This window comes from Carettochelys insculpta, chromosome 1 (genome assembly GCF_033958435.1).
Source record: "Carettochelys insculpta isolate YL-2023 chromosome 1, ASM3395843v1, whole genome shotgun sequence".
NCBI lineage: Eukaryota > Metazoa > Chordata > Testudines > Carettochelyidae > Carettochelys > Carettochelys insculpta.
Window position 1 is genome coordinate 288,033,695 of NC_134137.1, and position 288,358 is coordinate 288,322,052.

The 288,358-nt window shown below is 43.6% G+C and overlaps 1 protein-coding gene across 1 annotated transcript; it reads right to left on the bottom strand.

Moving 5' to 3' along the window:
• Positions 1-3,747: 3,747 nt before the first annotated feature.
• ANO4 (anoctamin 4) lies at positions 3,748-197,999 on the bottom strand. The gene is made up of 29 exons (XM_074983973.1): positions 197,915-197,999; positions 164,074-164,179; positions 153,671-153,675; positions 152,655-152,791; positions 148,470-148,628; positions 110,350-110,450; positions 110,020-110,121; positions 107,126-107,170; positions 99,321-99,452; positions 85,485-85,591; positions 83,402-83,457; positions 79,606-79,727; positions 72,280-72,414; positions 71,099-71,195; positions 70,656-70,716; positions 63,743-63,825; positions 60,897-61,037; positions 55,203-55,367; positions 50,646-50,682; positions 47,670-47,781; positions 46,558-46,615; positions 42,814-42,911; positions 37,238-37,380; positions 32,953-33,105; positions 28,235-28,382; positions 18,716-18,835; positions 15,395-15,500; positions 12,606-12,801; positions 3,748-3,950 (listed from the first exon to the last, which is right to left on the bottom strand). Exons 1-28 carry the CDS (start codon positions 197,982-197,984, stop codon positions 12,610-12,612), a joined length of 2,991 nt encoding a protein of 996 aa, XP_074840074.1. The 5' UTR covers positions 197,985-197,999; the 3' UTR covers positions 3,748-3,950; positions 12,606-12,609.
• Positions 198,000-288,358: the final 90,359 nt, after the last annotated feature.

Here is a 288,358-nt window from a genome sequence, read left to right on the forward strand (position 1 = left end):
CTATAGATTAATTTTAAAAAATACTCTTCAGTGTCTAGATACTTCTGGGAAATAAGTGTTTGAAGTAAGTCCTCACTGGAGAGCCTACAAAAGTGTCTGCAGAGTAGGCTGAAGTAAAATCTACTGAAAAATCCCAGAGTTGGCTGAAACAAAAGTTGTATGTGGGCCAGAGCCTCAGCTGCTCTAAATCAACATAGTTCTAGTGAAGCTGTGCTGATTTACATAAGCTGACACTGGCCTTTTCTCACTGCTGTTTGCCGTGAATGGTGTCTACACACAAACAGGAGAAAAGACTTGGTAATACAATGATGATCAATAGAATAGGAGTCAGTTCTTCTGCTTCTGATATATCCACTGATACAAAAGAAATACTGCATCTCAGTTTAAAAGCTGTGCTGAGGTAATATATCGTAACAATTAGACCTTCAATGGTATTTTTCACCCATGGACCCCAAGGTGGGTAAGTGGCAGGATGTCTATTTTACACAAGCACAATGAAGTTAATTGACTTGTCCAAAGCCAGTAGCAAATCAGTAACAGAGCTGAGGACAGAAGCTAAATCTTCTGTACTCTACCCACTGACATATTGCTGTACAGTACTGCATCTGCTATATGGAAAGTTCAGTATAATGGTAAACTTATATTTAAATGTGTTTCTCAGGCTGGCAATTGATTATTATGAAATATCCCTTTGCATGTTATTCTGCAGTAGACCCTCACTTTGCAGGGACTCAACTTATGCATTTTTATATTAACACAAGTCAAGTCCAGGGGGATCCTACTTTCTTGTACCCCATCTCTCTGCTTACACCTGTGCTGCCGGCTGGCTCCGGGGCTCCTTAGGAAGCACCTCCTGCCTTGTGGCTGCCCACTGCTGTGATGCCTGGGGCAGAGAGGGGCAGGTACAGCTAGAGCTGCCCAGGGATCCAGCCCCACAGCTGAAGCTTCTGCCGCCTGAGCAGCTCTGGGGCCAAACTGCACTGCGGCGGGGGGGGCGGCAGGGGCGCCGTGGCTGCTTTGCATGGCCAGTGGCTGGAGCAGGAGGCATCCTGCCCTGCCCCTAACCCAGCCCCGTCCGCCTGCAGGGAGAGCCAGAACTTCCAGCTGGAGCAGAGGCTTTAGCCACCTGCTTACTCCAGCCAGGGGAATTCTGGGGAGCTCCCCAATCCTCCCCCATAATTTACGCTAAATTTGATTTATGCAGAGGTTGCCCAGGAAACCTCCACGTAAATTGAGGGTTTACTGCATTTTATTCTATTGAGGTACTCATTATGTACATTGTATCTAACCCTTGCTCCGACTGGCTAGTGTCTTCTTTGTCTTTATTTTTTTTTCTTCAAGCTATACTTAATCAACCTGAACAAAAATGCTTTCCATAATCCTGTATTTAAAAAATTGCAGTGTCACAGACTTGCCCTTAAATACTGTGAATTAAAATAATTTATTAAAACAACCTAGGGAAAGACGCGAGAAACACAATTTGAAGTCACTTATTGAGTTTTAACTCAACCTGTGCCATGAAGTAAAATTTTTGAATGACATGAACTTCCTCCAGTCCAAATTTAGGGCCCCTGGGCCATAAGGAGATGATGTGAAAAATCAGCAAGAAAGCTCCTACATTTGAACACTCGCATGCAAAGGGAAACAGCTGCCATGTGTTTGAGAAGGCAGCCAACCAAATTAAGCAATTTCTTGCTGTGTGGCAGTTCCACAGTGAGAAACTACCACTGGAGAAGTGAGAGCTAGAGTACGGTGAGCAAACACCTGGAACCAAAATTTTCTTACCTTGAGGGGATGCAGGGACACTATCAGGGAATCTCCTTGCAATACGCAGCAGAGGCTTTAGGAGCCCAGGATTGGCTTGTCAAACAACATGGGTAATTTTGAGACTGGACTGTTGCTTGCTTTTGGGAAAATAGTTGTCAATTCTGGTAGAATGCACACACTCAACTGGATGGCTGCCGATGCCAACCCACTATCTCCTCGCTGTAGGATGCTATGCCCCCACCCTTCCTTCCCCCTGGCCCTGCACTGATGCTGTTTGCTGTTCTCCCTTGTCTTTCTCATTTGTTGGGTAAAGCGTGCAAGAAGCAGGACTGAGAATAATAATTCCCCTGCATTAACCCAGATGAACATTTCTGAACACATAAAGCTGCCACCATCTGCCCTTGTTGCCAAACTGCTGTCCATGCATATATTAAATATATATTACACTAACCTTGCATTTTCTGCCACAGGAGGCTAATTTATGTGAACAGGAGACACTTATTCTCATGTAACTAGTTTGGGAGAGTCCATGTGAAGTGGGGGGAGCACAAATTATGAAGATTAGGTTACATATTGGAGGAGATTATAATTCTCCTCATCTGTTTGTCTGGGTGGGAGAACAGGATTAAAATAAAAATATGTGCCTCTGTCTAGGACTGGAAGTGACCTTGAGAGGTCATTGAGTCAGGTCCTACTGTGAGGGCAGGAGCCTGATCACCATCCCTGCTGCATGGTTTTTTTTCCCTCTCTAAAAGGCTATTTGGCCCAGATCTGTAAGTGGCCCCATCAAGGATTGGGCTCATATTCCTGAATTTAACAGGATAATGTCCAAGCCACCAAGCTACCCACCCCCCTTCATTTTTTAAGCCATAGCAAGTTGAGAAACCCACCAGAGGACAGGCTGGGTTGGCTGGTAGGAAGTCTAACTGCTCCTTTGAGGTGAATGTCAGTCTCTCTCTGGAGCAGGTGCCTTGACTTTAGTCATTCATAAGCAAACACTCTGCAGAGGATGGAGGGCAGAGGATGGAGGACAACTGGGTCACAAGGTTCCTTATTAGTTAGGTTTAAGGTGTTGTTTCTGCTCAGTGGAGTGATTCCTGTTCCCTTTGCTTTTTTTTGTCTGATTGTTTTAACTGTTTGTTCCATTAAATAAATGTGGAGATCAGCTTTTCTCCAGAATCTTGTCTTGTCTCTTTGGGGTAACCATAACCAAGGAATTTTGCCTGAGTAAAGACTGCCTGACAGAATCCCTAATCAATCCTTTATCTATTCTGATTTGGAGTCAAGGTGTTGAATGCCCTCAACTTCTATGAAATCGAGGGGAATTAAGAGCACTCAGTGCTTTCCAGATGGCATTCAGCACTTCAGGGGATGGAGCCCATCTATAAAAAGCACAAGGGAGGAACTTTATCATCATAAGTAAATACCCAGTGGATTTAGAAAGAAAGTGTTCAGATGGATCCTTGGTCATGTGAGGCTTGCTTTTGTATTTTGTCTGTTTGTCACACTGCTCAAAATTAGACAAACATAAGAAGAGGTACAAAAGCCAAGATTTCATATGCATAATTTATTTTAAAGTTATTGCATCACATTATACAAGCGTTGAACATAGCTTTATGTTGATGACATTTTTATAGGTGTGAAAATTTGACATTCTTCTCCAGAGGGTGCTTGCTTTTGTTGTTGCTATTTACAAATAAACAATTTATATACTTTATATATATATTATATATATGGTATACAACATAAGTCCCCTCCCAGAGCTCTGAAATTAAAAAAGAACTCATTTGTAAACAGGGTTTCAGTTGTCTCATTTGGTGGCTTGAAAATAGATGTTATTGTAATACTGGGTATTTTCTTTGTCGGAGTATCTGGGTTTTTAATTTACATTTATTATTCTTAAGTTGTGTAAAACGCGCATGGGACAAAATGCAAAAAACGTACCAAAGAGTTGAAAAACAGTCCCAGTATACAATTTTGCCTTGGTTTTAAAAACTTGCGTACAATTGCCCATGACGTACATGCTAGCTCTGTTGTGAGTCATCTATCAATCATATGCTGGATTGCAAAATGATTTCACAGTAAATCTTTTGAAATGTGCTGTCCTGCTTGCTATGTAAAATGTCTGTGGCATGCATTGAGGGTGCATTTTTCATTCTTTGTAGCGTAGTGTTCTTCCAGAGCTGGGAAAAGTAAACAGAATACAGGTCCATCACCTGGAGCCATAACCAACACCAATGTCAGATCAGAATCACAGTACAGGGATGCATTCACTGCCTAAAAAAACTGGACAATTCAGTTTGTTATTAGAATGCTACAATTTTTATTAAACACATATTTTATTATCCCTCTCCACCCACACGTATGCACATTATTTGTTGTTTGAAGTGCTGTCTAATGAAAGACAAAGGGAAACTGTTGTGCAGACTGGCAGGGCTCAATCCCACGAGGTGCTTATTGGACAAATAAATGGAGTTGAGGGGGTTCTCTGCACCTTTCTGGAAGTTTGCGGGATGAGCATCAAGGTGAACCCACTTTGATGACTTCCAGTGCTAGCTCATGTTCTCTTTTTCAGCACACCCAAGATGATTTTCTAGCAATTCAGAGTAATGAAATATCAACAAACTATAGCTGTGTTGAAGATTGGTCTCAAAAATCAATCCACAGACGATTGTATCTTGGCTTCACTTTATTTGTTTTGTCAAGTGAAGTTGCTGTTGGTTCGTGAGAGTGAAAATCAAATAGTTATAATACGGGTCCAGTCAAAGTTAGGACAGCCTCAGACCTAAATTACTAGAGCAATATCTCACTACAGGAGATCTGCAAAGCATAAAACACAGGTAAAAGGGTGATTTACATATGACTGCTATCTGATTTTACTATTTTACAAACACATTATAAGAGTTTGTCACCTGTGATTTTAAAATCACTTACAGTTTTTGCAAACAAATTAATCTCAGTTTATTTAAGCAACTTGTTTATATAAATTTGGCCTTATGGTGCTTCCCACCTGCTTTAACGGAAGAGGAGGCAAAGTCTTCCTTCGTTTTGTAAGTCACACACACTGTGAAGCGGTGACTGGGAAACACACAGCCATCCTGCATGAGTGTATTTTCTGGTGCCTTATGTTGCATAAAGAAAGGTCACTTAACTCACACAATAATGGAGTTCTACACAATATGTGGCCCCTACTTACAATTCACTTGAGCTGTGCGCGTGCTCCATGTGCCTGGAAGACTGGTGCTAGCAGTGGCCAATAATTAGTCTGCGCCCAGCACCCTTCTCTTCCTCATGCCTGAAACTGGGGCCGTAAGTGGTGGCACCGTGGCCTATCTGGTTACCATTTAATCAGGAACAACCCTAGGATAAGGCTCTGTAGCAGAGGGGAAGGAGAGCAGGTAGTGGAATACAGGTAGAGACCACATATTGCAAAGGAATAAAGGTTACTATAGTAACTGTCTTTCTTCTTTGAGCAGTGGTTCCTATATGTTTCCCAGCTTGGTGATTCAAGTTACATTTGGGGATGTTGAGGTTGGATGCTAGGAAAAGTTATTTCACCAGGAGGGTGGTGAAGCATTGGAATGCGTTACCTAGGGAGGTGGTGGAATCTCCATCCCTCGAGGTCTTTAAGTCCCAGCTTGACAAAGTCCCGTCTGGGATGATTTAGTTGGGGTTGGTCCTGCGTTGGGAAGGGGGCTTGACTCTTCCAGCCCTAGGATTCTGTGATTCTATGAAAGGCAGCGTTCATTGAGGAGGAGGGTGAGAAAAGCCCTGCTGGCGGGAAGACAAATGGATCTGTTTGGCAGTCTCTCGTGCCATCTGCAATGTTTCACAAAAGTGTGCGTGCAGCCCCTGTGCTGATCTCCAGAAGTGGACCACCTCAAAGTGAAGCTACCAGTGGGGGCTGGGCAAGCAGGCCATCATCAGGTGAGCTCATAGACTTTCCTGGCCCCAGGGCAATGTGTGTGTGGGGTAGGTTTATGCTCCCAGAGAGGTGGGGCCAGGGCAGCCAGCTTTCAGCACTGCCTGGACTGTGCTACACCCTCATTGCCATCCAGAGCATGCCACTGGGGCTCTGCAGTGTGGCACTCTGGTGGCAATTTAAAAGGTCTGGGGCTCCTGCTGCCACGACTGCAGGAGAGGCCATGTTGGGCCCCTTTGAATTGCCAGGCTCTGGGACCATGGCTCCCTTTGCACACACACCTCCGCCTCCTGTCGGCAGGCCTGGACCTCATACCCTGTGTTTGAGGAGCTGACATTAATATGTAACAAAGCAGGATGTTGCTTCAAAGTCCAGTTGGGAAGTTTCTGGGCAGAGATTGATTCCTCTTTCCTACATTTGCAAAGGAGACAAACAATTCCGGGATTTTCTGAAGGGTTTTGTCCAGTGCCTGTAGAATGCCAAGACTTGACTGACATTCAGAGGTGTAGTTTCTGTAGAAGAAAGAAAGAATCTGAAGCAAGGGTCTGGTATGAGGCCTGAACCAAAGTGAGCAAGAGTTATACTAAGAGTAACAGGTAGGTCCTGTTCAAAGCAGATATTTGCCTGCAAGTCAGTGTCTGGGATGCAAACTTGGCACTAGCACAGCTTAAACATGTGGAGCATGTAAACGCATTCCATCAGGCCGGGACAAGAACATTCCAAACTGGCACACAATAAAACAGTTTGACGAAAGTGATGGATAGTGATATTTTGTCTGACAACTCAGGAATGGAAGCACAGTGAGAGGTGATTAACAAGAATACTTGGTCTGAAATATCAGAAGAAAAGTACGAAGGGAGGTAACAAACATGTCATTAACCCGTAGGATGATATGTAAGCTGTGTATGATAGATTGTTTGTCTCAGTCTATAAATATGACTTAACTCTTTGTCCAGATAAGTATCAGAGAGGTAGCAGTGTTAATCTGTATCTTTGAGAACAACAAGAAGTCCTGTGGCATTTTATAGATTAACAGATATTTTGGAGCATAAGCTTTCCTAGGCAAAGATCCGCTTCATGACACATGCAACTGACGAAGAGGGTCTTTGCCCATGAAAGCTCATGCTCCAAAATATCTGTTAGTCTCTAAGGTGCCACAGGACTTCTGTCCAGATTAGGGGGCAGGAAGACCTCTCACTTACTGAGTTGAGTCCATTGTAACAAGCTTACATGTGATGGCCTAACTGTAGCCATCTAATCCAGGGAAGCTAGGACTGTGCTTTGTTTATAATAAACTTGACTTGGGTGCCTTCATACCTCATCTAATTTTGTGGTCCTTGGGGGCACTCTTGGAATCTATTGTATCAGATATCTCTGCAGAGCTAAAACAGTATATAGTGGGAGCACATGCAGGCAGACAAAAGTGTATCATCATTGGACAGAACAAGATACCTGTCAGAACACCATACTGGTGTCTTCTATCCAATCACAGTTTCCTGTCCTCTTGTCTGGTGGCATGTTACTTTAGTCAGAAGTGGACAATCTGGTTTAAATTAAATTCTGAGATTACTTTTGGGATCAATTTGTGGTGTAACCTCCAAAAAGCTTTGTCCTTCTGGAATATCATGTAAGGTGAGTCACCCATAAGGGCTTCTGTCTTGCCTGTTCTTCTGAGTGAGACAACAGTAACCAGAAAGAGACACCTTTGTAGATGGGTGAAGAAAGAAAAATGGCTGAAGGTGAGAATGGCATCTTCATTAAAGGTGATATGACTAAGATGAGATCCCAAATGGGGATAGATTTAGCACTGAAGGAAAGGTCTCTTCAGAAAATATAGCAGGATGGGTAAAGACTCAACAACTGTCCCCCAAAGGATGAAAGATGCTGAAAACTACCAAATGCATCTGCAAGAAGCTGAGAAATAGTCCTGACTAGTTTAGCAAATGTCCAGAAAAGAAGGAATCTTGGCACTCTTTGAGGGTATTTGGTGATTCTGGTTCCAGGTCAGGAATCTTTTCCAATTTGCTGTACAGCATTCCCTCATGGAATCTTTCTGACTACTGATAAGAGTGGAATGGACTGCCTCTGAGTATGATTTTCTAGGTCTATTGTCTGTGCAAATATCGTACTATCAAATGAAAGGATGTAGAGTTGACTTGCTTGATTTTTGTCTCTGTCCTGAATGAGTAGGTCGAGGAAAAGAAGGTCTGAGGACAACTGGTGGCTGCCCAGGACGCAGCATTATCTTGGCTACTAGGGAGCCATGAAGATCATTGACATTTGTTGTTGTTCGAGCTACCTCAGAACTTGATGCAAGAGAGAGAGAGAAGCAGAAATGCATATTTCAGAAATGCATATCAACTATTGTGACCCAGGACTTCTTGATGCCAACTCACAGTGAGTACAGGGTTATATATGGGCACAGGGATCCCAAAGTTTTCCTAAAAGTCATGTAAGGTCTCTAATGAAAGCCTATGTCACACCTCAATTACAGCAAGATGTGTGTACAGCAGCTACACAAAGAATTATGTCTATATTCTAACAGTATATTCTCTATGTCTGTGAGTGGAGACAGGTCACTCGAAAGGTAATCCACATATTCCTGGTGTGTGGAGGAGAAGAGATACTTGTCTCATTCTGGCTGGTCATACCCACATTGAGTATTGTGCCTTTCACAATGGATGTCCATTTACAGTCTGAGCAAAATGCTGATCAGTAGATGACAGCAGGGTGAGTTTGTTTGGAGGCAAGACCATGAACTTTTGAAACAATAGCTACAGGATAGCTCCACTGCTCGAGATTACCTCAATCTTTGGCAACAGATTGCCAGTAGGCTTGATCTGGTAAGAAGGGGCGTCTCAGTCAAATTGTTTGAAAATACTGGGGAAAGAACTTGGAGTAAACAAACTATCCTGTAGGAGCCAGGGAATGTCTTGATAGTTAAGCTCAGTGGGACATGAGTTTATTGTGTGTGTAACTGTTTGGTTCCAGTGTTCTCATTCTCTTTCTTGAATATCTGTTCTTTGATAACAGACAGTCTAGTTCTCACTACATTTAACACACATCATTTAGCCAGATACATAAAGTGGTGATCCTGAATTGAATCTTGTTAGCTAACCATTACTATTTCTTTGGGGATAGCAGAACTGAGAGTTTTGTGAAACAGAGGCTGAGCAATCCAGAAGGACAGTCAGAAGGCTTTGGATTGCCATGTGCCTATCACTAACTTGCAGAGAAAGAGCAGGGACTGCATAGGCCTGGAAGGCGGTGCTTGTGATGCCAGAGGCTGGTGGTTTTCAAGGGCTGATCCACAGCAGGTATAGACAAAACTCTGTCTTGTTACGGACAGATGTTGGTGAGGTGCATCACAACCCTGACCCTGGGAAGCAACACCAATGTCCCAAGCATTGAACTAGAAATTGCATCCCCTCTGGAGCTGTGATCTTCAACTGCTCTTTGTTCTTGAGACACGAAGAGATCCCAGGATGGGAATCCATACTGTTGGACTATGCACTGTACCACTGGGACATGTAGGTCCCACTTGTGAGCTCTGGAGAAGTGCCTGATAAGGCTGTTTTTCAACATGCTGACAAGTATTAGAGGGGTAGTTGTGTTAGTCTGCATCCTCAAATACAATGCGAAATCCTGTAGCACCTTAGAAGCTAAAAGACTTTTTGGAGCATAAGCTTTCATGGGCAAAGATGAAAGTGGGTCTTTGCCCACAAAAGCTTATGCTCCAAAAACTCTGTTAGTCTATCAGGTGCCACAGGACTTATTGTTTCAACATGTTGTACACCCCTGGAAGCTGCATTGCTGAGCAGGCAAACTGTTACAAGTCCACCAGTTCCAAAGCTTTGATGAGAAAAGGACTGTGGCTCCCCTGTTTTATTAATGTAATAAATTGATCTCAACATGACTTCAACAGGCAAGATCCAAAGGAAAAGAATGCCTTGCAGGGTTTGTGTATACACAAAGTTGCAGAAAGTTTATCTGCAACTGGGATTCTTATTGGGTCCAGGTACCATGTGTTACAGATGGGATCCACTTCTTAGGAGGCAGGAATCTGCACTCTGACATTGTGTGAGTAAAGGAGAGATAAAGGAACCTCATTGTAAATTGTCTCTCTGCTCTCCCACCAGGACAGAAAAGCCAGAAATCTGTGGGACAGATGAGAAATTTGTCCACACTCTGCTGACTTGGCATGCCTGGGAACCTACAACCTAAACCTACAGAGTGGTTTCCAACCATGTGGTGGAACTATGGATATGATCTTCTCAGCAGATCAGCTGCAAGAAAAATGTCAGGAGCAAAACCATAGTATGTGGCTTTCATTGATCTAACTAAAACCTTTGATTCAGTGAATAGCTGTGCCCTCTGGGTTGTACTTTCGGAGACTGGATGTCCTGATAAATATATCAAGGTCCTAAAGTTGCTCTATGACAACATGAAAGTGTCTGTTCTGGGTAGTACTGGCTCCCAGAATGAATCTTTCAAAGTACAAACAGGAGTCAAACAGGGCTGCAACATCACCCCAGCCATGTTTGTGGTTTTTATTGCTGTCATTCTTTGCCTAAGTGCTTGGAAGCTCTCAGCTGGTATTGAAATCATCCACAGAATGGATGGAAAGCTGGTCGGGCTTAGCAGGCTGACAGCTAAGAGTGAGATTTCTACCACATCTATCATGGACCTTCAGTGTACTGTTGACAATGCAGTTTTTGCCCACTCTGTGAAAGCTCTTGAAACTATCCTGAACGTGTTTGCTGACGTTTACACATCTTGCGGGTCTCATGCTCAACATCAGAAAGACCAAAGTGCTCTTCCCTTTGCCTGCCTGCTGTCCTATGGTGATTGAAAACAGCCTGGGAGCCCTGCCACCACTGGCAACATTACCATGAGGCTAGAGAGGCTTCCTGCCACTTGTTCTACAGGTCTGCCAGCATGTCCCTGCATAGGGGTGTGTGTGTGTGTCCCTGCATTATTCCTGTCCCGCTGCCCCTACAGCCAATGGGAAAGTGTGTGTGGTTGAGGGTGCAGACTGCAGGCAGCAGCGCCACAGAGCCCCTGCCCCAGGAGTTGTTCCAAAAGTGGGTGCCCCAGGTAAGGACATCAACCCCAACCCCAGTCCCTGCATCTAACCTCCTATCTGAGCCTGCCCCATCTTCTCCCTCCAACCCCCTCCTGAACCCTCCAGACCCCAGATGCCCTCCCAGAGCCTGCACCTCACCTCCTCATGCACCTCCAAACCCTGCCCCAGCTCACAGTCTGCACCCAGCACCCCCACTCCATCCCACAGCCTGTATCCTGTACCTCAGTCCCCTCCCACACCCACATTTACTCCCAGAGCCTAACCTCTTACCCCCTTCTGTGCCCAAACTCCCTACCAGTGCCTGTAAGCTGCACCCTCTCCATCTCCTTCCCAAGTCCAGAGTCTGCACTCAGCACACAAACTCCATCCTGAAGCCTGCAGCCAATATACACCCTGCACCCAAACTCCATCTAAGGACCTCAGGAGATGGTGGTCACAGGGAGTTTGCATGGGGGGAGAAGTGTGGGCTGTAGGTGTGCAGGGCACCACCAGTTTCTGCAAACCTGTCAACCTTGCAGGCTAGAACTGCCAGCTGGGGTCTCAGATGACACAGTGATGAGATCATTCGTTGCTTGGAATCTGTCTGGAGATAGTCTACGACTGCCCCAAACTGTGGGGGAACTAAGATGAAGTTTTCTACACTGACTTGGAACAGAGTGTAGGAGTGTCACCAGGGATGGGGTTATCATCTGTATTTGCGTTGCTCATGAGCAACTAGGTGTTGAAATACTGATGGGTGTTGATAGCAGAGATGAGCTGTCACTTCCCACAGCTTCTTTGTGAACATGGTGCCACCAAGTGGCTGAAAGGGAGCACTCCTGTATTGGCGCTGGTGTAGGTATGTAGTGCATCGCAGGACTCTCCTGAATACAGGGTGCATGTCAGGGTGGAAATAAACACAAAGAGTGGTGAACGAGTCTTCCTAGTGCATTTTCTTTGCAGTCGCACAGCACTGTTGGGAGACTCAGTTCATGAATGCTTCTGAAGCACTTTGAGATGCTTGAACAGAAGTTGCTCTAGAAATACAAATCAATATATTTTCATGGTGTAGCTGGCTGTCTATCATGTAATATCTCAGCACCTTCCACATAAAATCAATAGCAATAGGGAAACCCGTAGCAGAATTCCTGGAGTCCCTGCCACTTCTCCCTCTGCCAGGTAAAATCTTAGGTTGGGGTAGGCTTTTTTGTTTTGATTTTTTTAAAAGATTTTATTAATTTTTTCTTGTGTTTGTTGGTTGCGATTTATAGGTTCTTGTCGTAACAGGGAATACTTTGCAGCACTTCCTGAGGATGGTGTGATGATAAAAGTATGATTCATAGCTATACTCCACTCAACCAAGAACGCTTTGTCCCCAGCTCTCATGTGCTTTGTGATCTGTATCATATCAAAAGAGCATAACTGTTGTGGTGGTTCATAGATTGAAACTGGGTCTTACATGTGGCTGGAGCTTGATCTGTGACTTGCTTTGAAGTTTAGGACCAAGACCTTGAACTGAGTCCAATGTGTGCATTTTGAATAAGGGAACGTACACGCTAACTGCACGTAATGTAGTTCTAAGGTGTTCTCATCCACTTCTGACTACAGTGTTCCCTGGAAGCTGTGCACTGGTGCAGCCACTCAGCTGATTAGCAGAGCACCCACAGTGAGGTGTTTTGTTCCTGCTGGTGATGTATATTCACACATGCCTCAATGCACATAAAAGTATTTATTCCTCACGTGGCTGGAAAAGATTTGAGGGACCATTGCTCCCCACCGAGTATAAATACATCTTGGTTACTGAATAGCTAACTAGAGTTAATGGCTTCTCTTAAATGAGTTCTCTCTCACCCAGTCATGGCCATTCATTGTGATGAGATTTTCCATTTTTCTTCCTCTCCTTCCGTTCTTTCTGCAGACGCTCCAGTTCTGCTTCATACATCATTTCCTGAATCAGGTACTTTTCTCTCCTCATCCGATCCCTCAGATCTTTTGGAAGGTCTGGGATTAAGTATGAAATCAGGTGCTTTATGCAAAAGACAAGGTGCTACGGAAACACAAGGATTTAAGTTGAATGAAAAGTATTAAATTCTTAATAGGGTCTCCAATTTGATTCATTTTTTCAAAGGGGAATAAAATCTCCTAATTAATAAAAAGATGTTGCTCTAAAACTCAAATTTTTATGAAAAACTGCAATATTAAGGAGTCAAATCCTGCTGCACTTCTTCAGGCAGAACTCCAGCTAAAGTCAGTGGAGAACTGTATCCATGCAAACACTAACCCACTGCTCAATTTGGCTCAACACTACTGGAGTGAAGTTCAGTGTACAACTGAAGGCCCCAAACCTGCTGTGTGATCTGTTAGTTCAGACTCTGGAGTCTCTGGCCTGAAATCAGGTGGACTCTGTCTGGAGACAGGAGACCAAGGCTAGTGGATCACACAACAGTAACAGGGACAACATAGCAATTCTGTTTTTTTTACTCTGGAAAAGACTCACAGTAATTTCAGACCCAAGTCATTATTCACAGAAAAAAATGCTTCCTAACGTTCTGTATCTGTAACACCACACTACAGTCTAGCCTAGAATGTCCCAGTTAAATATTCAGAGCACATATCAATCATTTTGTTCCTAATGTTTTCAGCATCTTAGAATAAAGGTTGGAAGGGCTGAGGAGAGTTGTTCTGCTCTTCTCTTCTTCTACATTTGGTTTAATCAAAACGTTTTTGGAGTTTGTTCTATAAAGTTTGGTGAACAGTCCATGGAATTGGAGCCCTCTTCCTTCTCAAGTAGATTATTTACTACAAGTTGGAGGAGAAAAAGAATATTTTCCATTCCAGTCTGGGTTCTTTATTTTGGGGTCACAGAACAGAGTGGTAGCATCTTTTTCCATGAATTCTATCCTCAGCAGAAGAAAGGTGCAATATCTCAATTGGTGTGTTACGCTAGGTCTGAAGAACAACATTCCTTTAGCCTTGGCACATTGCTTTCCACCTTAGTTTGTCTGCAAGATGAATAACATTTTTAACGTCCTAATATTTATCTTCTCTTCTGTTTTGAGCTTGATCTAATTACAAAGTAGTCACACCTTAAATTGTTCTATGCTAACCGTAGGTCCGGGGTGGCTGTGTTTGCAGTAGTTATTTACATCCATTTCCACCTCCAAACTCAATGACAAAGCTTCCCTCTGTTATTTATCTCTTAGATATTAACTGTTCTTTCTTTCCAATAGCACCTACACTGTGCTCCGTATTTTCCAAAGAGAAAGAGAGCCTGGATCCTCTCTCCCACAGAGCTTTTTTCTTTCCAACCCAGCAAATAACCCAAGATTCTCACTGGATACATCTCTGCACTTCTCACTTTCCTTTCTCTCTTTTTGCACCATTTACTCCACCCACATCCATAACCTAAGCACTCCCAGGAGCCTGTACACACTACAACTATTTAATTTTTGAATCTGAGAATCATAAGACTAGAGAGGCCCTTGAGAGGTCATCCACTCCCGTCCCCTGCATTCACTGGAGCACTGAGTATTATCTAGATTAGGGATTAGGAACCCTTTTTGAGTCAGAGGCCACACAAATGAGAACAAAAAAACAAGAAACAAAACCAAAACATAAAAAGCCCTCACTGATGTGATCCCTGACTGAGAAGCACAAGAGAGGAAGACATTCCCCTTATTCCCTTCACATACCAGTCCAAGAGCCTAGGGGACCAGGAACAGTACATTTTGTGGGCCCTTCTAGGCTCTAGAGTGAGGCAAAAAATGAGGGGTTCAGTGTGGGAAGAGGCTGCCAGGAAGTGGGCTTGGGCTATGGGTTCTATGTGGGAGGGAGAGTGCAAGAGAGGGCTGGGGTCAGGGTCTGGGCAGGACAGGGGTACAGGAGACAGGTGGGGGTCTGGGTGGCAGGGGATGCAGGACAGGGCTGAGGGTGGGAGGGTCTGGGTGGGAGGAGGGTTGCAGAAGGGTTTGGGGTATGGAGTGTGGAAGGGAGGGGTTAGAGTGGGGCGAAGAGTCTGGGAGAGAGGGGGCAGGAGCATGGTGGCGAATCAGGGCGGGAGGGAAGGGACAGAAAGCAGGTGGAGTAAAAATCTGGGCAGGGAGGTGGCCACAGGAGGGCCAGGATTGTAGATCCTGGGCAGGATGGGGTGCAGGAGTGGTTGAGGGGCAGGGCACCTGGGCAATGGGGTTGCAGCCTAACTGGGCAGCACCATCTGTCTCACATGGCTCTGTGCCCCCTCCCCCTGCTCCCAGGCACTGCCCTTTGCTGTTCTGAAATGTGGGCACAATACTACAGTCTACCTAGAACAGAAATGGACACAATACTTCAGCCAAGTTCTAACCAGTGGAGTGAAGCAGAAGAATTATTTCTTGTGTCTTGCTTGCAACACTATTTTAATCCATTCCCAAATGATGTTTGCTTCTTTTTTCTTTTGCAAATGTTATACTGTTGACTTATATTGAACTTGTACCACTTCCCCTCTTCCCCCTACCACAAGGCCTGCTACCCTATCAGGCTGGTTTGATGCAACTTGGTCTTGACAAACCCATGGTGTCTGTTACCTTATCGTCTTCTAGGTGTTTGCAAACTGATTGCTTAATTATTAATTACAGGCACTAGCCCTTTATACGAAAACTGACCTCAAAGACAATAATAAAAGCCAACCGTGCTGCTAGGACATGCCAGAATTGCAGCGTGTAGCCATAGGGCACTGGAGAATGAGGAGGGTCTCGATAATCTCTGTACCTGAAAAACAAATGCAACGTTGCATTTCAGTACAGGGGTAAAATGCCACTCTTGACAGACAACATAACAGAACCCCTCTACTCTTTGGCTACATCCTCCTTGCAACAACAGGGTCCCCAAACCACAAATGATATGAGTTACTAAAGTACTGATTCTCTGCTCATGCCCTCAATGTTAATCATGAATAGAGCCTTGAAGACAATGGGGGAAAGCCTGGCCCCACAAAAGCAAATGGGAGTTTTGTCATTGTCATGAAAGGAACCAGCATTTCACCCTGTGGTGCCACACCAGGGTAAAATCCATGTGAAAGGAGCTCAGAACTATTGTTTTTAAAAGCTGTCTTCTGAAGAAGTAAGCCCCGAATAAAATAACATTCATACAAATTTGATTTTATGGTCAAAGAGGTAATTTCAAAATAATACAACAGAAACCGAATCTAAAAATGAGGAGAAATTTGCCTTCTGCCTAATCTGTTTCCTACACAGGTTTGAAAACTGGATGTGAACACTATCTGAACATATTAAGTGATATATTGAAGCTGTTAGCTCTAAGCTAATTTAAAAACACAACCTATCAAAACCCACCAGAGAAAGAGGATATAAACAAAAACATATTTTTTTCTGATCAGTAGGCCTTCCAGACTAGGGCGGATCTAAATACAAATGGAATAAACTGTGCTCTGAGATTTCAGTCAGCACTAAATTCTTCTTTTATTTCATCATCTTCTGCTCAAATTGTTTTAGCTGCCTGCTTATTCCCTTCGGCAGCCAAAACACTGGCTCCTGAGCATGAAATGTTTCACAAAAGAAGAATGTTAGCTGCTGTTTAAGGACTGTAATAGAAATATTGACTGGGAATCTTGGACAGAGATGGGTCTTCTATGGAGTAATCTTGTAATTTTTGTACTGGTAAGGGAGTAAATAAAAACAGCAGCCCAGGAAATGGAGAACAATTTGACCGGTTATTTTGTGTTTCATACATGCTCTGTAATAGTGAAGGCAAACTATTAACAGATCTTATTTGCATAGATCGTCTTGCTTAAAAATTGAAGAACTCCTACCCAGAACACAATTTACAAGTGGAATATATTCCTGAAACTTCTTTGCAGATAAACAATTAAATTAATGTTCATTCCTACCAATGGGAAGCTTTGAAGTGCAATGGAATTACCAAGAAATATCAGCAGAATTCAGGTTAGTTAAATATCTTGTAAACTGATTAAAATAGGGGTGCGCAAAAGCCTGTGGGCCACATGTAGTTTGCTAGGGTTAGCCTCTGGTGAACTGCCATAAGCATTAATTTACCTGCATGTCTGCAGGTATGGCCACTCACAGCTCCAACTGGCCATGGATCACTGTTCCCATCCAATGGGAGCTGTGTGGCTGGTCAGAGACAAATCTTATTAAAATATCAAGGCTATTAATTTGGAATGAAGCTTTTTTTGATCAGCAGCTCTATACCACAGAATAGGATACGTATTGATCAAACCTATTTTAGGGTTACTTACTGTCAAATGATGTGTAACCAAGTCTCATAATTGTTTCATTTCTCTAAATGAAAGCATTTATCACAGAGGAATACAGCTCAATATGCTGTGTATGTGAAAGTAATATTATTGTTATATTTTTAACAAAATGTCAGGAGTCTTTTCACTGGACACTGAAGCACTCTTGGGCTCTAGAGACGCATCAGAAGGTATTTTATCATTTCATAATAAAAAACAGGCTTTGCAGTCATTTGCACTCAAACTGGTGCCGCAATATAAAACATCATTACACAGATTTTTGACTGAGTTCCCCCTTGGAAACAAAGCATGTCAGGTTACTCAAAAAAACAAAACAAAACAAAAAACCCAAAAGCAAAAAAAAAATTGACTTCATGGATGTCAAAAATTTTCATTTCAGTTAAACAAAAAGTTCCAATATTATCAAAAAGAAAATTTATTGAGTTTCCCTTCTGTGAAAAAAATCAAGTTTAAATTTTTCATTTCAATGTGGAGTAAAAACAAAATGTTCAAAAGTTGGCATTTCCTGCAGCTGGGAAGCCCCCTGAATAATAATACTTAGTGTTAGATGGCACTTTCAATATTCAAAGAGCTTGAAAACATGAACTATTTAATTCTTATATTTCCTTTGTGGGGGAAGTAAATGCTATCACCACTTGGAGATGGAGAAACCAAAACATGGAGTTCAGGAAACTTATTCAAGAACAGAGAACTTGGTCTTTTCAAAGCAAGAAGGGTGCTCCATGGGGTGCACTGCACACATATGACTGTAGCAGGTCTTTATTAGGACTCTGCAACACTGCTCATGATGAAACTGTGTGTACATCCCATACAGAGGGGATCTTAACACTACTGGTGCACTGATGTTTTCTGGGGCTTATGAAGCCCTGTGTCTCGGCACCAAACACTGTTGCTGGGAGCAGGTGCCAGTGGAGAATTTCTATACATTGGTGTACTACATAGCGGAATGGAGTTAAGACTGGTTGAATTAAAAGCAATGGAAGGAAATACCAGAGTTTCTAATAGCTCAGCTTGTCTTGTGCTAAAAACTATCTGAGGTGTTGTAACCAACCATTACAAAAAATTCCTACATTAGGCGTGGGGCAATTATAGTATGTGGGCACAAGGTACTGTACAAGTACTGTGAGAATAGGGTGTTCCTTGCAATGTTTTTTTTTTAACTTATGGTGAAGATTGCATAGACCCTGTATAAATTGTAGGCATCACATAAGCCTGCAAAGGGCTTAGGTGGGATTACATGGTGCACAGCCCTATGCAGGTTCTCTGCATAAAGGTGAATTTTAACTTGCAGGTAGAATAAGAAAGAAAGTCAGTCTTAGAACCAAGATCCAACCCCAAGATTAGACTGAATCTCCTTCACAATCTGTCCATGGAGTTTGAAGGATAAATAATATTTTTGTGGGCATTTCTTTTAGCTCGTTTTAGAGAAACTAATTCTACATGCAAATTGTAAGTGTCCTCTAAGCGCCTGGTTAGTTGCCAGGGCTGCCTTCCTTCCCCCAAAGATTTGGCACCTCTCTGCTCATAGGCATACTATAAGTGGTGTCCCATCTTTTTTACTCCTTATATATGTACAAATACGTTTTTCATTTCATTTTCAAACTTTGAAAAGTAACCCAGAAGGAAACTCAATCATGATGCTTCCTGTGGTGATTTTTCAATAAGAAAGGGATATTTTTGTGACTCATACCTGCAATATTTTAATGGCGAGCCAGAAAATTCACTCCCATTAGAAGTTGGTTCTGAACGGTTTTCAAAGTCAGACACCAGAAACACAGATAGACTGGCATTAACATAGCCTACCATGCACCTGGAGAACAAGAGACCCTGAAGTCAGAACGTTCAGCCCATTCTAAATATTAATCCCACCAAGGGAGACATTTCTCTTCCTGATTTCCTAAATCCATCCCCAAACAGCAAAACCCATTAATATTTGAAAAACCTGTTGTTATTATTTCTCTGTCCCTCAACCAAAATCTGCTCTGCTTCAAACATTCAAAAATTTGTTTAAGCAAATTCACACCAAAATCCCTCTTTTGCGTGCTTAAAAATTCAGAGTAGCTGACCCAGAAGACAGAGATAAAGATCAGTCAGTGTAATTTACACTTTATTGCTCCCTCCCACCCCAATATGTGCACATGTTGCACAAAGTTAGATTCTAAATGAGATTCTTTTGAAGTACTTAGATTTGTTCCCTCCCCAACTTGCACTCATACATTGCATCCAAATCTGGAATCCTGCGTTCAACTCTGAACATCCTATCTATAAAGTTAAGTATATAACAGAAATAGAAAATACAGAGATGGGGAACAAAAAATATAGTGACATTTAAAGGCTTCTGTATTAGGAGAGATTACAAAGATGGGGACGGGTTAGCTAGACAAATAATGAAAGGTGACATAACAGAGATGCACAGAATGGCACAAGGGAGATAAACTGACTGCACCTATTTAATCTCTCTCATAGTACAAGAAAAAGGGGAGATTCAATGATATGGAAAGGTAGTAAATTGAAAACCAATAAAGGTAATACCATTTTACACACCTCACAATTAACTTGTGGAACTCATTGCTGCTAGATGTCACTGAGGCCAAGCATAGAAGTCAAAGAAAGATTAAACATTTGGGCTACATCTATACCAGAGAATTTTGAAGACAAAACTGGGGTTTTGTAGACAAAACTCGTGGAGTGTCACATGCAAAATGCGTTTTGTTGACAGAAACCGTCAACAAAAAGGCTGTGTAGATGCTCTAGGGGTTCTTTTGTCAACACAGCACACCAAAAGATCGATTCACTTTTATGTGTAGACATAATCTGTTGACAGAAGTTTTGTTGGAACAGCGCTTCTGACAGTAACTTCTGTAGACAGATGCGTCTAGTGTAGCTGTAGCCGTGCCAAATACTGAGACACTCATAGTCGTATTAGAAGTTACAATAATTTTAACTTTAATTTTAATTTTATTGGTTCCTGGCATAAGCTAACTTCCAACTGACAGATATTAGAAATTAATATCTCATTTTGGGTAAGTTATCTCGTAGCTCTCTGTAATGGTGTTTCATGCACCTTCCTCTGAAGCTGGTTCTGGCCATCATCACATGCAAGACATCACTAAATGGGCCACTAGTCTGAGGCAGTGAGCAATTTTTGTGTTCTTTTTTGGCTTAGAGAGACTGACTCCTAACTGGACCTCCTAATGAGGACTGGCGAAGGACATCTGGGCGATGTCACCTACCTGGTGACATTGAAGGCTAATAGAGTTACATCATTCCTGCTCTGCATTGACCACATCCATAAAAGTCCAGACAAATTATTCAGCATGGGGCACAGCAATGGTACCAAAGAGGCTTTAATTCTGCCACTGACCACCAAAGACAATCATGGCTGCCAAGAGAATTCTCACCTATGTCTGGATAACTTCTTCCAATTCAACTTGAGGCTAAAGGAGTGTTATTAACATTACCTTTCTCATTACACAGACCAAGGGTCTTTTCCATTTCTAAGTCCAGTGACATCCAATCATATCGGATCAGCATATTAGTTGGATGTTTCTTCAAAAGTGATCAGTGATTAAATAGTTAACGATATTGAAATTTGTTTTTATCCCTCTCTATACTACAAAATGGCTTATGTTTTGAAAATTTTTTCAGGCATCCACCTGGCAAACTATTCAGGTAGTATTGATGTGTCAGCCGGTGATGATCTTTTGTTTAAGATAGCAGATGGAAGCCATTCTCATGCCTAACTGACTTAATTCAGTGAAGCAAAGCAGACCAGGTTGACAGTAACCACAAACTGATAGTGACCATCTAACAACTGGTTGCCCATCAGAAGTGAGTTTGGTGGCCAGGCTACTCAAGCTTGAGAAACTTTTAAAATTGGTTTTCAAACAGTGTTTTATGTTCCACTGAGGTTGGCAGGCTGCAGTCAGCATGTTGGTGTAACCTGAATAGTTTTGCAAGATTGATGCCAGAATATCATTTTAGGGTGTGGACAATTTCCTAGTGTAGGCTGTGCCTTAGATCGTTATTGTTAGGTTTTAGAACGATCGAACAAGTCAGTTCACATTTTCCCAAGTAATCCGTGTTTTCATTCTTTGGCAACCGACTAAGGTGGACTGGCACTGGTTCTCATTTGGAAGGATTTTTTTCATAACTAGTAAAACTGGATTCTTTTAAAGTAAATTTAAATTGCATGGGAAGTTTTTGGTCTATCAGATTAGTCCCGAATGGTGTTCCAGCTGGCTATGGTTCCAGAACTAGTTAGAACTACTACATAGCTGAAATTAATTACATTTTCTGTAGTATCCTGCACATTTTTTTTCTGATGCCTCTTCTCCAAAAACTGTTAAGATGCCCGATACTAGAGGTCCTTAAACTTAAGGAACTAGCTATTTCTGTAGAATATAAGAATAGTTTTCTAACATCATGAGGGCAATGTACTAGCCGCATCTGCACTGTTGACACAGAAAGGCTTTAATCAAGTTGATCTCTTCTGAGAAATTTGAGTTGGTTGCGTCTGTGAGTGGGTTACTTAGTGTATTGCTGGAAAACTTTGTGAAAGGCTTTAAGATACAACAATTTAAGATCTGTTTCCTTAAGCCAGGCCAATGTCTCTAAACAGAACTAGTTTGAAAGCAAGCCAATATATTGTATTCCTTATGAAATGTCATTTCAAAATGCATGTTCTGGGACTGTGATATGAAGGACAGTAATAAAGCTGGAAAAAAACCTATGTGATGTTATTGGATTTTTACAGTAAGTACAAAGCCATTTCTGTGACCACTGTATTAAGTTTGTACCAAATCCTCTGCCAGGTGGGCCAAGTGAGGTCCCTAATGAAAGCTGGTAATGCCCTGAATCTGTTTATACTACTTACACATCTGTGCCATGTTTGTAAGTAAAGTTATAGATACTGGCTTTATACGTGCATGAGAAATGTTTTAGTGCTAAGATTCACAGTGGAGGGTGTGATCACCTCCCCACTCAGGTGACATGGGCTGAACAAAAGGACAGAGGCCCAGATGTTGAATCCACATTTTATGGAAATTGATAGTCTTCATCTGGGATGCAGCCAATTGCAGAATGCCACAATAGGCCACCTGGTCAGGTGTTCGTCCATTGCCTACCTGAAGAAAAAAGGGTTCCCTCCCCACCACAGGGAAGTCTGTAAAGATGTCCCCAGCAGTGACCATTTTTGTCTTCATTCCTCATTAACTAAGCCTATGTGAACTGGGGTCCCATCTCTCATAGGGTGTGCTTTCAGAGACTTTCAACAAATCAGCATATAAAACACCTGGCCTGCCTCATAGGTTAAATGGATGTATGTAACGTACCACTTTAACAATTTTTCCCTCTCACCCTGTCCCTTCTTTCTTTGTTAATAGACCTTTAGATTTTGGATTCTAAAGGATTGGTACAGCGAGCTGTTTTGGGTAAGATTTAAGTGTATATTAACCTGGGGATGTGGATGGTCCCTTTGAGAGCTGGAAGAATCTACATGGATTTGGTGAAATACGTTTTCATAGCCCCTCATCTGTAAAGAGGGTTGCTGGTTTGGGCATTATGAGCAGATGGAGCATCTCTGGGTTTGCTTGTACAGCTTCTGGCTGACCCATGGGGCTGACAGAGGTATTTTTGTGACTGGCTTGGCTTGAATTATTGAGTAGGAAATTCCAGCCTGGGCTGTAAGTGGCCTGGTTTTAAGCAATCTGCCCAGGATTGAGCCTTTCAGCTTGTCCCAGAACCCTTGTAACATTACAAGCTAATACTACTTAGATTCCCTAAGCATAAACACAATGGCTATGGCTACACCACACCCTTATTTCAAAATAAGATATTTCAAACAAGCTATTTCAAAATAACACAACTACACACAAAGGCTGTGGCCACACTACCCGTCCTTTTCAGAAGGGGCATGTTAATAAGGGATTTTGGAAGATGCTAATGAGGTACTGACACGAATATGCAGCACCTCATTATCATGAAGGAGGCTGTGTGGATTCAAAAGTGCTGCTTTTGAAACACACACCACCCATGTAGGCGGGGGGGCCTTTCGAAACGACCCCCCCTTCTGAAAGCCCCTTTTTCCTGTTTGGTTTTAGAAACAAGGGGCTTTCAATATCAGGGGGTCCTTTTGAAAGGCCCCCAGAGCTAGATGGGCAGCATGTGTTTCGAAATGTGTTTATTCATGTCAGCACCTCATTAGCATCTTCCAAAATCCCTCATTAACATGCCCCTTCCAAAAGGGAGGGGTACCGTGGCCACAGCCAAAATGTATTTTGAAACACCACCCAGCTATTTTGAAATAGTGTTTCTGGACACATAGCGCTATTTTGAAATAGTGTCATTGGGGGCCAATTTTGAAATAACATGCCCACTATTTTGATTTTATTTTGAATTAGCATGTGCTTAGTCTAGATACTAATACAGTTAATTTGAAATAACTCTGTAGTGTAGACATAGCTAATGGCAATATGGGGAGACTTGCCTAAGAGCTAGCACTTTACTGATTGGTTTTCTGCAACTCTGTATGGAAACAGACAGAACATTTTTCCAGCATCTAGGGAAATGCCAAATCCTTGACAGGATAATGAGTTAAGTAGCATTGCCAATCATGAACTGTCTGTATAGGTGTGACTAAACTGTACTGACATCCAAAATACAGTTAAAAGCAACAACAAAAAGAATCTCCTTCTATGTATCAGAGAGGGAAAATAAAGCTATGAAGTGGAATATTTATGTCTGATAGCACAATGCCAGCTAAATGTTGCTTTGCATTTCTGAGCTTATTGCTTATAGTGCAATATAGCTCTTATTGCCAGAGTGGCTAGAAGCTTATTAGTGAATTTTTAACATTTAGGGTTCAGTTGGGTTGGGTGAAACCAATTACTTCATTCAGGGTTTCCCCCTTGATACTTACAATGGCACATTAGAATTTAGTAGATTCCATTCAATTTAAATTATGCTCTGTTGCAAGGTATTAGTGCATGCACTATTGCAATTTGGTGTTCATCAACAGGCAAATGAAAGTGCACAAGAACAGAATGGACTTAATTTAGGGATGCAGCTCAAAAGCCCAAATATAAAAGCTCAGTAAAGTCCTTATTGTTATTTTGCCTCTTCTGATTATACTCAGCACTTTTCTCGAATTAGATGGTGCTACTATAATGTGGGTGCACAAATGGCTGGATAACCATTCCCAGAGAGTAGTTTGTGACACTACATATTTTTAAGGAAATATATTTTTGAATATGAATATGCATAAGTCAAATATACTTATGCAAAACATGGCAAGAAACCCATCATTCAAGAGCTTGTTATTCCCCGAATGTATATATTCTGCTTGTATGCATGTATCTTTTTTTGCACGTGAAATTAGAAATTTGAAGCTTAACTCTGTTTATTAATCTAGGTCTTTTAGTAAAAGCCATTAGTGGTAGTTAAGGAACTTAATGACCCAGTCTTCAAGGCAATGATCTATGAATGGTCTTGTTTTTCTGGTAAGCCTGGATTATGGTTGGTCCTACAAAGATAGGTGAGCATGCCACCTGGTGCTGGAATCCATCTTGAATTTTGTAGTATTCTGGGGAAGACTGAAACAAAGGATTCCTGCTTTGGGGTTTTATTTAAGGGAGGAGAGGGGCAAATAATGATTGTCTTCAATTGGCTTCACAGTCTGTTCCCCATCACACGAGGACACATGAAGAGACCTGGAAATAAAGAACTCTAACAAGGGGAAGAAGCAACTGGGTGGACCCAGGTCGGGAAAAAAGATCAACTTTGGCCTGAAAGACTTTACTGGAAATAAGGACTAGAGTTAGAAATCATGATTTGTAACAATTTCTCTGTGGCTACGTCTACACTTATCCCCTTCTTCGAAAGGGGCATGGTAATCAGCCTGATTGCAGAATACTAATGAAGTGCTATGATAAATATTCAGCACTTCATTAGGTTAATTCTCCCCACGGCAACTTCAAAGTGCCAGCATGCTGTGTAGCTGCGGGCACTTTGAAGTGCCTGTGCTACTTCAAAGTGCCTTTACTCTCCCAAATTTTTGGGAGCAAAGGCACTTTGAAGTGCCCACAGCTACACAGCATGCTGGCACTTAGAAGTTGCCGTGGGGAGAATTAGACTAATGAAGTGCTCCATATTCATCGCAGCTCTTAGAATAATAAAATCATCGGGCTGGAAGGGACCTCAGGAGGTCATCTAGTCCAGCCCCTGCTTCAGGCAGGATCAACCCCTACTAAATCATCCCAGACAGGACCTTGTCAAGCCGGGACTTAAAAACCTTGAGGGACGGAGAATCCACCACCTCTCTATGCAACACATTCCAGTGCTTCACCACCCTCCTGGTGAACTAGTTTTTCCTCATATCCAACCTACACCTCACCCTCTGTAACTTCAGACCATTTCTCCTTGTTCTGCCATCTGACACCACTGAGAACAGTATCTCACCCTCCTCTTTAGAGCTCCCCTTCAGGAAGTTGAAGGCTGCTATTAAATCACCCCTAAGTCTTCTCTTCTGCAAACTAAACAAGCCCAAGCCCTCAGCCTCTCCTCATAGGTCATGTGCTCCAGCCCCTTAATCATTTTGTTGCCCTCCGCTGAACCTGCTTCAGCACATCCACACTAGGAGGCCCAAAACTGGACACAATATTCCAGATGTGGCCTCACCAGTGCTGAATAGAGGGGAACAACAACTTCTCTATATCTTCTTGAAATGCTCCTCCTAATGCACCCTAGTATGTCATTAGCCTTCTTGGCTACAAGGGCACACTGTTTACTCATATCCAGCCTTTAATTCGTCATAACTCCTACGTCCCTTGCTGTACTGCTGCTTAGCCAGTCGGTCCTCAGCCTGTAACAATGCTTGGGATTCTTCTGTCCCAAGTGCAGGACTCTGAATTTCTCCTTGTTGAACAGCATCAGATTTCTTTTGGCCCTATCCCCCAATTTATTCATTCACTTTATTAGTATTCTCCGATCAGGCTGATTATCATGCCCTCTTCGAAGAAGGGGGAAAGTGTAGACATAGCCTTAGTGTATTAGACTGAGTGGGCATACTTTTATTTTTATTTTAACTTAATAAAGTACTTTGATTTGATTGTTTTAACTTGGAACCACTTAAATCTACATTTTATATTTAACAAAATCACTTTTATTTATAATCAAACTCATTGTAAATTAATAATTATTACCTGGTGTGGGGGAGAGGGAAACCATTGGGCACATCATTTTTCATTGATAAAGGGGGAAACTTAAGAGCTTTCCTTTGTAAAACTTTTATACAGAATAAAACAGATGTATCTGGGGTTTTATTCCCTTTAGGGGGCTGTTCTTTTGGGTGCTGTCAAATCACTGTCACTGAGCACTTCTACAGTTGAGATCAAAACAAAAAGCAGTCAAGTAGCACTTTAAAGACTAGCAAAATAGTTTATTAGGTGAACTTTAGTGGGACTAGCACAGCTTACTCTCTGTTACTACAGTTGAGATATTATCAGTATCTGTGTTACACTGGTTAGTGTCTGCTATCCCAACTCTGTGTCTTTGCTGTTGGAGACCAGAGCTTCTGGCCCAGAGTGACAGGGTGGTGAAGCACCATAGAGGGCACATAGGTGGGCTCAATGGTATGATCAGACTGACAGTCTCAAGGGGATCACTGTGATCCATCTTGTCAGATAATTATCAATGGTTTACTGTTATGCTGGAAGGGCATACCATCTCCTGCAGGGATCAGTTATGGGTCCAGTTATGTTCACTATCTTCATTCATGATTTAGATAATGCCACAGAGGGTGGTTTGTAGATGATGCCAAGCTGGAAAGGGTTACAAATACTTTGGAAGATAGGAAAATAAAACAGCAGTCCTGTAGCACTTTAAAGACTAACAAAAAGATTTATTAGCTGATGAACTTTCATGGGACAGACCTACTTCTTCCTACCTGGAAAATTCTGATAAAAGTAAACTGGGACAATGAGAATTTAAAAGAAAGATCAGGAAAAAAAGGGTAGGGTTGCAATTCAAAATGATCTGGATAAACTTGAGAAATGATCTGAAGAATCAAGATGGAATTCAATAAGAATAAGAATTCAACTTAAGAATACTTTCAATACAAAAAAGAAAATGACTGCATAGGAAGGAGTACTGCAGAAAAGGATGTAGGGGTTGGTCGTAGTGAGTCAACAGTGTAACATTGTTGCACAAATACCAAACATTATTCTCGGAGGCATTAGCTGGAGTGTTGTCAGCAGATATGGAAAAGTAATTCTTGTACTCAGCTCTGCACTGGTTAGGCCTCAACTGGAGTACTATGTCCAGTTCTGGGTACCACATTTCAGGAAGGATGTGGAAAAATTGGAGATGGTCCAGAGAAGGGCAATAAAAATGATCAAAGATCTAGAAAACATGACTTATGAGGGAAGACTGAAAGAACTAAGTTTGTTTAGTCTGGAAAAGAGAAGATTTAGATGGGACATGATAACAGCTTTCAAGGACCTCACAGGTGGTTATAAGGAGGAAGGAGAAAAATTATTCTCCTTAATCTCTGAGGACAGGACATGAACCAATGGTCTTAAATTGCAGCCAGGGAGGTTTAGGTTGGACATTAAGAAAAACTTCTTAACTGTGAGGGTTGTTAAGCACTGGAATAAATTGCCTAGGGAGGCTGTGGAATCACCATTATTGGAGATTATAAAGAGCAGGATAGACAAACATCTGGCAGGGATTGTCTAGGTAGCATTTGGTCCTGCCATGACTGCAGGGGACTGGGCTTGATGGCCTCTTGAGGTTCCCTGCAGTTCTATGAGTCTATGATTATATGATTAACAGTTGTAAAATCCTTTCTCAGAATAAAGAGGTTTAGTGAATTAGTTAAACATGAAGGGCCAGCTCCTCACCTGGTGAAAATCAATATCTCCCCTTTGACTGCAAGTTTATAATGCACACCAGCTGGTGACCAGTATATCAGTAATGACAAAAGCATGATTATTCTATAACTGATCCAGAATTTTTTTCTCTGAGTTAAGATCATAAATCCCAGCTACGCATAGGTTGTATTATTGATACTCAAAGTATCAATTACTATGGTAATGCAATCTGGAATACATTCTGGTTAGTGCAACCTGTAAATATAGAGCTAGTAATGTTATTTATGTTTCAAGGAAACAGTGATTTTCATGCACAGTAACATTTTCTAAAGAAAGCCTACTTTTGTCCAGCTTCTCCTTGGCCTGCACAAGGTCCATATTTATATGCATAAACGAGTCGAGGGATGAAATCTGAAGTCACAGCTACAACAAATGCATTAGTGATAACAGAGAGAATTCCAATGCCTTCCAGAATTCCATACCAGATTCCTACAAAAGAAATACTGGATTAGTTTCAGGGGAGACAATTATCAAAGTAATTTAAATATTGCCTTCAACATGCCTGGGGATTCTTGGCCTTTCCTAGCTCAGTCATTTACCATGTTCTTTTCTGAGCTACACAAACATCAACATGTGGATTTGATCGTAAGATAGCAGTTGGGTCTAGGACTAGATAATGCTGGAGTATTTCTTGAGCAAGCAATGGTACTGGTAACAATATGCAGACTGCCAGAATCAACCCATCATTGCATAGCACTAGAATAAGGTCTTCTAACTGGTGAGCAGGCTAAATGCTTTCACAACAAATAAGCATGCATATTGCCAGCTGAGACACCATGTACCTCCATTGTGCCTGGATGGTGAAGGTATGAATCTTAGCCAAGAACACTGATATAACTTTTTGAGTTTTCATGACTATCATGGAAGACAGGTGTCATTGCTCACAGAGGTGCAACTTCCTTTCTAAACAGAGGGTAGTCCACCCCTCCCCCTCTGCTTCAGGCCCTCACTTCACCTCATCCCCCATCCAGTCTCTCTCTAAGATCCCACTTCCCACCCCTGCTGTTCCCACAATGTGCAGAAGATGCTGGGAGGGGTGGGAGGAGTTGGTCAGTGGGTCTGCTGGTGGACTGAAGGCACTGAGGGGCAGGGGTGGGAGCTGACTGCAAGGATGCTAAGTCACTGTCTCTACAATACTTTTAAAAAGCAGTCACTAAGCAGCAAAGTACTCCTGTGCTGCGAGGTCCTTTTGTCTTCTATGGAAGTCCTGGCTGTGATGTATCATGGGAGATGTATGCCTAGGGAAAAGACCATGAAGCATCCAAACTACAACTCCAGTGAGACACTGTCATGGATTTCTCAAGGAAAATGTTTTGGGTTTTATTTTGTTTGTTTGGCTTCAGGAGAAAATGAACACTGAGCTTTCCGAGTACTTGTTTTTTCCATGAAAAATTAACTTAGTCAAAAACCCATTTTGGGGTCACAAAACACTTTTGATTGAAAAATTTCAACCAGAAGCTGTCCATTGTGGTTCGTGCTCCCATCCTTGCCTCAGAAGGAGAATTATGTCCGCAACACAGTGTTCTGGTAAAATAGTTTGGGCTGTTTTGTTTTGATTTTACTAACTTTTGTGTTTATATGCATACATAGGTACACACTGCTAGGCATTTAGAGAAGGCAGGTTGAAGAAGTCTGCCTGACCCCTGAAGTGGAAGGTGGTGATGAGATCTGTGATGGTTCATGGCTTTTGCTGGAATTCATTCCACAGTTTCAGACGAGTGCCAGAGAAACCTCTGCCTTCACACAGACAACCTTAGCCCATGTGGTGGAAAGTGCCATGTTCCTGAATAGTGGAAGTGTTGATCTTGGTCCTCATTTTGGAGCTTTAGGTGATCTTTGATATATGCTGGGCCCAGGCTACTGAACACCTTAGACAGAAGATATTAAATTGAGTTCCATAATCTATGGGAAGCTAGTGCAAACCGCAGAGGACAGGTCAACGGGCTAAAATGATGGATATGACTTTACGATCTTTTTCAACAAAAGATAGTTTGAGAACTGAAGAAAAAAACTATACCCTTGCACGTGCTGTGTTGTTTTCTCATTTTTGCTTAACTTTCAAAAATAAAAAACAAATCTCCTTTTTGTCCCTGTCCTATTTGTGACTTTGTTTAATCTTGCAGAGATCCAGACAGGGTACGAGTGCAAAACAGTGATTCTCAACCTATGGCCCAATCAGCACATATTTACAGCCCATGTGACATCTTCAAGGTGAAACAGGTAGTATATATATTGTGTGGATGTAGCCCACAAAACTTATACGCTATGTTTACACTAGAGGGTTTTCTTGGCAAAACGACCTTTTTGCCGACCAAACCCATGGAGCATCCAGATTCCCAAGGCATTTTGTCAACAGCTGTACCCCACCCCCAACGAGGCGTAACACATCTGGGCTGCGTCTACACGTGCACGCTACTTCGAAGTAGCGGCACCAACTTCGAAATAGCGCCCGTCACGTCTACACGCATCGGGCGCTATTTTGAAGTTAACTTCGACGTTAGGCGGCGAGACGTCGAAGCCGCTAACCTCATGAGGAGATAGGAATAGCGCCCTACTTCGACGTTCAACGTCGAAGTAGGGACAGTGTAGACGATCCGCGTCCCGCAACGTCGAAATTGCTGGGTCCTCCATGGCGGCCATCAGCTGGGGGGTTGAGAGATGCTCTCTCTCCAGCCCCTGCGGGGCTCTATGGTCACTGTGGGCAGCAGCCCTTAGCCCAGGGCTTCTGGCTGCTTCTGCGGCAGCTGGGGATCTATGCTGCAGGCACAGGGTCTGCAACCAGTTGTCAGCTCTGTGTATCTTGTGTTGTTTAGTGCAACTGTGTCTGGGAGGGGCCCTTTAAGGGAGCGGCTTGCTGTTGAGTCTGCCCTGTGACCCTGTCTGCAGCTGTGCCTGGCATCCCTATTTTGATGAGTGCTACTTTGACGTGTAGACGTTCCCTCGCTGCACCTATTTCAATGTTGGGCTGAGCAACGTCGAAGTTGAACATCGACGTTGCCGGCCCTGGAGGACGTGTAGACGTTATTCATCGAAATAGACTATTTCGATGTCGCAACATCGAAATAAGCTATTTCGATGTTGGCTGCACGTGTAGACGTAGCCCTGTTGACAGAAAACAGGTCTGGACATTCCAGAGGGCCCTCTGTCATCAGACCGGGCTTCCCGAACACCAGGCAGCCCTGTTTGCTTTGCTTCTGGTTGGCTGTTTTGTTGACAGAGTGGCTGGGCAGTCCGGCTGCTCTCTGTCAAGAGTGGATCGGTCTTGCTCAGCTGTTGACACAACACCTTGGCAATCTCTTGTGATCCACTTGGCAGTTTGGCCATGATCTGTCAACAGAAGTTTTGTTGGAAGGTATCTTCCGACAAAAAATTCTGTTGACAAATCCATGAAATCTAGACATAGCCATAGAAAGCTGTGTACATAGTAAGTAGGTTGAAAACCACTGATGCAGAGAACTATTTAAACTGAGGCTTCTTTCCCTTCTGACTCGAATGTACTGCCACAGATTTCCGTGACCCCCACAACAAATGAACATATAGGCCAAGTTCACAAATCTATTCTGTTGGCTTTTTATTAGGTCTTATAGGAAAAATATTTAAGAGTAATAAGAATCATGGACCAGACCGTAACTAGAGGAACACATCAGTACAACATTCCCCAAAAGATAACAAGACAATCCATGAATTCTCAGATAGTAAAATACACTGAAACCCATATGAGATAATTCTTCATAGGTAACTTAATTTAAGAACAAATCCAAAATATCCCTAAATGCTACAACTGCAGTTTTGCTTATCCTTCATTAGAGAGCCACCCCCCACTAAGAAACTGGTAACTGAAAGTCCCTTGTATGGTCACTTAGGATTGGTTTCACAGTCTCACATTGAAGACTGAGTGCTCAAAGGGCCAGGTCCTATACTTTTGCCCAGGCTGAGCTACATCGTACTCTGCTAGCAGTCCCAGTGAAGCTCACAGAGGCCCCGATTCAGCAAAGCACTTGAGCACATACTTAAATACTTTGCTGATCTGAGACTGGAGAAAGATGATATTTATTGTGATTAAGGGGACCAAAATCTGGTCCTCAATGGATATTTCAATCTTCCTAAATCATTATTCTTTAAATTCCATTTTTTAAATGATTAAAAAAATTGACAAGTAGCAGAGGGGTAGCTGTGGTAGTGTGTATCTGCAAAAATAACTAAGAAGTCCCGTCGCACCTTATAGACTAACAGATATTTTTAGCCAAAATATCAGTTAGTCTATAAGGTGCTACAGGACCTCTTGTTAAACAACTGAATAATAAAAATGTGAAAAGATAATTTTTCACTATTGCATTGCTGCCCTTTGTTCTTACCAACCAGTCAGAGATTAGCTACTCCAAGGAGACAGTAGGTGGAGTTATTCTTTAGACAGTCCTGGAAAACCAGCAACATTCTTAGCACTTCAAAGGACCTTTGTGGACAGGAGGCTAGTTGTCTCCCTACTCAAAGGGAAACCTACCTTTGGCTGAGTGAAATGAAAGTGCGCAAAGCTTTCCAAAAATGGAATTTGCTTAAGTTTGCATCATTTTAAAAATTGCTCTATCTTATTATTGTATACAAAAAATGAGCAGCTGCACTTCCTATTAATAAAGTGCATCCGCTAAAAGAAAATCCAGTGGAGATCACTGAATGTTTCATTTAAAAATCTGGACTGATAACTTATTCATCAAGGCTGTGTCCACACTTGCATTCCTTTTTCAAAAGAGGCATGCAAATAAGGGAAATCAAAAATGCAGATGAGGTACAGGTTTACATATCTAGCACCTCATTTGCATATGTTTCTTTCAAAAGAAGAAAAGCAGTGTAGATGCGGCTCTTTCAAAAGTAAGCCCCACCTTCGAAAGAACCCTTCTTCCTAAAAACAAAATAGGAACCATTAAAGATTTGTAACTTTAAAATCATTGGTTTCATCAAGTGATCAATGACTTGTGTTTAAAAGTACGCACAAACAGCTCACCGATATCTTTGGCTCTTGAGGCTAATGGCCTCCTCCACTGTGTGACAAATTTGTATGCATCAAGCCGGATTTCAATAATATTGTTAAGTAATGCCAGAAGTGGTGCCAGTGGAAAAGCTGCTACAAAGATGGTTGTGAATCCAAACTGAAGAACTGGGAAAGGAAATAAAAGGTTAGTGTTTTCAATATTCACTTTCAAGGGCTTATCCTAAATGCTAAGCCTACCATGATGTCATATAGCTAGTAACCTTGCTCATTATGAAATATCACATTAGCATGATACACTAGTGGCACAAGTACACCTGTTCTGTTTCCAAATGAGCAGACCAAAGGTGAAAGAACAAATATTGGGATTTCCTGGGAGCTTAGAGAATGAATTTGTCTTCTGCACACTCTTAATACTCATTCTTCTGTGCATTGTTCCTTGTACTTTGGCAGATGTGGCCTTCAGAAACAACCCACACACACCAGGTAAGTGTCTTTGCTGGATAACAACCAGTTCTGCAGCACCTTAAAGACTAACAAATTTATTTATTGTGTAATCAGCTTTTGAGGCTCAGATCCATTTCCTCAGACTTGGATTAGACAATTAGAATATGGAGTTTATATAGTGCGGGTGGAGGTGGAGGAAAAAATGGGGGTTACTTGTCAATAATAGGAGCACTAGAAGAAGCAAATTAATTTAAATGGGATGTGGCCTATTCCTGTAAATATCAAAGTTGGGGAAACTGCCCTTGTAATGCACAAGATTCTGGTCTGGCTATGGTCTGAAGAAGTGGGTCTGTCCTACGAAAGCTCACCTAATAAACTATTTTGCTAGTCTTTAAAGTGCTACTTGACTGCTTTTTGTTTTGACAGTGTATAGACTAGCACACCTTCCTCTCTGTTACTATTCAAGATAATTGAATTCCCTGTTAAGGCCTAATTTAACAGTGTCAAATTTGCGAATGAATTCCAATTCAGATGTCTCCCTCTGCAATCTTGTGGTAAAATGCTTCTGTAGAAGAACGGCTACTTTTAAATCCTTTTTTGACTGTCAAGGAGGCTAAAGTGTTCCCCGAGAGGTTTATATGTATTCTAGCTCCTGATGTTGGATCTATATCCATTCATCTTTTGGTGCAGCGAGTGTCCAGTTTGTCCAATGTACATGGCAGAGGGGTTTTGCTGGCATATGATAGCATATATCACCTTATCAAAACAAAAAGCAGTCAAGTAGCACTTTAAAGACTAGCAAAATAATTTATTAGGTGAGCTTTCGTGGGACAGACCCACTTCTTCAGACCATAGCCAGACCAGAACAGACTCAATATTTAAGGCACAGAGAACCAAAAACACTAAGCAAGGAGGACAAATCAGAAAAAGATAATCAGGGTGAGCAAATCAGAGAGTGGAGGGGTGGGGGGGAAGGTCAAGAATTAGATTGAGCCAAGTATGCAGATGAGCCCCTATAGTGACTCAGAAAATTCCCATTCCAATTCAAACCACATGTTAATGTGCAGAATTTGAATATAAAAGACAGCTCAGCTGTTTCCCTTTGAATAGCGATGCGAACATTTTTTTTCAGTAACACACATACTCTTAAGTCATTGACAGAATGGCCCATTCCATTAAAATGTTGACTAGCTGGTTTGTGGATCTGGAGTGTTTTGATGCCTGTTTTGTGCCCATTAACTCTTTTTCTAAGGGAGTTAGAAGTCTGTCCAATATACAAAGCATCTGGGCATTGTTGGCACATGATGGCATATATGATGTTAGCTGAGGAGCATGAAAGGGAACACAAGGAGTGGAGGCAAACAGAAAGGCCGTGCAGAGAAGAAAATCAGCAGTTTGTTTGTAAAGGACACTTTTGAGCAGATAATTAAAGTCAAGGGAAAGCAAATACAGATGCTCAAGACCTTAATATTGTTGCTGCCTGAGCAGATGCATGCCTGCCCTCTCACGCAGCACTTTCAGAACACTTTCACATGCCCTCTCCCGCCCTACTCTGCCCACACAGTTCTTCTAGTCCTCGGTTTCCCTTTCACTTCATTTCCTTAGATGGCTACGTCAGTCTGCCCTTCCCAGGTAATGCCTTTGTCACCAAGTGTCTTTGTGTGTGTGTGTGTGTGTGTGTGTGTGTGTGTGTGTGTGTGTGTGTGTGTGTGTGTGTGTGTGTGTGTGTGTGAGAGAGAGAGAGAGAGAGAGATGTTTCTTATTTAATAAAAGCAATAGTTTTAATCAACAAACCTTCTTTTCCCCTGTAGATTGAGATAGAAGGCACTAACAAAATATGTACCAACAGTTTCATCATTTCTTCCTAGGCAAACTAGACATAGGCTACATCTACATGTGCTCTCTTCTTCAAAGGGGGTGTGGAAATCAGGCTGAAGTGCTGTGATGCATATTAGGCTAATTGGCCCCTGAGGCAACTTCGAAGTGGGGAGTAAAGGCACTTGAAGGAGTGCGCGCAGTTCAAAATGCCCGTGGCTACACAGCACGCCAGCACTTTGTAGTTTGACCCTTTCAAATTGCTGGGGAGGGGTGGGAAATTAGCCTAATAAAGTACTGCATATGCAGCACAGCACTTTATTAGTAATCTCCCATCAGCTTGATTATCATGTCCTCTTCAAAGAAGGGGGCAAATGTAGACGTAGCCATAATGTAACATTAACAGCACCAAATCACAGATATATACATTACTGATTCTCGCTTTCAAAATGTTGCCTCCACACCTCCCTAATTTGAACTGACCTTCTCTCTAATGCATTTGTGGTTAGGTCCTCTGATGGTATCCCAACAAGAAAAATAACAGAACATCATTTGTCATCACCTATAGCCCCCAGATTAAAAACCTCCAGTGCATCATTGATAACCTACAACCCATACTGGAACATGATCCCTGAGTAACAGGCCGGTCCTTTCCTACAGACAGCCTCACACCCTCAAGAAAATACTCACCAGCAAGCATATATCACACCACAGAAACACTAACCCAGGAACCTATCCATATAACAAACTCTGTTGCCAACTCTGTCCACAAATCTATACAAGTGATACTCTTGCTGGACATAACCACTTTAGCCATACACACCTGCACATCCTCTAATGTGATATATGCCATTCACGTGCCAGCACTGCCCGTCTGCCTTGTACGCTGGACAAACCAGACAGTCTCCAGGCCTAATGATGAATGGATGTAAATGAAACATCAGGAATTGGAATACACATAAACCTAGAGGTGAACACTTTAACCTCCCTGGACATTCAATTAGGGATTTAAAAGTAGGCATTCTTCTACAAAATAATTGTGCTGCCAGATTACAGAGGTAGACATTTGAACTGGAATTCATTTGGAAATTTGACATTTAATCTCTGTCTTAACAGAGATATCAGTTATCTTATGCATTACAAGGGCAAATTCTCCACCCGTGATAGTCACAGGAACGGGACACATCCTATTCAATTTGCGTCATCAACTGGTCCTACTAGAGATAGGTAACCCTTCCCCCCAGCCCCACCCAACACCCCATTGTTCCCTGCTATATAAACACTGGACTCTACTTTTTTTCTGACTCCAATCATGTGAAGAAGTGGGTCTACGTCACGAAAACTCTTGACTTAATAAATGTGTTAGTCTCTAAGGTGCTACAGGACTGCTTGTTATTTCTTTAGGTCCTGTTTCTCAAAGTAGCTGAGCTTCCACAGCTTCCCTTAAGTTAAACAGAATTGTACCAGAGAGGGCTTTATTCAGTACATGTGCAACACAGACAAGTAAGGCAAAAATCCTTTGTCTTCATTCTTGTTACGTTTGGTTTCCCCTCTCCAGCGGAAGCAGTATTTCGTGGAAGTAAGCTCTTTTGTGTGAGTACATATTTGTATATTTTAAATATAACCATCATACAGCCACTAGCCAGGTATCTGCAAATAAGTGCTTTGACACTAAGACTTTATCAGAGTTCAGTGGAATTTGCTTTATAAGAAATAATAATGACACAAGAAACCAAACAGTTTAGGAAGTAAGAAGTTTGAGGCTGCAATTTAGAAAATATCCCTCTACCCATGAAAGCAGCTAATCAGATAAAATATTTCACAGATGGGAGTTTCCTGCACCACGTTAGAAATATTGCCTTGATTTGATGCTTAACAACTCACTCCCATTCCTCACCGAAATTGCAGGAATGGAAATGGTTCTGCCATCTCTAGTTTCATATAACGGGAGTTTCTAAATAAGCCAATCAGCCCCCTGGGCTTAAAAACATAACATTAAAATGTAGCATAACAAAGTAAAATCAGAATATTTTCATACTCATTTCTAGGTATTCATCAAAGAGTCCATAAGCATTCATAGGCTGAAGATTATAGTCCTTTTCCCACTGTGGGAAGCTTGCTTTTCTCTGTGTACCATGTTCCTGTCGCAATTTTCTCCTGGTCCACCAGTTCTGAATTAACCTGCATAAAGTGTAAACACCCATTTATTGGTTATTTAGCATTCTAAATTAGAAGCCTTAACACTGGCTAAGTGACTACACGGGAGTCTAGCATGCATGCACAAACTGCATGCGGAAGAATCTTAGTAAAGGGCTGGCTATTAGCTACCATTTCCCCAATTAGTAACACAGGGAGGTGAGATTCTGAAGATACATGGAACCATTCCTTTCTCTTTCCATTCTCTGGGTGTTAGCTGTATTAGAGGACTGAGTAGCACATTTAGTTTGATTAGCCATTAGTCATCAGGAAGAAACTGGGCTGGATAATGTATTTTATAAACCGAACGTATCCATGTGCGGGAGAGCTTGATGTTAGTAACAGATGTGTCTGGTAGTACAAAACACGAATGTTGCTTCTACACATGGCCCCTCCCTATGGAAGGGGCATGGTAATGAGCAGCCCAGAAAATCTGAATGAGGCACGGATGTAATTTCCCATGCCTCACTAGCATATGGCCACGTGATTCAGAGTCCAGCAGAAACTCTTCCAGACTTCAAAATAGTCGTGTGGGGTGAGGGATGGGGCTTGAGTTCCAGCTCCATTTTTTCCTAGGAAAAAAGCACTGAATTGTTGTCTAGTTAATCTAGGCCAAAGGGCAGACCTATTTTTTTCTCTGTCCTCTTCAGCAGCAACCACAAATAACTGGCCAAGGGGTCTGCAAGAAGGGGATTTTTGCAAAGGGATTTTTCTTTTGTCTCCCCTATTTCCCTGTTTATGGTAAACGCAGGTCAAATTAGTATGCACTGGCGAAGACCAATATGTTTGTGTCAATCTTCCATCTCATTTTATGCTCAAACCTGCCCCTGCTCCCACCAGCTATTGCCAGGAAGGTGTGAAGGCCATCACCCCGGTAACTCAAAGAGTATGGCCAAAGGTCAGATAATGTTATTTTGTGGTGCTGTCTTGATCTCTTCTTGGAATTTGCTCACGAGGACTGGCATCACACCTTGTGCATAGGGGCATAGTCAAAAAAAGGGACCCTAAATTAATTTCACCAATCAGATCTGGGTACCTCAGAAATTCTGAAGGAAGGGATGCCTAATTTGGTATTGAGGAAGTTTAAGCATAGTGATGCAAATGGCCCACATAACACCTCATCATATGTGGCAAAGGCGTGCATCCGACACCTGGGACGGAATGGACCCGTGCTGTTGAGCACATTCTTCTATCTCTGTATCTATCTTGGTACCAATCTCTTTCAATCTTTAAAGTCGCTTTCACTCTGCTCTTGCTTAGTACTGTCATATCTCCCCTCACCAGCCGTGGAGTGGAGTGGGTATTGACTCTGAGAACTCTGAGGAGGTAGTAAGTATTGGATTTTCTCTCATAGCGTAAGTATAAACCAAAAGTGCAGTTAGTGAACAGGCTATATTAGAATCCTCAATCAAGTGAATTTTGTTTATAAGCAGATACTAACTCTGTAACTCAACACCATTCAGTTTGTATCTGCTGTGTCTGGGTGTTTACTTATTAATTGATACCATCATGCTGCTAAAAAACAAACAAACCATAAGTGCTGCTAAACAGTGTTGCCTGGATAATCACTAGGGCTACTGAGAACCACCTCAAATCCAGAGTGTGTTCTCTCTAGACAAAAGTTGACCAAAGAAAAAGGTGTGAACCTTTAATCTTTAAATTCAATTGGTGAGCCAATCCAAACAAACAATCCCATCATCAATTACTCTGGTTAACAGTCCTCAACTTTATGTAAAGCAGACATTATTTCTATTACATCTCTCATCCTTTGAAAACTGGTCTTCTCCCATCTCCTTCTCACTGCTTCTGTAATCTCCTACTCTGCTTTTCAATAGCCTTCATGGTGCTCCTTAATGGCTGGCAGAAAGATTCAACTAGATTGTCAAAAATGAGAAATGAGGAAGGGAGTGGAAAGAGAAGAGGAAGTTACTGGTTCTTTGAGATGCGTGTCCCCGTGGGTGCTCTATTCTGGGCATTGGTGTGGCCTTGCGCCAGGGCTTGGAGATTCTTCTATAGCTGTGGTTTCCCATGCCGTGCATATGCAGAAGCACTTTTTCGGGCCCTCTGGTGCACACACAGTGAGGGTTCCTTCATTCCTGCTCTACCTGACAAAAAGAGCAAGACGCTCCAAAGCAGAGGGGAGGAGGGATGGAAGTGGAGCACCCACAGGGGACACACATTTTTTCGGAAGAAACACTGGGCACAGTGGAGAGCCTGAATGGGAGGACGCGGTCCTGATAATGGTGGGGCCCCAGCGTGAACTGAAGGAATCGTCTGTGCAACAGATCAGTGGTAATGTGGAAGTAGTTATCCTATAGGTCAAGAGCTGAGAGCCAATAATTTCTGTCCAGAGCAGGGATAATGGTTGCAAGAGTCACCATCTTGAACTGTTGGTAAAGGACATATTTGTTGAGCTTTCTGAGGTCCATCCCCCGCTCTTTCTTTTGGGTTAGGAAGTATGTGGAATAGAAACCTCTGCCCTGGAACGCCTCAGGAACTGACTCCAGGGCTCCCAAGTGAAGGAGGTGTTGGATCCTTTATAGAATCATAGAATCATGAAGACTCAGGAGGTCATCTAGTCCAGCCCCCTGCTTCAAGCAGGATCAATCCCATCTAAGTCATCCCAGCTAACATGCTTGTGAGAAGGATCCCTGAAGAGGGACAGGGAAGGGGGTGGGCAGATGGGGCAGATGTAAAGGGGACAGAGTAGCCCCAGGCCACTAGCTCCAGGACCCACTTGTCAGAGGTAATGGCAGCCCACCAGTGGAAAAAGGGGTGAAGACAATGGTGAAAAGAATGATCATTGGACCATAGCTTGGCTGGACCAGAAAGGTTCCTTACCTCTTAGTTTCTTGACCACACCCTCAAAACTGCTGCCCAGGAGGTACAGGGTTGGACACTGAGGGATGTTGCTGCTGTTGCTGCCTATTGGAACATCATCATTGGGATCTGCTCCACAGGCAGGGCTCAAAGCATTGTTGTTGTGGTGGTGGTTGGAAGTGTTCCTGTGGCCTTTGGTTTGAGGAGCAGGAGGCCTGTTTAACCAGCCCAGGGTATGAGGAGTGGTACAGGAATCCTTGCTGGAATGGAGGACCTCATCAGTCTTTTGAGTGAACAGATTTTGCTTATCAAAGGGGAGGTCCTCCACTTTCTGTTGTATCTCTTTATGGACCCCGGATGGTTGGAGCCACTATGCATGCCTTACAACGACTGGGGACGCGGTGATGCTGGCTGCTGTGTCCAAAATGTCCTTTGCGGACTGTGGAGCTATATTGGTGATATGCCGTTCATGGATCATGCTGGCAACTAACTGGTTAAAACTTTGTTTTTTTACAGATAGGACGAAGCTTCCTGTACAGCCAAGAATGGCAGAGAAGGAACTGAGCAGCCCATGCCGCGTGTATGCCAGAGAACACGAGGTGCTTCTACTACGCATGCACCGTGTGGGAAACCACAGCTATAGAAGAATATCTGAGTGCTGGCGTGAGGATGCACTGACACCTCGTGTGTACCACCCATGGGGACGCTACTCAAAGAAGCAGCAACAATTTTGCTGCTGCTTTTTCTACCTTCTCCCTCCAACTGGAGCTGAATGTGACTGCTACAGTGTCACAGCTTGCTGAGGAGCCAGAGGCAGAGGAGAGAACTGTGAAACTGAAGGAAAGTAGTGTGCACTCAACACCTTGCTTGCCAAGCAGGGAGCATTTTGGAGCAATGTACCTAGAAGTTCACATGGTTCTGTTCAGCAAGGGCTATGGCTGCTGAAAAGAACTGCTGTGATGTGACTTCTGCAGACCTGGAGCCTACATGGGACTGGCTCTGCTGAGGGTTCAGCAGCAAGGCAAAGTGATATGAACAGTGGTACTTTGCAAAGGTACAAATATTTACATTTATCTTTCATTTCTGAATTTCCAACACCCCTCCTCCCCAATCCATGCCCATCTGCTCCACTGATCTGTATCGCCAGTTGCCTATAGCCATCCGTTAAATATTAATCCCATGCATTGTTAGATGAAATAACAGTAGTCCTTTTTAGCTAGCCAAAGCCTAGTGCTACCATATACCTTGTCAGTAAATGTGGCTAGGTCAGTACATTTGTCTGCTTGCACATTTTTAACTTTCCTACATGCCAACAGTACATTTTTTCTGGCTCACACCTTTCAGGTACCTTATTTCACCCAACAAGGAGCAGTCTAATTAGAAATTACTGGTCTAGACTAGAAAGCATGTAGCTAACATTTCAGTGCAGGGACTAGAGTGATGGTACAGAACAATTTTTTTTTATGAATTGGAAAAATACCACAACTTCAGGAAATAAAATATCTTCTAATAATGTATTATTTATATTATTTTCATTTCTATAAAATTTGTCCTATGTAAATAACATCGTGGATCTGAAAATATCTCGGAAGAGCTCGCCACTTTCTTTAGGTGTGATACAGGTTGGACCTCTCTAGTCTCACATTCTCTGGTCTGGCAACAGCCACAATGTGGCATGATTTTAGTTAGCTGAATGACCACTTACCAAAGGTGTGGCCACGTTTCCTGTGGCTCCATAAAGTTTGTTTATAGCCACCAGTCCTGGCTTGCAGTGCTTGGTGCTGTTATTTAGCTGTAATTTACTCCTGCATGTATTCTAAGAGCCCAGTATGCAGTGGAGGATTTGATAATGTTGCTAAATAATACTGATCTCCTGTGCTTTGGCAAATTCTCTGGTTTCCCACCAGACAGGTCCTGTGGGTGCTGGACTACAGAGGTTCAACCTCTACTATACAAATAACAAGCAGTCCTGCAGGACTTTAGTGATTACCAAATTTATTGGGTCATGAGCTTTCATGGATAAGACTCACTTCTTCAATTGCCATTTTTATCAGAAGAAGTGGGTCTTACCCAGAAAAGCTAATAACCTAACAAATTGGTTAGTCTCTGAGATGCTACAGGACTGCTTGTTATTTGTGAAGCTGTAGATGAAGATGGCTACCCCCTGAAACCTGTGCTATAACTACTGTAAGAATTGCTGTGATGTGACTTCTGCAGACCTGGAGCCTACATGGGACTGGCTCTGCTGAGGGTTCAGCAGCAAGGCAAAGTGATATGAACAGTGGTACTTTGCAAAGGTACAAATGTCTACATTTATCTTTCATTTGAGAATTTCCAACACCCCTCCTCCCCAACCCATGCCCATCTGCTCCACTGATCCGTATTGCCAGTTGCCTATAGCCACCCATTAAATATTAATCCCATGCATTGTTAGATGAAATAACAGTAGATCTTTTTAGCTAGCCAAAGCCTAGTGCTACCATATACCTTGTCAGTAAATGTGGCTAGGTCACATTCCCAATTTAAGAAAATCAAAAGGCAATAATGAAGATAATATTTTCTGCAACCTCCATAAACTCAGAAAGCGTATTTACTTACGGGTAACCCAGTTCCATGAAATTATTCCAGGTCTGCTTTAGCACCATGATAATACCCATTTGCATACAGAGATCAATAAGGCATCCACTTGGGTGACACTGCAGGGTAAGGGAAAAAGTGTGTTTTAAATAAAAATTCTGATTCTTTTAATCCTTTTGGATTTGCAGAAATCAATGTAGAGCAATTCATGAAACTTTTAAAGAAGCTTTCAATATTTGTATTTAATGTAAATCCAAAGGAGCACATAAATAATAAACTAGTCCTTTCAAGGGGCCAGCTGCATTATCATGGAGACCGAGTTGCCCTTTCTTGGCCAGAAGCAGATGCTTAGGATGATGGCAACTTGGTCTCCATGATAATGCAGCTGGCCCATTGTGCAATTCTGCACAGGTCTGCAGGAAAGCCTGAAGAGCATGGGAGTTTTTTATGGAGTCCAGTAGGCTTTGGATAGACAAAAATATATTGTAAGGAGTGGTGAGGAAATTCTTGCTGACGCCTGAGGCAATTAATTTATGCTTAAAATACGGTACAGTAAACTCTTTCGTATCCAGCTGTCCTGGGACTGGGAGGTTGCTGGATCTTCAAATATTCAGGGTAACAGAGAGGTAATACCAAGCATAACACTAAAGAAAACCAATATTAGATATTAAGAAACAAACCAAAATGTGTACAGAGTACTGGATTTACCAACCACAGTAGCAGTGTACACTGCAAACTTATACTGTATTTCTGTATTTATTTGTATTTATTTTCACTATAATATACTTACGGAAAACGTAACTAAAATTTACAGATGGTTAAAATGCTGATTATCTGAGAGTTCCAGATGATAGAATGCTGGATATGAAAGAGTCTACTGTATCTGTATATTATTATTATTATTTGATTCAATGTATCCCTTAAAGTTATCTCATTATGAGATGCTTAAGATTTGGGACATCAGATGATGGCCAGTCAGTTTTTCTTCTTGAGTGCCTGCTTCAATCTCGAGAGATCTGGGTTGGGCTGCAACTCGAACAGGTGTAAATTGATATAGCTCCATATACTTTAATTAATCATAGAATCACAGGGTGGGAAAAGACCTCAGGAATTCCTCGGGTCCAACCCTCTGCTAAAATCAGGAGCAACTGCAACTAAATCATCCCAGCCAGGGCCTTGTCAAGCCTGGCCTTAAAAATTTCTAGGGATGGAGAGTCCATCACCTCCCTAAACAACTCACTTCAATGCTTCACTGCCTCCTAGTGAAATATATCGTTGTAAGAAGAGGGGAGCCTATCCAAGAACTCACTGCACTGATTATCCCTTACTGTCTCTAGACCATTATTTTGAATCATTGAGTATCCTGGGAAGAATCAATGGAATCAAAACTGAATTGGTGAACACTGTGCATAGTACGGACAGACCAGACTAATTCTCGTCTGAGACAACAATATTCCAGTTTCAATTTAGCAGAGAAAAATGACACTAGCTCTTATGGTGTGACACATTCTGATAGGAACTGTTTTCCATTGTACAATGAGTTGAGATTATTTTATTTTCTCTGTTGATTTCATTGAAGCCTATCTTAAGTCAAAAAGGTTGGCAAATAGATTTAAAAAAAATCAGTCCCACTCATCATTAAAAAGAGGATAAACTAAATGGAGAATATAGATAATCTCTCTTTTGGTTTACCATCATCGTTATGTTTTGACAGTAGTTTGTTACATCAGCAATCCTGGAGTAAGCTGGAGCAACTCTATCAAAGCTAATAGTGTTCTACTTGCTTACACCAGGTCTGAATTTGGCCACTGATGTTGGCCAACTGGAACTCAGTAGAACAATGGCCTTGCTCATGATTTCGGTTAAGGGACAGTCAGAAGTTGTTTTTGATGTGTATCTGGATATTATACTCTGACCTATGCGTGAGGATTCTTAGAACCATAGGGTTAGACGGGACCACAAGGGTCATCTAATCTACATCCTAAATAAGGCCTGTCATGGATGTAGTTGACAAGAACACACACATTATTTAACTTTGACTCCATTTTGGAATAGGTCTAGTTGATGGAGACTGAGAACATTGACTTCCCATCTGTCCACCTATGACTTATTTTCTTTCCTGCACCATACAGAGGCTCTAGTAATAAAAAAAATCATTTGTGAATAAGCAAATTGCATTCAATGGTTGTCATTTGTAGGATCATACTACTCACTATTCACAAGTATTGGGATAACCTCTGTTCTATTAATGCCAATGGGTGGGGATCTGAAAATGATCATGAATTCATGCTAGTAGTTATATTCAAGATTTGTCCTTCATCTATGACAGTATTTGTCATCCAGTTAAAAAACAGAGAAAAATCATGTGACTCGGGTGACCAAATATTAAAATTGGACGCTCACTTATCCATAGGCCGATAATTGTCCATTCAGAATGTCCACGAGCTACTTCTGAATAAATTTTGTGACAGACCACAGACGATTATAGTAGCCTAGTGGAAGGCACGTACATGGGCAGTTGGGTCTGTGCTTTTATGTTCCGCGGGGACTGAGGCCCAGCAACAATCAGCCTGCAGCACCAGGTCAAACCAACACCTGGGGCTAATTAAGTACCTGCAGCCAATCAAGGCCTGTGGAGCCCTTGAAAAAGGCTTCTCCTCAGGTAAGGAGGGGAAAGAGAAAGTGGGAGGACCAGGAAGGAGAAAAGGTCTGTGAAGGAGAGCCCTGCATGAGCGAAGGATTGCTGCAGCTACAGGAAAAAACAGTACTGAGGAAAATGTTTGGGGAAGTGGCACAGGGAAAAAGCTGTTGCCGTTTTGGCTGAGGGAGACAGCCCCTCCAGCTGCAGCTGCCCAGGGTCCCTGGGCTGGAACCCGGATCGAGTGGGAGGGGACTGGGTTCCCCCCAGACCACCCCCCACACTCTCCAGCACAGCTCGGAAGCAGCCGGGGGGAGTCTCAATGTCCATGTGGGGACCTCCCCCATTTATGACTGTGCCTCAGAGAAGTACGACTCAGTAGGCTGTGCCCCATCCCACCCTGGAGGCAGAGCAAAAAGGGTCACAGCGAGCCTCTGAGGCTTTACCTAAACCACCCCAAAACGCAGGATCCATGAGGGATTGATTGGGACTTTGTCACAATTTATAAAATAGGGACTGATTCTTGAGTGAATTGCAAACTGACCCCCCACCATGCATAAATGTTACCGTGTGAAAGCACTGATTACTGCACTGGGAAGCTCGCTCCGTTTCTTTCACTTATTTTTGTTTGGATTTTGTTTGTTTTAAATTTGAGGCTTCAGGTCAGCAATGCAACAAAAATTAGACTGCATCAGTTTTTGATTGAGAGGAATAGAGTGTTTTAGAGGTAGAAATTCACTAGATTCATATTTGGATTGATTTCTATTGGGAAGGAACAACAGAAAGTGCCTGATATTTGTTTCCATAGTTAAAAAAAACAACAAGTTGAGGCCCTTTATTACTCTCATCCTCATATTATACACAAACCCCAAAAGCTAAGGTTTAAGAAACATGTTAATATTAATGTTAATGTTCATGCCAATATGAAAATATCTTTTTGAAGCAGGTGAAGAGGAATTTAGTCAGTGGTGTAGTGTCAGAGAGCTCCCAGAAATCCAGTGATACATCCAAAGTCAGGTGCGAGAATTGGCCCTTGCTCACATCCTGTGCCAGCCTTGGACTTCAATCAGATTGTACAGGATGTGCAGAATTTGTCCCTGAAAGCCTAAGAGTTACAGAGTACTTACCTCTTCCAGTCTCCACCTGTTTATCAGCCTCAAGTAAGCACCAGGGTGTCCGGTAAATCTTTAACATAAGAGCAAACATCAGCTATTTCTTAGATCTCTCTTCAGAATCTTAGAGAAAAGCTCAACATGGCTGGTTTAACTCCATTTGCCAAAACAGGATTGATTTAAATATCAAAGACGTAACAATGCAGAATTACTTGAAGGATATTTAATATAATTCATATTAATAACTAAGCAAGTACTCAACTGTGCTTATGCTAAATGCCTCATTCTAATACTTGATATTCCATTCTCTGAGATTCAGTAGGTGAAGAGCAGAATATCATGACCAAGTAAAGTTGTCAAGAGAGTTTTGCTTTAAAGCTCCATTTTGAACCGCTTTAGAATGTAAAATTACTGGCTGGAAAGAGACCATGAAATGCAAATATCTGGTCCACTTCCTTTTGACGTAACAAAAATTTGGTGCCACAGTTTTTGCTAATCCAGCAAAACACAAATTTTCACCAAGGAGGACAGTTTTTCACAGTTATACTGTGTAATCACTCAAACGATTTGTTCACATACCTGGATGCCAACAACTCATGTTAACAGTAATTCTGATCTGCTCAGATGCATTTTTTATTTCTGGGGGTGGGGGGAATTGGAACAAATATAGGATTTCTCGTCTACAGCAAAAGCAAATTCTATTGCTTGTAATAAGTATGAATTTGTTGCAAACTGGCCAAAGTATATATCAGGTAAAGCAAGAACTACCTAAATTTCAGGAGCTAGAGATAAAATGACAAAATGTTAAGTTCTTCTCTTATCTGTACAAAATTATGTATGTAAAAAGCAAAGTGATCTGTAAATGTATCAGCAGAAGACATCAGTTCTCTGCTATGGAATTTTTAGAACTTAATATCAAGTAAATGTCTAAGAATGGGAACTGCATATTCTGTTTCTAATATTCTTAGAGGAAAATCTAAATTTAAACTGTAAATACTCCTTTGCTAATCTGGACTTCACAAATGGGCAAGCATGATCGTATGGGTCCATTTCGTTTCATTAATGGCAATATCATTTTCTTTGCTCTCTGTCTCAAGTACAAAAAGTGAACAGATACTGATTCTTACCTTCCCAGGAAGAATGCTATATAAAAGGTAGAGCTATTCAGGTTGACAAACTGAAAAAGAAACATTTTCAAGGTGAAGCTGTTCTCCCACTCAGACTCAGTCCGAGGCTGCTCTGTGAATAAAGAAAACAAGTTTGAGAGGTTTAATTAGCTTAGTAGTCTTACTACATTGAGGGACTATACGCACCTTTCTGGGCTGGCAAACCTGCCTGCTGGTCTTGATTCACAGGATGACAGTAGGATTCATGTAAAACAATAACCCTCAGCAAGCCGGTTTGTAAAAGCTCTTACTAACCTCATTTAACATTGCATAGCTGGCAATTCAAGAATCACAGGAGATGGTAACAGTTTGCCAGTTTGCTAGACAGAACATTGAACTTCTTTCTTTTGGACACAAAACAGATAACTCCTGGATTTTTCCAGGTACTTTAAACTCAGGATGTCTTCTGTTTTCATTCTGGAAGTCTACTATAATTAGGTTAGCAGAATGCACACTAATGTGCTGCATAATATATTCTCAGCTAGAAGCAGACACACGTAAGGGAAACAAACACTTTTTTTTCTGGTTATTTATTGTTCTTATTTCCAGTGCTGTTGCATGCAGGGAACTACTACCGTCCTCAAGAGACCACTGTATTAAAGAGTATACAAACAGCTAACACAAACACAATCCCTGCTCCAGAGAGTTCCCAATCTAGGAGTTAGACAAAATGCATTGAAACAGGTGGATAAATAAGGAAGGAGGGAGAACTTGTAGCCCACAATATCCTGACCCAGGATTCCTATCCAGAGCAGATGATTAGGTTTAAAAGAGTCGACCCTTGTTGTGCTATGTCTACACTCATAGCCCAGTCCTGCGAATGCTTGCCAATAATGGGCATGGTATTTACCATTGTGAGTCGCTCCACAGACTTCAGCAGGAGTATGCACAGTAATAAACGTTATGGGCCAGATTTTCGGAACGTTTGAGTGCCTTCTGAAACAACACTAACTGAGGCTGATGGAAACTGAGAGTGGGCAACACCTCTGGGAATCAAGCCTGTGGCAGGGGTGGGGAATCGCTGGCCTGTGGTTCACATCCAGACTTTGCCGTGCCTGGATCCAGACCCCGAGGCTCCCGGATCCAGCATCTGGCCTGTGGGAGGGTTAGGGGTGCAGAGCACAGAATCTCAGCACCAAGCCTCGTGGGCTGGATCAGGCACGCCAGAGCTGAAACCAGATCGCAGGCTCTGCTGGGGAGCAGGGAGAAGCAGGAAGCAGCTCCAGGCAGTGCTGCTGCTCAGTGCTGTTCCCCAGCTGGGGTAAGGGGCGAGGAAGTGGCAGCGGCCTCGGTAGTGTTGCCTGGAGGCTTCATCCCAGTGCTTTGATTGGCCAGAATTTCAGCCAATCAGAGCAGAGGAGGGTGGAGGTTGGAAGCAGAGGAAGGGGGCGCAGAGCTATGTGTGCCTGGAGGTAAGTATTGCCCAGACCCCACATCCCTTGACCACTCCTATGCCCTTCCCATCCAAACCCCACTTCCACCTTCCTGCCCCTTCCCTCCCAGGCCCCTCACACCCACCCTGACCCTGCCTTCCAGACCCTGCACCCCAAACACCCCTGCACCCTCTCACCCAGACCCCACGCTCCCAGCCTTCTCCTACATGCCCCTCCTGCCCAGACCTCCACCCCCTTCACCAGCCCTCTCCCACCCATATCCCCCACCCACAGCCTGCTCCTGCACCCCACTCTGTCCTAGATCACCCACCCCACAGCCCACTCCTGCCTAGACCTCCAGATAGCCCATTCCCAGCCTGCTCCTGCACCCTCCCTCCTGGCCAGACCCCATAGTCCTGGCCCTCCAACAGTTATGGACAACATCAGTGATGTTTGTTTTTGTTTTGTTTTGCTTCTCACTTGTGCACTCCTCAACTGATTTGCCTATGAGTCAGTGTCCCCTGACCCAAAAAAGGTTCCACTCCCCTGCCCTATGATAAGCATCTGTGTAACTGAATCCTTTGCACTTCAGATATTTGGTACAGGACTGATGGGCCAGATCTTCAGCAGGTATACACTGTCATAGCTCTATGGGTTTTAACTGAGCTCCGGCAGGTTACACAAGTTAAGGATGTGGCTCCGTAACTAATTTGTCTGCAAAGCACCATGCATGGCTAGATAAATAAAATAATAATTAATACTGAAAATGGAGATTTCCCTTTTCACCCTCCAGCTGCAGAATCCCAGATCAGAGCTTCATTTTGATAGTATCCATGCATTAAAGCTCAGATAGGAATCCGGCTGGGTGCAGGAAAGAGAGGACAGGGAAGAAAGAACAGTTTATCTGTTAATAGGCAATCAGATTTTAAGATGGGATTTGAAATTGGAAGTCGTATTGATTTTTTTTTAAATCTATAAAGACAGTGAGAACAATTATAAATTCAATGCACTATTTCAAAAACATGCATTCGATTAATCCAGGCATGCGCAAAGTCAGGGGCGGGTCCCTTCAGGGGTGTGTGAACTTTCATAAGTGGAGGGGGTGGTCACAGCATGATTGGCTGCTGGATCTCAAACTCATCCATCTCATTAAAACGGTTGAAATATATGACTGGTTTTATGTCTGTGTATTCACATTTATATACCAATTAATAATGTTTTTACATTCTACAGACTTATTTTCTTACGTCTGCTGAAGTTTATTTTTTATATGAACATAACCAAAATTTCTGTGGGTTTGGATTACATTAGACAGGTGCTAACTGCAGGGATGAAAAGTGTGCCCTGATGTAAAATGTTTGCTCACCCCTGAATTAATCTAAGCAGCATTTTGTAAATATGATGGGGATATTGATTCAGGAAGAAATCCTGCACCTAGTGAAGTCAATGGAAAAACTCCAGTTGGTGCTAAGCTTTCACATTTAATATTTAGACAGAAGCCACTCTGAAGTATAGACAAAAATCAATAGACTATCATTTTCGTTTTTTATTTATCACCACTTACCTAAATTTGTCAGAAGAAGAGCAACTTTTTCGTACAACTGTAACAAATAAGAAATGACCTCTGAAAAATGTGATCAGCTCAGTTGAACATAATTAACAAGACAGACCTGTTTTCTAGGATGAATAACAATTACTACATTTTAAAGCTGGGATTTTGATTATCATTGTTTGGTAAACTTTCTTGGCATCACCAAAGCAGTAACATTATGTAGGTCTTACATAGTGCCCTTCATCCATAGAAGCGCTTGACAAAGGAAGAGAGTAATCATTATCCCCCTGGGCAGATGTGGCGCAGAACTTCTGTAATTTATCCAAGGGCAACCAGGTCTACAACTTGTCAGTTGAAATAGTGATGGTAAAAGGTTTGCAAATGAGAGAGACCAACTGAACTTGTCCAAACAAAAAGGCTTAGTGATGTCATTTAAAGACTTTGGTAAAATAATACTTGTTAAAAAGGAAGAGCTTGGAACCAATATCAGTGAACCAAAATTGGTGGGTCAGAAACTAGGCCTAGTTGTTTGACAAAATAATGAGGACAAGTTATTCTGCCATCACCCTCCTTGTGGGCTCCTGAAAATGACCTTTTCGGGGAATGCTGATTACTATGTTGCTGGCTGCAGGATCATCTGGAGAGAAGACAGGGCCTGGGGCAGTCCAACCCACATCCTACAGAACTTTCTGCTTTGTCTTAAGTAAACAGTAGTGATTTTAATCCTCCTTTTCTTTAACATAATTGAAAAGATGATCTCTCTCCAACTTTAACACTACCCCCCTATGGAAAATATAAAAGAGCTAAATGGTAGTGTGGTTGATATCCTGATCCTGGCATGGAACGTGCCTATATACAGGTCTACAACGACTTGTTGGGCTGCATGTGAACATTATGTTTTGGTGTTATCCCCCGCCCTAGACCAGACAGACAGTGTTTGTGAATCTGTTGACAATGCTTGGATCAGTTTTGCTGTGACGGCAATTCATTACAACAAATCTATAAGGCTACGTCTACACTACAGGGATCTTTTGAAAGAAGCCCTTCCAGAAGATCTCTTCGAAAATAAATTCTGGTGAAAGAGTGCATCCAATACAAAAAAACAGATCGAAAGAGTGATCTGTTCTTTCGAAAGAGAGTGTCCACACAGCCCCCGCTCTTTTGAAAGAACAGGCCAGGGATCGAAAAATCAGGCCCCTTTTGGAAAAAGGGCCTGTGGAACATCTACACATTTTCTTTCAAAAGAAGCTTATGAAAGTGGGCGCTCTTCCTGAAACGGGCGTGGTAAAGCACTTACAAAAGGAGCGCCTCATTCTTTCAATTTAATTTCAAAAGAACACTTTTTGTGTGTAAATCTTTCGAAAGAATTTGCTAGTGCAGGCTCAGCCAAAGGGTTTCGTTTAGGATTCTACTTTATTCAGTATTCTGTACTCTGTGGGTGATATTATTGGTATGAACAGGCTTTACTACTCAAGGTGAATGCATGATTAACTGGGAGAATGTCAGCTTGAATGGCATCAGATCTTGTCAGGATGGATGCATAACTCTGTTAGCCATCCAGTTCTCACAGCAGCCAACCTAGAAGTTGATTGACACAGAGTTTTCACCAATGCTTATTTCAAACAGGTTGTGAAATCACACTAGAATCTTCAGCTGCAGTCCCTGTTACCTTACAAGTGATTCACAGACTATTATGAATAACCTTTGTCTCTTCTAACTTCAATTTTCTTTTTTTATTAATCTCTCTTGGTTGCCCCAGGCTATTTTTTCTGTTCTCACAGTTGGTGCGGACTCTGCTGATGGATTGCACATGGGAGATGGAATCTGTCAGTATTTTAGGGCATCTCCATTTGGTTGCCTATTGCAACCCACATTAATTCAGGGCTTGGCTACACTTATGGGGAGAGTGACAATCCAGAACTTGATCCCCCAGGAGTTGATTTAGTGGGATTAGTGGGGATGTGCTAAATTGCCCACTGCTCACACTCCTGTCGACCCAGGCCTGCCGAGAGCAGGGGCAAAGAGGACAGTTGCCCCTGGGCTTGGAGTTTCAAAGAAGTCCCCTTCCACTCTTCCAGGACATGGAGCCCACGGCAGCTGTCAGCACTGCTGCGTCAACACCAGTATGCCATAGGGTTACGAGGAGCCAGGCAAGCTGATGGGAGAGTTTCTCCTGTTGACCCCTGGCACTGGGGATGCTGCAGTAAATTGAACTAAGTTAACATCCACTCCAGCTACACTATTCATAACTTAGTGCATCTTTGTCCACCGGTGTAGACCTGCCCTCAGTGTGGAAAGCAAAAAGTTAAGTTGAAAATCTTACCACTGCCTTAAAAGATGTTGCACAGCATGCTTTAGTATAAACTTCTGGGAGTCCTCAAACCAACTTCCCCACCCAGCGTTGAGCTCTATCCCATCCTCCTCCTTCCAATTTCTCAATTAGCTCTCCCTTTTCTCTCCCTCAGAACAAAAAAGCAGTCCAGTAGAACTTTAAAGTCTAACAAAATAATTTACATACTTTGTTTCATCTGACTCTTGACTTCTCCCCTCCTGCCGCCCCTCTTCTCTTCTGATTTGCCCACCTTGATTACAATTTTTCTGATTTGTCAACTTTGATTACTATTTTTGGTTCTCTGTGCCTTAAATATTGAGTCTGTTCTGGCACGGCTATGGTCTGAAGAAGTGGGTCTATCCCACAAAAGCTCACCACCTAATAAAATACTTTGTTAGTCTTTAAAGTGCTACTGGACTGCCTTTTTGTTTTGATAGACTAAAGACTAACGCGGCTATCTCTCTGTCACTTCTCTCCCTCAGGACACACATGGGGGAACAGACATCTTACAGCTTGACCTAAAGGTCATCATATGCAGCCTTTGGTGTGCAGAGGAGGAGAAGTAAGTTCCTGGGATGACGGCTCACATGCCAGGGGTTTTGGTCTGAATATCCCTGTTGACCTCAAATGCCTCAGTATCTCGCAGAAGTGAAGTGGTCTCTCAAGTAGGCAGCATTTACACATATATTGGTTGGAACTAACGTTATACTTCACCTGGAAACAAACTGAGGAGCCAGAGTAGTTCATGGAGCTAAGGAATAGTATGCTTACAGCAAGAAACTCCACTTACTAAAACAGGATAGTCTGCATTGGCCATTTCTGCATGGTTTGAAGATATATCCCTCTGTAAAGTATGTGCAAAACCATAGTCTCAAGGTGACAAAGACATGGGTAACTGGCAACATGGGCATCTAAAAGAAAAGGATGCAACCTTCTTGCCGAGAGCCACTAACAAAAGGTTCATATCTGACAATCACCGCTGCATGGATAGTCAGAAGCACTGGGGAAACCCAGAGAACTGTCTCCTCTTGGAGGAGAGGTAAACTTGCTCTTTACCCACCCAAGCCACTGGGATCTACCCCACTGGGACTTTAACCACCTAGGAACAGTTGGACTAGGAATCCCTTTATCCCATGCCCAAGGTCAAATCAGATTCATTAGCCAGTCTCAGTCCACCCCCACAGCATTCTCTCCTACTAGAATGTCGTGATCGACTTGCTTTTAGCCACACCCTCATGAGATTGGAAGTAACTGATGAAAAAATTCATAGCCACTCAATGCCAATCTCCCTTCCTGAAGGTTCAATGCAGATAATTTAGAATCTGTATCCTCTCTCCAAAGGGAAAAGTCTGTTCTGAGTAAGGTAGAAGCATCTCTATATTAAAAAAGAAAACTGAACCATTTTGTTTAAAAAACCACTGAGAATTACTTGCAAGTTGCAAATGAATAGAAGGAACAAGGTGTAGGCCACATTTGGGCCAACCAGACTTGAACATGTCCCTGTAAAGTAATATAATTTTTAGACTTTTTCAAACATGTCATGCACGTAAGAGAATTTTGAAGCCAGTTATGAAGGGATGGAAATCCTCAGCGCTCGTTAAAGTATGGAGCAGTAGAGGGCCTTCAGCAGCATGCAGACTGGGGCGCGTATAAAGTGCCTATATGTAATTTGCTTTAGATCCTGTCACGGGCAATGGGTCGACCTCCCTACAGGGAGGGTAGCCCCTGCTGTTGCCCCTTGCACTTGAGGCCCCACTGCCTGACAGCCACAGGCCCAACCTATTTCTGACCAGAGATGCCCCAACCCTTTCTTCTCTATAGCAAGAGGAGCCATGAGCTGCCCTCCTGTAGCTAAAGAAACCCTGAGATGGCCCCAGCCACACTGTGCCTCCGCTCCCAATGCATCTGGGGGAGAAGCAAAACTCTTCCCATAGAATCTCAGGTTCTTATATGCACCACACAGGTCTGGGGGCAGCTGAGGAGGCAGTATCTGCTACTCAGCTTTCCAGGTTCACAGTAATCTCTCTGGAGTCTAGGGATACTGCTGATGGACCCAGATGCTGAGTAGCAGATATCAACTCCTCACCTAACTTGTGTGATGCATAAAAAGCAGAATCCCCAGCGAGCGCAAACTGCTAATATTTGCAAACCAGAATCCAGTAGTGGCGGCTGTGCCAGTGGAAGTTTAGCCTCCCTTGACCTATTATTGTTTATGGATCTTGGTTATCTCTACTTACCACATTCAGCAGCATGATGATGCAAAAGTTGATGCAAACTGCAGTCCCGGTAGTTGCAACCTGAGAGTTATTCCTGATTAAAGCCCACTTAAAGGCAGCAAAAGTGCTGACAGTCACGACACGGTAAATAACAATGCCAAAAACGGCAGCAATCACCACACAGATCTAAAAGGGGGGAAGAACAGAAAAGCCTGAAATCCCTCAGAATTGGAATTGATTTCTTCCTGAACTTCTCAAGACTAAAAGACAAACCTATATAAAAAAAGGAATGACACATACATCATTTTCCTTGAGAAGGGTTTCATCTGAATTAATATCTAATTTCCTCTCCATTTCCTGTAATATAAAATACACTTGATATCTGGTTAAAACCATGTCTAAATTTAGTCATTCTCTTGAAAAATGTACTTGTTTTCCAGTGTTAGTGAATGGTGCTCGATTGCTAATCCTGGAAATTGAAGTTTCACCTTGCTAATATTGGGTATGTGGAGAAGAATAGTACATGGCTTATGGACCACCTAAGTCCTACTTTGAATATTTAAGTTGTACCTAGACTTTAGCACTGTCCCACTGCCCATGGTGAATTTCAGACGATATTAAATACAGCACAAGAAGCAACAGAGTTTCCTCACACTACTTTAATGACCTGCCTCAATGTACTACTTTGGAGGAATTATATGTAAGGATGCTAAATGATAATTTAATCACTGGCATTTTGGATGACACACAGGACTTGTCTCCTTTACATGGTGGATTGACACTGCATTAACAGTCTCTGGCAAGGCATTCCAGAGGTTGACTGTACATTGTGTGAAGAACATCCTTTTGTTTGTTTTAAACCTGCTGTCAATTGATTTCATCAGATGCCCCATTTAGTTATGTTATGTTATGCTAAAGGGTAAACAACACTTCCTTATGTTTTTTCCACACTGTTCATGATTTTATAGTCTATTAAATCCTCCATTGCTCATCTCTTTTCCAAGATGAACAGTTTGTCTTTCTACTCTCCCTCTTATAGGGAAGATGCTTTATACCTGTACTCATTTTTGTTGTTGCCATTCTCAGCACCTTTTCCAATTCTATCTTTTTTTTTTTAAAGACATGATGACCAGAACTGCAGGCAGTATTCAAGGGTGTCTTTATATTTCCCGTGGATTTATATAGTGGCATTATGATATTTTCTTTCTCATTATCTATCCCTTTCCTGGTGGCGCCTAACATTCTGTTCACTTTTTTGACTACTGCCTCTGCATATCGAGTGGATGTTTTCAAAGACTTATCAAGAATAACTCCAAAATCTCTTTCTTGAATGGGAACAGCCAATTTAAACCCCTCATGTGTATGTATAGCTGAGATTATGTTTTCCAGTCTGAACTAATTTGAATTTATTAACACCAAATTTCATGTGCTGTTTTGTTGCCCAGACACTAGAATTTTGTGAGCTTCCTTTGTAAGTCTTCACAGTCTGCTTTGAACTTATCTGATTAATTTTGTATCATCTGCAATCTTTGCCATCTCATTGTTTACCTTCTTTCTCCAGATCACTAGTCCCAGTACAGACCTGTGGTGGTCCTGTTATTTACCTCTCTCCTTCCCGAAAACCAACCATTTATTCCTACCCTTTGTTTTCTGCCTTTTAACCTGTTACTGATCCATGAAAGGACCTTCCCTTGCATCCCATGACTGGTTACTTTGCTTAAGAGCCTTTGGTATGGAACCTTATCAAAGGCTTTGTGAAATTCCAAGTACATTATATCCACAAGATCACTCTTGTCCATATGCTTGTTGGCCCCTTCAAAGAATTCAAGTATATTGGTGAGACGTAACTTCCCTTTACAAGAGCTGACCTCGGTCATCTCCAACATACCATATTCATCTATGTGTCCGATAATTCTGTTCTTGACCACATTTTGAAATGGTCATCTGGCACAGAAGCTGATTTAAGTGCTGGGTTACATACCAGTTACTAGTGCGGCAGTTTCATATTTGAGTTCCCTTTGAATTTTTGGCTGCATACCATCTGACCCTGATGACTTGTTTATAGTTTGTCAATTTGTTCCAAAACATCCTCTATCAATGCCTCAATCTGGATTCATCCTCTGATTTATCACCTTAAAAGAATGACTCAAGCTTGTAAATCAAATCCTTGGCAGTGAAGACTTATGGGGAAAAACAAAGTCATTTAGTTTCTCTGCACCGCAGTCATCCAACAGCCCCACCACTGGCAAACTTCTTGCTCCTAATGCAAAGCTAATAGGAAATTACAGGCTGGCACAACTAAATGCTGTAATGCCAAAATCTGAAATATTTTTATGTCATCCAATACATACATACATTATTTATATATGTATGTATTGGGTGACATAAAATCACACAGAGACATATCTGTATAGGTATAGGCATATGGATATCATCTAATTTTTTTTTTTTGGAAAATAAAATATTTTTGGAAAATAAAAACTATATATGGCCATTTTTGAGTCAGCACAATTTTGATATTTTATTTCTGGATTTTAAACTGGCATCACAAAGTTACTTTTGATGTAAGGGGATATTACTCATCAGAAACCTAACCAGACAATATTTTAAAACAAATATAATATGGGTCTTTCCCAGCAGGTGGAGTGATCAGATGAAACTCTTACTTTAATGAAGCAAAGGGAGCCCAAAATGTAGTTATCATTGACTCTACTGTTGGTCACAACAGCAAGCAGCTGGATTTGCAGGGGACAGCTCCAGAACCAAACTATATTAAGGCTTCCAGATATCAGAGTAAGTAGATTTTCAGGGTGGCATTTGGAAGGTAGAGAGGGATTAAAGCCCCATTAGCAGGGTGGTTCAACCACTTCTTTTTTAAGATAAGCAGTCTGTAGCACCATACAGACTAACAATTTTATTTAATGGGGTAAGACCCACTTCATCCAATGAAAAATCACTAATAATAATAAAAGTGAATAGTTGTTCAGTGAGTATCAATCACATCATCATATTGGCTATGTCTACACGTGAACGCTACATCGAAATACGCTATTTCGATGAATAACGTCTACACGTCCTCCAGGGCTGGCAACGTCGATGTTCAACATCGACGTTGCGCAGCACCACATCGAAATAGGCGCTGCGAGGGAACGTCTACACGCCACAGTAGCACACATCGAAATAAAGGTGCCAGGCACAGCTGCAGACAGGGTCACAGGGCGGACTCAACAGCAAGCCACTCCCTTAAAGGGCCCCTCCCAGACACAGTTGCACTAAACAACACAAGATCCACAGAGCCAACAACTGGTTGCAGACCCTGTGCATGCAGCATGGATCCCCAGCTGCAGCAGCAGCAGCCAGAAGCCCTGGGCTAAGGGCTGCTGCACACGGTGACCATAGAGCCCCGCAGGGGCTGGAGAGAGAGCGTCTCTCAACCCCTCAGCTGATGGCCACCATGGAGGACCCCGCAATTTCGATGCTGCGGGACGCGCAACGACTACACGTTCCCTACTTCAACGTTGAACGTCGAAGTCGGGCGCTATTCCTATCCCCTCATGGGGTTAGCGGCTTCGACATCTAGCCGCTTAACGTCGATGTTAACATCGAAATAGCGCCCAACACGTGTAGCCGTGACGGGCGCTATTTCGAAGTTAGTGCCGCTACTTTGAAGTAGCGTGCACGTGTAGACACGGCTATTAAGTAATAGGGTGACCACATTTCCCCATGGTAAATACGGGACATTGGCCTCTGGGGATGAGGGAGGGGCTGCTGTCCAATGTTAGGGCACTTGGTGATGGGAGCTCTGGAGCCTCCAGTGGGGTGGCATCAGGGATGAATGGGAGTGGAGGATGGGGGGTCTGGAACCTCTGGTGGGGGGGGGGTGTTCTAAAGCCTCCTGGTGGGAGTGGACAGAAAATGAAACAAAAGCTGCCTCCCTGAGGTGTGGGAGGCCACAGAATGAGGCAGCTGACCCATGGCGGGGCTCCCTGGCAGCGGAACCTGCCTCCCCTAACTGTAAGGCACTAGGGAACGAGGAAGCCACCCCATTGTGGAGTTTACTGGCAGTAGGACTTGTCACCATGGGGTGCCAGGGAATGGGGCAGCTGCTCCACAGAACAGCTCCCTTGAAGCAGGAGCTGCAGCCACACGGTGCAGAGCTCTGGGAAGAGGGCAGCCACCAAGTGGAGGAGCTCCCTGGCAGGAGAGGCTGCCACCCCAAGACACAGGGTGCCAGGGAACAGGAGTCCCTCAAAATATGGGACAATTTACCTATTTTCTTAAAAACATTGTGGACGCTTGGGAGACAGCTTAAATAAAGGACTGTCCCTAAACAAATGGGATGGATGGTCACCCTATTAAATAGTCATATTGAGAGAGGAGTGGGATAGCTCAGTGGTTTGAGCATTGGCCAGCTAAATGCAGGGTTGTGAGCCCAATCCAGTACTGGATCTGGACAGAGTGCAGACACTGGTTCTAGTTTTGGCTTCTCAGGGTGCAAACTCCCCATCTGGGACACTCACTGGATGGCCAGCTGAGAATACAATCATCGCATGGAAGCCTTATAGTGCACTGGAAAGCCAAATACCCTTTTCAACATCAGTGTAGTATATAGGGAAACCAAGAGTTCTTACTTCCTACATTCTTCTCAATTTAAGAAACATTCCAGACCCCTGCAGTATTTTCAGCGATCTCATGCATGCAATCATGGGAGGTAAGACACTCATGGATGGCCATGTTGAGAATACAGTTGCTGCATCTGTGTTGGTAATGTAATGTGTGGGGAAACCAAAAATTCTTTCCTCTAATTTTGAGGGATCGGGAGGGGAATGATGAAAATGTAATGGGGAAAGATGATGTCAAGACCAGAGAGCATACCCAGAATGCTATGGGGATGAGGAAACTATGGGATAGCTTCCCACAATGCACTGCTGCAAAAGTCAGTGTTAGCCAATTTGTGTGTGGCAGCAGTGACTCAACTTTGTGGAGAGCACAGTGGAAGTCAGGATGGTCAAAACTGAACTTATAAATTTCAGTATTAAAAAAATCAATATAAATAAATTTGATTTTATCTCGCAGTGTAGATGCAGCCTAAGAGTGTCTTCCACTCCCTTACTATTGTCTCTGCCTTGTCTGTGGGACATCATTCCCCCCATCCCCGCCCCATATAATTCAAAATAGAAGTTTCCCAGTCTAAATCACATAACTGTGCCTGCACAGCTCCAGTTGCAGTTTATATTTTACCTTCTGACCCCCTGCCCAAGCGTCACAACCCCACTGGGATTAGATCACGGTATGTACTATTGGTAATGGGCAGGTGGCAAACAGTAGGTTCACCAGGTCAGAGAACACAGACAATATTTTAGAAAAGAGAAAAAAAATTATGCTTCAGTAGAATGGCAACATTCTCTGTTGTAAGGTTTGTACCTTGGAGAGAAGAGGAGCAGTTCAGAATAGAGGGAGGGGTTTACCTTCCCACACTGCATTAACACTGATGATAATATCTCTTTTATGCACTGTAACAGTGTCTGTAGCACAATCACCAGGAGCCCTGAAAGCCCTCTTAAATCTGCGTCTCTCACGAGGGCTGCCTTTTAGTAAAAACAAGTAAAGCCCATGCATGTGCTCAGGTATCACGGTCTATATCTGCACTCTCTCTCAGCAATGATATGGGTTTTGTACTGCATGCAACTGGTAAAGGAATTAAACTTCTCAAACCATAAAAAATATTCCAGATGCAGAAACAATAAGTCTGCTGCATTTATCTGCAAATGCTTGGTAAGGCTCTGGCTTTCCAGATATGGGATTCATCCGTTCTTTCTTGGAGTACTTGGCTTCAAACTGGGGACGTATTTCTTCCTAAAGAATAGATGAACAATTTTTATGTGCAACACAGTTGGACCAGATTAAACTTTAGATCACTGTTTTCATAAATTTATTTCTAGTAATACAGCAGTGAAGTTAAGTGGCAGACACAAATCTTGGAAAAGCTTGGTTGTTAGGAAATCAGAAACTCTTAAAAAAGAAAACAGAAGAAGAAAAGAATGGCACCTAACTTCAGAGAATTAAATTAGCAAAATTTACAAACTCCCGCTCCAGTTACCATTATAATCTAAAGTGTTTGGAAATGTACACAACGTTGTTTCAAAGATGACACCATGAAATTCACTGTGATTTTTGACAGCAGATGGTAGAATTTCAGCAAAGAAGGAATTGTACTTGTCCATTGTCCAAGCTCACATGTAAATAAAACTGCTTGCTAGGTATTTATATACCCACCCAATTTTAGCAAAAAGTTCTTCAGTGTTTGAAGACTTATCCTGCCCTCTGTATTACTGATTCACCTCTGAATGTGGGGGAAATTAGATATAGGGCAGTGTTTAAAGTTGTTCCTATTGGCAGAATTTATTCACCCATTACTCAGGCAACATTCTTCTTGGCCTTCACCTCCAGCTGACAGCCCCCTTGCTTTCTCTCCCAGCTCTGCTGCATCTTGTGGATAGGAAATTCTTAGAGGAAGCTGCTATCCCTTTGTAGTCTGATGCCATCACTCCTTTAAATGGCAGTGAAAGGCAGGCACAGCAAAGTGAAAGAAAACACCAACTAGCCCTCCAGCTTGTATCTGTCCTGGGAGAGAATTAGGGCAGGTCTGGCTTTCACAGTGAGCAATCCATTCCCATGGGGATAGAATCTGGACACTGAAATCAAAATTCAGTCCTTCAGCCTCTTGAGTGTCTAAAGCCCACCATCTGTTATTAGCAGTAGCAGCTGTTCTGGGCTACTAGTCTGTCTGGGCTTCTGACCAGGAGGAGACAAGGCCAATACAGCTTAGTCCTAATTAAGGCCTTAACAGCATCATTTGAGGCCACTCTCATTGACAGGTCGCCTTTCCTAAGTGAGTGACTCAGGGCCATCCTTAATCTGGGCCTTACATAACTTGAGCACCTGCAACTCCCCAAGCCCTGTTGGGAAGTGGGGGCAGCAACTCTGTGGGGGGTGGGGGAGGTGTGCTCAGGGCTGTAGGGATAGAAACGGGGCAGGGAGGCTGGTGGGGAAACAGGTGGAAGGGAGAGAGGTGCAGTCTGCCAGGGCGGGTTGGGTGATTGAGGTGGAGCATGGGGCTGCGGGTTTGGGTCGCTGCGGTCACTGGGACCACAAGGTGAAGCAGGGGCCAAAGGGCTGAGGAACTGTGGCACCAAGGGGCCAGGATGTGGAGAAGGGGCTGAGGGACCAGGTTGCTGAGGCTGGGAGATGGAGCATGGGAGCAAGGGGCTGGGGGGATTCGGCCTTCATGGTGGGGAGGAGGAGCAGGGTCAGGGGATTGGGCTGTCTGGGCCAAAAGCAGGAGCAGGGGTTGGAGGTCAGGAGACTGGGGCTGCTTGAGCGGGCACTGTACTTGCCCAATGCGAGGCATACACATCATGGGGCACTCTGGTAAAACCCACGTTATCCAGCACTCAGAGAACCAGCACATTCTGTTGACAGGCACTCGGGGCAGCTGCCCTGGGGCCAGTTGCCATGAGGGGGGGCAGCTTCTTTCCCCACCCCACCCCTGGCTGGCCGCCGTGGGGGCCAGTGGCTGTGGGGTAACTCTTCTGGCCAGGGCTGGCAGAGCAGGGCCAGAACAGGCCCTTGGGAGCAGGGTCGTCATTGTGTTCTCCTCCACCCCCCGCAGGGTCAACTGAGCGGGTCCAGCAGCCCCATGCAACTAACTGGAAAATTTGGTTATCGGGCAACCCCTGTCCTCATGTGATACTGGATAATCACAGTGCTTCTAAGGTACTTAATTTGGGGCATGGTGCTGGCCCAAATTTAGTGGAGCCCTATATAGCTGCATATTATGTGTATGTCTAAGGAAAGCCCTAGAATGGCGGGTGTGCACCAGCAGATCCAGGAGTTTAGCCACTTGACTGAAAGCCTTTTGGGCAATAATACTGTTACCCCCAGTTCAGCATCTGCATGGCACTGTGTTACGCCTACTGTGATGTGAAAACAACAAGTAGCCAGACATCTGGGAGCTGTGACAAGCCTCTGGAGCTTCCCACCTCGCTGTTCTTAACAGCTGTCCAAAGCTACCCCTACAAGCTGCTCTTAAGGTTCAAAGTTGACACGTAATTAATCAAGGGCAAGCAGGAAAGTCAAACTTTTGCTTTTTAAATCTGATTTTTTTGTTTTTGATTAACAAGTAATTGGTTAAAAATTAAATCATGCTGTCAGATTCTTTTAGCATGATTACTGGTAGTGCCACGTAATGGGGTCCAGATCCTGTTCAAACCTGCAGTGGTGTAATCCCAGAGAATGCCTAAACACTCCAGGGATGATAGTTTGTATTTATGGTGGTGGAAAATGATAGCACAATTCGGCCTGCAGCAATCTTTTTCACAGCTCTAGATGAAACCTCTTGAGAGAAAATGCTTATCCTTGCCTAAAGATAAATTATAACCTTTATTTTCTAACTTTTGATATGAGCTGGAAACTGATAATAAAATTAAGGAAAAATTAGTTGCTGATTTTTAACCAGACTTTTACATGCAAGATTATGGAAATAAATTGTCTGTACAAACCTCTTCTGCTTCCCAGTCTATCAAGTCCCAGTCGTAAGCAATTACTGCTCGTCTTCTTTTCCAAAACTCCAGGAAAACAGTTGCTGGAACAAACAGAAAAAGGAAACAAAATCATTTTCAAATGAGGAAAATATGTTAACTACTAGCATTACTGCTGAATGAAGCTGATACGTTATTTTCATGCGTGTGCATAAATGGACTTATTTAAACAAGAAATCTTTCTGATGATCAAAACTGCATTCACAAGGTATTGCTCTCTACTTTGGGTTGTGCCAGACATGATTGACACTTTGGAGGCTTCATTTATTGCTAATTGAACATGCTTAATTTGCAAACAAATGAGCTACAGATTGAAAAGAATAAAATGGTTCCTGTGAGTTGTCTTAGCTAAATTAAACAGACCAATGACAAAGACAAAGGTTACTTGGGGACAATGTAAATAAAAAATGTAGCTTGCCTTATCAGAACACTGTAAAATATACAGAAATCAGTATCCAGAAGAAGCAAAGAAATTTCTAATCAGATTCTATTGGACTTGCAGTGCAACGCAGAACTACTGCGGACACTAGAACTGGTGCCTCATCTTTCTAATCCATGACATTGCCTTTAACACAAAGAACATGTATTTCTGGCATTAATAACTGCAATTGTCCTATGGTGAGAAATAAAGCCAGGCCCAAATCAACACTCTAGAGCTCAACACCCCAAAACTTGGGGGACCTACATTGCCATCTGGCTAATGTCATTAGAATGGTCAAATCAAAAACCGAGACCCAGTCATCCACAGATCTATAGCTGGGTAAAGGTTCAGGTCCATCTCATATTCCTGCTACTGCAACTATTTTTAAGAGTGACTCCATCCACATATTAGTGTCCTGTATATGGTTTTAGATGTCCATGGTATTCATCATCTACTCATGACAAAGAGATAGCTGTGTTAGTCTGTATTCTATCAAAACAAAAAAGGAAACGTAGCACTTTAAAGACTATCAAAATTATTTTGTTAGTCTTTAAAATACTACATGACTGCTTTTTTGTTTTGATAATCTACTTGTATCTCTGGCTATAACCAAGAATTCAGAGATATGCAAAACTTCTGCAAACCAGATGTATTTGAATTTTATAATCAAAGATGGAACTAACTGTATGCCACTGTCAAACCACAATTTGGCTTTAGGCAGGGATTTTCAAAGGGAGTCAGATGCCCAAATCCCATAGGCTGTTTCTAAAATCCCAGCCTTAATTGGTTGTGACCTCTTTAACTAACCCAAATATTATGGAAGAAGGTGGGACAGATACTGGACTCCAGAATCCAATAGCAAAATTGGCCAAGGGAGCTGCCATTTCCTAAGGAAATAGCTTCTACAGTGCAGTTCTCTATCCTGGTCACAGCAGAATAATTATCATCCTGCAGATGCATTTTAGTTCTTCTGATTTGCCTATAAAAATAAAGGCTCTTGGAGCCCTTCCGAAAAGTTTAAAAAATGCTTACATAAAACCATAAAAACAGCAGCTTCTTTTCACCTCAAATTACTTTATGAGCAATCAGAAATAAAGCCAAAAGCATCTGATTTTCCATCTCCCCTACAAACATTCCCCTTCCTCTTTAAATACCCGGATACACATATGGGACTTGCAGTATAGGTTGAAAGTCACCAGATTCAGACTAATTTGGGTATATTTCAAAGTTTGTTAGGGAGACATTTTAGAGAGAGGGATTTGATTCAGAAATCTCCCTCGCTGCATGGGATCATTTTTTTAATATTCACTTTCAGAAGGGCCAGTTCAGCTATATGACTGGGTGCTTTTTAACCTCTTTCCCACCACCTAGGAAATGTTTCTCTGTGTAGTGTGGTGATCTCAGGTGCATGCTCCGCATGAAAACAGAGCTCCGAGTCCAAATGTAGCATTTGAAAACTCACATGAAAAAGGAAAAAAAAAATAGAATGGGCTTTCCTGTATTTGAGTGCAGCTTTTTAGATTCTCTTGGACTTACACATATGCTGTCATGATAGATGCAATACATAATGTCTAAAAAGCCAAATTATTCCTGAAGTAAACATTGGGTATGTACATTGAAGATGCAAAAATTGAGCCGTGTAAACCAATGTCTGCCCAACTTCGGAAAGGAATTTTGTTTTAGTGGGGAGTCTAAAAACATTTTCCAAGTGCAGGCAAACACTTACTCCTTCCGTTAGAAAAACAGCACTGCTGTTTTCTGTTGCAGGATACTGAACAGTGCTGCTGTCCCATTTAAATCAATGGAGTCAAAAATAGCCATGTACTGCAGATTATCATAATTTGTTAAGTACTGACATTGAGTACAGTTCTTTGCAAGACACAAAATGAATTCAGTCCTTGCCCCTGAAAGCCGGTACTCTCAGGGACTGATTCTGATTCTCAGGGCTTGTTAAAAATAGACACAAAAGATAGGCCACAGCAGGCAACCCAGAGGAGCCAATTGTTTGTAAGCAGTGCTATTATATTATTGTTATTACTGGCTCACTTTCTCTGGGCTCTGCAAAGAAATGAGCCTTTAGGAAGAACTTAAGGCAGAACTAGGGCAAGCCGAGGGCAGGTCTACACTAAGGCTACGTCTACACTACGAGATATAATCAATTTTAAGTCAGTTAGCCCAATTTTTGCCAGTGCCTCTCCTCAATGTAAATTCCATTAGCTCGATTTATGGACCACTAAAATCAACATATCGAAATCCTAAAATCGAAGTGACCCAGTAAGTGTCGCATTCAGTTTGAATTTAAGAATCCAAATGAAGTGTAGTGAGGAGGCGGCATGTCTTTAAATCAAATTCATTAGCCTCCACAGATATTCTGGATGTGCCCCACAGTGCACCACAGTTCTCCGCTCTGGCCTCTTATGTCTCCACTGTTCTCAACTGCATAGTAATTAAGCAACAGAACTGTTAAAATTTGGCACCTGGAAGCCCGTGGCTGTAGCGTCATGAGAGGCTGAAAAATCTGCTTTATTTTTGCTTGCTAGGAGTGCAGCTGTGGTGTCACTGCTTCAGTGCATACTCCTGCTAGCTGCCTTGTTTTTCTGTATTGCCTGGTGCCAGCTGCTCGCCCCCCGGACCATGTGTCAGGTAAGCTGTGGGTGGTGGCCGTGCTTGTCTGGTGGTATGAAAAACTTCTTTTCAGCCCTTCACATGATGTCCTCACCCCCACATCCCCTCCCTTCCCTCCTCCTGGAGGCATCACACAGTCTGGAACATTCCCATGCCCGGACACATCATGTAGCTTGACCCCAAACCAATAAAAGGAGGTGCTGCGCAAGGTGCCAGGCAGATTGCAATCGGTGAGGGTAAAGATTTCTGGGGACTGGCTGTAGCTGGGGCTCTTTTAGCTGCCCAGAGGACATCTCCCTCAGTGGTCATGATTTTCAGGGGCTGGTTGTAGCCAGGGGTCTTGTACCTGCCCTGAGCCATGTGTGTCTCAATGAAGGCAATGTATTAGCTATACAATTACCTCAGTTGTTGAAGTAAGGCTTGCAGACATGGACTATTCATGTCCTAAGGGTCTTCTTTTCCATGTGCAAACCTGGCTGTAGTCTGGGGTCTTTTAGCCTGATGATTCATTCAAGTTTCAGTGTAACAACTGTGTTTACTTGTGCATAAGGGTCTTCTTTTGCAGGTGACCTAAATCCAGCTCCAAGCCTGAGAGAGGCACTCCGTGGGTGGTCACAATTTGCGTGGCTGTCAAATGGGTACTGTCTTTTAGCTGCCATGGCCCATTACTGATGATTCGTTCGAGTTACAGCGTAACAGCCGTGTCTACTTAAACATACTTAACATGGCAGAGGAAAGAGGAGAATGAAATGTGGGAAGATGGCATCATATACCCACATCTACTTGTGCGGCCAGAATGCAACAGAGCTCAGAGAACTGTAAGATAGGTTCCCATAACATGCTGCAGCAGCTCTCGATTTAAGCTACTTGTGTGTGGCAACAGTAAGTCGATTTTGTGGGTAGCATGTAGGAAGGTGAACATGTTCAAAAATTGAATGGATAAGACCCAGCGTTAAGAAATCAATTTTAATAAAACTGATTTTATCTCATATAGTATAGACGCAGCCTAGAAGTGCTACAGCAACACAGCTGATAGAGCTGTAGCACAGTAGCACGACAGGTCATGATACTCTATGCTGATGGAAGAGCGGTCTCACTCCAGCATAACTACTCCATCTCTGTGTGAGGTGGAAGCTATGTTGACAGGAAAGCATCTTCCACTGACATAGCACCAGTGTGGACAGCTCTTAAGCTGCTGTAACTGGCATCACTCATGGATGTGGCATTTTCACATCCCTGAGTGACATACGTTAGATCAACAAAGTTACAGAGTAGCTCTGCTCTAAAATGAGGAAAAGGATGAGGAAAAAAAGGTGGATGTAGGAGAAGAGGAGAAACAAAGAAATTGTCACTAAAAATTTATTTAAAAAACTAGGAAAAGATAAATTAATCTGCCAATAAAATGTCACTTAGCTTGGATCACCACAAAGTAATTTAGAATAATCTTATAGTACAGTATATATTCACTGAACAAACCCAACCATCATTACCGAAACATTTATTAAAAAGCTAAAGCAGGCGACGGTGATAGCTTCCATGGGCCCCAAGCAAGATGTGGGTGCATGGTGTCTGTGTGCCTGCAGAAGGGGCGGGGCCAGGTATAGCCAGCCTTCACCACCCACTGGACCTCGGTGCTGGGTCCACCCTCAGAGCTGTGCAGAGCAGTGCTCCGGCAGAGATTTAAAGGGCCGGGGGCTCCAGCCACCACTGTTGCCATAGTAGCAGCATCAGGGGGCTGAAAGCACCAACCCCCTTTGAATTACTAGGCCCTGGCACAATCACCCCCTTTTGCCCCCTCTCCCAATCCCATTGGTGGGCCTGAGCTCAAGCTTAAAGGAGAATTGGTGTTCTCATTTATACTCATGTAACCCTATTAGGACAATGATGTTGCTTGGCTGTTACTGAGAGCAAAAGTTGCCTTCAAAGCTGTTTCAGACAGTGACTGGAGTATGCACTTTCCATGGTGCCATCGAGTTCCATTGAAAATAATCAATGTATGGTCATTTTGATCAGACCCTTGTGTGATGATACCCCATGAAGATTCGTATTACATTTATTTGTTTATGTCAATTTCTGGGTAAGCAGCACTGAATATGGAAAGAGGGAGATTAGACAGAGTAGAGGGTGAGATTTCCAAGACCAACCTGCCAATCCCTCACTCTCCAAGGACCAATTTTGCTGTGGATAGGAAGTACATTAGATTTCCTCCTTACACTATGCCTTGCATTTCTTGCAGAAACTAGCCCTCAGGGTATAGACAGGAATTTGAAATGCACACCCATATTGGCAACCTGTGTATATAATTTCCCCAGGGAGATGTGCCATTACTCAATATGACCCCTATCACATAGCAGGTGCTGTTAGAAAGATCTGGCACTGCTGAAAGAAAAGACCAATTGAAGACCAAAAATCCCTCTTGACAGTCACTGTTAGAAATGTATTCAAATAGTAACATATCACTTAACACACAGCATATGTTTTTGCTACACCCTGGACCTATAAAGTAGTACATATGCTAGTTTTTGTTTAATCCTATACAATTGCCACTCAGGAATCATTACTAGTTACAAGCGTGGACTGAAACAAGTTCTCAGAGGAAGGCAAATCAATTATGCACTGTGAAAACGTTCTTTGCAGTCATTTGCTGCAGTGCTTGTTCTTGAACTGTTCATCTGTGAATTACAGGCACAAGAAAAAGCAGCCAGAAAAGGCAAAGCTAGGTACATACCTTCCAATAGCCTTTAGTGAAGAGATGTACTGTAAGAAGGTTATTAAGGGTTCAGATATTTCAAGGCCGGACAACATCATTATTATTTTCCTTTTCCATTAACTTTTTACTAATTTTAAATTTTAAAGTAGATATATATATATCTTGTGAGAGAAAAACATGCACAACAAACAAACATGCTTACACATAAACTTCTTATAAAATAATGACCATTTGCTACCTGACCTAAACCATTTTAAACATCTTGGCTGCATCTACATAGCATTCACTTTTCAGAAGAGACTCTTCCAAAAGCAAAAACAGATGTGTAGACGGGGTTCCTTCAGGAAAAAAACCCGTTTTCAAAAGAACACTTCTTCCTGAAACAAATCACGTGAGATTATGCAAATGAAGTGTGAGATTTGTAAATCAGTGGCTCATTTGCATTTTTGATCTTACTCATTTGTTTTCCTCCTCTGAAAGGGGAATGCTGTGTAGATGCGGCCTTTGTGTGTGTGTGTATGCGTGTGTGTGTGTGTGTAAGATGGGAATGGTTAAAAGATAAATCATTTGAATTACAAACAAATTTTGTTTGTAAATTGTGTAAAAATCCAACAAGTTAAAATTAATTAGTTAAGAAAAAGAATAAAAAAAAAGGTCAGAGGAGCGAGATAGAGCTGGGTAGAGACAGAAGTGGGTAGAGTGTTGGGGGAGGCCCATGCATATAACAGGATCATCCCCATACTTCCAGGGCAGCACTCCATGCCTTTGACATTTTTTCTTGGATATAGCATGATGCTTTCCCTCAGAAGAGAGAAGAACTGAAGAAAGACTCCAGAAATTACGTCAGAAAATTTTAAAACTCTAGCTTTTCAGCTAGGATATAACTATCCACCTGGATACTGCCTATTTGATCCCTTTTTTAAAATTAAAATGCCCAGAAACTGAACATGAAAAATATACATTTTTATCCTTTCCTTCCATATTATCATTGAATCAGAAAAGACTTGTTTGGGAAGAGTCAAGCCAGTGCTTGGCATCTGAGCAACTGAATTTAGGCATACTGGAGTGTAAAGTCCTGGCTCACATCATACATTACACAAATTCAAACAAAGACTTACCCCACACTGCCATGAAAACAGCAAAAAAGACAGTAGCTCCATTGTCAAAAAGATGTGTTACCTGTGAATGATACCAGTAATTGGATGAATTCATTGTGTGAAGGTTCTAGTCACAACTTATTCTATTTTGTTAAAAGATAAAAATAAAAATGAGTGGTGCTCGTGAGAGTCCCTAGACAGACTTTTCTGAAGACCAACAGCCTGTCTGTGGGCCTTACCCTGAATGGCGCTGAACATGGGAGTTACAGGTATTCAGCACTGAGTTGAGATCAAGGCCCTCAACAGATGAACAGATATCCCTTCTATAGATTTATAGCTTTTAGGGTAGTTCATCCTTTCAGCCTGAGGTAATTTGTTTTGAGAAGCTATGCACAAAAGATGGTTTGCAAGTGTTATTCCAAGTGAAAGAATAAATGTTTTCTATTTGCATTGTTTAAATGTACCTTGGCATAAACACAGCTGTCTGACAACCTCATGAAGGGACAGTATTTATCACATATAGGACACATTATAATATCTGTAGCTTGGCAGACTTCTTTACTGGAAAAAGAGAAAAGATAAAGGTTGATACTTACATATACAACTATCATTCTTAAAATGAGCCAGTATATTTCTATGAAATTACAGCTGGCGAATTAAATTCCTCTTATCACATTTCTATGGCTTCCTGTTAGTAACGTCAATATGTCCCTGGCTGTCCATAAGACTTTGAGATACATACATAATGACTGTGCAGGCCTCCTCAACTTCATAAACGAATAATGCTTCTCTCAAGAAAACACATGCACTTTGAAATCTTTAGATGACATGCCCCTTTGTTTAAAAAAGTAAGGAGCATAATCCCAAAAGCCTGGAAAATATGTTGTAGTCGATAGTCCTTCAGTGGACAGAAAGAAAAAGAGGATGAGTTATTAGACTTTTACTATTTCTAAATTGTCCCTGAGCCGAGAATGGTCTCTGACAGAAGGAGTCAGGAATAGGATGAATACAAATTAAATAGAAATTTGTTCATTCCAAGGGACTCATTCTGATACTGCCTCCAGCTGGCAAATGTTGCCTGTCCTTAGAATCAGCCAAGAAATGAGCCCAGACGAAGGGTGAACTAGAGCAGTACTCAGGTTTGTTACTGGTGCAGATTCTACAGGATACAGCAGCGCTCACACAGACATGCAGTGCGCAGGTGCAACGTCTGCAGCGGCACGCAAGGTGGCATAACATTTGAAGAGTGTCATCCGCAGCACCACAGTTGGGCCACCCTTGAGGAGACGGACAGCTTCTCTCCGCTCTGCCAGCCAGTCAGAAAGCCACGGCTCTACCATCTCCCCAACACAGTGAGAAGCTATCTTTGGCAGCACCCTTAGCTTTACTGTTCATGCACTCAGGGGAACACATGGTATGCAACCCATGTGTCAGAGGGCAAGACAAGGGCAACTTGATGCACGTTCTTCACTATCTTGTGAAAGTTGGGCACACTCTTGCCTCATGTGTTCACATTGTTCTTGTTATAGACTTGATAAGATATGATGAATTTTTAAATAAGACATGAAAGAGAACGAAGCCACACACAACAACCCCAAACTTGTACAAATAGGGGTAATTTCACCAATAAAAGCACTCGCTTTACCTGACTTGGCAGTGGTTCAGTGTTGTGACGCCATACAAAAAGACAAACAATCCAATCAAGGCAGCTGGGAAGAGCATTCCTGTGTACCAGCCTAACCAGGCAAAGTACAAGCCAATTTTTTCACCAAAATACCGTCTGTTTAAAACACAACAGAGCAAAGTTAAATGGCAGTTTATATCAGTTATATTTATTGTTGTTTTGCTTACAGAAGGGAAGATTTAAGCTAAATTTGAGGGGAGAAATTGGGTTAAGATGTTATAAAACAGCAGCCTAAATCCACAATTAATTATCTGCCTGATCTTCAAAAATGCCTCACTGCTCAAACCTCCCATAGAGGGGAGCAGTGATGGATTTTCAACTTTTTAGAAAATGTGGTAATTAATTTAGCATGTCCATGAAACAAAGGCCAGAGGCATCTCTCAGTGACACAGGAGTAATTCCTGACTACCTCTGTTGAGATCAATATAATTACACCAGTGTAAAATTAGTCCAAGATTAAAGAGAATTAGTTCTAAAGTAGATCGATGAAGAACATGGTTACTAATCGGACTCATAACTGTTGCTTTTCAAGGAGTGTTGCACATGTCCGTGCCACTCCTGCTGTTGGTGTGCCCAGCTGAAGCTCCCCATGCTGCATATCCCTGCATTCACATATAAGGGGCAGACCCATCCTCAGCCCCACTCAGTTCCTTCTTGCCTTAACTCTCATGAAGAGGAGTAGATTTGTGGATCATACAATGGGCATGTGCAACACACATCTTGAAGAACATAGCTATAAAACAGGTGTGTGACCATTTTATCTTTATCTAATAACTGGACATGTGCATTCCACTCTTAGTGACTCACAAGTCATAAGACAGGAGGCACAACTGGAGTCTATGTCAATAAAGAATGAAGAACAATTTGTCCCACTCTAACATCATCTCTGGAGTCTTCAGCCACAGCACAGCTGGAAGCAAATATGTGGACCAAGGGCAAGACTGTCATTCTACAAATCAGGCAATGGTCTGCAATTGGAACTTGTGCCAGAAGTGCCACAGAAGCCAACTGTGGCCTCACTGATTAAGCTGAGATATTGTTGGACAGAATGATATTAGCCAAATCAAATCACTTGAAGATGCAAAATATAATCTGGGAAGAAATTCTCAGCAGGTGTGCACGCACGCACGCACGAGAGAGAGAGAGAGAGAGAAGATTTATCTCTTACTCTGTCTGTCAGTGCTATGAACAGTTGGGATGATTTACAAAGTGTCCAGATATAACATAAGAACATAAGAAAATAAGAACGGTCATACTGGGTCAGACCAATGGTCCATCCCAGTAGCCTGTCTGCCGACAGTGGCCAGTGCCAGGTGCCCCAGAAGGGGTGGACTGAAGACAATGATCAAGCGATTTGTCTCCTGCCGTCCAGCTCCAGCTTCTGACAGTTAGAGGCCAGGGACACTGTTCTTACCCTTGGCTAATAGCCTTTTATGGACCTTACCTCCATGAATTTATATAGCTCTTTCTTAAATTCTGTTATAATCCTAGCCTTCACAGTCTCCTCTGGCAAGGAGTTCCACAGGTTAACTATGCTTTTCTGGCATCTAAAGTATGCAAATGCTCTTTATCACTGGTTGTACATGCGTTTTGATTCATTGATTGATTGATTGATAGTTGCTGTGGAAGGAGGAAACCACCTTTGGGATGAGCTTTGGGTAAGGGTTCAGGTAAACATTGCCCTTATAGAGGACCACATATGGAGGTCCTGACATTAATGGCCATAGTTCCCCTACTCTTCTGGCCACAGCAATAGCCACCAAAAATGCCACCTTCATTGACAGGTGCAGCTTTGAGCAAGTACTTAGTGGTTCAAACAAGGACACCAATATCTCCTGACAATATTAAATTTAGATCCCACAGATGAGGGGGTCTTGCACTTCAGGGTACAACTTGACTAAGCCCTTTAAAAACATCATGGAAATGTCACTGTAGAAAATAGAGTGATTGTCCAGCTTAGGGTGGAATGCTCAAATAGCAGTGAGATGGTTGATGGATCTTACTACCAAACCTTGGTGTTTCAGGTATTATTGCCCTAAAAAGGTGATTTATTACAAAACAAAATGATATACGTGATAAAGCATACTTGATTGCTAAGTGCTACAGAGCAACTAAAAAAAAAGTTAGATTAAAGCACAGGGAATTACTTCCCCAGGATTCAGTTTAAAAGTTACAGCATCCAGGCAGGGGTGGGGGGAAGCATGCGGGGGGTTGGGGGGAGAGGTACATCAAACAGCCTGAAAAGTCCTGCCCTAAACACAAAGTAAAAAATAACCTGATTGCATCTGACTGAACACTTCCTTTCTACTTACATATCTGGATGCCCAGATTTCCCTGAGGCCTGGATATTCACTGAATTCCTTAAGCCTGCTCAGGCTTAAACATGCAAATGTTCTTCATCCAGGCTTAAACACCTTGGTCTCTGTCTTGTCCAGCCACACAAAAGAAAGGCTCCTCGGTAGGGAAGAGCTACAATTCAAAAAATCCCCCTCTCTCTCCTCACTGGCTCACCTGGCTGCTTGCCAGCAGAGAACCCACTGTCTCTGGGTTGAGCCCTTTACTGGCATTCATTCATGACATATGCCTAAGCACCTGGGGCAGCTATTGGGAAGGTTGCTCACTGGCACAGGTTTGCAGCAGAAAGCACATGACTTAAAATCCAGTGCCTGGGACATACCTTGGTACTGTGAATGAAAAAAACCCAAATGGGGAAAACAAAAGGCCTGAATATTTTTTATAATACATCTAAAAACTACAATTCTAAGATTGATGAATGGACTGCATTTATATCTACTATACACACAAAGGCTGAGAAAAATAACTGTTCTGGTATAATATAGCGTTCCAACAACCATCACAGGATATAAAAAGGAACTAGGGGGGAATAAGGGTGGCTCTGCCCTTTATACCTACGCACCTTGGCTCATGGCATCAGGAGGTGCTTGAACAAACCAGTGAGTACCTCTAAGTGAAAGAAGTTCCCAATGGCCATCTGCTGGGTGCATTTACACAGGAGTGGAATGCACTGTGCAATCATCTGAAGAAGAATTGATGAATCAGAGAGCACTCTTCTACATTGCTTTCATTTTCCTGTTTGGAACATCTCTCATCAGTCTCTAGAAAATTTATGTCACAATTCCAAGATGGACTGAAAGCATACCATGCCCTGATTGTGATGTCAGGTGCTTTACAAATCAATCAATAATTAAACTAATTGTAACCCAGAGGCTCTGAGACCAATGGGGGAGAATAAAGTCTGTTTTACAGCCTTAGCTAAGGGATAGGTGGCTTTTAGCTGATACTGCTCAGGTTCATAGCTTTAGCCTTGAATAGTCCAGGTTCAATCCTGCCTGGTGATGACCTGTCAGCACCACATAATGACAACAAACAGTTGAAAAGATCATTCTCCAGATTCATTTTAATGAATGAGGAAACATAATCACCTTGTGCTTCAGACACTTTAGAGCCATATCAAAGCTGGATGTTAAGTCTGCTTAAATATGTTTTACATCAGCACAACTTGTTAATGTTAATACTGAGCATCTGATTACCAGCCTCAAAGAGTGAAACCAGCCAGTACTGTTGCCTTTAGATTGCCTGAAAAACATTCTTGGTCATCCAGACATCAAGCCAACAGCTTCGTCCAACACCAAGCAGGATCTCAATTGTAACCTGTGCATTAAAACGGCATTAAAAATAGGTGCTGCCATTGATTCGCTCAACTTCTTCAATGCACGATGGAGACAACTAAGGCCACTTGTGAAGCCTGATCACTTAAAGAGAGTTCTGTGCTGCCTTTGCTTTAGTGCACACTGGCATCTTGCTCGTCACACTCACGTTACACTGTGATAACTCCACATACTTCTTGATTTTATATTGACTGATCAATAGGTCACTATTTTCATTCAATCAATATATCATACCAGCTAAATCTCTGCTTACATGCTACTATGAGTGCTATGGAAATGTACTCAAGTTATCCCAGAACAACAGAATGATCCCTCCCACTTATTGCTATGTGAAAGACTCTCATGAACAGGAGGGGGAAATGACTCACTGACTACAGAGAAGGAAAAGAGACTATACATAAAGCATTGACAAATGCACCAAGGGACTGATCTGAAAGCCACCAAGGGCAGTGGGGACTGTCTTCATTCATTTCAAAAGGCTTAGGAGCAAGGCCAAAGGGACTGAACTGATGAAAGGGACTGGGAGGAGAAACAGAGAGAGCGAGAGAGACCGTCTCACTTTCATCACTTTCAGGTCTCATGATTTTGCCAGCATGTTGACCCTTCACAGCTGTTAATTAACAATGATGCATTTGCAATTGTGCACAATCTGATGTTCTCACGCTCCCAGATACATCAAGACTAAATTAACACAGAATCACATGACACCCCTCAAAATCTGCTTCCTTGTATATTGCTAGTGACTAAGATCGCCACAATGGCCAATTAGAGTAACTAAAGTAAAATTAATGGCCATGGCCGTTGCCAGATTGACAGTGTTGGAGATTTAAGACCACATGTAATGACAAGGAAAACAAAAACAACTAAAACAAGCCAGCTTCTCTTATCACCCTGGCAATGTGACTTTAACATGACTTGAGAGTATCCCATCTATGAACGAAGAGGTTGTTCACTGTCCATTGCTCACTCAGTCCTGGCCTTTCTGAAGAGTCGGACAACACACATATTGGGTAGGAATGGTGGTCCATTAGGAACCTAACAGATAATGCTCAAGTCCCACTCCTTTTGGGCAGGGTTTACGCCACTTTCTACAGTACCCATTGCTGGGGAGCACAATAAAGCAAGCACTCATGACAGAACTAGACTAAAACTCTTTGTTTTGGGTACAGAAGCTCATGCATTTTTAACTGAGGTGAACAGCAGTTTTTGCTAATGTTCAGGGTGAAAGACGGGGCTATGTGGCATGTGCAGGAGGAGAGGCAGTACGGGGGTTGTTTCAGTGTGGGATAGGGAAGAGTGGGTGGGACAGTTGTAGCAGCTGGGAGGGGAGAGAGAGAAGGGTGCGCACTCCTTTGCTGCCACCCTTCCTCCTGTGCCTGCACTACAATCAGCAATGGGTGTGTTGTAAACCAATAGGCTATATGGCAGCAATCTAAAATACCATTCTGGGTTTGATGTTCCCTTCTATTCAGTTGCCCGTGAATACTCAGTAAGCCTCATGCCCTTCCCTCTGCCCTAGTTCGCCTCCCGCTCATCAGAGCTGCATACTGACTCAGCCATACCCTCACCCTCGGATGTGTAAACTGCTCTGACGACATTTCTTTCAGAGTCACGTTTGATGAAGCTGACTGGGAAGAGGAGCTGAATGAGTTAGTGCAGATTTCCAAAGGGAGTCTGTGCCAAGGTCTAATTGCAGTTGTGTGCCTGTCCACTTCCACATTGACATATATAAATGGTCATGAGCTACAATCACTGAGAAAGAACACTTGATTCAAACTCCCTTAGACTTGGCCAAGGGGCGCAAAAAAGATATTACAATATCTAAACAGTTGACATACAAACTAAAAATACATTACTATGCTTTACATTGGTTTCTAGAACATATTTTAAAACTACATGACAAGCAAACATCTACTATTGGATTCCTCTCTGAATATTTTCCCCCTAGAAAAAAGATACCTCCCATTTTATGAAGTTGAAAAAAAATGAGCTTTATGGAGCCTCAAAAATAACTCCGAGAGCTTCCTTGAAATCTTTCATAAATCCTTCAATTTCAAAGCACTTCAAAAATAAAAGCAAAAGGCTCCTATCAATTACAGTACTTTTTAAAATAAAAAATTAATAGCTGGATCAATTGCAGGCTCCTAATGGCCCTCTCAAATTACCAACATATCAGTGTATTCAATGATGCAGCTACATTTTCAATAAGATTTTATTAGAGACCCTTTTAGCCAGATGCGGAGTAAGATTTATTGGGCCCTTGGGTACAAAGAACAGTTGCATTCCCTACATCCGTGGGGCCACGGGACCAGATCTGAGGTGATGACCGTGCGGCCACTTTTTGGCATGGCCATAGCAGGTGTCATTTGGAAGAAGACAGGGAAGGTGCTGCACACAGTTGCTGCCTTAGGGACAAAGGCCAGGCAGCAGTGGGGGCGAGCTGTTGCCAGGAGCCGGGGGGATACGGTGAATGCAGCCTACCAGCAATGGGACCCAGCAGGCATAGCCTGGCAGCAGGATCCCAGGCAAAGTGTGGCAGCCACTGGGCCTGGACCAAAAGCAGTGTGAGTTGTACCGGAGGATCCCTCCCTGCCTGTAACTTTCCTGGGGCTCCCAACTGCTGGGGCCTCGTCTCCGTGCAGAGCATGACTGAGGGCTCCAGGGAGGGGACAGGAGGCTGGACGGAAGCCCCCGTCCCTGGGCCTCACCAGTAGTAGTATGACCCATAGGGTGAGGGCACAGATGGGGGGGGCTGCTCTTGGGCACCCAGCCCCTGCCCAGAGCAGGCAAAGGAGTTTGGGGCTCCATAGGCAGCTCTTACACTGCCCAGCTCCAGGTCTTGGTCTGGCCAGATCCTCAAAGGGAAGACAAGGAGCAGGCATGAAGTCACAATTCCAGCACCCGCGATTCCCCACTTCTACTCCAGGTCTGGTGCTCAACACTGTGCTCCCTGTATGGTCATGCAAAGCCAGATGCTGCATTTCTGAGCTTGGCAGAACTCTCTGTGGGCTTGGATGGGGGGTCTTTCTGCCCAAGGAACGCACGAAGAGGCCACCACCTGTGGGATTAACACCTGGTCCCCAGGCCACCCAATTTGGAGGCCCCTGTAGGGGCCCTTCTAGGGTTGGTACTGAGGCATAGCAATAGGGCCTAGCCAGCGGCAGCATGGCTGTTACTGCAGCTATGTTCTGAGGGGAAGGGGAACAAGCAACCATCCATTCATGTACCTCCTACCTTCAGAAATCTGGGCAAGCCTTTCTTCAGAACAAGGAAGGTTGGGAGATCTTATCCCCTTCAAAATCCTCTCCCATTGCAGGTTATGTTGACAGAAAACTCCACAAGGAAATCAGTTTTTCAGCTCCTCTGGTCTCCCTCCCTACAATTTATTCCACAGACATGGAAGATCTGGGCCTCAACATCCAATTCTGCTCTTAGATGTACTGGTGCCAGCACCCACTCACTGATCAGTGGTTGGGCTCATTTGTCAGAGGAATTAACTGAGCCCTTCAGGGTTCTGTTAGACTTTCCCACTACCTCATCTCACTCCGTATCCCTGTGCACATGAGGCAACATTTTAAAAGCAAGCAAAAAGTTTTACCGTACGAGGTCCAAGGGCTGATATTTATACCACACACTCCACGAGGCCCAGCACTCATAAAGCAGATGTCTGTGGTTGTCTGCTCCATGGGTTCTTATGGAATTTTTACTTCGGTAGCTTCCCTGAAATACAGATTTAAACATTAAGCAAAACATAATAGTTGCTAAGAAGTCTCTGGAACGAGGGTGTGAGTTTTAACTGAACAGTTTATATAGGGCAACCATATCTCCCTGTCCCAAGGGACAGAAAGATATGGGGGGAAGGAGCAAATCCTCCTGGCTGCAACAAGCCCCAGGGAGCTGGTGATCCCTGCCCTCCCAGTCCCAGGAAAGCAGCAGTCGTGGGCACTCCCAGCCCCGGAATTGGCCCCGGAGCTGTGGGTGCTCCTGCTCCACACTCAGCCTCCAAGGGCTGAACAGTACAATTCGTCCCTTTTAAAAAATAAGTCAGGACCTTCCCATCCCATAGGGGATGGATGGTCACCCTAAGTTCATACAGGATCCTTCATGAAAACAGACAAATTAAGCATTGGTTTAGTTGAATTAGTCTGTCTTAAAGACTAACAAATTTATTAGGTCATGAGTGTAAAACCCACTTCTTCAGATGAAAATGGAGAGGAAAAAAACCCCAGGCTTTATATAGCAGGGAGGGGAGGAGGGGGAAAAAAAGGTGACCTGTCACTAGTAGGACTACATAATGAAGCAAATTAAGTAAGATGTGTCCCCTTCCTGTGAATAATAAATGTAAATAATAAATCATGACCTAATAATTTTGTTTGTCTCTGAGGTGCCACAGGACTGGTTTTTAGTTGGGAAGCTACAGACTAACAAGGCTACTACCCCTCTGACACGATTTCACTTAAAGTTTAATTCTTCCTAGACCTGTACTTGGTAACTGGCATTGTTCAGCTCAGAGGTTGCAAACAGATGTCTCCTGCTCATGACCAGCCAGCCCCTCTATATTAATAAACAGGAGGGGGCTTCCACGAGGAGGGAGAAGTGTGTGCTCAACTGACGTAGTGTGTGGAGTGATTAGAACATAAGGACGGGTATGATTACACTGAAATGAGAGGTGTGATTGCAGCTCAGGTGGGCCTGGGTTTGCCTACCTAAAAAACTCCAGTCGGACTTCCAGTTGTTGAGTAGATACACCCTAAAACTACATCCACACTAGAGGGTTTTGTCAACAAAATGCCGGTTTTGTTGAGAAAACTCGTGGAGCATCCACACTAAAAATGTGGTCTGTCGCCAGTAAGTCAACAGAACCCGGCACTTTTGTCATCACACTTCTGCCTCTCACCCATGAGGCAGAACGCCTTTCTCGACAGACTCTGGCAACAACAAAGCCATGTGGACACTCTGGGGGGGCCTTTGCGGGCTGACAGGCACTCCTGTTTGCTGTGCTTCTCGTTGGCTGTTCTCTTGAGAGAATGGCTGGGCAGTCACGCTACTCTCTGTCCACAGCACGGATTGCTTTTTCAATCTGCTTTGCTGTCTGGCCGCAATCTGTCAACAGACAGTTGCTGGAAGATCTCTTCTGACAGTAACTTGTGTTGACAGATCACTGTAGGGGGAATTGGGAATCCTGACTTCTATTACCTGTATTCTTCATTAACTCAACAACTTGAGCTTGGTCATACCAACACCTCTGTGCCTCAGTTAATGTCACACTCTCCTCAAAGTGGTGTGGTAAGGTATAATCAGTTAGTGTGTGTGTAAAATAAGCATCTTCAAAGTGGTATTAATTGCAGTTCTGAAGGCTACTCACTTTGAGGGATATTTGTTTGGTACTGATGCTGGAACTATTTCAAATGAGGTGGCTATGGGCATAACAAGGGGTGTAACAGTGCCGACAAAAGTGAAAGATTCAGACTGTTGCTTTCTTTAAAAAAAAAAAAAAAGAAGCTATTTTACTACCTAAGCTTAATTGCAGGTGCTCAAATGCCATGGTGATGTGGGCAGTAAAAGAAACAATACACAATACATGATATTTTTACTGAATTCTATTTTAAGAGATTTGATTAGCTTAAAAGGAGAAGAGCTCTAGCTTTCAAATAACATTTTGGATTTCAATATACAATATATGAGTAACTGTCAAAGTGTGAGTCATAAAACCAGGAGTATGGCTTGTTGTGAAGAGCTAGCTGGTGATGGGATAGTGGACCCTTTTTATTTCTAGCTACTATACACTGTTCAAAAGAATTAAAAGTACATTAAATACTCCCCTAATGTTGTTTTTCCATACAAAACAATTGTGGTAGGATTGTGGTAGGAATGAGGGGGGATGAGCTGTTTGTGACTGCAAATGGGAAGGAGGCAATGCCCCCAGACACTCTCTCTGGATGTATTTCACACCATGAAAATGTTTAAGAACTCCTGTAAAACACTAAGGCTATGTTTACACTAGCCCCAGAGCTTTTAACGGGGCATGATAATGAACCTAATCGAAAGATGCTAATGAGACACTGCCATGAATATCCTATTTGGTTATAGGAATAGAGGGATTTCGAAGTGTGCAGGGTCTTTTCGAAAAGGACCTCGTGTAGACGAGCCATGTGCAATCGAAAGCAGCACTTTCAAAGTGCTGAGGCAGCACCTCATTAGAATCCTTCGATTAGGTTCATTATCATGCCCCTTTCGAAGTTCTGGGGCTAGTGTAGACATAGACTGAGTGTTACTATCACATTCACAGCCACCAGTGGAAGGCAGTAAGAGTAAGTCTACACAGCAAAGTAATTTTGAAATAACAGCCATGATTTAACAGGCTGTTATTTCAAAATAAGTTTTCTAGTGTCTAACAATGCAACTGCTGTTTCAAATAGCAGTTGGCTTATTTCAAAATAGGTAAATGTCATTGAGGCCGTGTCTACGCTGACAAAAAAAACTTCAAAATAGCCATGCTAATGGCCACTTTGAAGCATACTAATGAGGCACTGATATGCATATTCAGTGCCTTATTAGCATGCCACCGGCCACGGCACTTCAAAATCGCGACTTTTCGCTCCCGGGCAGCTCGTCCACTTAAGGACCCCACCAACTTCAAAATCCCCTTATTCCTATCAGCAGATAGGTGTTAGCAGATAGCAATAAGGGGATTTCAAAGTTGGCAGAGTCCTTTCAAAAAGGACCCCATCTGGACTAGCCGTGCGGGAGCGAAAAGCAGCAATTTTGAAGAGTTGCGGCCAGTGGCATGCTAATGAGGCGCTAAATATGCATTTCAGCACCTCATTAGTAATCTTTTAAATGGCCATTAGCATGGCCATTTCAAACTTTTTTGTCAGTGTAGATGTAGCCTGAATGAGGAACAGTGCCTATTTCGAAATAGCAATTTCAAAATAATGATATTAAGACAGGATAAGGCCTAATTTGAAATAAGCCATAGAGCATCAAATGGCTGTTTTGAAATAGGTTCTGTTGTATGTAGATGCTGTATTTTGAAACTGCTAAGTGCTATTTCAAAATTCATTTTGTGTTTAGCAGTGTTATTTCAAAATAAATTATTCCAGAATCTCTCTTCTGGAATATGCTATTTTGGAATAACGCTGCTGTGTAGATACACCCTATGTCAACATGAAGTGCAAAACTTTTCAGGAAGAGCTATCTACATTTTCGAATGACCTGGATTAAATGTAAGAAAGCTGAAAAAATGCTCACACCATCTGTTTAAGTAAGGAGTAACTTGCCATGGAAACCAGTGAGGATACAATAAAGTAAAATGAGAAAAGGAACAGACTCAGGCCTACTGATGTTGGCATTAAAGTTGAATCAAAAGCTAACAAGAAATGTTAGAAAACTACCTCATGAAGAGGAAATGCAGCTTCATAGGAGCCATTAGTAAGCAATCGATTCAGACCTAAAAGCCAAAAATATTAAGTTAATTAGAAGCAGGGCTAAAATAACTAACAAGAGGGCAAAATACATTTTTGTGCTGAGATTGGTAAATGAAGTGCAGCAAAAGGTACAAGTAACATATAGGTTATTCATGTGTTTATCAGACTACAGTAGATCACAGAGAAAGGATGAATACAATATCAGATACTTGCTACTGTATTTTACCATATTAGTCACAACCTGCAAATTGTTATGCTTTGAATTTAAAGCTTTGAGGGCGAGATTCACTGCAATGAAGTCAATGGAGCTACACAAGAGATTGACTTTCACCCCAAATATTTTGGTCTAATAATAATAAATAATAATAATAATAATAATAATAATAATATGAGATATATTTGGAACCTTTATTTAGATGAGATGCCACATTTCTTGGCAGTTTGCAAATTTCAGACAAAGCTTTAGAAGTTTTGCATTGTAATGAATGAGGTGAAAGCCTTAATTTCCATATTTAAAAACAATATTGTTACATATATTGAACCTAATGGTCTGAGAGCTGTTGGATTGATGGCCTAGAGACTGAAGCTATATATGGACAGCACAGCTACAAGACAGGGAGCAGCAGTGTGAGACCCAAAAACATACTTCACCTTTGACCCAAACAGAGCACACATGCGTGAGCGGGAGGCTAGTTCATTCTCCCTGTCCATTAAGGCTTTGGCCCCTCAGCCAAAACTGACAAATGAGGTACATAGTGCCAGCTGTCCCGTAGATGATTTACTTGGAAATTTACTGAAAGGCCGCTAAACACCTATCAGACAGTACAGTATTCGCTGCTAAGCTTGTGGCGTTCAAACCAGTGACCTAGAGGCAAAAGGCTCCGTAGGCTATTGCTCAGTTGGGGAAATCTTATAATATTACTTCAGTGAGATGCACTGGCTTACCATAAATACTGTTTTTGAACTGATGGACTGTTAGCATCTGCTACGGGTCCCATCTTGGTTCCTGGAGTGTCTACTGTGTGAAGCTCACCAGAGCTATTTAGCCTGGTTAGGCTCTCTACTCCCAAAGCCTACACAGATGATACTCTGATACTACAGTAGTAGGGGCCATATAAGTACACAGATGGATAGATAGATACTTAGATCCTGTGCCAAATAGGAGAACACAGTGGTACGGGCAATGACTGCATGTGGCATATGCCAATCTCCCACCCCACAACTCCTCCCAGTGACCAGAGGCGGAATCTGACTCCAGCCACAGTGCTGAGGTGTGGTGCTTCCCTAATTTTGAGAGCAGGGGGAAAAGATTCCTCCCTGGCCTGTTGACAGCTTGGAAACTGAATGGGTTTTCCTACCCAGGCAAGGCTCCCATGGCTGTCAGGTCAGACAGGGACCATTCAACCAGGAGCAGCACAAAGGCCCGCTAGAATGAAGATTATTCTTCCACAAGGCAAACAGAGAAGGGTGGAAGGAGGCCACAACTCTCCAGCAAACCCACGCCTGCATCAAGACACCATTTTCTGCCAAGGAAATTAGTGGAGGACTCAATCTTGTCTCCATCTCTCTACATCGAAAGGAAGCAGGCAGCTGCTGTAACCTCCATGTGCAAAGGGAGAGAAATGGATTCATGCAGGATTGTTGGAGTCTGAAACTCAGGGCTGCACAAGTTTCCTGTCCCTCTGAGCACCTCCATGCTTTGGTCTGAGGAGAGTTGTATGGGCTCCTTTTGCAATTGGCCAATATACCTCACTAGCATCATCAGCCAGCACCTTGAAAGTCTCTTGATTACCATATACCAGCCTATCCTACTGCACAGGGATAGAGTCTTTTGAGCTGTGAGCCACATTCTTTCATGGAAATGCAGTCTGGCATTGCACTGCGTCATCTTTGAAATGACAGGGCATACCAAGAAAAAGCTACTACCACGGTAATGTGTTAGCTATGTATCAAATAAGGAGATTTAAAAAAAAGAGCTGACCTATAAGGAACATGCCTTGACATTATTGATTTTTATACCAAATTAAAAAGCACCTTGCTGAGCACTTACCAATTTTGTTTTTTCCTTCTTCATATTTCACTCTTTGTAAAATATGATGTACTATTCTACTTCTTGTAGCATTGTTGAAGAAAGTGTCTTTGTTGTGTATGATGAAGCTAAATAAAAATACAAATGAGATTGACCCAGGAATATAGTATTTAAAGTACAAATATAAAATATGAAGTAGATGTTGTTCTATTAATTTTTACAGCACATTAAGAATCTACAGCATATGAGCAAAATACAGAGAACACATGATGGAGGAACTTGACCATGTGATTCAATTCAGTGCAATAGGAAACCTTTGCTCTTTAGCGGGGGTTTAAGCCAAAAGAGGAGATGTCTTCTACTTAGTCATTTAGTTTCCAAACATTACTTTTAAAAATGTTTAAAAACTGCACAATGGTAGGCACAAGAAATGGCTTGCAAAGAAATGAGATTTAAAAGAAACATTTCTAGAACACGCAGATCATAATGCCATTTCAGACATAATATGGAGTTTCTTCATTAGCATTCATATGGGAACATCCATTCCATCAAAAAAGATTCTGTTAACCAAATTAATATTGAAAACGACATAATACATTATTAATATTATACAATATAAAGTTAAAGTATTAGACAGGACAATTCAATACATTAACCCAGGGGTCAGCAACCTGTGGATCTGGAGCCACATGCGGCTTTTTAAGGCGTCATTTGCAGCTCCTGCCATTTGACACCTCTGCGGCTCCAGATGGTGCAATGGGCCTGCCCTGCTGCTGCTGAAACAATAGCAGGTATCCCCAGCCTGGCCAGCACTCGACTCTCCCTCTTCCTCCTCTCACGTCTGGCCAGGTCAGGAGTGAGAAAGGGATGGGGCTAGCCAGTGCTTGCCTGGGCAGGATGGTGGAGGAGGAGCAACAGGGGGAGGGGCAGCAGAGGGGGCTGTCCTCATTGCTGTCCCATCTGGGCTTGAGCAGAGCGTGGTGCGAGGGTTGCAGCAAGTGGGGTCCTCCTCCAGACAGGCATGGAGTGGTTTGGGTGTCTCTCCTCCCTCCCCCCAGTTCCTTTTCCTGCCCCTGAAGCTGGACCCCTTAGTCATGCTGCTCCTCTGTCCGTAGCAGCAGTGTGCTAACCTCTCATGCCTCTGTGTGGGCCAGTGTAGCAGTGTCTCTGTCACGAGCTTCAGGCTCTCTGGGCATGCAGTAGCACCCTGTCCCCACCCTGCTCGGGGCACAGTGCATTCTGAGTCAGCAAAGCAGCGATTGCCCGCTGGGCCTACTGCTGCTTCTCAGCAGGGGGAGGATGCAGAGCACAGACCCTTGCCCTGGGAATGCCTGCAGGATAGGTATATAGAGTATCACTGTCAGTACACAAGGCAATGCACTCTGTGTTGTTTTGTTTCATAGGACAGTGTAGCTCAATGACCAGTCAATGGGCTGGTATTGATCACAGAAACCTCCCTGACGCAATTTAAGAAGGCAGCAGGCCAGTCCCTGTGTCAAAAAGGTTTAGATAGAACTGGCCATATGGTTATGCAGCCATAATCCTGCCATGAAACAGCTCTTAATGATTTGAACCAGCTATTTTCTGCAACATACGAAGATTTGTATGCTCCAAGCTCGCGCCTGGAGAGGTACTCCAGCATTGCTAACAGCGTTGAACCAACACGGGAGGTAACAGATACCGGTTATGAGCTCTTGCTCGATTGGTGTAGAGAACGAGTGCCAGGGGTTGCCTCCGACGGTGGGAGAGATCGTCGCATCTCACTGGACAGTCACCACCCGCCTCAAGCTGGGCAGCCCCCAGCCAATAGGGTACTGTCCCGCCACAGTTCACCTGCCTCACTGGGTGCGTGAGGCTTAAGGTTCCCAAACGTGACAAGTGACCTGAAAGCTGAGCACCAGGCAAACCAATAAGAAAATCAACAAGAAAAGGAAACCATCAAAGTTTTAAGCTTGCTTGCTGGAATGTGTGGACCATGCTGACAGGTCTGACTGAAGATCTTCAGGACATCAGCGACACCCGAAAGACCGCTGTCATCAATGAGGAACTGAAGAGGCTCCAAGTTGACATTGCTGCTCTGCAAGAGACACGTCCCGCAGATTCGGCATCTCTAAAGGAAAAGGACTACACCTTTTTCTGGCAGGGTAAAGCCTGAGAAGAACCCAGGGAGCACGGTGTTGGCTTTGCCACCAGAAACACCCTTCTACAAATGGTGAAATTAGTTAAGAGTGGATCAGAAAGACTCCTTCAGGTCATACTTCAAACTCGCGCCGGTCCTGTCCACCTGATCATCACTTACGCCCCAACCCTGTACGCCGCACCGGAAGTAAAAGACAAGTTTTATGACGTGCTTAGTGCGGCCATAGCGCAAATACCTGCTTGCGAACAACTGTACATTCTGGGTGACTTCAATGCGAGAGTTGGAGCTGATAGCAACTCATGGCCTTTCTGCTTAGGCCACTTCGGTGTGGGAAAAATGAATGAAAATGGTCAGCGTCTTCTCGAACTTTGCACGTACCACAATCTGTGCATCACGAACACATTTTTCCAAACCAAGCCACAGCACAGAGTGTCATGGAGACACCCATGCTCAAAACACTGGCATCAACTAGACGTGGTCATTGCTAGACGTGATAACCTCAAAAACATCCTTCTCACACGCAGCTATCATAGTGCTGACTGCGATACAGATCACTCGTTAGTTTGCTCCAAACTCAAGGTGATTCCCAAGAAACTGCACCACTCTAAACCAACTGGAAGGCCCCGCATCGATGCCAGAAAGACGGCTAACTCAGACAGAGCTGAAAAGTTCAGAGCGACCCTGGAGGAGAATCTGCGCAGCAACCCTGGGGGTGCCGATGTGACATCCAGATGGCAGCATCTGAGGGATACAATGTACAACACGGCCTTGTCGGTGTTTGGAAGAAGAACTAGAAACACAAATGACTGGTTCAAAGCTAACTCCGATGAGATGATTCCAGCCATCGAAAAAAAGCACGCTGCACTCCTGGAGTACAAACTTTCGTCAAGCCAGAATACCCTGCAAGCGCTCAGAGCAGCCAGAAAAACAGTACAGCAGACAGCCAGGCACTGTGCCAACAACTACTGGCTCAAGCCATGCAGCAGCATCCAGACCAGTGCTGACTTTGGTAACCTCAGGGGAATGTACGAGAGCACCAAGAAGGCATTAGGACCCACCCAGAACAAGATGGCACCTCTGAAATCCAAATCTGGTGAAGTCATCACTGACAAAGCCAAACAGATGGAGCACTGGGTCGAGCACTACTCCGAGCTGTACTCACGCGAGAACATTGTGGTTAACTCAGCCCTCGATGCCGGCGAACTCTTACCAGTAATGGATGAACTGGACCAGGAACCAACTGTGGATGAACTGAAGAAAGCCATCGACAACACTGCAGGAGGAAAGGCCCTGGTCAGGATGGTATACCACCAGAGGTAATCAAGTGTGCCACAGACACTCTCCTGGAACCCCTACATGAGCTACTGTGCCCGTGCTGGAGAGAGGGAGAGGTTCCACAGGACATGTGCGACGCTAACATCATAATCTTGTATAAGAACAAAGGAGCCAGAAGCGACTGCAACAATTACCATGGAATCTCCCTCCTGAGCATCACTGGTAAACTGTTCGCTCGCGTCATCTCGGCAGACTCCAGAAGATTGCTGAGAGGGTGTATCCTGAATCAGAGTGCGGATTCCATGCAGAGAGATCTACCGTCGACATGGTCTTCTCTCTGAGGCAGCTGCTGGAGAAATGCAGGGAGCAGAGGAAGCCACTCTATATTGCCTTCTTCGACCTAACCAAGGGCTTCGACTTGGTCAGCAGGGATGGACTGTTCAAACTGCTCCACAAGATAGGATGCTGCCACAGTTACTCAAGATGATCCAGTCTTTCCACGAAGATGTGAGAGGAACCATCCAATACGATGGCACATTATCAGATGCTTTCAGCATCAGGAGCGGCATCAAACAAGGATGCGTCCTTGCTCCGACACTGTTTGGGATCTTCTTCACACTCCTCCTTAAACACGCCTTTGGATCTTCAACAGAGGGCATCTTTTTGCACACAAGATCTGACGGGAAACTGTTTAATCTTGCAAGGCTGAAAGCTAAATCTAAGGTGCGGGAAGTCCTCATCAGAGAGATGCTGTTCGCAGATGACACTGCTGTCATGTCACACACAGAAGACCAGCTTCAGAAGCTGCTGGATCAGTTCTCCAAGGCATGCAAGGACTTTGGGCTCTCCATCAGCCTAAAGAAGACAAATGTACTTGCTCAGGACATTGCTGTTTCTCCATCAATCAGCATTGACAACTATACGTTAGAGGTTGCCCATGAGTTCGTTTACCTTGGGTCCACCATCACTGACACCCTGTCCTTGGAGACTGAGCTAAATAGGAGGATCGGTAAAGCAGCCACAACTCTGTCCAGACTCAACGAGAGAGTGTGGAATAACAACAAGCTGTACACTCACACCAAAATGCAAGTCTACAGAGCCTGCATTCTCAGCACCCTCCTTTATGGCAGCGAGACTTGGACCCTGTACGCCCGCCAGGAAAAGAGGCTGAACGTCTTCCACTTACGCTGCCTCAGGCGCACCCTTGGAATATCGTGGAAGGACGGAGTGTCCAACACTACCGTCCCTGAGCAAGCTGGAATCCCAACTATGCACACCCTCCTCAGGCAGCGGCGGCTTCACTGGCTTGGCCATGTCCACAGGATGAATGATGGAAGGATCCCAAAAGACATCCTGTATGGCAAGCTAGCCTCTGGCAAAAGATCTCCCGGACGCCCCCAGCTGTGCTACAAAGATGTTTGCAAGAGAGACCTCAGGGAACTAGACATCAAGCCAGACAGCTGGGAGGAGCTGGCAGACGATCGCAGCAGATGGAGGCAGGAACTATACAAGGGCCTTCAGAAGGGTGAGTTGAGGATCAGACAGCTAGCAAAGGAGAAGCGAGCCCACAGAAAGCACAGCAAGGACCTGCCAGACATCCATTACATATGCAACAGATGCAGCAAGGACTGTCACTCGTGTGGGTCTTCACAGTCACAGCCGACACTGCAAATGAGGATGCCAAACGGAACTACGAAGGGCGCGATCCATAGTCTATGTAGACTGAAGGATGCTACTACTACTACTACTACTACTACTACTAAGATTTGTGAATAGAGAAATTCTTACACTGCTCTCTCCACAACACAATGTGCACATACCCACACACAGCTTGTGCACCTGAACAGCTAAGGAAATGCATTTGCTATAGAATTACTCAAATTAAATCCTTTCTAGTAAGCCTGGGGCAGCTCTACATTTCGTTTTAAAACCAGCAACTTCGAATCTCAGAGCCTGGCCGCATACACTTGGGTGCATACTACAGAGTTAATAACAGCTGTGTAAACGCCTTCAGGCACAAGCTGGATCAAGGAACTGCTACACCGTCACTTTTAGTGCTGTAGCACAAGCCCCAAGAGCAGTGAAGACAACCCTTACTGTTTTGGTTTACTGCTTCCAAGGATTCGCCTTTGTTGTTAAACGAGCTAACAAAACTTCAGCTCAGCCTGAGCTTGGCTTGTTTTGAGACTTCTGCTTTCTTGCCTCTTTCGCCAGCTTTTTCTGTGCCTCTTCAAAGAGGCATACAAACCTTTTACAGCCTGGAGTGGGCTAATGCTTCCCACCCAAAAATCAATATGAGTTAACAGAATTGGTCCACCTCTCACTGTTTTATTCTAACTTCTAGCATCTTGCCCAGCTCATTTGTCATGTTTTATAACAGACATCAACTGAAAGACATGCTTAAAGCAGATTTGTGGCTTTTAAAAGTACATCAGCATTTTCTTTGGTTCTTCAATTTGATGTTCACCTGACTTCCCTCACCAAGGTCTCCCCTTCCAGGTAGTAGTAAATACAAGTGACCTTTGCAGTTACTTTTGAGACTAACTCTCACAGCAAGTTTCACTTTAACTTAATCATGAACTCCTGCATTGAGAGCCTTACATTCCTTATGTAGGTTCATTCCACCTGTGGCCCAGATAAGACAGCAAAAAGGCTTGTCCATTTTCCTTGCAGATGTGAAATTATTCTGCACATTTATTATTATTATTATTATTATGTCACTATTTATGGAGTGATACAACTGAGTCTGTAGGTTGTTCCTAAATGGCTGTGCAGGCACACTGAAAGCTGCTCGCTACCTAACCACTTCTATGTCATATGATATGGCTGTCTGTAGTGAGTAGGAGTGGCCACTCACTGAACCCAAAGGGGAAGAAACCCTCCCCGAACCTGGGTGGATGGAACTTAGCCCCACTGGCTTACCAGACTGGAAGGCAAGGGGCAGGGCTACAGAAATAAAACTCCAGCCCAGAGCTCAGTGGGGGCCTAGCCGCTGGAGGAGCCGGATGCAGACCCTGAGCTCTCAGGCTGGGAATTGGATTCCTTGCGCCAGGAGGCTGAGGACTGGCCTGGACCATCAGGCCCTCTGCCAGACAACCCAGAGGAGGATCTACCAGCTGTGGCAGAAGCTCTGGACCCAGAGGAACCTGACCAGCACCCTGGCAGGTCTGAGGAGGGGGGGAGATCAGGAAGTGACCCAGGGATAGCAGGTTTGGCTTGTTGCGGTGTGGATGCCTGCTGACCCTTGCAGCAGACTGCTCTGCCACTGTCAGGGCCCTGAGCCGAGGTGCCGTGGAGTGGGTTGGCCTGTGCTCCCCCCGCCACTCCTAATCTATGGATGGCAGTCTCCCCCCTGCCACAGGTCTAGGCATACACCTGGGTTGCCTAGTGCTCTCTGCTTGGTGAGGGCCTAGGGGTATCGACTGTTTGCTGCCCTGCCTTACACCAGGGCTTGGGCTTATTGGCTGTATATTGACTTTATATTGTCTCCACTTGTTTGTCACCCTGCCCTGCACCAGGACGCTGCACTGGACTGTGCACTCTGCATTGGACTGCTTGTTCGATGCCCTGCCTTGCACCAGGGCCTGTGCTTAGTGACTGTTTGTTTGCTGCCACACCTGGCACCAGGGCTTGGGCCTTTTAACTTGGGATTGAACTAACTGTGTTGACTGCCCGGGAGCCGGGTGTGGGCCCACTGAGGCCTGCACCAGGAGTGGCTGCTCAATGAGACAAGTGGCCAACACTGTTTAACATTAAGATGTATAAAAAATACAGAACTGAATGCTGCTGGATGAGGCAAAGGGGCTGAATACTGATTGGCTCCAAAGGATGCCTCACTTTAGTTACTTGCATTTATTTTTAAATTTGCTAACTTCAGCATTAAAACACCAATCTGTCTCGCTGAGAGTGGAGAAGGAACGAACAAATAACACACTGAAATAAATGCTCATCTAGCAGAATCCTGTCTTTTCCAGAACCGTCTAAATCAATATGATTGCATATGTCAGTAACACCAGGGAAAGATATTAAATTTCACGGGGACAAAAACTGCAGAGGACAGAAATGGAACAAATCACCAGGTCACTCGATCCATCCCTGTACCACATTCAGGAAAATGCATGTTAGCAGAGTCATTGAACAAAATGTGGGGTCTTATTTAGCCTAATTCACCATTATGGAAGTTCTCAGAAATATCATGGGCCTCAGCCAATTGCTTCCAAGCAACAATTCATGGGAAAACATTTTCAAAAAAGTACCAACTCTCACAAAGTGATTTTTAAGACACACACAGATATTCACCATGGGTTGTTGAATCCATGGTTCTCAAACTGTGCCTCTTCCATGGAATTTGTGTCACCCTCTTAAACTGTCATCACTGTGTCTCTGGCACTTACCTTATTATAATGTAGAGATCTTTCAGTGTTTCCTTTTACTTATTAGTATAAACACTGCACACATACACTCTCACACCTATCTCAAGGTGATTTGCTGTAATATAGCCACATTCCCTGATTGCAATAGTCCAACATTCCTGAAAATAATTTCTGAAAAGACCTGGTGCCAGCTTCATGCCTAGCTACAGTGATTCTGCTCAGGCATATGGAGTCATACCACACACTTACTCACCCCATTTACTCAACTTGTAACTGGTACTATTTTGATTACAGAAGAACTCCCACAATTTCTGTTTTTTTACTGTTCTATTTCTCTACTATGTTCTGTTGTTTATCTTATTCTGAGCCTGTTTCACTCAGTTTAAAAAGTACACATCAGTGATTTCAGTTTTGAGTGGTTGGGGCTACACTGCTTTGAATACTAACCTATAGTAGAAGCAGGTTCTCATTCCCTCGTATGTTCCTCCAGCGGCACATAGGAGCTATTGGGCTCTACAATCATTCAGCAGAAAATTCCCCCAGAGCGGGAATAGCATCAGGCTAGCATAGTACACTGCATTATGGCTCTGTGTTGTTTTCCCACAAAACTGATAGCAGATGCACAGACATGGAAGGTGTATCTCAGAGGTGAGAGGAGTGTCTAATTTATACCAGGAACCACACCAGATCCCACTTTTCTCAGCCTAGAATTTAGGCAGCACAATGATGATTTAAAGCCAATTTTGCCAGCTTTTGTTTGTAGGATGCTTTCCGGGCTGCTCCTTCTTTGGTAGCTACTCTGTTAATTTGAGCGCTGAACTGTCTCAATTTAAAGACCGTTGAACGGTCAACAACATTTAAGGCTGGATCTAGAACTGGAATATGAAAGGAATTCCCAGGATGCTCTGTGAAGTGCCTCATACTACCTGTTTCAATTCAGGATGGGTAAACCTCACAAAATTCCAAGATTTAGTCTAGATAAGCATCCACTGAACTTATACAACTTCTATGAGATGAAAATGACATCACATGGAGCTTTCTGAAGTGATTTCTAGCCCTTTCAGCCTCCAGATGCCTTACAAATGCCTAGAGAATAGCGTTTGCTGAGCACTTCTGTTCCTGTAATCCTGACTATGATTATTAAACACAACCCCTATCCCTCATACATTTTCTGCAGTAAAACTTAAGGGTGAGTTTGATATAAATTTGGGTAAATGATTGAGTCACTTTTTATTTTAGCCAAACCAATTAGCTCATGCATAGAATAAAATCTTTTGTACCCTGTTATGTCCTATCCTCTATTAAATCAACTAACTTGATCCTACAATCCATATTCTGTGTGCAGTCCTTGCTCAGGTACAGACACCAACTGATGTTAACAAGACTACCCAGATGACCAAAGATTCAAGGTTCAGTCCTTAATTAAATACATTTTTGAAAGCATCATACAGCTGAAATAGACTGCTCTTGCATCTGGTATATTATATGGCACCAAGGAAGGTTAATTGCTTTGAAGTGAAACTGGTGGTTCCTTAATTAGTCTATAAACTGGAGATATCAAACTCTTCTGCTACAACTAACAAGGCAAAATAAAGGCAATAAAGCAAACTGACATGAAACCAATAGTCTCAGACTAATGCAATGGCAACAAGGAACAAAGCACCTGATTAAGTCCTTTTGATACATTCTATTTTGAGAATTTTCCATTTTGTAAACTTCCACTGCGCATATACTTTGGGGGCAAAGTTTGCTCTCAGCTCAGTGTGTTTAGCTCTCTCAGTTGAAGTTCTGTCCTTGCTTTTGAATCCCCATGCTCTTTGGCACTTCTTTCCAGAGCCAAGCCCTTACTTTTGGGGCTTGCATAGATGTGACCACACCCTGGTTCTTCCCCTCATTCCTTGAGGCCACCTTGCACAAACCTTTCTACAACACCGCAGGGTTCTCCACCTTAGGCAGTCCTCCCAACAGTTTTCCTCAGCACTTCTTAGCATAGGCTCAATGTGCCTTAGGTGGCAAGTGACTGGGATTCACCAGCAAATTTTGTCTGCTAGTTGGATAATTAGCTTCCCAGCTGGGGCTAGGTACTGTCAAGGAGGGTGAGGAATGCCTGTCCACATGCCCAACAGCTGTATATGCTCCTTAAGGTAGAAAGAGGAGGTGTCAAAACATTCAGTCTGGAATCTGACATTCTTTTGTTTACACAATATATCAATTTCACCTCTCTACTTTCACACATTTCCAGCCTCAGGTGAATCTAGCTGGTGCCAGGAAAGGCTCCAATATGCCAAACAGTGTCACCAATGCAAAAACAGGAAAGTGCCTTGCTAGATCTTCGGCTGCAGCTTCTTGAAGATTTGGCCAGTGCACAGCTATATGTGTGTGAGCTAAATAAGGGCTTGCCTGACTGGGGAAATTTACTGGTACAATATCCCAGTGTATTTATAGACCTCTAGTTACATCAGTAGTACTCTCCGTGTGGACATTTATACTGGCATAATTATTCCAATACATTTCCCCATGTAGAGTAGATGTAAATCCAGGAAAATCTTCAAGTGCACCATACTGTGAGAAGTTTCACAGCGGTAGCCATGTTAACCTTTATCCACAAAAATAATGAGAAGTCCCGTGGCATCTTATAGACTAACAGATTTTTGTAGCATAAGCTTTCGTGGGCAAAGACCCACTTCGTCAGATGCATGATTTTTAATCTGACAGCATCTCTTACTCAGTTGTATATAAAAAATGCTTTGGCTTTTACTTTACACTACTAAGTACTTTTTTCAGCTTTACACTTCTAATTAGTCAATACTTGTTTTCTACAACCAATGAGAAAATCATGTAAAAGAACCTAAAAAACCTGGTCACCTCTGTGGCGTGAAATTCCAAGAACAGTTAAAAAGCCAGCACACATGTCACCAACAGAATATTTAACAGCAGCTCATCCAAATTCAGAAAATTCTTATTGAGGGAGAATTGACTGGAACAGCAAACAGGATAGAACAGTAAAATCTTGTCTGGCCAAAGCATGAGCAATGGAAAGGAGAGCAGCTGGCTCACTAACATATTCGTAACAAGATAAAAGATTAAATAAAGAGCAAGGGGGAAAACAAAGTCAGGTCTACTGAGGAAAAATCTTCAAAGCACACAAAGATATAAATGAGGTGCCAAGCAACAGTGAGCCCATTAATGAACCTAAAACAGTATTTAATCAAATGCATACATTAGGGCCTTAAATATGAACAAAATTCGTGTCAGGGAAGAAAGAATGTTCTTTCCTATACTTCAGATCTCTTCTCTCCCTGGCCTCCTATAACTTTCCTGTGGGCCCTAAATTCAAGCACATTTATCACAGGCACTAATGTAAGAAATACTTCCAAAGATCCTCATTTCCTGGCATTCATTCTTATTGGAGTTCTACTAGCACACACCACGTATGGCTTGTTTTTCAGGACATGGTGCAAGGCCAATGTTTTCTCCAGGTCTCTGAAGAGGTTTGAGTCTGACTGGTTAGGGTTTACGGCAAAGAGAGTTGGTGGAGAAAGTCCTGCTTGTTGATTTCTGTTAGGAGTGGAATTTAACTCCTTTTTTTCTGGGGTCTTCCTGTGAGGCTTTTTTTTTTTGTATTACTATTTTAAATAACACCAAAGTCATTCAGTACAGCAGATAGATTTATTTTATACATGAATATAAACCTTAGTAATTAGTATAACCACAGTGAGATGTTTAGCAAAGGCAACTTGGTCAGGGTCTCTTCTCTCATAGGAACTCCTAGAATCAGATACTGCAGGGTTTTAGTCTTTGGCTACACCTATACTGCCACGGAAGATCAGCCTGCTCAGGGTTGATCTTCCGGGCTTTGTTTTGTGTTTGCCTGAAATGGCACTTTCTGGAGCCAAAGTTGACCCTGGAACTCCTCATGAGTAGTGAGGATTAAGGAAGGTCAATGGAAGAAATGCTCCTGTCAACCATCTTCCATGTAGACAGCCATAGCAGTCAACTGCTGGTAAGTCAATTTTAGTTACGCAATTGGCATAGCTAAAATTGTATATAAGTGGTCAACTACTATGTCTAGTATAGACATTGCCTTAGCTTCAGCATGATGGAGTTATCTTTTTCTTTTAGCATTTTAGTCTGTACTGCCTCTTTGCTTTTTTTTTGCCTCCAGGCCCTGGTTACTGTCCTCCACACTGCAAGTACTGAAATTATCCATGAAGGACTCACCTATCCTTCACAATTTGTTTCAGCCACTGTTACTTAAAGCATGATTCTGTTTGAAAAGTGACTGTATAAACATGGCATTGTACGGCTACCAGTTATTTCTACGTTAAATCCATTCATTTTATAAGCATAAGAAGTTGTGGGTTGTTTTTTTTCCCTGTCAGCCCTGAAAATTCAACAGGCATCTGAAAATTACCCTGAGTTTACTTCTTCTTATACATCATTCTACAGGCCTACCTATGTCCCGAGAAGCATCTGTGCAATGCTGTGGCCTTTTCATGCCTTTGCACAGGTATAACTGATTGGCCCTGGAGCGTGCATTCAGCGAACAATTCTGTCAATGGTGCATAATGAAAACATACTACAAAAGAAAACTCAGCTCTCTTCCAGAGCTCTGCTGGTGCTGCAGTGATAACAGGAATAAAAAGCAAAACAAATGTATTTTAGTTACTGATGTAAGCAGCTGACACCCTGTCTGTACACAGATCTTCAGTGTAAGAAGGTACCATATGCTACATGGTCACTTTTTGGAGCACAGCTGTACTTTTCCCTTTATTTGGCATTAAGTAAACAGAAGAAAACGGTTTTTGTGTTTCTAGCAAATGTATTTTTGGTAGTCTCTGAATAATAGAAAATTAGGCTGTGCCTAACTCCTAGTGAAGTCAATGGGAGTTGAGTGCTTTTGTAAATTTCACCGGGCACCTACATGCATTCTTAGGTGCCTACATGTCTTTGTAAATCTGGCCCTAGATGATGTTATGGGAACTTGTATGAGTAGTCAATTACTTATGTAGGGGCCTGACTGAAAGCCGACATGAATCAAAGGCAAATTTTCCATTGATTTCCCTGGACTTTGGATTGAATGTGTAAAACTCAGGGATTGTCTACACAAACATTTAGTTTGCAGCAAACTAGGGCGTAAATCTGCCCCATGCTAGCTGGCATGCACTAAGTATCCATGTGGACCCAGCTGCCACACTGTACAAGTTCCCTAGTGCATTCAAAGGGGCTTGCACTAAGGAGCTGTAGTGTCGATATTCCAGCTAAGGCTACAGCCTGAGCTCTGAGACCCTCTCACATTACAAACTCCTAAGACCCATATTCTAGCCCAATGCCAAGAGTTTACACTGCTGTAAATCACTCCTGCAGCCTAAGTCCCATAAGTTTGAGTTGGCTGGTGCATGCCAACCACGGGTGTCTATCTTTAGTGCAGACGCACTCGTAGTAAGCAATAGCAGGGTCCACAAGAACACGTTGGGTATGTCTACATGTCAGCATTATTTCAAAATAGGCTATCCCGGAAGAGATTTTCCAAAACAGCTTATTTTGAAATAATGCTGCTACACACAAAATGCATTTCAAAGAAGCCCTGGGCTATTTCAAAATGAAGTGTTCAGACACAATAGAGCCTATTTTGAAGTAGAGCTACTGGATGCACTATGGTTTATCTCAAAATAGGTTCTATTCCCTGTCTTTACAGCACCTATTTCAAAATAGGTAAACTTAATTCCACAAGGAATAGTACCTATTTCCAAATAAGCCATCCACTATTTGTGTAGACATTAGTAATGTTATTTCATAATAACAGCTGTGTAGACATACGCTTAGTGTGGAGGACATTAATGTAGGGTAAAATTACACCTCAGCTTGCTACTAATTAAGTGTTTGTCTAGAAAAACCTTTCAAAATGCAGACAGACTTCTTGTTTCAGTGATTTGTACAGAACCTCATGACATAGAGAGAAACTACACAGATCTATTCCTTAACATACACATTGAGCATTGGCTTTGTGGGGATTAATCTGGTAGTATAGTTTTGCTTTGCATTAAAATTAGATCATAACATACTCACTGATGGATCCTTTGCTGACTGAAAGGGGCAGTATAGCAGTCATTCTCCTCCAGGTCTGGCAGTGTCTCCTTGTCCAGTCTCATAGGCTTTCTAGGTAACCATCCTCGAAACCTGCTGATATGTCTCTCAATCCTGCAGTACACAAAAGTTAACATCAAATGAGACAGCGAACAAGCAGAGCCTGCTTGTCAATTACATTCTAATCAGCCAAAGAGAGATTTTCTCAGAACCCCCCCACCATATGTACACTCCACCCCCCAAATAAGGAGACTCTAGAATTAACGGTTACTAAGAAGCCATACATGACATTTTTGAGCCCCAGCATACTCATTGAATAATCCAAATTTGGTAGACCAGTGTCTTCTTGTTTGTGTCTAAGAGAACAGCAGAACTTACAGTGCATGATGCTGCAAATGTTCGCAAAATTCTCGCCAATTCTCTAAGCTTTCATTTCTTGGGCTTTTTAGAAAGCTTAATTTATATGTTGGAATTAACTGACACTGTGCACTAAGGACAATTAACATTAGGATTGCAGAGACCATGACAGAGAGCACTGGTAACACAATCCCAAGAATTTTTTTAAAAAAAGTCATTGTTATTTACCACAGACTCATACATCACATAGGAGGCTATTAAAATGAATCACTTCATTATTTTTTTTCCAATTGCAACATCTTGAGGTACTACACACTTTATCAAATCTCACTACTCAGAGCACGAGGTTTGAGAGCCGACAGAGAAGCAGTTCTCACATTTAATAATCTCACTTTAGCAGGTGAAAACAGGTAAAGAAGAGCAAGTTTATTTGCAATGCACTTATATGAACACATATAGGCAGTGTCTACACAGGCCCCCACCTTCCGGAAGGGGCATGGTAATGAGCAGAGTGGAAGATCCAAATGAGGCACAGATTAAAATATTTTGTGCCTCATTTGCATATTCCCACAAGATCTCACTTCCAGAAGATCCCCTTCCAGAAGCAAAAGCTGCTTGGAGCAAAAGCTGCCTCTTTTGGAAGGAGCCCCGTCTACACAGCAGCTTTTGCTTCCAGAAGGGGATCTTCTAGAAGCGAGATATCACAGGAATATGCAAATAAGGCATGAGATATTTTAATCCATGCCTTATTTGCATCTTCTGCTCTGCTCATTACCATGCCCATTCCGGAAGGGGAGGGGCCAGTGTAGATGCAGCCATATTGTCACCATGGAGAAGAATTACAAATTATTGGGGGTAACATCCTAAACCAAAACCGATTGCAAACAAAAAAGCTACAGAAAAAACATGGAGAAAAATTTGCTTTGCAAAACGTTTTGTTTTTTTTAAGAATACTTAGTACCTTAGCATCTGCCCTATTACCTCCTGGGGGTGACAGACATCAGTCCCAATTGCGCAGATATATTCACAAGCCCAGCTTTAAATGATCCTATTTATGGAGCTATTTATGAAAATAAAGGTAAGCACTAGGCAAGTCTTTGCAAGACAGGGCCACAAAGCCTGATCCAACACTAGCTGAAATCAACAGGAGTCCTTATAGTTGCTTCAGGGAGTGTTGGCTGATGCCCATAATTTGGAAATTTATCTGACTCTTCTGCCCCCGCCACCCAATCAAACATTTGCTAAACAAACCTGCAACCCAAGCAATATTGTCTGCGGTCAGAAGAGTTCAAAACATCCCTACTGAAGCAGATTGGAGAGCGGAAAATTTATTACAAATTACTCCAAAATTGCATTCAAAATAAAAAATATCAGCTTTCATCCTCTCCTTCACAATTCAGTAACTGACTATCCCTTTTGTGTCTTCTCTAAAGGCAAAAAAGTGCAAACCATTATTCACACACACTGGTTCAAAAATTTGAACACATTTCCTCTGCCTGTATTTACATGTCTTTAGGGTTCTCTTCCTGTGGACAGTCTAGTGAACAAGATTACCGTTAGGACTGCTTGCCAAAACTGGAAATTTTAAGGAAGCATAGCAGAACAGTCACAGAAAATGAATTTTAAATTCTTAATCACGTCTATATGCACTGAACGCTTGAATGGATCTGGAAGGTGCAATTCCCAGCTGGAACAGATGCACCCACCTTAGCACTGGCTAGTACAGTAAAACTAAAGGTGAAGCTGCAGCAGTGAGAGCAGTGGGATGGGCCATCCACTGGAATACATACCTTTGTCGCAGTTGGGACTGTACTTGGGACAACAAGCCTATACTGCCCTTCACGTTGCCATGGCTACACATCTATTTTTAGTGTGCTAGCTTGATCAGAACTAACACAGGTATGTCAGTTCATGCTGGAATTTACACCTTCTATGTGTACAACCATTTGACCTAAAACAGCTCAGATGGGGAATCTCAAATACTCAAAGCAATACTAGTTCATGAACAAAACACAGGCAGTGCTTAATTTGTAATGAAAGAGGAGCCAAGTTAGGTGAGGAGAGACTAGTAGCTGCTGGCCAGGCATCCAGCTCTGATAGCAGCACCGCTGCCCCCAGTGGTGCAGGAATAAGGGTGGCATGATATGGTATTGCCACCCTTCCTTCTGCACTGCTGCTGGTGGTGGCACTGCCTTCAGAGCTGGGCAGCCAGAAAGCAGTGGCTGCTGGCCAGCAGACAACAGATGCTGGGGCCATGAGCTGCCATGCCTAAAATTGGTGGTATGTGGGGGGATTAGTCCATAGCAAGCCCAGACACAAATTAAGCACTGGACATAGGCCGAAATAGGTTCATAGAAAATGTTCATGGAATAATCTTGAACAAATCAATGTGAGGAAACAGATCTGTTTAGACCCAATTTCCAAAATGGGAGAAAGGGATACATCAAATATTTGAATTGATTTTGAAAATAACTTCCCCAGCTTTAGTGTCCACCAAATTTAGCAAACTAATTGATCATTATTAATTGTTCTTCTAAATTGATGGGATTCGCCTGCAAGTATAGCACTTTTATTCCAAGACACTCTGACCCTTACTTAGGGTACATCCACACTAGAGGGAAGATTGACCCTGCTGTGATAGATCTTCCAGACTTCAATTTAGCATTCCTAGAGGGGACGGGCTAGATTGAATTTTCAGGGCACCTCCATTGACCACAGTACTCCTCTGCTCCGTTGGGAGTAAGGGAAGTTCACGGGAATGCAGGCTTCCATTGATCTCCCTTAGCAGAGATGCACTGATGCCTGAATTAAGGTATGTCACCATCATGGCCGAAGTCGTACACCTTAATTTGACCTTCCTCTGTAGCGTAGACCTGCCCTTCAGGTGATCAGTTTTTTAACGTGCTGAACCAGGATCAATGTTTCCTCTAATCTTTTCCATCTATGTGCAGAATAAATTTTTATAATTGCTGAGGCATGTGTGACTGTGCACCACCAGTAGAAACAAAATACCTCACCATGGGCTGTCTCCTATCAGGTGGGTTACATTTGACTGAATCCTGAGCAACCGCACAAGCACACAGGTTCCAGGGATAGAAGTAGACAAGTATCTGAGTCTTGAACAGGACATTCTGGGATATTTCAGGGGGATGTGTTATTTTTCTGTGCCCTCTCCCCACAGTGGGGGTACATTGGAACTACACTGTCAAGAAATAAGGTCAGAGCTCCTGGAGCCATACCTGCTGTGGCAGCACAGAGCCTCTCCAGAGAAGTCAATGTACTTTGTGCATATTGTGAGCAAGGCGAGAGGGGTATCCTAACAGAACAGGGGAGAAATGAATTTTCCCCTCACAGGATTTAATCTCCTTTGACCAGCATTTTTCCTACCCAGGGAAACTGGACCCAACATTACTTTTTTTGCTAATGCAAGTGGGGGTGAGAGGAAGAAGATTACACAAAAGATTCCAAAACACCTAGTTTATAATTTGAATAAAATCTACTGGATGTTCAAGACTATTAGAAAACTCATTAATCTGCAATCCTTTCCCCATTCATCTTGTGACACAATGTGCACATTTGAGATATGACTGCTCTAGGTTAATCTCAGCACACTCAGTGCTGGCTTAGGAACAATACATTATTCATGCTGACTTCACACCGAGCACTCCTGGAATTTGATTGGTTTGTCACTCACAAAGTTCCAATTTTTGGCATGCTCTGTGGACTCACTCCTTCCCTGCTGACACAGAGCTCTCAAGGGGATGCTCCAACAGGTCTAGAATATACTATGCAGCAAAATTTCTCTCTCCTCTGACAATCAAAAGGATCAGAAGTTTAGAAGATGCCTTCACGGTGCTTTAGCACGGCCACCAGCCACTGACGTGGAACTTTACTTTATGTACTCTCTCTTCCTCAAAAAAGCAGGCAGAGGCAAAGTGCTGGCAGGAATAAACACTACCCTTCAGTCAACACTCAGACAAGATGTGTTAAAATGTGTTGTGATTCATTGCTGCTTTGAGGCTAATCAATGGCTCGTTAGCATTACACATATCAAATGGGTAGCTGTCACTACATGCCATGTAGAACAGCAGGTAATATTGAGAAGAATGTAACACAGTAATAACCTTCTATCCCGAAATGGTGACAAGTATCAGAAGGGTAGCTGTGTTAGTCTGTATCCACCGACAATGGGAACTCCTGCGGTACCTTATAGATTAACAGATTTTTTTTGAGCATAAATTTCGTGGGCAAAGACTCATTTCGTCAGGCATCTGGCAAAGCAGGTCTTCGCCCAGGAAAGCTTATGTTCCAAAAAATTTGTTAATCTATAAGGTGCCACAGGACTTCTTGATGTTTATCCCAAAATGGGGTGTTAAGGATGTGGAAAGCTTCAGAGGGCATGGCTGCACTAGAGACGGAAGGTATAAAACCCTGCTTCAGCAAACATACCCACACTAGCTCTGATTGAGCTAACAGTCCAAAAATATAGTAGCTGTAGCAGCGCGAGTGGCGGAAGGAGCCAGCCATTCAGTATGACTCCGTTCAAGACCATAGGTACATATTCAAGGTGGATAGATTGTCCTGCTGCTCATGTCACTGAAGCTACACTTCTGCTTTGTGCTGGTATGTCTACTAATGCTGGAGTTTACACTTGCCAGCTCTACTGAGACAGTGGAAAATTTCAAATTTAAAATTATACGTGAAGTAAACCAGTTTTCAGAGGCAGAGAGCTAAGATATGCAGTGGATACACTCCAGATGAGGCTAGCTCATTGCAAAAAGTAATTTCCCCCTTTAGGTATTCTTATCTTCTTATCTACTGTTGGAGGTGGGATGCATCCACCCTGATTGAATTAAGCCTCGTTAGCACAGATCTTCCACATAACAATGTAATACTCCCATTCTTGTATGTACGTATTAATCCCTGCCACACAGAAGCTTCCGCTTCATGCCCAAATACATTTCTTAGTCATTTAGATCTTTGAGGTGCCACAGGACATATTTTTTTAAAGGAGTGAGATGGAATGCAGTGACTCCATTCAAGCCCTGCACCATTTGTGGCAAATGAATGTTTTCACACTCAGTGCCTGTGGTGTTGCTCCAGGAATGCAATATCTGGCCATTTGCTATCATGCAGGTGCCTGCGAATGAAGATTTTTAAAGCACTTTGTTTATGACTTCATCCCTGGCTGATATGACTCCACTTATCCCCTCAAACTTCACATTGCCTTAGAAAAACAGCTGACCCTTTGCTGGTCTAAACTTACCAAGACCCACAGCACTTATCTGTGGGAGGAGGGAAGTAACAAGCTTTAGAGAGACTCACTGTATTTATAGCATCTGTTCACCAAGAAGAAGGTTAATCTTCCATGAACATCTATATCATCTACCAATGAAGCCGTGTGAGTACCTAACATAAGAGCAATGTTTCTGCCATTATAACACCAGCAAGGAACAATGGGATTTAAAATATCATAATAAAAGAGATTGACTGCTTAACAAATTCCATGTAAATTTCTCAATCTACAGTAAATTATCTTTACCTGTGAAATGGCTCCCTTCTATCAAATCTGCAGTGTGAAGCACCTATCACTTGAAAGTGGAAGTTTTCAAATATGCGTGGTCTTGGCCTAACAGATTGATTTGCCTGTGCTCAGGGCTAAACCAACTGTGATTACAGAGCCTGGGTGGAATCAGGTGACCAGGGGGTAAAAAGCAGCAGGAAGCACAGACAGTGGTGCTGGGCAGGGGCAAAGGCAAAGACAAAGACAAAGGCAAAAGTGAGAGAATGCCTGTGATTGCAAGGAACAGGAGAAAGCTCTCTAAACTGGAAGGCCTGGGAGAGAGCCTGCCCAAGAAACAGGAGACTGAGCCTCAGGGAAGAGGGGGCTGTGCCCAGATGAAACAGGGGTGAAGATGGAATCACTTTATGTTTTGTTCTTCTTGGATTATGGGGAGAGGGACAGCGAACTGGATCTGGGGGCCTGGCATGGCAGCAGTGTGCTCATGGGGATCCTGTCTGGGTATTGTTTGAACTACTTTGTGAATGCTGACTTCTGAAAGGGCTCTGAGTAGACGGGCCAGTAAGAGATGCAGGGTGCTACACAGTGACCTCTGTCCAGGAGGGGATGCTCTAGAAGCAGCAAGCAGCCATGCCACTGCGACATCAATGGGAACTTCAATATTGACTTCCAGTTGACAAGTGTATGGCCAATGCTGAGCTTTTCTGAAAATCCCACCAACCTGACAGAGGCACTAAATACCAGAACACAAACTGATCCTTGCTAACTTGGCACATTTCTCTAGGACTTCTGGAGGCCTTTTTGCTTAGCTGGCCAAGCAAATGCTTGAGTCAAACAAAGAGCGTGAAAACTGTGGAGACCGAAAACCTCAGATTATTTTACAAGGTAGATTCAAAGCATGCATCCAGCATATCATCAAGTGATTTGGCAACTGCGCAAGAAGTGCTTCAAGGCAGAGATCTTGGAAAAGATTAATTTCTCATGTTAATGAGTTCCACAGAGTCACATCAGAGATTAATTGGTTAGTCTATTAGGCTATGGTTACACTAGAGCGCTCTATCAACAGAAGTCACTGTTGTGAGAGTTTTCCTGACAAAACTTCTGTTGACAGAGTACGGCCACTTATAAAAGCCAGTTGGGAGAGCGCTCAGCTCTGTTGACAAAGCAGCTAGACTGCCTGGCTGCTCTCTTGACAAAACAGACACCAGGAAGCACAGCAAACAGGGCTGCCTGTTGTTCTGGGTGCCCTGTCTGTCAAGAGAAGTCCCCCCAGAGCGGCCACACAGCTTTTTTGTTGACAGAATCTGTTGACAGCAGCATTATGCTTCAAAGCTCTGAGGCAGAATGCTGCCAGCAAAAGTGATGGGTTTTGTCCAGATACCGTCAACAAAATGCATTTTGTGTGTGCACGCGCCACGAGTTTTGTTGACAAAACCAAGGTTTTGCTGGCAAAACTTGCTAGTGTAACCGTAGTTTTTCTGTAAGATTTCTATGCACACCGACCATATAATAAATAAGTAACACTGACATCACTACCATATGAAAAGGGTGTATTGCTGAAAATGAATAATAAATACCAGATTACAATGATATTGTTACCCTCCAGAAGTTGCTTACAGAGCTGCATGGGAGGAAAAGTAGCTGCAATAGTTGCACTGAAAAAACTTTTTCCATTTTAAAAGGCTCCACCCTTTTGAGAGTCCCTGTACTTCAAATGGGGGGGTGGGAATGGTAAAACCGATAAGCTCTCTCAAATGATAGCAGGTTTGAAGGTGCAACTGCTGTATTTGCAGGAACGGTAGACTTGAAAATATGTTAATAACTCTTCTCACAAATGGAAACTTCCCATGAATTTGGCTGTTAAATCTGACCTGCCAAAGAAATACACCAGTCTGAGTAATTTACCAACCTGTTCATGAACTTGTGCCGGCGGTGCAGGTAATAGATTTTTCTCCTGGAAGAACAGCAAAAATGAAGCCAGTCGAGAAGAAAACCCATCGTCAGTTACAGTATGAACTAGCAAGGAAGGAAATTGAAGATAGAAGCCTGTGAGAGGTGGAGGAAGAGACTAAAAAGAGAGATTAACAGAACTGTCACTGGAACCCAAGACAAATTCTGGCACTGTTTGAATTGCAGGAAAGTAATTGTTTTTGTCATTACTTTTTTTTACCCTTTCTGCTCTTTATAATGCATGGAAGATAGGGATTCAAAGGTATTTTGATTTCAAAGGATTCAGCAAATGTACATCTCCTTTTTTCGAAGTAAATACAAATGTGACTATATTAAACTGTGCTTTAATATCAACAATGACGAAATATGTATTGGGTGAATGCTTAAAAATCCAGAGAAGTGGAAATCAAAGTCTGACACTAAACTTTGCCATTACACATGACGTACTGGGAAATCATTCCCCCAAAACAGATGAAAATATAGACTGCACAAGCAAAATTTGTGTGTGCTTGGTACTTTCCCCATGTGCAGCCACACCCCACACCTCTCATATCAGGAAAGCTAGTTCCTTCTAGAAATGGAATAAGCTTGTGAGTGTGTGTATGGGCAGGGATGGAGGGGGGATACATGCACAGGCATAAGTGGGGAGTCAGGGGTGCATACATATAAGCATGATGACCATACCCCCATACGCCTATGCCCCAACCCCAACTTGGCCTTTCTTGGCTCCTGTCACAGAGAACAAATAGAGAAACAGCTCTATCAGCTATTGGGTGAGCCAGAATGGAGTGTTTAGGTTCTAGCCCATTCTCCTGCTGCTGCTGGTTGTTCGCTTAGGATATTCCTGTGCAGTGTGCCTGCCAGAATTAGGCCCATTGCCTTCAACATCTTAAAACATTTAAAAAACTCAAGGGCAGTTCAGGGGTGGGTGTCTTAATCTTCCTTACGGCAAGATTTGGATGGCTTATTGAACTCCAGTCTCCTGCTCCTTAGTTTGACCTTGTCATCCACTGGAAGTCATTGTTAAGCCAAGGTAGTTTCTATGTACTCTGAAATGTTCCATCATTTAATGCTGATCTATACCAGTTCTGGAAAATGAAGGGTTCACGCCACACAGCTCATTCTGCATATTTGGACAGATTTTAAAATACCATAGCAACACCCATTAGTATCTTGGAAGTAATTATGATTGGTGAGTTTTGAAAATAAAAGCTGTATTGCTGCTTGAAACTACAGAGGGATGAAAATTAGGTATCAATTTCAGCTACTTTCAGCATTTAGAATTTAAATAATATAAGATATTTTGCAGGCCATTAAAGACCAAATTATGCAGCACTCTGTGTTGTCCAACTACACCTAGTGAAGGCAACATTAATTCTCCCACTGAATCCATTGGGGACACAGTAAAATCAACACAGAATATTTTGAAAAGGCTGCCTAGACTGGGCCAAATTTTCAGAAGTGCCCACCAACCGGATAGCCTGCTAAGGCCTAAGTTATCGAGAACAACATGTGCTTCAGGGCTCTGAAAATCAGAGAACTGGTGTCTCAAATTGAACATCCAAAATAAAAACCAAGGCAGCCAAATGTTTGCCTTTGTTTTTACAATGTAAACAGGTAATATTTTTAAAATATTGGGCATAAACATTAAAGCCACAACTTTGTTTAAGTCACATTTTTGCAGGAACATTGCAGTGACTTCATGTTACAGATTACTGGCATGATATCTTGGCAAAGGCCACGAAAAGAATGAAGCATGAACAGGGGATGCATCAAAGAACCATTGATGCAAAATACATTTAAATGCAATCTAAATACATATTGAAACTGTCGTCTATTGAAAATGATGACTTCTGGTAAGCAAGCCAGATCAGGAAAGCCCAGGTTTTCTATTCAAAATTATACTTTTTGCTGGATCATACTCCCACCTGACTAACAGGAGTTACTACAGTTTAATGGGCTAAATTCATCCCACTGTCATGCCAATGAAATCAATGGAGTTAAACAAGGTGAATTTGGCCCATTGTCTTAATATTTACAGCATCCTTTTTAAAAGTGTAGATATCCTTACAGACATTCATGAGACAATTTACATTGTTTTACCCTTTTAATGTTAAAACATACAGAAGGGAGAGTTAAATAAGGTTAAAGAATGCCGAAGTTTGTCTTAAAATGCAAATCCTGCTCAATGAAGATTGAGTCTGAAAACCCGTCCTGAATTCATCTTTCATTTTCCTAATAACGAAGAATATGACAACACAACTGGATATAGTACATAAACAGTATATTTTTTAATCTCAAAATAGGGAGAAGACATCTGCAGGGAGCATATGAGGGGCCTTAATCAGGAATCAATCACAATTTGCAATTCTGGGCTTTTTTCTCTTCTTGCTCATATCAGAGTAAATAGGAGTAACTCCATTAAATTAGCAGAGGTGCAGTGACTTAGTCTCAGTGAAGTGAGAAACAGAACAGCTGAAGCTTTGGCTTTGGTCTATTTAAGTCATGCACTTCACATTATTTCAACACAGTTTTGGAACCAGTAGAATAAAACTCATTTTCTTAATATTAGAATTGAAACAATCATACAGGACAAATTGGGAAAACTTGGTCTGAATGACCATTTAGAATTGATTTGCTGATCAGCAGCACATTATACAATTTCTATTCCATCAATGACAAACTGTTAGGTTTCTAAAGAAAATCTTCTGAATTCCAGTTTTCTATAAGGTGGAATACTTATATATGTTCTATATCTCCCCCAATGACATACTATACAGACAGACAATTTACAGGTGCCGAATATGCCAGATACGTCCAACAGACATGCACCTTCTGTGCTGCCGTACGTACCTGGATCGTCTCGACTGCCCATTGATTTCAATGACATGTCCATTTAAAAAACAGCAGCGCACGAGAATGCAGGGGGCTCCAGCAGTGAAGGGGTTAAAGGGCCTAAGGATAGAACACCCCCATGAAAATAGCTGTGCTGCTATAGGTGGCCTTAATTTCAAACTGCTATTGTACTAAAATTGCAGGCAAATTAACAAGACACATCAAGCAATACGGTAGCTCTGTCACTGCACTTACATTTTCTGAAGATATGAGCTAGTTTTAGTTTTACACTCTCTTTACAAGTAAAGCCTGAGCAGAAACGTTGGCACAAAAAGTAACTACACTTACCTGAAAGGCATTCTTACATTCATTAGTTCTGCATATCTGCCCAGGACCTCCCAGGGGGCATGCAACTTCACATAGATGATGTCGCTGTTTGTTAAAGATGACTGTAACAGAAAAACACAACAGCCACCAAGCCAAGTGAGGTCCAAAGAACAATGGAACTTTAACATTGGTCCGTGGCCAACTGCAGAAAGGTATCTCTCAGAATTCCAAGGATTTCCTCTTTCTGCAAATGTCTGTGTGCATGTGTGCGTGCGCATGCGCGCACACACACACACACGTAGTAATGAGAAGCTTGGTGTAAGGCTAGAACAAGAGTCAATGCTTTGTTAACCTACAGCAAAGCTAAAGGCCTCAAGCCTGAACAACAGTAGGTTAAAGCAAAACCTGTGCTAGGTAGATTCTGCCCACAGGAATGCAGCAAGAGACAGAGCTGATAAGTCACAGGGCCTAAAAGCACATGAAAACACCTAAAAGCACCCAGAGCCAGCCACTTAGTGATACACATAAATACATCCTGCTTAGTACCATGCATTCCCCATACCCTCCCCATAGATAGCACCAGGTACATTCCCACCCAAACTCAGGAACAAATGAAAAAATGAAAACTAATACATGGTGTTCAGCACCTAACACAGCACCTATATGGCTAGTCAAAAAAAAAAAAAAAAAAAACCAAAAAAAACCACAGATGAAACATGAAAATTAACTATTAACTACAAAGGGTTAAAATAAAACCATGAAGTGGGGAGCTGCCGTAATAGCGTTCCCTGAAATGAAGTGGTTCACAGTGCTTGATATGGCAAATGGATTCTGCAGTCTCTCTCTAAATCCAGCGTCTTGGCTTTAAACAGCTTTTGTATTTCAGGGTGTGCAATACTTATGAACCATTCTGCCTGTGAAGTACTGTGACACACTCATGATCTTTCACAATGTTGTAAAAAAATACGCTGAAAAAGAAATAATTGTTTCAAACAGGAAAAATAGAGCAGTATGTGAATAATATCTCGGTGGTCAGTGAAACAGAGCAAAATAAAACTTCTTAACTGTTGTCAAAAGTATGGTATAAAATTTAATCATTCTCACTTCAAAATAAAAAAATCTATTGCATATTATAACATAACCTTAATGGCACTTAAAAATAAATTGGGACTCTGTAAACGTCTTGCTGCCTATTGAACACTACAAAAAGCCCAAAACAACATTATGTATTATAATTAAAAAATAGTAATTGCACGTAAACTCCGCCATTAAGCCGAAGGTTGGAACAGATAATGAAGGTTGGAAGAGAGTCATGGGAAGGTTTGGATATGGAGAAAGAAACGAACGAGGTGAGAAACTGTTACAGTTTGCTGCAGAGCATGAGATGGTGATTTGCAACACGAGATTCCAACAAAAGGACTGTAGGAAGTGGACATGGTGATTGAATGATGGGAAGCCCAAGAACATGATAAATATGATTTTGATAAGAAGATGGATAACATCAGTACAGCAGTGCCGAACTTTCTAAGGAGTGGAGATAGACTCAGACCACAGTCTAGTGATTGCAAACAACAAGATAAAACTCAAAAGAAAATGTAAGACACAGTTTAAGAAAAGAAGAGATGTGGTGAGGCCATATGAGGAAGAAACAGGGAATACATACAGAACAGTGCTTGAAGAGAAGATTAAGAATATCGCCACAGAGAAGGATCTAGATAAGAGAGTCGCAGGGATAGCCATAGCTATAGAAGAGGCAATTGAGGAGACTGTTCCAGAAGAAGAGAAGATCAATAAGAAGTGGATTACCCAGAAGACACTGAAGTTGGTTCAAGAGAAAAGAGCGTTGAAGATCAAAAGAAATGTTTCTGAGATGGCAGAACAGCAATATAGGATGAAATGCAAAGAGGTAAGGAAAGCAGCCAGAAAGGATGAGGAGAAATGGTTAGAGGAGGACTGTGAAGATATTTAGAGGTATTACGGCGAATGTAAGAGCAGGGAGGTGTATAAGACAATTAGGAATATTAATAGGAAATGGCAACCAAAGCAGATGGCGATCAAAGATGAGAACGAAGAAGTGCTTATGAACAGGGAGAAGATTGTGCAGAGATTGACGAGATATTGCACTGATCTATACACAGCACAGTTGGACCCGAGTGTCTCAGAGAGACTGATTGAAGAATTGAAAGAGAGATCTCCACCGAGCATTGAGCGCGAGACCAATATTTCAAAGGAGGAAGTAGAAAAAGCAGTGAAACGACTAAAGAACAACAAAAGCCCTAGAAATGATAAGATCACGGGAGAGGTGATTAAATATGGAGGAGAAAGCATGATTCAGGAAGTACACCGACTATGTAATATAGCATGGAAAGAAGGGAAGGCACCTAAGGAATGGACAAGATCTGCGCTAGTGACAATACCCAAGAAAGGAAGTACATTGGAGTGCAAGAACTACAGAACAATTGCCCTAACGAGTCATCTAGGTAAGGTGCTGATGATGATACTGACTGAGAGATTAAGATTGCAGATAGAAGAACATTTAGCAGACGAGCAAGCAGGGTTCAGAAAAGATAGAAGTACCATACAGCAGATATTGGCACTCAGACTGATAGCGGAGAAAGCTCGATGAAAGAACAAAAACATATACACTTGCTTTGTCGATTTTCAAAAGGCATTTGACAGTATAGATCAGAAAGTGACTTGGGCAGTGTTGAAGTCATACGGAGTAGATAGCAGACTAATATGGTTGTTGATCTGGAGGGAAAGTGAGGATCTGAATGGAGAGGACATTGGAAATGAAAGAGGTCTGTGGGACTGTGTGGTTGCTGGAGGACAAGACCAGGAATAAAGAGGTAAAGAAGATGAACATCGGTAGCTGTTTATGTATCCGCAATGTTAGTAGTTCACAGTCTTATTAGAACCCTGTGGAACTGCCACAAAATTACCTATATTGTAATTTGTGACAGCCATACCAGCTCTCTATTAACCATCAAAACCCACAACACGTAGGCTGTGGCCACACTTCACCAAAATTTTGAAAGAGCCATGCTAATGGCCAAATCGGAGAATACTAATGAGGTGCTCCACTTGAACTGATAGGAATAAGGGGATTTCGAAGTCTGTGGGATCCCTTCGAAAAGGGCTCCCTGTAGAAAAGTCGTGTGCAATTGAAACACAGCACTTTCGAAGTGTTGTGGCCAGCAGCTTGCTAATGAGACACTGAATATTTATTTAAGTGCCTCGTTAGTATTCTCCAATTTGGTCATTAGCATTGCCCTTTCAAAATTTGTAAACGTGACTAGAGTTAGAGGGGGCCTGTTCATTGGTGAATATATATTCAATGATGATCCGAGTTTGAGCTCTCAGATGTTAAACATTTTCTTTCACAGGGGTGCCTCATAAATGTGTAAGATGTCACGATAAATAAAAATTTTCCATTTTTGGATGTGGTTTGTTTTATTAATGCCCTGCAATCTGATTGCTTCCACATCTTATCCACTGAAAATCTAAACAAAACACATTTGAGAGGGTTTCAGGCTTTTCCTGACAAACATGATAAGTGGGAAATTATTCATATAAAATTAATATTGTTATGGTGGTTATGAATAGCTAAAATTCATGAGGGAAAATGTCAGAAATTCTAAAAGACAGAACAAAAAGTGGATGCAAAACAAGACTGAACTGGGAAGTAAATTAAATACAGCTTTCTTCTTTGCTAAAGAGAGAAAAATAGTTTCCAAAAATACCTGACAGAAAATATTCAGTGAATCATCTTAGCAACAAAAATATTTCAATGGACATACTTTGTTAATCTTCTCTTCTTAGATTACTAATGAAATGCTGTACCTCTTTGCTTCTTAGTGCTTTTTCTGTGCTGCATCTATTGTTTTCTTCTCCAGTACATTATTAGGGAGTAGGTGGCATGTATACTTAGAACCTTGTTTACACAGTTGCAAAGAAGCAACAAATAATGGTGAGTTGCTATCAGTTAAGGTCTTTATTTTTTATGAAAACCCAGAGCATTAATTGATGATAATATTCAGGATCAACCTATGGGTCACATTTTTCTGATTACTAAATCTACAGAGGCCTATACCATAAATATATTTTAACTCCATAAACCTTTTCCACAATCAAACTTTCTTTACAACTGATCAGGCCAAGATTACTGGGATGTTTCCAACCTGGGTCTCTTAACAGGATATTGAAGTACTGCACCCTGATGTTCAAGTTGGCATTTTGACATGCAGAATAGACATTGACATGCTTAAATACTGAAATGTGCACTCAAATGCAGGATCAGTGTAGCATTCACTGGAGGGCTTAAATTTCAAAATTGAGTTCAGTCTGCTGTTGCACAATTCACTATAGAATATTAAAGGCAGAGCTTCACTAGGAAACTAAGTCACTTTCAGACATGAAATTCTAGCTACGGCAATTGCATATCTAGAATCAACTTATCTGAAATCAACTTACTTGGCTTCCTCACTGAGGAAGGTTGATGGGAGAGTTTCTCCCATCGACCTCCTTGATTCCTCGCATCTTGTTGATCTCGTGTGTCCTACCAGATGTGTGAAATGGAACCCCCGGAAGATCAGTCTCAAGCAGGTCGATCTTCCGGGGTAATGGAGACGTAGCCTAAGAAAGTGTATAGCAGAAAGTCCAGAGGAAAACTTCAGTTATCTCTACCCCCTCTTGTCCCCACTTGTACAACTATTTAGAAATCCATATAAAGAAGGAATTTCTAGACAGCTGTTGGGAGGAAGCCATAGCTTACCCCAACTTTCCTGGGTTTTGGCATGTGGCCCTTGGAATGAGATATTTAACAACTCCTACACTCACATGTTTCATGAGAAAATGCACTGGGTTTGATTCACTTTTACTGTTGCAAAGAGCTGGCAACTGTACCACCCTGCCTCAGCAAGGCCTTTTGCACCTCTGGGGGATGCAGCCTCAAGGGACGAGAAGACTTGGTGTTTTCACTGCCTCCTCTCTCAAGTTTCTACTGCCCAGACACAGCAACATTTTTCCCACTGGGATATTAAAGGAACTCCAGATGCATTTTGAAATAAGCACTATTCCCTGTCTTCATAGCAACTATTTCAAAGTAATTATTTCAAAATAGGCACTATTTCAAAATAAGCATAGAGGCTATGTTTACACTACAGCGAACCTTCGAAAGAAGCTCTTCCAGAAGACCGCTTCCCAAAAAATGATTTCAAAAGAGCGTGTCTAGGCACAAAAAAGCAGATGAAAAAATTGATCTGGTTTTGCAATGGAGAGTGTCCACACAGCCCCTACTCTTTTGAAAGAATGAGCCAGGGTTTGAAAAATCCAGCAACATGAGGATTGCTCTTTTGAGAAAAAGCGACACTTTATTTTTTTCCAAAAGAATCTTTTGGGAAAAGGCACTCTTCCTCATCTGGAAGAGGAAGAAGGCCACCAGAAAAAGTGCTGCATTCTTTTGGTTTCAGATTGAAAGAGTGCATTTTGTGTGTAGACACTCTGCGGGTTCTTTCAGAAAAGGCCCAGTTTCTTTTCGAAAGAACTTGCTAGTATAGATGCTGACTAGAGCTGTGTCTACATGTGCATTCCTCCTCCAAAAGAGGAATGCAAATGAGGGAAATCAGAAATGCAAATGAGGCACTGATTTACATATTTCACACTTCATTTGCACAAGCTCTTTTTGGAAGAAATTCTTTTGAAAACAAAAAGGGAATGTAGATGGGGCTCTTTCGAAAATAAATCCCATCTTCAAACGAAAATAAATCCCATCTTCCTAATTAACATAATGGTGGCATGTGCTTCAAAACACATGCCACCCATATAATCAGGGGCCTTTCATAATGGCCCCTTGGATTTGGAAAGCCCCTTCTTCTCATCTAGTTTTGGGAAGAAGGGGCTTTTGAAATCAGGGGGGTCGTTTTGAAAGGGCCCCGACTACACGGGCAGCGTGTGTTTTGAAACCAGCAGTTTCGAAGCGTATGTGGCTGCCATTATGCTAATAAGCTGCTGCCTATTCATGGAAGTGCCTCATTAGCATATTCCAAAGTGCCACATTACCATAGCCCCTCCAAAAGGAGGGGCTAGTGTGGCAACAGCCTGTGTATAGCAGCCCTACTTCGGAAAAGCTATTCCTGAATAGTTTATCTCAAAATAAGGCTGCTGTGTAGATGTAGCCCTATTGTATTAACAGAAGTGTTCTGCCATCCTGAAATAAAATCCACATATATTATGTTCTACAATTGGAGGAAAAATAACATAGTGACAAAATTCTTTAAAATGTTACTATCCTGTCGATGTGCCTTCAGGTCCAGGCAAAATATGTATTAACATGATAGGCAGATGAATTAAAGCAATTTCAGACACAATACACAATGTCTTTTTTAAGACCTAGATCATGATAAATATTTTCAATAAAATTACAGGCTTGGAGAGCAAGGGGAATAAATGAGCTTTGTTTTAGTGAAGTTTTTAACTTGTAGGAAAGCTGTAGAGAAAAAGTAGTAGCAGTTTTAGCTGGATAAGGATGCAAATAGGATGATTTAAAAACATCGTCAACAAAAGAAATAAAGAATTATTAATAGAGTAAATTTGAAATGAAGAAACTCAGCCACAGCACTGCATTGCAAAATAATTTATTGAGCATGTGAAACCCTTTCATGAAACTGGAACATATAATCATTTTATCTTTGTACAGCTTTTCACCAGCACAAATTCTGTGATGTTACCAACACTCGAAACCATTGCATGGGCAGGTTACTGGCTTTTGCCAATATATAAGGAGTTACTGAAATTTGCTCAGTGCAAACCTAATTGACATAGAGCTTAAATACTATCAACAGCTGAGCAATTCCCAGCAGAGCTAACACCAATGAAACTGTGTTGTTAGCAATAGGGGTAGATATTGAAAACTTGCCTTAGTCTAGCCAAAACTTGAGGGGGGGATGATTTGAGCACAAAGATAGGCCAAATACCTCAAGCAAAGTGTGAATAAGATCTCTATTCCTCAGTCTAATGTAGAGTAATGCCATTTGGCATATGAAACAAAGGACAAGTTCTTGAGAGTCAAGGAAAAATCATAGGGCCTTTTAAATCCACTTAGGCTATGTCTACACTAGCCTCAAACTTCAAAATGGCCATGTAAATGGCCATTTTGAAGTTTACTAATGAAGTGCTGAAATACATATTCAGCGCCTCATTAACATGCGGGTGGCCGCGGCACTTTGAAATTGATGCGGCTCGCCGCTGCGTGGCTCGTCCCGATGGGGCTCCTTTTCAAAAGGACCCCGCCTACTTCAAAGTCCCCTTATTCCTGTGAGCAGATGGGAATAAGGGGATTTTGAAGTTGGTGGGGTCCTTTCGAAAAGGAGCCCCATCAGGACGAGCTGCACGGCAGCAAGCCGTGTCAATTTCAAAGTGCTGTGGCCGCCTGCATGCTAATGAGGTGCTGAATATGTATTTCAGCGCTTCATTAGTAAACTTTGAAATGGCCATTTACATGGGCATTTTGAAGTTTGGGTCTAGTGTAGACATGGCCTTAGTGTGATAGCCAGTGATGGCTCCCTTGACAAAGAAATCAATGGCAGGATCTGCAAGGCCAACCAGGCATTAGGACACCTGAGAGCACGAGTGTTGAATCAGCATAATATCTGACACTTCACTAAACTGAAAGTATACAAGGCTGTAGACCTGACCAGTTTCCTGTATAGATGTGAAACTTGGACCTTGTACAGAAAATATGTGAAACTGCTGGAGTGCTTCCACACACGCAGCCTGAGGTCAATACTGCACATTCGATGGCAAGACAGAGTCACAAACCTGGAAGTCCTGGACAGAGCAGGAGCCACAAGCATTGAAGCCATGATTGTGAAAGCCCATCTTCACTGGACAGTGCACATCATACAAACGGAGGAGTCAAGAATCCCTAAGCAACTCCTCTATGGTGAACAGCAGCAGCCACACCAACAGAGTCAGGACAGTTCCTGTGCCCCTACTGTGAATGCTCATGATGTTCAAGGCTTGGACTCCTCAGCCATGTGTGAGTCCAGAACTGTTGAGCCTGTGCAAACTCAAGACATCATTATCAGACACGATGGACCAACAAGAAGAATACCACTTCAGATGCACTTGCCATGAAAAAGTAGATACTATAGTGAGATAATTCAGAATTATTATTAGTGAAGCTGAAACTGTAATCCCTAGTTGGGATAACACATCCTAGAGAATGTAGGCAGAAGGTGCATAAATAGTCCTATGGAACAGTTCTGCATAGCTATGGTCTAACTTTCAGAGGTTTCAAGAGATACCATAACAGACAGCATTGAATGAATATGGATTGGTGGCATCTGGGAAAGAGACATGCAACAAAATATCTATTTTTTCCTGATTTCAATAGATTTATATTAGTGTATCACAGTTTAAACAAAAAAGCAGTCATGTAGCACTTTAAAGGCTAACAAAATAATTTATTAGGTGATGAACTTTCATGGGACAGACCCACTTCTTCAGATCATAGCCATACCAGAACAGATTCAATATATAAAGCACAGAGGTCCAAAAATTATCAAGGTTGACAAATCAGGAAAATTGTTATCAAGGTTGGCAAATCAGAAGAGCAGAGGTGTGGTGGTGGGGGGTGTGGGGTGGGTAAAAGAAGTTACTCTCTTGTGTAGTAATGATGGTTCTTCAAGATGTGTCCCCATGGGTGCTCCACCTTAGGTGTTGGGCTCGCCCCACCGCCGCAGATCGGAGATTTTCAAACCGTATCTCGTCGGGTCGCACATGTGCTGATGCACGCCAGACACTTGCATGCTTTTGGTCACATGTGTGATCCAGTTCACGCCAGTTCCTTGACCAACCACCCCAGGTGCTCCTGAAGACACAAAGCAGAACTCCAAAGCGGGGAGGAATGGGTGGGTAGTGGAGCACACACGGGGACACATCTCGAAGAACCATCGTTACTACACAAGTGAGTAACTTCTTTTTCTTCACTGAGTGGTCCCTATGGGTGCTCCACCTTAGGTGACTACCCAGCAGTGACCCCAAAAAAATGGAGGTAGTTACAGGATTTATGTGCAGCTTGCCCTTGAAAGGACAGCTGTCGATAGATGTGTATCCTCATCCAACACCCGGTGAAGCTCATAGCGTCTGGCGAAGGTGTCATACAATGACCATGTCGCTGCTTTGCATATGTCCTTTACTGTGATTCCTTTAAAGAAGGCTGTTGAGGTCGCCATCACTCTAGTGGAGTGAGCCCTGGGCAGAACTAACAGAGGGGTCTTACGGAGCTCTTTACACGGTTTTATGCAGGATACAATGTTATTTGAAATTCTTTGTGATGAGAGCCCTTCCCCTTTCGACCTGGGTGCAAGAGACACCAGGAGACTATCCGTCTTCCGGAAGGGCTTAGTTCTGTCTATGTAAAAAGCTAGTGCCCTCCTCACATTGAGTGAGTGCAGCTGCACTTCCCTACTTGAGGTATGCGGTCTCAGCTAGAAGGATGGTAGAACTATTGGCTCGTTAATGTGGAACTCCGAGGAGATCTTTGGAAGGAAAGCCAGGTGTAGGCGCAGAACCACCGCCTCCTTTGAGAAGCTTATACATGGTGGCGTTGCCATTATCGCTGCCAGCTCACTCACCCTGCAAGCCGATGTAATCACGAGACAAAAGGTTGTTTTCATGGTAAGTAGCCAGAGGGACATAGTGGCCAATGGTTGGAAGGGTGGGCTAGACAGTGTGTCAAGGACCAGATCCAAGCTCCACGAGGGCGGTAACGGTTTCCGCGGGGGGTATAAGTTTGCGAGGCCCTTTAAAAACCATGTGGTAATGGGATGGGACGATTTGCGGTTAGTGAAAGGGTACCCGTATCCAGACAGAACCCGCACTTTTGCTCTACTCCATCTTGCCTTCCCTAGGTACTTCAGAGCATGAAAGGGTTAAAAGGAACAGCCCAGCCCTAGAATGCCCGAGAGCGCAGATGGGCTTATTTTAGCCAAGGTCTTTGAAGCTCAGGAGCAAAGCAAAGCAAAGCTAAGAACAATGGGCTAATTAACAGCCGGGCCTCGGACTGCCCTTGGCTAATTACCATCAGTTGATTTGCCCACACAGTCCCAGACACGAGGAAAAATCTCTGGCCCATTAAAAAAACAAATGCCCCCAGTTGTCTACCTCGCAGGTGTGAACTACGCCCTTGAACTCCCTGTGAGAACCAGCATCAGACAGTTTAATTCAATTGAACCAAGGAAGAAGCCTACGTGACCCAATGGGTATAAAAGAGGGGTCCAGCAGACCCCCTATTTGAGCTCCAATCATCTTTCCTGCTGGACAGGAGGGTGGGGGTCTCCCCAGGTCCCCGGGGATGCCCAGCTCCTGGAGAAAAAGGGACAAAGGACTTCTTCCCAAGGGATTGAGAGAAAAACTGGCCAAGCCACGTTGGTAACGCAGGGGTGAGAATAAGACCTGCTAGGTATTTTATCTTTTTTTCTTTTGCGCGCATTTAACAAGTATAGATCTATGAATTAGAGTGTATGCTAGCTATTTGTAATCAAAGTATAAACCTTGTAACAATTGTAACCACAAGAGCTTAACTCGCTAGGTAAACAAACAAAGCAACATTGTAACAGTAAGAGATTAACTTGTTAGATAAATAAACAAAGTAATTGAGTAAGTGGTAACCTAACTCCTCCTGTTACTGCCCAAACCGAACAGAAAACAAAGAACTCAGCTGCTTTCAGCTGCTCTCAGCCTGGTCACTGGTGGGCTCTACCATAAACAAGGACATAAGTGGCATCTCACCTGACCATCGGCTAACAGTACCCCGATAGCAAACTCTTGGGGTCTGCCCACCATGCCAGAGACTTTCACACCTCCGTTGGGGGAGATACCTTTTTATGAATGGCATGTATCTTTGGCCTGTATACCGTTGCCAACCAGTGCTGAAGGCATCGCATATGCAGTCTGGCATTCTGTACCATAGTAACAGACAGGAAGCCGTGCTAGTCTATACACTATCAAAACAAAAAGCAGTCAAGTAGCACTTTAAAGACTAGCAAAATAGTTTATTAGGTGAGCTTTCATGGGACAGACCCACTTCTGGTCTGGATATGGTCTGAAGAAGTGGGTCTGTCCCATGAAAGCTCACCTAATAAACTATTTTGCTAGTCTTTAAAGTGCTACTTGACTGCTTTTTGTTTTGATTCTGTACCATGAACATGGTGGCAGCCATGTGTCCCAGTAGCTGCAAGCAAGTTAGGACTGGCACTGTGGGGCTGTGCGTTAGCACTTGCACCAAGGACTGGATGGCATGAAAACGTGTGTCGGGCAGATATACTCTCGACGTAATGGAGTCTAGGCGTGCCCCTATGAATTCTATGTTTTGCGTGGGCTCCATCGTTGATTTTTAGAAGTTGATGACTAGGCCCAGCGAGAGAAAAACCTTTGTGGCAATGTTTATCATGCGCAGAACATCTGCCCGTGAGGCACCCTTCAGCAGGCAGTCATCCAGATATGGGAAAATGAATACATCCTGTCAATACAGGTAAACTGACACTACAGAAAATGTCTTGGTAAAGACCCTGGGCACAGAAGAGAGGCCAAAGGAAGGACTCTGTACTGGAAATGTTCTGAGCTCACTGTGAAGCGGAGGAAGCACCTGTGTGCTGGGTGGATCGTTATGTGAAAATACACATTTTGTGAGTTGAGGGCTGAGAACCAGTCCCCATCATCCAGTGCCATGACTATGGAAGCGATTGTGGTCATCTTTGAAACATTGTTTGCAGAGATAACGGTTGAGAACCCGTAGGTCCAGGATTAGTCTCCAGCCTCCTGTTTTCTTCTCTGTTAGAAAGTATCGGGAGTAAAAACCTCTCCCTCAAAACTTGTCCAGGACTCTTTCCACCGCCCCTATGGATATGAGGTGGTCTGCCTCCTGCTTTAGCATCATGTCGTGAGAGGGGTCCCTGAAGAAGGACTGGGTAGGGGGTTTTGGTGGGGGCAGGGATAGAAATGGGATGGTGTACTCCATGGCAACGATTTCAAGTACCCACTTGTCTGTAGTGATAGTCTGCCATTGATGGTAGAATGGTCTGAGTCGGTGGTGAAACATATGCTGTGAATGGCACTGAAGGATATTCATGATGTTGCGGTACTCAACATAGCAGTCAAACTTGCTGCCTAGGAATCTGCGCCATCAATGCGCTGCCTTGCTGGCAACGTCGCCTAGGTGGCCTTTGTTGCTGCTGTTGTTGGTGGCGTCCCTGATCGTAGCCTCACTGGTATTGTGGGCACTGGGAGTGGTAGGTGTAGTGTTTTTGTTGTGGATAGAATCTCTTTTTCCTATAGGGAGAGATGCACATTCCCAGCGTTCTCAGCGTGGTTCTCGAGTCCTTGCTGGAGTGGAGGACTGTGTAGAGGCAGCAAACAGCTTTTCCCTGTCAAATGGGAGGTCTACAATTTTTGATTGCAGGTCTTTGGGGATGCCAGATGTTTGGACCCACGATTCTCTGCGCATCACCACTGCAGTGGCTGTAGAGCGAGCTGCTGTGTCAGCCACATCTAAGGCGATTGGACACATGTACATGATGCCGCGTAGCCTTCTTGCACTATCGCCTTCATGACCGGTCTCTTATCATCCAGGAGGAAGTCCATGAGTGAAGAAAGCCTCGTATAGTTGTCAAAATTATGCTTTGAAAGGTGGGTGGCATAACTGGCCATGTGCAGCAACAGGGTGGAAGAGGAATATACCTTCCTTCTGAATAAGTCTAGCTTTTTTGCGTCTTTGTGTGACCCCATGGATTTGTATTGTGGTGTCTTCAATCTGTGCTGAGAAGACTCCACCATGATGGAATTTGATTGGGGGGTGGATGAACAAGAATTCCATCCCCCTGGATGGGACAAAATACTTTTTGTCTGCTCGTTTGTTTGTAGTTGGAATGGAAGCTGGGGTCTGCCATATGTTAGTGGAGGCCTCCATAATGGCAGCATCTAGCGAGATGGCAATTTTAGATGATGCAGGGGGTCTCAGGTTTTTGAGGAGCTTATGCTGTTTCTCCTGCACCTCTGCGATCTGTATGTCTTGGGTCTGTGCTACCCTTTTAAAGAGCTCTTGAAATTGCTTGAGATCATCTGGGGGAGATATATCCCCTGGAACAACTGCTTCGTTTGGGGAGAACAAGGAGGCATCGGTGTGATATGCTTCCCCATGTTCCTTGGACATCTCTTGTGTCTGCTCCCTTAGGGATTCCAGGGGGAGGTCTAAGGACTCTGGACCCATTCCTGGTGGAGAGATGTGGGTTCTTTTTAGAGGGAGCGGGCAGAAATGTCTGTGCAATGAAGGTTGGAGAGGGATCTATTCCTTGACCTTGAGCCCCGGTGCCAGTGACTTTCACTATGATACGAGTGACTGTAGTAGCAGGGACCCGGTGATGGAAATCTGGACCATGATTGATGCCTGTATCTATAGCGCCTAGAGGAGCGTGATCTCCTAGATGATGTGGACATTGGCAGGGATGCTCTATAGAGATGCTCATGCAGCTCCTCTGAGGCAACCGGTGAGGGGTGCCTGAGCCAGGGAGACGGTGGTCATAGATATGGAGATGGGGGTCTCAGGAAGGCTGGTGGTGTTGCTGACCGCTCCGTGATGCACACCTCAGGTAGAGAACTGGGCAAGAGCAGCACCATAAGAAGGTCTGGCAATGGACCTCAGTGCCGGGTCTTATCCCTTGCCTTGCCCAGCCTGGTTGGCTGTTTGATTGGTGCCAATGCATCCGGTGCCTGAGATCTCAGTGTGGGTGCGGGTGCCTTCAGTGGTGTGTCCGGTGCCTCTGCCTGCAGTTCCACAAGGGTAGCAATCTCCGGCACCGTTGGAGCCCGTGCTGGAGCTTCTGGTTCCGGTGATCTCGGTGCCAGGAGTCTCGGTGCCGCGGCCTCCGGTTCCTGCCGCTTCAGTGCCTGCAGGGTCCTTGGTGCCAACTCCTTGCCAGTCTGAGCCCCAGGCACTGTCTTATGTTCTGCAGCCTTTGTGCTGCCCGGGACAGCAAGTGCTTCTTGGCCCCGTGCCTCACTCATCCTGCTCGCAGATAACACTGGCAAGGATTGAGAAGGGGATAGCTTCTTTTTCTTATGCGTCGAGGAGATCACAGAGGTTGCCTTTCTCTTATGCGGCCCTGAGGGCCCTTCCCTGCGTGGTGTCTCCGATGACTCAGGCTGAAGAGCCTTGTCAAATAGGATCATTTTTAGCTTCATCTCCCTGTTCTTCCTTGCTGTGGCCATCAATCTGGAGCAGTGAGGACATTTTTGTGGGACATGGGTCTCTCCCAAACAGCAAATACACTTGCTATGGCCATCAGAGGCAGGCATAGCTTCACAGCACCAGTTGCATTTCTTAAACCCTGGTGAAGACATTTCTCAGATACTTGGCTACTTGCAACCTTAGCAGGGTACTTAACAGCTACTGAGAGCTAGTAAATACAGATAAAATTCAACAGTCTGTGGAGGGCAGCTGCCTCCTCTCTCTCTTCTCTCCCCTCTCTTCTCTCTCTCTCTTTTTTTTTTTTTAAACTATACACAGAAGAAACTTAAACCAGTTTACAAGCGAATGAACTTAAAAAAAAACTGATAAAGGAACTAATAACGTATTTATCTGTCTTAGGTGTTGGAGCTGAAGCAAATTCCATCTGCAGCCATTGGCGGTTGAGAGGAACTGGCATGAACCAGATCGTGCATGTGACCGCAAGCACATCGGCACATGCACGACCTGATGAGATACGGCTTGAAAATCTCTGATCTGCGATGCCGGGGCCAGCCCAACACCTGAGGTGGAGCACCCATGGGGACCACTTGAAGAAGAAGTTAAGAGTTAGATAAAACAACGTATGTAAAAGAGTCCTTATAATGGGCCAGATAATTGCTGTCCCCGTTCAAACCACATGTTACTGTGTTGAATTTGAATATAAAAGACAGTTCTGAGCACTCCTTCTGTAAATGGCTGTTAAAGTTCCTTTTCAGTAAAACACAGACTTTCAGGTCATTAACAGAATGGCCCACTCCACTAAAGTGCTGGTTGATGGGTTTGTGTGTTTGGAGTTTTTTGATGTCTGTTTTGTGTCCATTTATTCTTTGTCAAAGAGTGTGTGTAGTCTGTCCTATATACATGGTGTGTGGGCATTGTTGGCACATGATGGCATATATGATGTTAGTTGAGGAACAGGAGAATGTGCCCATGATTCTGTGATTAACCTGGTTAGGTCCAGTGATGGTATCTCCAGAATAGATATGTGGACAAAGATGGCAATGGGGCTTGTTTCAAGGAAAAGTTCCAGGATTAGTATTATTGTGGTATAGCCTGTGGTTGCTAGTGAGAATCCCCATGAGGTTGGGAGAGACCAAAAACTACGAGAATCAGATCTGCTCTGATCCTACCAACAGAGACGAAAAACTATAAGTCAACTTCAAGTATCAGACCTAGGGTTTCTTCCAAACTATTAATTTTGTGAAGGCTTACAAAGGCATATACCTAAAATCTGACTGCTCATGAATAAGAAGATGGCTTTTTACACATCTGCAAGTACATTTATCTGATTGGGATGCTTCCAGGGGTAACCAGGGTTATGCCTCACCAATATCAGATGGTAGCATAAAGAAATCTTCTCTGTGCCTACTGTGGATCAGACCCATGACACCACCAGCCTTTGGCAACCCAAGCACCACATTTTTATGTGTCTGCAGGCCTCATGCTGTGTGTAGTGGTTAGCGATGGATATCCCGCATTCATTCCCTGAAGTATCCAGCCCTTTGTCCACCAAACATGTAGAGAATTACCTGGCCTACCGTACCCAAAGGTCCATACACCACAGCTTACTAGTTATACCTGAAAACACAATTCTTCTTAACACTCAGCACTTAGACAGAAGTAGAGTAAAAACAAGAATAAGTTTATCAAAGAACAGAGTCAAGTGATAGTGAGTAAGAATATTGGAAAGAAATGGTTACATATAAAACAAAATCTTAACATGTTCTAAAGAGCATATATAACTATCAAGGCATTCCCTAAATCTCAAAAGATAGCTTACCCCAAATTCTTTGTCCAGTTTTTCTAGTCACTCTCTTCCCACAGGACAAATCCCATTGACTGTCCGCCATCAGAGATTCAAGGAATCTCCAGGGACTCGTAGATGCTTCAGATTTATAGTTTCAAAATTTCATTGTATTACGCTGAATAGGATAACTCCTGCTGTTTGTTTCCTATCTTCAAAGTGTCCACAATCCTTCATGGGCATTCACCTCTGACTTGTGAGTGGAAGCCCACTGTGATGTGTACACTATTTAATATGCACATAGGCAAGTTTCCTTATCTGAAAGAAAACCCGTTTCCACCTTTGTTGATGACCAGTCCCTAGACACAAACCTTAAGAACACAGTTTTCACTGTGTACACATAACTCCCTATACAATATTTGTACACGCATTTCACAATGATGGTGGTGACCAATATGACCTGGGCTTTTATTAGAAATCTCACATGACAGTCTAGTGAACTAAAATATAAATATCAGACCTAGGGGATCCTTGTGTGGTAAAGCATGGCATAAAGTTTCATCAAAATTACAGCGTGAAACAAGAGAAAGATATCCACACCACTGGAAACACAACGATTTATAATATACAGGATGCATATTTCACCATACGTTTTTAATATAAATTCACTCCCAATGTAGTCAAGCAATTAAATGTACAGTCAGCATATTTTACATCATTCAGCGGTTCAGCATCATAAGGTAGACTTAAACTGAAAAAAGAATATGTACCATTGTGGATGACAGCTTTTCATACATCAGGGTAGAAATGTATGCCAGTTATGGAAGAAAAGGGTCAAAGAAAATTGCACAATAGCATACAAATGTGTGTTCATTCTATTAGGTTTTGAAAAGAAATGAGTATTTAATAATTGGACCCTTGACATTTTAATCACAGATATTATATGGAGTTTCTTAATTTAATATTTACCAGTGGGGCCATACTGTCTTACTAACTATAGTTACTACATTGCGTTAGAGCAGTGGATGGCAAACCTTTTGGCCTGGGGGCCATATCTGGATGGGGAAATTGTCTGGCAGAATGAACCACTGGAACAGGAGATAGGGTGCAAGAGAGGGTCCAGGATTCAACTGAGTGGTACCCATTAACAACCCAATGGGGATAAGGCAGGCTCTGTTCCTCTCCCGTCCCCTGGCCCTGGCCCTGTGCCACTCCAGGTAGTGGATGGCACATCCAGCAATATCTTCTGGGGGTGGGGATGTGCAGGAGGCTCTGTGAGCTGCCCTCTCTGCCCTTCCATTGGCCACAGTGCCCCATTCTGGGTCACTGGAAGCTGTGGGGATGGTACCCGCCTCTGAGGGAAGTACTTGGAGGACTCTGTCTCCCCATCCCAGGGTATGCAGGGATGTGTTGGCTACTTCAGGGAGCGGCATGGGGCGAGGACAGGCTGCAGGCATTGGGCTGTAGTTTGTGTACCCCTGCCTTAGAGAGAAAAGAGAAGGTGGAAGATAAGTGGTCCTCAGTTGTGAAATACTTCAAAGCAAAAGCAAAGGACATTTTCACTTGTGCCCTCAGCATCATATGCCATCCTCTTATTCACTCTGTTCCATTCTCTTTCCAGATATCACCACAAATCATCATTTACAACTCCTAAGCCATGTCTACACTAGCCAATTATTTCAAAGTAGCCGGCCCAACTTCAAAATAGCACGTGTTGCATCTACATATGCCACGCGCTACTTTGAAGTTGAAATTGATGTTAGGCGGCGAGACATTGAAATTGCTATCCCCTTCAGAAGATGGGAATAGCGCTCTACTTTGATGTTTAATGTCGAAGTAGGGCATGTGTAGATGATCTGCGTCCCACTACTTCGAAACAGTGGGTCCTCCATGGCAGCAATCAGCTGAGACATTGAGATGTGCTGTTCAGCCCCTGCAGGGCTCTATGGTCACCATGAGCAGCAGACCTTAAAGCACCATGGACCCAGATTTCCTGTGGCAGGAAGCTGAGAGCGTGCAGGCAGCAGCACTCACACGTGCTCACCCTGCATGCCCTCCAGAGGCCCTGATCTGCTCACCCACCATACATGGCAGCCAGCCAGCCCCCTGAGTGCCCCCAGGCCCCCTCCCCAAGGGGACCCAGGGCTCCCTGGTGTCCAGCAGGGGAGCAGTGGGGGAAGAGGCGGCTGGGCCCCTCCTGGATGGATGCTGAGCTCCAGGACCTGCTGGGGTTCTGGGGAGAAGAGGAGGTGCTACAGGTAATGGAAAGCAAGTGGTGGAATGCAGAAGTGTTTGCCTGGCTGGCTGAGGGCCTGGCCACCCAGGGTCACCCTACCTGCACCCCTGACCACGTCAAGAGTAAAGTCAAGGAGCTGTGGCAGGATTACGCCTGGGCCCAGGACACAACCAGCCAGTCTGGAGCTGCCCCCACCATTTTCCCCTATTACAGGGAGCTCAGGGAAATCCTAGGCCCCTGGTACACCTCCTCTTCCCCACCTTCCTTGATGATGTGACTGAGGCGGCCCAGCAGGCCTCAGAGCCCGCCCGATGGCTGTCCCTGACCACGGGAGTGGACTTTCAGGTATGTACCCCACAGGGTGCACACCCCCAGGGTACAGGACAGGGTCATAGGACATGAATGCCTTCCCCACCCAGCCGACCCCAGCCCACCACGTCCCGGCCAGACCATGGCCCCGGGACAGCGGCACGGCCCCCAGGGCCCATCAGCACCTGCCTCTGCAGACAGCACCACGCTCCATCCCCATCCCCATCCCTGGCAGAGCTCAAGGAACATCTGCTGGCGCATCCAGAAATTCTGGAGCCAGTGGTCATCGTCCCACTCTGCCAAGACCAGGTGGTCCCACCACTTTGTGGTGGTGGGGTAGCTCTACAGCCAGCAGAGCACCCGATGTGGGGGACCAGGAGGGCCCCATGGTCTGGGGCAATCCCTACGTCCCGCGAGGATGGCTCACATTCCAGGAGGTGCTGGGTGGCCTCCTGCTCAGTGCTGATATGGGCAGCTCCTGCCTTGTTGACAGCCTGAGGGCTTCTGGCTGCTGCTGCTGCTGCTGAAGATCCATAGCTGACTGCACTGGGTCTGTGAGTCTGGTGTCCACTCTGCAGGCCCCATGCCGTGCACGCTGAGTGGGCTTGGAAGGGGCCTTTAAGGGAGTAGCTTGCTGTTGCTCCGGAAGGGCTAATCCACCCCATGACCCTGTCCGCAGGCTTTCCTGGCCCCTTTGTTTCAAAAGGGGGCACTTTTGTATGTAGATGACCTGCAGAGGGTTTCCTTTTGATGTTGCGTGCCACTATGTTGACGTTGAACATTGACGGCACCAGCCCCAGAGGATGTGTGGATGCTACGCACTGAAGTAGCTTATTTCAATGTCACTACTTTGACATAGGCTACTTCAACATAGTGGTTTTAGTATAGACGTAGCCCTAATCACACGGGCTACTTTTTGACCTCACTGTCACACCACATCCATTCTAGCTTGCCTGAAGGAGATGTGGAAACACCCGCTGCATCAAAAACCTTTTCCACTGACAGCCCTGCAGGAACAGTTTTAGGTTACTCTAAATTTTCGAATTAGGGTTAGAATTGTTAAAAGCAAGTAAGCTCATCCCTTCGAACTGGAGGCACCACAATGCCATCACATTGTGCAGAGCAGTTCTATATCCACTGCCACGGCTAACAAACCCATATTTTCTTCATGAACTATTGCAATTAGCTATTTTGGTTCCTTCTTCTTTTCTTTTTTCTTTTAAAATTCATGAATAGTTACGTAAGGGAGGGTGTATTAAAACCTTCTGGGCTCTAGAATGGCCATACTCCACTAACTTATTAGACCAATATTTTAAGAGGCAATAGGGATGAGACTAAATATATTTCAACATTCTCGGAGTTTCTAGGAGTTTAGCGAGCACAGGTACTGCCATGTCATTCTTATAGAACATGAAAGATAAACACAAAAATATCAAAGTGCTGATGAGGAAAGAGTTCTGTGCCATGGCTGAGATAAACAGCACTACCATACATGGTGTGAAAGCAGAGCAGCAGCAAAGTTAACAAGAAAATAGAAAGTCTGGCTCTGTAAATGTTGGCAACTATCTGAAATGATAAACTCTTCTTAGTGCATGAAGCACTTTCATATATGATTTAGAGCAAGTCAAAAGGGAAGACCACCATGAACTGCATTTAGGAAAATGGCTTCTCTTAAGCAGCTCTTTAGGTCAGACACAGAAGTTTCCTAGTTATGACATAAGAAATCCAAGCCATATAAATCAGAAACAGTGACGATACTGAGAACTGCAAAACATAGGAAAAATGAGAAAAGAAGCCAAAATGGTTAAGTTGAATAAGAAGCGCTAGCAGCTAATGCAGAGAAAGCTAAGGTAGTAGAGAAAGAGAAAAACTGATAAACTCAAGACACAGAGGGCCTGGTTCTTGGTGGCCTCAAACCTTGTGAAGTCATTTAGAACATAAGAATGGCCACACTGGGCTAGACAAAAGGTCCAAACAGTATTCTGTTTCTGACAGTGATCAATGCAAGATGCCTTAGAGAGAATGAACAGAACTGGTACATCAAGTGTATGTGTCATCCATTCCCAGCTTCTGACAAACAGAGGCTAGGGACAACATTCCTATGCATCCGAGCTAATATCCACTGATGGACCTAACCTCCATAAATTTATCCAGCTCTTTTTTGATCCCTGTTAAAGACCTGGTCTTCACAACAACCTCTGGTAAGGAGTTCCACAGGCTGACTGAGTATTGTGTGAAGAAATACTTTCTCTTCTTTGTTTTAAACCTGCTAGCTATTATTTTCTGTTGTTGACCCCTTTTTCTTGTGTTACAGGAACAAGTAAGTATCTTTTCCCTATTCACTTTCTCTACACCAGACACAAGTTTTTAGACTTCAATCAAAATCCCCCTTAGTGTTCTCCTTTCTAAGCTGAAAAATCCGTCTTAAATCTCTCCTCATATGACAGCCATTCCAAACTGCTAATCATTTTTGTTGCCCTTTTCGGAAATTTTTCCAAAGTGAAGTTTTTTGTTTTTGTTTTTGTTTTAGATGATGCAATTACATCTGTATGCAGCATGCAAGATGTGGGCATACCATGGATTTATATAGAATCAATAAGATATTTTTCTTATTCTCTATCCCGTTTTAATGTTTCCTAACATTCTACTTGCTTTTGTTGACTGTTGTTGCACACTGAGCAGATGTTTTCAGAAAACTATTCACAATGAATCTCTTTTGAGTGGTAATAGCTAATTTAGTCCCCATTATTCTGCACATATATTTGGGACTACGTTTTTCAACATGCATTAGTTTGCAATTATCAGCATTAAAGTTCATCTGCCATTTCATTGCCCAATCATCTAGCTTTGTGAGATCTTTTTGAAGCTCTTCTGCTTTGGGTTTAATTATCATGAACAGGTTAAGTATTATTTGCACGAGTGCTAGGTCAGTGCAAAACGCTACCTATTCAGACCATTGAGATTTGATAGTAAGTTGATTCTCTTTTTACTGGGTGCAAGAGGGAGAGGGACTATTTATGCACAGCAGAATCAACCTGTGGAATTTTCTGCCACCTGAAGCCTTAAAGGCAAATATGGTAGATGATGGTGGCTTAGCAATGATAATATACACACCCCCTCTCGGGATTTATTGGGTGTGAAACCTTCAGCCTTAGGAAAATTGCAGCTGGTGCAGAATGTAGCATCATGCCTCCCCAGCAAAACAGGCTGCTAATGGCATGCTACCCTGGCTCTCCAAGCTCTGCATTGCTCACCATGGAACAACAAGGTAAATTTAAGGACCACAACCTTCTCTTCAAAGCGCTAAAGTCCTACAATACCATAAGGACCACCTATCCTCAGAAGCCTCAGGCATCCGCCACAGTCCCATACTTCAAGAAAAATGGAACTGTCTTTTACAAGAGTAAAGCTTTTCTCAGATTGGGTTTTAGTGGGGATTGGCCTGAACCTGGAGAACTCTTTCCAACAGCAACTCAGAACTACTTCAAAGTTCCCCATGTGCATAAGCCAGAGCCACAAAGCACTTTTACCTTGCCTTCCATAAGACTAACACAGAACATCAACTCACTGAAACAAACCCAAACAAACTAAAATCCTTCAAGTGTCTTTACCTCTCCCACAGCCCCCTGGGGGCAAGACAAGGAGAAGCAGAATGAAGAAGGAACTTTAACTGAAAGACATGACACTCCTTGTCTAACTTTCTAATTCTGGAAGGTGCTGCAGGCCCTGACACAGGAATTTCTGGAAAGGATGCTTTTTTCGTAAATGTGGACCATCCCTCCCCACAGAAGGCCTTGCCCAGCTCTCCTGACCCCTGGCTCTCCAGCTGGCCCTGTTCTCCCATTCCCCTTCCAGCCACCCCCAGTTTGGTCCCCCCACCCCACCCCACCCCACCCTGCTAGGCCCAATACACACCAGCCCCTGCTCAGCCCAAGGACCCCCTATTGCAAGGCTCCAAACCTGCCCCCTCCAGCCAGAACACAGTCCCCCACTTGGACAAAACACACACACACACACACACACACAGGGGAACCACCGTGCAAGGCATCCCCCCACCCGACACACAGTTTCCCCCTTCAGCCAAAACACCTACCCCCCCTGCTCCGCCCAAGCACCCACCCCCCTACTCCGGCAGGGAGGGGAGGATTACCTGGCACGGGCAGTGGGGACAGGCGGCAGCAGCAGCAGATGCAGGGGATCACTTCCCCATCAGCACTCAGTATGTGATGCTCTGCTGTGCCTTCCCAGCCCACTGAGATCCACTTTTCCGCGGGCAGCTAGGAGGCCTCCAGCCGCACAGCAGGGCTTAGTGGGCCCAGAGGCACTGGCAGAGTGCCATGCAGTGAGTGCTGGGGGAGGAGGGCTATGGGAGCATGATCCCCTGCAGCTGCTGTTGCTGCCTACCCCTACCAGGTTGGCCAGGTTGGTCAGGGAGTGGGCCAGGGGTCAAGATAGGGGTAGAGCAGGGAAGGGGCAGGGTGGCCTATGGGGGTGTGTGCATTCACATCTTGTGCGCGCGCACGTGCACACACGCACACGCACACACACACACACACACACACACACACTGACATATGGGCCTGTGTTCAAATATTAAGTAATGGGAATACAGTATAAGAACCTGAACACAAGAGAACAGAAAAAAGGAAGCAGACGTGACTTTGGCAGCATCTATACCACAAGATGAATTCAAATTTATTAATATCGATTTTGTAATTCTGGAAGTTATAAGTTCAAATCTGACCATCTTCACCTCCCCACATGCTCCTCACAAAGTTGACTTTTTGCTGCCACACTCAATTGGCAAACATTTACTGTTGAGGTGGTGCATTCTGGGAACCTATCCCACATTTCGCTCATCCCCGTAGTATTCTGGGTATGCTTGCTGGTCTTTGACATCATCTTCCCACATTGCATTGCCCTCATTCCCCTCCCGTGCTAAGCAAACGTCCATTTTTCCCATTGAAAGGAAGGAAAAGTGGGGCATCCACACAGATGGCAAAAAGTTTACAGAAATGTGTTTCTTCTGTAGCTGAATTCTCAACTGGCCATCCACTGAGGGTCCCTCCTCCTGTGATTGCAACCAAACTCTGAAAATAATACAGGGACCCTGACTGTATTCTCAAAGTTAGAAGAAAGAGGATAGAAGAATCTAGAAAAGACAGTTTTTGACTTTTTTGAAAATAATATAGGGACCCCAAAAAGTGTGAAGAAAGAGAAGATAGGAAAGTTTTTCAGAAAAGATTGTTGCTGAGGGGACAGTCTTTGGCTTTCCGGTGCTCTATAAGGCTTCTGTGCAATGACTTTGCTCTCAACTGGACATCCACTGAGTGTCCCACCTCCCACGGTCGCATGTGATCCCTGAAAATAACACAGGGACCCTGACTATATTCTGAAAGTTCGAAGAAAGAGGATAGAAAAGTCAAGGAAAAAAGGATGTTTGTCTTTCCTCTTCACTACACAGACATTGCCAACACAGGTGATGGCAGTGAAATATCATACACTGAACTTATAACACAAATAGGAATCTCATCTAGCCCCTCACCCACCATGTTTCTGAGGGGGTCAAAGCATGAAGACAGACAGGAGATACTAGCAAAAATACTTTATAACCAAAATATCAATGCAGCAGGTGTCTGCACTGGACACCAGGCTCCAAAAATGTTTTTGGCACAGTTTGTGGGGGGCGTGATGTGGTCTGTGACTGCAGAGCTGCTTGGAATGTTGAAGTAGCTGAAGTAGTCCCCTCCACCACCCCAACCCCGACTACCTTAGCTGCTGGGGGAAAATTTGCCCAGCAGCAGCAAGTCCCAGTGGTCCCATGCTATGGGAGAGGGGGAGTTTCCGGGGAGGTCAGTTGAGGTGGTCCTTCCTGAGTATTTTAGCTATCAGGGGAGACTTCCCCCCGCCAGCAGCTGCTAGCCCCCGAGTATCTTAGTCACGGGGGGACACTCCCCCACCGATGGCTGCAAACCCCAAATAGCTTTCTCACCCTTGGAGCCCTAAATGTGCACATGCTACGACATGGTGCTGCCGGGCAGCACCGAATGGCAAGCTTGTCCTTTTATTGGGTTGGGGACTATCCATGTGATGCAGCAGAGTGTGGGAAAGACTCAGACTGTGTGGCACCTATGGGGGAGGGAAGGGGATTTGCACAGAAATGTAAACCACTGAGAAGAAGTTTCTTGGTGTCTTATGCAAGCATGACCCCCACAATAGCCTTGTTGCCATGTGGTGGTGCGCGGCAGTGCCTGGCACCAGGCAGTGCAGAAAAAAATAACAAGTGTACAGACAGAGCCACAAACTCACTGCAGGGGCTATTTGTAATGGGTAGATGCTCTCACAGTGCTAATACCAAAGAAAGAAAGAAACAAACATGACCTCAAAGCCACAGGCTTGCTGCTCCCACTTTGAAATTCACAGCCTTCCTGTTACCTAATTCCAGAGCATCTGGAGAGCAGCAGCCAGAGCGGAGCGCTGAGGGGCATTGTGGATTACACACAAGACACCTCTGGAGGTTAATAAATTCGATTTTAAGACATGGCGCTTCCATACTGGCCTTAATTGAACTTCTGAATTCGAGCTTGACACTGTATCTGTCAGTAACTGCGATGTTGTAATCTCAATATTAGTGCTCCCAAAATCAAGCTAATGGGATTTACAGTGAAGACAGTCATGGGGTAATGTCTAGCTGCCTTGAATTTGAAATTCCTGTAGTGTAGATGCAGCCTTAGAGAGGTGCTATCAAGTTAAAGTGACTAAACAGTTCAGCATTTCAGTTTTCTGAAGTGCTCGTTTGATTTTTGTTTCTTATTGATATTTTTTGTTCCTCCCAGACATAGTGTGATTTCTCTGCCTAAGAAAATCAAAAGGAAAAGAAGACTTTAAAAAATAAAATATATAAAGGTCACTTTGGTATCTGGCAGTGAGTTTTCCCAGAGTTATCCCTTTCCTCTTCAGGTGTTTTATAATATTAGTAGATATTATTTAGGGCATGATATCTGACTATCCGTAAATGCTCAACACTCGCTAAAGTAGAAGCTGATTCTCATGTTTCAAGAATAACTATTTTTGAAGTCAAATGTACAAAGGCATGACAAGAACTCCTCTTATTTTGTGAAAGTCATTAATGTAATTCATAAAGCAACAAACCAATTTACCAGATGACTGAGTACCCAGGAGTATAATTAGTTAATAGATTTATGCTTTTGGATGTTGGTATTAAATTGTTATCATTGCTCCTGGGAACTGCATCTGCTGACATATGTTCCCAACAGGGACACAATGCACTGTTAAACTTGCATTTGGCATGATTTCCAGAGATAAAATGATCAGGACATATTACTGAGTTCATAAAAGGATGTAATCAAATTCTCACGTGATATAAATCAAGTCAAGTCAAGTTAAATAGACTTAAGTCAGTTTAATACTATGCATTTTATTAAGTGCTTTTAGACACGTAATTTGTCTTTGGGAACACATACCTGTACTTTGCAGTTAAGTACAAACTATTAGTTTTGCAGAACACCTACAGTGTACATGGAATCTAATGGTAAATATTCAGGACTAGACTGTGCTTGTCTGAGAGCAAGAGGGAGAAGAAATGAAATACACATGTAAACCTGCTCAATTCCATACAAACTCACTGGTTTGAGCACTGGGCTGCTAAACCCAGGGCTGTGAGCTCAGTCCTTGAGGAGGCCATTTAGGGAACTGTGGCAAATAGATTTAAAAACAAAGCAAACAAAAAAAAATCTGTCAGGGTTGGTGCTTGGTCCTGCCAAGAGGACAGGGGACTAGACTCAATGACCTCCTGAGGTCCCTTCCATTTCTATGAGATCGGTATGTATTGTTAAAATCTAGACAAAACCACAATCCTTGCACTACAGGTTGTAGAGTTTCACTCTAATTTTACCTCGCCATAGTTACACTAAGTAAATGTGCATGGGTGGAAAGACTGTGGCTCATTCATTCCTGGCTTTGTACCAGGCCAACGGTGAGCGGTTTTTGGGAACACTCCGTTTGTATTAAGCTGTGTCTTATGTAAAACATACATAATTGCCTTTAACAGTGAGTAATAGGGCTAGTTAGAAAACAAGAACCCCATTTTGTAAAACGATGTAATTTTAAATGTGTTTTCATTTTGCACTGGAACAAAACCAAGACATTTCAAAACATTTCAGAAGAGTGGGGAAGAGGGAATCTTGCCCCAGAATAGCCAATAGCCCAGTGATTGCCAATGTTTCCTTTAATCTCTTCTTTCAGTGTGCAGACTTTTTTCCATCCATGGGCAGAATACATTTTCTTATGTGCACCAAGGCATGTGTGAATGTGCACTACCAGCTAAACCTAGTGGTGGGCACTCGGCTAATCAGCTGGGCGGCATTTGAATCTCTCCTGAGTGACTGAACAAGCTCACAGATTCCAGGGAATACTGGCTAGAGCACTCACCTCTGACGTGGGAGCAGTGGATCTGAGCTTTTCACATCCCACCTAAGTCCCCTAATCACCACACTATAGAGTAAGAGTCTTTTTTGATAGCCCAAAGAGTATTTATTAGATAATGTGAAACAGCTAACAGCATTTTATAAGTCTGTATAAAAAGCAGCCTCAAATTCGAGTGACATACGGAAACATTCCTGAGATGCTTTGCCCATAATGTGAGTATTTCTGTAAAAGTTTCTATTTTAGCATCAATTGTGGTGAAAAATAGCATTATGAAGTGCTATTTTATCTTATATTTAGTAGCTAAGGGAAAAAAATCAGTGTTGTATATTTCAGATGTAGGGGGACAGGAAGTGTGTCCCAGGATGATTTTAAAAAGAATAACCTGAATGAATGAAGTTATATGAGATTGATAAAAATAATTATGGAACTCTTCCTCCCCAAAGAAATTCAATATTAGGAAGAAAGATTCATTTGACTTGACCAAATACAAATCAGGCTATTAGAAAACAGACAATGGAACTTGTTGTGTGATTCAAAAACCATTTCTAATCCTGCAAGAAAACAGTTACAGTAAAATATATGAAAAAAATTCACTACCATTTGATGGACTTTAAGGCTATGTCTAGCCCACCAACTTTTTTCAAAAAAGCTGGGACTCTTTCGTAAAATCCTGTGGGGTGGCTACACACAAAATGTGTTCTTTTGGTATTAAGTTGGAAGAACACAGCACTTTTTCTGGAGGCCCTCTTCTTCTCTCTCAGATGAGGAAGAGCACCTTTTCCTGAAAGATTCTTTCAGAAAAAAAACATGTGTAGATGCCCTGGGGGCCCTTGTTTTGAAAAAGCAGCCCTCATGGTGCTGACTTTCAATCCTTGGCTTGTCCTTTAGAAAGTGCGGGAGCTGTGCAGATGCTTTCTGTCAAAAGAACAGATCAATTGTTTCGATCCACTTTTTTGTGTGCGGACAAGCTCTTTCAAATGAACTTTTTTTGGAAGAGACCTTCCTGAAGAACTTCTTTTGAAGGATTGCTATAATGTTGACGTATCCTCACTGTTTGGGATAGAAATTAAATTTCTAACCCTATTTATGTCCAATTCTAAATGCCCAATTCTAAATGTTTATGGTCTAAATATTTGAATATTTTACTTTAAAATTTGGACATCTGTTATTACAGAGGCATAAAATATGCAATATTCTAGAGGGGAATGAATTAAAACAACTGTATTTCTCCAAAATGTATATTTGGACATATTAGTCTAATGAAAATGTATCTGGGCACTATGTTATAATTAGCCTCTCCCAGTTTCAATATTTCAAAATGTGACATTTATATACGAAACTCAAAGGAAAAGTCTGCAAGCCACATTTAAAAGCACAAAAGGTCCAAAGTCTGTAACAGCACATGAAGTTCATTACATGCCATGCGCAGAACCCTCATTGAAAGCAACAGGAGCTCTGCACATGGAACTATAGGATCAAGAATCCCAAATGAAGAGCTCTCCATTTTAGTCTTCTGCTGTCTCTACGCAGCTCTGAAGGCATTCTCTGCAGAGAGTTGCAAATTTTGAACAGGGATAAAAAAAATCAAGAGATGGTAACTTCAGAAGATAGGTATAATGTTTTAAATATTAAGGCTTAACAATGAATATTTCACAAAGGAGCCTGTGCTGTTCCTTCTAAATTGAAAGCACAATGTAAACTTGTTAATACAAATTATAAATGAAGTCTGACAGACTTAATAAATACTGTGGTACTACTTTAAATTGTTTTGCCTACAAGGCATTCTGAAGGATTATTTGAAAAGCTTTTATGTCTGAATATAAAAGGCTTACATGAGCAGAATAGGGTTTTGTCATTTAGAAAATAGCTTGAACAGAAAGATATGTCTAACTGGCTGGCAAAGGATTTCATTCCTCATGGCTGTCTCAGCGGCATGCTTCTCCCACTTCAGTCTTTGTTAAACCTCACTCACATCCTCACTTCTGTACATCCATGAAAGGGCAAAAATCAAATACAGCTACAAATGAATATTGTTGTGGCTAACTATGATCACCCACTAAGCCTCAAGACCCCACTAAAATCTAAAACTTGATGGAGGTGATTAAGCATCTCTCAAAGGAGGAGACTGCCATGTGCTTTATACTCCCATGCGGAGGAATAAGAGAAAATAAGGCAAGCCTTACTCTGCTGCATCACCTGTCTGTGTAGGGAGTGGAGTAGTAGGAGAATCCTGACAGGAGAGCGGTTTAGAAGATGATGATTCCGTTCTGTGGCATCTTTTGACATTCGCTTTAGCTCAGCACCAGAACCAAAACAACCGGTCAGAACGTTTTAGTGGAAATTAAACTGAGACAGTCTCAGCTTTCTAATCAAAACTTGAGCTTTTTTAAGTGTGACACTCTCATTTTATCATCTAGTCATTAAGGGCATTGGGAGGTGTGAGGATCATGTTGAAGCTTTTGCCCTGCCTGATTCAGAATAATAGTTTCCACTCTGAAGTGGGCAGAGCAGAAACTTGAGACTTACACTAGCTTACAGATAGTGAATGTAGCACATTTGGTCTCTGCTGACCCACATGCTCAGGAACCAAAAATCCTTCCCAAGGAAAACCTTTTCAAAACATTTTGGCTTCAATGCAGTTAAACCCTCTCTATGAGGCTGTTACTCCTGTCCACCCGTAGGTTCAGAAATATTAGGAAAGATACTTTTTTTTTTCTTTTTTTTAGAGTGACTTGGTGCCAAAACCTAGCAAATTCAATGGGATGCCCATAGACATTTGGCTGGTGTTTCTAGAGAGGCTAGCTTCTCTTTAACTGATGATATGTATTCACTACATGGAAGATTGACCCTTTCATGGTCAAGCTTCCGAAGGTCTATTTAGCACGCTTAGTAGGGACATGCTAAATTGAACTTACAGGGTTCCTGCATCAGTGCTTGTACTCAAGCCCCTCATCAACCTCCCTTGGTGGAAATGGTGTGGAAGCTTGAATTAATGTATGTCAGCTCTAGCTACATAATTAACATCATTAGAATTGTGTACTTGATTCAACCTTCCACTGTGGCATACCCCTCCTCTCAGAGCAATTTTAGAACTCTGTCCACCAAATTAGCACAACTGTACTGTAAGGGCTCAGCCTTGCAATTCTTGAGCATTGAAAGCTCTCACTTTGCCTTTAAGTAGCCACAGACTATTGGCTCTAACAGGTTACTAGAGTCTGCATTGGATAAATAACTCTGCTATGCAATAAATGTAGACACAAAAAGATCTACATTTGCGTCCAGAAAAGACCAGAATATTATACAAGAAGATTTGGATAATGTTGAAAGTTGGAGTAACAGAAACAAGATGCAATTTAATAATGCAAAGTCATGCATTTAGGACAACCAGACTTTTTGCTATCATCTGGGGACATAGCAGTTGGAAATGACAGAAAAGGAGGAACAGCTGAGTGTACAGATTGATCAAAGAATGACTATGAGCCATCAATGTTATATGCTATGAAAAGTTCAAATGAAATCCTAAAATGCATCAGGTGGAGTGTTTTTGGTACAGATAGGGAAGTATTATTACCACTGTACAAGTCATTGCTGAGTCCTCAACTAGAATACAATGCACAGTTTTGGTCTCCCCTGTTTAAGAAGACTAATTCAAACTGGAACAGGTGCAGAGGAGAGCTACTAGGATGTTCAGAGGAAGGGAAAACTTCTCATAGAAGAAGAGACTTGTGGACCTTGACTTGTTTAGCTTGACAATAAGTGCCAGGGAGGGAAAGGAAATATTAAGTTACACATCGGTGCTGGCACAAGAACAAATGGATATAACTGGCCATCAAAAGCTTTAGGTTTGGAATTAGATGAAGGATTCTAATCATTGGAGGAGTGAAATTCTGGAACAGCCTTCCTGACCAATGGGAGCTGTGGGGGACAGAGATCCAGCATGTGTGCACTGCTTACCCCAGTGCCCATTGGCTAGGAAAAGTGACATCTGGCCAACAGGAGCTGTGAGAGGCCCTACTTCCAGACAAACAGGTACATAAAGCACCTGGTGTCCTGAGAGAAGCTAATCCTGGAGAACCGTGTCCAGCCTGCAGCTTGCTTATTGTCCCCTGCCCCAAGTATAGCTATATGAGCAACAATAAGAAAAGAAAAAGTACAATGAATTGAAATCAAATAGACTCTATTCTGAGAATCTAGGTATCAAGCATATTCTTATGTACCACAGCGCTCTGCAGCCGGTGTGCTGTGGCATAACAGTGTGCTGCAAAGCACCACTTAGTGTGCCTCAGACCTGTGTGCTGGGTGCCATCTGCCACTCTGCACACATACCCTACCTCTTGGTGGCAGCAGTGCATGCCAGCGGCGATAGCGGCAGCTCTGGGGTGGCGGAAGAGGTGGTGGCGGTGGCTCTAGTGAGTTGCAGGCATCGAGTTAGAGCGGGAGGGAGGGGGTGCCTGGTTCAGAGGCAGGAGATGGGGATTGGGATAGGGTGGGGGCTGGGGGTGCCTGGCTCTGGGGGAGGGGAGGGACACTGGATTAGAGCAGGGAGCTAGGGGTGCCTGGCTCTGGAGGAGTGGGAGGAGATTGAGTTGTATATATTAGCTGTGCCGTGAAATTATAACAAGTGCTGAAATGTGCCACAAGTGACAAAGGTTGCTGAGCAGTGATGTATCAAATATGATCTGAGATACAAGTACCTTCACGACATGAACACAAATCAATTTAATTACAGCTTTTCCACTGATATGTTTCCAGTTAGAATCCTCTGATGGATGACACAAGATTCTCATGCTGTAGTTATAGAAACCACTGAAATGGTTTAGAGAGACGAACAGAGTATTCTCATCTTTGATCTATCCATTAAATAAAGGAACTCAGATTTCCCTTTTCTTTTCTCTTCTTATCTTGTCTTGCATCCAATAGAATAAACTGAACAACAGGAGCTGATCACAAGAATCCTGAAGCCCAGATATCACAAATACTCACCTCATTTGTGAGACCACATAAAATAAAATAGAAATCAATATAGGGAAGTTTGATATCTGGCTCTGAAGAACAGTCTGCAGCTGGAGTGAAATGTCCTAAAAACTTTTCTTGGGCCCATATTTTGCATTAAATAGCTAGAACTTCTTTATCTCACAGTCACAGATGTACTGGGCATGACCCAGGTCAAAGTGGAACAAGATAATTGTACTATCTCCAATTCACTATACTTTGAAAAAGAAAAATTCCATTAATGTTACATAAAAATCAGCACCAGTGCTGCCTACTGTCAAGCTTAGCCAATGTGAACTCATGACCACTCAGACTAATTTCTGTGTTCACAGCTCTGCCCTCCATATCCTGACTCACTTAGGTATTTAAGGATTTCTCTCTGTTTACTGCTGAAGGTAATAAGATTATAGTGGAATTTCCAAACAAGAGCCATAGAACATAGCCCAGAAAACCTGTCTGTGAATTCTGAGAGGATAGCACATGTGTATAAAATTTTAGTACTCTTCATTAGTCGGAAGCTGTCCAGATTTTGTCAGCTTCATGTTTCAGGTAAGATGCTTCTCATTTCTGCTTTTGTGGTTTAACTTTTACATTTCATGTTATTTGTCTCACCAGTTTAAAAATTGCCTGCACAGGCTCTTGAATCATTTGCTTCTGTCAGGGTAGGCAGTATCATATGTCATCAGTATCCCCTGTAAGATGAAAATCAACAAGAAGTCCTGTGGCACCTTATAGGCTAACAGATATTTTGGAGCATAAGTGAAGACCCACTTTGTCAAGATGCATCTGAAGCTTCCGTGGGTCTTTGCCCATGGAAGCTTATGCTCCAAAATATCTGTTAGCCTATAAGGTGCCACAGGACTTCTTGTTTTTGAAGATACAGATCAACTTGGCTACCCCTCTGATCCCTGTAAGATGAACTCTTTGGCAGCCTCAACAAGAGATTCAAATGTGGTCCAGCTGATTAACAGAGCACCCACAACACCCACAGCCAGCAGCTTGTGTTTCTACTGGTGGTTCAGTTCTGCACATGCCTCGGTGCACACAACAAAATTATTCTGTATAGCGAGGGAAAAATCAGAAAGAAAATTAGGTGTCAGCCTTTCATTGCAGAGTTTCTGGTGAGTTTGGTTTCAAAGTTGTCGTTGGAATAGCCCTTAAAGTCTCTTTGTCAATACTTCATCTGAAATTAAATAGGCTAAAGCAAACAGAGCTAATGTCAAAATCACAAAGCAACGCCACAAATAGTCAAGTAGCCAGATGAAAAACAACTGAAAGCCAAACAGAAAATGATCAAATAACCACTGTCCACCTTACTCCAAGATGCACAACTGATGCACCTGCTGATATTCAGCAGATGGAACTAGAGACAGGTGTTTCTCACATCTTCTCTAGTAGCTGTAACCTTAACATTCTTCGCACTGGAAGCAGGTTCATTATGTAACAATAATGAGTACCAGACAAATCTGCTCCTTATACATTCCAGCACTGAATCTCAAACTGATTTGGAACTGTCATGAAAGGACAGACCCATGCAATTGAAACAAGGCATAAATCAGTCATTACACTGAGTTCAACCTTGATGTTATCTATGAGGTTGCTAATGTACAGAGCAAGCTACCGGCACTTAATTCTAATCCTGACTTCCTCTGTTTGTACTTCAATTCAAGGACAAAATTATTATAAATATGTATCTTACAGTTTAATTGCAAGTGAAATGTTCTAAAAGACTACAAATGTAGATGTTAAAAGTATTTACTAGAGCTATGTAACAACCTTTTTGATCATTCTGAGTGAAACAAAATTTAAAGATGGCCAATAATTAATTCGAGCAAGAAGTCACACTGGGTCAAACAGTATTAATGAGAAATGTAGCTGCATGTCAGTGGCATATAAGAGAAATTGAAATGCAAAATCAGGGGGCAAAACATTCAGAGAAACCTTGTATCCTCAGCAGTAAAATAGTAAATGAAGCATATGGATTTGAAAGAAGACAGTTGCATAGCCACCAGAGAATGAACCTCAAAAGCTGATACCAAGTACCTTAAAGGAAAAAAAGTTCCATAATACATAAAAGATATTTTCAGTACCATAATAATTTGAAAGCCAGTTTCAGATTTCTCAAAATAAAACAAATCTTCAAAACAGAACGATCTGACAACAAGATCAGACCACAGATCAACAAGCAGGGTTCGTTTTATGTTCATCTTCTCCATTGATAAAATGTAATAAGCCACAAAAAAGAGATTTTTCCAGTGTTTGCTCTTGACTTTACGCTAGGAAAGAAGGTCGGATTTTGTGATCTGGGGTTGAACAGCCTTGTACTCCTGTATTAGCTAATCACCTGTGAAACAGGTTGTTCTGAGTCCAAGCAGGTCACCCATGTAATAAAATACACTGTAATTAAACTATGGTTGTGAGATGAAGGTTATTTTCCAGATACCTGGCAGTAGTATTTACTGGCAAATGTTGATGTTTTATTGGTAACCACTATACAATATCTATGGTCAATTAGAAAAAAATGTTAAAAGGAAGGCTGATATATGTAACATTTTCATTCATTTCAAAGACAAAGGCCAGTTATTCTTCCCAGTCAGCATTCTGAAAGGAAGCGTGCCATTCAAGGACATGTGCAAAAGAACTACAGGTATATGGCTGACAATGTGCATTTTAAAATCAGATGAACACTGTGTGAAGATGGGTAGATAAGGAGACATATAGAAGGTCAGGAAGGCCTTGCATGTACACATCCTTCTGTGGTATGATATAGAAGACATTGCACTTCAATACACATGACAGTATGAGAGGCACAAGTGAGATTAAGTCAGAACCACCAGCATGGGGGAGCAAAGTATGCAAATACCATGGGACCCGCAATTCAAAGGAGCCCAGGGCTCCCAGCCACTGCTGCTGCTCCTACAGTGGCGGCAGCCAGAGCCTAGGCCCCTTAAATTGCTGCAGCAGCACCATGCTAATTGCTCCTTATGGCTCTGAGGGCTGGGGGAGTTGGGGGTGCTATGCTCTGGATGGCACTGCCAGTTGGCTGCCCTGGCCCTACCCCTTCCATCTGAAGCCCTGACCCTTTCAGGGTGCAGAGCCAACACCTGCATACTTTGCCCCAGGGCCTATGGTAGCTGTCAGTCTTGCTGAGTTAAGTACCAGTCCCTTATTCTGACTTATTGGGTCTCAAGCCCTCTCCATGCACACTTATAAGTGTAAGAAGGAGTGGGAGGAAAGACATGTTTGAGCATGTTCCTCATGTTATTAAACCACTTACCCAGATATGTCTTTTATAAGCTTTTCTCTGCTACATATGGGTCAAAAATAAGTGGATACAGTATATTTCATAGTAACAGAGAGATAGCTATGCTAGTCTGTATACTATCAAAACAAAAAAGCAGTTCAGTAGCACTTTAAAGACTAACAAAATAATTTACTAGGTGATGAGCTTTTGTGGAACAGACCCACTTCTTCAGACCATAGCCACACCAGAACAGACTCAATATTTAAGGCACAGAGAACCAAAAACAGTAATCAAGGTTGACAAATCAGAAAAGTATTATCAAGGTGAGCAAATCAGAGAGCAGAAGGGAAGGGGGGAATCAAGAATTAGATAAAGCCACGTATGCAAAATAATACTGTAATAAGCTAGAAAATTCCCATCCCGGTTCAAACCATGTGTTAATGTATCGAATTTGAATAGAAAAGAGAGTTGAGCTGCCTCTCTTTCCAAACTGTTGTGAAAATTCCTCTTCAGTAAAACACAGACTTTCAGGTCATTAACAGAATGGCCCACTCCATTAAAGTGCTGGCTGACAGGTGTGTGAATCAGGAGTGTTTTTTTGTCTGTTTTATGATGTTAGTTGAGGAACATGAGAATCTGCCCGTGATTCTGTGACTAACCTGGTTAGGTCCAGTGATGGTACCTCCAGAACAGATATGTGGACAAAGTTGGCAAGGGGCCTTGTTGCAAGGAAAAGTTCCAGGACTGGTGTTCCTGAGGTATAGGCTCTGGCTGTTGATGAGACTCCTCATAAGGTTGGGAGGTTGTCTGTAGGATAGAACAGGCCTGTCACCTAGGGCCTTCTGGAGTGTGACGTCCTGATTAAGTATAGGTTGTAGGTCTTTAATAATGCATTTCAGTGGTTTGAGATGGGGGCTGTAGGTAATGACCAGTGGTCTTCTGATCTTGGCAGGGCCAGATGAACACTCAGAGACCAGCTACTCCAAGATAGGCCCAAAAAAGCCAAGAACAGAACACCACTGGTCATCACCTACAGCCCCCAACTCAGACCACTGCAACACATTATTAAAGACCTACAACCTATCCTTAATCAGGATGCCACAGTCCAGAAGACCCTAGGTGACAGGTCTGTTCTCTCCTACAGACAACCTCCCAGCCTTATGAGGATTCTCACAAACAACCACAGTCTATACTGCAGGAACACCAGTCCTAGAACTTTGCCAACTTTGTCCACATACCTATTCTGGAGATACCATCACTGGACCTAACCAGGTTACTCACAGAATCACAGGCACATTCTCATGTTCTTCAGCTAACATCATATATGCCATCATGTGCCAACAATGCCCACATGCTTTGTATATTGGACAAAGAATTAATGGGTATAAAACAGACATAAAAACACTCCTGATCCACAAACCGGTCAGTCACCACTTTAATGGAGTGGGCCATTCTGTTAATGATCTGAAAGTCTGCGTCTTACTGACGAGAAATTTTCACAACACTTTGGAAAGAGAGACTGCTGAATTAAATTTTCTATTCAAATTTGACACATTAACATGTGGTTTGAACTGGAATGGGAACTTATTAGGTCATTATAAGGGCTCTTTTGTATACTTGGCTTAATCTAATTCTTGACTCGCCCCTTCCCCTTCTGCCCCCTGCTCTCTGATTTGCTCACCTTGATCATGTTTTTCTGATTTGTCAACCTTGATTACTATTTTTGGTTCTCTGTGCCTCAAATATTGAGTCTGTTCTGGTATGGCTATGGTCTGAAGAAGTGGGTCTGTTCCACAAAAGCTCATCACCTAATAAATTATTTTGTTAGTCTTTAAAGTGCTACTGGACTGCTTTTTTGTTTTGATAGTATATTTCATGTTAGTTTTCCACACTATTGATGGTAGATGCTGTGGTATCAGAAATCTCATAAGTTTAAATGACATGTATGTTGCCCACCAATCTCAATTTTTTGTATAGTTGAGGGCTTGACTTTCTTCACTTATGTGATAGGGAAAAAGTATCCTCTGCACTGTAGGAGTAAGTAGATTAAAATCTACAGCCTGCGTAAAATATTTTTAAAGTGCTTCATTCTGGCCTTAAAATCTATGGGTCTGGTTCTCATTTACATTAGGACCAATTTACACTGCACTGTACAATGAAACACACCATAAGGCCCCTTTCCTCTGCCAGGGCAGTGTAAAGAGGCCTTGGAGCAGGGATACTCAGACCTCCGTAGTTCAAGAGCCCTATCAGTCATCAATAGTAGAGCTGTAGTAGTGTGAATTCATGGTTTCATTTATAATCTGTGTTATTGTTACAACAAAATGATGGACCAAGTATTCTACAGGTTGAACCTCAATAATCCAGAACTCTCTCATCCGGCAACATCCATAATCCGGCATGATTTTAGTTGGCTGGGCGACCACTTACCATGGGTGTGGAAGAGTTTCCTGTAGTCCCATAAAGTTTGTTTCCAGCCACCAGTCCTGGGTCTCAAGTTATTTAGTTCTAATTTACCTCTAAATGTCTTCTCACAGCCCAGTAAGCAGTGAAAGTGTTGGTAACGTGCTAGAAAATATTGACCTTCCATTGTCCAGCAGATTCTCTCGTCTGGCACCAGTTGGGTCCTGATTGTGCCAGATGAGAGGTTCTACCTCTACAATTTGTTAATAACAAAACAAAAGCATCCTGACTGGGTAATAATTAAATCATAATGTTTTATATCATATCCCACAAAGAACCACAGGAAAACACATTACAGAGCCTCTTTCAGCTCCCAGGCCTCACAGTGACTATCATTGCCTTAGAGTAAATGAGAATCAGGCCCTACAAATTGATATAATTTTATAATTTACAGTTTTCATCACAGAAGCTCTCTTACCTCTTTCTCCATGTGTACTCCTTCTGCTCTGATATTCCTTTCAAATACCTCCCTCTTCTCCGCCTGTGGGCTAGATTTTCTGTATACCAGAATGTAGTCAATCCGGCATTTTCCATCCCTAAAATATAGCCCATTTGATTTGTTCTTGTCGGGTACTCCCTGTGAAGAGCAAAAATAATTACCAAAGCATATTTGATTATCACCAGTTGAACCTAAGGAGTTACAAATTTCAATGTGATTGGTAAGTAAAGGCTTGACTGGTAAGCAGGCCCACTGATAGTGAGGGACAAAGAAGGCAACTGCCCCAGGGCCTAGGGATTCAAAAGGGCAGGGCTCCCAGCTGCTGCTACTGCAACAGCAGTGGCGGCCAGAGCCCAAGCCCTTTAAATTGCAGTTGGAGCCCCATGCAGCATGCTCCAGGCAGCTAGCCTCATCCCCACTCCTGCCTAAGGCTCTGCCTCTTGCAGGGGTACAGATTTGCCCCTCACCTTGTCCAGGGGCCCAGCAAGTCCGTTGGCCCCACTTCTGGTAAGCAATTAGGTGAAGCAGACTAAGTCTTATAAGGCTTTGTGTGTGACATTTCATAAAATTGGTAGCTTTATCTAGCCTCTTAGACACAAATGCTTCTGGATTTGATGATCTCATTAAGCAAAAGTGGTATTAACCTCCCAGATTCAAATCTAAGAAGCCTGGTTAGGCAAGCTTTCAACTTGGTAGAAAAGGGAGACAAGGGGAGATTTTATGTCACTCAAAGACCGGAAGGAACTTTCAACCTACGCAATTAAATAAACGATGGAGTTATTTTGAAAAGTGGAAGTTAAAGAGTTTAATGCTCTGAAATGGCTGCATACTAAGTAGAAGAACTGAAAACATTTCAAAGTGATGGTGGTTATGACCCCCTGAGTTGAGCATAATTAAACCCTGGTTTGCAGGTCATTTGTGTGGCAAGAGCAGTTTCAGCAGCCCTCAAAAACAACAGAAGACAACACAGGTTCTGTTTCCTCCCAGCCCAGTTCTCCCCTAGATTAATTTTAGAATGCTATCAAACCTTAAAAATACCTTCTGATTGGATTTACCAGATTGGAGATCAATGTTACTGCTAAGCTTCTCCATCTATGTGTGGATATTTTCATGTACAGAATACATTTTTATGTGCACAGAGTCAGAATACATTTCATGGCCAAAATCATAGCAGAAAATTAAACAGGGCTTTAATAGAAGTGTAAGTAGGAAGACGAAGGAATTTTAAACTGCTTACCTGCAGTTCCTTTTGAAGAGCAGTCAGTTCACCATGGGACACTCTGAAGCACATTCTACTTGTAAGCAGATTTGCTTTCTAATATTTCCCAAATCTTTTAGCCCATTGTTTTTATTACAAGGGACATTTGTATGAAAATAGGATCTTCTCATCTAAAGAGCTCATCTATTCCTGTTGCTTATTCTCACCTGAAATCATCATCCTCTTTATGTGACTTCATATTTGGTAGCTTGAGAAATATTTATAATGCCATTAAGGATCATGACTATAAGCAAGAAAAATAAGCAGGAATAGGAGGACTCTTAGGCTACGTCTACACTATAGCATGCTTTCGAAAGATGATTTTCTGGAAGGTATCTTTAAAAGCGGCCACATGCAGTGAGCATAGAGCTCCACTCATCCTGCTCAGGGCACCTCTGCACTCCAGCTGGCTGACACCATGGAGAACTGCTCTTGTGAAAGAACGGCCTGCGGAGCATCTACACATGTTTTCTTTCGATAGCGTCTTTCAAAAAAGGTGCTCTTCCTGATAAGAGAGTGGAAGAGCGTTTTCGAAAGCAGCGCCACGCACTTTTGAAAATACTTTTGAAAAACACGTTTTGTGTGTGGACTCTCTGTGGGCTGTATCGAAAGCGCCCCTTCTTTAGAAAGGACTTGCTAGTGTGGACATGGCCTTAGGATAGATCTACACAGAAAAGTTATTTTGAAATAACAGCGCTGCTCGTCTACACAGCATCTTTTTCGAAAGGACCCCATGCACTTCGAAATCCCCTTATTCCTATAAACAAATAGGAATAAGGGGATTTTGAAGTGTGCGGGGTAAGGATCCCATGTAAATGAGCCACATGCAATCAAAAGCGGCACTTTCAAAGTGCCGCGGCTGCCATTATGCTAATGAGGTACTGCATATTCATTGTAGCACCCAATTAGCATATCCTGAAGTGTCTCATTAGCATCCCTCTTTTGAAAGAGGGGGCTAGTGTAGATGTAGCCATGAGAAGTAGCGCTTATTTCGAAACAGCTATTTCAAAATAGGTGCTGGTAAGACAGGAAAGAGAGCCTATTTCAAAATAAGCCATACTGCATTCAGTGGTTCTATTTTGAACTAGGCTCTATGGCTGTGTCTACACTTGCATTCCTCTTTCGAAAGAGGAATGCAAGTGTAGACGCAGACTATGTGTGCAGATGCTGTATTCTGAAATAGCTAAGTATGAGGATATGCAATGCTATGTCTATAGCAGCATTATTTCGAAATAAACTATTAAAGAATACCTGATTTCAAAATAAGGCTGCTGCATAGATATATCCTTAAAGAACACTTAGGGTCTGTCTACGCTCGCATTCCTCTTTCAACAGAGGTATGCAAATGAGGGAAAAGAAAATGCAAATGAGGCAGATTTACATATCTGACACCTCATTTGCATATTCTTTCAAAAGAGGGAAAGCAGTGTAGACACGGCTCTTTCAAAAGTAAACCCCATTTTTGAAAGAATCCTTCTTCCCTTTCGAAGGTGAAGTTTACTTTCAAAAAAGCCATGGCTGCACTACTTTTCTTCTTTTGAAAGCAGAATATGTAAATGAGGCACAACGCATATAAATCTGCACCTCATTTGCATTTTCAATTTCCCTCATTTGTATGCCTCTTTTGAAAGAGGAATGCAAGTGTAGATGCAGCCTTATTGTCTGAAGAGTTACTACTTTTTGCAGACATATGTATTTCCTTCACCACTTTTAAGGTTGTAAATTTTTCAGTGCAGAAGCTGTAACTTCCTATGTGAGTTGACAGAGTCTATCACATTTTGGTTGCACTGTAGCATAAATGATGCCATGCAACATTTGTAAGTTCCAAAACCATTTAGACTGCAAAATCAAATGCTCAAAGATTAGAAGGTGCCAGATCTATAGTTGTCTGTGCAACCACAGTGAAATCCATTGCACACTCACCTTGTACACTACATGAGGCAGAGATACTGTGGAAAAATAGCATGTAATTATGTAATTAAAAATATAAGGCCTATGCACAGGGCTTGCAGAGTGTGTGTGAGTGTGTGTGCATGTGTGTGTGTGTGTGTGAATTAAGATTAAATGGGCAATGACTACAAGTTGTAAGCACTCAGATCATTTAAAAGTCAGGCCACTTTTTTTCTGGTGCCTAAATATGAATTTAGGGACCTAAACTTTGTGCTCCTGCTTTGAACAATTTCTGCCATACTTATTGTATGGTTCTTATGACACTGACTAGTCTCCCCTACTGGCCACAGCATTAGTGGTGGGAACTAAAAGCAGCATGTAAGGCAGTGATCCCTGGGAGCAGAGCTGTTCAATCCAGTGCTTTGTGGCCTAATGCTTGAACTGATTGATCCTCAGTGTTCTTTCTAGTGGATCCTAGCCCCGAGGAAACACGAAGTCACTAAGAGGAAGTTAACATTGCAAGGTGTGTGTGAGGAGGGAGGAGTTGTATGTGGCAAGGCTACAACTCCCATCTCAGTACATACTATTTACAACCATTCTGCATGATTGTCTTTGCTCTTCCACACACTGCAAAGTTTATGGTAACATATGTCCCATGTTCGATAGCCCGTGTTGCCTACCACAGAGGCATGAGCTCATTCCACTCCATGAGTATTAGTGCAGTGTTACACTGATGAGCCAGATGAACCAATAAAAATATTGGTGCAACCACTGCTGACATACTAATGTCAATCATTCAAGAAGGGTGTTGATAGATTGCGGAGGGTTTATAGACGAGCCCCAATAATCACTAAAGATTCTGAACCCAAAAGATTTTATATCTCCCTTTAGAAGACAGGTCATTTTTTAGAATCCACACATAGAATCAGAGAATAAGAGAAGAGTGATCTTCCAGTAAATAGCCTTTCAAACAAATCACGTTTTTTGTCTATTTGGCTTAGTCTATGCAGGCTTACCTCTCCAACTGTTTCCAATCTGCTGGCATCATCTGAAGTACTGGTCAAATTACCATGGTGAAGCAGAGAGTCATCATCTTTGGAAGGGCTGTTTATTCCTTCTAACTCGTCAAAAAAAATGTTCACATCCTTAGCTACTAAAAGCAAAAACAAAAACAAAAATAGAGTTTCAATTTAATGCTCAAAACGGACACTGGGTATTATTATAGTAACTAAATATTGTATTTTCCTTTGCTCTGAGATAAGTACTTCTTGGTTTAAAATTTAAGGGATTTGAGCTATCAACAGTTAAATGATAGCACAATGGTATCTTCATCAGTGGGTAACAAAGCTTTAGAAAATTAATACTTTTATGATACAAATAAAATACAGATCACCTATCATAGTAAAAGATATGCTGGCAAATTTCCTGGCTTCTCTTGGGATAATTAGTTTACAGGCTTGCCTTTGGAATTACAGTGAGTTCTGAAAATGTAACATACTAAAAATGCAATATTTTTTAATATCTTGTTACATGTTGAATAGATTCCCATAGGTATCACAGCTAGAAGGTTCAGAATGACAATACAGCAATCTGTTCCACCATGTCTTTAGCAGTGATATTGAGTGTGTTGCTGAGACCTAAAGTAAAGCTCAGTGTAAACTTGAAAGCTTGTCTTTCTCCCCATCAGAAGTTGGTCCAATAGAAGGTATTGTTTCACCCACCTTGTCTCACAATCCATTGGTCTGCCCGACGCCACTGAGAGGGTTGTGAGAGAAGCAATGGTGGAAGTCCACATGGTATTGTAACCAGTGTGAAGAGAAGTCAGGAAACCATTCTACTTGCATTACTGTACTGTGTGTTACCAGAACTCTTGCTGAAAATGACCGCACCTTGTTATTCTTTAAACAAAGCACACGACAACCTCACCTGAAGCAGTGGGTACCACTGACTCACCCCCCTCCAGAGCCCCAGGAATAGAGGGGCCTCAGCATGTGAAGCCTTTTCTCTATGCATCAGGCAAGGCAGCACTCACCCTCCCTTCTCCTCAAGGTGATAATATCCGTTTGGGTTAGGACTTCCTGTGGGCATTGCACTAGTTGCTCCTTCATAGGGTGTCTGGGAATGAATTCTTCCATCACCACCATATTGGCTTTGGTGGAATGTTTGGTGATTTTTTTGTTTTTGTTTTTTGTCTTTTGATTTTTTTGCTATCCCTTCAGTGGGTGTCAGGGAAGACCTATTATTGTTAGGAGTAAAGTGGATAGACTGCATGTTGCAACTTGTGTTGTAGGTGTGAGGCAGATGTCCAGTGCAGGTACTCCATAGGGAAGGCATCCAATGTCCAGATAAGTGACCTGCTAGTGGAACTGAAAAGGAGGTCAATGAAACAGGGCAGGCGGTTTGGGGCTGCTATGATGGGTACAGCAGGGAGCCAACTTCTCCTCCCTTCTTCTTATGACCCACCTGCACTCTCCTACAAAGTGAGGTGGATGGTAAGGTCCAGGCCATGGGTGGCTGGGGGGACCTGGAGGGCAAATGAAGGGGGACTAGAGGAAGCCTCCGGTTATTATTTGAATGGATGTGGATTTGCCTGTATGGTACACTTTTATCTACTGTGTAGTCCCAGACACCTGTTAATAAAGTTGTGACCTGATATAAAATCCAAAAAGCATCTTCTGTCCTTCTTCCTCTATAGCTGGACAACCTCCCACCAAGTACCTCACAGTAAATTATATATCACCTACACATACTTCTTATGATTGTTTTCAGTGAAAGAAGGTCCCAGAGAACTAGTTGCAGATGTACTGTACTAATAAAGCTGAAACATCCTCTACTACTTAAACTATGTGCTTGTGTTGGGGGCTCACTGGCTGAGTGATTGTACAAGACTGCTGCACACCAGCATGTCGTGAAAGGGGAAGTCCCATGGGCTGGTGTGGTAGGCACAATTGGGGAGGGGAGGAGTAAGGAAGGAGGTGAGCCAAGGGATCCGTGTTTATGTTGATCTAATATCCAGTGGATAAAGAGATTTCATAGAAAAACCAGCAAAAGATTGAAGATTTGGGCTCCTTTTTTGAATGTGTATGACAAGGGCAGATAACTTTAAATGATAAATGCTGCATTTCAGATTATAACTTCTTGGCATATAAAATCACTTTTAAAAATTCCAAACAAACAAATCCAAAAAAATCCCACAATCTTTTCTTCACATCAGAATGAATCTGCTATGGAAACTAGAACAATGTACCAATGTTATACTGAAAAACCAGAGCTTTTAAAGTCTTCAGCTGCTCTTCCCATCTTGAGGACATAACAAGAAAACTTTTCTGTCAGAAAATTATCATGACATTCTCTGCCAGACAGGTCGTTATTGCATCTGGTGTACCAGGCTTATGGTTTAACATGTCAGGTGAACTACTACAATGAACAGGTGAACAAGAACAGGTTCAACTGTTCTTTCTGTGGCCATACATAGGAATTATACAATGCTTAATCTATACTGAGCATTCTGTCCTATAATCCTTTAGCTTTACAGACACCCTTGAACCTCACAGATCCCAAAAAGCTTTAGCAAGACGTTGGATCTGAAAGTCTTACCGATCTATCTTACTACCCTCACTAAAGCTGCGTCTACACGTGCACGCTACTTCGAAGTAGCGGCACCAACTTCGAAATAGCGCCCGTCACGTCTACATGCGTCGGGCGCTATTTCGAAGTTAACTTCGACGTTAGGCGGCGAGACGTCGAAGTCGCTAACCTCATGAGGAGATAGGAATAGTGCCCTACTTCGACGTTCAACGTCGAAGTAGGGACCGTGTAGACGATCCGCGTCCCGCAACGTCGAAATTGCTGGGTCCTCCATGGCGGCCATCAGCTGGGGGGTTGAGAGATGCTCTCTCTCCAGCCCCTGCGGGGCTCTATGGTCACCGTGGGCAGCAGCCCTTAGCCCAGGGCTTCTGGCTGCTTCTGCGACAGCTGGGGATCTATGCTGCAGGCACAGGGTCTGCAACCAGTTGTCAGCTCTGTGTATCTTGTGTTGTTTAGTGCAACTGTGTTTGGGAGGGGCCCTTTAAGGGAGCGGCTGGCTGTTGAGTCCGCCCTGTGACCCTGTCTGCAGCTGTGCCTGGCATCCCTATTTCGATGTGTGCTACTTTGATGTGTAGACGTTCCCTCGCTGCGCCTATTTCGATGTTGGGCTGAGCAACGTCGAAGTTGAACATCGATGTTGCCGGCCCTGGAGGACGTGTAGACGTTATTCATCGAAATAGACTATTTCGATGTCGCAACATCGAAATAAGCTATTTCGATGTTGGCTGCACGTGTAGACGTAGCCTAAGTATCCTTTTATCATCACTATTTCTGAATACCTTCCAAAGTTAAAATTGATTTTTATGATCACACATGGTATTAATTTCTTCTTTTTCTCAGCCCCCGATACTTTTTTTCTATTATTGTTTCATTTATTTTATTCATCCTACTTTTGTGAAAAGTGGCAGGGCATCTTTAGTGACAAGTGGTCTGGGATGTAACAATGCATTGCATCCAGAAGAGAGTGTCTTCCAACAACATAGTGCCCCAGAGCAACCTACTAGAGCAGTAGGGCAATGTTGACTTAGAGGGAAGGTTTCCCACTACATCACCTCCAGTCTAATATATTCAACAACATAAGACAGTTTTTTTTTTATCTTGTCTGTACTAATCATAGTAGTAGAATTTCTGAAGCAGGGTAAGAGTAATGAGGGATGATAACACATGCGATTCATATTCATAATACTATTTTTCCCATTTCAAGAAGTCTGCCTGCAAAAATTCATCCTCATTCATTAAAAAATTGGATGCTCATCACAACTTGTCTTTGCACGTGTTAACTTGACGAGGCTCTACCACAAACAAACAAACAATCTCTGTACTGGAATCTTGAAGGATCGACCAGGCTAGCTGCTACTGTATTCACTCCTCAGTGTACTGTCTCTGAGGAATATGAGACTGAGGCTATGTCTACACTAGAAAATAAAAGCAGAATTTAGTAAAGTTGACTTTATACCACTAGATTTTATGAAGTCCATGGTGAGCATCCACACATTTAGAAATGCAACATAGTGGCTACGTCTACACTAGCCAAAAACTTCGAAATGGCCATGTAGATTGCCATTTCGAAGTTTACTAATGAAGTGCTGAAATACATATTCAGTGCCTCATTAGCATGCAGGCGGCCGCCTCACTTAGAAATTGACGTGGCTCGCCACCACACGGCTCGTCCAGACAGGGCTCCTTTTCGAAACGACCCCACCTACTTTGAAATCCCCTTATTCCTATCTGCTCATAGGAATAAGAGGACTTCGAAGTAGCCAGGATCCTTTAAAAAAGGAGCCCCATCTGGATGAACCGTGCGTCGGCGAGCCGCATCAATTTCGAAGTGCCGTGGCCGCCCACATGCTAATGAGGCGCTGAATATGTATTTCAGCGCTTCATTAGTAAACTTCAAAATGACAATTTGCATGGCCATTTTGAAGTTTTTGGCTAGTGTAGACACGGCTAGTGTGTTTCCATTACCTTTCCTAAGTTTGACTGTGTCAGCAGGGCATTGTGGATACTTATCCCACAGTGCTGGCACCCCCATTGCATTCTGGGTTTCTGTGCCAATGTGTTATGGGGAAAAATGTGCTGCAAGAGGGTGTGGGTGTCTGAAGTCATCCTCCCAGAGTGCATTGCCCTCATGCCCCACTCCCATTGAAAACAAATGGTCAAATGCATTTTCATGCCACTTTTCCACAGCCTGCCCCGGCCCATGCTGTTACTAGGCTAGAGGGCCAGACCTGAGAAATGTAAAATGCAGAAATAAAAATCTGAAAAGTTTAAATTTGGAGCTATTGAAAAGATGGTTTTTGATATTGTTGAAATGCTTTATTTTAATAGTGTTATTTTGATTCATTTCAATTTGACATGGCAGCTGTGTGGTGGGTGGGGGGTTGAGCCGGGGTCGAGCCCAGCAGCTGCATGGTGGAGGTGCAGCTGTGTGGTGGGGTTGGGGGCAGCGGACAGCCTGGCAGCTGCATGGTGTGGAGGACAGCTGGAGAGCCCAGGCTGACTCCTGCTTCCTGTCTCCCACTTCCTGCTCACCTGGAAAGCAGCAGAGGTGAAAGTGATGGTCAGAACAGACATTGCAGGCATTAGGGGATGCTTCTGGAGGCCAATAAAATCAAATTAAATAATGCTGTGTTTACACTAGCATTAAGTTGACCTTGTAAATTCGAATTTGGCATTACTCCTCATAAAAAAGCTAAAGTAGAAAAATTGACCTTGGTACTCTTTAAAATCAACCTAATGATATTTGTAGTAAAGGAAGGTACATTATAAAATCATCCTAACTCCCTCAAAATCCACTTTATGCTCTAGTGCAGACATAGCTGTAGGTAGTGAGATTTTCTGCATGTTCTCCAAACTGAACAGAGATGAAAGAATACATGCATGACTTATTTTGAAGAAGAGCTTGCTGAAGTGTATCACACTAGAGAATTTGCTCATGAGCTAATTGTTCATCCTCCCTCGAAGATTGTCCTTGTAATGCTGATGAGGTAATTGGGACATTGAATAACCTGCTTCTTAATTGCCAGCAATGTACAGAGTTGCAGCTTGGATGGTTTTCAAACTGATACATAGTTGTATGGTTTAGATATAGTTAACGGCCTTAAAAAAAGAGTAAACTGGATGACTCAGAAGACTTGTAATGAGTCTTTTTCTTATTCTGAGGTCTTATACAATCTTATTCTGAGGTCACGTTAAAATCTCAGCAGTGATTAAAATCAGTGGGCAGTAAGTTCAGTGAGCTACATGATATTGGTCTGCAATGTCTTTTAAAACAGTCTTCTGTAGAATATTTTCTGTCACACAAAGCAAAAATAAGCGGTATCCTGGTTAGCAACCTAAGCAAGTGGGTTAAACACCAAATAGCTATAAATACCTTGTCTTCTCCAGAAGGTTCTGTGTCTCTCTACAGGTTAGTGTATAAACATCCTGCTGATAGAATGTAGAGATCCTTACAACACTATTGTCATGGTGTTTCTAGTCTACAGATTAACTGAATGTCATCTCCAGTGTTGAATACGTGGCTCTAACATTTCTTAGAACATTTTTTTCCATAGGTCTTGTTGAATCTCAGAATGGAATTTCTCAAAACAAAGCTTCACAAAAAAATTGTTTGCTTTCTCTCCCTGCTCCTCCTTTTAATAATGTTTGTGGTATTGCAAAGCCTTCTTTTGCACACAGAGCTCTGCTGCTAGTACTAACTAACTCATCCATTCCACTGAACAGAATTGGCATCTTTCCTGCCCCATCAGACACCCCATGGCTGTGTCTACACTAGTCCCAAACTTCGAAATGGCCGTTCAAATGGCCATTTCGAAGTTTACTAATGAAGCGCTGAAATGCATATTCAGCGCCTCATTAGCATGCGGGCGGCTGCAGTGCTTCGAAATTGATGCGGCTCACCACTGCGCGGCTCATCCTGACGGGGCTCCTTTTCGAAAGGATCCCGCCTACTTCGAAGTCCCCTTATTTCCATCTGCTCATGGGAATAAGGGGACTTCGAAGTAGGCAGGGTCCTTTCGAAAAGGAGCCCCATTTGGATGAACCGCGCGGCAGCGAGCCGCGTCAATTTTGAAGCGCCGCAGCCACCTGCATGCTAATGAAGCGCTGAATATGCATTTCAGCGCTTCATTAGTAAACTTCGAAATGGCCATTTGAACGGCCATTTCGAAGTTTGGGGCTAGTGTAGACGTAGCCCATAAGGCACAAACAGGGTTCCCCCATTTGTTTTTCCTGTGCCTCTCTCTGCATGTCCTATGTGTTATGAAGACAAGTTTTTTGTCTTTAAATACAAAGGTATTCTTTCAGCCAGCCCCTTTCACATGTTTTTCCAGCTGCCCTCCCCCAGCAGATTTGGCATGACAGACACCCTAGTTTCATTTTTAACACGTGTCCCAAATGTTTCCATCCTCTTTTCTGGATCTGTACCTCACACAACTCCTTGCTGACAGACTATGCACACGGTTGGTTACATAATGTATTCCATCCAAGCCTCAAGCACCAAAATCCACCCAACACAGAAAAACAAGTTTCTGTGACATGCCTGTCAATTGAGCCAATCACGAGTACATCCAGTAGAACAAACTGGGGCACAGGCAACTCGTGCAGGTGCACAGGTGCCACGTGCACCCCAAGCATAGGTACCCCCACACCAATCGTCAGCACTGCCCTGTTTCTGATGAGTGTGGGGGCAGTCCCGTCTCTCCTCGGAAGTGACGCAGCTTGAGAGCAGCACCAATTTCCTAGCTCTGGCTACTCTCAGGCCAGACTGCTCCAGGGGAAGGGAGTACTCCCCTGCACTCACTGGAAGTGCTTTGGAAGCTGGTAGACATCCTAAATAAGTTGATTTCACCTGGGAAATAGTAATTCCTTTAACAGTTCTATGTGGTGATGCTTACAAAAGTCCATCTTGTTTGCATGGTGGTTTCTCTCCTCTTATGCCTGTATGGAAAAACCCTACATGCATGTAACACCACTGGCCAGAAAATTCTTGGGTGTGAAGGTCGAATTTGTGCCAATTTACCCTCAATCCCACTGCAAATCAGAAATGTTCAAATATTTGCAGCAAAATTTCTGTGGGTCCTGCCATACTAGTAGGGCATTGCTTGCATAACTGCTAAATTTTCTATAGCATTTATTTGGTCTTTTTTGAGCAATCAACATATCATGTGCTGTTACTTATTACAATTTTATTTTACCACAATATTACATCATGGGAATTTTTAAAAATAGCCTTCACAACATACAGGATCTTTAAGCTCAGAAAGGAGAAAACTACTATCTACAATTTACTATGAGCCACCCACAAATATTGACTGCCTATCAACTTTGTAGGTGTGGAAAGTCAGTGTTTTGTTGAATCCTCCGTGGAATTCCTGAATTTTAGAGTGTATCTACGCACCTATCTCCTTTGACTTTCCTTAACATTCTGGCAGTGCCTAAAAGTGCTGCCTTCTGGACCTCACTGAACATAACGTTAAATCCATACTTGCCACAGTGACTTCAAAACACACAGTTGGCAACCTCATTGTGTCTCTTCATGAATTTTCTCCTATCTATTGTTGCTGGTGCTCAGCACCTGCTCCACCAACTTCCTTTTTGGAACACATTATATAATTGTGGAGAGCAGCTCTGTCACTCAATTCTGTTTCAAAGGTAATTAAGCCTTAAGGACTGTTCTTGTGCCCTCCTAATGAAAACCTCTGTCTCTTTTCAGATGTCCGTCTAAAGCCAGAAGTTAATTTTTGATCACTGAGGCATTCCATCTCTTTACACCATTGTCCAATGTCCATGAATTCCAGCCATTAGAAACATACAGTTCATAGTTACAGATGGTTTGATCACTAGAAACGTAGATCATTGATTTTGTGATAACCGGGAGAACAGGATGGTGACTTGCCTGCCTAATGTGAAGGTTGCAAGCTTCCTGGGACATCTAGATAGACTTATGTGTAGTGTAAGGGAGGGCCCTCTTGTTTGTGTTACATGGTAAGTAACACAATAGGGAAGGGAGGATAGGAGAGAGCTCCTGGAGGTCAAATTTAGACTGCTAGACAAGAGACCAAAGTCCAGGATCTCTATGGTAGTGTTCTTTGAAATGCTTCCAGTTCTACATGCAGAGCACTTAGACAGGCAAAAGTGCAGGGTCACAATGTACGGATGAGATAATGGTGTAAAAAGGAGGGGTTTAGACATGTTAGGAACTAAGGAAACATTTGTGAAAGGGGGGATATTTTTAAGAGCAGATATCTGTCTGGGATAGTCTAGATGTTGCTTGGTCCTCCCATGAGTGCAGGGAACTGAACTTGGTGACCTCTCAAGGTTCCTTTCAGTTCCAGTGTTCCCTTGATGATGCTGATGGTGATCACTCATTGCTGAATATGATCATCTTCCATGGGAGCTGTGGCTCCTCAGGTGGCTGATAAGACCTATCCTTGAACCACAAGTTCCATTACCATGAGGACAGCTGTTTCCAGGTACAGCAGGAGGCTGTTGACCACGACTAGAACCCAGTGTCTCCTTCCTGATGCGCCTCTTGTCCTCCTCGGCTTGTAAGTGGGCAAGCTCAAAATGCAGGGGGCCATCATGTCGCACTTCTCTCCATTTTGAGCAATCCTGGGTGAGTGTCTCCTAAGTGCCAATGTCAATGTTGAAATTTTTTAAACTGATCCTTCAGGAAGTCCTGAAGGCTACACTTGCACAGTTCAGATGGTGTAGGAGTTCTGCATCAAAATCTGCCTTGGATGAGAGATGACTTCCAAGATAGAGGAAATGGTCAACATCCTCCAGTTCTTCTCCACTGATTTTAATAGTGGCACATATGGTACCTCATTTGGAGAAGGCTGATGGAGCACTTTGGTCTTCTTGATGCTGAGTGAAACCAAAATAAGTATCAGCCAACATGTTCAGGATAGTTTGAAGATCTTTTTCAGAGTGGGCAAAACCTGTGTTGTCATCAGCATATTGAAGTTCCATGATAAATGTGGTGGAAATCTTACTCTTAGCTTTCAGCCTGCTAAGCCTGAACAGCTTTCCATCCATTCTATAGATTATTTCAATGCCAGATGGGAGCTTCCCAGCAATTAGGAAAAGAATGATCACAATAAAAATCACACACATGGTTGGGGCAATGACACAGCCCTGTTTGACTCGTGCTTGTACTTTGAGAGATTCACTCTGGGAACCAGTAGTACTCAGAATAGTCACTTTCTTGTTGTTGTGAAGCAACTCAAGGACACTGATATATTTATATTTATCCCATCACCTGCTATTCACATCTAACTACAGGTAGTTAGACAATCCTCAGATATGTAGCCCACCTTTCCAAATTGGATTGCACAACAGGCTGGTGGCCACACCAAGAGCTGTTGGCTTGAAGATTGAATTACTCTCACTCTGAAGTGAAATAGAGTCTCTTCAAAAGAGAATGAAGAGATAGTGATGAAGCACATGGAGTTTGTATTGCCAATGGTGGCTACATCTGCTCTATGGATAAATAAAGGAGGTCAGTCTCCAGGGCTATCAATCTGGTCCCTTTCTGCCCAAGTACTGAAATTTCCATGCATAAAAGTTAATCGCTGTTATATACGTTCTATCTTCTTTAAACTACTGAAATTGATAAATTTGTCATAAGCTATTGAGGACTAACTAAGTGCAAGTTAGATACATTCATTATTCACAAATATTTCTACTACTACCGTCCCCTGTTGAACCAGCGTCTCCTTTCTTAAGGAAGTGGAGATCTTTCACAGCAGTTTTAAAACTGTTTTAACAAGTTTTCTGGACAACCTACACACACTATTCAATGACATTTTGGGTTACTCATTATAAACACACACCCTCATAAAGAAGTCTTACAGAGAGACACAATACTCAGGGAACACGGGAGGAAAAGCAGCCTCCATATAAACAGTGCTTTAAAAGGGACTCTATCGATACGTCTAGTTCCAAAATATGTGATTTTAAAAAGACTTATTTGAAAAAGCAGCAGCAGTGGGGAAAAGCATTTCTCAGATTTGTTCTATTTAGTTTTTCTTATTCATAACTAAAGAGAGCTCTCAATCCAGGTGCTTGTACAAATAGTTAAGATACTGTACACACACAAAATTGATCCAAAGACAGATATGCCCCAACTTCCCACAGAAGTCAGCCTGCAAATCAATTTCCACCTTCACTGAGACACTGCATTCTCCCACCCATCCTTTCCCAAACACATATGTAAAAAAGAGATTATGTTTACAGTGTCTTGATAAACAATATATGGGGGCTGCGATGGAAAAGGGGATAGAAAGCAAGCTCTATAGTCAGGAATTCCTCAAAGAAAATGCTTCCTCAGTTTAGAAAACACAGAGAGTTCAGTGGAAATCCATAGTGTGGGAAGGGGAAGCAAGAACCTACTGATTTTAATCAGACAACTAACTCTCTTGCTGCAATTATTCTGCGTTCACTATTAATGATGCAGTCACTCAAATGGAAGATCAGATCCATGATACCCAGCATTTTTGACCAAAGTAAAGAGGAACACAGATTTTTAAAATATGTTCTCATTTATCTTGTAGAATCTGAAGATTTAGGGAGCTGTTTTTCTCAACAGAAAACTAGTTTAAGACAAAACCTTGAATAAGAGCACTAAGGGAGTCAATAAAGCAGCAGGGACACTGGGCAATGAATTTTGATCTTTGGCCATAAAAGTTTTCACTGCTGTTAAATTTTAGTTATCCACTGAACTCTCTTCTAAGTGTCCTGTTTAGCCAGTTCCCCAATTTAACCATTCCTTCAAGTATTACATTACTTTGATTCATCTCAGTCAGCTCTTTTACAATATAACCAATTTTAGATCCAAGTAGTAACTGTATTGCATTAAGAATTTCTGAAAAGTCCACATCTCTCTTCGGGATGTCTGGCTTTATTGGAATTTGTGTTTCCAACAGGTTACTTTGCAAGTCCTCTCTTCCGTCTGAAGAAATCGAAGAGATTGATGGAGTTTGTGACAGTGCAGCAGAAAATCCAGCAAGAGGCAACTAGCATAATCAGTAAAACTAGTTAGTCTTTTTTTTTTCTCCCCACACAAGCCAATTTTTCTGCAGACAAGGCACGTATTGTTTGCTGAGCCTGAATCTGTTGGCTATTTCTCCTTTGAGTTAAGAGAATACAGAACATCAACAAAGTCCTTTACTGTCAACTCATACCACTGCTGAATTCCTTGCTCTTGCAGAAAAGTCCCATCATCCTGTGAGGTGGGCTCTCCTCACCACAGCAACCACAAAACCAGCTCTACTATGTTAAAACAAAGGGGACAGATGTGGACATATCCATGCTGCAACAGCCAGGCTAAAATCAAACAAGCAAATAAAAAATGTACCAAGCCAAATAAAACCTCAAAACAGCAAACAGCCTCTGACAAACATCAGCAAGGAAAGAGCAAGGACAGAGCATCACTCTGATAACATCACCAGACAGCAGACTTGTCAGGGTGATGCCATCCGTCTGCTGAAGTGCTGCAATACCGCCATGCATTTTGAAGAGGTTTGCCTAAGCCACTCCCTGAGCTTTTGTGGCTGCCATAGTGTACGTTCTAGCACCTTTCCCACTTTTGCAATGCTTTATACACTGGTAACAGGCAAACAGGCAACTTTTCAAATCTAATTGTATGTGCAAACAGACATAATTTATCCATCTTGCAAGCCAAAATGCCCTTTTGCACGTGCAAATTAGACAGACAGGGTGCGTCTACACTAGCCATCTACTTTGAAGTAGCTGGCACAACGTCAAAATAGCACACGTCACATCTACACGTGCTGTGCACTATTTTGATGTTGAAATCAACGTTAGGCAGCAAGACATCGAAATTGCTATTCCTTTCCGAAGATGGGAATAGCGCCCTACTTTGATGTTCAACGTCGAAGTAGGGTGTGTGTAGACGATCTGCATCCTGCTACATCAAAATAGCAGGGTCCTCCATGGCGGCCAGCAGCTGAGGGGTTGAGAGACGCTCTGTCCAGCCCCTGCAGGGCTCTATGTCTGCCACGTGCAGCAGCCCTTAGCTTAGGGCTTCTGGCTGTTGCTGCTGCTGCTGCAGCTGGGGGTCTATGTACTGTGCACTGGGTCTGCAACCGGTTGTCGGCTCTGTGGACCTCATGCTGTGTAGGCCGAGTGCGTCTGGGAGGGGCCCTTTAAGGGAGCGGCTTGCTCTTGCCCCAGAAGGGCTAGTCCAGCCTCTGGCCCCATCCGCGGGCTTTGCTGGCCCCTTATTTCAACGGGGAGTGCTTGTATGTGTGGACGCTCTGCATTTCCTTCCAGGGCGGCTCCTTTTGACGTTCCCCGTCGCTACTTCGACATTGAACATCGATGGCACCAGCCCTGGAGGACGTGTAGACGATATGTGTCCAAGTAGCCTATTTTGATGTTCTTACTTCAAAAAAGGCTACTTCAACGTAGTGTGCTAGTGTAGACGTAGCCGCACTTTTGAAAAATTGACCATCCCCTGTACAATAACACAGCTGTGTCCCAAGAGGAAGGCAAAAACATTTTGGAGGATTGATGATGCACTGTGCATACAGGCCCTGATATGCAGACTATTTGAGCTCAGCTCCAAACTTGAGACATGACTATTAAGCACATAAGAGGTTTTCAAAGAAGAGCAACAAAAAATTACAGCTGCACTTGTGATAAGTAAAGGTGACTCACTTGGGTAATTACAACACATATACCATGTAATTACAATACTGAGCAAAATATCATCATCACAGGGTTTTGGAATACATAGATTGCCATACTGGATCAGACCAGTAAATCATTTAATCCAGTACGCTGCTACCATCAGTGCCAATTAATCATAGCCGTGTCTACACGTGCATGCTACTTCGAAGTAGCGGCACTAACTTCGAAATAGCGCCCGTCACGGCTACACATGTTGGGCGCTATTTCGATGTTAACATTGATGTTAGGCGGCGAGACGTCGAAGCCGCTAACCCCATGAGGAGATGGGAATAGCGCCCTACTTCGAAGTTGAACGTCGAAGTAGGGAACGTGTAGTCGTTGCGCATCCCGCAACTTCGAAATTGCGGGGTCCTCCATGGAGGTCATCAGCTGAGGGGTTGAGAGATGCTCTCTCCAGCCCCTCAGCTCAACGGTGGCTGCGTGGAGCAGCCCCTTAAAGGTCCCCACCCTCTCCCTTTCTGTGCAGGAAGCTGAGAGAGCGTGCGGGCAGCAGCAATAACACGCGGCTCGCCTGCACGCTCATCTTCAGCCACACAGACCCCCAAAGGACCTCATGGACACCCGGCAGCCCCCCCAGCGCCCGAAGGGAACCCCTCCGAAGGGGAGCCAGGGCAGCTAGGGCAGCCAGGGCAGGAGCCAGGCCGGGAAGTGGCAGCGGGGCCCCTCCTGGACGGAGGCCGAGCTTTGTGACCTGCTGGGGCTCTGGAGCGAGGAGGAGGTGCTCCAGGTAATGGGGAGCAAGAGGCAGAACGCGGATGCGTTCGCTCGGCTGGCCGAGGGCCTGGCCGCCCAGGGTCACCCTACCCGCACTCTGGACCATGTCTGGAGTAAAGTCAAGGAGTTGCGGCAGGGTTACGCCCAGGCCCGGGATGCAGCCAGCCGATCTGGGGCCGCCCCCATCACTTGCCCCTTTTACAGGGAGCTCAGGGACATCCTGGGCCCCCAGGACAGCTCCTCCCCTCCGGCCACGCTTGACACCTCGGCTGAGGAGCCCCAGCAGGCCCCGGAGCCGGAGTCCGCCCCGGAGGCAAGCCCCGCACCCCGGGGCCCCCCCCTGGAGCCCACCCCCAGGGCACCGGAGCAGGAGGAGGAGGAGGGGGGGACTCCTCCTCCACTGAGACGGGACTCCACATCCTCTTCCTGCCATCGAGGAGCAGCAGCCTGGCGTCCACCCCCCGGGTGTCCCCTGACCGTGGGAGTGGACCTACAGGTATGTACCCCCCCGGTGTACACCCCCGGGGTTGAGGGGCGAGGGTAATAGATATGTGGCCAGGGCCCTCCACATGCCCAGATGACCATGGCCCCAAGGACAGCAGTGGCATGTCCCTCACAGGAGTGCATCAGCCCCTGCCCCCGCCCCCCCAGCATGACAGTGCAATGCCCCATCCCCGGGACAGGGGGGAGCGGAACCTCTAGGGTCCCCCGGGAGGAGGGGGTGGGACACCCAGCAGCAGCAGCATGTGATGGAGTAGGGGGAGTGCAAATGCGAGACTCAGGCTAGATATGAGCAACAAGCTGAATAGCTCCCAGGGGCTAAGGATGATCCTGGGGCTACAACTGGCAGGTTACACCTCTGCCCTGAACAAACAGGAGGGAGGAGCCGAGCTGGCTTTCAATCGGGGGCCACAGTTAGAGGCTAGGGGAAGGGAGAGCTGGAAGGCAGCCAGCCTGAGGAGGGGGAAAGCTACACCCCAGAGGGGCACCCCTCGGGGTCTTCTCCCCAGGACGGGTTGGAAGGACTGTCTCTGACTGCTGTACTGTCACTTCTGGGAGAAACTGAGCATCTGTTGCCTAAGAAACCTCTCCTGTCAGACCTGCTGAGTGAAGTGAGAGTCACTCCCGCCAGGGGACGGGGTGCAGTGCAGGGGGACCCTTGAACCCCATCACAGCAGCATCTCCCAGGGACGGGGATGGGGAACCTGCAGCACAGGGGTGGGGGGACAAGGGCCATGGCTCGGGGCCCACACTAACGCCTGTCTCCACTCGTCTTCCCCTTCTCCTGTGTTCCGTAGCTGCACCATCGGAAGGACCGGAGAGCGCCGGCGAGGTGTCAGTGGTCCCGGAATCCCCTCCGGGGCCATCGCTCCAGGCCAGCCCCTCGGCGGAGGACTGACTGGCCCCATGGCGGGCAAGACGGCGGACCCAGCAGCAGCCGCCGGCGACGGACCCCCAGCTGCTGGCCCTCCACCGCCGGCAGGTGGAGGTCGCGGAGCAGCGGCTGCGGGTGGAGCAACGCTGGCTCCACCTGCAGGAGCGGGCGCTGGCCTGGCGCCAAGAGGCATGGGGGGCCTACATGGAGACCTTCAACTGCATAGCGGATTACCTGGCCCCCCCATGCCACGCCGGCTGCTGCTGTGCCCGCCCTGCGTGCTCCACCTGCCGCGCCACCCGCTGCTCCTGTCACCGCACCATCCGCTGTCGCCCCGCCACCCGCCACCGAGGACCATTCTGCCGAGGGGGACCTGGGGCCAGCTGACACTCGCTGGCCGTATCTACCGGTCCGCCCGGCACCCAGCCAGCCCCGGACAGGGCTGCGGCCGAGGCGGGGATCCCGGCCACCCACCCCCAGTGCTGGACTATAGGGGTGTGGGGCCCACGACGTGGCCTCCCCCCTTGTATATGCTCCCCCCACTGTTTTGTTTTCTGGGCCTGTATATAGTTTGTATTTATTTATTTGTGATCCCCGTTTGCACAGTCTGATCCTTCCCCCCCATGTAAATAGTTCTCCCCTTCCTTGTTATCCCTGTTTTTTTTGTTAATATATACATACATATTTAATATTAAGTTAGTTAGAAGTTCCTATATATAGTTAGTATTAGTTAGAACAGAGTTCCAAGTAAACAAGTTTGATTTCACAAACAAGTGTCTGCTTTTATTTGTCCAGGAAAAGTGTGTGGGGGTGTGTGCTGTTGGGTGCTCCGTGGTGTGGGCGTAGGGGCAGGGAGTGCTGTGGAGAATGGGGGGGGCAGTGAGGGGCCTGCCAGCGTTCACTCCGCGGCCTCATCGAAGTGGGCCCGCAGGGCCTCCCGGACCCGGGTCCCTTTGGGGTCCACCTGCCGACTGGGGGCAGCGGGTGGCTGCACATTGGCCCTGCCAGCCTCCACAGCCCAGCCCTGAAAGAAGGCCTCCCCCTTGCTCTCCACCAGATTGTGGAGGGCGCTGCACGCACCCACAATCTGGGGGATGTTGGTGGGGCCCGCATCCAGGCGGGTGAGGAGACATCTCCAGCGCCCTTTGAGGCGGCCAAATGAGCGCTCCACCACCTGGCGTGTGTGCTTCAGGCGCTGGTTGAAGCGCTCCTGGCTGGCAGACAGATGGCCCATGTACAGGTGCATGAGCCAGGGCCGGAGGGGGTATGCCACATCTGCGATGACGCAGAGGGGCATGGTGGTGTCCCCCACAGGGATCTCCCGCTGGGGGATGTAGGTCCCCGCCTCCAGCCGGCGGCACAGGCCTGAGTTCCGGAATACCCGGGCATCGTGGGTGCTCCCAGGCCAGCCCACATAAATGTCCTGGAAACGGCCCTGGCTGTCCACCAAGGCCTGGAGGACCACTGAGTGGTAGCCCTTCCAGTTGATGTACCGTCCTCCACTGTGCTCCGGGGCGCGGATGGGGATGTGAGTTCCATCCAGAGCCCCGAAGCAACTGGGGAAGCCCAGGGTGGCAAAGCCCACGATGGTGGCATCTGGGTCCCCCAGCCTCACGAGCCTGTGGAGGAGTATGGCGTTGATGGCACGGATGACCTGCAGGGGAAGCACATGGGAGAGCACCAATGAGGGGTGAGCAGGGTGCGTGTGGCCCTCCCCTGCCAGGGCCCCCCTGCCCTCCCCTCCCCTCCCCTGCCCTGCCAGGGTCCCCCTGCCCTGCCAGGGCTGCCTTCCCCCCCTCCCCCCGTGGGTCCTCTTACCTCCATGAGGACAGCCCCGATGGTGGCCTTGCCGACGCCAAACTGCTGGCCCATGGATCGGTAGCTGTCTGGAGTGGCCAGCTTCCAGACAGCGATGCTGACCCATTTCTCCACTGGGAGGGCACGCCGCATGGCGGTGTCCTGGTGCCTGAGTGCGGGGGTGAGCCACTGGCATAGCTCCATAAATGTCTGCCGGCTCATCCGAAAGTTCCTGAGCCAGTGGTCGTCGTCCCGCTCCCCAAGCACCAGCCGCTCCCACCAGTCGGTGCTGGTGGGGTAGCTCCACAGCCGCCGGCATATGAAGCGGGGGGGGGGGGGTCGGGGTGCTGCAGGGTTGGGGGTTGCGTCCTTCTCCCCTGCGGGCATCTCCTCCTCTGTGGCAAGGAGGTGCTCAGCTGCCTCCTGCATGGCACGGAGCAGGGCGAGCACTGCTCCTGCAGGGGCGGCTGGGTGGACCTCTGGCTGCTGCTGCTGCTGGGGGTCCATGACTGCGTCGCCCGAGGTGTGCATGCCTATGGCTCTGCAGACCGCGTGCTGCGCAGGCTGAGTGTGTCTGGGAGGGGCCCTTTAAGGGAGCAGCTAGCTGTTGCCCCGGAAGCGCTAGTCCGCCCTGTGACCCTGTCTGCAGCTGTGCCTGGCACCCTTATTTCGATGTGTGCTACTTTGGTGTGTAGACGTTCCCTCGCTGCGCCTGTTTCGATGTGGTGCTGCGCAAAGTCGAAGTTGAACATCGACGTTGCCAGCCCTGGAGGACGTGTAGACGTTATTCATCGAAATTGCCTATTTTGATGTCTCCACATCGAAATAGGCTACTTCGATGTAGGCTGCACGTGTAGACGTAGCTCATATGTCCGATTATGATGTAAGTGCAGGAAACAAGGATGCAATGGGTGCTGCAGCACTCCTAGGTTTTGCACTCATCTTCCCCACACCCAGGGTCTGGCTCCACTGTGCACCCACTGATGGCTTGGCACCGACAGGTCCCAGCCTCCAGGCAGCCCCTCCAGGGTCCTGCTGCCTGCCATCTCCATGGACTCCGCAGCCTACCATCCCTGGGGTCCAAGCCACCTGCCTTGGAAGTTCTGCTGCTACTCAGTGGCCTGCTGCAGTTCCAGGGCTCCGCAGACACCTCCAGCTGTAGCTGGTTGCCAACTCTCCTGGATGGGACAGACTGGATGTCATTGATATCCAGGACAGTTGGCAACCCTACTTGTGACCCCAGCGTGGGGCAGTGAGGTGAACAAGGCTAAAGGAGGGGCACAGCTCAGTGCCCCTACTCTCAAAATACTTCCAGTGCCACTGGATCACAACGATTTCCTTCCCCTCACTCTTTGCCATGCATCAACCCACTTGTGGAGTAGCTCTGAAAATAGTGGATAAATTCCTTCCTGACCTGGGCAATTGTGTTTTTCTTTTCTCCATAAAGCATGAGATTAGATTACCTCACCATTATTTAGTTTTTACAGTAATAAATATGATTCCTATTGATCAAGTTCTCTCTCCCTGTTTTCAAGAGAGCCATACTCTATTACCTCACTCTTTGGAAATATGAGAATCAAAGTGAATTAATGATCATTTTATTCAATAGGAAAGAGATTATATTTTAAAACCACCTGCATATATGGATCACTTTGTTTGTTTCAGGGAAAAGACTCCACTCCTAACATCACGGGCAGTTTCCCTTGTACATTCTGTAAGGTAATCTGTCATGGCAATAGGGGAGACACCATTTGCAAACAAGAACAAAGGGTTTCTAAAATTAGACAGCTGATATTTCAAAGTAATAGCAACCTTGGTAAAACTGCGGGTGGCCTATAGAGTTAGGGACTGAGCACTACCCCAGAAAGAATAGATGACCTACAGACCAGGAAACAGCATTGCAGTTCCTGAGAGAGATTTGTAGACAACTGAGACGAGTAATACCCAAGTAAGGACTGACCTGAGTGGTTTTTCTGTCATTGATTTATTTCGGTTGTTGTAGTGGGTAAAAAAACCCTCAAGTCTGACAAATTAAAAACATATATTCTTTGTTAATATCCTCAAACTCAGTAGCCTTGCCTCACTATTCAACCAGATTGCCCAAGGACCATTCTGAAGCCAACAAATCAAAAATATTCCACCTTCCTAAGACACCAATCCTCCTCACACCGCAGAGATCAAGAAAATAGATGAGCTCTGCAGCAAACCCAGCAAGAACAGAAAGGAGTTCCGGAGCCTGGGGACCCTTACAGAGAACACCCAGCCAGCAACCTCCTGTATCTTCAAAACCAGGAGATTCTAGGTGAAATACATCTGCTGACAGCAGCTATGCCAGCTATAACAGGGTGAGGCCAGCAGAGGACAGGTGGAAGGGAGAGCAGAACCCAGCCTGGGCTAGGGAAGAGACAGAAGGAGTTAATGAAGCTCCCAGGTGGGGGCAATAGGGCGTGGTACAAGGTCCAGCTCCGCTAACTGCTGGGAGGCTTAAAAGCAGAGAAGAAAACAGAGCAAGGGGAGGAGAGAGGGCAGAAGCCGCAGAGGAGGGTGAGAGATTCAGGCTGTTTGTACACATACTACCTCCCGTCAGAGGTAGCATGATAATAAGGCAATTCAAAACAGGCTAATGAGGCCCTAATGTGCATATTCAGTGCCTCATTAGCATAATGGGGGCCATGCAAATTTTGACTTGCAGACTTCAAATTGCAGATTGACCATGTAGATGGGGGCATCTTCTAAATAAGAGTCCTGCTTCGACATTCCCTTACTCTCACCAAACTAAATCAGAGTAAGCGAATGTTGAAGTGGGGCACTTATTTCGAAGCTGGCCGCATATACACTGTCAATCTGCGATTTGAAGTCTGCACTTTGAAATGTGTGTGGCTTCCATTATGCTAATGAGACACTGAATATGCACATTAGTGCCTCATTAGTCTGCTTCAAATTGCCTCATTACCATGCCACCTCCGATGGGAGGTGGCATGTGCAGAAGCAGCCACCGCGAGGGACGTACAAGTAGCAGAAGTGGATCGGGAGAGGAGAGTGCCAAGCATGGCTAGGGAGGGAGGAGCGGTGGGCTCCCCTCCAGAAGTCAGGCCAACAGATCTGTAAAGGGGAAGAGGCAAGGGGCCTGAACCAAGGTGGAGGGGGCGCCTTGCCACTCAGCAAAGCATAGGGAGAGAGAGGCACTCTATTGAACAGGCCATTCCCATGCCATTTAAGGGTGCTGCACGTCTAAAACATCTTAATCTTGCTCTAAAATCTATGCACAACTGACGCTGTTCCTCGGCAATGGTGCCATACAATGCTTTTAACAAATGGCCTGCTGCATTCTGCACTAAGCTTTGGTTTCTCAATGGATGCAGACGGTTCATTCCACATTAATCCCATATGATTCACTAAACAAGGAAACACAATTTCTTCCCAGCATTAGGGACACAGATCCACCTCCCACTGGAAACAGCGTGAGTGGACCAGGCACTCACAAGCCATAACAAATCCTCTGGTCAGGACTATGAAGATTCTTTATTAAAGGGAAAGAAACTCTTCCATGATTTGGGCTCTAGTTATCTCCCCTCAGTGTCAGTCACTGCAGGCCATCTGTAAACCCAGGTAATCTTTGAGGATGAAGCCAGCAAAGAGCTTGTCTAAGCACCACTCTATCAATGGTTGATATCAAAGGCTCATATAATAAAAACTGGTGCAGGCAAGGGCCAATAGTCTCCCTTAAGCTCTGTTAAACTGCAAGGATAAACCATCAAAACAGCTTCCTTGCCTCTACAGAAAAAGGTGTTCACCAATCAGAACACACACAAGCAACGGTCAAATGAGCAATGAGCAAAAATTCCAGTTGTCCAGCCTCTAATTCCCATAAAAAAACCTACATTCAAGAATGAACTAACAACCATTTGGAATAATCTTGTGGTCAGGATGAAAATCATGAATATATTCAGAAGATTCACCGTCAAATTTGTTAATGTCGCTCAGCATTAACAGCTCCAGTACAACTATCACCACCAAGGTTTGCAACTTCTGACCTCACAAAGGGACTTTCAGCACATCAGGGAAATCAGTGTACTAAAAGTCTCTACATTTTAATTCCATGTCAGTATTTGCCCACTAAATGAAATCCTGGGCAAAGTCCTGGTCCCACTAAAGTCAAGAGAAATTTTGCTATTTCTTCCACTAGGGCCAAGATGACATTGTCATGGCCTCTAACATGCTTTATAAAAATAGTCTTATGAATATGCATAACTCAGGCACTTTAGACAAAATGCATCATGTAACATACTGTTTTTAAAGTTACGATTTGCTGAATGTGTATCTTCTATTTCTGTGCATGCATGTGACTTTAGAAACATGAAGTTAGTATCCATTTATAATTCTGAATGTGATAATGTGGGCCTTTACTGGTACTCCAGAAACAAAATGGCTCTGTACTCAAGGTAACAGTCTGTAAATTGTTATGTCTTTCTTGTAAGCCCAAACTGTGGTTGATCCTAGAAAGATATGCCACCTGGTTCTGAAATCCATCTCAAATCTGGTATTTTTACATGGGGATGGGAAGACTAAACAAAGGGCTCCTACCCTCAGGAAAGTCTATTTAAGGAATGGAAAGCAATCAAGTTTTTGTCTCAGTTGGTTTTTGAAATTACCTCCCCACTTTAAGAAGAAGAAATCTGAAAACAAACACCTCTAAAAAGCTGTAGAACAAGGACAGAGAGAAAGAACAACTGCGTCTTACAAGATTTTACATGAACCAAGGACAAGGGGTGAAGAACATACTTTGAAACAATTTCTCTTAGCATGTTAGGCTTAATTGACTTGCTTTGTTTATTTTGGTTTAGTAACTTCCTTTGAGCTCTCTATTTTCACTTGAAACTATTTAAATCCTCCATTTTATACTCAATTAAAACACTTCTTGGCTATGTCTACACTAGCCCCAAACTTTGAAATGGCCACGCAAATGGCCATTTCGAAGTTTACTAATGAAGCGCTGAAATGCATATTCAGCGCTTCATTAGCATGCGGGCAGCCACGGCACTTTGAATTTGATGCGGCTCGCTGCCGCACGGCTCGTCCCGGCGGGGCTCCTTTTCGAAAGGACCCCGCCTACTTCGAAGTCCCCTTATTCCCATGGGGGACCAAGTGCACTTGGTCCCCTCATGGGAATAAGGGGACTTCGAAGTAGGCGGGGTCCTTTCGAAAAGGAGCCCCGTCGGGACGAGCCGTGCGGTGGCGAGCCACGTCAAATTCGAAGTGCCGCGGCCGCCCACATGCTAATGAAGCGCTGAATATGCATTTCAGCGCTTCATTAGTAAACTTCGAAATGGCCATTTGCGTGGCCATTTCAAAGTTTGGGGCTAGTGTAGACACGGCCCTTATGTCCCGAATTTGATCTATTTTTGGAATGGAAGTCTCCCTGAATTTCAGTCTGTGTGTCAAAATCATAGCCACATCACCTCATTCATCTTCTTTCAGTTCACACTGCCCTAACACCTGGCTTGACTACATGAAAACCAACAGTTTCATACAGCTGGGTTTCTGTAATAAACAACAAACTAGAGGCCTCATCCTTTGTCAACCATCTAAGATTTAACACATTGTTAACCACAACCTTGCATTCACCAGCATGAATCGAAGAATAAAATTGCAGTCATTCTACTTTAACAACAGAGATCAACACCCCTACTGTGGAAGTATAACATTGTATAAGTATAACGTTGTATAAGGGGACATGCTGGATACATTGTATATGAGAGGGCATGCCAAAACATGTTACAAAGTATCTGAGGGAGCACACGTAGGGACAGTTAGCTTTTGAATGGAGAAGCAATTAAGATGGAGCCAGCGCGTCTAAGAAGCAGGCATCAGAATGGAAGGTGTGAAGGGCAATTAGTTAAGTTAACTGGAAGCTGTTAAAGGAGATTGTTAAGGGTGGCAGGTAATTGAAGATACATGACTGGTCTCAGGGATCTCGAAGGGTGGTGACTAAACTCTTTTTCTTCTTTGTCTGTAACTTGTCTGTAACTTGTTCTCCAAAAAACTGTATAAATTAAGAGACACAAGCCCCACTCGGGGGGCTCACTTCTAAATGTATTAGCAGAGCAGCTTTGCTAATAAAACAGAGTGGTCTGATAAATTGTGAGTCTGAGTCTAACTTTGACATTACCCTTCCAAGAGCTGTCTACATGTGAAATCACTGGAAAGTTCTTCCACTTCCCTTATGTTGCAGGAAAAAAAAAAGCTGAATCTTGTCAGTTTCTCTCTCCTAGCTACTTTCATGGGAGTGGTTGCTGAATATAATTTTTTGAGAGGAGGAATGACTGAGTTACCGGACAAATGCATGCTTATTCTTCTCTTCTCAAGAGCACAAAGAAACTGCAAACAGGCACCAGAAGTTTACATTGTTTGGAAGTTCATAATGAAATTGGTTTGACAGAACTCCACATACTATGTCTCCCACCTGGTTTGGGAGTTCTAATGTCAACAGATTGTATGGGGGAACACAATATTCTTTGCTGGCACAACCAGATCTCTTTTAGTTGACCAAGTGCACTGCTCCCAATCTGCTAACAATGGCAGACTTCTCTGGGCCTTTTCCCTGGCTCCAGATAGTCTTAGTAAAAATGGCTCCCAGGCTGGCATATCTCATTAGCAGGCCACATATGCTGGCTCTCACTACTCCAAACCAGCTGTAATTTTTCCCAGGTAGTTCCCTACTTGAGGTGTCACCACCACTGATAACTCACTACTGCCACAGTGGCAGATCCTCCTACAGATAACTATAAAGGGATTCTTCCTGGGTTGGCAGTAGGGAAACAGTCTTCTCTCTGCAATAAAATAAATACAAAAAAGTAGAAGTGGAGCAAGTATGAAATTAAATTTTAAATCTGTTTTAAAAGATCTACATAACTATGATTTATTTTAGCTTGATTTGACACTCTAGTTCAAGTTAAGTGAAGTAACTGAACACAGACTTGACATTTACACTTAAAATCAGTTCTCACCATTGTAGCTGACTTGGTATAGCTGTGTCTACACTATGAGATAAAAATCGAATTTCAAGGAGTTAACTCAATATTAAAATGTCACTGTCTTCACAGTTCATACTATTATGTTCATTTATCGAGCCGTAATGCCGATAACAAAATATCAATATTACGGGATGGGTATAGTGTCAATTTAAAATTGAAAATCTCAAATCAAGGCTAGTCTGGAAGACCCATGTCCTTAATTCAAATTTATTAGCCTCCAGAAGTGTCCCGTATGTCTCCCACAAAACTATGTGTTGACCTCCATGTATGGCCACTTCGTTGTATGCTGCTCTCCATCCAGGTGTGCAAGGAGGTCACAGTAAGCCCACAAAGTTTTGGTTGAATTTGAATTAAAATTTGAATTGGAATTCAGCAGCACCCAGCCCTGTAAATACAAAGGGCGCCCATTATGAAAAAATTCCTTTGCCCATTGCATTGCACTGCATCATTAGCCATCACACCACATTGGCAGCAATTGCATCATTAGGCATCTACTGCAATTATGAGCACTCAGGGTAGTGATCTACCTAGTACTTTTCAGGGTCACAAGAGAGCCCTGGCTTGGACCCACCAGGAGATTCTGGATCTTCTTGCGATTTGGGGAGACCAGTCAGTGGCGAAAAGACTGGGTGGCCAAGAGAAACACGGCGATCTATGATCAGATGTCACAGGAGATAACTACCCAAGGATACTCCCCGGACTCAATGCAATGCCAGGTGAAGGTGAAAGAACTCAGGCAAGCCTTTCAAAAAGTCTGTGAAGCCAACCAGTGGTCAAGGACAGCTCCACATATGTGCCACTATTATGAACAGTTGCACATGCTTATGGGGAGCAACCCCACCATGGAGCCTGGCCTGAATTACAATACTTCTGGAGGCCCTGGTATGGAGTTTGGGGTGAGCCCAGAGATGCTGGGTGGCCCAGAGGAAGAGGGCAATGGAAAGGAGGTAGTGGGCAATGAGCAAGGGACCAAAGAAGTTCTGCCAGACAGCCTGGAGCTCTTCACCACAGACCTGGAATCAGACCTCTCCACACCAGTCACCTCCACACCAGTCCCTGAGCCCCCTGGACCAAGTGGTTCCGGTGAGTATTTATTCTGCACGCTAGAAGTGGGTTATGGATGGATGTAGCTGTAGGGTTATGTATGGGTACAGGTTTGCTAGCTATGATTCTGTGTCATTCATAACACCATGTTAATGTTTCTGGGGAGGGCGCGCTTCTCCTTTTTGGAGATCTCCTTGAAGGCCTCATCCAGGCACTCCGGTATTTTTTGCACAAGGTTCTTGGGCAGGCCTGACTTGTTGTGCCTTCCATAGTAGCACACCTGGCCATGCCAGGCAAACAGATAGCAATCTGGTGTTATAGCGCCACACAGCATCTTAGCAAATTTTCCAGGCTTTTGGTCACAGCAGGATTAGCTGTTCTTTCTCCATATCTGTTAGTTAGGAGGGTGATGTCTTCTTTGGCAACCTGCAGAAGCATGGGAATTTGCATCTGCTTTATTTTTTAAACATGCTTCCTGACCCTTTACATTTGCCTGCAGCAGCTGATGGGCACTCCATTCACCACCTCCCAACATGGTTTGCAGGCTCAGCAGGACTTCTGCCCCCACCATGTCCTTTTCCCCCAGCATTTCTTTTGATTTTCCAGGACTCACCTGCACCACACAGCTGCCATGCGCTGCTGGGCATCTCCCCTCCCATGTCCCTTTACATCCAGCCTTTCTTTGGATTATTTATTTTTTCTTTACATTACTTTTATTGTACATTGAACCCTCCCATGCAGCCGTCCATGGGGCTGTAATCGAACCCTTCCCCACCATCCCCTCCAGGTGGCTTGATCATCGGGCAGGACTGTTCTAGGAATGTCCAAAAAAAAATTTCCCTGCCACAGGACACCCAGCCAGGACACCTGGTGGCTTCCCCTAATTTGCAGCCCTCCCCATCCCCTGAAAAGTGGACAATTGCTTATAGCTTACTCTGTCCACCAAAAAAATGTGCTGGATAAGTGATAGCAACCGATGTATTGTGAAATGCACATTTACTACCCCATCCTTAATAAGCCTTCAGTGGCCTTTAAAAATTTAACTTTCCCTGATAGTAGACACAGAGACACTTTCAAAGCACATTATGTGAATTGTATCTTAATGTCAACCTTCATTTTCCAGAGCCAATGCCTAGCGTAGCAGAGAGGACTAGAAGAAGAAAGAAATGCAAGCAGAATGTTATCATGCAGCACATGGAAAAGAATGAAGCAGAGCAAACCAAGCTGACAAAGGACAGTGCTCAGTGGCAACAACAAGAAGTCCTGTGGCAACTTATAGACGAACATATTTTGACGCGTAAGCTTTAGTGGGCAAAGACCCACTTCATCAGATGCATGAGTGTGGGTGGGGGGAGAATTTCACAGGGGTATTTAAAGTGTGGGGTCCCAGTAAAGGGAGGGCCAGTGCTGACAAGGTCAATTCAGTCAGGGTGGAAATGGCCCATTATCAGTAGTATGTATCAAAAGAGGAAAAAACAAGTCAGGTAAGTCGGGGGGATGTGGCCCATTGTCAGAATCTAATGTGGAGGTGTTAACACCCAAAGAAGAGAAGCTGCTTTTGTTAGGGGCAGGCCACTCCCAGTCTCTGTTTAATCCTTGGTTGATGGAGTCAAATTTGCAAATAAATTGCAGCTCAGAGATTTCTCTCTCCATTTGATTTTTGAAATTTTTGTTGTAGGACTGCTACTTTTAAATCTGTTACTGAGTGTCAAGGGAGATTGAAGTGCTCTCCCACAGGTTTCTGTACACTGGATTTATGTCCATTTATTCTTTTACGTAGAGACTGTCCAGTTTGGCCAATGTAAATTGCAGTGGGGCATTGCTGGCACATGATGACATATATTATATAGGTAGATCTGCAGTAAAGGAGCCCCTGATGGTATGGTTGATGTTAGGTCCTGTGATGATGTCACTGGTGTAGATATGTGAGGAGAGTTGGCAGTGGAGTTTGTTACAGGGATTGGTTCCAGGTTTAGAGTTACTATGTTGTAATCTATAGCGGCTGGTGAGAATCTGTTTAAGGTTGGCGGGCTGTCTGTAGGCGAGGACAGGCCTGCCTGCCAAAGTCTGCGAGCGTGGAGCTTCATTGTCCAGGATGGGTTACGGGCCACTGATGATGCGTTGGAGAGGCCTTAGGTAGGGGCTGTACGTGATGGCCAGTGGCTTTCTCCTGTTTTCCTCGAAAGGCCCGTCTTGTAGCAGGCAGCTTCTGGGTACCTGTCTGGCTCCCTGCTGCCTGCATGCTCTCAGCTTCCTGCCTGAGGGCTTCTGGGAGCCTGAGTGCTGAAACATGGATGAACGTTGGAGCCATAGAGCGCCGCTTGTGCTGTGAGCAGCACTGCTGCCTGCCAGCTGATCACGGCCATGGAGAACCCGCTCTTTCGAGAGCGTGGGCCGCGGAGCATCTACACTCGCTCTCTTTCGAAATTATCTTTCGAAAGAGGGCGCTTTTCCCATCCTGGGAGCGGAGGACCGACTTCGAAAGAACAGGGGAGTTCTTTCTAAGTTAATTTTGAAAGAGCGCTGTGTCAGTGTAGACACTCTGCAGCTTCTTTCGAAATAACTCAGTCTTCCGACCCTAATTTTGAATGTACTTGCTACCATATACGCACCCAAACAGATTTATTTGGACATAAGCTTTCATGGGCAAAGACCCACTTTGTAAGTTGTATTGCACAAGTGCTCATTCCCAAATAAATCTGTTAGGCTCTAAGCTCTCAAAAATTCTGTGTCATTTTTGCTGATGCCGACTAACATGGCTACTGCTCTAATAGAGTATGATGACTTTGATTTTGTTAGCAAGATAATGGCAGACAGTCTAGCATTTAGCTGAGCTGGCACTAGAGACGGTCAGTGATGTCCAATCAGATATCCTTACAAAGTGGCTGTAGTGTGTCCAGGGAGAAGCAGAGTGTGAGAGAGAATGTTGTTGCTGGCACAGGTTGTTTAAAACACAGCTGCTTTTGCAGCTTCTTTGAAAGTAGAGATACACATGCGGATCACAAGCTTCACAGCTGCTCTTGCCATCTGAATAGCCTCAGTAGTTATGAACAGAACAGAGTTAGATCATGATGCTTTTTATCTGTCTGCACATGTGGAAGCCAGGATTACTACGATGTACCACACCTCAGAAGGGCAGCCGTGTTAACCTGATAAAGTGGGCCTTCCAGAATTTAAGCACGTGGGGATCCTTGGATTTATTAAAAACTGGTCATAAGATTTCAGCTCTTGGTCACGCTGCTCAGATCATAGCTCATACAGGAAACCCCAGAAGAAGAGACAAAGGGGAGAAAAATTCTGTAATTCCCCCTGTAGAATTTCTTTAGGATTAATTCACCCCAGGCAGTGATATTCAGACTGAGGCTTGTGAGCTGCAAGTGGCTCTTTAATGGGTCTCCCAGGGCTCTTTGCAGCACATGATATTGAAACACTGTGTAATTAAATTATTTAACCAGCATTAATTATTAACCAATCAGGTTGCTTTACTGTGTTATTAACCAATTACTTTATCAATTTACACTGTTATTAGATTATTTGCTGTGAGAATTATGTTTTTGGTTGCTGAGCAATTAAAAAAATTAATCACAATTAACTGCACTGATTAGCAGTAATAGAATACCTTTTATTTAAATAGTGTTGATGTTTTCTACATCTTTAAATATACTGATTTCAATTACAACATAGAAGACGAAGTATTCAGTGCTCCCTTTATATTCATGTATTATTAAAAACATCAGTGCTTTTTTTCTAGAAAAAAAGGTGGTGGAACTCAAGCCTTGCCCTCCTTTGAGACTCCACCCTCTCTACCTGGGGCCCAAACTGCCTCCTGAATGGGGCCCAAATCACCCGGGTGACTTAGCCACCCCCTGGCAAGGCCCAAACTGTCCCTTGGCAACTTAACCACCCACTGGCAGAGCCCAAGCCATCCCTCAGTGGTTTAACTACCCCCCGATAGGGCCCAAATCACCCCTTAGCAGCCCTGCACAGGGCCCCAGCCACCCACCCCAGTAGCATAAGCACCTCCTGGCAGGGTCTGAACCATCCCCCGGTGGGACCTGAGTTGCCCCCCAGTGGGGCCCAAGCCACCTCCCTGGTGGCTTAGCCGCCCCCCATGCAGAGCCCGAGCCATCCCTTGGCGGCTTAACTCCACCCTGCAACCTCAAACCACCCCAGTCCCACACATGGGCTCAACCTCTCGCTGCCCTTGCCTGCCCTGAGGTGGCTTAACACCCCCTGCAACTCCAAACTGCCCTCCCCGCAAACACTGACTCACCTTACCCAGGTGCTGGTGCTTCTTCGCCAGCCGCCTGCTCTTTTTAGTGGCTGTGCAGCTCCCCCAGCCTTCCAGCTTGCCCATGTAAAAAAGGCAGGGGCAGCCCACAGCACCCTGCCATGCAAAAGGAAGGACTCAGTTTAACTGGTTTAATGTCTGGCTGTTAAACCAATTAAGTTGAGTCCTTCCTTCAGCACAGCAGGTGCTGCGAATGGGAAATGAGTGGCGGCAGTAGCAGGGAGCTGCATATTATCTCCTTAAAGAGCCACACAAGGCTCTGAACTGCCCAGCTGTGTTTTTAAAATGGCAGCGCCAGCAAAAAAAGATGGTGGAATGCCATTCCATGGCGCTCCACTGGAAAACCAGCTCTGCAACCACTGAACAGTAACAAAATAAACTTCAGCTCACCTCACTGAAAAATTGTAGTGCAACCTCTTTAGAACTGACCCCTGGGCACCACAGCGTTGAGAGGCAGAGGGATCAGCTGGGGGCTGTGAGGAAAATCAGCCTTAGCTTGGGGAGGCACAGAGCTGCAGGAGAGAGGAATCAGCCTCAGCCTGAGGAGGCACAGAGGTGGTTGTGGATTTAGCCTCTGCCCCAGCTGTGGGCAGCACAGGACTCAGGAGTGAGGTGAGCCCTGGCCTTGGGCAATGCACTGCTGGGGGCAGCGGGGTTAAGCCCCAGCCACAAGAAGAACAGGGTTGGGAGGAGAGACCCTGTGATGGGCTGTGTAGAATTTGAGGTGGGCTCAGCCTTTTACTGCAGGTGGCATGGGGTTTGGTGGGAGAAAGTCAGCCCTAGCTGCACGCAGCATGGGGTTGGGGTGGAAAGCCCTGCTATGGCAAGCACGGATTTCAGTGTTGGGGGCTTAGCCTTAATTCCAGTTGCAGGCACTGGAACAATAGAATACAGAATCTGTCCCACCTTGTTTCTGAAGTTTTTGGAGATCACTTCAAGCAACTGTAGTGCCAAGCTGGGTTTTTTGATAGTCACGTATTCTTCCATAATTTGAAAGTTTTTCCCCTATGTAATCAAAGGAATATGTCTTTCTGTATCTCTGTAAAGTGCCTCCCACACTTTAATATGGTTTATAATTAAATTGGAACAAAATCCTCTACAGATTTCAGATTTAGAATAGAATATATGAAGACTAAGATGATTAGGGGTTTGGAACGGGTCCCATATGGGGAGAGGCTAGAGAGACTGGGACTTTTCAGTCTGGAAAAGAGGCGATTGAGGGGCGATATGATAGAGGTATATATAATCATGAATGGTGTGGAGAAAGTGAATATAGAAAAATTATTTACCTTTTCCCATAATACAAGAACTAGGGGACACCAAATGAAATTGATGGGTAGTAGGTTCAAAACTAATAAAAGGAAATTTTTCTTCACACAGTGCACAGTCAACCTGTGGAATTCCTTGCCGGAGGAGGCTGTGAAGGCCAGGACTCTATTAGGGTTTAAAAAAGAGCTCGATAAATTTTTGCAGGTTAGGTCCATAAATGGCTATTAGCCAGGGGTAAAGTATGGTGCCATAGCCTTCAGTACAAGGGCAGGAGATGGATGGCAGGAAATAAATCACTTGATCATTGTCTTCTGTTCTCCTTCTCTGGGGCACCTGGCATTGGCCACTATCAGCAGACGGGATACTGGGCTGGATGGACCTTTGGTCTGACCCAGTATGGCCATTCTTATGTTCTTATATGTATCTCATAGAGCTGGAAGGGACCTTCAGAGGTCATCAGGTCCAGCCCTCTACTCTTACAGCAGGACCTACCAACCTCCCCAACAGATTTCTTTTTTGGGTCTATTTGTCACAGACTTCTAAGTAGCCCCATCAAGGATTGCACTCACCACCCTGGATTTACAAGACCAAAGCTCTGACTAGTGAGCTATCTCTAAACACAGCATTCTAGCTCAACTGTATTACAGTAAGATATATTTCAGTCAGAGTTCCCTGCAAGCTGAGTGTTCATGTGGACACCCAGGAGAGATTCAGGTACTGGCCAGCTGATTAGCTGAGCTGGCAGCATGTGTTTCTATTGGTGGTGCACAGACGCACATGTCTTGGTACACATAACATTTATTCTGCCCATGGATGAAAAAAATTAGCAGGAACATGGACTTCCATTAAGATAGAAATAGGATTAATACTGTAAACTGAGGCGATGTTGCTGGACCACTGTTTCTTAAACTAAGCTCCTCAGAACACCGTTGTTCCATGAACAACTCACAGGTGTGCTGAGAGTGTTTGATACCATACACTGATGACATATATTTTCTGTTATTAAAACCAGATACAATGTTACTTCTTCATTGCTATGATACTTGATTAAACTACTTCATTTTGTTTTTGCTGTATACATTACTATTTGGTTTTTGTTTTGGTCTTTTTGGTCTGACAACAATTTTTAAAGAAAATTTTCGTAGTTCTACATAAAAAATGTTATTGTTTGACGTTCTGTGGTCTGAAAAAGTTTAAGAAACACTGTTCTAGACCTTTAGCAAGCATTTGACCTTGTAGAATGCCAACTACAATTATTTCTACAGCTTACAACCTCAATGATAGCTAGTGCTTTATCAATTATCTTACAGACTATGGCTATGTCTACACTAGCCCCAAACTTCGAAATAGCCACGCAAATGGCCATTTTGAAGTTTACTAATGAAGTGCTGAAATGCATATTCAGCGCTTCATTAGCAAGCGGGCGGCCGCGGCACTTCAAAATTGATGCGGCTCGCCGCCGCGCGGCTCATCTCAACGGGGCTCCTTTTCGAAAGGATCCTGCCTACTTCGAAGTCCCCTTATTCCCATGAGCTCATGGGAATAAGGGGACTTCGAAGTAGGTGGGGTCCTTTCGAAAAGGAGCCCTGTCGGGATGAGCCGTGTGGTGGCGAGCCGCGTAAATTTCGAAGTGCCGCGGCCGCCCGCTTGCTAATGAAGCGCTGAATACGCATTTCAGCGCTTCATTAGTAAACTTCAAAATGGCCATTTGCGTGGCCATTTCAAAGTTTGGGGCTAGTGTAGACACGGCCTATGAGAGACAAGGTCATTGAGGCTGCTTCTACACTCACCACCTCTCATAGGAGGGGACCTGGTAATGAGGTAATTTGAAGCAGGCTAATGAGGCACTAATATGTATATTCAGCACCTCATTAGCATAACGGCCACTGCGTGAATTTCAAAGTGCAGATTTCAAATTAAAGATTGACAGTATAGATGGTGGCACCTTCAAAATAAGCTCCCTACTTCGACATTCCCTTACTCCCCCAAAAGTAGATCAGAGTAAGGGAATGTCAAAGTGGGGGGCTTATTTCAAAGCCGCCCCCATCTACACTGTCCATCTGCAATCTGAAGTCTGAACTTTGAAATTCACATGTCCAACATTATGCTAATGTGGCATTGAATATGCACATTAGCCTGCTTCAAATTGCCTCATTACCATGACACCTCCAATGGGAGAGTGAGAGTATAGAAGCAGCCTGAGGTAATATCTCTTATTGGACTAACTTCTGTTGGTGAGAGAACACTTTCCTCAAAAGCTTGTCCCTTCCCCTAACAAAAGTTGGTCCAATAAGAGATACTGCTTTCATCTTCTCTCTCATAGCCTGGGACCAGCATAGTCACAACAACAGGGGTTAGTGCATGGGCTTCCTAAACCCAGAGTTGTGAGTTCAGTCCTTAAGGAGGCCTTTCAAAGGTCTGAGGGAGGTGAGATTAAAATAAGGGGAGCATCAGGGATCATGATAGGTCCTGCTGTGACAGCAGGGGACTGGACTTGATGACTTCTCAAAATCCCTTCCAGCTCTACAAGATATGTGTAACATTACAGAAGACAGGCCGTAGTCTGTCAGAGGGAAAAATCAGGTCCTTTGTTTCTGTGGTGAACATTACTAATGTTCACAACATCCTCTCTTATTATAGGTTTAGTATTATCTGTCTGTAATGGAAGTGGCAGAGAATTAAGAATTAGTGAAATTAACCTTAACAATATTTCAAAAGGGATTGAAACAAACATCAAACATTATTTAAATTTTAAACAGGAAAGTATAAGCATACTATTTGGTCAACAGAAAGACGAAGTTCAAAGCCAAATCATTATGTCTTTTTTTTATAAAGAATGACAACTGGTGTAAGGCTGGATCAAGAATTTCAGTGCAATAACCGCACTAATTATTTTATAAAAATTCTTTAAGATGTTTTATACTGCAACAGACTTTGCTTTGAGGAATTATATTTACTGTGAATAAAGCTAAGATACATGCAAACACTATTGGCTCAATTTTCCCTTGCCTCTGAATTCTGTTTGGCACAAGGGAGGACAAAGTCTTTGAAGCTGTAACCAGCTGCCTTCTGAAAGCGTACATTGGTTTGTGTCTGGTATCAGTTTAACCAGTTGAAGGGCTGCTTTACTTATGTCAGTAGCATAAATTTCCTAAGAGATTGTACCTCAGTGGAAGATTAGCAGACCAGAACACATTCTACTATGCTTAGTCCCCCCTACCTCAGCAGATCCCCTCATACAGAGGGGCAGAGGAGATGGTTAGTGGCTGGCACACGTGATAGCTCTGTCACCCCTGTTGGCTTTATAGCTGTGAGGAATTACCCTCAGCAAGGAGGAGTCTTGCTGATCATTTCTAGCCATAATCCACCTCTTCTGTATCTCCTGAATAGCACAAAATGAAAAGAATCTGGGCCTCCTTATGTTAAATAGCCCTTTTCTGTTCCCCTTGATACAGATGTAAAACCAGGGAAACTGGGGCTGCCTGTCCACGTCTTCCGAGGATCATCTCCTTTTTGAGGTAGCTGTCTTGGTAGATAAATCAGGGAACTCAGTACACACTGCCAGCTATCCCCCCTTTTATGGGCTCAGGGTCATCCCAGATGTTCCTTATATTGGCCCCTCTGTGGTGGCAACTCTAGATAAAACTCAGTTCAGAATCTGGTCAATTATTTACATAATATAAACCACATAATTGATATAATAAATGTGACCTCTAACTAAAGCTGATTTATGGACTTTTTAAATAGATAGAACAATCCCGTTTCACTTTGAAAAGTATTTATCTTCAGCTTTCCCAAAGGAATTAAGACAGCATTTCATACATTAAGTTCTAGTGACAGTAATTGAGCCATCACTAAAGTACCTGTAGAGAAAGGGAGAAAAGGGCTGTTTCAGAACTCATCAGCAAGAACAACCTTTATGTGATTGCAGAAATAGCAAAGATTATCACATTTTGGAACTAAGTGAAAAATCCAACATATGTGTGGGTGTTCACTGCAGAAATAAGTCTTATAAAATATTGGTTAGGTAATGGTAATGATCCATTAAATTTATAAGCTGGGTGAAACCTTGTTATGGGTTGAGTTCAAACTTAATTAAGATGGATAGGTATGAAGGGGACCGTTTGATTAGTGTGACTATGGGTAAGCCCCCATGTAGGACAAAGTATGTAAACCCACACAGATGTTTTTGCTGTTGGGTGCGTGTGGTGTGAGAAAGGTGGGGCACTGGCAGCAAACAAAGAACAGAGAACAATGCAGAGGCAAAAGGAAGAAAGCCAAGCAGCTGCCTGCAAGCATAGTGTTTGGAATGAGCTAGAAGGCTTTTGGTGCTGTTGGCTAAAGAGGCATGGGGCTGTTGGCTAAGAAAGTTTTCCTTTGAAGAAGCATTTGGAGAAGCAGAACTTTGTCCATTCCTTGTAAACAAACAGGATTTGCCTGTTTTATGTAAACATACAAACTCCCCTAAGCATCAGACTCCATTAATTGCTGTGTCCAACAGAAACATCCTTACCACCCCATTCTTTGACTAGCTGATCAAACTGAAAAGGGGCAACAGTGATCAGGTGTTTGAGTTTAGTTCTGCATTTAGTTTTCACTCTTGAAAGCAATTGGTAAAGGTTGGAATCTAGCCAGATCAGAAAATTTAATCCATTTCCTTTTCCTCTTATTCATGTAAAAGAGACAGTAGGATTGATGATACTTTCAATTGTGCTTTTTTCTTCTTACATTATCAGTACATGTTAAAAGCATAGAGTCTCCGTTTTCTTTAACTACCATGTCAGAGCAAAAACGTCTCCTGTACTTCATATTGTGATGATTTGTATAAATGCAGGATTGGTGTAGTTGTCATTTTACATTGCACAATGTCATGAACTAATTGAAGACAAATAAGGAATAGAAGCAGCAAAGGTTTGTTGACTAATCTGTTACTTTCACGGGGTTTGGTCAGGTCTATTGCTGGCTATAGGCTGATGAGGAAAGCAGAAACGTTGGTTGCATCAGTGAGGAGGAGTGTGACATAACAGACATCCCCCAGGCCGGGAGTGAGTTTATAAAATATTACATCAGAATAACCTTAATGAGATTCCAGATTGTCATTCCAAATGGATTCTAGTGTTGCAGGCCATTAAACAGAACACATTGATGTCATAGTTGATCACCAAGTCTATGATTTTGTCTTAGAGGTCATGGAAGTCATGGAATCGGTGACTTCCCGAGATTTCTACGACAGCAGCCTGTGGTGTCTGGGAGCTTTAAGATCCCTCCTCCCACCCCCGTTAGCTGTGGTGGCTGGGAGCTATGGGGTACTCTCACCATGTGGGTGGTGGGGCTCTGAGACAGTGGTCTCTCTAATATTTTCCATTCATAGGCAGAATAAATGTTGTGATATGCACCAAGGCATGTGGAGATGTGCAACACCAATAAACACATAGGTTGCCCCCTCTGGGTGGCTTTGGGCACTCTGCAAATCAGCTGGGTGGCCCCTGAATTTCTCCTGGGTGGCTTCCCAAGCACTCAGCTTATAGGGAACATTGACCTGGGAGCTCAGACCTTGGAGGTGCTACTGGCAGCAGTGGGGCCCTAGAGCCCCTAGCTGCATATGGCTGGGGACCTCTCAGCTCCTAGCTACAGGCAGCGGGGCACTGCCCAGCTACAAGACATAAACTGTGGTGGGGAGGAAGGCTCTGCAGCTCTGAGCTGAGGGACCCAGGTGTGGTGTGGGGGTCCTACAGCTGCTCATTTTGTCGAACATATTTAACTGCAACAGTTGATGTTAGCCAATTTGTGTGTGGCAGCAATGACTCAACTTTGTGGGGAGCACATGGGAAGTGAGGATGGTCAAAAAATTGAACTTATAAGTTCCAGAATTAGAAAATCAATATAAATAAATTTGAATTTATCTTGTAGTATAGATGCAGCCTCAATGTAAGGCACACAGTGTCGATACTGACACTGAGGTGACCTAATTACATCGACTGTGACTCAACACCACTTGTAAAAGTGGTACTAAAAACAGCATAGAGGGGCACTTACGTCAGTGGAAGCCAAATTTACGTGAAGGTTCTTCTACAGCTAACTTGATGCAAGACAGCCTACATCAGCTAACCCCGGAGGGCCAATCAGGCCTCAGTTGAGTTCTTACAGAGCAGCTTCATTTTTGGAGCACTGAAGAACTGCATTGATGTAAGGATATAATTGTAACCATTTTGCTTCCCAGAGCTCCCTAGTACACAAGGGGAACATGCTTGCTTTACACTGCGTTACTGGGTGCAGCATGCTCCCCAAGTACCCCACTCACACTCCAGAGCCTGAGGCAGGCTGGGAAGGTGTGCTCAGGGCCAAGAGCCTGGCTCCTTTGAGCACACACTACTCCAGGGAATAGAGACAGCAATCCTTGCATGTCCCTCACCATGGGAAAAAACAACTGGGCCTGTTCTCCCTGCAAGGTCCCCAAAGGGGAGAACTGCTTGCTGTGTCCTCTCTTTTGCATATAGGCTAAAAATAATCTGGTTGTGGTTGTCTCAGACGCCTGGCACATATGTATAGCTAAGAGACAAGATCCACTCTATTGTTTTTCATGAATCACTAACAAAAAGGAATTGTGTCCCCAGAAATGCTATTTTGGCACAAAGAATGAAGCAGAGTATATGGTCTTGCTAGTGCTTTTTTCCCCATCAACTGGCATTTGATTTTTTAATGTATTTCTTGTGTATTTAGACTTTGGTTACCGAGGAAAGGTAGGAATTTTCTCTTGGCTCTGATATGCAATTACCATTATTTTATATCTGTTCTTTCCTCATCCAAAAAAACAAAACACATTTTTTTTCAAAGAAAAGACACAGCTTAATTCTGAGATATCAGACTGACCTGGGGCTTGCTGCTGGAAAATAAAGTCTTTGTGTTTCTCATGAACGGCGCAAACTTGATATGGAGATCAGTGACACAATATAAAAAAACAAAGAGTATTAGTGTGATTAGGAAGGAACTCTGACAACTACATGTCTGAAGAATTCAGGGCTATTGTGTTCAGTCTTTTGAAAGGCCACCTGCAAGAAGTTTTTTCTCAGTATATATGAAACACATATTCTGACCAACATGTAACTTTTTTGATCTAAATGGATAAGTCTGGACCTCATTTGGGAAAGAACCATGTTGCAAAGAAGTTACATTTATAAAACCATCAGTACAGGAACTCAACAGCTGAGTAGTCAAGCTCTGCCCTATGTCTACCTGCATAACATACCAGCTTTGTGAATAGCACAGTTACTTACTTTTGAAACATTACACATTTCATATGTACTTGTGACACTCTGCACCCCACATTCCTCATAGTGGGTGGCATGATTGAGATATGAGTGACATAATTACCCCCAAAAATGTATGCAGAGTACTTTATTAACCAACAACAGTAGTATTGTACATGATAAACTTATACTGTATTTTCTGTATTTACTTTCACTATACTGCACTTATGGAAATCACAACTAAAATTTACTTAATGGTTAAAATGCCGGTTGTTTGAGGGGTCTGGATGATAGAACACTGGAGATGAAAGCATTTACTGTATTTTGAAAACAAATGAAAAAGATACATCTTTTTTTCAATTACATTCTTGCAAAATGGAGTGAGGGTTCAGGGGTGAGGTGGGTGGCTTGGGGCAGAAGGTTGGGAGGTGTGGGAGGGATTAAGGCAGGGGAGTTCAAAGCATGGGGTAGGGGTGCAGAATTCAAGGCAGGTGAGAGATACAGAAGTTAGGGCAGAGTGCTCAGGACAGTAGGCTGAGAGGGCATTCCCAGGACCGGTCGTGGTAGTGAGGGTGGTGCTGCTCCAGTCGCAGCTCCTCCCAGGGGGCTCAGGCAGTGCTACACTGCCAGTGGCGCCTCCCCGGGGGGGGAAGAGCTACCTGCTTGTCCGGTGGGGGGTGGGGCTCTGCTGGCTGATCCTTGCCTCCAGCTGCCCCCCGCCATCTTGGCCTGCAGCCTGTCTGGGGGGATAACACTACAGGTGCAGCCCCTGGCCAGCTGCCCTTGCCCCCAGCCTGCACTCCTCCAGGGGAGGCTTTTCTTGGCATCATGCCCCCCCATCCTGCAGTCTGCTGGGGAGCTGCACTCTGCAGGTTGGCCCGACCTTCCAGCTGCCCTCCTCTCCTGCAGATGGTCTGGGAGCCACACTTTGGGCACTGCCCTGGCCTCCAGCAACCCTTTCCATCTTTCATCCTGCTTGCTGGGGCACTTTGAGGGCTGGCCAGTCTCCAGGGGCTGCCCCCTCCCCGCCCATAACCTACAGGCTGTCTGGTAGGAACCAGGCTCTTGGAGCTACCCTTCCCTCAGAACCCCTTCCCTGGCCTATATGCTACAGAGGTGGAGTGAGGCTCTGAGGGTTGACCCTTCCTTCCAGTGGCCCCCCTGTCACTTGCAGAAGTAGCAGCTAGTGAAACAGCTACAGTACTATGTCTCCCAATGTCACAGTCCCTCAGATTTTTCTGAAACTGCTTTGTCCATCTCCTATATTTGACATAAGTAGGGTAAGACTTGATGAGTTCATCAATATTATTTCTTCACTATGCAACGACTTCCTGATCCTTGATCATCACAATGCTCTCCAGGAGCCTTGTAAAGAAATATGTACCCCTTCACTTCCATTTAAGCCCTCTACACAGGGAGAGACACAAATAAGAATGAGAGCAAGACAATGAAAGAAGCATCAAAAAGACACCTGATTTCCAGTTTCCCAAATAATCTGCTATTTCAGCATTGCTCATTTTCTCTGATTCACATTACACACTAAAAAGCAAAACAAAAAAGTATTGGAACTAGTAACACCTAAAAATAGAGAAAGAAGTGTGCAGATGATGACTAACATAATGCTAGAGCCATAGGGAAAGTTCACTGTTCTTTAAAAGGTTCTATATTCCACTTGATACTTAAAAGAAAATGTGTGTTAAATCATAGAAGTATAATTCAAAATAGGTTAGTAATAATAATGTTTAGAACTTAATATTTTTCACAAGTACCAAAACACTTTACAAAGGTGCATAGGCATTATTTTCCTTATTTTGCATACGGAGAAACAGAAGCACAAAAGAGTTTAACAACAATCTCATAGAAAACCAATGGCAATGTTGGGCATAGAATCCTGGGAGCAGATCTGTAACTTATTTTCTATTTGGCCCCTAGAACATGTAAAAACTTGCCATATGGCCCCCAATGAAAAAAAGTTGGATACCCCTCATTTTGATCAATGCGAATGATCATACCATTTTGATTGAGGGCAATCCCTCTTTTTTAGCCTTTGTTTCAAATTCCAGACAGAGTTTGCTTTTGGACCTCACATGAAAGCATGCAGTGACATCAGAAGTCATGACTAAGTTGGCATATAGTGTTTGGTAGCACGGCTATTCCATTGCTGTTGCTCTTTCCTCATGCTCAGTCTGTACAGGACACCACAATGAATTTGTCTACATGTACAAATTGCCCTAGTTTAACTAAAGGTGTGATTTTTTTCATCAATTTAAACTGAAGCAACGTGACTTCCCTCCTTGAGTTAAACAGAGAAAACATTTTTGTAGCCCAAGCCTTTTGGTACTAGCACGTGGCGAAGAGCAAGAACAGAAAAGCCAACTAAAAGTGAACCCAACAACGGTCTCCAATGTTACATCATGTCCTAACGTGTAATCAAGAAGCAGCAGAAGCAGGAAGTGAGAAGAAGAGATTTCAATAATAGCCATACAGAGGGAAAGGAAATTTTACACAGAGAACAACTCAGATTAAAAGAATGTAGTTTTTAATTATATGAAAGTTATTGGCGAGAGTTTCAGTTTAAGGGAAATTATGCTTGAACCTCCACTGCAATTTACATTGGCCAGACTGGACAGTCTCTACTTAAAAGAATAAATGGACACAAATCAGACATCAGGAATGGTAACATACAAAAACCTGTGGGGCAACACTTCAATCTCCCTGGACACTCAGTAACAGATTTAAAAGTAGCAGTCCTAAAACAAAAAAGCTTCATAAACAAACTCCCAAGAGAAACTGCAGAGGTGCAATTCATTTGCAAATTTGACTCCATCAACCAAGGATTGAACAGAGACTGGGAGTGGCTGGCCAATTACAAAAGCAGTTTCTCCACTCTTGAGGTTCACACCTCCACATTAGCTTCTGATAATGGCCCACATCCTCCCTGACTGAACTGACTTGAAGTCTGCTCTCTTGATGTTCACAACTCCACATTAACTGCTGACAATGGGCCACATCCTCTGCGACAGAACGGACTTTGTCAACTCTGGCCCTCCCCCTTGACTGAGACCCGCCCACTTTGAATCCCCCTCTGGAGCACCCCCCGACTCATGCATCTGACAAAGCGTGTCTTTGCCCACGAAAGCTTATGCTCCAACATATCTGTTAGTCTATATGGTGCCACAGGACTTCTTGTTTTTGAAGATACAGACTAACTCGGCTACCTTTCTGAAACTTGTCAGCCAATCAGGCGATCTGGCCAATTAAGGGTTTCAGCTGTCCTTAACCAGCTAGTTCCCAGCCCAGCTGCAGACCCTCCTTCCTGACAGCATTAGCTTGCAGCTGCAGGACTATCCTCTAGTAAATAAAATTGTATGTCTGGGAAGACAATGGAACAAAACAGAAGTGCTGTCTGATAATGTAACCATTGGACAATATATACAAATCCATCATTCTCCTCACTACAGCTTAGGTTACTTTCAGCCTTAGTCAAAATAAATAAAAGCAAAAACAATTATTGATAAATCATTAAATGGTCCCAGTCTGGGCAGGAAGAAACATGACAAAGATAAGCATCTTTTTGGGTAGACAAGAACAGCAGGACTTTGTCAGAGGAAGAAAACCAAAGTCCCTTTTGATTTATTGCTTTATAAAAGAGAGACTTAGTTTTGCTTCAGCACTGATCTCCAAGATTAATGAGAATGAGAACCAATGTTTCAAGTTCTCATAGCCTTAGTCTCTATTTCCAAGTTAATCAGAAACTCTTCATGTTCTGAATATTTGTTAGTTGAGCAAGAGACAAAATTCAGGCTGAATATAAAGTATAGTCCCCTAATGGTGAGATCTATATGACTAAGTGAACATTACCTCTGAGGGGAGCAAGAAAATCAGTTGTTTCAGCTATTTAAAGTTATAATTAAAAATAAACCAAGAATATAATGTAGGCAACAACCCTGCAATGGCATTGGGATGACCCAAGAACAAAGTATTGCAAAGTCCTGTCGCTAACAATTTCAATGATCTTCTTAGTAATAAGAGTTGCAAGAGTGAGAACCTTTTCAATTCTCCACCACTACCCAATTTCTGACCTAAGACTTCCAACAAAATGAGTTTACAAAACAGCGTGTAAGTAGGTATTTATAGAACTAAAAGACATTAACAGTTCATTTGTCATTCAATATGAATTAGCGAAGTATGTTTTACATTTAAATTAATCTTTTCTATATGAGGGAATATTTATCACTGAAAATATCCCAGCACAATATTTCTTGGAATTACGTTTCACATTCATACGTGGAATTTTGTTATTTAACTTAGGAATGGAAACAAATTTTGATTTTTGATAATCATATTTGAGGCCCTTAATCATGACACTGTTTTACTGAAATGCTGAATAACATATATATGGAGGTATCTACGGTAAGAGCTGTAATTACAAAACAATTGGCCCATTGACTACAGTAGAAATTAGCTCCAGTTTAGGGCATTCAAGCACCAAATGGAATCAGGCCCCACAACTGGGTTGTCCCACATAGGCTGTTAATTCTTTGAAAACACAACCTACATACCACAAATAGGCTGTGTCCACACTTAGTAAAAACTTCAAAATGGCCATGCTAATGGCCAGATCGAAGAATACTAATAAGGCTCTAAAATGCACATTTAGTGCCTCATTAGCACACAGGCGGCTGCAGCACTTTGAAAGTGCCGCATTCGGCTGCTACGTGGCTCGTCTGCACCTGCATCCTTTTCAAAAGGACCCTACCAACATCGAAATCCCCTTAATCCCCAGTGTAGATGAGCCTCACAGCAGCTAAAGGAGGCACTTTCGAAGTGCCACAGCCGCCAGCAGGCTAATGAGGCACTGAATATGCATTTCAGCACCTCATTAGTATTCTTCGATCTGGCCATTAGCATGGCCATTTCGAAGTTTTTACTAAGTGTAGACATAGCCATAGAGATGAACAAACACTACTTGATTTTATGGGAAGCTAACATCTGCAGAAAAATGTCATCCCAAAGCCATTCTGACACTTACAAGTGGCTCCAGTTCAGAAAAGCAAGTGGAGATATGTTTAAATCCATCCCATTAGGAATACTTTCCTAAAGTGGAGTCAGTATTTGGGGTTTTTTTTTCTGTATGGCTATGCCTACCCTAGGCCCCCCCGCCTTCGAAAGGGGGATGCTAGTGAGACACTCTGGCATATGCTAATGAGGTGCTGCATATTCATTGCAGCACCTCATTAGCATATCTTGAAGTGTCTCATTAGCATCCCCCTTTTGAAAGGGGGGGGACTAGTGTAGATGTAGCCTATGTGTTATTTAGTATTAAGCCGTAAACTATATTCATGACTAGCAGACTCACAAACAGGAGGGTGACATGAAGATATCCTACTCGTTATCAAGAAGAATTCCAAGAAGAATTCATGACTGAGTATAAAGATTGCATAAATCTCTAAAAAATTAGTATTGTTACTATAAAATGCTGTACATGTACATGATAATTATGTAAGAAGTTGTATTTCACAAAACATGATTTTAGCATTTTAAAATACTATCAGTTGACCTAATAGTCAGGGTGGAGGTCACGAAGTTCTGTCTATAATGATACAGACAACTTTGTTTCAATAGAAGTGAATGTGCTTCCGAAGAGGAAAAACAAAAACAAAACAAAAAAACATAAGCTAAAAATAAAATGATTAAGAAATGGACAAAGTAATTGGCTTAAGCAAAATATATGATGGCGTTGGTTTCTATAACATTTTTATTAGCATGTGTTCAGTAAGATATGCATAACTTGTGCTATTGGGAATTATATGGTAATCCAAAATTCAAATCAATACAAAATGTATAGCAAATTACAAAACATATTTTGCATATAACTCCATTGTAATTTATAAAACAATAAATGTCGTGCATTTACTAAATAATCCACAAAATAATATAAATACAGCATGCAAAGATTTGAATGTGGAATTCTGTTGTTTCCCACATAGACCCCATTTATTTACATGGTGCAGAGATGAACTTCATTAAGCTCAGCAAAACTGAAATTCCTATGAGATCCTGCACAGTGTGACCCACACAATCCAACCACAGTTTTTTTCAGACCTAATCCTAAATTCATTCAGATCTGAAGTTTCATTTGCATTGCAAAAGCATGTTTGAACATGGCTTCTCCACATGTATTGCTTTGGAATAAGAAAAAATACTTTAGAAGTAGCACTGGTATTTTCTTAACAGTGAGTGTGTTCAACAAGTCCACTACATTTTTATAGTGCCTTGGAGTCTCTGTCCTCTTTTTTCAAAAAAGGTTAATTTTATTATACAGGTGATCCATACTATAAATTACTCCTTCAGTCCTAGAGACTCTTCTAGTTTAGCACAGAAATCAAACCATAGACTTTGTTTTGTGATGTGCTCTGATCATCAAATCAAGAAATAAGATGGCTGAGAGTTACATAGCGATGCATATAGAAGTCAGAGGATTGAATCTTAGCCCAGTGTTTATTAAATTAACCAAATATTATATGCACCCATATTCCCTAAAAATACTTCAAAGCACTGTAAGTATCAGTGTTTAGATCAGGGGTCAGCAACCCCGATACGGTTGCCAAGAGTGGCATGCGAGCCGATTTTCATTGGCATGTGAGGTGTGAGCTCAGCCCCACTCCTCACCCTCACGCAGCCAGGAGCTTGCTCAAAGCCATGCCACCTGCAGATTAACAAAAGACCTGGCTAATGCTACCAACCACCACCTACACACTAAAGCTCTGCATCTTAATTTATTTATTAATGAAGCTTTTGTAAGTAGGATTATTAATGACCTTAAAAAGTATCACTGGCACTCGGACTGTACACAGAGGTCAAAAGGTCAAATTTAGTACTTCACCTCGGAAAGGCTGCTGACCATTAGACATTACTATGGAATATCGCAACTGTTGTTGTTTTTAAGGACAGTTGATTTGTTATTTCCTATTTCCTATAAATCAGTCAGCGGTTCTAACTCTTGCTTTTGCTGATAGAACCCAAACTGTTGTGAAGAAGCAGACCAAAAAAATAGGCATAATGAACATCAATCTATTGATCCTTAGAGCTATCTATTGATGTCCATGCAAGCATGACCAGTTATTATCAATACAACGATTCATAGCATATGCCAGGCTGTCCACCACTCTGAAAAGTGTTGTCAAACCATATTTGTTACCTGCATGCTGGGTTTTTGCTTTTCCATTAGTAACTGCTGGTATATTAGCTCCGGAAGATGAGGCTTCCATTTTTATTGACCTTCTGACTTGTGGGAGTGAAGAATGCCTAACCACAGGCAGACGCTGTGACAGTGGATGACTTCCTGCACCTCTCTGCTGATAGACTTGCACACGCTTTTCAGCCCCATGAATGGATAAACTTATACCTGATGGGAATGAGAAATAGCTCTATTAGATGCAGGAGACCAGCTCAGAATCACTCAAATATATCAACCAGCACAGTTTAAAAGAGAACAGTAACGTCCCTCTTGGGAAAAGTCTAAAGGCATGAACTTGGTGTTAAAATGAAAGATGTTAACTTCTTTACTGTTGCTGTGCAGGAGACATTGAGACCAGCACAATAATGGGTATTTAAATTAATATACAGACCCAGAATAATGTGTCACTGCCAAGCTAGTGGAATTAACTTCCAGCGAAAAAAAGCGTACACCTCAGGAAGGACACTATCAGTTACCCACCACTGAGGTCATTAAATAATACCCAACTCTTGATTAGAATTGCAAATATTTAAACATTTTCTTGAGAAGAATGCAAATTTATTGTCAAGTTTCATCAGAGGTTAAAAAAGGGTTGCTTCAGCCACTGACTAGTTTATTGAAAAGAGACACATAGAACATGTAAGCTTGATTCTGCAAAATGCTTCTGCTTTCTTACAACTAACTTGATTTTTTTTTCTGGGCCTCATTGCAAATTATTTTGCACAGCTCTGCTCTCCAAAAATCCCATAGATCTGTTGTAATTCACAAATGCACAGAAAGTGCTGTTCATGGTAAAAATCATCACAACTACCCCAACAGAAAAAAAACAAAACAAAACAAAAAACAGCTTACATTTCCAATATATTGAACAGACTGTAAATTTTTAGGGAAAAAAATGCCAGTTTATAGATGTAAAGCCCAATTCTGATCTCATGTCTTGTTTACACTGGCATAACACCCAATGACTTCTTTGTTTTGGCTTCTGCCAAGAAAGTTGGTGGTGATTGGTGCCTAAGTGAATGCCAGTGAAAATGGGGTAGGTTCAGAATGAGTTAAAATTACTTAGACAAGTTAGATGTCTTCAAGGGCTTGATGAAATGCATTCTAAAGTATTCGAGGAGCTGACTGAGAAAATATCTGAGCCATTAGCTATAGGTTGAACCTCTCTAGTCTGGCACCCTCAGGACCTGACCGATACCAAATGAGAAAATTTGCTGGACCACGGAAGGTTAATATTGTCTACCACAATACCGACAGTCCTACTGCTTACTGGGCTCTGAGAACAGGTAAACTAGAGGTAACTAACAGCACAGAACACTAACACTGGTGGCTGGAAATGAATTTTATGGCACCACAGGAAATTTGACCAGTTACTCCCTGTTACACTGAAAATGTGAGAGCAATTAGTACTATATGGGGTCAGCTGAAAAAAATGTAACTACACTGCACCCTTTTCTAGAATGGCAATGACTCTAGAGTTAGAGCTAGAGTATCTGCCTAAGAATGTAGATTCTGCAAGACAAGATCTAGTGGTTAACCTTTCTGGGTAGAATGCTTTCCCCCTTATTTTGAATTAGATAAATTAGAGCATTTTCAAGATCTATAGTATAAGAGAGACTGTTTTTGAACTCTTTTTTATCTTTTGCTGAGCTACATCAACCTGCAGTTTGTGCTTTCGGAAGGTTAAAAGGAACTTGACTCCACTGGGCTCAGGATGCACAGTGCTGCAAATGAACAAAACCTACTAGTTTTCTTAAAGACATACAATTCATTTCCTCCTCTCTGAGGCACCTCCTACATCCTTCCAGTTAGAGACCTTGCCTGCTAATTGTCTTTTCAGGGGGGCATGGGGCTTCCTACAAGTATGTGGCTTCCTTCCATAAGTATTTAGAGTAGGACATAAAGTGATCTCATCCCACTCCATCTTTCACATTTTGGGGTAGGGCAGAGGGCTAGAAGTGGGAACAAGCAGTAGCAGTATCCTTCCCCATCTCCAGTCTCCAGAGGGTTTTCTTTGGGACCTGATCACCCATTAATTGCTAGCATGAGCTAAACAGAAAATATGGGCAAATAGTATTCTTATGTTTACTGCCCTCATGATATTACTCAGAGAATATATATGATGGCATCATAGCTATGCTCTCCAGGCTGTATGCAATGGCATGAGGAGCAGACTGCATGGTACTAGCTTGTTGCCCCAAGAGTCTGGTGGACACAGCACCTCTCCCCACAGCATGGCCCAGCAGGGGGTGAAGCCCATGATGCTCTTCTGTGGAATCAGGGAGAAGAGGCTCTCTCTTCTCCCTACCCTCTGTAGGTCCCAGTGCTCTGCAGGGATGATGGGGCAGAATATTTCATTGCTCCTGCTCGGAGTAATTCCATTAAATGCTATTCTTCAGTAGAGCGAACGGCTTTCACTTCAGTTGTTTTCTATTCCACTCCAGTTGTTTATTGCCTCTGCAAGACCATTGCTAACAATAGCTACTTCTGTATCCAAAAAACTGATCTGCATGAAACCATACTATTGCTCATCAGATTTATTTTTACTCTCCTTTGAAGACAAGTGATAGCTTCACAGTGATCATTAGACATGCTACTATCTACTGCCACGGTTGCAATCAGAGAGCCTCAGTTGTGTAAGGGTTCGTCCGAACACATGGCTAGTACTTCATCTATATTGGGTTAGAAACAAATATAAGTAAAATTGCAAAATTCCCTGAAATAGCTGCAATTTTATACATATGAAAAGATGTTTAGTAGCAGAAGAGCTTATTTCCCTACATTTAAGAGAATAAAGCATAACAGTGTAAGTGCCTTTCTATGATTACAACTCCATCCATGCTAACATTTGTACCAATTTAACTATATTGGTACAAACACCTAACTGAAAAATCCACATGGGCATAAGTTATGCATTATAGGAAGACGAGGGTCATGAGAGAGAGCTTGTCTATGTACCCAAAACAGGCACTTTCTTCAAACAGGTTAATTCAATTGAATTAACTCCACCTGACTGAAAAGGCCCCACCATGTCTGTGTAGTCCAGGGCTGGGCAAAATATTCTGGTGGGGGGGGCACTCTAAGATTTTGGTAAGTGGTCAAGGGCTGCGCTATCCTACAGAAGGACTGGGGGTCTGGGATAGAGGTGGGGTGCAGAAGGGAGCCTAGGGTATGGGACGGCGGGTGCAGGGAACTCCTGTAACGAAGGATGGGGGCAAGGAGGCAGTTGCACTGGGGCCCAGTGTTTCAAAGGGGCCCAAAGTCCTGGCCACTGCCACTGTTCCAATAGCAGTGGCAGCTGGAGCCCCAGACCCCTTTGAAACACCACAGAAGCCCCACTTCACATGTCTTTGAGGCCTGAGACCCAGCACCCCACTCTGGGCGATGCTAAGGGCTTATAGCCCCGAGTCGAACCCCTTCTGCTCCAGGCACCACCCCTACTCAGGGCACAGAGTGGAGCCCCCCCAACACCCCGAGGCCCCTGTTAGGCAGTGGCTGTCCACACTGCTGGGTGAAGTATAGGGAGTGGGGTCCAAGAGGGAGTCTGTGTGAAGTTGGGGGTTGTGGCCTGAGGTGGGATATTGAGGTGCAGAGTCTGGCAGGGGTATGGGTGCAGGAGAGGATTCTGGACTGGGGGAGGGGTGTAAGGGTGGCCGAAAGGTCTGAGGGGAGCTGGGGTGGGGTCCCAGAGGCAGAGGTAGCTCCCAGCCAGCAGCACTTTCAGGCAGGCTTCCAGTTCCCCAGCCCACTGGCTGTTCCTTGTGGTTCTCTGTCCTGGTTGGGGGTGGGGGAGGGGCACTTCAGGTGTCGCCCTCCTCTCCACAGAAATCCCTCAGCTCCTTTGGGCTGGAAACCAGGCAATGGGAGCTGAGAAATTGTGCTGTGCGGTGCTGTGCTGCCCCCTCCCAAAACAACATCTGTCAGCTGCCATTGGCTGGTTTCAGTGTGCTGCCCTCCCCACCAGCAAAATTTTTCAGCTTCTATTAGCCAGAAGCTGGCCAATGGGAGCTGAGAAATTGTGCAGCACTGCCCCCGCATCCCCACAAAATCTCTCAGCTCTCATTGGCTGGTTTTGATGCACCGCCCCCACCAAAAGGAGCGAAGAGATTTTGCTGGTGGTGAGTGCAGCACATGAAACTGGCCAGTAAGGACTTAGAGATTTTGCTGGGGTTGGGAGCAGCACCCAGAACTCTCCACCCTTGCCAGCCCTGGGGCCAGCTGTGCACCAGATGAAAAGGTCTGGCAGGTTAGATCCAGCCGGTAGGCCAGACCTTGCCCATCCCAGATGTATATTCAAGGTAAAACCTTAGAAGTGCAAGATGATTTGCATCCCAGATCTGCTCTGATGGTAATTTGGGAAACATTTTAATAGCACAATAGAGTATCACAGATAGTAAATGAACAAAAGAGAAGAATTAAAAAAAAAAGTCAGTAAAAATCACAACCTGTCAATAGATAAATCTGAGAAGAAAGAGCTAAATAAATGGTATTTCATCTCACTCTAATTAATATACAGCAATAAATTGTACACAGATAGCTGCATTCTGTGCCACTACAATTTTTCCCCTCAGCAAAGTAGAGAGCAGATGCAGGGGCAGTTATGTTTTTGAAAAGCAATGGAATAACAGAGTCCATTAACTGGACCTTTATATCTAATATAGCTGAAGGGCATCCCCGTAAATGCAATAAAGGTTACAGCACATTCTCCCTTGTGCAAAGTCCTTTGAAAAAAGCTAACTCTCCCCCTCAGCCACATGTGAATAGCTGACAACAGACAATGTTAGCTTCCCCCACCCCCGAAAGACCCAACTGCACACTACTGCTAATGTTAGAATTATTATGCGCTATGTTTGCAAAGGGTTGGTTTTAACTATATGACTCTTGTTAAAACTAAATGCCAGATTAGCCACTATTCTCTACTAACTGAAAATGTACTTCTTGCTCTAGATGCAAACATGAGTATGGTTATGAGAGGATACCAAGACATCACAAAAGTTACAATTACATGTGCACTTGCTGAGCCTAAGAATTATTTTAAATGGAAATTGTAATATCCTGACAGTCGTCCTGCCAAGTCAAGAGGGAAGCCTGTTGAGATAGATGCTGCTTACACTCTTCTGTGTAAATAAGTAGGTGGCTTCACTGCATTGTTAACCATCCAGTAACCCTCATGGTCCATACATTCCCTTTCAAAAACTGCAAAAACCACTTGCATGAAAAGAGAAGGAAACAAACATCATCCATGGAAACAAACCATTCTATGGAAACAAATATCATCCACCATAAAAGCATGAGAACCAGATTGCTCCTGTGTTAGCTGCACCCTCAGAATCTATTTATTTTGTAAATGGTATATGCACTAGGTTTTTTGTGAAAGCACCCTGATGTCAGGAAGAGCAGTTCTCTCCTAGCAATAGTGTCTTACAACAGAAAGAGGTGAAGGGTAATGGAAATGTCTTTGACAGGTAACATAATTTCAACTGTTATGCCAGGTTTTGCAGAATCCAGGGCATGTAAAAGTCATAATATTTGCTTCTGCTTGAAAGAATTTATTCAGCCTACGTTGATGTGATATGGCCTAGCACCAGCATTGTCACAGACACAGCATATGCTTTGATGATAGTATAGTATCTGGAGTCACTGAGACCTCATCTGGGGCGAGTGAAGTCTCCACTCTACAGCCTCAGCTGAGAGCCAGCTGGCCTTCAGCTCATGTGGTAAAGTGCAGGGCTTTAGACCCTATACTTGCAGGTTCTATCCCTTGGGTGGGCAACCTGCATCTGTCAGCTTTGCAGGTGGTGTGTTGGCTGAGAAGAACTGCTAGAAGGTCTCAGAAAGTTGGGATATGCTGCCTCAGCAAAGAGAAGCATGTAGCACCCAGAGGCACCAAGACCTCACCTGGGGTGAGTGAAGTTGTTGCTCTACAGCATCAACCAGCCTGTAGCTGTTGTGGTAGCCTGCAGGATTTTAGACCCTAAGCTCCTGGGGCCAGCAACCCAGCTCCATCAGTGTTACAGCAGCACTATGCAAACATGCTATGGATTTGCTTTTCAAGCAAAGTGTTTTCACCTTTCACTTGGCTTAGAATTTGAAAATCAAGTTCACAGAGACAACAATCTTTGGATTGATTCTATTTTTCAATCTATGATAATCTTTATTTCTTTACTATTAAGGCACAAAAGTAAAATGTAGCTAATCTTTTATACTTAACTCCATTCTTGTGGCATTTATGGGAAATCAAAATGTCACTGCATTACTACATAGTGGAGAGTTTTAAAGGAATGCAAGCATCAGATAATTGTTGCTCATTTTGTTACTAAGTTTGATCTAAAAGAAAGCAGTAAAGGTTTCCTAATGGTATGTTACATAATATGAATGACTTAGTCACAGAACCTATTTCAACATCTTTTACTTTTACTTGTAAGAGTAGAATTTATGATGGTCTCCTTTAAATAACTTCTTAAGTAGCTCTGAATGTAAAAATTAAAAAAAAAGCCCTACTCCAACAGTCCATAACTAAAGGTATTATGCAACCAGTTTAGCTTGATAGAAAACTACATCAAGAGACACATAGGCTATACCAGCTGAATTTGTTGTTTATAATTAGATCTTCTTTTCAGGGCGGAGGGGAGGTTATTTATTTCATTTGTGGTTGGGAGAATTTCTAGCAATTTGAGTTTTATGTAGATGCCCAAAAATCAGGGTGTTTTGGGGCTCTCTCTTTGTATATATTTTAATGAGTAATGTATACTGTACTTGTTTCAGTAGTATATACTATAATGTATAATATCTTTGTAGCATCCCCTAGTTCATACAAGCAGGGTCTACAAAGACACAGGACATATCCATACACTTCAGAATTCTCACCCCAGTAGCCTGCACTGCTGGCAATATAGACAAATGTTTAGATCTGGGTAACCATTTCTGGTGTTTATTGATTAAACACAGGACATTTTTTTTTCATTCCAGCACCTTTTTTCCATTACAACACCACAAAATTTTTTACCACCTGTCCCACAGAAGCATAGGGATAGGGGCAGGAACCTCTGCCTATCGCATAGCTGCCCAGGGACCAGGGCAGGAACTCCCACTGGTCCAACAGCAGACCAGAAACTGGGGCAGGAGCCCTCACTGGTCCTGCAGCAGCCCAGGGACCAGGCAGGAGCCCCTGCCAGTCCTGCAGAAGTGCAGGGACCAGGACATTAAAATTGAACACTCTAACACCTATGAAGGATAAACAGACCTAAGTTCTGGCACCTTTTTTTTTTTTTAGAAAAAAAGTACTGGAAACACAAAGGCTGTTTGACTGGTGTTTACCTTTTAAAACTGAAAACAGAAGCCCTATTTATAATTCCAGCAAGATTAGATAACTTTTCAAATCAGAGCCAAGACAACCGAAATACAAATGAATCTTGAAAATTAATATATTAAACAAAAACAGTAGGTAGACATCCATTTAAGTCCAAAACATACTGACCTTAGATATTTATAATGCCATATAACTTTACTAATTACATCACACCATTGTATAGCTAAGAAACCTGTGAGCAAAGGGACAGAGAGAACTTAGAAAAGTGGGAAGAGAAAACAAGGTTGTGAGATGAAAGAGGTATAGTCAAAAGCTCACAATCTCATGGAAGTTTCTGATACTAACCACAGACAGAGTCCAAAGGTTAAGAAAGTTTAAAGGGAGTGATAACTCAGGCTACCAAATCTGCAGATGCAAGAGCACTGACATTAGAAAGGTAGAGAAGAACATGAGCATTTGGCCTATTTTTTCAGTTGCGTCTGAGGAAGCAACTTGGGCTTTGCTTTGGAGAAGGGCTGTGGTCACCCACCAATTTTTCTGGAAGTGTACAGTTAATGCAAAATATTTGGCTGTTCAATTCAGCTTCACACCACACTGAAGTGCTGAATGTTTGTCTGAACCTCGCCTGTAAACATTAAATACTAACATAAAGGATTTGGAGACTACTATCAGTGAATAAATGATGTACCTGTCACTGATGAGGAGCAGCCAATGCCCATGAAAATGAGACAGTATCTTCTCCAAGCACATTCTATCTTTTGGAAATCACCTAAGCCATGACAAAAAGATGGCTGTAGGGGTAATACAGGAGCATGCAAAAAATGTGGATACTAAAAATTTGTATTTATTCCAAATAAAATTTTTACATTAACAGAATGATGTAGTAGGGGAAAGGAGACCTCTTCCCTTTCCTCTCTGCCAAAGTCCTGTGGCACAGGTATACGAGTACACACATTCCAAAATTTGTTTTGGCTGGAACAGATATTAAGGTATTTAAAAGGTGCAGCAGATACGATGGAAGCCAGCAGAAAAGCTTTAGAACCAGCTACTAAAGTTGTGTTTCATTAAAACTATGAAATAATGGACCAGATTCCATTATTCTTTGTGCTTCCCCTCTCGTTTTCCCTAGAGGTAACTGCTCACAAAATGACAACTGCATGAAAATACAGCATAACTAATGAAAAGGAGGCAATGTTATAAAAATCAGAGAAATATATATGAATTGTCACTGTAAATTAACTACCTCAGAAAATGAGTTTCCCAGCAAATAATCTCGTCAGGTTGACCTAGTCCTTACAGGTATGAGTATTCATGGGAGTTAGGTTCCCATTCCTTATACCACACTCCAATATTACTTTCCCCTATGAAAATCTGGCTGCATTTGAAGCGCCTCATCTAATTCTTGTGAAACCTGTAATGCTCTGGAATACTCTTGTTCTTACAACATTACTATAAGCAGTAAGAACTCACTTTACTTTTGAGAAGTGTACTTCTCAGAAGCAACTTCCTAACTTGGGAACTACACTGTGGGGGTTGCCATGGTAATTCATGTTCAAAACTTGAAACTTCTCCCACCATTTCTCTGAGAAAAAAATGCCTTTTCCATAGCTTTTTGACTATGGATTTGGTCTTCATGAATCACGTGTAATAATAATAATATACATATATGTTGCCATTAAAAAGAAGTGAGGTTGATTCTTATTTATACTAAGGGCCATCTCCATCAGCAGGGGAAAACCTTAGAAAAAATATGAACCAAGACACAGCTATCTCCAAAATAAGGGACAGTAAGAAAAATATAGAGGGAAATGGCGAGTAACTGTTTTTGACAGATAACAGGGAAAAATAATTGAAGAGGGAGGAAAGAAATCGCTCCTCTGTCCCAATCAGTCAGTCTAGCTATAGGAAATGTGCCAGGCATCACCATCCAAAAAACAGGGAGAGAAAGTAGCCAGGGTATGATGATGGTATTTGGAGCCGTGTGGCAGCATGACCAAGCATCAATGCAGTCAGTAGCATTTTAAGAAGCACAACCAACACAGCACCATGGAGAAGGAGAGAGAAGCAGCATCATTTAGGAAGCCAGAGAACACCAAGGAATTGTCCTAAGACTTTTCAAGTCTCCTTTTGTGCCTTAGGATATAGATCCATTTAAACTTCTCTGATTGTATTGCCTTTCCCTGTCCCTTTCCCTGTACATCTTTTTGTGCAATGTTACAGGTTTCCCAGAACTCTAACCCTGGAATTTCCACAGCACTCTTTCTTCCTCCCGTGGCAGGCGAATGGAAAGCTCCACTGAGGCTGCAGCTACACTATGAGATAAACGCAAATTTAATTCAGTTAGCTTGATTTTACCACATGATCGTCTTCACTGTAAAGACCATTAGCTCAATTTTGGGTACACTAATCTCGAGATTTCAAAATCACAGTTACCTGACACGTAGGCTACGTCTACACGTGCCCCAAACTTCGAAATGGCCATGCAAATGGCCATTTCGAAGTTTACTAATGAAGCGCTGAAATGCATATTCAGCGCTTCATTAGCATGCGGGGGGCAGCGGCGCTTCGAAATTGCCGCGGCTTGCCGCCGCGCGTCTCGTCCAGACGGGGCTCCTTTTCGAAAGGACCCCGCCTACTTCGAAGTCCCCTTATTCCTATGAGCTCATGGGAATAAGGGGACTTCGAAGTAGGCGGGGTCCTTTCGAAAGGAGCCCCGTCTGGACGAGACGCGCGGCGGCAAGCCGCGTCAATTTCGAAGCGCCGCTGCCGCCCGCATGCTAATGAAGCGCTGAATATGCATTTCAGCGCTTCATTAGTAAACTTCGAAATGGCCATTTGCATGGCCATTTCGAAGTTTGGGGCACGTGTAGACACGGCCGTATAGTGTCAAGCTCAAATTCAGAAGTTTGATTAAAGGCAGGTATGGAAGTGCCACGTCTTAAAATTGAAGTTATTAGCCTCCAGAGGTGTCCTGTATGAAACCACAGCACCCCTCTCAGTGCACCACTCTGGCTGCTGCTCTCCAGTAACAGGAAGAGCTTGAATTTCCAAGTGGGCGCACTGAGACTTTAGCTGTGAGCTCATATTAGTTTATGAGAGCCTGAGAAATGGCTTCTTTCTTTCCATGCTGTTAGCACTATCAGTGCATCTACCCATTCAAATAGCCCTTGCAGGGAGTTCGTGGCTCTGTCTGTACACTTGCTATTTTTTTCTGCGCTGCCTGTTGCCACCTCCTGATCCGCCGTGCTATGTGTCAATAAGGCTGGGCTGGGGGTCATGCTTGCATAACACACCGAAAAACTTCTTCTCAGCGGTATACATTTGTGTGTGAACCCCCTTCCCTCCCCCATAGGTGCCACACAGTCTGGGTCTTTCCCACACTCAGCCACATCACGTGAGTAGCCCCGACCCAACCCAATAAAAGGATGTACCTTCCATTCAGCGTGGCAATGCTTCCAGTCACACGGGATAGCGAGGGCTTTGCTGCCAACGGGGAAAGTCTCCCTTGGTGGCTAAGGGTCTTGCTGCCGATGGGGAAGAATATTTCAACCAGTCATTCAGCACACCTTACCCCTTGGCCCATACCTGGGCTTGCTGCCACTGGGAGAAGACCAACAATTTTATTTTCTGCGATGACGGGAGGTGGGACGGATTGCCATTTGAGAATACAGTCATTGCATGGCATTGGAAGCCTTAGAAAGCCAAAAAACCTCTCCATTACCAATAACATAAGGGGAAACCAAAAAATATTTCTTTCTTCCTACATGCTAGCCCCTGCATGATTTCCAAGCATCACATTTCGGCAATGACGGGAGGTGGGATGGATGGCCAGTGGAGAATACAGTCGCTGTACCTGTGTTGGCAATGTAATGTGTGGGGAAAATCAAAAATTCTTTCTTGTAATTTTGAGTGTCTTCTGGATTATTTCCAATGGATCAACATATTTTCAGGGATCAGGAGTTGAATGATGAAAATGCAATGGGGGAAGATGACGTCAAGACCATTGAGCATACCCAGAATGCTAAGGGGATGACAGAACTATGGGATAGCTTCCCACTAGGCACTACTGCAATAGTCAATGTTAGCCAGTATGTGTGTGGCAGCAATGACTCGACTTTGTAGGGAGTAAGGTGTAAATTGAGAATGGTCAAAATCAAATTTATAAATTCCAAAATTAGAAAATCAATATAAATAAATTTGAACTTATCTCATAGCATAGACACAGCCTCGCATATGAGGAACAGAGCTTCAGTCCTTCAGAGATGTGTAATAATTAGCATGAGTTTATGCTGCTGTTATTGTATATGGTCTCACTGGAGAGGGGCCAAGGGGCTGAGGGGCTACGGGGGAAAGGGAGTGGGAGGGGGCATGGCCATCTCCCAGGGGAGCAGGTGGGTGTCCAGAGTGCCTTGCAGGAGGGCAGGCAGATGTAGGGCGGTGGGAGGGGCAGCAGGAGGCTGGACCAGCATGTCCTGCCACACCCCCATGATTACAGCAGGACATTAGCTGGTCCCATGCCTGCAACCACCACTCCAAGTCCTCACAGATGCAGTAGGAGAGGGTCAGCTGTATATTCTTAACGACCGCCACATGCTGGCACATGGTGTCCTCATGGACCTTCAACCTCTTCCTCCAGCTCTGGGGGTGGTGTGATGGCAGCATGGGGGTGGCCTGGACCTCAGTTTGTGCTGGTCCAGCTGTACCGAACACAAGGAGGGGGAGACAGTGAGTCATTCATACAACACAGCCCCTCAGGCTGTGTCCCCCACCATAAGCAGTGACCAATACCCCTCGGGCCAAGAGACAGGGATGCCCTGGGAACAAGGGCATGTGTGGCCTGCACAGTGGGCCCTGCTGTACAGGGACTTTGAGCTGCATATGGGACCAGGCTGGCTGCTGCTGCTCCCTTCCTTGGTTGACGGGGGTAGCAGCCAATGGGGGTGTCCAGCCATAGAGGGTCCCCTCATGGGTGGTGTGGGAACTGGGTGCAGCCTGACTGTCTGTGGGGCTCATCACACCCCCATGGATCACACCACAGCCTGTGGGAGTGGGTGCTACCACATTGCAACATGCCCGTGTGCTGGATGTGGCACCTTTCGAGGTGCCCAGGCTCAGGCCAGTGCCCTTGTGGCTAGCCTGTCTCTAGCTGTGGCAGGTGCTGGGAGCCCCAACCCAGGTGTGACGCTCATCCGGCCTCCCGTGAGCCTGGCAGCAGAAGGCCGCCCATGCCCTGGGGCTGTCTGCTGGGTCCAGGTGACACACACTACTGCTGCACGTGGAGCACAGCTCGGAGTCCCGCCCGAGACGGCCACGTGACACTTGCAGCATTTCCCATATGCTTCCACCTCCCACGCCCTGGGGTGCGTGACAAATGGGGCACTCACCTGAGAAACCCTCCCGAAGGTCTGAGGAGGCCCGAGGGGCCATCTGGCTGCTGGGGACTGGGTCCAGGGCGATGATGAGGCTGCTGGTCTCTAAATCAGATCCCACAGCTGCCCCTCCTGTGGCTCATCCTACTCCTTCGGCTCATGCTTGACAAGGTGGCGTCAAGCCCCGAATCCAGGCTCAGGCCAGGGGATGATGTGCTCGCCTTCTCCAGGACCTGATGCAGCTTCTGGTAGTGGCCAGTTCTGCTCCCGAGTGGCCTGCAGCATCCCAGGCCCAGATGTTACTTCTGCCACAGTTCCTTTACCTTGGCCTTGGCCATCTGGCTGTAATTGGCACCTGGCTCTGGGGATCTGCAGGGTCCTGCCCAGGCTCCCTGCTGTTTTAAGAAAGCTTGTCGGCAAGAACCATAGAGCCCTGATTGCTTTGGACAGGGTGTCCATGGGGCACTTGTGTGGCATCCTAGAGGCTTCTTCTGTCAACAGAAGGCCCCCCAGAATGTCCACACCTGCCTTTTGTTGACAGATCTCTTTCGACAGAGGCATTCTCCCACATTGCGAGCAGAGACAAAACCACTCCATTCTGTTGACTTACTGTCAACAGAACACACTTTGCAATCTGGCCACTCTCTGAGTTTTGTTGACAAAAATGGCCAACCCTGAAGTCTAGACATAGCCTAAATGTAAATCCAGTGGATTTTACTACCATCTATCAAACTGTTTTTAGACACTTCTTTCTCCTTAAAGCTTCAGGACCAGATATTAATGCAAGAGAAATTACACTGAAACATCATGCAATGTACTGTGAATATATCTTGAAGGTAATTTTTTAAAGTTCAGATTGCCTGGAAAAAGGTTGTGATAATCAAGGCTTTTTATTTTATCTGGTGACCACATTAGCCCTGATAATGATGAAATACATTAAATTATGTAATGGCAAGTATTTGATTAATTTAAAGATAAACATGCAATGCTGTGAAAGAATTATATTCATATAAACAGTAATACCAATCAATGGAAGCATGAAAATTTGCTTAGAAGTACAGTCAACTATAACTGTGCTCTCTCTCTTTTTACATTTGTAAGGCCATATGGAGTGTACTTACACTAGGCATTTCTGAGCAAATCATGTTCCCTGCATGAAGGCTGAATAAACTGCAAGCATCAGATGAAAGTATGATAACAAACAGATCTGAGCAGGAAATGGTTTTCCCACACCACAAGAGGTTTTGAGATTTTCCCAGTTTTGAATCCAAACAAATAGTCAAAAATATCTAAAATGTTTGTGAAGTCATAATCAAAAATAAATTTCAGATTAAGTCAAACAAAGTGTTTATTTAAATGATTTCACAGTATTTCAATTTTTAAAGTTTTTTTAATATAAACTCATTAAAATTTCAAAATTAAAGTTTTTGGTTCTTTGTTTTAAATCTCAAAATGGACCGTTACTCACAATTTTGAAATTTGCTAAAACCATTATTCAAATTGGGAGATTCATCACAACCTTCCCTTTCCTGGAATGAGTTTCAGTTTTGATTAATCAACATTTCCAATGAAAAAATGTTTTATCAGAAAATTCCCAGTCAGCTTTAGTGAAAAAAATCCTCTGCTCTGTCTCCCCAACACATCCCACTGCATCCGCACAGTAGCACTCCAGCTAATACTTCAGTTGCTCCTGGAGCTCCTGCGCTGTTCTTAGGTGGGAGGAAGAGAAGCAGAGTTGTCAAGGATCCACTGAAACTTATTAAAACCCACCAAAAGAGAATAATAAATTTTGTTCTGTGCAGTGGGAGTCTCCACAGAACTGTATGTTGTGGCGTACAAGAGTCGATTATATGTAGATGTTCTCTGCATTCTTAACCCTCAACCTCCAAAACAACCCCCATCAGCTGCACACACTAGTCCTGCTGGGTTCATGGGCTTTCCACACCATTCATTTGAGATACAGAAACTTAGCACTCTGGCACTCAAAATTATGTGAATGGAAGGGGCAAGTGGAATGCAATGAAGCATGTACATAAAGCCAGCCATTGTGCAAGTCAGATTCTGCATCACATGTTTTATTTTCCTGCAGTTTTTCCTGATAACGGGGGGCGGGGGGGCAACCTGCATCCTGAGGGCCACGTGTGGCTTGTGAGCTGCTGGCTGGCTGCAAGAAAAGTTGTTTACTTTGCATCTGCAGGTATGGCAACCGCAGCTGCCATGTGGCCATGGTTCACCATTCCTGGCCAATGCAAGCTGTGGGAAGTAGTGCAGGCTAGCCACAGCTTCCCACAGCTCCCATTGGCTGGGAACAGTGAACTATGGCCAAAGGAAGCTCTGGCCAGCTGTACTGGTGGACAAAAGGTCAACAAACTGTCTGATGGCCTACCAGCCACTAACCCTGATAATCCACATTTATCTTGAAGGCTGAAGGCTGCTTACCATGGTTTCAAATAGTTTTCTCTGTGTGCATGGTCTTTTTCTTACTAGATAAGGATGTAAAGAGACAAGATCTGTGAAATATTATCTTTGACTAGACCAACTTCTGTTGGTCAGACAGGCAAATTTTCAGGCTTACAAAGGGTTCTTCTTCAACTATGTAAGCTCGAAAATGTGTCTTGCCAAGAGAAGTAATAGCTTTGATTGGCTTTACCTCACTCAGCTGGTCTGTCTAATATCTTAGGACCAACATGGCCACAAGAATACTGCACAGTAGACTTAGTATGGAAAGAACAAAAAGCAATTCAGCCTCAGGAAGCTGTCCTTCCCAAAGTTTCACATGGAAAGTCTCTCTCTAGGAAAGACCTGTTCCAGCAGTCTCTTTTTTAAATTCTGAAATTTCTGAAATTACATTATTTTTGTGGATGGAAAGTTAGATATCTTCAGGGTCATTTGACAACACAGAAGATGTAGTTCTCTTCAAAGAGTGAACAAGAAAGTTAATTGGAAATAAAGCAGGGTGGCTAAAATCCATAGTGCTAGATTTTTCTCTCTGTGTGTGTTTCACTTCAGAGATTCTGCCTAGAATCTCTGCCAGCGTGGCTTGCTGCTACAGAAATCATGTACTTGGCCTCCAGTTCAGAGAGTGAAAAAATGACAGCAGGGACAAAAAGCCATAAAAAAGAGCACATACATGCAACAGAAGTGCAACTGGAGACATAAATGGAAAACAACTTTTAACAGCGACACCCTGCCATGGAAAAAGCTGTGGAGACCAAATGAGAATATGAAACATCCATCCCTTTGGGGTGCCAGGAAGCAATTAATCCTCAAACATCATAGCTTTTCAGAGGAAGTGCATTGCTGAGCTTTTGGATTTTAGTTTTAATAAAGACCCAATTTGCCATGAGAAGACTCCCACAGAACAACTTCTGGAAAGAGCACCAGAGGGTAAGAGAGCCAATACCACACTAATTGTAACTAAGGCTACATCTACCCTTACCGGAGATGACTGACCGCTGTGGGTCAATCTTCTGGGATGCCGTCAATGTCAACCCCAGAACTCGGCCTGAGCTGCATGGTATTAAGGAAGGTCGATGGGAGGAGCACTCCTGTCTACCTTCTGCCATAAAACCAGGCACAGAAGTCAATGGCTGCAAAGTCGATTTGTGGTATGCAATTGGCGTACCAAAAATTGCATAACAGCTGTTGACCTTCAAGGTGAGTCTAGAAGTCTCTGTCTAAAAGCAATGGTTCTTGAATATTACTGCTTCACTGTCTGGAATGGCTCAGGACTGAGAGTGCCAGCCTCAGGGCAGACTGTGGAAATCGGCCTGAAAAATGCTAATGAGGAGCGGACGTAAATTTCTGGCACCTCATTAGCATATGGTCACATGATTTGGAGTCCGGAAGAAGCTCTTCTGGACTCCAAAACATCGTGTAGAAGCGTGGCCCCTGGAGGATCCTCCTTCCAGAACCCCTTTCTTCCTGAAAATTTTGGAGTCTGGAAGAGCTTCTTCCAGACTCCAAATCATGTGGCTCTGTGCTAATGTGGCACTAGAAATTTAGATCCGTGCCTCATTAGCATTTTTGGGCCATTTATTAGCATGCCATTTTTGGAAAAAAAGTGGCATGTGTAGAAACGGCCTTAGTGCCTATTTCAAAATAGAGCCATTAGACACAGTTTGGCTTCTTTCAAAATAGGCACTATTCCCGGTGGCTACGTCCACTCTGCATTCCCCTTTCAGAGAAGGAATTCAAATAAGTGAGATCAAATTCAAATAAGTGAGATCAAAAATGTAAATGAAGCGCTGATTTATAAATCTTACGCTTCATTTGCATAATCTTGCATGATCACATTTCCAGAAGAGGCTTTTCCAAAAACAAAAACAGGCATGTAGGTGGCGTTCCTTCAGAAAAAAAAAAACGTTTTTGAAGGAACCCTTTGTCCTGAAACAAAATAGAAGGAAGGGTTCTTTCGAAAACACATTTTTTTTTGAAGGAACCCTGTCTACAAGGCTGGTTTTGTTTTCAGAAAAGCCTCTTCCAGAAACGTGATCGTGTGAGATTATGCAAATGAAGTGAGATTTGTAAACCAGCACTTCATTTGCATGTTCAATCTCCCTCATTTGCATTCCTCCTCCAAAAGGGGAATGCAGTATAGGCATAGCCTGTCTTACCAGTACCTATTTCAAAATAGCTATTTTGAAATAGGAGCTATTCCTCCTGCAATAAAGTTTACTGATTTTGAAATAATGCACCTGCAATTTTGAATTTATTTTGCATTGTGTAGACACTATCAAAAGTTATTTTGAAATAAAGACTGTTATCTCAAAATAACTTTGTTGTGTAGCCTAAGAGAGAGCTTAAAGGATTAAAAGCTTGTATTTTTCCTAAAACAAAATGTCTTATTCAGAAGTGCAGAAAATTTGCCTCAGTATTCTTCATTTGTCTTTGTTTACACAACGAGAAACTGATAGTACAGATGTGGAAAACCCCACATACCTAAGATCACTGAACTTGTTGGAGATATCAGTCCATCATTTTAGCTCAGAAACAAGCTGAAGTCTGAATATTACCTATGACTGAATGGTCCATTGCATTTAAAGTGTGCTAATGACAGAAAAAAGGTAGATATGCCAGTGAAAGCTCAACTAATTTTGTGTTCAGGCATAAATACAAGCAAAGGATCCAAGCTAGCTGGGAAGAATATTCCAGCATCTCTCCCAGCAGTAAGAGATTTCATTTATATTATTTAAAGTATACTTAGTTCATCCATTGTTTCGATTTGGCTCTGCCTTGTTTCTAATTTATTAATCCTCAACTGGATTACAGTATAGTACATGCTCGATTTTACGGACCCTGATTTAGTGGACTTTGGGGACAACACACGGGGACATCCATTTTTCCTGAAGTCCACTGAGGTCTGTAAAATCCTAAATCCACCAAAAAAAGAGGGGGGCCTTACTGCTGTCGCAGACTGCACTCTATACGTGTCCCACCTCTAGTGGGAGGAGCACATGGCGGCAGCAGCTCCTGTAGGCCACAAGGGGGCCCCTCCAGTGGAGCACAGTGGGCACCTCCATCTGCATGTGGTGAGGCAGCCGCAGCTATGCATAGTGAGGTGCCTTTAGCTGCATGCGGTGGCAGGGTCCCAGATGCACAGCGGGACCCGAGTCAGCGTGGGAGCTGGGGGCTGCTCCAGTGGCTGTGTTGGTGAGTGGCACTGTTTTTTTGGTTTGTTTTTGGTTTGTGATTTCTGGGGGCTTTGGGGGTCAATAAACCCTCACATTTAATGGATTTTCAGGAATACCGGACACCCGTCTTCCCCATTAGTCTGTTAAATGGAGGGTTTACTGTTTAGTTTCTCCCTTGTTAGGATAATTGAGTTTTGGTTAGGAAATAGTGCTGTTTCGATGGATATAGTCAAGATGAAATAATGGCAGCACAAACACTTCAGAATACGGAAAACAAGGCAGGAACAGTAAGGCCTGATCCATAGACAACTGGAGTAGCCCTGGTTGTTTGACATGCATCAGCATGCTTGCAACCCATCCAATCTGTGCAGCAAATGACACCTTAACTCATAGGTCAACACAAATGATTAGGAAAAAAAAGTTGTTTTGTATTTTATTTTGTTTGTTTGTTTGTTGATTTCACCACCCCCTAGAAAAATGTCATAGTCTTGTCTTGGGGACACAACACAGAAAATCACAGCACTCAAGCACTGCACTGGGAGGTTTTCATTCAAAACACTTCTCTCAGCAATTCCTTGTCGTTTCTACTTGTATTGGAGTTTGTAAATCAAAAATAATCCTACCTACAAACCTTACGTTTGGAACCTAAACTGTCTGACAGTGGCCACTTTTAATGGGGACTGTTGGAAGGCACCTGTGGGGGATTTTCAAGGGCACAAAAAGCAGTTTGCAACATAAAGCCAATTGAAAATAGATGGAGTTGGATGCCTGTCTGGCCCTGGTAGTCTACACTGGGAGACTGTCAATGTACAGGACATGTGAGTGCATGTAGATACTAAAGGCACTGACTCTGTGTACCAACAGAAGAGATAGTAGGTGCCCAGCATCCTCCAGCCACCGATGTTTGGTGGTGTCCCCGATTAGTTAATCATGGAGGAGCTTGCAGGAGGGTGGAGAGCAAGAAGTGCTGGGTGGGGTGGGTTTAGGGGATGGGAAGAGGCAGAGCAAGAGCTGGCTCTTGGGAGAAGTGGGGCTGGAGTACCACTGGCGAAAACAAAGAGTTAGCGTCTATGGTAGCTGCTACTTCAGATCACAGAGAAATCCCAACTGACCAAATGCCTGCTAAGTATCAGAGAGGTAGCTGGGTTAGTCTGTATCTTCGAGAACAACAAGAAGTCCTATGGCACCTTATAGACTAACATATTTTGGAGCATAAAGTTTTCATGGGCAAAAACCCACTTCGTCAGATTCATCTGACGAAGCAGGCCTTTGCCCACGAAAGCTTATTCTCCAAAATATCCATTAGTCTATAAGGTGCCATAGGACCTCTTGTTGTTCTCAAACGCTTGCTGTTACTCATTCAGATACATGGGAAATGGTACAGACCCATATGATACTCTTTATAGCTGGTTGTAAAACTTTTGGAAAAAGATGTAAGGTAATGGACTTCTTGTTAGAGCTCCAAACAAAACAGTTCTAAGCCGGAGACAAAGGGTCTTCAAGAACCGTGACATCTATCCCAAGGCAAAATTCTTTGTATACCACGCAGTGGTTGTTCCAGTGTTACCGTATGCATGTGAAACCTGGACAACATACAAGTGTCATTTGAAAGCACTTGGACAATATCAGCAGCACTGCCTCAGGAGAATCCTGAATATCTCTTGGGAGGATAGATGCACAAACACTAGCTTCCTGGAAGAGTCGAACTTGACCAGCATTGAAGCCATTATCATTCACCAACAACTTTGTTGGACTGGCCATGTGGTTTGGATGTCTGATCAGCACCTTCCAAAACAGATTGCTTTCCGAGTTGGAGGAAGGAAAGAGGAGCATTAGGGGCCAGCAGAAGCATTATAAGGACATGCTGAAGGCACACACAAAAACGTGCAGCATCAGTGTCGACACTTTGGAGAACCTTGCCCAAGACCGTCCCCAGTGGAGAGTGGTAATACATAAGGGGGTGGCTCAATTTGAGAGGTCCCGCCACAGTACAGATACGGAGAGGAAGAGAAGAAGAAAAAAGCAGCAAAACTGCCCCACCAGCAGCTACCAACACCTGCTTCCTCTGTGATAAGATCTGCGACTCCATAATAGGGCTGGTCAGCCATCAACAGACTCACAAATAGGAGGGTGACAGGAGGATGTGACTGCCAAGATGACTTTTTTGACACAGAATTCCATGTATCAAAGTTATGGAAACAAGTAATTTCAGTGTTTCTGATACTGAATATTATCAGAATTTTATTTTAGTGAAAATTTTTGTCTTTTCAACCTGACATGGGACAAAAAAAAAAAAAAAAAAAAAAATCATGGAATGCAAAGTCCCTTTTTCCTGCCGGTTCTAATGCTTATTGCTGCATTATAAGATTGTCAGTGTTCTAATCACACACAACTGCACCTCCTAGCGCCATCCCTTCCCTGAGGGCCTGCCCCCTGCCCCTCCACTAAGGCCCCAGCCCTGCAGATGACATTCTTCCTCTTCTAGTGGCTCACTCCCCCCCACTGTCACATGCTTCCACTGGGCTGGGGCAGAGGTGTGTGTGAATGCTCCAGCTGGGGAAGGGTGGGGGGCTCTGGGGAGAGGCTGGAGATGAGGGGCTGGGATGCAGGAGGAGGCTCCATGATAGGGAATCGAGCCATGGGATTCAGAGCGTGTGAGGGAGTGTTGGGTTGAGGCAGGGGGTTGGGGTACAGAAGGTGAGGATTCTGGTTTGGGGTGTGGGCTCCGGGGTAAGGTTGGGATGAGTATTTCAGGGTGTAGGAGGGGGTGCTGAGCTGAGGTAGGAGACTGGGATGTGTGGGGAAGGAGGGGATAAAGGCTCCAGCTAGTGGTGCTAGCCCGTGGGTGGAGCTAGGGATGAGAGGTTTGGGAAAGGGCCTCTGGGGTTGGGGTTCTCGGGGCTGTGGTAGGGACTTTGGGGTGCAGACTTACCTCAGGCAGCTCCCGATCAGCATGGCTAAGGCTGGCTCCCTGCCTGCCCTGCCTCCATGCTGCATCCTGGAAGCAGCCAACACATACTACTTCTAGGTGGGGGGGAAGAAAGAGGCGCTATGCTGCTCTCACCCCTAGGTACCACCCTCACTGTCCCCACTGACTGTAATTCTCAACCAAAGGAACTGAGAACCCAGTACTCAGGGCAGGGGCAATATGCAAAGCCCCCTGCCTGCCCCCCCTCACCCAACCCCACCATGAAGCTGGACTTGCTGACTGCTTCATGTGTGCCACTGTGGCACTGCACCCACCAGTTACTAAGGGAGGCGTTTTTAAAGCAGGCATGCACACACATACACACACACCCCTCAGAGGGAAAGGGTGTGGGCCCCGCCACACACGTACACACACATGGCGGTAGGGTTCAAGAGTGAAAATTGCCCCTGGGCCAGCCCCTCAAGGGCAGTTGGAATATCCTGGTCCCTTTGAACCGAGGCACAGAGCAGCACTGTGCCTCTGACAGTCTGCCAGCATGGGAGAGGACCTGAGTGTCTCTATGCTCCTCTGGGGGTATGGAGCTAGGCCTCCTCCTACCTTACCCTGGAGCCTGATGTGGCTTTCAGCCCCACTACCACCCCCACCAAAACCTGATGTGATATCACAACCTGCCCACCCTTTCCACCTGAGGCCCCCATCCCTTCCATAAGCCTGGAGCCAGCACCCGTCCACACCTTGCCCAGGGACCCAGCAAGTCTGTGAGCCTCCCTGGGCCAGTTGTACAAGTTACCACAGTTTCCTACTGGTTGTAGATGTGTACGATATTTGAAAAGTGTTTGACAAGTTAATTACATGAGCTTACTGGTTTGGGTCAATAGCTAGAGGTCTCTTTGCATTGTCCATGCTATATTTATGTGGGTTTGCCTCAGAGTTCTGCATGCTAAGGTGTATGTCAGCATAATCAAAATATGGGACAATATGTATCATGGGTGATTACCGTTTCACATTCATTATTATCATAGGCCTGCTTTCTGGAATTAATAACCTGATGAGATTAGAAGCAGAATTCTTATTTAAAATGTCAACTTCCACTTTCACGATGCCTTATGATGAGGGTTGTTAAGGTGCACTCACTGTAATAGTATTTAAAATTAACCCATTATTCTGTGTTAATAATACTTAGACATAAATTAAAACCCAATGGGAATAAAGGTATTTATATTTAAACAGAGTTTTCTAGCTGCATAATTTTGCGATTATCCATGGACATTTTATATGCAAAAACAGCTGGCATGCTTAATTGCAGCATTCTGATTATCACTCATTACCTATGGCTATTGCAGATGTGAAAAATCTACTGTCACTTGCACACAAAGCAATTTGTGTTTAAGTTATCAAACATTGCCTCCTTTGCAAAACTAATTAATCAACAGACACCAACAAGGTTTTTCTCCTCTGGTGTAAAGAGAAAATTGGCCTGTGCCCGGTTAATTCAGTTATAGGAGGTTTCAATTAATGCTTTTTTTCCCTCTTTTCCCAATATTTTTTCCTTCCGACAGCGTAAAATAGTGCATTCCTGAGCTGGTCAGCTATGTTGTACAAGTTAATCAAATTCCTTGCCCCAAGACAGTTAAGCAATGATGTTATAAGGAGAAGCTACAGCTTTACTGAAAGGCAATAATTCACATGAGCAATGAGTATGTTAACCACAATATCTACCACAATATTTAGGCTTTTGTTGGCTTCTCCTGGGATAACACAGTGATCCTGTCATTCTCACGAGTTCTGTCCTTTTGACTAACTCTAAACATCATACCTACTGAAGTGAAATCCTGATCTAATCAAGCCACACCTTAAAAACCCTCCTAGCCATGGAAATTCCCACTGAAGTCAGAAGTATCTCCTGAAATCTGAGACGGATCATTTTCCCAGCACTGTGAAAATGGACACTACTTTGACTGCCCTAATGCAATTAAAATCTGTGTGTCTTTTGGATTTTTCCAGGAAATGTTTTTTATATAGCATTATAAACCACAGTTGGAGATAAGTATCAGAGAGGTAGCCGAGTTAGTCTGCATCTTCAAAAACAACAAGAAGTCCTGTGGCACCTTCTAGACTAACCAATATTTTGGAGCACAAATTTTCATGGGCAAGCGGGTCTTTGCCCACGAAAACCTATGGTCCAAAATATCGGTTAGTCTAGAAGGTGCCACAGGACTTCTTGCAGTTGGAGATAAGATACTGGACTAGAGAGACCACCAGTCTGATCCAATACACCAATTTCTATGTTCTCATTCTTTATGCAGCCTAATATTTAGTTTGCTTCTTTGACCACCGCTGCACATTGAATGAAAGATTTCATTCAACTGTACACAAGGACACGCACGTATTTTTCCCTGTGTAGTTACAGTGAGCTCAGAGCCTATGTGTGAAAAATTCAAATTATTTCTCCTAAGATACATTACCTTGGATTTATCTATGCTGAATTTCATTGACCATCACGTTGCCCATTTACATGGTTTTGTTCGATCTAAGTAACTCTCATAGAATCTTTTCTAATGTTCATTTATTTAAATAATTGCATGATCTATAAATATTTCAACTCCATTGTTCTTCCTGTATTGATCTCTTCATCTTCTCCTCCCAAATCAGTCCTACGAGCTCCCAAATCCAGTACCATCTCTCTAAATAACTTTTATATTTTGGTTACCTTTTTTTCTGCCACTTATGTTCTCCCACTCTCCTTCCTGGGAAAACAGTCTTGGAACCACAAGAGAAGAACCACACCTCTAATATACAGTCTTATGGATTCAACCAGGCATCAACTTCTTCATATGTGTCTGTGCCTTTTTTGATTTAGATTGTAAGTTCCTTGGAGTCAGGGCTTGTCCTCTTGTACCTGTCAGAGAAGTGCTATACATGTTTATGGCATTATAAAAAGAAACATTTAAACAGATTACACCCATTTGAAATGCTTCATCTTCACTGCTTGCATCAGCGACCTTTAAATCAGACGTTATAAAACTGCAACGTTCTAGTATTCAGACCTTTTCTTAATTGTAATACTCCAAGGAACTCCAGCCACCTTTAGCAAGGAACAGTGACAAGCAAATTAAGATTCAGAGCCCTTGGGTTTTTGTTTTTTTTTTTAAGATGACTTTAGGCAAATTCTCTCTCCCATCAAACATTATATAGTTGTAATACTGAGATAATTTCATCCTGATATAATGAAACCTGTAAAATACAGAATAACAAAGGGATTACAGACTAACTGAAAAAGGGATTTGAAACAGGGAGATTTCTTCCCAAATCAGAGATAGGATTATCAGAGGCTGGCTGTAAGAGAGAATGCATTTGTGCCAGACTGAGGGCTGAGAAGGAAACTATGCCCTGTACAAAATATAAGTCTCTGTTACTGTTCTGTACACAAATCTAAGACTAACCTATTTAGACGAGTTTTGCCAAGTGTCTACATTGTTCTGTTTCTTTTGTTTTTATCTGTCCTCTATTTTCTAACTAAAACTTACTTTAAAGTTGGAGCACTTCATTTTAGATTCATTTAGCAATCTCACACAGACTGTCCAGGAGAGAAAAAAATCTTTCAGTCTCCAAAGAGAGGTAGTGAAAGGAGGATGAAAAGTCTTCTCCCATAAAAATATGTCACAGCAGTGTTATTCAGGTGATGCTTATGAACAGTAGTTACAGTTCAGGGGAGTGTTACCCTGCATCTTTTTTGTTAAGATCCTGGATTTCTCTAAATGAAAATTTCTATTTTCTGTTTTCCCCCAGTCAACACATTACCTGCTATAGAAAATTAAAGAAATCAGCTGTTGTCTGTGGCCAGATTAGAGAATGTAATGTTGACTCCAAATGTTTGTTTTCTTTGAGGAGGAAAGCAAGAAACAGAGATTATTGACTTTGTATTTTTGGTGTGGTTAGTAACTTAACTGAGATATACTCACCATTTATTATTACTGTATTTTTAATACATTCTAAATTCTCCATTCTGTTTTACAGATTTGGAAATGCCTTGTCCTTTACAGGAGAAAACTGATTTGTCCAGTGCAGGGAATGATGACACATTATATTCTGACAAAGCAAACTAAAAAGTTCCCAGGTGTAGGCCAATGAACTCATAAACACAGATTTAATTGAAGATGGCTATTGCTACTCACAGATACAATCAGTTTCATGGACGCCTGGTTTCCTTATCTCCCGTCCAACTCAATTGGTGAACATAGTTGGTTTATAGTTATTATGTCATGGATCTTCCTTTTTGCCATATGAAAATTGTGGCATCAGACTGCGTTCTACAGGTTGAAACTCTCTAATCTAGGACTCGCTTGTATGGCAACATCCGTAATCTGGCATGATTTTAGTGATCACTTATCATGGGTGTAGTCAAGTTTCCCCTGGTTCCATCAAGTTTGTTTACAGCCACCAGTCCTGGCTCTCAGCATTGTGCAATTTATCCCTAGAGGTCTTCTAGGAACCCAGTAAGCAGTGGAAGTGTTGGTAATATGCTACACAATATTGCCCTCCCATGATCTGGCAAATTCTCTCATCTGGCACTGGTCAGGTCCGGAGGGTGCCAGCTTAGAGAGGTTCAACCTGTAGTTCAACCTATAGTATTATGAACAGAACAGCCATGTGTGGGGTGCATTTGAATACTCCACAATACTGTGTAATTCTTCTTAAGGGAGGCAGATGGATTTTAACTTGACTGCATACAATGAGTTTTGACTATGTAATTATAAGCTGAATTGCTACTAGAAATTTTCTCCCTTTACCAGTATATAGCCCCTTAAAGTGTCACTTTGCTGCTTATTTAATTTTAAATGTGCTCTAAAACTTCCTTTGGAGACACAATACACAAGTGACAGATAATAACAGATAATGGCTTATATGGGAGTTGCAGGCAGAATGGAGATGACAGGAGATCGAACCAGCACAAACTTAAAGTATAGAGTTATCACAAATTCATTGCACTGGATTGTGTTTCCTTTGCAGTCTGACATTTTTACAATCCTTCCCCCTTCCCCATTTAAAAGCACATAAGTTTTACAAATGATTTTAGTTAGAGCAATTCAGCTTTCTTAAAGATTCATTATGGTTGTGGTATATGGCTGTAGTCTATTCAAACAAACACTTAAAATATGATCAATGAAAACAATGCAAGCCATTTTGAAACACATAACAGAGTCACCTATTTTCCCCAACAGACGCAGTAATGCTCTCACATGATTCAGCTGTCCGGACACCAGTGATCAATGATTCAGCTGAAGATTCCCTCTCAAACATCTGATTATTATACAGTGGGAAGAAATAATTGCACAGCTCAGATCTCTCATTGTACCCTGTGAGAAACATTCAGAAGATGCAATGCAAAAATGGCAAACTCCATCCAACCAAATGGGGTTACTAAACAAGAATTGGGTCTCTTTTCATACATGATGTTGAGAGATTCACCTGAACAAATCTGACACCCAGTCATGTAAATCTAAAACATAAAGACTCAACATCTCAAAGCCTTAGCATAAGCACAGAAAATCACCAAGACCACATTTCTATATGGAAGTAGGTAAAATACATTTCACTCAGATCCTGATAACTCACTTGAGACCAGTGCACCAGATCCTCAGCAGATGTCAATCACCAAGAAACACAGAGATTCTGATCATCTTCTCTCTTCCCTCTCTTTTTTTTACAGACCGAGCTTTTCTAAGACAACCTCTCCTGCTATCTATACTGCAACCACTGTTCTCCCTCTCATTTGCATACTGCAGCTACATTCAGGTGCAAGTTGCACAACCACTGTGTGTGTTGGACCCTAAAGTTATTTCGCCCTCCATAGTCCTGTCACTGTCCCCTTTTCTCCTCTCACCCCAGCTTGTCTCCAGGGTTCTCTGAAGTCTACATCATATTCTGCTGCCCTCTGGCTGCACCGAGAGTGAAAGCGAATCAGGGGTCAGGGAAGGAGAGTTAATTCCATCTCTAACAGCAACGAAGGGTCCTGTGGCACCTCATTGACTAACAGAAAAGTTTTGAGCATGAGCTTTCGTGAGCACAGACTCACTTCATCAGATGCTGGTCTTGGAAATCTGCAGGGCCAGGTATAAATAAGCCAGAGCAAGGGTGGGGATAACAAGGTTAGCTCAGTCAGCAAGGGTGAGGCTTACTACCAGCAGTTGATCTGGAGGTGTGAACACCAAAGGATGGGAAGCTGCTTCTGTATTTAGCCAGCCATTCGCAGTCTTTGTTTAAGCCAGAGCTGAGGGCGTCAAATCTGCAGATGAATTGTAGCTCAGAAATTTCTCTTTGGAGTCTGGTCCTGAAATTTCTTTGCTGCAGGATAGCTACTTTTAAGTCTGCTACCGTGTGGCCGGGGAGGTTGAAGTGCTCTCCTACGGGTTTTTGTATATTGCCATTTCTGATGTCTGATTTGTGTGCATTTATTCTTTTACGTAGAGACTGTCCAGTTTGTCCGATGTATATAGCAGAGGGGCATTGCTGGCACATGATGGCATAAATTATATTGATAGATGTGCAGCTGAATGAACCCACGATGGTGTGGCTGATCTGGTTAGGTCCTGTAATGGTGTTGCTGGTGTAGATATGTAGGCAGAGATGGCAACGAGGTTTGTTGCATGGATGGGTCCCTGAGTTAGAGTGACTGTGGTGTGGTGTATAGTTGCTGGTTAGGATTTGCTTCAGGTTGGCAGGTTGTCTGTGGGCAAGGACTGGTCTGCCTCCCAAGGCCTGTGAAAGTGGGGGATCATTGTCCAGGATGGGTTGTAAATCCCTGATAATGCGCTGTAGAGGTTTTAGCTGAGGACTGTAGGTGATGGCTAGTGGCTCTGGCTTAAACAAAGACTGCAAATGGCTGGCTAAATACAGAAGCAGCTTCCCCTCCCTTGGTGTTCACACCTCCAGATCAGCTGCTGGTAGTAAGCCTCACCCTTGCTGACTGAGCTAACCTTGTTAACCCACCCTGGCTCTGGCTTATTTATACCTGGCCCTGCAGATTTCCAAGACCAGCATCTGATGAAGTGAGTCTGTGCTCACGAAAGCTCATGCTCAAAACTTTTCTGTTAGTCTATAAGGTGCCACAGGACCCTTCGTTGCTGTTACAGATCCAGACTAACACGGCTACCCCGCCGATACTTAATTCCATCTCTGTTGAACACAGAGCTGCATGCATGGGAACACAGGAGAGGACAGAGAAGGGGAAGTGTTGTAACTTGATAAGTGTTTCTCCACCACCTGAAGGAAGTGCCAGTGTCAAGAGAAAGGGAAGGAGCAGCAGTAACCAACCAGGCTGGCTACACATGTATTATGCGTGCATATTGGATGGTGGGGATAGACAAATGGAAAGGCAGAGATGGCATCTATAGCACTAATGCTGCCCACTTTCCCCATTAGGTAAATAATGGATTTTGGAAAGCAAAAAGTGTCATCATCTTAACCTCTCCAATGTAAATGTGTGGACTCACCTCAGTTAAAAATCAAAGCCAGTGGCGGGTAGTATGACAAGCTATTGTTTAACAATGAAATTATGTTAAACTGCACCACAAACCCATGTATTCCAGTAGCATTGTGTCAATGGTGAGCTTGTTCCATCCAAAGCCTGGCTGCCTGGGAAGGCTTAAATGTATCGATTTTAATTAAAAGTCAAATGGTGACCTGGGTTCAACTTTCTTCCGCTTCATAAAAATGATCTGCACTTTGTTCTGCACAGGCTGTGCATGCAGAGAGCAAAGGGTTCACTGTAATCTTTTATAACAGGAAAACACAAAGGGCCAGGCACTCTGCAGGTATAAATTCATAGATTAACAGACATCAGCAGTGTCTACACGTGCACGCTACTTCGAAGTAGCGGCACTAACTTCGAAATAGCGCCCGTCATGGCTACACGCGTCGGGCGCTATTTCGAAGTTAACTTCGACGTTAGGCGGCGAGACGTCGAAGTCGCTAACCCCATGAGAGGATAGGAATAGCGCCCTACTTCCACGTTGAACGTCGAAGTAGGGACTGTGTAGTCGTTGCGCGTCCCACAACGTCGAAATTGCCGGGTCCTCCATGGCGGCCATCAGCTGAGGGGTTGAGAGACGCTCTCTCCAGCCCCTCAGCTCAATGGTGGCCGCATGGAGTGGCCCCTTAAAGGTCCCCTCCCCCTCCCTTCCTGTGCAGGAAGCTGAGGGAATGTGCAGGCGGCAGCCCAGACACGCGGCCAGCCTGCAAGTTCCTCAGCCACGCACCCAGCTGCGATGGCTGCCTGGCAGCCCCCCAGCACCCCCAGGGGACCCCCCCCAAGGGGAGCCAGGGCAGCCAGCCCAGCCAGAAGGGCAGCCAGGCTGGCAAGTGGCAGCGGGGCCCCTCCTGGACGGAGGCCGAGCTGCAGGACCTGCTGGGGCTCTGGAGCGAGGAGGAGGTGCTCCAGGTAAGGGGGAGCAAGAGGCGGAATGCGGAAGCGTTCGCTCAGCTGGCCGATGGCCTGGCTGCCCGGGGTCACCCTGCCCGCACTCCTGATCATGTCAGGAGTAAGGTGAAGGAGCTGCGGCAGGGTTACTCCCAGGCCCGGGATGCGGCCAGCTGATCTGGGGCCGCCCCCGTCACTTGCCCCTTTTACAGGGAGCTCAGGGACATCCTGGGCCCCCGGCACACCTCCTCCCCTCCGGCCACCCTTGATATCTCGGCCGACGAGCCCCAGCAGGCCCTGCAGCCGGAGTCCGCCCCGGAGGTAAGCCCCGCACCCCGGGGGCCCCCCCCGGAGCCCACCCCCGGGACATCATGGCAGGAGGAGGAGGAGGAGGGGGGCTCCTCCTCTGCAGAATCCGGGCTGCAGATCCTCCTCCTGCCATCCCGGAGCAGCAGCCGGGCCTTCGCCCCCCCGGGATCTCCAGACCGTGGGAGTGGACCGACAGGTATGTACCCCCCCTCTGGTGTACACCCCTGGGCTTGAGGGGCGGGGGGTAATAGATATGTGTCCAGGGCCCCCCACATGCTCACATGGCCATGGCCCCAAGGACAGCAGGGCCATGGCCCTCACAGCAGTGCATCAGCCCCTGCCCCCCCCTCACCCCGCACGACAGTGCCATGCCCCATCCCCGGGGCAGGGGGGAGCAGAACCTCGAGGGGCCCCCGGGAGGAGGGGGTGGGACACCCCGCAGCAGCAGCAACAGCAGCAGTATGTGATGGAGTGGGGGGAGTGCAAAAGGGAGACTCAGGCTACATATGAGCACCAAGAGCCGAATAGCTCCCAGGGGCAAAGGAGGATCCTGGGGCTACAGCTGGCAGGTGACACCTCTGCCCTGAACAAAGAGGAGGGAGGAGCCGAGCTGGCTTGGAATTGGGAGGGAGGGTGGGGGCCACAGGTAGAGGCTAGGGGAAGGGAGAGCTGGAAGGCAGCCAACCTGAGGAGGGGGAAAGCTGCATCCCAGAGGGGCACCTCTTGGGGTCTTCTCCCCACGACGGGTTGGAAGGACTGTCTCTTCCGACAGCTGATGCTGTCACTCCTGGGAGAAACTGGGCATCTGTGGCCTAAGAAACCTCTCCTGCTGTCAGACCCTGCGGAGTGAAGTGAGAGTCGCTCCCACCAGGGGACGGGGTGCAGGGCAGGGGGACCCCTGAACCCCATCCATCACAGCAGCATCTCCCGGGGACGGGGCTGGGGAACCTGCAGCACAGGGCTGGGGGGACAAAGGCCACGGCTCGGGGCCCACACTAACGCCTGTCTCCATTCTTCTTCCCCCCCTCCTCTCCTGTGTCCCGCACCTGCACCATCAGAAGGACCGGAAGAGAGCGCCGGCGAGGCATCAGTGGTCCCGGAGGGCTCTCCGGGACCATCGCTCCAGGCCAGCCCCTCGGCCGAGGACCGACTGGCCCCACGGCGGGCTAGACAGCGGACCCCGCGCCACCACCAGCCAACGTCAACGGACCCCCAGCTGCTGGCCATCCACCGTCGGCAGCTGGAGGTCGCGGAGCAGCACCTGCAGCTGCAGGAGCAGGCGCTGGCCTGGCGCCAAGAGGCATGGGGGGCCTACATGGACACTTTCAACCGCCTGGTGGACTACCTGGCCCCCCATGCCGCGCCGGCCACCGCAGCGCCCGCCGTGCCTGCTCCACCAGCCGCACAACCAGCTGCTCCGCCCGTAGCCGTCCCGTCCGCCGTCGCCCCGCCACCCACCACCGAGGGCTGGAGCTCCAAGTGACCCCTGGAGCCACCTGAGACTCGCCGGGCATATCTTCTGGTCCGGCCCGCCCCTAGCCAGCCCCGGACAGGGCTGCGACCGCGGCGGGGCTCCCGGCCGGCCATGCCCAGTGCCGGACTATAGAGGCGAGGGGCCCGGGACGTGGCCCCCCCCCTTGTATATAGTTTGACCCTCTTATTTGGTGCCCCCCGTTTGCCCCGTCCCCCCCATGTAAATAGTTCTCCCCTTTATCCACCCTGGTTTTCTTTTTATTAATGAGGACACTTGTTTGTTAGTATTGTTTTATTTGTACATATTAGTTTGTTTCCACATGTTGTATACAGTTTGTTCTTGTTTCATATATTTACAGTTAAAAAAAAAAGTTCTAAAAGAAAAACCGGTTTAAGTTCAGCCACAAGTGCGTGCTGTCATTTGTCCAGGAAAAGTGGGAGGGGGGTGCGGTGGGGTGCTCCATGGTGTGGGCGTTGGGGCAGGAGTGTGGTGGAGGAAGGGGCAGGCAGTGGGGAGCCTGGGCAGAGTTCACCCCGCGGCCTCATCATTGAAGTGGGCCCGCAGGGCCTCCCGGACCCGGGTCCCTTCGGGGTCCACCTGCCGACTGGGGGCAGCAGGTGGCTGGATGTCTGCCCTGCCGGCCTCCGCAGCCCAGCCCTGGAAAAGGGTCTCCCCCTTGCTCTCCACCAGATTGTGCAGGGCGCAGCAGGCACCCACAATCTGGGGGATGTTGTTGGGGCCCACATCCAGGCGGGTCAGGAGAGATCTCCAGCGTCCCTTCAGGCGGCCAAATGAGCCCTCTACCACCTGGCGCGCATGGTTCAGGCACTGGTTGAAGCGCTCCTGGCTAGCGGAGAGATGGCCCGTGTACGGGTGCATGAGCCACGGGCGGAGGGGGTATGCCGCATCTGCGATGACGCAGAAGGGCATGGTGGTGTCCCCCACAGGGATCTCCCGCTGGGGGATGTAGGTCCCCACCTGCAGCCGGCGGCACAGGCCCGAATTCTGGAAAACCCGGGCGTCGTGGGTGCTGCCAGGCCAGCCCACATAAATGTCCTGGAAACATCCCCGGCTGTCCACCAAGGCCTGGAGGACGACAGAATGGTAGCCCTTGCGATTCAGTTATCGTCCTCCACTGTGACGCGGGGCGCGGATGGGGATGTGAGTCCCATCCAGAGCCCCGAAGCAGTTGGGGAAGCCCAGGGTGGCAAAGGCCGTGATGGTGGCATCTGGGTCCCCCAGCCTCACGAGCCTGTGCAGGAGCATGGCGTTGATGGCACGCACAACCTGCAGAGAAAGCACATGGGACAGCACCAATGAGGGGTGAGCAGGGTGTGCATGGCCCTGCCCTGCCCTGCCCTCCTCTGCCCGGGCCCCCCTCCCCTGCCCTGCCCTCCCCTGGCCTGCCCTCCTCTGCCCGGGCCCCCCTCCCCTGCCCTGCCCTCCCCTCCCCTGCCCTGCCCTCCCCCCGTGGGATCTCTTACCTCCATGAGGACAGCCCCGACGGTGGCTTTGCCGACACCAAACTGCTGTCCCATGGATCGGTAGCTGTCGGGAGTGGCCAGCTTCCAGACAGCGATGCCGACCCGTTTCTGCACTGTGAGGGCCCGCCGCATGGCCGTGTCCTGGTGCCTGAGTGCGGGGGTGAGCCACTGGCACAGCTCCAGAAATGTCTGCCGGCTCATCCTGAAGTTCCTGAGCCAGCGGTCGTCATCCCACTCCCCAAGCACCAGCCGCTCCCACCAGTCGGTGCTGGTGGGGTAGCTCCACAGCCGCCGGCGTGTGAGGCGGGGGTGGGGGCGGGGTGCTGCAGGGTTAGGGGTTGAGCCCTGCTGCCCTGGGGGCAGCTCCTCCTCCGGTGTAGCAAGGAGGTGCTCGGCTGCCTCCCACATGGCATGGAGCAGGGTAAGCCCTGCTCCTGCCGGGAGGGCTGGGTGGACCTCTAGCTGCTGCTGCTGGGGGTCCATGCCTGCGTCGCCCGGGGTGTGTGTGCCTATGGCTCCTCAGACCGCGTGCTGTGCAGGCTGAGTGTGTCTGGGAGGGGCCCTTTAAGGGAGCGGCTAGCTGTTGCCCCAGAAGCGCTAGTCCGCCCTGTAACCCTGTCTGCAGCTGTGCCTGGCATCCCTATTTCGATGTGTGCTACTTTGGCGTGTAGACGTTCCCTCGCTGCGCCTATTTCGATGTTGGGCTGCGCAAGGTCGAAGTTGAACATCGACGTTGCCAGCCCTGGAGGACGTGTAGACGTTATTCATCGAAATAGCCTATTTCGATGTAGCGTGCACGTGTAGATGTAGCCATCAAGACCAGAAGGGACCATTGCAGTCACCTAGTCTAAGCTCCTAGGTAACACAGGACACAGAAGTTTCAAAGTACTTAAGTAGATCATTCAGGAAATCAACATCTGATTTTGATTTAAAAATTGCTCGTAGTTACTTACTGCCCCCTCCCCCCACAATTAAATGTACATTATAGATATGAGTCAGGCCTATATGCAACCGCTGAGGATCTGGACCACAGTGTCTGAACCATAGGTGTTAGATTTTCTGTCTATTATGTTTTGACCATTGTGTCATTCATGGGTACTATGCTCAGCTACATAATCAAAGTTAAGAGAAACCCTCCCACACAGATGAAAATATCTGGGCAGCCATTGCAATGTCAGGGCACTGATTATAAAAGGGCAAGTACTTTTTACAGCCACAATTTTAAAGAACATTCCGTGGATGTTCCCAAGATAATATAGGTACTCTTAAGATACGCATTTAATGTAGGGAGTTAAAGTTCACTCAATTGCTGGGCACAGACGAAGCTTACTTTGCACTGAAACCTTTACATCTATGACATGCAACAGAGGGATTCTTTATGGTCCCAAACGGGCCAGTTCTGCCCGGTATGCAAAAGCTGATTTTACACACACACACACACACACACACACACACACACACACACGCCGCTTGAGAGTCCCAAAAGTCTACCATAAAGTAGGTGGATGATCTGCCGTGGCTACTGCTGCTCATGTACTTAACAGAAGCCACAGATGGCCTGCATGTGAGCCCCATGGCCTGCATAAATTTTATCTACATCCCCTCCCCCACAATTCACTGGTAGGCTTTAACAGATGCATGACAGAAAGTCTAATTGCTTAGGCTTTGTGCAGACAGAATGAATTTTTCCAAAGAAACAGATGTTTAAACACTCGGTCTGTTAATTGCTCGTCTAAATGAGGGTTTAATTTATTGAAAAAATCAAAGATAACGGGTTACTGCTCACTTTACCTGAAAGACAGATGGCACTGGGAGCAGATGTAGACATGTTTGGATTCTGCCATAAAAAAATATGGGTTTTAAATAACCATGAGAGGGTGAGACAGATAAGCAGGGAAACATCAAGGTTATCAGTGGAACACACAAAGCATTATGCCAAGCTCTGACCTGAATTTTCCCAGTAAACATTGAATTGGCCCCAGATACTTTTGTGTTAACCTTTTCCATGAAACGTTTTAATGCTGTGCTCTGGAAGCTTCTGGCTTTGCACAGTTTCAACACCAAAGCCATTCTTCTCGTCAAGTCCATTTTTCTACTCACCATACTTAAAAACAAACTGCAAGAAGTGCAGTGTTCTCCAGGGCTTGCTTTAAATGTTTGTACATCAGTGATTTAAACAAGAGGCTCTTTGTCTCAGCTTTACACTGAAGATAAGTTTATATTTATTTAAACTTGTGGTATCTCTGGGAAGAGTTTGTAGCTCTTTCTTGAGGATAATCACATGCACTCTACAGTGTAGATGTTTGGTTTAATTTCAAAACAAGACATGAGTACTTTCAGTTTCAGAGGGACAGCCATGTTAGTCCCTTTCACCAAAAACAAGGTGTCCCATGGCATCTTAAAGACAACAAGTTTAATTGGACATGCACTTTCATTGGCTGGAGCCCACTTTGTCAGATGCTTGAAGTCACACATCTGATAAAGTGGCTCTAGGCCATGAAAAATTATGTCCAAATAAATTTGTTAGCCTTTAAGACACCATAGGACTCCTCGTTGTTTTTACTACTTACAGTGAATTTGACTTCCCCAACTAGCTGTTTGCATGAGCTACTCATGCATATAGTATGGTCAACATTAATATTCTATCTGGGGCCTTTCTTTCCAAAGTCCAACTGCTCCACCTCTACAGTATATTACTTCTGCTCCAATTGCTTATACAGGAATTCTCTAATTCTAACACTGCCGAGATCAAAAGGATGGACATCATTTTGCACTGGCAACACAAGTTTCAGTGCCCATAAGAGGATTTTGGTGACATTTCAGAAAGGTTTCACAGTGAAACTAATAGGACAATTGTTAATGTTACATAATAATTGATTTAAAATAGTGAATAAATTGATCTTGTAACCACAAATTACCTTGTAACATGTTAAAAAAGATGGTTCTAATGGGTCTACTTAGTAGGCAAAATATGCTACAGTGCTTGTGTATGTATACACATTATATGCTCATGCACACTGTAAAGCACCACCTTTCTCTGAGAAAAATATGTGCAAATTTCAGGAGTTCATCAACAATTTGTACATATGAATATGCATCTGAAAGTTCATGTCACTGCTGAGTTATTCTCTTCTATAAAAAGTTTCAGTTAGCCAGTCAGGGACCACTAATAGTTCCATTTCATGTTAATGATCAAAGACCATGAATAGTCAAATTGAATAATTTCTAAACAACTCATAGGAAATGTTTGTCTGCATAAGACTATTGGTCAAATACATTATGAACTATCAAGACTGGTTCTTTAATGATTGCTGGGTACAAAAAAAAAAAGTTACATTTTCTGGATAATGTATTGCCATATTATTCAACCTGCTCTAATCATCCCCCGGATTTCTGTAGGGCATCCTCTCGGCGCACAAATACCTCACCACCACTTTAACAAGATTTCTATAAATGAAAAATAAAAACTGCTTTCAGCGCGTAAGGCTAACCCAATGTAATATCCAGTTTTGTTTGTATGAGATCTTCATCTAGTGGAGACAATATGCCTTTTTTATTAGGTAACTTAAATTATGTGTATTGTTCAACACATAAGACTGCGACATGGATTTCTTCCCAGTATATCATTGGGCTAGAGTGGGATACAACTCAAACAGAATGGAAAATCTGAATGTTTCTATTAAGTTAATCTGCACAGGCAAATTTTCCAAACAATAGAGAATACTCAAACAATGATTTCTAACTCATTTAATGGCTACGCAGTTGGGAGGAAAGGCCATGGAAGACTAAATCTCCATTGTCCCTCCATGGGGAAGGGGAAACACACACCGAGAATGGACATATATATAAACTTGGAATGGAAGTGAGAGAAAGAACATGGATTTGATTTTATGGAAATGTGATGAACATTTTGGTAGTTTAAGATGGAATATAACATGCACAAACTCTCTGTGTGAACAGAGAGAGGAAATAAAAGATCAGTATAATACACAGAACTAAACTACAGCAAAATCAAAGTGTTGACTTCACAGAATGATTAAATTCTCTGAGACAGGAGAGCATCTTTTATGATAGTAGCACTCACTCAAAGGCCTGATAATCCAGACTATTTAAACCAGTTGGTAGTGTACATTAAGTAGTTACTAAATCACCAATAAAAGCTCTGATAAATCAAGAACATTAAAAAGTAGACGACATGTATGCTAACACAGCATCAGCCTCCAAAGAGTTTTCAGTGAGCTAATGGCTGGTTTCTAGTGCAAGCCTGGTGCCTATAGTGGCTGCACCCTCACTCTAACCCTCCAGGAGATGATTCCTTTAAGCTTTGGAGGGCCCCTCTGTGTAGATGTCAAAGAGGTTGTTGAGGCCTCAAATGTTAAGCTATGGGGAACAGAAAAGGGAGCATATTAATGAAGTTCCATTTCTTTCCATTGAATCATAGCTCAGTTCATGCAACATTAGGACTGGCTGGAAAGTAAGAATTCTATTTTGCACATAATGTCAAGGTTCAGAAATTTGGCTTCGTTCACCATGAGAATGCAAATGAGACTTTTAAGACTTTTGTGTAAAAAAAAAATGAGAAAGAGAGACTAACTATAGTCCAGTGAATCAGGCATATGAACCTTGGTCTCTCACATCACAGGTAAGTGCCCTAACCAGATGATCTGTGGAGATTTTTGCACTCTTTCTTTCATTCTTTCTCCCCCTGTCCAAAAACTTCCTGGGTAACATTTAACCTCAACTGATAAGTTTCCACAAAGTGGTTTGGTTTTGACGAATTGGTATGTAGACATAGTTCCTTCGAAAGGAAACTCTGTTTGTGAAAGCATCCTTCTTCCTAAAATGAATTGGGAAGAAGGGTGCTTTCGAAATCAGGGTTTCCTTTCAAAGGAACCCCACCTACACAGCTAGTTTTCAATTCAAAAGCACCACTTTCGAAGCTCCCAGTGGCCATCATTATGCAAATGAGGCACTGAATAGTCATATCAGTCCCTCATTAGCATTTCCAAGCCTCAGTATTTACATACCAATTCTGAAAGGGACAGGTAGTGTAGACCCAGCCATTATGTACAGTTTACACAAGGGAAGGCACACAGACCAAATCATGGAACTGGAAGAGACCTCAGAAGCTCATGGAGTCCAGCCTCCTGCCCAAAGAAGGACCAATCCCAACTAAATCTTCCCAGCCAGGACTTTGTCAAGGCAGGACTTAAAAACCTCCAGGGATGGAGATTCTACCATTTCCCTAGGTAACCCATTCCGTGCTTCCCCATACTTCTAGTGAAATAGTATTTTCCTAATATCCAGCTAGACCTCCTCCACTGCGATGTGAGACATTGTCCCTCGTTATACCATCTGTCACTACTGAGAACAGATTCTCTCCATTCTCTTTGGCATCTCCCTTTTGGTAGTTAAAGCCTGGTATCAAATCCCCCCTCCCTCTTCTCTTTTGCAGACTGAACAAGCCCAAATCCTTCAGCATCTCCTTGTAGGTTATATGCTCCAGCCCCCCTAAACATTTTGGTTGTACCTCACTGGACCCTTTCCAATGCGTCTACATGCTTTCTGTAAAGAGGGGTCCAGAACTGAATGCAATACTCCAGATGTGGCCTCAGCAGTGCCAAATAAAGATGAATAATTAATTCTCTAGGGCCGTGTCTACACATGCCCCTCCCTTTTGTAAGGGGCATGTTAATGAGGCACTTTGGAACAGGTTAATGAGGCACTTACATGCATATTCAATGCTTCATTAGCATAATGGCAGACAGTCACACTTTAAAAGTGCTGCTTTTGAAATGCAGACTGGCTGTACAGACACGGGTGATTCAAAATAAATCCTACACTTTGAAATTCCCTTATTCCCAATTTATTTTGGGAATAAGAGAATTCGAAGTATGGGGTTTATTTCAAAGTGCCTGCGTTGATACAGCCAGTCTATCTTTTGCAAGCAGCACTTTCGAAGAGCAACTGGCCACCATTATTCTAATGAGGCACTAAATATGCATGTCAGTGCCTCATTAACCTGTTCCGAAGTGCCTTATTAACATGCCCCTTACAAAAGGGAGGGGCATAGGTAGACACGGCCAAATCTACTGGAAATGCTTCTGCTAATGCACCCCAATATGCCATTAGCTTTCTTGGCTACAAAGGCACACTGTTGACTCATAACCAGTTTCTCATCCACTGTACAAGGGCTATGCACTTGTCTTTGTGGAATCTCATCACATTTCTTTTGGCCCAAACAGCCAATTTGTCTTGGTCACTTTGGACCCTATTCCTACCCTCGAACATATCTACCTCTCTCCATCGCTTAGTGTCATCACCAAACTCACTGAGGGTGCAGTCCATCCCCTCATCCAGGTAATTAATAAAGATGTTGAACAAAACCAGCCCTAGAACTGATCTTTGGGGTACTCCAGCTGACCACCAACCAGACATCGAGCCATTGATCACTACCCATTGAACCTGACGACGTAGCCAGCTTTCCATCCACCTTATAGCCCATGTATCCAATCCATATTCTCTTAACTTTCTGGCAAGAATTCTGTGGGAGACTGTATCAAAAATTGTGCTAAAGTCAAGTCTAAAGTCAAGATATATCACACCCACTGACTTTCCCATGTCCACAGAGCCAGTTACCTTGTCACAGAGGGCTATCAGGTAGGTCAGGCCTGCTAATTAGAAGACTGGGGCAACGCCCATTTACTAATCAGTCCCGCTTCAACAATTTGAGTGGAGCATCCACTAGTCATGATCTAAAACTGACATTTTATGTAGTACACTCTGTCAGATCCTGGAATGTACTCATTTGCTTTGATCAGCCATTCACTAGTATAAAATGACATGACAACAGCTCACTAGACAGTGCTTCAAAGCTCTCACCACACGTTTTGAGTACAATGAATCTCCACTGGGGCACCTTGGCCTTTCTGCAATACAAATAATAAATAAGGATGATACTATTAAAAATTTGAGGCCTAGGACCAAACTATGAGACAATTTTGCTTGTTCCTACCTGTACTTGAACATGTAATAACACTCAATGTTTTGGTTAATAAAAGTAACTAAAAAGTTTTGTAATATTTCTGAACACCACAATAGCCTAAATGATCCACTCCAGGTCTGTCCCCTTCACATAACTGAATGGTGCAAAGGGATGTAACCTGACCACAGATGTCAACCTCAGAACTCCTCCAGTGAAGGGTGTATTGAGGTAAGGAGAGAAGTCCGACAGGTGTGAGAAGGGGCAGGACAGAATTCTCCTACAGCAATTCCTACCTGGTTTGGGCCCTATTTACGTCAGAGACAAGGCCAGAGCAGTATGAGAATCAGGGCATTATAATAATCTATGTGACCCTGCTACCATCCATTCTGAGGCAAGGGAAAATCTGCCTCAGTATTTTACATTAGTCACACAGACTGTGTATTGACATGCCCAACAAAGTCAATTATACGTCCTATGGCAGTCACAGGGCTTAGTGTGCTCGTTAGCATTAGGCGTCATTCATACAGGGAATTTCATGCCTAAACTCATCTTCATCAACCTAACAGCCTCCACTGATTAAGCTTAAAACTGCACCTGCAATATTTTTCTCAATCCATATTACACGCTGAGACTACACCAACAACAGAGCTATGAATACAACCAATGCTTGAAAGAATTTAAGAAAACACCTGACATTATAAAATTAAGTTGAAATGCAAAGACAAACCTGCTTCTACTGTAGGCTCATGAGAATCAAGCTATGGTTTAAATCTTGTGGACATCCAAAATTCTTTTTTCAACTGTGTATTGATTTAGCCATGGATAAAGCAGTATAGCTCTAATGGATCCCACACTGCTGGAGAAAAACACACTGTCAATAAAGTTCAGTGCAGGGAATTTCACATAAACCTGTTAAGTTGTAGAAGTCACTCTAAAAATATCTTGAGCTCCATGAGGTTTTAGTTGGGTTGGTAAGATAGTGAGACAGAAAGATTTCTCTAACCCACTTGCAACAGACGTAAAGACTGTTTGAGGAAACTAAAAAAAAAAATCTACAATTGGATTTTAAATTGCCAGGATTTTTAGTTAACAGGGTTTCAAGATCGACCCTATTTATTAAACACTTGTTTGTCATCAAAGCCCCTTTCTGAACCTCACTCCTATACACCACCCCAAGCAGTATTTTCAAATTACTTAACCTAATCACAGAAAGCCAAGCATACAGCCAGATAATTAAAGTAAATTAATTAAAATTAGTTTCTATATTGAGAGTATTTTCACCAGAAGTCAAAGTATTAATCTGCAGAACACCCATTAAGTGAGCTTTATCTCCATTGCATACGTGAGGATTCAGAGGTAGAGATGTTTAGCCCTCGTCTACGTTAGGAGCTGGCCCTGATTTCAGCCATAGGTCTAGCTGTACCAGTGCCAACCCTGAGCGCAGACAAGGAAATTTGCCTTGGTGCAGCTACAGTGATGGCTGAAATTGTGGCTAATGCTCAGTGGAGTAGACAAAGGCTAAGTGACTCACCCAACGGCTAGAGATCACATCACACATCCGGATCGGACAGTAGGAATCCTTGCCCCTAATTGCTATTGCTGTATACCTCCCTCACAAGAAAACAGTTGGTTTTCAAACATAGCTAAATAATTATAAAGCTCCCCATCAATTTTATTATAGCTTTTAAAACAAATATATTTTGCAGTTGTTCTTTCGTTAATCTTGACCTGAGTTTCATTGTGATGCCACAGACAGTTCAAAGAACATTTCCAGCTCATTTTGCTGAACACATTAGTTTTCAGTAACATTGGTTCTAGCTCAGATGGGCTACGTCTACACGTGAAGCCTACATCGAAATAGCTTATTTCGATGTAGCAACATCGAAATAGGCTATTTCGATGAATAACGTCTACACGTCCTCCAGGGCTGGCAATGTCGATGTTCAACTTCGACGTTGCGCGGCACCACATCGAAATAGGCGCTGCAAGGGAACGTCTACACACCAAAGTAGCACACATCGAAATAAGGGTGCCAGGCACAGCTGCAGACAGGGTCACAGGGCGGACTCAACAGCAAGCCGCTCCCTTAAAGGGCCCCTCCCAGACACAGTTGCACTATACAACACAAGATCCACAGAGCCTACAACTGGTTGCAGACCCTGTGCCTGCAGCATGGATCCCCAGCTGCCGCAGCAGCAGCCAGAAGCCCTGGGCTAAGGGCTGCTGCCCACGGTGACCATAGAGCCCCGCAGGGGCTGGAGAGAGAGCATCTCTCAACCCCCCAGCTGATGGCCGTCATGGAGGACCCGGCAATTTCGACGTTGCGGGACGCGGATCGTCTACATGGTCCCTACTTCGACGTTGAACATCGAAGTAGGGCGCTATTCCGATCCCCTCATGGAGGTTAGCGACTTCGTCGTCTCGCCACCTAACGTCGAAGTTAACTTCGAAATAGCGCCCGACGCGTGTAGCCGCGACGGGCGCTATTTCGAAGTTAGTGCCGCTACTTCGAAGTAGCGTGCACGTGTAGACACAGCTATGGTGTGTTATAAAAAGAAATCCTTTTCCATGCTTAGAGACATATCTGGCCACTTACAGCACTGACTGAAACAGGCACAGCCTGTTACCAGCTTACTTCAGCAGTGATTTGACAGGTCAGAACAACCCAGAAGTGAGGATTCCCCATTTTATGGCTCTTGTGAGAACCTAAGCCATTGCTTTCTGCAGAGTCCAAGTGTTAGCCAACAAGGCTTAGTCCTGGAGCTGGGGACTGGGCTCAGGCCCTACTAGGCCCAGGTTCAGGGCAGAAGTAACAAATAATTGCAGTTCAAACAAGAGTCAGTAGCCCAAACCCTGATTCAGGGCAGGGCAATAAAAAAATAGCAGCAAAAAGGTCAGGCCTCATTGCAAGGCACAGGGCAGACAAACCCAGGTGTGTGCCTAGAACAGTGAGGCAGGGAGCCTTCCACCCACAGATTAGAGGTGGCAGGGAAGAGGAGGGGAGGGGAGGGGAGGGGGCAAAGGCCCTCCCACTCTGCTGCGTCCCAGCCCAGGGCCCTACCAGCCGCAGAGCTTCAACACATTGACTCAGCTATCCCTGAGCCACTTCCAGATTCCCCCTCTGGATCATACCTCATCGGGCAGTAGGTTAGGATCCTCTGTGCCTGGGCAGAGTGGGGTCCTGTCCCTGTGTGTAACTCCTCTCCGGTGCAGCCTGGAGGTCTGGGCTAGTCCTCAGCCTTCTGCAAGACTGTACTGGCCTCCCAACCTAGGAGCTCAGGTCTGGCATCTGCCTCCTGAGCAGGGTGGCTGGGCCCTGACTGGGCTTCTGGCTGGGGCTTTTATACAGATAGTCCCATCCCCTGACTTCTGGTCAGGTAAGGGGACGGGAGCTTGGCTCTGCCTACCAGGGCTCAGGGAGCAGTTCCTCCCCCTCTTGGTAAGTGAGTGGCCATGACACCAAGTTTTCGTTAAAAAGAGAAAAGAAAAAGAAAGGGGCGACAGTTGTAAGGATAAGTGTCCAAACTTGAGCAAACTGAAAGCCAACTCAGTGTTGTCTTCACTAGGTCTGAAAACAGAACTTCTGGACCTCCAGTAGCTGCTCTGCGCTTTGCCATGCAGCAGCAAAGATTCCATTCAGCTTTCACTGAAGCTATTCAGAGTTTTGTAGGTGGCAATAAAACTGACTCAAACCAGATCAATTTCTTGCCATTTTAATACTTGAGAAAAAACTATGAACGGTGGCAAAGGCCGGATTTGGAATTGTTCATGAGAGAAAAGGAACCAAAACCAGCCTTCCAGCAGAGACAGAGTAAAAGAGAGTTGTTCCACCCGCTGAAAGAGTGAGGAGGGTTGAAGACCTCTTGAGCTATGGTTACACTACAGTGCCCTGTCGAAATAAGTCACTGTCTGAAGAGATTCCCAACAAACCTTCTGTGGACAGAGTGCAGTCACGCACCAAAAACCAATCAGAAGAGCGCTCCTCTCTGTCAACAGAGCAGCCAGACTGCCTGGCTCCTCTCTTGATAAAACAGGCATCCAGAAGCACAGCAGACAGGGCTGCCCATTGTTGTGGATGCCCTGTCAAGAGAAGGCCCCGCAGAGCAACCACACGGCTTTTTGTCGACAGCATCAATATGCCTCATGGCTGAGAGGTAGAGTGCTAGTGGTGAAAGTGTGTGAACGCTCCACTGGTTTTGTTGGCCAAACTCACTAGTGTAACCATAGCCTTGTTGTAGCCATCAGGAGGCACTAGAGTAGGAAGGAGACAGAAAGTGCTTTTTCTTGTCAAGCAAGTGGAGGTGGGTGACAGACACTTCAATTTTTCCAGGCAGATTATGAATAAGAGCTCACAAAGTAAGGGCTTGGTTACTCAATATGGTTCTGTCATGAGATCTTGCTGATAGGCCTCCTTGACGGTTTTTATCTACCACTGGCTAGTAGGGGTCTGGTGAAAAGGCTTCACACTCTGATGTACTAAATACCTCTCTATGATTTTTAACCAACTGCTCAGTGAGGAAGTTGGTGTCATTAAAGGGTGTGATTCCTTGAGTATATCTCATTATTGCATTTTGCTGCTCCATACTAACTTGCAGCCACAGGTCATTACCTACAGTTAAGATTTATTTATTTATTTTATAATTTAGGCTATGTATATACTAGACATAGAGATCGACTGCTGATACGCAATTTTAGCTATGCCAGTTGCGTAGCTAAAAATCAACTTAGCAGTTGACTACAATGGCTGTCTACATGAAAGAAGGTTGACTAGAGTGTTTCTCTTGTTGACCTTCCTTAATCCTTGCCACTCGCAAAAAGTTCCAGGATTGACTTTGACCCTGGAAAGTGCCATTTTGTGAATGTGCAAAACAAGTGTGGCTCTAGCCTGAGACAATACTTCACTGTTCCTTATGGCCCAAGTGAGATGCAGAGGGAAACATAAGACGGGGAGAATGGAAGTACAGTAGACCCTCGAGTTACATGAGGGTTCTGCTCCATGCACCTTCGCATAACCTGGATTTCGTGTAAGTGGAGGGTCCAACTGTTTCCCCGGCAGAGCACACGTTCTGCAGCCAGGAAAGCAGCAGAAAGGTAAGTCCTGGGGTGGGGGAGCAGTTGGGAAGGGTTAAGCCTGGGGTTGGTTAGGGCTGCAGGTGGAGCTGAGCTGGAGCTGTGCAGGGGTGGTGAGGTGGGCCACGGGGGAGGGGGTTGTACCAGGGCGAGGGGTGTTGAAATGGAGCTGCACATGGAGGGGTTTGAACCAGGGCAAGGGGGCAGTTTGAACTGGAGCCACAAGCACGGGGTTTAAACTGGGGTGGGAGGATGGAACCGGAGCCATGCATGGAGAGTTTGAACCAGGGCGGGGGCTTGAACTGGAGCTGTGCACGGGGAGTTGAAATGGGGCAGGAGGATGGAACTGGGGGGTTTAAACCTGGGTGGAGAGGGTTGAGCCGGAGCCGTGCATGAGGGGTGGTGAGCTGGAGTCAGAGCCGGGAGTGGGTGGGGAGGGGTGAGTCAGAGCTGCATGCAGGGGGTGAGCCATTAGAAGGGTTGAACTGGGGCCAGGGAGGTTGAGCTGGAGTCGCACCTGAAGGGTGGTGAGAGAGAGCCAGAGGCGGGGGTGGAGGGTGATCACGAACTATGCGCAGGTGGTGGGTGGAGCTAGGGAGCAGTGTGCGGAGCTGGGAGGGTTGAGCCAGGGTGGGGGGGCAGCAAGTTAAGTGCAACTGGAAATTGTGCATTTCCAGGGTTTACTGTAGGGATCGGGGGTCAGTTCCCTACACTCTGGGTTTGCATACTTTGAAACTTTACGGTACTCTGAATTCAGATGGGGAATGCACCTAGAAGTCAGGTGTTCCAGAATTTTAACAATGTTCCTTTCATTAATTCACAAGTGCCCATTACATTGAGGGCAACACCAAGGCATTGCTTTCATTTCTTTATAATGTCGGCTGTAAATGATTGTTTGCAACATTTGCATTGCTCATCAGCTGTGGTGGTTTTAAACTGTGCATTAACTTCTTCCACATCTGGATCACTTTTTCTTCACGAAGGATCCAGCTACCTTGGCAGACTGAATAATAATATTTTCCAACTACTTTGAGAGTTATATAGAGCAGTGCTTCCCAAATGGTGTTCTGCAAAGTGAAAGCAAGGGTTGTGCAAGAAAATTACATCACAGTAACATTTTATTATTTAAAATAATAATTCATATTTATGAATTTATGAATGTTATTAAGAACAACTTTCATTTGTGCTTGCCATGATAAATGTCTCTGTGCAAGGACAGCTTAGCCAGAGAGCGGGGACAATGATGTCACCACTCAGTGTCACGCACACCATCAAGGGTGCAGGCACTTGTTACATACCACTGTAAATCCCTATACTCATTCTCAGTGAGCAACGACCACGTGGGTGACTGAATTTTTTGTACACATTATATATGACGTTTGTTTTTAAATATGTTCAGTTAAACAAAATTTTGATTTCATGACCTTGTTTAGAATTTGTTTATTATCATCCTTACTTACTTGTGGTCTACTTTTTCAGTTCCATATATCAGACTGTTATTAGGGGTTCTGCAAAATTCTTTTGAGTTGAAAAGGGTTCTGTGGCCAAACAACATTGTGAATCATTGACATAGTGGGAGGACTGATGGCTGTAAACAAGTCTCTTTTGCTATTGGTCTACATCTTTTTTATTTTCAAGGTTGACCGTTTTACACACACACACACACACACACACAGTTATACAGGTCATCCAGCTATTCAATCCAAGACTTGCTGTGGACAATAATGCTTCTGAAATGGATCTCAGGTAAATGACAAGCTTCCAAAGTTCCACTCAGACCTCCTGCATTTTATATGATGCCTTTTCAGTGCTTGTCCTCTCTGCTGAGATGGTGAGATAACAAGGTTCCCAGCTGGGCATAGTGCTTTTTGTGATGTGGACTTGAATTCACTTGGCATCTTTCACCTACATGAAACTAATTTGCTAAAAGATAGCAATAGCTTGTCATTTGACCTGGGATCCTGCCAGTGACTCAGAGGTTAAAGGCTCAACAGCAATATTACTGAGCTGGCCCTGGCATTGGTAGCTTGTTGGTCTATAATTTTACTAAGATTATAATCGAAGAATAAGAATTCTTCAGTAATTTCTGTTTAGTAATTCAGGTACCAAAGATCTGTTGCAGCTAATTAGTTAAGAGATCACTAACATCAATTCCTCACATCAATTTCGAGCAGTTCTTTGATAGGATTTATATTGTCACATGCTAATCTCTTGATAAGTGTCACATAAGCTACACTGCTCTTGACTCTGTATTTGAAGTCAGATACCTGATTTCTAGGGATACCTTATGCCTGTGGATGATGTCTGTGGCCAGCTTTCACTGACAAATTAATCTTTTATTTGTCCAGGGTCCTTATATCACCTCTCAAATAAATATAAATTCATTAATACAACAAATTATTCTTCATTATCTCATCACTCAGTAATGTTTAAGCACTGTGTGATTAACCGCTAATGATTTACTTTAAGCACAGCTTAGGAGTGTGACCCAGGGAAGACGATACACTCCTTTAACTGTGAGGTTTTGTGACGTAGTGTATTATTCTGGATTCAGATTAAGAAAAAAGTATGCTCCCAAATCAGAGTGAAAACAGGACTCATTTAAAATATCATTCGAGAGATTCATAGCAGTGGACGATTCACATTTCATTGCCCGGGTCATTTTCTCCTCCTGCTCTTGTCTCTGTGATTTTTCCATGCCAATTCTGTGAATAAGATGCCTTTTCCACCCCAATTCATCAAGTTACGACCCTCTTTTCATTCAAACTCCTCTTAAAAATGCCCTTCTTCCAAAATGCCTACAGAAAGCAAAGGCATAATTTTAAAAATCCTCAGCCTTCTGTATCTTTCAGACCTCAAACCTTTCTGCATGTAGACTATCCTTTTTGCGTATGATATAGCATAGATAAAGGCCAGACTGTGATACACTTCCTTCAGTTTAGTCACCCATTATTCATTAGTGGTCCCCACGGGCTTCAGTGGGACTATTTATGGAGTAAAGCACTATTGAGTGAAATGGTATCAGAAACTGGCCTTCATACACCGTCCTCAGTCATACATTATCCTGCTAAATGAGGGTAAAAGAAAACTATGCAACAATCTGCCTGCCTCTGTACTTCACTCTAACCCCAATTCCCCAGTCCTGTCCTAAAAACCTCCTGGAACCTCACTTCATCTGGATTGTCTGCAACCAGCAAACTATTGAGCACAGTCGACTTTGTTATTGCCACTCTATGCTACATTTGTTGTCACTATCCATTTACACTGAGACAGCACTTCAAGGTCCCAGTCAAAGATCAGGGTTCCACTGCACCTACCACAGCAGCACATACATACCAGGAAAACACAGTTCCCTGCTCCAAAGAGCTTACAGCTTGAGTACAAGAGACCAGCGGATAGAACGGAACACAAGGTGAGAAAGTTCTGACCAATATAATAAACATTGATTGCAGGGCATTTTTTAATTCAGGCAGCAGCAACAGTTAGGTATACTCCACAAAACCTCTGCAACTAGAATTTTCAACAGCATAAACTGGTAAACTCCCTAGCTGGCTTTGGAATAAGTTTCAGCTGTGTAAGGCTGTAGTTCCACAAATAATAAGCAGTCCCGTGGCATCTTAGAAACTAATACATTTATTGGGTCATGAGTTTTTGTGGGTAGAACCCACTTCTTCAGATGATTATATTTTTCCACTCCATTTTCATCTGAAGATGTGGGTTTTACCCCTGAACGCTCACGACCTAATACATTTCTTAGTACCAAAGAACTGCTTATTATATGTGGAACTACAGAATAACACAGCTGAGATTTATTCTAAAGTCAACTAGGGAGACATCAGTTTATACTGTTGAAAATTCTAGTTGCATAGACTTTGTGGAGTATATCTAACTACTGCTTGTGCCTGAATTCAAAAATACCCTGAAGTAAGAGCACCATGAAAACAGGCAGCATACATTTTCACTCATAACTGAGTTCCTGACAAAGTGTAATACTAGAGCCTGTTCCACTTTTTCATTAAGCATGTTCAATTACTCAAATCTCTAGTGATATTCTTTATACAAGATCAGAGGATCTTCAGTGTCTTGTTCATTTCCAAATTAATTTAAGAACCTGCCTCTGAATAATCTCATCTTACTTGATGTCTGAACACATTCAGCAAAATTGAAACATTAACACCAGAAAGATTAAAATTGTAAAATGTGTGGACAACATATGGCACCTGCTGGAGTAGAATTCTGTCACTGTGTCACTTACAGGAAAACTTACTTTTCAAGGCATGCACGGAATTGGACCCTTTCCATATTTACCACAAGTCGTAACATAGCAGTTTTCATGGATGAATTAAAAATACCTTGACAATGAAATGCAATGGTTTCAGCTGGAGCATATGGATGCTATACATATAGACCTCAACCGTCTGAGGAATAAGGGGTCTTCTGGAAGGGTGGTTTCCTTCCAAAGGACCACCCCCTACATGGCAACTTCTGCTTCCGGAAAAGGCTCTTCTGGAAGTGAGATCTTGTGGGAATATGCAAATAAGGCATGGGATATTTAAGTCCGTGCCTCATTTGAACCTTCCCCTTCATTCATTGGCATGTCCCTTCCGGAAAGGCGGTGCAACGTAAATGCAGTGATAAGATTTAGCTATGCTCTAACTGAATTCTCCTCTTTTCTTCAGTGAAACAAGATCAGTCTCTTATTAGTTACTACCAATGTTCCTAATCTATCCCGCACTCTTGATCACTGCTGTTCAAGCTCCTCTACACAACATATCTGCTTCAACTTCTCCCCATTTCCTCAAGACAGAAGATATTTTTAAACACAATTACATATCAAAAATTCTTAAATCATACATTCCACTATAACTTCAACCTGAAGGGGCTCCCTGTATCTTCAGTAATAACCACATCCTGAGCTATGTAACTCCCTGCTTTTGCCCACAGGAGCCGCGTCTACATGAGCCGGCTACGTCGAAGTAGCCGTGCCAACTTCGAAATAGTGCCCGCCACGTCTACACGTGCCGAGCGCTATTTCGAAGTTGAAATCGATGTAAGGCAGCGAGACGTCAAAGTCGCTATCCCCAACAGGAGATGGGAATAGTGCCCTACTTCGACGTTGAACGTTGAAGTAGGGCACGTGTAGACGATCCATGTCCTGCAACATCGAAATAGCGGGGTCTGCCATGGTGGCCATCAGCTGAGGGGTTGAGAGATGCTCTCTCCAGCCCCTGCGGGGCTCTATGGTCACCGTGGGCAGCAGCCCTTAGCCCAGGGCTTCTGGCTGCTGCTGCTGCAGCTGGGGATCCATGCTGCATGCACAGGGTCTGCAACCCATTGTCGGCTCTGTGGATCTTGTGCTGTTTAGTGCAAGTGTGTCTGGGAGGGGCCCTTTAAGGGAGTGGCTTTCTGTTGCCTGGGAAGTGCTAGTACACCCTGTGACCCTGTCTGCAGCTGTTCCTGGCACCCTTATTTCGATGTGGGCCGCTTTGGTGGGTAGACGCTCCCCTGCAGCGCCTACTTCGATGTAGTGCTGCCCAATGTCGACGTTCAACGTCGACGGCACCAGCCCTGGAGGACGTGTAGATGCTATTCATCGAAATAGCTTATTTCGATTTCACTACATCGAAATAAGCTATTTCGATGGAGCATCCCCGTGTAGACGTAGCTAGGGTGATTTTTCCATTGTATTCTTACTAGCTTTCTGCAAGACCTCTGCCTCATTGAGTACACAAGATGGGTGCTACCCAGGCAGTAAATCAAGGTCAAAGTGTGTTGTGAAAGAGGTAGGAGATTGAAGGAAGAGAAAAGAGAGTCTCAAGGTTGAGGCATTTGAATGCCACCCTGGAGAACTGGACTCTCTCCCTGACTCCACCAAAGTTCCTACATGATCCTGGGCAAGATACGTAATTTTTTTCACATGGGCCACATATTGTTATTACTCATTTTCTGAGTGCCCAAAGGAGATACTGCAGGTTAGATTAGCTCCAGTGCTGGACTCACACACTGGCTTCTACATAGTCCAATTCAAACTCTGCTTTAATTACATAAATTCCAGATTATGCTAGATATTTTCAACAAAGGAGGTGGCAGGCATCTGAAATTCAGCACCCAAAACTAGTGCACCCTTTTGAACCTTACTCTCTCTGGACCATAGGTCCTCAGACATAATAAAATATTAAACTGATAAAAAGGATAATAATGCCACTTTACCTCGCAGAGCAGTTGTGAAGATAAATTCATTAACATGTGACAAGCATTCAGGTACTCTAGTGATGGGTGCCATAAAAAAGTCTTTGAAGAAATGACTCTTTATTCAGATCATGGGCCTATCTGTAAGGAGTAAGCATGCTTATTTTCATCATTCAGTGCACCCCCATAAATACTGAGCAGCCCAACCCAGAAGCACCATCCAACCTGTGCACTGAATGTAGCAGGGCTCACATGGAAAACATAGTATGTAATCATGTAATTACAGAGTGTATCATAATCCACATACATAAGGGGCTAAATTAAGGTTGTCCAGGCATCCTTAATACTGGCATTTCCTACTTCATGAATGCATGAGTTTTCATTCTTAACATTCTTTTAATATAATAATTTTGTATGGAATTTTGCATAATTTGAATAATTGTAAGACTTCAATATAGTACTAAGGACAGACAAAATTCTCTAATTGCAGGCATTTCTATAAATGCAGCTCAGTGAATTAACACAAAGCATAGTGCCCTAAAATGAATCTGACCCTTAAGTCTATTAACTAATAAGGAGACTTGTTTTGCAGTACAGTACAAGCTTGATTATCCAGCATCCATGGGGAAAGGGGGTTGGTGGATAATCAAATGTGCTGGTTATTCAATCTGGGCTGCAGGTCCTGCTGCTGCCAGCCCCCTTACCACCAGCCCTGCTCTCAGAGGCCCCAGCTGGGCAGCTGCTGCCAGACAGGGACCCCACTACCACTGGCCTGGCAGATGCTGGTGAGATGAACCTGCTGGTTATCCTAATGCCAGACAACATGACTTCTACTGTAATTAAACAAGACCCCCTTTTGGAATTCTGACTCACTAGCCCAGCACACACCATAACAGGGTGAAAACAAAACTTTTAGGTTGTCTTAAAATCTCTGCAGCCTTTCATAGCATACAGTGGAAACACAATCACATAGGAAGTTTTAAATAAAACACAAGAAAATAGCAATGGTACCCAGTTACTTAGAAAACAGATTCTAAATACATATTTGTATTTTGTTACAACATGGGCTTCGGTCTGGGCTAACTAACTCTGGTCTACACACCATTTTGCAGATGCAAATGAACACAGCTACCTCTCTGACACTTGTTACAACATGGAAAACCCAAAAAACGTTACTTCTGTCCAAACATTTTTACTTGTTACAAGTGGTATTTAAAATAACAAAGAGTTAGAGGGGTTTTTCCCAGTTTACCTTGTGCATTTTATATACAGGAAATGTCAGTGTCTCCCCTGAATACCCAGTGAGGGTGGGAAGGATTGCCAAGGTAATATGCATTAGTACTGGACTTCACAGACCTGGGTTCAACTCAGCCACTGACTTCCTGTGTGACCTTGGGCAAGTCACTCAGTTAGTTTTTATGGTGCCTAAAGATGCAGATGTGCCTAAAGGATTTTTCAAGAGCATTGGCTTCCTGCAGCAGCTAGTGTCAGGTGCTTCAGAGGGAATGAACAGAACAGGCAATCAGCGCATGAAACCATCCCGTTGTCCACTCCCAGCAAATGGCAGTGAGAGCATTAGGGACTCAGAGAATGAGGTTGCATCCTTCAGAATTTTGACGAAGAGCCAGTGATGGCCCTATTCTGAAGCAATTACTTAATTTCTTTTTGGAACCCACTTATACGGTAAACCCTTGAGTTACACGGAGGTTGCATTCTTGCAACCTCCCCGTAACTCAGATTTTTGCACAAGTCGAGGGCAGAGGGGAACCAGAGAGGGGGGAAGAGCAGTGAGCTACTGGGGGAGGAGAGGAGAGGAGTAAAGTGGGGTAGGGCCTCAAAGGAAGAGGCAGAGCAAGGGCAGGGCACTAAGGGAAGAAGCTCCAGCACTCCTGCTGCAGTGTGTTTTCAGAAAATAAAAAGCTGCCAACTTGGCATCTGCTCCAACAGAAGCAGATCCCCATCAGCCCCACTTGCAAGTTCAGTCCTGGGTCCAGGCCCAAGTCACACCCAAAGTAAGTTACATTCTGCCTTTGTCTGAACACTGGAGGCTGGCTCTGGAATAACTAAGGCGGCCTTTCCCTCAACTCCCACATTAATGCACCCAGAACCATCCGAGCCCTTCATCAGGGAGACAGGCAGGGTCTCTTATCCAGCTGGGGCAGCGCTATCATAATAGCATGGGGCTGCAGCAGCAAGTCGGACGTGTACAAACGTTAGTACCTCACAGCAGGTAAAGACTAATGCTGGCAAACCAGATGCCAATTCATGCATAATTCCCCCCATCTCAACTGAACACGACAGATTCAAAGCTGAAATCTGTCCGGCCCACTTGTGGGTTAATACTGATAGAATAGGTCTTAGAATGATAAGAAAATATGTGTAGTCTATCGAGAGCTAGTGAGACACATGAATTAATCTTACTAATAATATCTGTATTCCATATTGTAACGCAATGATGGAGTGGGTGTAGAGTGAGCCTCTGACTATGAATTGCCAAATTGCCATACAGAAGAAGGACACTAACTAGCACAAACAGCTGCTCTTCTACAGAAACTATGTGGCCCTCGCAAAAGAGGAGACCCTTAGATATCAGACAGGCGATGGTTGTATTTTACACCTGGAAACGCCCTGCATCTGGATTGATAAATCATCAACAAAAGGACTAAAGCCTTTTATTGTTGTTCTGCTGCTCTCCTTGTGAAGTGGACTTCTCCCATCCGCTGCGAGCAGCGCTCCCCGTAAACTGTGCACGTGTGTGGCTGGTCAGGAGAGATTCAAATGCTGCCCAGCTAATTGGCAAAGTGCACATCCGCACATGCCTGGAGGCACTAGAAAAACATATTTGGCACACGGATGGAAAAAGTCCACTCATGGATGGGAAAGGTTAGCGGGAACATTTGCTGAGAGCACATGGCCAAAAGAAGATAAAAAAACCCCAAACAAAAAAAACTAAGCAGCTCTATGTTGCTGGGATTTGGAGGGATGAGAAGACAATCAAGGAGTTTTCTAGACAAAACCAAGAAATCCCCAGCTACTTAGCCAGGGGTAACTCTAAAAGATAAAAAGAGCTTGTTGATTATAGAACGGGGTGAACAACAATCAGTTGGGTGCTGCCAAGTAGGACCGTAAACACTTCACCAACTGCCCTCATCAGTTCCCCTCCAGGTGCTATTGGGGACAAGATATGGCTGTCCACACAACATATGGGCAACTTCCCAGCCCTCCTGCAAGCTCCACTGCTTCTATCATTGTCCCTTTCTGGCCATTCAATAAATTAACTTGGTTACCTTTTGTCTCCAGTTGCGCCCCCCCATCCTTGCCCCATGATGCAAGTAACACCTGTAATTCATGTCTCTGTTTTAATGACACATATACCCATTTCCCTTCCTGGACAACCACAGGCTCATCCGTTCACCCACCACCAGGTCACGGGGCAGAGACAAGAGGAGTACTTTGAAAGGCCAGTTCTTCATTCCAAGATCTTTCAGAAAAAGGTCCTATACTTGGACGACAGGGAGGGAGAGGTATGGCCTTGCTACCAACTCTATGATCCTGACCTATTCCGTTATTTTAATCAATCCATTTCTGATAAGTCTATTCCAAACACACCTGGAGATGCTCTTGAAAAGGGAGGTAATATGAGGTAAACTCTCAACTAGAGGCTACAATAACATCCCTCCACAGAGTCTGCAATGACTCATCCTTTAAGTGAGCAGCAGCAGCCAAGTCATGCACAAGGACCGGGTCAGAAGACCCCCAAGAGCAGTTATTAAATCCCACAAGAAGAGCAGTAAACCAGTCAGCATAGTGTCATCAGCTGGTTGTAGGCCAACCATATCTCCTTGTCCTGTATTTGGGACAGGGAGACATGGGGGGAGGGGCAGCTCTTCCTGGCTCCACCAAGACCCAGGGAGCCAGGAAGGAGGTGGAAGAAGCCAGTCCTCCCAGGAGTCCAGGGAAGCAGCAGCCCCCAGCGATCCCCCAAAGCCCCAGGGAAGCAGCAGCCACCCGCCCTCCCCTGGAGCCCTGGAAAAGTGGCAGCAGCCCATACTCTCCCCGCTTCCCCAAGGCTGGCGGAAGTGACCTACGTGCTCTCTGGACAGCAGCTGTGCCTGAACAGCTGCTGGCAGAAAAGGTCAGCATGGGGAGGGTTCAAATATGGGACAATTAGTCCCTTTTTAAAAATAAGTAGGGCCGCCTTTTTGGCCTCCCAAATACAGGACAGATGGTCACCCCAGCTGACTGGAAACTCTCCCTCACAATGTTATGGCCTACTCAGGCTTTCAGCCACCTCCTGTTCCTACCATAGGCTTCCAACACGTTCTCATTAACTATCCATCTTCTACTGCCCAAATCTGCTCCGCTCCTGCTCAGAAACCTCCCTACACTGCATCTTTTAGGATCAATATACATTTCCCCTTTTACATGGAAGGGAGGCATAATGAAAAATCTTTCACTATCTGTGTTTCTTTGGATGAAATTTATCCATGTTCTTATGTATCAATTAATGGTGCATAAGTCTTGTAGGTCTTATACTGTGGACCCTTGATAACAGTATGGCTGTGTCTGCATTCCTCTTTTGAAAGAGACATACTCATGAGGGAAATCAAAAATGCAAATGGAGGTGTAAATTTACATATCTGGCACCTCATTTGCCTATTCTTCTTTCGAAAGAAGAAAAGCCATGTAGACATGGCTCTTTTGAAAGTAAACCCCATCTTTGAAAGAACCCTTCTTCCCATAAAAATAGGGAAGAAGGGTTCTTTCAAAAACAGGGTTTACTTTCAAAAGAGCCACGTCTAACTGGCTTTTCTTCTTTCAAAAGAAGCTCTTTTGAAAGAAGAATATGTAAATGAGGTGCCAGATATGTAAATCTGCACCTCATTTGCATTTTTAATTTCCCTCATTTAAATGCCTCTTTTGAAAGAGGAATGCAAGTGTAGATGCAGCCTGTGTGTTGCGATAGTGGAATCCTTTCCACTTGATAATGAAAGAACGATCCATTAAATCCCAGTTTAAGACTTCTAATTAAAATACAGTTTGATTTGGGTGTTATTTTAAACGAGTAAAGTTCTTAATCTAGGTTTACCAAAATGTTATCACTTAAATAAAATTGGGTTGTCTCAACTTTAAAGAGAGAGATGTGCCACTCACAGTATAAACATTTCTGCATTAATTTAAAAGTGAAAATGACTTATTTTAAATTTCCCATAGAGAGTTTCATGGTCACAAAATCCAAAACAAAAATACCTGTAGATTAAGAGATTAGTTTAATAGTTTGCCCTGGTATAACAGGCAGTGAGCTAAATTTTGCTGTGCTTCACCAATATAAATCTGGAATAACTCAATTATACTCACATAAATCTGAAATAACTCTATTCAAGCCAATGGAAACATGAATTTGGTTTGTGGCTTGGTTTGCCCAATAAATTATCAGAGAGTAGTTTAAATTGTATCAATGTCTGCTACAGGACAGGATCATAAAATAGGGCAATTTTTAAATCATTTGTAATACTGAAATGTTTGAGGTTTATGGTTTACAGGACAGAAAAGCCAGTAGAGATTAAACTTCTCTAGTCCGGTACTTTAATGTCTAGCAACATCCGTAGGCCAGTATGATTTTAGTTAGTCGGATGTCTGCTTCTCATGGCCAAGTTTCCCGTGGTCCCATAAAGTTTGTTTCCGGGCACCAGTCCTGGCTCTCAGTGTTCTGTGCCGTAATTAACTTTAATTTACCCCTAAATGTCTTCTAAGAGCCCAGTAAGCAGTGGAACCGTTGGCAATGCTGCTATACAATGTTGACCTTCCATGGTTCAGCAAATTCTCTCATTTGGCACCAGTCAGGTCCCAAGGGTGCCAGACTAGGAAGGTATCAGAGGGGTAGCTGTGTTAGTTTATAGCCACAAAAACAAGCAGCAGTCCTGTGGCACCCTATAGACTAACTGATATTTTGGAGCATAAGCTTCAGCTGAAAATGGTGCAATCAAATAGATAGCAGTTAATGGAAAAAGTTACACAGAAATCATAATGAAGTTCTGTATGTTAAATATTTCCCATAAATGTATAGAATACAGCATATGTATAGTCTAATAAGAGTAAACACCTTTAAATGACTTGGCCAAATCCGCAAGGTGTTTTTAAGCTCACTAAGGGCTTTTCTGTACTTTTCAGAGAGTCAGCTCTCTGGAGGTCAATCTTCAGGGGTTCGATTTAGTGGGTCCAAAGGGGACACATTAAATCAAATGCTGGGGGTGCCTGCTCTCTTCGGTTAACACTGGTACTCCTTGTAGCTGAAAAGAGTAAGCAAAGTCAACAGAATTTCTCCTGTCAACCTCCCACTGGGGGATGCCGCAGAAAATTGATTCTAGCTATGCAATACATGTAGCTGGAGTTGCATATCTTAAAATTTTCTTTTCTACTGTAGAGCTGGCCTAAGAAAGAGGATTTTTCTTTCTTTCTTTCTTTTTCCCGCCCGCCCCCCCGCTGCCTATTTTTTCAACGCAGACTTCAGATACTCTGCAAAGGAATTAACATTACACCATGCTGCAAGACAGAGAAGTATTCTGTATGTGTAGCTCCAAATTAAAGCATTCCTTTTTAGAGGATTTCTGATCTTTGAAAACCATTGACACCTACAACGGTATTTTAGCAGTTGCTCTTCATCCTTAGTTGGCATATTTTTAATATCACTACGTTTTATGCTCCAGTACTGCAGTGGGATTTGCTAGCACAAGCTATCAAGAGATACACAGTTTGTTGATTTCATTGGGACAGAACAAAGGTGAGCCCTGGCACAATCTATTGCAAGGCTCATCTCCTAACACTGAGAAGCTAAATTACGATAAAATAAATGTAATAATTCCTGCACCATCACCCCAACACAGGAAACTTTTTAGAAACAGATATGTCAGCAATACTCCCTGTAAGCTGAGTACTTCAGAGAGATTCAAAAGCCCCTTAGCTGAACGGAGAGCACCCACAGCCATCCGCAGTGGGCAGCATGTGTTTCTACTTGGGGTGAACACCCACACATGCCTTGGTGTACATAAAATTTATTCTGCCCATGGATGGAAAGAAACGGAGGGAACACTGTACATGAGATACAGTATTCTCTTTACGGCTATTTTTCAGTGCACTGATAAGACAGTTTTATGCCCAGTTTTTAGGAAATAATAAAACTAAGTGTTGGAAGAAACTCATTTTTCAAATGTGTGTGTCATTTTTGAGGGAAGGCTTGATTTGCTGTTTGCTAGAAGGAGTTGTTTTGGGGAGTGGGAAAAATGTGGTATTGTAATAATCTTTTCTATGGTATGTACCATAATATAAGTGATCTAATGTTAAATTTCTGAAATTCAGCTACCTTGAGTCAGTTACTCAGACCAGTGCAAGCATTTTTACAAATTATTATGCATATATTTTAAATAAAGTTTACAAAAATATTACAGGGAACAAAACAGATATGTGTTATATTGAGTCAGTAGTGTATGTCAACAGAGATCTGCATCTACTCTAGCCAAAGCAACATCAGAACTTGCTAGCCCTTGATACTTTTATTTGTGCACTGGGAACATTTCTGCTGGTTTGACTAATGCAAAGTTATTTCTGCATTTTAAATACACCAGCAATTAATAATAGAGAAAGAAAACCAATCAAATAAATAGCCTTTATTACTCACGTCAAAAAGACAATAATCTCCAGGCATTTGAAAGCAGAGAATGTTCTTGGTGCCATGAAGCACCGAGAAGCACTTCAGCAGTGCTTTGGCAAAAACAAACCTCTCTCTACAGGTGTCTTAACAAAAGAAAGATAACAGACCTCTTTACTTCCCACAGACACAGCAGCAGGGCAGGATTCCAAATTTAGGACTCAGCAGAACCCCAGCACCAAACACAACACAAGGGAGGGAGACAGGTAATATAGTATTGCATGAACCCGCACATCTCCTCCACTCCACAAGATAGTAACACATGGAAAGCCATGATAGTCTATATACTATAAAAACAGTCCAGTAGCACTTTAAAGACTAACAAAATAATGTATTAGGTGATGAGCTTTTGTAAGACAGACCCACTTCTTCAGACCATAGCCAGACCAGAACAGACTCAATATTTAAGGCACAGAGAACCAAAAATAGTAATCGAGGTTGACAAATCAGAAAAATATTATCAAAGTGAGCAAATCAGAGAGCAGAGGGACAGAAGGTGGTGGAGGGGTCAAGACTTAGATTAAGCCAAGTACGCAAAAGATGTCACAGCTCTTCAGACTAGGAAACATAACAGAGAGCTTAACATTTGAGTGGCGTCCTCTCCAGCTCATGCTGACTGTTGGTGCTCATTGATCTGCTTCAGAGGAGATGCAATGTATGTTCCCACCACACAGGGCAGCTTCCCATTCACAGAGGTATGTCTACGGCCCCCCATCACTAGAGTATACTAGTGCATCCTGCACCTATCTCACAAACAGCGAGTCCTGCCTACTCTGATCAATAAAAGCAGGATTGGAACCAAAGTATTGAAAAGAGATTCAGGTGATTATATGGTGATATTTAAAATCTTCCCTACTTTAGAGGAGAAAGGTAGACATCTACAGTTTAACCAAATAAAACACAATCAAGATCACAGGCTACAATACTAACAAAATGATTTCTTTATTAAGACATCCATAATGTATTACACATTCAACAATGAAAACTGATTACTAGGCAGCACTAAGAGAAAATTCCAAGTTAAAAGAAACTCTACCCTTATTCTGCCTCTGTGAACCTAAAGAGTTGCAGCACATCTATACGTTGCCTTGTATGTAGACAGCTTCTCAAGGCTGAACATCATCAGCCTGTAACAAGCTTGAACTGGAGTGCTGTGTCCTATCCCATCAGTGGGCTCCTAAAGATTTAGCAAAGTGTTTATTTTTCTTAGGGGGTATAAAAGAACTACACAGATAACCCACATTATGAAGTACATTTAGTCATAAGAAATATTTTCATATTATGGTTTCCTGATGCCAAATTTGCTTTAAAAATATTATTTTAAAAAGGTATCAGTTTGCATTTGTGCTGTAGTCATTTTAATCCTCAGCGGATCAACCTCTTTTTGGAAACAAATACCTATGGGACATATTTTCTGTTATGAACTAAATAACAATCTCTCTATTTTTTCTTTTTAAAAATCAAAGTTGTTAACCTAGCATGAAGTATAAATGAAAGAAGCATGTTTTCTATTACTGTAACTTAAAGGCATCCCCCCACACAAGAGTTAAAAAGGCACTTTAAAAGGTGAAGAATTTAGAATCACACAGATTACAGACAGAAAGACCTGCTAGATCATTGAGTCAGTTCCCCTTCAGCTCAGCCAGAGCAGGTTTGTAGGATTCAGCTTACAGTGAATTTTAACACCCAGTTTGCAGATGCCTGAAGAGAAGGGTTTATACTGAAAACACTGACAGAATCTTCCTTAGCTATGGTGATGATAGCAAACATTGGCACAATCCACATGCAAGCACCACACTTCCAGCTGAAGAATTACAGAGTTTTCTAGATGGCTAGTCAAGTACGGGCTTTTTTGTCCTTCCAGCCTTGTGGTGCAGACCCTTATGCATAAGTCACCTTTATCAAATATATTATTTCATTCAGTTCCACAGAATGCCTGTAATATCGCTGCGCTTACAGTCACGAACACGTTCCCATGCCTCCTGTCTCAAGGACAAAGAGATGGGGCTCCGATTTCAACCAGTATTTTAAAGCTCAGGCTTTTAGGAGCAAAATAAAGAAAAAGTTCTATTTCAAATGGCTAAACGCATGGCAATACAAAGCAGACGAAAATGAGCATTAGATACTGAATGAAGGTCATTAGGCTCAGCTGACAACAGAAGGGGAAGGAGAGAGGGAGAGAGCACTGCAGCAAAGGAGCTGTGCTCAGCCAGTACATGCTGCAACTTACCATAAAAATAGAAAGATCCAAAGAGAATCAGATTGAGGGTCCTTTGTATGTATCTTCACTAGAAAAATGTCCAAATGAAGCCCCGGTCACAACGGTCCAGACACAGGCAAGGTAGTGTGATGGTATACATAAAATACTCATACACAACTGGTAAATCCTTTCACAGCCTTCCAAAATCTGTAAGCAGTTTGTGCTGTAACATCTATGGTAAGAAGTCTGAAGGAATTTGCTACATAGCTCTGCAGCTAAAACAGACTGTTGTGTGTTCTCAGTCACTGAGGCTGTTCTGCTTTTATCTTCAGAGTCTCAAAATTACTTGCATCCTAGAGGTGGGCCTGGGGGGTGGGGAAAAGAGAAATCTCTTCCAAGTGGAAAGGAACTGAGAGACCACGTCAATATTCTTAATCAGTCATTGCAAACAACCAATCAGCAGAGCATGAGCTGTGTCAGCATGACAGTTGACCAAAGCACGCACAGAAGAACACTGAAGCAAAACTCACACTCCACTGCTTACATCAGAACGCTCCCAGGGTAATCTGCTTTTTAACCCCAGAAAGGTTTTACTTTCACCCACACAAACAAATTGACTGCCCATGCTGCAGCTTCCCTTCAAAGGATGAAGCATGAAATATTCCCGAAATTAGGTCTTCACATTGCTGTTCAGATACACTAGTTTATGTATCTCGGCAGTCATATGAAAGCCACAACAAACAAACAAACAAAAACCCACAGAATAAAAGTTTGAGACTTAATTTGCCCCCACCTACTGGTATTGTTAACCCAAAGTCTGCTAGCCATGATCTAACTATCTATACCGGAGAAGCACTGAAAAATGACACCTCTTCAAAGATTTCTTTTATTATACCCTAAAAATGAAACAAAAAAGCAGTCATGTAGCACTTTAAAGACTAACAAAATAATTTATTAGGTGATGAGCTTTCGTGAGACAGACTCACTTCAGTTCTGGAGAACTGAACTGCCTCAATGACCTATCAGGTCTTTCCATCTGTAATGAGAACTCCAGATCTGAAGAAGTGGTTCTGCCCACAAAAGCGTTACATGAGCGCTACATGACTGCTGGTTTGTTTAGTTAGGGTACGGACTAACATGGCTGCCTGTCTGTTCCTAAAGAGGAAGGCATACTAAAGACTTAAAAACAGGTATTTTCTTGCTGCTAGTTAATCTTGTGAAAACCAAAACTATTTTCAAAGTAATAGCAGATCCATGTGGCACGTGTATGCAAGGGTTTCATCACCTAAAATTATTGCTGGGTTAAATATTTTAGTTCATATGGTGTGCATCCTTTGACAGAAAGACTGGAGGAAATTTGCAGTAGAGATGAACTGCTTTGGAAACATGCACTTTTATGGCATTTATTTAAAATTGAGAACCTACCCTATCTGTGGATTTTAGTAATGAGGATTTAAGTTTTCCACTCTCAGTAAAAACTAATTCTACTCCTACTGCAGTTTTGTTCACTTTGGGGGTGTGGATGGTGGATCTTGGGTTCTACATGGACCAAAATGGGAAATGTACATTTGAACACTCCCCAAATGGACATATTTTTGCAATAAAAATTATTCTAAATGTTAATATCCTTTAAAAATTGTCAAGGATGGGTTTTGCCAAACCATGAAATAGATCAGAATTATTTCAAAGGGTGAAGAGACCATCCGGGATGAGTAACACGGGGTAGTGCAGACAGGGAAAGCCTACACAGTCTGGGGAAGCCAGAATTAATGCAGGTCCAACACATCATACTCACAAGTTGCTTGAAAAAAAAAGGTTAACAATGGCAAGTGACCAATAGCTGAACCCAGCTCCACCTCATAGGCCTCAGCTGCTTCAGTAATGAACCTGGCCTTCTGATTAGTTGGAGATGTCACTAGGAACATTCTTAAGCCCTGCAGCAGGCCGAAGTTCCTGGCTTCTCAACAATATTCCACACTCACAGCAGTCTTTCTGGGCCGGCTCCTTCCTTGTCCCAGGTGCTCACTCCTGACCCTTGCTCCTGTCTCTTGTTGTTGGTTCCTCTCCCTGGCTTCCAGTTCCCTATTTCTCCTCTAGCTTTGACCCTTGGCTCTTGATTCCTGGACCTCACCTCCAGTTGACCAGTTGGTTTGGCATTTGGTTTTTGACCATGGCTCTGGTCCTTGGCTTCTGATTCCTGGCCTTTGCCTGCAGGTCATTTCCTGGACTTAATAACTAAGCTTCTGATCTGGGCTCTGGACAGTAGGCCTAGTTACCTGTACTTCAACCACTAGTATTGGAGGGGTAGCCGTGTTAGTCTGGATCTGTAACAGCAATGAAGGGTCCTGTGGCACCTTATAGACTACCAGAAAAGTTTTGAGCATGAGCTTTCGTGAGCACAGACTCACTCCATCAGATGCTCAACCACTTCCTTCAACCACTAGGTGAGCCTTCTGCCCTGACGATTAGGCAAGATCACCCCTGGCCTGGTCCTTAACAACATCATCTGCAAATCCAATTTATCTGACATTCTCTGCAGTTTCTCAGTGGAAATTCTCAAGTGCTGAAGCTTTCTGTAAGGGAGGAACCATGAACTTGAAGCTTCAATCTCATGCAGAGGCAAAATAAATTGGATTCAGCGTGTAGCACTGCAGCCACCCAGCAGAAGAAGTCAGAAATCAGGAGAAAGAAAAGGGAAAAATGCAGGTTAGACTCTAGATTAGACTCAAGATTAGACTCTAATCCTGGTGCTGACATGAGCAGGATTAAGCCTTGAGTCATTGCTAGAAGGAATACTGCAAGCAATCCAGAACTCTGTTTCCTAAAGAAAGACCATAGCAGTGTTCCCCTGCAAATTTCACAAACAGTGCACGGAAACATTTCTTGCAGCTGGCACTGCCCCATTCTTCTGTGCTTCACCTTTGGTGTTCCACTGACTGAATCAATGCTGAACCACCCAGGAATTTCAGCAAAGCAAACTAGGTTGCATATACCACAGAAGCTGAAGACAGGATACGCCATCTCACACCATTCCCAGAAAACTGCGACTATGCTTTGTTCTTATTAAAGCTGCCCCAAAACACATTCCTTGCAGCTATCAGGTCTACACTCCTGCCAAGAAGCTGAAGACAAAGGCATTCTTCAATGAACAAGAAGAGTGGTGCTACAGACACAGCAAAAGCACAAATAGTCATTGATCTCTGGTGCTTGAAGACATGGAACAAGACAGTGGAGGTCTTGACTTCAGTCATTCCAGAAGCAAAGCCTGGGGCACTTCATCATAAGGGTGGAGACATATTTGGTAAAACACCAGCAACAAACGGTGACTGCCAGTGCTGTCACCTCACACCTTCTCTGTAATTCAAAAACCAAAAACTGACCAGCTGATTAGACAGAAGATTCAGAAAATGTTCTTCCTAAATGTCCACAAAAGTCCTGTCATTTCACTGCTCTCCTTTCTATACCACAGAAGAAATAAACAAGACTAAAAGCTTACGGCAGAGAACTTATTTCCCTGAATTACTTAAGAAGTTGTAGCCAGAGATGAGCGTTGTTGGCAGACCTAGTCATTGCCATACATTTCAGGGAAGAGCCCACAAAACTGGTATGTGACAACAGTTCCTGCCCTCCTCAAATGTGGGGGAATATAAGGGACCAAAGCGGAAGAATATTTTACATGCAGATCTAGGGGTGGAGACGGAGTCTAAGGAACCTATAAAAACCACACTGTTGGGCAGCAAATTGGACTTCTCCATTAGACCAGGTGCCTAGGGTGGTTGTAGAATCTCCATCATTGTAGATATTTAAGAACAGATTGGATAAATATCTAACAGGGATGGTCTAGACGGTGCTTGGTCCTGCCGTCAGGGCATGGGGCTGGGCGTGATGACCTCTTGAAGTCCCTTCCAGTTCTCATATTCTATGATTCTATGATAGAAGGAACACGGTACTCCAGCTGGTGCCTAATCAGCGTGGAGTAGAGTGGAGGAATTACTTCTCATGTCTTGCTCACTATGTTTCTGTTAATGCATCCCAGAATCATGTTCGCTTTTTTGGCAACAGTGTCATGCTGCTGACTCATATTTAGCTTGTGGTCCACTATGACCACTAGATCCCTTTCCGAAGTACTCCTTCCTAGGGAGTCCCTTATCATTTTGTATGTGTGAAACCAACTTCTCCTCTTTATGTGGAGTACTTTGCACTTGTCCTTATTAAACTTCATCCTATTTGCTTCAGACCATTTCTCTAGTTTATGCAGATCATTTTGAATTCTGACCTTATCCTCCAAAGCACTTGCAACCCCTCCCAGCTTGGGGTCATCACCAAATATAATTAGAGCACTCTCTATGCCGTTATCTACATCATGAATATATTGAACAGAACTGGCCCCAAAACCAACCACTGTGGAACCCCATTTGTTATTCCCTTCCAACATGACTATAAACCGTTAATTAATAACTACTCTCTGTGAACAGTCATCAAACCAGTTATGCATCTACACATGTATGTGAGAATAGTAACAGAGAGATAGCCACGCTAGTCTATATACTAGTGGGTCTGTCCCGCCAAAGCTCATCACCTAATAAATTATTTTGTTAGTCTTTAAAGTGCTACTGGGCTGCTTTTTTATTTTGATGTATGTGAGAGTGTATTATAAGCTAAATACACCACACATTTACTATACATTTATATTTCAAATCTGGAATTTAAATATAGTACCAGCTTTCATTTATAAGGCTAAAGAGTGACCAAATTAAATACAAATTTCTAAATAAATTATAGAAATTACAAATGACCAGCCGGGGTGCACTAGGACCAAGGCTGCCTTGGCCTGGCTGGAGCACCCTGCCCCGCAGCACATCTGGGGCTGCCATGGATGGGGGCTGCTCCAGCCAGGCTGAGGGCATTCCCACACAGGGCTGATGTGGATGGGGGTTCTTCTGACTCCACCATCAGCAGTGCTGCAGGCAGGGATGCTTCAGATGGGCTACAGCAGCCCCAGTCCCAAGCGTGCTGAAGCAGGGGCACCCTAGCCACCACCCCACCACCGGTTTAATCTGTTAACTGGTTAAACTTTGCATTTAACCAGGTAACCAATTAAATAGGATTTTCCATCTCCAGTCTGGGTGGGAGGTAGGGTGCTGGAGCAGACTGGGAGTGGAGGTCTGGCTGCAAGGGAGGTGTAGAAGCAGGTTGAGGGTGGAGTGTCTGGAAAGGTGGGAGGGTGAGGGAGTGAGCTGGAAGTGGGTGCTGGAGCAAGGAGACCACAGGAACAGACTCAGAGTGGGAGAGCTGGGTGGGAGGGGGGTGTAGGAGCCAATCGGGGCTGGGACAGCTGGGTGGCAGGATGCGTGGGGGAGGGACGGGGATACAAGGGCTGGCCATGGGAGGGGGCACTTACCTGGCTCGGCACTCAAAACCTGCCCAATAGGAGTTGTGGGGAAACCCTCCCATGAGCAATTTCCAGCACCCTGATCCCCCTCAGCTGGTGGAAGGGTGAGTGGCAGTATGCAGTGCCGCACTTCTCCCCCACATGCTGGATCCAGCCAGTGGGGCTCAGGGCTCTCCACTCCGGTGTGTACGCTGGTTTTGAATGAAAAGGTGTTGGTGTAGTTTTTAAAAGGCCACGTTGTTGGCATGGTCATTGTGTTTGTTGAAAAAAAGACAATCGTCACTGCATGGCGATTGGACGCTTCACGCATGTGGCTGTGCTTTAGCCAATCAGAATTCCGGCATGTGCAAGTGTCAGTGGGGTGATGAAACCAGCAAGGAACTAAGCACTTCTGGACCTGGTAGTGGAGTAAAAAGTACAATATTTCCTAAAAAACGGCTTGAGTAAGAGCAAAACAAATTACTTGAGTAAAGTACAAATGCTGGAAAAAGCATACTTGAGTAGTGTAACTAAGTATGTCTACTTCATTACTTTACATCTCTGGTGACAGCTAAGCTTGTTACTCTGTTGCAGGAGTACAGGTATCAGTATAATATAGCTTCACCACTTTAAATATACTGATCTTAAACATTTCTTTTTAATTTTGCTTTGTGCTTTTTTTCTTCTTTTTTTTTAAAAAAAAACAGCTGACTGATAAATTCTGAATTGTTTGGTTATAATGGCCATCCAGCTCTGGAGTTTCTTTTGATGTGTTCAATTTAACAAAATCCAAACAGGAAAAGAGTTTTAAAACTGCGGTATTTCAGAAACTGCATTGTGTATATAGCACGTAACTTTGTGCTAATATCTACTAGTGTCCCCAATGTACCTTCTCCCTGCCCTGAAAAAAAATTGTTCTGCTCCACTGCACAGGCTGCAGTACACAATCCAGCTTTTGTGTTCTAACTGTGCAATGTTAGTAATAAAATTAAGGCTTATATCCACCACCTCCAGAAACCCATGAGCTGACCTAATTTATTATGCCGTATATTTTTAGTATAGCAGCAACACAGGGCTAGATGCTATAGGGATATATGCAAACAAGACTCCCCAGAGGGCTTCCCATCCAGCTAGACAATGCACAGAAAAAGCAAGAAAACAACAGCAAAGAGCAGGGGAACTGAAGGGTAGGACTTGAATATGTCTTGTTAGTTTCATATGTTTTTAATGGAATTTTTGAGTTTGTTTAGTTTTTTAAGTAACTTTTTTTCAGTGAATTAAGGAAGGCCATAAGCAGGTTTTCTACAACTTTTAAAGACCACATCTTGAGGCTCATCAAGAAAAAAACATTCTTCTTTCAGTTCTTTTTTTTTAAATAAAAACTTATTGGCAGTTGCCGGCTAGAGGTGGTCCAAAGTATATTGCGTGTTTCTGATGAAAAAAAAAACCTTGGGCATATGAGATGAGAATAAGATAAAACTTGCAGCATTTAAGGATTAGCCTGTTTCTCCATCTCCCAGGTGTTCTAAGGATACTATATGTTGATATTTTCAGGAGCCGCAGCCCTTTCAGCGCTTAGATCATGTTTCACATGCATAGTGCACTTTGTCTTATCAAAAGTAATTTCATTTGTTTGATCTATGGACCTTCATCCTTCATTTACTCTTTGTTTCTATAGCTAAGATTTAATTTTTGTCGAACTAACTTATTGCTGAAAATTAAGAACATCTTAATTTAATATTACATTTTAAATTAGGAAGTTGATCACTCACATGTGGTAACTATTGAGGATATTTTTGCAAACCATTGAACTGTCTTGGTTATATATAATGCCATAATAAGGAAAACATCATTATACAATAAATTGAAGAAAATTAGTGCTAACAGTATGGGAATACAAAGATCACAACAGGTAAAGCAATTACACCTCTTAAAAGATCACCAATTAATGAAACTGAATATTCTATTTTATTCCCAATCACTTACCTCATTAAAAAACTTGAAAGCTTTGCTAATAAAACAAGTCCCCTGATCAGACATAAAATTATTTTCCCACCCTCTTTATATATCTTTTATCCTCAGATCTGCATTAAACCCAGAACAGATGCTTAGGAGATAATCTGGATGAAATCAAATATTGGGGCTTTTCCTTAAAGACACAGAAGTGATTTTTTTACTTTTGCTATCCAAGCAAACAAATGTTTACTGTATATTTTATTCAGAGTGAAAAAGGCCAAACTTTCCCTGAATGCTTCAGTTTACAACCTGAAAGTGTCAGTTTGTACCTCACAATCCAACAATCAGTCACTGCCAAACATATAGGTGAGTGCTTACTGCAGATGACCACCTGACTGCAGCGATGCTGTCCTTTTGATCAGATGTCAAAATGAAGTCTACCTACCTTTTCCCAGAGAAAGTTAAGGAATCCACAGTATTTTTCACAACAGTAAATGATAGCTTTAACTGTCCAGGCCAACCTTCTGTCTTAATGGAGCAGGTCAATATGCTGTAGTCTAAGTAAGCTACTCCTGAACACCTAATTACTGTCACTTTTGCTTATCATCATGTAACTACCACCAACAGGAACTGATGACATCTAAATGGGGGTAAACAAATTAAACTCAGTCAAATGCAGCATCACATGAGGACAACAGGCCTTTAATGATGCATATCATGAGCCTATTGAGTTTACATCTACGTAGTTTAATGCAAAGCCTTGCAAATATGTGACTTTCACAGTGGCTAGCTAACTTAAAAGGCAAGGAAAAGAAGACCTCCACAAATGACACAGGTTAAATCAAAGATGGGAACATTGCTATTCCCGTTGGTGAAAGACGAAAAATAGAGCAATATTCACACATTAAAATAGGAGGTGGGAAAGTTATCATCAATATGGTGCTCAGTGGAAATCTTAAAGGTGGATTCCAAACAAAATTTCAAAAAGTTAGCCTGAGGATTGCTCAGTACCTGTTCCTGAGTAGTGTGAAGAGAATTTTGAGAGTTTATTTGCAGTTCACTGTCAACAAGAAAGTTTCTTAACAACTAGATCATCCCCCAAATGGGAGAAAATAAATCTAGAGGCTTTTAGACATGGATGGATTGTGATCAATGCAGAAAGCCTAAATCATTCTTAAAAATGATAAAAATTCTTGTTCTATTTTCTTTCACTTATATTCATTTTAAGTTCAGGACATTCCTGGCAAAAGACTCATGTCCTGGCCTCTAGCTCCCAGCAGAACTCATAATAAAAGACCTCAGGTCACTAAACATCAAGCGTGTATCAAATCAAATTCTGTTGACTCCATCTAATGAACTTTACTGTTAACCAAATTATTGGCATCTTACAGAATTGGATTGGCCCCAGGGTCCTAGCTTTTTTCTCATTCTTTCAAATGTATTTTCATAGCACAATCTAAATGAATATTACATGACAGAAATAATCATAAAGAAGGCTATGGTAAAGAGAGCTTAAGGGCTTTTGCTAAGAATGGCAGAACGTTTCTTTAAATTATCCTGCTGGTCATTTAATTGATCTGTTACTTCTGGTCACTTACAAATACATGTCATGTGAGCACTTTGATGTGCTCCATTTTTGAAGGTTTAGCATTTCATATGTTAGGAATACAACAGACAATTATAGGAGAATAAAGATTTGTGTTGTAAGAGAGCTCACAACGGAAATTCTCTTTTCAAAATTACATTACTAATCATGCTGGATCTACTCCAGCTGTCCAGATCAGAGGCCAATGTTGCCACCAGTAGCAGCACAGAAGTAAGAGTAACTGTACAGCAACTCTCCCTTCCACTAACCTTGCAACCCACATGCGATTCCTTTTTTGTATCTGGACCCTACAATTACAATACCGTGAAATTTCAGATTTAAATAGCTGAAATCATGAAATTGACAATTTTTAAAACCCATGAAATTGACCATAGTGGACCATAATTTTGGTAGGGTCCCAGTCATGGCCATCTCTGATGCTTCAGGGAAAGAACATACATATGCACACATAAAGAAAAAGAACAGAATATGATAGGACAAGGCTAGAATTCCCTTCCTAATGCCCACATCTGTGAAGCTGCAGCACCGAAACAATATACCTTAGAAACACAAAGCTTGAACCAGAAGGCTCATCTGTCAAGCCCAGCCTCCCATCACAGCACAAAGCTGCATTCAAAAGCGTATCAAACTCATTGTTAAAACTAATTATGTTCTTTGCCTCACAAATTTTATTGAGAAATTCTGGAAGATCCTCACTTCTCTGATCACTAAAAACCTTCTAGTTCCCAATCTAAATTTGTTTATGGCCATTTTGTTTTTGTGCCAACACCGTCCTTTAGCTTCACTAGTTCTTTGCTTTCCTTGGTCCCCTCCCCCTGGTTCATATTACCCCCAGTGAATCATATTACCCCCAATCCTTCATTTGCTAGGCTAAACAAGCCAAACTCTTTTAGGCTACTCTTGTTAAGCTGGGTAAGCAGTGGAATGGAGAGCCTTAGTGAGCTCTTCTCTGTACCATTCCAATTTGAGTTCACTCTTGAAGATGGTGACAAGGATTGTACACAGCATTCCAAACAAGGTCTTCACAGTGGTGCAATAGCAGCTTAATGAACATCGTCAAAAAAGCATACTTAAAGTCCAGTTGCTGTCACTGTGCACCATGGCCACATGAGTGTACTGCTGCTGTAGCTCACAAGAATTCCTGCTGCTTCCACCTCCCCACAGAAGTCTCCTAAGCAACAGACTTGATGATCTATATGGCCTCTTTTCATCTTGAGAGAGGGTGCTTAGTGGTGCTGAGGATCTATTTGGAGCCTCTATTTGGCAGTGTTTGAGTCTGCAGCTTTTCTTGTGGCTTATCCATCCAATATTGGATTTGCACAGTCAATTGCCCTAACCGCATCTCAGTCTATTTCCAAATTCTTGAGTCTTAGAGTTTTGCCTTGTAAGATGAAGTTCTTTCATGTTACTTTCACATATACTATTGAAGGATGATATGTCCTGTCGTAGCAATCATTGCCAGGTTTTTCAATCTGATTGTGTTGATTCCCAGGAATCTAGATTGATGTTGAATATATCCTTGAATCTTAGCTTTGGTCTTCCTCTCGTTCCTGACCCACATGACAGCTCACTGAAGAGGATTCCTTTGAGAAGAACTTTCATCACCCATTCTTCTCACATGACCAAGCCATCATAGTCTTCTGATATTGAGGATCGCTATGAGGCTGGGTATGCCAGATCATCTGCATTTGAAATTATATCTTGACAGTTGATATACATAATTCTGTGGAGTCTGCGAAGATGGAAACCATTCAATTTTTTCTCCTGGTTCAAATATGTGGTCCAGGGCTCAGGTCCACACAGCAGGATACTCAATACACACGCCTGGTAGATTACTATCTTTGTTTTCACTGTCAGCTTAGGATTGTTCCATGCTTGTTTTGTATGTCTGACAAAAATAGGAGCTGCCTTCCCAATTCTGATGTTCAATTCTTCATCCATGGATACATTTGTGGTGACAGTAGATCCAAGGTAACAACTGTTGAACCACATCAAATGGGCTGTTATCCAGGATGACATTGGGTTGCTGAGGTATACTTTGAGTGAGTACAACAGTTTTCTTCATACTTATGTCAAGGGAAAACAACTTGCAGGCTCTGGACAGAGAATCCATCAGTGACCGTAGTGTATCATCATTGTGAGGGATGAGAGCTGCATCATCTGCAAAGAGGAGTTCCCTAATGAAGACTCTCTTGACCTTAGTTTTGGCCTTGAGTCTTGCCAGATTATAGAGAGAGCCATTTAATTTTGTGTGGAGAAATATATTGCAGTGTGAGTTTTGAAATGTGCAATTTAGTAGAACTGAGAAGAATATGCCGAAGAGGGTAGGGGCATGAACACACCTTTGTTTGACTCCGCTCTTCACTGCAAACGGTTCCAATGTAGGTCCATCATATTGCACTGTTGCTTTCATGAAACTGAGGAATTGAAGAAATTGCGGAATTAAGGAATTCCCTGGAGAGAAACTTTTGTGTTCCTTCTACCTTCAGCCACGATTTTTTTAACAAAACTCTATAGTCAAAAGTCAAAAACCTACAGGTTCACGTGGTGATGAACACTATCTTCAGAAAGTTAAATGGCATGCAAGCCCCAGTGACCATGTGGAATAGTATTAATCAGAGTCTATAAAAACTGAGACCTAATACCTACCTGTGGTGAGAGTGAACATTCTGCACAAAGCATTGCTGTTACCTGTGCCAGACAAGGCAAGACTAGACCATATGGGGAATAATACTAATATACTACGAGTACTATTACTAGTACTACTAATAATATTATATCTAAGAGGCTGAAAACTATCAATGAGTGGCCATATCTACACTAGGAAAATGTGTTGTGGTCCATCATAGGTGCCCTGACCAAAGTTGACCGTGATAAATGCAATTTTTTACAAAAGTACGAAATCATGTACAATAAAGTTTAAAATGTTTGACTACAACATGTTAGCTGATGATTTAAACATGACCTATTTTTTCAGCCTAGTTTTTCTATATATCAGCTGAGGTCAGTGAGTGGTTTAAAATTATGGATGAAATGTGGGGGGAAAAAACCTTTTTATAAAATGTGTGTTAGCTTCCCAATAAATACTGAAAGAGAAGACGAGATGATGACATAAATCAGGTGGTTCGAAGAGGACATCTTCCCACACTGTGACCCGATTAATACTTCCCAACTTGGCAGCTCCCAGAAGAGATTTCCCATATGAATATACCAGAAGTACTAGTCACAGCAAGACATCATTGTCTGCCTTTGCTGACAAGCACACTCTTTGTCTTATGCTTCCAGGATCAAGCTCTTAAACTGTCTTGCCACTCATGCAGACTTTCCAAGGAGCAGTTGGGTGTTTCACTTTTCCTCTTGAGGCTTTACCAGAGTCTTCGATACTCCAGGCATAGGTGAGGAGTTGGGGTGAACAGGGCGGCTCATGAACCCCCATGTCGTCACCCCTCCACACTCAACATGAGTGCCATGCCACTTCCGAGGAGTACGGGGGGCAGTCCCATCCCTACCGCGCAATGGCAGGGCTCAAAAGCACTACTTCTAGGCCACACTGCTGCATGAAAAGGAAGGGGGAAGTGCTGTCAAACGCACCAGAATCGGCAAGGCACTTCTACAGGAAGAAACAAGCAGGGGTGGAACAGGGGTAGGGCGAGGGCAGGGTATGGGCAGAGCAGAGGCAGGAGGGCAGGGACATGGGTTGAATGGGGCGAGCAAAGGCACTTGGCCGGAGCAAGCCCTAGAATTCCTGTCTTGTTTACCTCTGACTCCAGGCATAAATGCTGGGAGTAAGGGTGCTGCTACACCTTCTGGCTTGAGGTGGTTTCCATCACAGACAGGCTTTAGTGTTTGCTTCAATAGCTCCAAGCACTTCCACTATACCAATTGTTCCATCATACCTGCCTCCAGGGAAAACACCGATGTAAAAGGTTTCCTTAAGGGAACAGATTTTTCCTGGCTCTGGTGCACTCTAGGGGGTGACAGTACACACAGAGCCTCTCCTCACTGCCTACCCCTGACAAGGGCCAGGAAAAACTGCAGTCTAAAGGACATAGTGTGTGTAGGATGTAGCATGTGTATTTCTGTGGCAGAGATGGAAAAGAGAATATACCTGGATTTTTGGATAGGTTCATGTTTTGGTAGCACCCTAAACACCTTTGTTTTTCCTGTCCTTTAGGGGCTGGGGATCCACTTGGTGATGCCACAATATTCAGAGAAGCCATTCAATTAAAGCAGAAAAGGGGTCATCACCATCACCATCATCATCAACAATCCTGGGCTCGGCGCCCATTGGTGTTCAATGCCTCCCTCACTATTTCCTTCCATCTTTCCCTGTCCAATGAGGAGTGGCTTAGTTTCTGTAGACTGGCTCCACACCAATCTGCTCTATCATCTACCCATTCTCTGTGGACTCTGCCTCTCCTACTTGAACCATCTAATATGCTAAATACCAGGGTCTTGATTTTTCATTTGTTTTTCATTCCGCAGATATGTCTGAATAGCTGTAACTTCCATTGTATAACCTTCTGCAGTATATTCTCTTTCAGCTGTATCCTCCTATATAATTCCTCATTGGTGACCTTCTGCATCCATTCCATTCTCAGGACCTTTCTATAACAACTCCTTTTGAATGCCAATATCCTTCTCTTTAAATTTTTTTTTTGTCCCCCATGTCTCACATACCTACAACATGCGGCTGAATACACATGATTTCAAGATGCTCACCTTTGTTCCTAAGCTAAGTTCTTTGCTTTTCCTGATCTTATCCATCGCCTTAAAACTCACTCTTGCTTTCACTATTCTAGTCGCTATTTCCTTCTTACAGTCTAGATCATATGTTATATTGCTTTCCAAATATGTGAACTTCTCTATGTTCTCTAGGTCTAGGCTGTCTACACTGATCTTCCTTCCTATCTCCTCATCTCCAAATGCCATTGTTTTTGTTTTATTGATGTTCATAATCAGTCTGTACCACTTTCCTTCCTCATTTAGCACCTGCACCGTTCTCACTAGCTTCTTTTCACCTTCTTCAATGATAACTATATCATCTGCGAACTTCAGGTTGTTGATTCTCATCCTGTGCAGATATCCCTTCTGCCTCTTCCTTGATCTTATCCATTGCTCTCTCTAGGTGAGTGATGAAGATACTTGGTGATATCAGATCTCCTTGTCTCCTAACAATGCTCCTCTAGCTCTTTGCTAAGAAGGAATCCAATTCCTGCTTCATGCTTCTTTTCATTCCCTAACCAAATGACTCTGCAACTGCACATCTCTCCCAATGCTGTCCAACGCATCTCCACCAGTCCAAAATATTGCATCAGTATTTCTCCTTTTGAAGCAGCTCTAACTTTCCAGTCTCCCACAGTGTTCGTATGTTCCACATTCCAACTGATAGTATATGTGTTAGTTGTAATTTTATTTTGGTAGCCAACTTATTGACCCAACCCTGATCGCTTGATTGGTGCCATGGAGCTTGTTTATTGGGGTGACAGCTAAACCGGCATCTTTTATCAGTCATTCATACTGGCATCAGATTTCATTTGTATTGGTGTTTCACAGTCAGCACATTGACACGCATCTGACCAACCCTCCTCCTTTATCCAGGCTTGGGACTGGCATGGAACCTCTAGAGGCTTCATGATGGAGTTACAAAGGAGGTGCCAACATCCAAAAGTTTCCCACACAGCTCGGACAAGCACATGCTTTTACAGGACCAGCTCGTCTCCAGTTCTTGTGCTCCCTGTTACCGTGAGTGGATTAGCAAGTAAATCGACTAAAATGAAACTCGAAAATTAACAGTAAACAAAAATAAAGTAAATCAGAGGCAGGCTGCTTGCCAAGCAATCAATGGGGCCACTGGATGATTGAAATGCTAAAGGAGCAGTCAGGAAAGACAAGGCCTTTGCGAGAAGCTGAATGAATTTTTTACTGCAGAGAATGGGAGGGTGATTCCCACAGCTGAGCCATCCTTTTTCGGTGACAAATCTGATGAACAGACCAGACTGAGCTATTAGTAGAGGATGTTTTGGAACAAATGGATAAATTAAATAGTAATAAGTCACCAGGACCAGATGGCATTCACCCCAGAGTTCTGAAGGAATTCAAATACGAAATTGCAGAACTACCCACTGTGGTATGTAACTTATCACTTAAATCAATGTTTGTAACACTTGACAGGAGGATAATCGGATACCAATATTTTTAAAAAGAGCCAGAGGAGATCCAGGCAATTAGAGGCCTATAAGCCTATGTTCAGTACCAGGGAAACTGGTTGAAAATATAATAAAGAACAGAATTATGAGAAAAGACATTATTTCACCTAGTTTGTCTCTAGAATTATCAGGCAAAAAGATGAAAACAATTTGTTGGGGAAGAGTCAAAACAGCTTTTGTAAAGGGAAATCAGGGCTTTCCTATCTAATGGATAGGTGAGGCATGATGTCAAGTGTGGCCTAGTGATTACTTACTTCTGCCTTGAGTGCAGAGAACTGAATTGGATGACTCGCTGAGGTCCCTTCCAGACATATGCGTGCAAGAGGCACAGCTGGAGGGGTTGGGATGTGATTGAAGTCCATAAATGCCTGAATGTTGTGGTGATAGCGATTAAGGAGCCAAAATGGTCAGGAATTAAACTCTGTGCTTTGGGAATATTAGATTATTCTGTCCTGGTCGTTCCTTTTGAAGAATCTGGCACTGACCACTGTCAGAAGACAGGATACCGGGGTAAATGGATCATTGGTCTAACCCAGGATGACTGTTCTTTTGCTCTTGTGTTTCTAAGCAATAGTACAGAGTATTTGTGATATTAAGATTTTAGTCAACTTCCTCCTACTGCTGTTATAGACTAACCTCTGCTGGCCTGGCTGAAAAAGAGAGGGAGAAGAAAAAGTACACAGAGAAAGATTTACACGTGCGTCTGTCTGAAGGGTACATTCAGTCTACGGTGACCATAGGGCTGGGGCTGGTGTCACTGCTTGCCTGAGCCGTACCAGCCCCATGTGTGAAGCTGAGACTGGCATCACCGGTCTCGTGAGCTCTGCCTGCCCAGTGCCCAAATCCTGCCTCCTACATTGTTTGGGACTGGTAGAACTGCTTGTCCCTCCCCCACCCCCATTCCTTTTTGTCAAATGGGACAAATGTCCTCTTCTTCCAAAAATACTAAGAACGGCCAGGACCATGCTTAAAAAAGGGACTGTCCCAGCCATACCGGGACCTACAGTCACCCTCATTCAGGCTCCTCCCATTCTTGCCCAGAAAAGAGAAAACAAAACAATTAAAATGTATACTCATCAGATAAACACATCCTTTGGAAGGGTACCATGATTTTCAAATTGCAGTTCACTTAACTTATTTTAAACAATGAGCACTCCAGCTACACAGGCCTGTAAAATAAGTCCCTATTTGAAAGTTTGGAGGAAAAAAAATCTTTCAGCAGTTCCCATTTCACTGAGAAACCAAGCATGTGTCTTTGACTTGGCCAGAATGTGAACAAACACTGGAAATCATAAAAAGAGCAGGTTTTAAAATGTTTACCTCTATATTTTCAGGGTATGTTTTTAAATAACCCACACTACTCCTCTGTTCAATCACCACAGAGACAGCAAGAGAGCATGAGAGAGCAGTCAAACTTTCCTGAGCTTTGTATTGAGAGAAAATACTTATTGGAACTAGTAAAACCACTACATTTATTATACAAAGATTTATAGTCCTGTTCACTATTTAATACTCTAGACAATTTTCATTATAATATTTCTGACAGCCAAAACATTCAAATAGAGGTTTCTACTTTCAGCTACACATGGCATGTTATTAAAGCAGACATATGGTAGTAGAGATGTGGTGCAGGGTTCTTTGAAAATTAATGGAATTTGTGCTTCTAAGTAAATTAAGGTGCTTTGAGAAAAATCTCCTCCCTGGAGTACCTGGTGTTCCAGTGTTTATAACTGTTTTCCTTTGCAAACTCTTTTAAACAGATAAATTCAAATCTTTGACTGGAATAAAGTAAAGAACATTTTAAAAGCCTGTTGGGTACATTGTTTTCAGTAGTAGTAATCACACCCCAGCTTGAATAATCCATAGCCTTTGAAGTGATTGATTTTTCCCTTATGAATTATCTGAGGAGGTTTGTTTGACAAACACACCCACACGTACACTGGAGCTGCCAATGGGCCCAACACACATCTGGGATGTGGGAGATTCAGGGTCAAGTCCCAGCTATGAGTCAGGCAAGGTAGGGACTTGAAGCAGGTCTCCCACATCCCTGGTGAGTGAGTGCCCATCTGGATTGGTGAGTGTATACCTCTGTCACTGTCATTTTCCTTTCAATGAATCAGTATTGACGGACAAAAAAAGTCTCATGAAAAATTTCCCAACCAGCTCTACTTGTCTCATTTATTATACAAATTTGGAACCTTGGGAAGCCTCCAAGAGTGCGAAGTCTCTGTTGAGAGGCATAAATAATTTTGTAATTAATATTAATATTAATTTTCATATTAAATCAATACCATCACCAGGTATAGCTCTGAGAGTAGGACTGAAAAATTGTCACCATAAATAACTCTTGAAGTGTTTCACATCAGGAATACACTGTCTAGCTAGAACACATCCCTCTTCAAAATTGAAAAGCAAGGGTGCATAATTAGATGCCCTCTGAGCAGCAGAAGTGTGACTTGGTGCTAGCTAAGAAACTCTTAGCCATATCTGGGTCAGGCCCGCTGCAATCAAGAAAGGGGAACTGGAGCTGGCTGAGTAAACCCAGGCCTGAATGGCAAACATGGAACAGCTGCCAGACTCCTTAGCTGGGAGCTACATAAAATCACTGGCAGGAAAGAAGCCAGGAAAGAGAGAAAAGGGAGAAGCCAGGGAGTAGGAGCATTTCCCTGCAGGCTGATTGTGAGTGCATCCAGGGCAGAACCAAAAGGGGTGGGCAACAACACCCTTTTACATGTGAGGGCTTGTCCAAAATCCAGAGCCAATGGATATGGTTGCTTTTGTGTCAGAGAAGGAAAAGACCCTTCAATGGTCATGAAGCAGGAGCAGGTGCAAAATATCCCTCAAGATTTCCAGCAGTCTCCCACACTGAGAGACGGGTCTTCCTAACCTGACGTGGAACAGGAATAAAGCCAGCAGGGCTTTCTAAGAGAGCAGGCCGGAGTGCAGCAACCGCTCCTAGAGCAAATGGTGAGTCCTGCAGTGGGAGATGGGACCCTGCCACCAGGCTTGGGACTCTGTAAAATGTGCCTGGCCGATGAGCCGGATGTGTTCAACACATTTGAGTGGGTAGCCACAGGCACTAAATGGGATAGAGCAACCTGGGCCCTACCTCTGGCTCTTCTCTGGTGTGTGAAGCTCAAGTGGCCTAGGTGGCACTGAGTGACAAACAGATCCACCACTATGATGTGATGTGGGCAGTCATCCTGGGCGGTGAACAGAAGGAGCAAAGGAAGGCAATGACTCTCCTGGGTCTTAGTGCTCCACCTCTCCCGCTCTTCATATCCCCATTCTGACAGTTCCTGAAGGCTTTTGCAGTTTGCAGACACATGACTCTTCCCTCGAAGTGGATTTGTTAATTTAAATGTGAAAAGGCTTCCCGGTTGTCAGACCTATTAATATAACATTGAACCTTTGAAAGAGCCTTTAACCGGATAATGAAGCTATTGAACAGGAATTTGTCTACAGGACCTTAGTTTAAAATTTGCTTTAAATATTTCATGAGTTTGTGGCTGAAGCTTCTAAAATCACATCTCTAAAAAATCTTTTCATCAATAAAAAAAACCTTTTCATCAATATTTAGATGCACAATCTGAGTATTCAGCTTTAGCCTTAAATACTTGAATCTCCATAGTTTTTTTAAATAAAAGATCATCCAGATCTAAGATGAATTTTTTAATTTTAGTGACTATAGTACAAAACTTGCTTCCAATGTCTTCACCTCCTTTCTATCTCTCCCTACACCCCATTCATCCTCTCTGTTGAAGAGAGACCTTAAATGGACAACATTCCTTTTCTTCCCAATAGCTGGACAAAGGAGTTCCCCTTTTACTTATGACTATTTGATGAATGAGTTTCACGAGAAGCCTCCACCAACATCAGTATCTTACTAAGATATAAATTCCTCTGATATGCCTAAAATCTTTGGAAACTTATTTTAACAAACATATCATGAAATTTCATAAACGTGTTTTTTTACCAAAATTACACAAAATAAATTAGTGTTCCTGTTTTCTAAAACCAATGAACTTTGTTATGAACACATTAGACTGCTCTGTCTGATTAATTTAAAAAAAGTCTTTGTTTCAGTGAGTTTAAACATGAAGTAATCTGGAATGATTTCCTTATGAAGAACTTAAAAGTATATTAAAATATAAAGTCAGCTTACAAATACTGGTGAAGAAGATGTAAAAACAGAGAAGAGGTGTGTCATGTATTCCATAATATTTAATATTGCATTCAGCTGGACAACTGACTTGCCATTACGACAGAGTCTTTGCACATAAATCTCTGAAAAAACTTCAGGATATAGCCATAAACCTGTGACTGATATTTTCATTCCCAAATTTAGTGCTTTTAATTAAGTACCTTCTGTATATCCAGTCTTCACAATCTGGCATGCCATGGAAAATGTGCTCCATTTTCTTTAGAAAGAAATTTTAGAAGAGTGTTTATTTTTTCCAACTATCATTTGCTACTTTTAGGTTCAGGGATTTGGCTGGAATGGGTGAGCAGAGAGAAGAGGGAGACAGTGAGAAGGGAGTGGGGCAGGGGGCAGGGTCTGGCCAGAGCAGAGGTGCGGTATGGGCAGCTACACAGGCTGGGAAGCTTGCCTCCCCAAGCAGGAGCCTCACTGAATGTCCAGAGTGCCCATCTTTGATTGGATGGGTCTATCAGCAGAGAAATACCACCAAAAGTTCCGGCTGGCCAGATGGGTGGGGGCTGTGCAGCCCCAGGCATTTACCCAGACACTGATGGACTGATCCACCCATTGAAAGAGGCTTGAGATGCAAACAGTGAGGAAAATAATGGACACTCTAGCCCAAGAACAATTACTACAAGGCCTTCCTAAGAATATTCGAGTCTGGGTCAGGTGACATCCGCCAAGTACAGTCGATGCAGCCATCAAGCTAACTGCAGACTACCTGGCCCATCCCCTGAGAGGGAGAGCCAATCCTATTAGGTCATAGGATGGGGTAAGAAACCAAGAGAAGTCCTCTTCAAGAAAGGCCCAGAGAGGAGGAAGAAGGAACGCCTAGCGAGCTCCTGGTAGAGCCAGTGAGATCACTTTCTGGCAGTGCTAGCAGCAGGTATGGAATGTGGCTTGGCTGACTTTTCCAATTAGACTAATGCTGGAAGGCAGGAAAAGTGGCAAAGGCTGTTCACAGCCCCAGTGAGGGTGAGGAGGAAACCCCAGAGAGGCCTGGTGGATACAGCTTCAGCCTGTTCGCTCATCCAGAGGGGTTGATAAAACCACATCAGATAATTCCTGGTGCATAGATGTCCTGGTATGTATCCACAGGTACAGAAATACTGCCCAAAGGCTCAGCTGCCCCTGGAAGTTTAGGCATATTTAGATGGAAGCAGGTTGGGGTAATAGAGGCATTACCATAACTTATAGAGTTGGGTATGAATTGGGGTCCCCACCCTGGAGAGAAAAGGAAAAGTTTCCCCGAAGAAGAGGGTGGGAAGCCCTAGACTGAAAAGCACCAGGAAGGAAAAGGAGCAGGGTCCCTGGTAGTGTTCCCTCTATTTTTTTCCATCCATGGGCAGAATTAATTTTGTTATGTGTACCAAGGCATTTACAGATATGCATCACCAATAGAAACGTGCTGCTAGCTGTGAGTGGCTGTGGGAGCTTTGCTAATCAGCTGGGTGGCACCTGAATCTGTCCTAGGTGGCTGCCCAAGTACTCAGCTCATAGGGAACACTGGTCCTTGAGGAAGTGAAGACAAACTTTGAACAACAGATCCCAGAAGGGGAGAAAAGGGAAGGAGAAGGTGCTGGGGAAGATGGCCAGCACAAGCCCCTGAAGTGGGAGGAAAGGCGCAGTTGGAGCTCTCAGGAGAAGAAAAACTGCTTAGTGGCTTGTGAGAACATATATCCAATCAAGAAAGGGGAATTGGAGTGGAGTGAAAGCTCTTTCAGCTGTCTTCAGGAGTTCATGGACTCTGAGGCTGTGATACTGACACTGTTTGAAGCTAGAAGTTGGTGGGAAAGTAACTGCAAGAGCTGGCAGAGGTCTCTGGCTGGTTTGCGGGCACAGCAGGGGAAGAACGGGTGGCAGCCAGTGATGCTATGTTGTAACAAGTTTCTAACTCTAGCCAGGACTATAAATGGGGAGACCCCAGAGACAAACGGGGAAAAAAGTAACATGGAGAAGTGAGAAGGGAAAGATATAATGGGGACCTGGGAATAGACAGTAAAAAGAATGTGCTTATTACTTCAGTGAGAAAAATAAGAACGGAGCATCCAGAAAAATTTGTTTAGAGCACAATGTACTAAACATTAGCCAAGATTATCATTAAAATCATCTAAGACATTCAGAAAATAAACAAGAATGACTGTATTAAGTGTTACTATAAAATTCATATAAAACTCTGTTTTTATTTTCCTTTCAGTTTCTTCCCCTGTAATCTGCTTTATTAAACATTAGTGCCTGGAGCTAGGATAGAAAGAAATTTGTTGGACCTCTATATGACAGACTCCAAGCCACAGACTTCAAAAGAGATTGGCTAAGTTAAAAGTTAGTCAGCTCAATGAAAATTTCAAGTATGATTATAATCTGGAAAGTAACTTAAATGACAGAATTCTGCTCAAACACCTGTTCCCTGGCTGCCTTTCAGTCATACCTACTTACTTGATTGATGAAAAAAAGTATAACTACTGTCCTACTACACTGCAGATTTGACATATGACAGTAGGAGAGAAACGGATTCTGTTCTCACTCAGGTATCATCAACAAAATTGTCAGTTAGGTTCCAACTGCAGAATTTGCATGGCAAACGGAGGGGGAAAAGAGTCAGAAAGCGTCCTGGGTTGAGTCCACAGCCCATGCTATTAAAAATAGTCCTCTGATGTGTAAAGCGAGTGAGTTTGATTCGGTAAATCATTTTTACTATGGAGATATACCTATCTCATAGAACTGGAAGGGACCTTCAGAGGTCATCAAGGCCAGTTCCCTAAACTCACAGCAGGACCTATCACCATCCCTGAAAGTTTTATTTTTTTAAATGTACTTACCCCAGATCTCCAAGGCTACGTCTACACGTGAAGCCTACATCGAAGTAGCCTATTTCGATGAATAACGTCTACACGTCCTCCAGGGCTGGCAACGTCGATGTTCAACATCGACGTTGCGCAGCACCACATCGAAATAGGCGCAGCGAGGGAACGTCTACACGCCACAGTAGCACACATCGAAATAAGGGTGCCAGGCACAGCTGCAGACAGGGTCACAGGGCGGACTCAACAGCCAGCCGCTCCCTTAAAGGGCCCCTCCCAGACACACTTGCACTAAACAGCACAAGATCCACAGAGCCGACAATGAGTTGCAGACCCTGTGCATGCAGCATGAATCCCCTGCTGCAGCAGCAGCAGCCAGAAGCCCTGGGCTAAGGGCTGCTGCACACGGTGACCATAGAGCCCCGCACGGGCTGGAGAGAGAGCGTCTCTCAACCCCCCAGCTGATGGCTGCCATGGAGGACCCCACAATTTCGACATTGCGGGCCGCGGATCGTCTACACGGTCCCTACTTCGATGTTGAACGTCGAAGTAGGGCGCTATTCCGATCCCCTCATGAGGTTAGCGACTTCGACGTCTCGCCGCCTAACGTCGAAGTTAACTTCGAAATAGCGCCCGCCGCGTGTAGCTGCGACGGGTGCTATTTCGAAGTTAGTGCCACTACTTCGAAGTAGCGTGCACATGTAGACACAGCTCAAATGACTCCCCTCAAGGATTGTGCTCACAACCCTGGGTTTAGCAGGTCAATGCTCAAACCACTGAACTAGCCCTCCCTTGTAACAATGGTAACTGCAAATTTTTCAATGTCACTTAAGTGTATTGCACTTTACCAGTAATGTGGCAAATCAAACACAGAACTGGAGGGGTTTTCAAGTGTTGCCTTAAGTCTTACACTTCTTTCAGAGACACCTGACAGACACCAAAGAGCGGAGTCCTCTTTACATATACTCTTCTTCATATTTAGTCCCAAAGAGAGATTCCCTCCTTCATCGTAAGGGTCCTTTGACCATTTATTTCTGAAGATAACAAGAGAACTTACTAGAAGGGGGCCTGGCCATTTGACAGCCTCATAGCTGGTGATAAGCAAACTTCAAAAATGTCAGAGTTCAGGTTCCCCTTGGATAAGCATCTATTACAGATGTGTTCTGGAGCAGGGGAAATGCTTCCACAGGGCTTTTTTCTTCAGAGGGTGGTTGAGTAGCTTGTACACCTCCTCCAGACTGTTTCATTCCCAGGATGTTCTGAAAGATCCACACTTTTTATGCCATCATCTGTGTGGCATTAGTGTACCTCATGTACTTTTTATTGTAGCATTTTCTTGGTTTCTCCCAATCAGGGTGTATGGGAGGGAAGGGTATAAATACAGGAGTTAAAAGACATCCCTGTCAACTCTGATTGGCACAGGACCATGAAGGCTGGGTCCCAATCCCTCGGACAGTTCAGATACAGGTGAGAGCTAGTTTAGCTTTAGTGACTAGAGAGCCCTGCCATTAGGCTAATGTTTGGCCAATTGCAGTGTTTTATTTCCCCTAGAGGGAGAGCTGGGGGGATGTATTTGTCACCCTCTGAAGCCACAGAGCAGCACTGTAAAGATGAGATACAGTAAATGTCATTTACACTTAGCCATCAACTAACTGCTCTAAATGGTGATTCTGGCTCATTTAGAGAGACTGGGGCAACATTTATGAGCTGAGGGTTTGGGGCTTGTTACCTGCCTTAGGTGGGCTAACGGGGAGACAGTGGAGCCTTTCAGCATGGGAGCCTTAGTGAGATCCACCAAGTGGGTATTTTATAGGCCAACCCTAATCTCTGTACCACTTAGAATATAGGCTACAGATGCTATTTCACCAGCAACTGAAAGGACCAGTCACCTCAACACAAGGAAGGATCAGAAGGCTTCTTGATAACTGTGTGGAAATCTCCAGCCTATTTGCTGGAGTGGTCTGAAGTATTTGAAAGAACAGAGATGCTGCTGTGTTTCAAGCTCTGCAGAGTCTGGATAAATCCTAGTAAATAATCTCAGAGGGAAGGCCAGCGGGGACTGTGTTTTGATGTGTGCTAAAGCACAGAAAGTGTTATGTTGAAATTTTATATTTGAATGGTTGTAACAGAAACAACAGGAGGCAAGTGCATATAAGAAACACCCCAGTACATTTATAGTTTAACAGCTTATTCATCGTATTCCAAATACTCTTTATAATGTTTGTTTTCCTGTGAAAGGATGTGGTACGCCTCCCTGAAATTGGATGGGAGCTATCAACAGCAGTTTGCCAGCCCTGAAGTTGAAGTCTGTGTAATGCATTCTGAAAAGACTGAATTCTGGCCTGACCTTTGGCAAAAGCATGAAGATGAGGTAAGGAAAAGGGTGCAGAGGACATAAGAATGACATATTATGTGATGATGGCAGACCAGGTGCCAGCCTGTGTCATGGCCCCTGGCCTCACTGAGCACTTTAAAATTCGTAAATGGAAACCAGGCTTGCTTACCTGCGTGTTAGCACTATAAACAGATATTCAGTGTGAAGCTGATACATACGTGTTTAGGCTTTCCATAGGATGCTGGATGTATGGCTCTCATTCATAACCTCAACAGCCCCTAATGTAAAGTGATATTGAGTATTTGCATTGTAAATCTTTGTAATTGTGTAACTCACCAAACAGGAAAAGCAGCCTTAATTAAGGTAAAGGTCTTGGCCTGCATAGGAGATGGCCCAGTGAAGGCAAATGAAGTATTGAGTAGCATCAAAGGAAGGCAGCCCTGCTGCTTGCATATCTCGCTCCCTGGAGAAAGAAAAGACCTACATATGAAGTCATGCCCATCAGTTTGGACCCAACTGGAGGGGATAAAAATCCCTGAGCAAGAGAAATGGAACCTTTTATGCTGTCTGGACTCTGCAGGGCAAAGATTCCGAGACATAAACAACAGAGAGGTAGCTGTGTTAGTCTGTATTCTAACAAAACAAAATAGCAGTCATGTAGCACTTTAAAAACTAACAAAATGACTTATTAGGTGATGAGCTTTCATGGGACAGACCCACTTCTTCAGATCTATTGCATTTTCAGTGCAAACTGACAGTTATATAGCAAAGAGGTCAAAAAAAATTGAAAGAAAAACTGACAAATCAGATACATAGAACTGAAGCTGGTGTGTGTGTGGGGGGGGGGGTACAAGACACATGTGTCTTACCTGAGATAATTACACATACGAAAGGAAGGGAAACAGTCCTTGTAATACATCAGATTTCTATCTCTATTGAGGCCAATTGTTAATGTATCGAATTTGAGTATGAACCCCAGTTCACATATCTCCTTTTGTAATCTGTTGTTAAAAGTCTCTTTGTTGTAGGACACATATTCTGAGGTCTTGAACTAAATAGCCCACTCCATTGAAATGGTCCCTGACAGATTTATGTGTATTAAGATTCCTAATGTCTGCTCTGTGCCCATTCATTCTTTTCCGAAGTGCTTGCCCAGTTTGTCCAATGTTCATAATAGAAGGGCCTTGTGGGCACATGCTGGCATATATAACACTGGTTGAGAGGGGTTTGGGTATTGGCCTGCCAAACCTAGGGTTGTGAGCTCAGTCCTTGAGGAGGCCATTTAAGGATTGGGGCAAACAAATAGCAGGGTTGGTGCTTGGTCCTGCCAAGAGGGCAGGGGACTGAACTAGATGACCTCCTGAGGTCCCTTCCAGTTCTAGAAGACATGTATCCCCAATTATAGAGGAGAATGAGCCCCAGATCTTGTAATTAACAGGGTTAGGTCTGGTGATGGTACCTTCAGAATAAATATGTGGACAACGTTGGCAATGGGGTTTGTTGCAAGGAAAAGGTCCAGGATTAATATTACTGTGGTATGGTCTTTGGTTGCTAGTGAGAATTTTTTTTAAATTAGGAGGTTGTCTGTAGGGGAGAACAGGCCTCTCACTAGGCCCTTCTGAAGCATAGCATCATGTTCTAGTATAGGTTGTAGGTTTCTGAAGATGCATTGCAGGGGTTTGAGGTTGGAGCTCTAGGAAATGATAAGCGGTGTTCTGTTATTGACCTTCTTTGGCCTCTCTTGAAGTAGCTGGTTTCTGGGTATTCATCTGGCCTTGTCAATTTGTTTTTTTATGTCTTCTGGTGGGTAATTACATTTTATAAATGCTTGGTAGAGTTCTTGAAGTTTTTGGTCTCTGTAGAATCAGAGCAGATGTGCTTGTATGTAAGGGCTTGACTAATAATGGATCATGTGGTTTGTGCTGGATGGAAGCTGGAGGCATGTAGGTGAGCATAGCAGTCAGTGGGTTTCCACTAGAGAGTGGTATTGATCTGGCCATCAGTAATTTGTACTGTGGTGTCCAGTAAATGACTCTCTCATGTGGAATGGTCAAGGCTGAAATTGATGGTCAGGTGCAGGTTGTTAAAATCTCTGTGGACTTTTCTTTTTCATGGGTCAAAATGATAAAGATGTTATTGATGTAGTGTAAGTAAAGGAGGGGTAATGTGGGACATTGTTATAAGTCAGCCATAAAAATGTTAGCATACTGTGGAGGCATGCAGGTGCCCATAGCAGTGCTGCTAATCTGGAGGCATAAATTGTCCCCAAATTGTACATAATTATGGGTGAGAACAAAATTACATAGGTCATCCACCAGATTGGCCATGGTAACATCAGGGATTGTGTTCCTGATTGGTTGTAGTCCATCTTTATGTGTAATATTGGTGTCGAGAGCCTCTACATCCATGGTGGCAAGGATGGTGTTGTCAGGAAGGTTTCTGATGTTTTGTAATTTCCTCAGGAAGTCAGTGGTATCTTGGAGATAGCTAGGAGTGGTAGTGGCATAGGGTTTGATGAGGAAGTCTACATAGCTGGATAGTCTGATAGTAAGAGTGCCAATACTCGAAATGATAGAGCATCCAGGGTTTCCAGGTTTATGAATTTTAGGGAGAAAACAGAATAATCTGGGTCAAGGCTCAGGTGGTGTGTCCATGTGAATTTGGTCCTGAGTAGAGGCAGCAAGTTCCTTAAGAAGATGGTGTAGTTTCTTTTGGAATTCTAAAGTAGGATTAGAGGAAAGAGGTATGTAAAATGTGATGTCTAGTTGCCTCCTGTTCATAGTCTGACTTACTCATAATGACAACTGCCCCCCTTTTGTCAGCAGCCTGATTATAACGTCTGAGTTATTTCTGAGACTCTGGACAGCATAGCATTCAGTATGGTTGAGACTGTGTCACTTAGGCTGTGTGTACACTAGCCAAAAACTTCGAAATTGCCATTTCGAAGTTTACTAATGAAGCGCTAAATACGTATTCAGCGCCTCATTAGCATGTGGGCAGCCGCAGCACTTCAAAAGGACCCTGGCTACTTCAAAGTCCCCTTATTCCTATCCATTGCTAATAAACTCTTAGTTATTACAGGATTGGCTACAGGTGGTGTCTTGGGTGTGAAAGCTAACATAGAAATTGATCTGGGGTAAGTGACTGGTCTCCTAGGACTGTGAACAATGTTTTGCGATCTCCAGTGTAAGTGGTCATTTATCACACATTCCCTGATGAATTTAAAAGTTGCCAGTATTCTACAAAAGAATTTTATCACACGATTAGAGAGAGAGACATCTGAATTGGAAATCATTTACAAATTTAACACCTTTAACCTTTACCTGAACAGAGATCTTAACTGGCTTAGGTATTGAAAGGGCAGTTCCTCCACCTTTAATATTTGCAGAAATGAGAAACATTCAACTTAATTTGCCTCATTAACTAGTTCTATTATGGTGAACAGTCACAGAGAGGTAGCCGTGTCAGTGTGTATCTTCACAAAACGTGTAGCACTTTAAAGACTAACAAAATAATGTATTAGGTGATGAGCTTTGATAGGGCAGACCCACTTCTTCAGTTGTGGAGAAGTGGGTCTACCCCACAAAAGCTCATCACCTAATACATTATTTTGTTAGTCTTTAAAGTCATACATTACTGCTTTTTTGTTTTGTGGTTTTCTACTGACAGGTAACTTCCTTGCCCTTCTCCCTTTACCTCCTGATTCGTACAGTTATAAATCCTGGATTCTGTATTTCTACTTCAAATCTCATCTGATCACTTGATCTGAAAGTTCTACACAAAATACACATTCTATAACATTGTTTGTGTAAATATATGCATTTATGTAGGCTACCCATCCAAAGTTTTTGGAATTAAAATCTTTAACTAAACTTTTCCAAAGGTGGCTTGAATACTTCACTTCAATATTCACAAATGGCATGACAAAGTTAATCAAATTTGTGTGTCATATCTAAAACTAAAGCTACATATACACAACGTAATGGCCTCAACCTGAATATTTCTGTGCACATATTTCATAAACTTCACTCAACTTGTAAATGCAGGCTTGAAGTTATATGCAAAGACATTTGCAGGCTGTGTTTCAAATCATTAAAATAATATAAATTGTATGTTGGTCTATGTACCTATTCTGTGAAATTTCATTAAATTAGGATTTTAGGGATACTCATATAATCTTTCTTTTCCAAAATCTTAAATTCCACACCAGTCCCTGAACCTTATATAAATCATCCACTTTTCATGACCCTTATCTACAATACAGATGTGCTAAATGCATGTACCCAACTGTGTGCTCACAAACCTCCCACAAATGTAAAGAATTGTGGAACAAGGGATTAGAACAGCACCTCTTAAACTTCATTGCACTCTGACTGCCTTTACACAAACAAAAACTCTGATGTTGTTTAAAACTTAGTCTAAGTTTGAGGTTCCTCCTGCTCTGTGAACTTTGCAAAGGGTATTTCACTTCCCCACTCAAGTATCCACCCATGGTTCATGCACGGCTTCCTTGGAACTCTTAAAGAGTTCCCTAGCTCCTTTTCTATGATTTATCTGTCACTACCTTGCTGACTTAGTCTGGAGTTGGCTTCAGTGGAAGGGTGATGTTTTCTTTCTCCAGCCAATGAAGCGGGGGAATGGACGGGGAAACTAAACTACTGCCTGCCTCTGGGGAATGGAGGGACAGTCTACCTGTCTGGCAATTTCCACAAAGACAGGAAAGTAGCAGCCATCCTGAAGACTCTTAGAATTCATGTTGCTGGTTGATCTGATAGTATCTATATTTGTTAACCTTCATGGCAGGTGGAAAGGTGTCTCTTTGTCAAGCTTTACCTGAGAGAAAAATGGTGG

Excerpts from the sequence above, each read along its gene's own strand:
- ANO4 (XM_074983973.1), bottom strand. The coding sequence starts at position 197,984 with ATGGAAGCCTCATCTTCCGGAGCTAATATACCAGCAGTTACTAATGGA. Across the intron at positions 164,180-197,914 it reads AGCAAAAACCCAGCATGCAG|ACGGAAGAGAGGACTTGCAA; the intron begins GTAACAAATATG and ends CGATTTCTTCAG. Across the intron at positions 72,415-79,605 it reads CAGCCCTTGGACCTCGTACG|ACGGTATTTTGGTGAAAAAA; the intron begins GTAAAACTTTTT and ends TGTTTTAAACAG.